The sequence below is a fragment of the Sorex fumeus genome, unplaced genomic scaffold (assembly GCF_029834395.1).
Source record: "Sorex fumeus unplaced genomic scaffold, SorFum_2.1 ptg000015l, whole genome shotgun sequence".
Taxonomy (NCBI): Eukaryota; Metazoa; Chordata; class Mammalia; order Eulipotyphla; family Soricidae; genus Sorex; species Sorex fumeus.
Window position 1 is genome coordinate 9,072,382 of NW_026606072.1, and position 256,074 is coordinate 9,328,455.

The window sequence follows — 256,074 nt, forward strand, 5'->3', positions numbered from 1 at the left end:
TCTTAAAGCAAGAAAGTTGCCTAAGGAAGTTAATCAAAGGCTATTTTTTTTTAAAAAATGAATCACTGTGAGATACAGTTACAAAGCATTCATGTTCGAGTTTCAGTCATACAGTGATCAAACATCCATCCCTCTACCTGCATACATTTTCCACCACCGATGTTCCCAGTATCCTTCCACCCCCATCTGATTTCTCCCCCTGCCTCTATGGCAGACAATTTCCCACCCCCTCCCCATCCTCAAACATCAAGCAGATCAGACACTCAGATACTCAGGCCATCATGTTTGGTCCTTTATCTACTTTCAGCACACATCTCTCTTGGATAGTACAGCAGGTAGGCTGTTTGCTTTGCACACGGCTGACTCTGGTTCTATCCCCAGCACCCCATATCGTTTCGTGACCAATGCCAAGAGTAATTTCTGAGTGCAGAGACAGGAGTAACTCCTGAGCATTTCCATATTTGACCCCAAAAGCCAAAAAAAAATCAAGAATGAGAAAAACAGTACACATCTCCCATCCCAAGCTATCCCTCTAACCAACATTGACAGTGATTCCTCCTCTATCCCAGTTGCCTGTCATCCCTCCCCTACCCCCCGCCCAACCGAGCTTATAAGGGTTATTTCTCAGATTGTACATTTCCCATTTCTCTGTGCTCTCCTCCTTCTGGTTCTCCATGCAGAGGAGCCACTGGGCTGTCTCAATTAGGCTGCATTACAGGCTGGGCAGTTTCCATACAACACTCCACCTGCACCAGGGAAATGTTCCACACCTTAGGTCCCCTTCTTGATTGTGCTTCCTGGGCACCATAGTGATTTTTCCTGGGAAAGAGTATGATTCTGTCGCCTGTCTCTAACTGTTTTTGTCCCTTGTGGTAGAAGCTGTATTAGCCCAGTTTTTAGGTCTGCTTTTGTGTAAATGTATCCACACCGTGGTGTAGCTTGTATGTGATCCTGACAGGAAATAAGCATGGTTTCTCTGAATTTCTGAATTTTACCATCTTAGCCCACCATGAAGAAAAATGTTTGTTTGTTTGTTTGTTTTGCTTTTGGGTCACACCCGGCGAGGCTCAGGGGTTACTCCTGGCTCTGCACTCAGGAATTACTCCTGGTGGTGCTCAGGGGACCATATAGGATGCTGGGGATCGAACTCAGGTGGGCAGCATGCAAGGCAAATGATCTACCCGCTGTGCTCCAGCCCCAGAAAAATGTTTTTAAGTCTCATAATGACAATGAAAACTTTGCAAATTCATAGGGATTTTTCTGACCAAATTCTACCTAAAAGAGACAACAGAGTTTCTCTCACAAGAGAAAGTCGCTTGTGCCCTGTGAGCACACTTTCAACACGAATTCAAGTTTTCTAGCCTCACTGATGAAAGAATACTGTTCTGCACCTGCCAATTAGGAAATTTCGTAGTAAATCCTATACACAGTTACACACCCCCACCGACACTCACATTTCATAAAGCTCCATTCTCAATTTTAGTTTCAATCAGCTATAAACTGCAACTCTTTTTCCAGCCTGAGGTCATTTCAAAAAAGGTACCTTGGTATTAAACAAAGGCAAAACTGTCCCTAGGAAGTTATGTTTCTAAATGCTAACCACCCTGCATATTTGCAAAGTAAATTTACATTCACTCGGGGAACTATATCAAATGTACTATAATGGCTTGGGATAGCAGTGATGAGAGTTGGGATATAATCTGACAAATAGGCCAAGGAAACTCTTCAAAACGTAGCACCCAAGCCAGAGTTGCCACTAAGAGACAGATAAGATAAAGTGAGAAAGTGTTATGTGCATGTGATGGTTTAAGAAAGTAAAGAAGAAACTGAGGCAGTATTTGAAGGAAGTATGACTGGTATTTTCCACAACTGATAAAAGACATTGATTCATGAATGTAGGTCTCTTAAAGAATCCCAAACAGAACAGACATTTAAAAAAAAAAACCCTAAGTCATATCACAGAGAAATTGTCTAACAAGACCAGTGGGTGATTTAAGGCAGTAAAATAAAAGATTATTGCCTTCAAAGAAACAACATTTAGGCTAACATCAATTATGAAAGCCCTGAGATTGCTGTGATAGCATCAATTTACTGAAAGAAAAGAACTGGTAAATAAATGCATTTTCATAGAGAAAAGAAGTTTTCCACTGGCAGATCTTTACAAAAGGAAATTTAAAAGGAAAGAAGAAAATAATTATTGATCTATAGTGCAGGAAGGAACACCAACAAGTGGTAAGTATATAAATGAACATAATAATGAAGCACATGAAAGTCATAGTAGAACTGTAAACAAATCCTGCCCAAATTAAAAAGATCACTTGGTCTCATAGCTGATCCCTCACCGCCCAAATTACAACAACATCCTTTGCTCTGTTTGTCATGTTTGTCATGAGGATCTTTCTGGTTCTTCCCTCTCCAGACTGAGTCTCTCAAAAATGTGAAGCTGTTCATGACTCTATTTAGATCAGAACTGTCTGAGAGTTTCCTTCTGAGTCAGCAAAACACAGTCTCTTAGAGTCTGTTCAGCCTCACATGGTCAGGTCCCACATAGTAAATCCCCCCATTTTTCTCGCTGCCATTTTTCTTATCTTTATTTTTGTCAAACTAGACTCCCTTGCTCTTCTAGAATACAATAGTTTTTGCTGCCTCAATTTTAAAAATAAAAAAGATCACTGTTACCTCAGGCCAGGATGTACTTCCCTCAGTCATAAGGTGACACGTGTTCTCTACCCAGAAGATATTTTGTCAGCAAGATCTATTTGGAAAAAAATCTTCTAATAAACAGGTAGTTCCTCTCACTACTTGGGTGCTAGATTTATAGTCTTCTTTAAGAATATGTGCATGTGTTTTTATTCACAGGAGTAATCAGAAAACCTTTTGCTGTCAAGAGTCAAAAGCTTGCAGCCTTGTGGACTCTCTGCTGCCCATCTCAACTTTTGTGTTGTGGTGGGAAGGCAGCCATAGACGAGCACAGAAATGAATGGGCATGACTGTGTTTTCAAATAAAACACAACAACCACAATCCAAAAACTTGATTAACAAACACAGATGGAAAGCTGAGTTTGAATTGCTGACCTCAGAATCCAATTCCTGATGCCCAGGAATGAGAATGAGCAATCTGGAACCATTTGGCAAAGGGGTGACTCTTGTAAACAGCACTGGGTGGTGGGGAGGAAGCTAGACCTAAGAGTAGGTACTGCAAGGTTCTGTTCATATAAAACACAATGCCAACCCTGCTATGGAGGGTTTGGGGCCTCATGTGATTCTCCCTTTCCAGGGCAACTTACCCCAAGGATGAGTAAGAGGGTTTGGGTGATGCTATTTCTATCTTCCATCCTTTTTCTTTTTTATGCATGTAGTTTTCTTATGTTTCTGGTGGTGCTGGGGATCACCAGGGGTACCCTGAGGATGCTCAGGGGTCACCAACACCAAATCCAGATGGGCTGGGATCAAGCAGTATCAGGGATCAGACTTAGGGCCTTGCCCATGCAAAGCATGTACACCACCACTTAGACTTTCTTGTCATTTCCTAGGATGTTGCTATTAACTGAACCCAAAATACACAGAGTATACAGTTGGGGAAACTCATCAAGGTACACTGTTATCATTTGTAAACTTTGGGAGTGTGTCTAAAAAGAGTGTATATAAAAATAATTTTCTAAAAGAACTGAAAATCAAATGTTTTATATTATCTTCTGTGTTTTAAAATTCAAATGAACTTTGACTTAATCACTTAAATCACTTAACTTCCCGTTAGTCATCGATTTGCTCGAGCGGGTGCCAGTAACGTCTCCATTTGTCCCTGTCGCATGCTAGTGTAGCCCAATGGCATCTGTTCGCTCCGGGAACATGAAGAGCCTCAAACCGATCGTTCATGATCTTGACGAAGAAGTCTGACCATCTGGTAGGTGGGCGGCCACGTGGTCTTTTGACATCCCGTGGAATCCAGTCGGTAACAGCTCTAGTCCAGCGGTCGTCTTTAAATCTCATTACGTGACCAGCCCATCTGATTTTCGACAACTTGGCAAATGAGACAGCGTCCCTGATTCTTGATCATCGACGGATGTCAGAACTCCAGATTCTTTCTCTCATTTGAGTGAAACGTGATATTCCAAGCATAGCTCTTTCTATTCTTCTTTGGGAGACCTGAATAGCGTTTTCATCTTGTTTGCGTAGGGCCCAGGTCTCTGAGGCATATGTTAATGCAGGAAGAACAGTGGAATCAAAGAGATGTGCCCAGAGCCGGAGGTTCTTCGTCCTCTTAGCTATTTCTTCGACGTTCTTGAAGGCGTTCCAAGCCGCTCTCTTCCTCCTGCGCAGCTCGGGTGCCAGGTCATTTGTCATGTTGACCTCTCGACCTAGGTACACATAGCTGTTGCATTCGGAGATGGTCGTTCCGTTGAGAGCAAATGGGGCGTCAGGAACAAGGCTGTTTCTCATAAACATTGTCTTCGTAAGATTCAGCTGTAGTCCTACCTTTCCACACTCACGATCAAAGTCGGCCAGCATTTGTGGCGCCTGGCTGATGTTTGGTGTTATTAAAACAATGTCATCAGCAAAGCGGAGGTGGTGTAGTTGCCGACCATCTATCTTCACTCCCATTCCTTCCCATTCCAGTCGTCGCATGATGTTCTCGTGGGTGGCACTGAAGAGTTTCGGTGAAATGGTATCACCCTGCCGCACCCCTCTCTTGACATCAACGATCACTTCTTTGTAGAATGGTGAGATCCTGGTAGTGAATCCGCAATACAGCTCACGGAGGATCCTGATGTATTGGGCTTGAATGCCCTGATTGGCTACGGCTTCAATGTCTCAACAGAATCAAAGGCCTTCTTTAAATCAATGAACGTTAAACAGAGAGGCATCTTGAACTCCCGAGATACCTCAATGATCTTGGTTATCGTGTGGATATGGTCGATGGTGCTGAATCCTTTGCGGAACCCGGCTTGCTTGCATGGTTGTCCTTCATCTAGTGTTCTGCCAATCCTATTTAGGATGACTCGAGTGAACAACTTGTAGATGACAGACAATAGGCAGATCGGGCGATAGTTGCCAATGTCATGGATGTCTCCCTTCTTGAACAGTAGTACGGTCCTCCTGGTTTTCCATTGGGACGGAACCCTGCATTCAGACAGGTAGCAAGTGAAGAGCTGAGCCAGTGTATTGATGAGTACTGACGGCAGGTTCTTCAGGTGTTCAGGTCTGACCTTGTCTGGGCCGGGTGCTGTTTGTTTCTTTACCGATGAAATGGCGTGTCGAATTTCGGAAGGGACATTGGGAACGACATATCCATCCTGTGGAATTTGGTATGTCGGCAAGTGGACATGGCTATTGAAGAGATTTGAGTAGAAGTCATGGATAATCTTCTTCATTGCCGTTCTGGAGAATGTGATGGATCCATCAGGACGTTGGAGGGCAGTCATCTTGGTCTTGCAGTTTGCGAAGGACAGGCGGGCATTATGAATACTTTTCCCGGCTGGAGCAATAGCACAGCGGGTAGAGCGTTTACCTTGCACGCAGCTGACCCGGCTTCAATTCCCAGCATCCCATATGGTTTCCTGAGCTACTGCCAGGTGTAATTCCTGAGTGCAGAGCCAGGAGTAACCCCTGTGCATCACCAGGTGTGACCCAAAAAGGCCCCCAAATGAACTTTAAAAGCAAAAAAGAATGTGGGACTAAAGTGATAATACAGCAGGTATGGTACTTGTTTGCCCTGCACGTGGCCAACCTGGGTTTAACCCCTTGCATGCTATATTGTCCTGAGCCCACTTGGAGTGACCCTGAGCACAGAGCAAAGAGTAATCCTGAGCACCACCAGGTGTGGCCCTAGAACAACAAAAAATGGGAAAAAGAAATGTGAATGCATGCATGCATGCATGCATACATGAATGAAAGAATGAATGAATGATGGCTACTGAATGGTGACTACCTTTCCCAGGAGAAGTCTTTTCCTTTCTTGCTATTGCCACCTCACTGTTGGGAAATGCTAGTTGAACTAGACTCCTACTGGACTCCTTTGTAGAATTTCTAGCAGTCCTATATATTTCTTTAAAGAGCACAAAATTTTTCTTTAAAAAAAATCAATAGCCTTTGCTAGAAACCATTCAACAGTATTTTAAAAACAATTATTCATTCCTTTGAAACAGATTTTTATCTTCAAAGTCCCCTGGAAAGCTTTGGGTTTTGTTTGCTTTTGGTTCCTAAACTGGGTAATCTACATAACAACTGTTATTTCATTTCAAACTTCCAAGCAGTGCTAGAAACCAGCTGTCTGCCCTCTATTTGTGGCATGTTATTAGAGCAGCTGAGGATTAGTCAACTGAGGTGATAGTTTTAATTATTTTGGCTGTATTTAACTCCTACTCTTTCCCCAAACTTATGAATGAACGAGCTTCGGAGGTAGATGCATCTGTGGTCAGATCCTTACCATTGTCAGTATCTAACTCTACAGCCTTGAGAAAGTCCATCCTGTCTGAGCTTGAGCCTCAGTTCCCTCAGCCCTTGTAGGGTAGCATGGTTTCACTGTAGCACTGTCCTCCGTTGTTCATGTTGTTCATCGACTTGCTGGAGCAGGCACCAGTAACTTCTCCATTGTGAGACTGTTTTTGGAATATCAAAGACGCCATGGGGAGCTTGACAAGGATACCTTTGGTAGCTTGCAGGGCTCTCTAAGACGAACGAAGGAATCAAACCCGGATCAGCTGCGTGCAAGGCAAACACCCTACCCTCTGTGCTATCGCTCCAACTATGTAGGGTAAATAAGAATATATGAAATAAGAAGGAAAGTCATCTCTTTCCAGTATTTGATGCCTAGTGATATTTAATAAAGGGAAATAATTATACAGAAAGACATTTAGTTGATTCAGAGGTGATGAATATGAGAACAGAGTAAGAGGAAGAACCCAAGATAGAGGCTAAAATTCATTTCTTTTGTATAAATTCTGTCTCCAATATGTAAGTAGATTATTAACCAGTTTTCTAGGTTTCTTTTGTTATTGTTGTTTTTTGGTTTTGGTTTGTTTTGTTTTGGGAGGGGTTGGTACTTGACATTGATTCTTCAAAGACCATAGGCAAGAGTCCAGCAAATCAGAGTCCAAGAAATCAGCAGTCTTTCTAAGGAAATCTACCTATATGCTAAAAGTCCTGAATAATTGAGCTGGATTTTATCTCAATCCCAACCTGGAGATGAATCTGGCACCTGAGATCTTCAAGTTCCCACTCACACACACCCACCTTAGGAGGCTTTATTGCCTTTGAGGCCCATGGGGAGAAGCAGAGTGGAAGGAGGTGCTGAAACAACAGTTGGACTAGCTCCTGAGTGCATCCCCAGGGGGAAACTGGGTATAAAATCAGTATGCAGCCCCCAGAAACTTCTGATATCAATCAAACCAGCACAGGATGGAAAAGGCCTATAAAAATGCTTTGTAAAAGCCACCCCTGGTCTATTCATTTCATTCTGGGGGCTCCCAGAATACAGTTTCCTAATTTTACAGTCTAAGTGGGGAGTTCCAGGTCCTGGATACCCAGGTTTCTCTCTTTGCTTCTCGTGAACCTTGTCATGTATCCTGTTCCCCACATTTTCTCTTTCTAGTGAAAGAATTAACTTAGATCCCGCCACCAAGAGCTGAGGTCAGAACTTTTACCTGTGTCCCCTAGTTAGTGCCTCTGGTTCTTTGTCCCCTTGGCTTTCTTTTGTCCACCTGCAGAAGGTGATAACTGCTTTTTTCCTCCTTGACACAAATGAGGGGTCAAAGAGGAAGTTACCTGAACTGTGTCTGCCTTTTAAGTGTTTTCTATCTCCACCCCATAGACATTACCATTATCTGTCTGGATGGCTACTTCTCACGTAGGCAAGATTTAAAATGACTAACAGTGCTTTTCTAGACTAACTGGTGTTCCCACCCCCACCATCCCAATTCCCGTCCACTTCTGCCATTAATAACACCATCCTCCGCCTTGGTCCACCACAGCCTTGTCTTGCCTGTGATATGTCTGAGAGGTAGCAGTTGTGTCTTCATGAACTCCTGCACAATGCAGACATAAAGACTTGTGAGGCTTGTTAGCATATACAGTGAGAGAGCTTAGCCTATCAAGCCATTTTTCAGGGAGTTGTGGCTGGTTCTCAAGCAGAGGCAATAGCCACTAAGGCCTGGTCCCATTGCTTTTTGAGGGTCAGGACAATGGTGACAAGTTGAGAAAAAACTTTATTAATAAGAAGCCTGCAGGTCGGAGGATGGCAAACTCAAAGTAACTATCTTGTCTACAAGGTGGCAAGAAGAGGATTTAATAGAGAAATAACAGAGAAGAATGGGGTAGGTTGCAGACAGTGGGCTCCTGGATGAAAAAGACTTACTCAAATTATCTGCAAACCTAAACAAAGTCAGAGTGAGGCTTTTGGAGAAGAGCAAAATTAGGAATAATCTTTTGGGCTTCGGGGAGAATAATAAGGCAAGGACAAATGTCCTTGTCTAGAGCAATTTGCTTTTTCTAATTTCTTCGGGCAATTTCAAGGTAAGGTTATGCTTTACATAGAAAAAGAAAAATCCAGTCCTAGTCTCCAGTAAGTTTTCTGGGTCCACTGTCTAGTATTCTAATAGAGGAATTTCTGAAGAAAACCAAGTGCAAATGGGGCTAGAGATAGTACAGTGGGTAGGGCACTTGCCTTGCACATGGCTGATCCAGGTTCAATTCCTTGCACCCCATATGGTCCCCTGAGCCTGCCAGAAGTGATCTCTGAGAACAGATCCAGAAGTGGCCCAAAAACAGAAAGAGAAAAGGAAAAAAGTTCAAAATTTTTATTAGAAAGTATGAGAAAAAGAAACACATTAAATAGCAAAAGAAAGCTTCTCTGAGCCCCCTACCTCCAACAGTAAAGAAATTATAAATCCATTCAGTTTAAGGGATGTGGGAGACCCCAAAATGAAGCAAACAGGGCAGGATTTGCTTTTTTAAAGCTGGTTAAGTGGGCTTTTTCCAAGCAGTCCAAGCTTGGGGAGTTTTGTACAGAGAAGAGTTCTACTAGGCCTTGAGAAGAAAAAAAAATGAGTGAGTTCTGGTGGTGGTCTCTGTTCAGATTCTAATCAAGACCTCTCTCATTGCTGAACTATGTCAAAATGGATCTTGGTGGGTCCTGGCCTTAGGTTTTAGTTGGCTTATTTAGTCTGGAGCTGGGGTCTGGAACTCCCAAACCCTGGATATTTTTTATGACTTCCTGAAATATATTGCCAAGACTCCTGGCAATTTGACTACCTACTTGAGTTTAATTGTTTGTCTCTAAGCTTTGTTCTCCTTCTGCTTCCAAGCTGCACAGTTTTGATTTCCTAGGCAACTCTGAAATTCCCCCTAAATGAGGCTCATAAAGCTATAATTCTCTTAATTAGTATCATTTTTTTCATTTTCATTCTTTCATTAATCCTATCTTTCCTCACACCTCTGAAGGTACATGTTGATATGGGCCCTCTCCCCCTTGCATCAGTTCAACCCAGGAACTCACATAGCCCAATAAGGAACAAGAGAATGGTGTGTTGTCATTTGTGATAAGGATTTTTTTTAATTTTTAAAAATTTTTTAAAAACTTTTATTAGTGGAACACCATGAGGTACAGTTGTAGATTTACAAAGTTTTGTGCTTGGGTTTCAATTATACAATGATCAAGTACCTATCCCTCCACCAGTGCCCAATTTCCACCACCATGGATCCCAGTATCCCTCCCACACCCATCCCCCTATCCCACCCTGTCTCTGTGGCAGGGCATTCCCTTTTGTTCTCTCTCCTTTTGGGTGTTGTGGTCTGCAAAAGAGGCATTGAGTGGCAATCATGTTCAGTCCATAGTCTACTTTCGACATGCATCTCCCACCCTGGGAGGATCCTCCAAACATCCCTTATTTGATGCTCCCTTCTCTATCTGAGCTGCCCTTTCCCCTAGAGTGCCCAGCTGGCCTCTAAGCCATGGAGTAATCCTCCTGGTACTGATCGTGGCTATTCTTGGGTACTAATCTCCTATTTTGTTACTTTATGTCCCCCAGATGAATGCAATCTTTTTATGTCTCTCCCTCTCTTTCTGACTCATTTCACTTAGCATGATACTTCGCATGTGGTACCACTTTTATGTAATATTCATGACTTCATCTTTTCTAATAGCTACATAGTACTCCATTGTATAGATGTACCAAAGTTTCTTTAACCAGTCACCTGTTCTCAGGCACTCAGGTTTTTTCCAGATTCAGGCTATTGTAAAGAGTGCTGCAATGAACAAACAAGTGCAGATGTCACTTCAACCATACATCTTTGCCTCTCTGGGATATATTCCCAGGAGTGGTATTGCTGAGTCAAATGGGAGCTCAATTTCTAATTTCTTGAGAATGGTCCATAATGTTTTCCAAAAGGGCTGAATCAGTCGGCATTCCCACCAGCAGTGAAGGAGTGTCCCTTTCTCACCACATCCGCGCCAGCACTGGTTGCTTTTGTTCTTTTGGATGTGGGCCAGTCTCTGAGATGTGAGATGGTATCTCATTGTGGTTTTGATATGCATCTCCATGATAATTAATGATGTAGAGCATTTTCTCATGTGCTTTTTTGCCATTCAGATTTCTTCTTTGAGAAAGTTTCTGTTCATTTCTTATGGGGTTGGATGTTTTCTTCTTGTGGAGTTCAACCAGTACTTTATATATCCTTGATATCAACCCCTTGTCAGATGTGTATTCGGCGAATATCCTTTCCCATTCTGTAGACTGTCTTTGTATTTTGGTCACTGTTTCTTTGGAGGTGCAGAAGCTTCTTAGTTTAAGATAGTCCTATTTATCTATCTCTGTTTTCACTTGCTCGGCCAGTGGTGTGACATCTTTGAAGATACCATTAGCTTCAACGTCATGGAGGGTTTTGCCAACTTTGTCTTCAATGTACCTTATGGTTTCTTGTCTGATATTGAGGTCTTTAATCCATTTTGATCTTACTTTTGTACATGGTGTTAGGTAGAGTTCTGAGCCCATTTTTTGCATGTAGCCATCCAGTTTTGCCAGCACCATTTGTTAAAGAGGCTTTCCTTACTCCACTTCACATTTCTTGCACCTTTATCAAAGATTAGATGATCATATGATTGAAGGGAAATGTCAGTGTATTCAACCCTGTTCCATTGGTCTGCAGTTCTGCTTTTGTTCCAGTACCACGCTGTTTTAATTATTACTGCTTTGTAGTAGCGTTTGAAATTAGAGAGGTTGATTCCTCCCATTTTCTTTTTCCCAAGCATTGCTTTAGCTATTCATGAGTGCTTACTGCTTCATATGAATTTCAGGAGTGTTTGCTCCATTTTTTTGAAGAATGTCATGGGTATCCTTATAGGGATTGCATTGAATTTGTACAATGCTTTGGGAAGTATTGCCATTTTGACAATGTTAAGTCTCCCGACCCATGAGCAGGGAATATCTTTCCATTTCCTCATGTCCTCTTTTATTTCCTGAAGTAGTGTTTTGTAGTTTTCTTTGTATAGGTCCTTAACTTCCTTAGTTAAGCTGATTCCTAGGTACTTGATTTTCTGGGGAACAATTGTGAACGGGATTGTTTTTTTCATGTCATTTTCTTCTCTCTCACTGTTTGAAGGATTTATTTTGTCTCTCTGCATGATCATACTTATAGTTTTTATTTAAGTTTGGCTTAAGTTTTTCGAAATATCTCATTTTTACAATTTCCTAGTTGAAACAGGAAGATAAATTATGCTTCAAAACATATATAGTTGTTATGTATGTTATTTCAGTAGCTATCTCCTTTTCATTCTTCTTTCCTTTCCGACCCTCCGGCTCCTTCTGTCCTTTTATTACATAATGCATGCTCTGCTTCTGTGAAATCAGAATTATATTATGATAAGAATAGGTATGGCAACATTGAAGCTAACAGTATCTTCAAAGATGGCATGCCACTGGCCAAGAAACAGAGATAAACAAATGGGATTATCTTAAACTAAGAAACTTTTGCACCTCAAAAGAAACAGTGACAAAGACAAAGACAGTCTAAAGAGTAGGAAAGGATATTCATCCAATACCCATCCAATAAGTGGTTGATATCAAGGATATACAAGACACTGGTTTAACTCCACAAGAAGAAAAATCCAACCCCATCAAAAAATTGGGTGATGAAATGAACAGAAACTTTTTCAAAGAAGAAATCCGAATGGCTAAAAGGAACATAAGAAAACGCTCTACATCACTAATCATCAGGGAAATGCAGATCAAAACAACAATGAGATATCATTTCACACCACAGAGACTGGCCCACATCCAAAAGAACAAAAGCAACCGGTATTGGTGCGGATTTGGGGAGAAAGGGACTCTCCTTCACTGCTGGTGGGAATGCCGACTGGTTCAGCCGTTTTGGAAAACAGTATGGACGAGTCTCAAAAAATTAGTAAGTGAGCTCCCATTTGACTCAGCAATACCACTTTTGGGAATATATCCTGGAGGGGCAAAAACGTATAGTAGAAACGATATTTGCACTTGTATGTTCACAGCTGCATTATTTACAATAGCCAAAATCTGGAAAAAAACCTGAATGCCCCAAAACAGATGACTGGTTAAAGAAACTTTGGTACATCTACACAATGGAATACTATATAGCTGTTAGAAAAGATGAAGTCATAAAATTTGCCTATAAGTGGATCAACATGGAAAGTATCATGTTAAGTGAAATGAGTCAGAAAGGGAGGGACAGGCATAAAAAGATTGTACTCATCTGTGGAATATAAAGTAACAGAATGGAGTAGTAGAGATAAGGAGCTAAGAGTAGTAGAGATAAGGACCAGGTCTCCTCCACAGCTTGGAAACCGGCCTCACATGCTGGGGGAAAAGGCATGTCAGATAGAGAAGGGAACACCAAGTAAAGGATGTCTTGGAGGATTCTCCTGGGATGCGAGATGTGCACTGAAAGTAGACCATAGACCGAACATGATGGCCACTCAATACCTCTATTGCAAACCACAACACCAACAAGGAGAGAGAATAAAAGGGAATGCCCTGATGCGGAGGTGGGGTGGGGTGGTGGGGAATGGAATGGGGGTGGTTGGAGGGATGCTGGGAACATTTGTGGGGGAGAATGGGCACTGGTGGAGGGATAATGATCATTGTATGTCTAATGTAAACACGAAAGTTTGTAAGTTTGTAACTGTACGCCACGGTGATTTACTAATTAAAAAAAAAGTTAACAATAAAAAGGCACCCTTGCAAGGCAAAAAAAAAGAATAGATGTGGAGAATATTCTCATTTTACCTAAAAATTTTGATTTTCTACAATGAAACATAATAAAAACTTAATTTTGTGGGTTTGTGTGTGTGTATGTGTGTGTTTTATTCTCATCTATGTGCATGAGACCAGAGAGACACAAAAAACATGTCATTATATTCAGATACATATCAGGCATCAAAATCTAGAAATGGAATTCAGCTGTATTAAACACATCACTCCTAAGCTACCATGCACTTCTAGTTTTGAATATTTTTTTACTGCCTAGGCTTAACTGTCTCCCATTTGAAAAAGAGTAAAAACAAACAAACAAAAACCCTCTCCCTCCCACCCCAGAGCTATGGAGATAGCTCAAAGGACTGAGGCACATTCACAAGGCCCTGAGTTTGCTCATTATGGTCAGAATACCACCAAGTAAGGTTTCAGTGGTCCCCAAGCACTGATGAGAACAGTTCTTTCTCCAAAACAAAAATCATCTTGATATTAAATTTGGAAAAGAAAAAAAAAGATTCTAAGCAATTGTTTTTATAGAAACTGTAACAGTATCTTTATTTCACAATACTGAATTCATTATTTTCACAAGTTCAATCTTTCCATGGAGCATTAATTGTCCTTACATTTATTGCCCTGATGCTTTTAAATATTACTTGCATTGTTTGGAATGATCACTTTTTTATAAGGGTTTGAGAGGATTACAATCCATTGTCAAAGCCATTTTGTGTTGTCTACAGAATGAATAATGTTGATGTGTAACATAGCCACTTTCAATGGACAGGAGAAGAAAAGGGATGTTCCAAGATTTGGCTGCATGCTCATGGTCACAGAGGTTAAATGGAATAACTGGAAACAGTCTCTACCCTCTAACCTGGAATTCTTTTCCCTTTGACCATGCTGACCATGATGTGCCCACCTTCAATTCTTTTCAAAGCTACAGGGAGAATTGTTACTTTCTAGAAAAATGATCTTAGTATGTTTAATCAGCGGCCATTCAGCCAAGAATCAAGATGTCAAAAACCCTATAGAATTCATGGTTTACATAATTGTTTGCTTATTTATGTACAATTCTTCTATCTAGAATTAAAGTCATTCCTCTTTGGAAGAAAATAGAGTTTGATGAGAAAATTCTGCTGTTTTATTGTTGGCTGTGGCTAAATTTTACTCTGTATTTGGAGAATAGTCAAATTATTTAGGTACTTATATTCTGCTGTCAATCTATAAAAAAGTTAAGATGTCATGGAGGGTTTTTCCAACTTTGTCTTCAATGAACTTTATGGATTCCGGTCTGATGTTGAGGTCATAAATCCATTTTGATCTTACTTTTGTGCATGGCATTAGGCAGAGATCTGAACCCACTTTTTGGCATGTAGCCATCCAGTTTTGCCAGGACAATTTATTAAAGAGGCTTTCCCTGCTCCATTTCACTTTTCTTGCCCCGTTATCAAAGATTAGATGATCATATGCTTGGGAGAAGATATCAGTATATTCAACTCTGTTCCATTGGTATCTTCAAAGATATCACGCCACTGGCCAAGCAAGTGAAAACAGAGATAGACAAATGGGACTATCTTAAACTAAGAAGCTTCTGCACCTCAAAAGAAACAGTGAGAAAAATACAAAGACAATCTACAGAATGGGAAAGGATATTTGCCAAATACACATCCAACAAGGGGTTGATGTCAAGGATATACAAGGTACTGGTTGAACTCCACAAGAAGAAAGCACCCAACCCCATCAAAAAATGGAGCGAGAAAATGAACAGAAACCTTCACAAAGAAGAAATCCGAATGGCAAAAAGGCACATGAGAAAATGCTCTACATCACTAATCATCAGAAAGATGCAGATCAAAACAACAATGAGATATCATTTCACACCACAGAAACTGGCCCACATCCACAAGAACAAAAACAACCGGTGCTGGCGCGGATGTGGCGAGAAAGGGACCCTCCTTCACTGCTGATGGGAATGCCGACTGGTCCAACCCTTTTGGAAAACAGTATGGACGATTCTCAAAAAATTAGAATTTGATCTCCCATTTGACCCAGCAATACCACGCCTGGGAATATATCCCAGAGAGGCAAAAAAGTATAGCCGAAGAGACATCTGCAATTGTTTGTTCATTGCAGCACTCTTTACAATAGCCAGAATCTGGAAAAAACCTGAGTGCCCGAGAACAGATGACTGGTTAAAAATACTTTGATACATTTACACAATGGGGTACTATGTAGCTGTTAGAAAAGATGAAGTCATGAAATTTACATACAAGTGGTACTACATGGAAAGTATCATGTTAAGCAAAGTGAGTCAGAAAGAGCCGGATAGACACAGAAAGATTGCATTCATCTGGGGAACATAAAGCAACAAAATGGGAGACTAACACCCAGGAGTGGCTGAGATTAGTACCAGGAATTTTGCTCCATGATGTGGAGGCCAGCCACAGGTGCTAGGGGAAAAGGAAGCTCAGATAGAGAAGAGAACATCAAATAAAGGGTGTTGTGATGATCCTCCCAGGGTGGGAGAAGCATGCTGAAAGTAGACTATAGACCAAACATGATTGCCACTCAATGCCTCTCTTGCAATACACAGGACCCAAAAGAAGAGAGAGAGAACAAGGGTGAATGCCCTGCCACAGAGCAGGGTGGAATAGGGGGGATGGGGGGTGGGAGGGATGCTGGGACCCGTGGTGGTGGAGGATGGGCGCTGGTGGAGGGATGGGTACTTGATCATTGTATAACTGAAACCCAAGCACAAAAATTTGTAAGTCTATAACTGTACCTCATGGTGTTTCACTAATAAAAAAATTTAAAAAAAAACAGTTAATATGAATAGCCCATTTATGGATAATTGGGCATGGAGAGGGACATTATAATGCATTTAGAATAAAAACAAAGTTTAAGAATAAATATTTCTCAATATATGCAAACTCAGTAAAATTCAGTAAAGAAACTAATAGAACAATCTAAAATAAATTGAGCGGACTACTCAGAAGTGTACTCCATTTAGTTCTTTAGATTACAGGTAGATTAAAAGGAAAACAGATTTAGAAGTAGATTACAGGTAGATTAAATCTTTTGCAAACCACAAAACTCAAAAGGAGAGCGATAACAAAAGGGAATGCCCTGCCACAGAGGTAGGGTGGAATGGGGGGGGGGGATGGGGGATGGGAGGGATACTGGGATCAGTGGTGGTGGAGAATGGGCCCTGGTGGAGGGCTAGGTATTCGATCATTGTATAACTGAAACCCAAGCACAAAAATTTGTAAGTCTACAACTGTACCTCATGGTGTTCCACTAATAAAAATTTTTTAAAAAAGAAAAATAGTGAAAGTGCATGAAACTGTGTACAAAAGCAGGAGCAAGCAGAGAGATTCTATAGTCTGCAAACAAATGGCTCCTAAGTAATTTTAGGAGTTTGTAGGAATTAGGGAAGGAATAAGTAATAGGAAGGACAGGAAACCACATACAATACTCAGGACTGAATGATTTTCAAGGCATATCTAAATCTGAAAAGAACCAAAGTGAATATTAAAAAATTAATTAAAAATTACAAATGATACTGGAACAAAGGCAGAGGTGCAGACCTATGGAACAGGGTTGAATATACTGACATCTCCCCTCAAACATATGATCATCTAATCTTTGATAAAGGGGCAAGAAATGCGAAGTGGAGTAAGGAAAGCCTTTTTAACAAATGGTGCTGGCAAAAGTAGACGACTACATGCAAAAAACTGGGCTTAGATCTCTGCCTAACACCATGTACAAAAGTAAGATCAAAATGGATCAAAGACCTCAACATCAGACCAGAATCCATAAGGTACATTGAAGACAAAGTTGGCAAAATCCTCCATGACACTGAAGCTAATGGTATTTTCAAAGATGTCATGCCACTGGCCGAGCAAGTGAAAACAGAGATAGATAAATGGGACTATCTTAAACTAAGAAGCTTCTGCACCTCCAAAGAAACAGTGACCAAAATACAAAGACAGTCTGCAGAATGGGAAAGGATATTCTCCAAATACACATCCGACAAGGGGTTGATATCAAGGATATATAAAGTACTGGTTGAACTCCACAAGAAGAAAACATCCAACCTCATCAAAAAATGGGGCAATGAAATGAACAGAGACTTTCTCAAAGAAGAAATCCGAATGGCAAAAAGGCACATGAGAAAATGCTCTACATCATTAATCATCAGGGAGATGCAGATCAAAACAACAATGAGATATCATTTCACACCACAGAGACTGGCCCACATTCAAAAGGACAAAAGCAACCTGTGTTGGCGCGGATGTGGTGAGAAAGGGAGCCTCCTTCACTGCTGGTGGGAATGCTGACTGGTTCAAGCCTTTTGGAAAACAGCATGAACGACTCTCAAAAAATTAGAAATTGAGCTCCCATTTGACCCAGCAATACCACTCCTGGGAATATACCCCGGAGAGGCTAAAAAGTATAGTCGAAGTGACATCTGCAATTGTTTGTTCATTGCAGCACTGTTTACAATAGCTAGAATATGGAAAAAACCTGAGTGCCCGAGAACAGGTAACTGGTTAAAGAAACTTTGGTACATCTACACAATGGAGTACTATATAGCAGTTAGAAAAAATGAAGTCATGAAATTTACATACAAGTGGTACTACATGGAAAATATTATGCTAAGTGAAATGAGTCAGAAAGGGAGGGACAGACATAGAAAGATCGCATTCATCTGGGTAACATAAAGTCACAAAATAAGAGACTAACACCCGAGAACAGCTGTGATAAATACCAGGTTGTTCACTCCATGCCTTAGAGGCCAGCTGCACACTCTAGGGGTAAAGGCAGCTCAGATAGAGAAGTGAGCACCAAATAAAGGGTGCTGGGAAGATCTGCCCAGGATGGGAGATGCCTGCTGAAAGTAGACCATAGACCGAACCTGATTGCCACTCAATGTCTCTTCTGCAGACCACAGCACCCAAAAGGAGAGATAGAACAAAAGGGAGTGCCCTGCCACAGAGGCAGGGTGGGATGGGGGATGGGGGGTGGGAGGGATACTGGGATTGGTGGGGGTGGAGAATGGGCACTGGTGGTGGGATGGGTACTCGATCATTGTATAACTGAAACCCAAACACAACACCTTGTAAGTCTACAACTGTACCTCATGGTGTTTTCACTAATAAAACAAAAACAAAAACAAACAAAATAAATAAATAATAAAAAAATACAAATGATCAATTAACCACCATTTGTCAATTTTAATAAAGGATTTTTCCTAACATTAACATTTATTCTATTCTAGAATAATCCTCCAACATACCCATACTATAATTGCCACCAGATATCTTGCCAATGCCTACCTATGAGGACCTAGTTTTATTTTGTTTACTTTCCAAGCTTTAGAATGCCAGATGCAGGAATTTTGCTGACAGACTTTTCACTATTAAATTCCTTCATAACATCACTGCATTTCTGTAAATCAGGGAATGGTAAAGTAGACCACTTCAAATAAATCAGATGCAGTCTTGCAGACCTGTTTCAAGGGCAAGTCTCCAAATTTGGCTTGTTTTTTAAAGGCTTATGATTCACATTCATCAGTACTGACAATTTTTGAAAGGGAGAAAACGTAAATCTAAATTTAGAAGGAAAAGAAATGAGAGGTCAGCTTCCTCCCTTCCTCTCTCTTTCTTCCCTCTAGTTCTCAACTTTCCCCCCTTACATTCCTTCTTCCTTCCTTCCTTCCTTCCTTCCTTCCTTCCTTCCTTCCTTCCTTTTTACTTCCCTCTCTTCTATTGTCTGTTTATATCTATATGTATCTTATGTTACTTAAAATAATTTTTTGAGCTCTAGGACCCTGGGCTTCCCACCATCCCAGACCCTTTTCCTATTTGTCCCCAACGCTGCACCTGGTCTTCTCCATCCTTCAGGTCAGTTACTATTTGAACCCAGGACTTCGCTTTCCCCATGTATGTGCCCCAGGAATCCTCTAGGACCCTAGGCGATCCACCTTACCTCAACCTTTTCCTGTTCATTCCCAATGCTACTCCTGGTCTTCTCCATCCCTCAGATTGTATCCCCCCCCCCAAACCAGGTATTCATAGGGGGCGTGGCCTCTGCAGACGTGGGCGTGGCGTAATTTGGGGCCAGCTGCAGCTCACACATCCACAGGTAAATTACTCAAATACAGCAATCTCGTGTAACATCTCAATCACCATACCACTACACCAACATGAGGAAACAACGCAAATCTCCACCACAAGGAGAGGACAATGAAAAGAGTCCAGAAGCCTCATTAGGTGTTACTCACCTAAGAGACCTCTCTGATAAAGAATTTAGATATGGAGTGATGAAAATGTTCAATGAACTCAAAGAAACAGTGACATCACTTAATAATCACTTAACTTCCCGTTAGTCATCGATTTGCTCGAGCGGGTGCCAGTAACGTCTCCATTTGTCCCTGTCGCATGCTAGTGTAGCCCAATGGAATCTGTTCGCTCTGGGAACATGAAGAGTCTCAAACCGATCGTTCATGATCTTGATGAAGAAGTCTGGCCATCTGGTAGGTGGGTGGCCACGTGGTCTTTTGGCATCCCGTGGAATCCAGTCAGTAACAGCTCTAGTCCAGAGGTCGGCTTTAAATGTCATTACGGGACCAGCCCATCTGCTTTTTGACACCTTGGCAAACGTGACAGCGTCCCTGATTCTTGATCGTTGACAGATGTTGGAACTCCGGATTCTTTCTCTCATTTGAGTGAAACGTGATATTCCAAACATAGCTCTTTCAATTCTTCTTTGGGAGACCTGAATAGCGTTCTCATCCTGTTTGCGTAGGGCCCAGGTCTCTGAGGCATATGTTAATGCATGGAGAACAGTGGAATCAAAGAGATGTGCCCAGAGCCGGAGGTTCTTCGTCCTCTTAGCTATTTCTTCGACTTTCTTGAAGGCGTTCCAAGCCACTCTCTTCCTCCTGCGCAGCTCGGGTGCCAGGTCATTTGTCATGTTGACTTCACGACTTAGGTACACATAGCTGTTGCATTCGGAGAGGGTCGTTCCGTTGAGAGCGAATGGGGCATCAGGACCGAGGCTGTTTCTCATAAACATTGTCTTCGTAAGATTCAGCTGTAGTCCTACCTTTCCACACTCACGGTCAAAGTCGGCCAACATTTGTGGCGCCTGGCTGATGTTTGGTGTTATTAAAACAATGTCATCAGCAAAGTGAAGGTGGTGTATTTGCCGACCATCTATCTTCACTCCCATTCCTTCCCATTCCAGTCGTCGCATGATGTTCTCGAGGGTGGCACTGAAGGGTTTCGGTGAAATGGTAACACCCTGCCGAACCCCTCTCTTGACATCAATGATTACTTCTTTGTAGAATGGTGAGATCCTGGTAGTGAATCCGCAATACAGCTCACGGAGGATCTTGATGTATTGGGCTTCAATGCCCTAATTGGCTAGGGCTTCAATGACCGCTTCCCTCTCAACAGAATCAAAGGCCTTCTTTAAATCAATGAACGTTAAACAGAGAGGCATCTTGAACTCCCGAGATACCTCAATGATCTTGGTTATCGTGTGGATATGGTCGATGGTGCTGAATTCTTTGCGGAACCCGGCTTGCTCGCATGGTTGTCCTTCATCTAGTGTTCTGCCAATCCTATTTAGGATGACTCGAGTGAACAACTTGTAGATGACAGACAATAGGCAGATCGGGTGATAGTTGCCAATGTCATGGATGTCTCCCTTCTTGAACAGTAGTACGGTCCTCCTGGTTTTCCATTGGGACGGAACCTTGCATTCAGACAGGTAGCATGTGAAGAGCCGAGCCAGTGAATTGATGAGTACTGACGGCAGGTTCTTCAGGTGTTCAGGTATGACCTTGTCTGGGCCGGGTGCGGTTTGTTTCTTTACTGAAAAAATGGCGTGTTGGATTTCGGAAGAGAGAACTTTGGGAACTACATATGCATCCTGTGGAATTTGGTATGTCGGCAAGTGGACATGGCTATCGAAGAGATTTGAGTAGAAGTCATGGATAATCTTCTCCATTGCCGTTCTGGAGGATGTGATAGATCCATCAGGACGTCAGAGGGCAGTCATTTTGGTCTTGTAGTTGGCGAAGGACAGGTGGGCGTTACAAATACTTTTCCCGGCTTCTGCCGCATTTACCAGCACTTCTGTTCTTCTCTCTTTGAGGTCTTCCTTGATCGCATCTCTGCACTGCTTTGCGAGCTCGGACGTTAGCTTGCGGTTGCCCGAGGCATGTGCCAAACCACGCTGGCGAATAAGCTCAAGAGTTTTCAAAGACAGGCGTTTTTTTTTTGTGGCTATCTCTCTCTTGACGTTCCTCACACATTCATGGAGGTACTGAACCAGTCGATCATATTCCTCATCAATGTTGTCAACAATGGCATCTTCCCATGTTGCCGCAATAGTGCCAAAGAACTCCCAGTTGGTGGTCGTTCTGGGAGTTCTCTTTTTAAACTTTGCAGCCCTTTCTCCCTGCTTTGTGAAGTAGAATTTTGCACGAAGGAGACGTGGTCCAATCCCGTTAGGAATTTTGGGACAACAGCGACATCGGTCAGGCAAAACCATCGATTGAATATGATGTGGTCTATTTCATTGTGGAATCATCCACTGGGAGACTCCCATGTCCAACGTTTAGATTCTGCCTTCTGGAACTGTGAGTTACCATGGATGGTCTTGGTTGACATGATGAGCTCAGACAGTCTCTCACCCTGTTCGTTCCATTCTAGGCCATGGGTCCCGATATGAAGTTCTTCGGCTGATCTTCTCGGTCCTATCTTGGCATTAAAATCACCCACAATGATCTTGTAGAAGGTGTGGTCTTCTTTATAGAACTTCTCCAGCTCCACATAGAACTTCTTGATTTCTCTTTCATCATAATGAGATGTTGGTGCGTAGGCAACGAAGATAGAAACTGCCGGCAGTAAGCCACATCTATTCACATGTAAACGTTCGATTCGGGTTGTTAGGCATTCGAATGAATCAATGCTCATGGCCAAGTTTGTTTTGACAAGGACACGGATGCCTCCGACACCTCTTTTATCACATGTTCCGAGGAACAATTCTTCTCCAGTGTCGAAAACGGCATGGTGAGATTCGTGCCTTCTTGTCTCAGTCAGACCAATGATGTCGTACTTGATCATTCGCACTTGTACCATCAGGTCCTCGATGGATGCATCTGATGCTAGCGTACGTGCATTGAAAGTACAGACGATCATTTTTGTCTTCCTTCGTTGTGGCAGCCTAGGTTGGCCTTGAGATTTTGTCGGCCTCTCCTTTCTCATCCTTCTCAGTGCTGCCATGTTGGTGAAGCCTTCAGAGTCAGGTGAATGAGACCAGTTGTAGTTACTGGTTTTGGCATATAGAATACACAATGGATAGCTTGCCAGGCTCTTCCATGCGGGCGGAATACTCTCGGTAGCTTGCCAGTCTTTCCGAGAGGGATAGAGGCTTTTGGGGCGACCTCTAATCGCCCTTGTAGGTGTTACCATATTTGAACCCTATCAAATATGGTACGACAATTCCAGAAGATGGGTATTTAGTGTCTTATGATGTGTCTTCTGTGCGCAATCCGATCCCTGGGTGGTTGGTGGAAGCAGACAGGGCAGGGTAGGGTGGGGCTCCTGATTAGAATCCCTTTTTCACCTGTGGTTGGTGGGAACAATCAGAGAATCTCTGTCCCTGGGTCCGTTGAGCCTGGAGTCCAAGGTCTCAGAGAGTTCTGCTTATCTTGTTCTGTGCGTATTCAGGCGTGCGTGAGTCTTGGACGGAGCTGCCATGCGGGTCTGGAAAGCATTCTGGAGTGTGGCGGCGGCTGGGTAGTGGAGGTAGTGTCGGAGAAACAGTGACATAGTTATCCAATAAATTTAAAAAGGACATGCAAGAAACAATGGATCAGAAAATCGAGAAATTACAGGAAGAAATGAGAGCAGAAACTGAAAAGCTACACAGAGAACTGTCACGAATAAAGGATTTGGTCGCTGTCACTGTCCTCCTGCTGTTCATCAATTTGCTCGAGCAGGCCCAGTAACATCTCCATTTTGAGACTTGTTGTTACTGTGTTTGAAATAATGAATACGTCATAGGCAGCTTGCCAGGCTTTGCCGCACTGGCAAGATACTCTCGGTAGCTTGCAGGGCTCTCCGAGAGGGGCAGAGGAATCAAACCCGGTTCGGCCGGGCTGGATGCGCGCAAGGCAAACACCCTATTGCTGTGCTATCGCTCCAGTAGATGAAATAAAAAACTCAGTGTGTGCCCTCAACAGTAGAATGGCTAGAGCTGAAGACAGAATCAGTGAGTTGGAAGATCAGCCGCACCAAGCCAACAGACAACAACAAACAATGGCAAGAGACCTCAAAATAACTCTAGAGTGAATCAGAGTCTGAGGAGATAATTCCAAGAGGAACAACATTAGAATCATTGGAATACCAGCAGGTCAGGAAACAATCCCAATAAAAAGCCACAGTTAAACAAATCATCTCATCGCTGAAAAATTCCCAGAGCTGGACAATGCAGCCTTTCAGATTCAAGGAACTCGAAGGGTGCCACCTTCCCTCAACCTTTTCCTGTTCATCCCCAACGCTACTCCTGGTCTTCTCCATCCCTCAAAGTGTACCCCCCCCAACCAGGTATTTGTAGGGGGCGTGGCCTCTGCAGACGTGGGCGTGGCCTAATTTGGAGCCAGCGGCCACTCACACATCCACAGATAAATTACTCAAACCCAGCAATGTTGTGTAACAGAGACCCTAAAAGAGACCCTAACAGGAACACTGCAAGACATATCATAGTTAGAATGATGAATGCTGCGGATAGAGATACAATACTGCAAGCAGCAAGGTCAAAGAAGAAAATCACATAAAAAGGAGCACTCCTTAAATTCACAGCAGAACTCTCAGAGGAAACCCTCCAAGTCCAAAGGCAATGGTGGAATATAGTGAAAAAACTTACTGAAATGAATGCTTCACCAAGAATACTCTCACCAAGAATACTCTATCTGGCTAAACTCTCACTCAAACTCAAAGGAACAGTATACTATTTTCTGGGTAAACAACAGCTCAGGTACTTCATAGACTCAAAACCAAATCTAAAAGAACGGCTAAAGGGGCTACTATAAGACAAGACAAACCCTACAAGCACAACAAACCCTTACAGGAAGATGGCACAAAACCCCATAACAATAATCTCTCTCAACGTCAATGGTCTAAATTCACCAATGAAGAGATACAGAGTGGCAAAATGGATTCAGAGAAAGAACTCAACATTCTCCTGCCTACAAGAAACTCATATCAACAGTCAGAGCAAACACAGACTCAAAGTTAAAGGATGGAAAACAATCCTGCAAGCAAACAGTTCCTTCAAAAAAGCTGGGGTGGCCATACTAGCATCCGACAGCATTAATTTCGCATTGAAAAAGATTAGAAGGGACAACAAAGGCTATTTTCTCTTCATCAAGGGATATGTACAACAGGAAGAAATCATACTCATAAATGTATATGCACCCAATGACGGAACAGCTATATATTTAAAACAACTGCTAACAGATTTTAAGGAGGACATTGCTAGCAACACAACAGTAGCCAGAGACTTCAAGATCACCTTATCAACTCTGGATAGATCAACAAGAACAAAATTCAGCAAGGAAACATTGACTCTGAAGGAAGAAATAGAAGAGAGAGGGCTTATATACCTATACAGGGCTTTATGCCCCCCAAAAGAAAGAATATGCTTTCTTCTCCAGTACACACAGAACATTTTCCAAAATAGACCATGTGCTAGGCCACAAAACATACCTGAATAGAATAAGGAAGATAGAAATAGTATCAACAATTTTTTCAGACCACAATACACTGAAGATAGAAGCGAATCACACACAGACATGGAGAACCAAATCAAATACCTGGAAATTAAACAACACAATGGGCTGGAGCAATAGCACAGCGGGTAGGGCATTCGCCTTACAAGCGGCCAACATGGCTGACCCGAGTTCGATTCCTCCGCCCCTCTCGGAGAGCCCGGCAAGCTACCGAGAGTATTCGATATGCCAGACACAGTAACAACAAAGTCTCCAATGGAGACGTTACTGGGCCCGCTCGAGCAAATCGACGATCAACGGGAGGGCCTTTACCTTTACCTTTAATGTTGAACAACGGGTCAGGAAAGAAATTCAGGAAGAAATCAAAATATACTTGGAAACAAATGAGAATGAAGACACGAGCTACCAGAACCTATGGGACATAGCTAAGCCCATGTTAAGGGGAAATTCATAGCTCTGCAAACATTTCTCAGGAAGGAAGAAAGGGCCCATATAAACAACTTGACTTCACAGCTCAAGAACTTAGAAAAGGACCAACAAAAGGAGCCCAAACCAGGCAGAAGGAAAGAGATCATAAAACTTAGAGAAGAAATCAACGACATGGAAACCAAAAAAACAAACCAAAAGAACAATGAAACCAAGAGCTTGTTCTTCGAAAAAATAAATACAATAGATAAACCAATAGAAGACTCACAAAGAAAGACAGAGAGAACCCTAATAAACCGAATCAGAAATGAGAAGGATATCACAACAGAAACCAAAGAAATTCAAAAGATCATCAGAGACTACTTTGAAAGTCTGTATGCCATGAAACAAGAAAACCTAGAAGAAATGGATAAATTCCTAGATTTCTATAATCTCCCAAGGTTGAATCAAGAATTTCTAAATACCTAAACAGTCCAATTAACATCAAGGAAACTGAAACTTTAATCAAAAATCTTCCCAAAAACAAAAGGCCAGGTCCAGATGGATTCAAGAGTGAATTTTCTGAATATTTAAAGAGGACCTAGTGCCAGATCTTCTCAAGATTTTCCAGTAAATTGAAGAAACAGAAACTCTCCCAAACAGTTTCTATGAAGCTCATATCTCTCTAATACCAAAAGGAAACAAAGACACTACAAGAAAAGACAACTACAGGCTGATATCCCTGATGAACACAGATGCAAAGATTCTCAACAAAATACTAGCAAATATAATTCAAAAACTCATCAAAAAGATCATACACCATGCAAGAGGGATTCATCCCAGGGATGCAAGGATGGTTTAACATTTGGAAATCAATCAACATAATCCATCATACATCATATCAACAAAAGAAAAGAAAAAAAACACATGAGCATATCAATAGATACAGAGAAAGCACTTCACAAGATCCAGCACCCATTTATGATGAAAACCCTCACCAAAATGGGGATAGAGGGGACTTTCCTCAATATAGTTAAAGCCATCTACCACAAGCCTACAGCAAGCATCCTCCTCAATGGGGAAAAACTGAGAGCCTTCCCTCTAAAATTAGGGACGAGACAAGGATACCCACTCTCTCCACTGCTGTTCAATATAGTAATGGAAGTACTTGCAATAGTGGTTAGGCAAGAAAAAGATATTAAGGGCATCCAGGTAGGAAAAAAGAAATCAAGCTCTCACCATTTGCAGATGATATGATACTATACTTAGAGAACCCTAAAACCTCTACCAGGAAACTCCTAGGAACAATAGACTTGTATAGTAAAGTTGCAGGCTATAAAATCAATACCCAAAAGTCCATGGCTTTCCTATATGCAAATAGTAAGAGAGAAGAAAGTAACAGAAAAAAAATCCCGTTCACAATTGTGCCCCAGAAAATCAAGTACCTAGAAATCAGCTTAACTATGAAAATAAAGTACCTATACAAAGAAAACTACAATACGCTACTTCAGGAAATAAAAGAGGACACAAGAAAATGGAAAGATATCCCCTGCTCATGGATCGGGAGAATTAACGTGGTCAAAATGGCAATACTCCCCAAAGCATTGTACAAATTCAATGTGATTCCTATAACGATACCCATGACATTGTTCAAAGAAATGGAGCAAACACTCCTGAAATTCATATGAAGCAATAAGCACTCATGAATATCTTAAGCAAGTCTTGGGAAAAAGAAAATGGGAGGAATGAACCTCCCCAACTTCAAACTCTACTACAAAGCAGTAATAATTAAAACATCATGGTAATGGAACAAAGGCAGAACTGCAGACCAATGGAACAGGATTAAATATACTGACATCTCCCCCCCCCCCAAACATATGATCTTCTAATCTTTGATAAGGGAGTAAAATTGTGAAGTGGAGCAAGGAAAGCGCCTTGAACAAATTCTGCTGGCAAAACTGGACGACTTCATGCAAAAGATGGGCTCAGATTTCTACCTAACACCATGTACAAAAGTAAGATCAAAATAGATTAAAGACCTCGACATCAGACCTGAATCAATAAGGTACATTGAAGACAAGGTTGGCAAAACCCTCATGACATTGAAGCTAAAGGTAAATGAGACTATCTTAAACTAAGAAGCTTCTACACCTCAAAAGAGTGACCAAAATACAAAGGCAGTCTACAGAATGGGAAAGGATATTCGCCCAATACCCATCTGACATTTGATATCAAGGATATAAGAAGCACTGGTTGAACTCTTCCAGAAGAAAACATCCAACCCCATCAAAAAATGGGGTGATGAAATAAACAGAAACTTTGTCAAAGAAGAAATCCAAATTGCTAAAAGGCATGTGAGAAAATGCTGTACATCATTAATCATCAGGGAGATGCAGAGCAAAAACAACAATGAGATGTCATCTCACACCAGAGACTGACCCACATCCAAAAGAACAAAAGCAACCAGTGCTGGTGCAGATGTGGTGAGAAAGGGACTCTCCTTCACTGCTGGTGGGAATTCTGACTGGTTCAGCCCTTTTGGAAAACAGTATGGACAATTCTCAAAAATTATTAATTGAACTCCCATTTGACCCAGCAATACCAGTCCTGGGAAAATATCCTGGAGAGGCAAAAATGTACAGTCAAAATGACATCTGCACTCTATGTTTAGTGCTGCACTGTTCACAATAGCCAAAATTTGGAAAAAATCCGAGTGCCCAAGAACAGATGACTGGTTAAAGAAACTTTGGTACATCTACACAATTGAATACTATGCAGCTCTTAGAAAATGAAGTCATGAAATTTACATACAAGTGGTTCTACATGGAAAGTATCATGCTAAGTGAAATGAGCCAGAAAGAGAGGGACAGACATAGAAAGACTGCATTCATCTGGGGAATATAAAATAACAGAATGGGATTTGAACACCCAAGAATAGTTGAGATCAGTACCAGGAGGTCTGCTCCAGGGCTTGGAAGCCGGCCTCACATGTTCGGGGAAAGGGCAGCTCAGATAGAGAAGGGCACACCACTAATTTGGGAGTTCATTTACTCTGAATAATAGTTATGCCTGGGCATCTGCTTTCTTGACTCAGTTGCCCTTAGATCCTAGCACCCCAAAAGAAGGGTGCCAACAAAGGACTGAAGCTGTGAGCTACCCTGGCATCGAAATGGGCCAGGCCAAAATGCCACAATACTCAACTATAAGTTGAGAACATGATCATGTACAAATGCTGTCATGATCCAGAAGTAATGACGAGACTAGGATCCTGCTGGGATTAGGAAGACTAACATGGCCTGAGGACTGTGGTCTGGAATATATAGTGAGATGTCCTCAGGAAGAATCAAATTTTAAGTTGATATATCTCTTACTATGCTCATACAGAATGACATTGCTAGAAATATTAGAAGTAGATTTACTACAGCTATTCAAGTGGATTACTAGCTGAAGAAAGAAGAAAGCGGCACACCCTGGATGGGATCCCGCCCTTAAGTGAATCTCCGAATAATCTGGAGTAATCTCCTTAGATGAGATTTTATCTTTGAGTTAATCTCCTGAAGGAGTAGTCTTACCCCTCTTTGTTGATTTGTTAATGGTTAACCCACATTTGTATCATCACCCTATGTGATTGCTATATAAAGACTGTAAAATCACAGAGAGAGTGAGAATCAAGAGGGTGAGAACCAGGGCTCAGAGTCAAAGGCAGAAAAAGAGAGTCAGGGAGTGGCTGGAGCAAGAAGCAGGCGAGAGAGCACCAGAGAGAGAAGCAGAAGGGGAATCGAGGTAAATGGAGAGGAGATTGGCATAAACTGCAACTGATACTGACCAGACTGACCCTCATTCCTTCCTTCACGGGTGGCGAGAGAGAGCTGATCAGAGTGATCTCGAACACACATCATCTTATCCTTCCACATGCATGTAATATTTTTTACAATGAGTGAGTTGAAATGTTCAGAAGGAACAGGGTCTTTTTACGTTTTATTTATCCAATCCCAGTTAATATGCTGTCAGTGTTTCATTATATTGAACACTGCTGTATGTAGTACATTGTGATGGTTTTCTAAGACACTACTTTTATCTTTTGGTTTTGGTTTGGGGACCACATTTGGGCAGTGCTTAGGGATCACTCCTGGCATGCCTGGGAGACAATATGGGATGCTGGGGATCAAATCCGGTTGGCTGCATGCACGGTAAATGCCCTACCCAGTATCACTCTGGCCTCAGAAGGAACAAGGACTAGGAGCTGGTATATGAGAATGTGTACTGAAATTTGAAGAAGTATTGGAGATTAATTTGGAATTCCCAGTGAGTGGGAATAAGTTTAAAGCAAAGTGAATCCTGTTGAACATATAGACTTCTGCACACTGTATGTGTACCTATTCCTTTATTCAAATCGAAGTATGCCATTTTTTGTATGTTTCCTATGTTATTTAGATAATGGTTTTAAGTACTTGTAAGCTCATCTAAACTATTACTATCTAATCATCTCGCTCAATTTCCTTAGAACTCCCTTTAGTTATTTTAAAATTATATTTAGTATATCGATATGCCAGACACAGTAACAACAAAGTCTCCAATGGAGACGTTACTGGGCCCGCTCGAGCAAATCGACGATCAACGGGAGGGCCTTTACCTTTACCTTTACCTTTTAGTGTATCACTGTATCACCGTCATCCTGTTGTTCATCAATTTCTTCGAGCAGGCCCCAGTAACGTCTACTTCGTCCTAGCCCTGAGATTTTAAAAAGTGCCATTTTCAAGGCTCTTTCAGGGTCAGGAGAATGAGACTTGTCATTGTTACTGGATTCTGGCATATTGAATACACCACGGGGAGTTTGTCAGATTCTGCTGTGTGGGCAGGATACTTTTGGTATCCTGCCAGGTTCTCCAGAGTAAGAACTAGATAATAAGATGTCCAGCTCCCAGGAGCTGAGTTTTATAGTCTTTGGGTCTTGGCCGTTGATGGGATTACATGGCTCTGGGAGCAGTTGGTGGGTATAACACCTACATACTGGAAGATGGGGGATCTGGGTGGAGGAGGCCCAGTCCCAATCCGAGCAGGCTTGGAGATATACGCCCCGGGTCCCACACATCTGGGTTCCTCTGCTGGTCCTTTCATGTGTGAGGCTCATCCGAATGTGTGGAGAGTGGTCTTAAGCATGGCTGTGGCTGAAACTGGAGGTCTAAAATGTCTTTGCTGTGAGCATGTTCACTTCCTTTGGCTGCATACCTAATTGACTGAAAGATAGGCTGCATGCCACCAAATATGGTCCCTCAAACACTGCCAGTAGCAATCCCTAAGCAAAGAGCCAGGAGGGAGCTGAGCACAGCAAGGTGTAACCCCAAAATAAAATGAAAATTAAAAAGAATTAGCTTTCTGACTCTAAATAATGTGTTTTTCCACTAAAAATAAAAAATTACACAACAATAAACATCAATTAGTAAAGAGTTATGATCTGTTACAGACTTAAGTTCTTTATGATACAAAAATTTAAAAAATCTACTAGAGGTTAAGATGCTTGCATTGCATATAGCTGACAAGCCTATACTGCAGGACTGATCCCTCTCAGCAGTAATTCCTAAGCACAGATTTGAGGGTAAACCAGCCTTGAGCACTGCTGGGTCCAGACTTGAGTGACCTAAACCACCCTCTTCTCCAAAAAATGACATAGGTATCTTCTGATTTCTCTGAAATAAAACAGAGATTATTGCTATTATTCACATTATATGTAATGTATCTTCACATTATATGTAATGTATCTATCTGGAAATACACATCTGGGCAACATTTAAATGTCTAGTTCTCCTATAAAATTTTCACCATTTTCAAGAAACATAAATTCAATTGGAATCATATAACCATTTCTTTGTATGAAACTTGATTCTCCTAATTTTGGTTTTTTTTTTTTTGGTAAAAGCGTCATTTGAGAATAAATGGTTGATTCTAAATAAAAGAATTGATAATGTTATCAAACACTTTTCTATACAACTTCTATGCAATAGCATTAATAAAATGAAAGTTTTTTCCAATGGAAAATTGTATGAAATAAACACAGATCCACCCAATTGTTTTTCTGATGTTAGGGGCACATTATCCCCATTCTACAATTATTGATTGTAATAAAATGTCTTTTAAGTTTTTATCTGAGTTAACTTTATCCAATCTCGACTACAAGCTCAGAAGTTCTTGGAATATTTTTGCTTCTCTTTGATACTAAAGATGACAATGAGGTCATTTCACAATTGCTTCTTTTCTGAAAAACACAGCTGGTTAGTTCGATTAGCCAGCACCATTCTCATTAGTGCATTTCCCAATGCACCACAGAATTTCAACTGACCTCTTTATAGTAGATGTATCTATGTAATATCCTTCAACCACAGACATCTACAATCGAATGCCTACAGTCACCGCTGAGTAGTATGCCCTTACTTTGGACCACATTTTAAAATTTCATATCCCTTCAATAACTCTATTCACTAAAACTTTCACTAAAATTCAGATTTTTCTCAAACCAAGCATAGATAAAAATCAGTTAATCTTCTCCAAGGAATATTGTATCATTTCTGTCAGTGTTCCTTTGATTTTGTACAGGTTATAAGTAATCATAAATTACTTCCACTCCCTCCCAATTGGTTTTATTGAGTGTCTTGTTTCTTTTTTCAAAACAATTTTATACAGTTTATTAAACATGGATATTTAGAGATATCCTAAAGAGCAGCAAGCATCCCAGAACCTCTTTAAATAATGTCATGGTGCAAAAACTTTCCTTCATAGAAAACTAAAAGTTCTTAGTTTATTCCTTATCAGCTGTCTTTTGATTCCAAGTCTTCTAGTAATGCTTGTCAAAACACTGTTGAACAATTTTTTAGTGAATGAATCAAGAACCAACGAGTTCATTAAAAATAACCCAGTGCCATAGGATTACATTTATACAAATTTCAGCTTGTTTTTTTAAAAAAATCTCTAACTACAAAGAGTAAGTGCAATAAAGCATAAAGACTGTATTGATATACTATTTTGCTCTCTCCTCTCCTTTTCCTTTCAACATTGAGCACTTTGTCAGTAAGCATCTAATCAAGACAGATTACCTGATAAACTGAACATTTAGTTATTTTTAAAAATAAATCTGGGGGCCAGAGCTATAACACAGTGGGTAGGGCATTTGCCTTGCACGCGGCTGACCCGGTTCAATTCCCAGCATCCCTTGTGTTCCCCCAAGCACCTCCAGGGGTAATTCCTAAGTGCAAAGCCAGGAGGAAACCCTGAGCATTCTGGGTGTGACCCAAAAAGCAAAAATAAATAAATAAAAATAAATAAATCTAAAAGGGGGAGGAAAGAGAAATGGGGTAGTAAGAAGAAAATTTTAACAACACAGCAGGTGTAAGGGGCAGCCCTGAGGGCTCTGAAAGCGAACCAAGGAGAGGCCTCCTGAACTGAATTCTAGACCATGTAGAACAGATCCCACGACTCACTGGATTCAAGAGAAAGCAGTGTTGTGCCATGCCAGAACTCCCCGCCCCCCCCCCCCATCTCCACAGAGCTGGTCATTGGCACTTCAGGGCCTAGGTAGCACCACATCCTCAGGCCCCAGCATTCAACATAATAGTCAAATTGGTCAAGAATCTGGGAGGAACCCACTAGGCCCACAGACACCTGTAGAAACCAAACCCCCCCTCCCGAAATAAAAAATAAAGTGTATTTTTTTACATATATAAATGTTTATTAGGTATATACATATCCTTGAATGTATGCATTAGTGTACACAGATACGAAAAATGATGGAATAAAAACAATAGTTATTAGTTTTCACAGCCCCACAAGCACTTTGAAAACAATATTAGTTAATCGGTTAGAGCAAAAGTACAGCAGGTAGGACACTTGCCTACACAATTTTTTAGTTTTCATCAGTGAAACACCATGAGGTACAGTTGTAGACTTAATTTTTGTGCTTGGGTTTCTGTTATACAATGATCGATTAACCATCTCTCCACCAGTGCCCATTCTTCACCACCACTGATCCCAGTATCCCTCCCACCCCTCATTCCCCCATTCCCCCCTGCCTCTGTGGCAGGGCATTCCCTTTTGTTCTCTCTCTCTTTTTGGGTGCTGTGGTTTGCGAAGGAGGCACTGAGTAACAATCGTGCCGCACACGCTAGGGGAAAAGGCAGCTCAGGTAGAGAAGGGAGCACCAAATAAAGGGTGTTGGGAGGATCCTCCCAGGAAGGGAGTTGCATGTGGCAAGTAGACTACAGACCGAACATGATTGACATTTAAAGTGTATTTTTTAAAAAGTGCAAATGGGGTTGTGAGGGAACCTGGGGACACTGGAGGAAAGGTCACAGGGTGGCATGCTGGAGATTTGTAGTAACACATTGGACCTACACAAAATACTGTTTATTATGAGGGTCTCATGTTAATTGTCCTTACAATAAAAAAAATTGACTGTATAGAAATCTATCAAGATATATTAATGTTTCAATTAATTGTTGTCATGCATCTATTTTGATGGCCCTAATGCCTTCCCAACTCTATGCCCACCCTCAATGGTTTCATAAGCTCCAAGTCTGTGGTGATTTTCTTCTTTTCACGGAATTTTCTTCCTTCTATAGTGAAGGGAATATTTCATCTTGCTAAATGACGCTCTCTTTGAGCCACCAATAACATTTAATTTCAGGCTTCCAATATCAACTTAATCCATGGTGTTCAACTGAATAAGGCTGAACCACAACTCTACCTTTGAACACAGCTCTACATTAATAATACCAAGGAAATCAAATGTCATAAAATGTTCAGTCATGAAGATGAAGCTATGCCAATCAACTATTCCTGCTGGTCTGGGCTGAACGTTCTTTTTTTGTTCTTTTTGGGTCACACCCAGTGATGCTCAGGGGTTACTCCTGGCTCTGCACTCAGGAATTACTCCTGGCAGTGCTTGGGGGACCATATGGGATGCTGGGAATTGAACCTGGGTTGGCTGCTTGCAAGGCAAACATCCTACCCGCTGTGCTATTTCTCCAGCCCCTGAGCTGAACATTCTTAACTGTGGTCAAGTACAGGGAAGTCATCAAGGCTTTTCTATGAGTAGACTTGGTATCTGCAAGTCTTCCACAGGGACATTTTGCCTGGCGGCTGCCATTTCCCTTTTTATTTTAAGAACCACCCACTTCCATAAAAAACTGAGCTTATAAGAGCTGAGTGGATAGGGAGAACAAAACTTGAAGACTTGTCCCATTAAGTTTAAAGCTTCTAGCTTGTCCCATTAGGTTTAAAGCTTCTGGGTTCTCTTTGATAGTTTATTAGAGAGCATCAAATCTACTTCTAATTAGGGGGCTTAATTCATACCCCATTAGATTAGACTTTGCTAGCAAATCTGTTTCTATAAAAATACATCGGGATAACAAAGACAGAACTCTCCAAGATCTTCACCTCAGAGGAGGCATCATATTATTAACAAATGATAAGAATCAACTGGCGAAGAAAACAAAAACAGAAATAAGCAAATGTAATCACATCAAACTGAAAAGGCTTCTGAGCTTCAAAAGAAATGAGGCCTAAAATAAAAAGATTTCCCACTGATTGAGAAAAGGTCCACATTTGACACATCAGGGGCTAATACCAAAGCTATACACAGCTCAACAACAGAACAAACAACCCCATCAAAAAGTAGGGAGAGGAAACAAATTCCACAGAGGTGGCCAGCAGACAAATTAAAAAAAAAAAAGTTCATCATTGATCCAGAGGAAAGTGCAAATCAAATGCCAATGAGACAAAATCACAAACCAAAATGACCTCTCACTAGCAAGGATGGTCTATATAAAAAAAGTCTGTGGTTTATATCAAAAGGATACAATGAGTGCTGGAAGGAGTGTTACAAGAAAGAATTCGTGTTCTGCAGCTGGGGGGCTGTGGCTTGGATCAGTCTCTTTGAAGAACAATTTGGAGGCTTCCCGCCGCCCCGTCCCCTCACCAAATTAAAAACAGAGCTTCCCTTTGACCCTGGGTAACTACTCCAAGAATACAAAAAACATTAATTCAGAAGGATATAGGCATACAGATGTTCACAGCTGTACTGTTTACAATAGCCAGTATCCGGAAACAACTTAAAGTGCCTCCAACAGTTGGAAGGATAATGAGATGATGGCGCATACACACAGAGGAATACTACTTATGTATGAGAAAAAAAAATGAAAGCTTTCTGTTTGCTGCAAGTTGTTTGAAACTGAAGGTAGCTGTGCTATATGAAGTGAAACAGAAATAAAAACAGACGATACCATTCATTTTCAGACTCTTAAAAAAACCAAGTGAGGAATTAGACAATGACAATGGAAACCTCCTGAAATAATCTTCCTCTGAGTGTTTTTACCTTCTATCCTCTGACTCTGGATACAGACAGTTGTGCTCATTCTGCCTAACATCTTTAAGACATCAAATGCCTTCCAGAATTCAAAATTTCCAAAATGGTTTTAATTAACATGCTGATTACAGAGAACCAGAGACTCAGCTACCTATAGTGTTGTTTCTGCTTCTTTCGCTCCAATTGGAGCTCAAATGGTGTGTGTGTGTGTGTGTGTGTGTGTGTGTGTGTGTGTGTGTGTGTGTGTGGTGTGGGGGGGAGGGGTGAATGTGAGCTTGTATGTGCACATGCACCTGCGCCTGCACACACACACACACACACACACACACACAGAAGAGCATGACACAAGCACACACTCACAAATCATTTATGCAGATGGTAACAAGGTGTTGGTGTCATGCTCTTGGTCTTATGAGTTAGTAACCAGAGAGAGGTAAGTAAACTGACTTTTCTCTTACAATAATTTGGTGCACACTGGGTCATCTGTGTCCACCACAGGCTACAACTATCAAGGATAAAGGAGAACTGCTAAAAAAAACATATCCTAGGCACACAGACAATCACTTGGTCAAAAGAGGAGTTTGTTGGCTAGAGAAACACTAGAGTGAACTTAAAAACACAAACAAACAGAACATACCACTAGGACAACTATCAGTTATGTGTATCTCAAGGGCTGTTGACAAAAGCAAAAATATATTAATCCACATATGAAGTTTTATGAGTTTTATAACAAATGATTGGTTCTGACAGGGAGCAAAGTGCAGAATTCATTTAGGCAATTTTTTTTTCATGAATGACAGACAGTATCTTTTCATTGGTTAAATAAAAGGGAAAGCAAAAACCCAATCAGAATATGTGCTGACTTTATTTTTGTTGATCATTACAGCAATCACTGTTCTATTATTTCCAAATTTAGTCACAAAATTTCTAAATGAGGAAAACAACATTCCCATCAATCTGTATCATCTAAAATATTTGTCATTCTAATGATTTTCTTACTATGATAGCACTCTTTAACTAGGATATAAAGTCATCTACTTAGAATTTTTTTTGCCACTCAAGGTAAGGAACATGGTGAGAATCACATTATCTTCAAGTGACAAGCTGGAATGATAAGCAAAGTTTGCAAATAGAGCATCTATCAGCAACATATATTTATTCCAAAAGTTAATTCTAACAGACAAAATTACTCCCCTGTGCTCAAAATTTTGAGTCCTGTTTGTTATTTATTTTTCTTTTACTGGTATTAGAAAAGCATGCTTCCAACCCTGAGTTCACTGAAAACTATCTTACACATTGTATGTGCTACTAAAACACAGCTCTCTCCTCCCTCTAATTTTGTATATAATGTAACTGTGGGTCATAACATTGTGATCATGGCAATGACAATGACAAGCATCACCTAAAAACATACAAAAATTCCCATGGAGTCCCCAATTTAATAATGGTCTGACTTACAGCTTCTTCAGCTTTACAACAATGTTGTGAAAATAACAGGCACTCAGAAGAAACTGAACTTTAAATTTTGAATTTTGATCTTTTCCCAGGCTATAACAGTCGCCAGGAATGCTGTGGCACCAAGCCCCAGCACCCACTCAGTCACATGATCATAAGAACACCTGGCCAGAGGGTGTGTTCAAATTACAGGAGAGTAAACACTCAATAATAAAAACCGGCTTTGCGTTAGACTGCTTCCCTCCACATCCGGGCGACTGTGTAGTGTTCTGAACCCGTTTCAAGTAGGCTAGGCAACACTGTTTGACAGACTAGAGGTATTAAGTGCATCTTTGATATTTTCAGTTTAACATGGACCTATTAAGGACAGAAGCCCAGCAAGTTAGATGAGCGCTAAGTGCCCCAGGAAAGCTCCATTGCAACCTGCCAGGCCTGGTTTCTTTCCAGGAGGCCTGAGCTTTTCTCCTGCCCGCTGTCCAGGATGCTCCACAGCTGTCCCTCAGGCAAGTGTGTGGCACTGAAGATAACTGTGAGACTTTTCTTCTAAAACCTAATCTATCACGTTTATTTGAACAATGAAAGTCATTACACTGTTTCTCAAATCGTGGATTGGCTCATCATTTACCCTGCTTGGATAAAACTGAATTTGAAATACTCAGTAGTAGTATCCTGGGTGGAAAAAAGAACACCATTCTGTAGGGAAAAGCATTAAGTATTTAGAAACTTTTCTGAGCAGAACTTAGAGACCTGGAAAGGAAATTTTCTTCACTTTTATTTTTTTTAAACTGCTGCCATTATGACATGTTCATGAAAAATATATCCCAGTGCTACTCTTGGATTAAGAAGGAGATATTATATAATTGGACCCCAGATTTCAATAAGTTAGAGAAAGACTTCTAAGAACACTTCTAGGTCCATTACTTTAAAATGAAAAAACTGGCAGATCAAGTCTGGTTTATAGCCCTCTTTCTATAATAAACACAGTATTAACAAAGCACAGATTGACAATTGATTAATTGATTGGTTGACAAAGGCAACTTTTGGTGGTCTGTCAGCACCAACAAACCCTGTAATATTTGGTCTGTTTCATAAACCATTATTTCCCCATACTAAGGCACTCCTGCTTGCATTCTTGGATAGCTATTTAGCTCTGAAAATGTGGGATGTACACTCTAGAGAAAATAAAATGTCATCATAAAATTAAGGCTCCAAAATATATGTCAGAGGAAGCTTAGAGAAAAAACATCGCCAGTAAGTCAGCATTTTTCTCAGAAGCTGTAAAATGTTGCCTGGGGTATACTCTGGGTGGAGTTTTTTTTTTTTTTTATCCCTAACCCTCCTACCTCCCCTACCCCACTAATATTTAGTTATCAGGAAAAGTACATCAATGCAATTCTTCCTAAGGGCCCATCTTGGTACAAGTTGCACATTATTCGGGGTGCACAGCACAGAGAGTAAAGAAAAATACAACATGAGCACCAATTATAAATATAGCCTTCTTGAAGCTTTTAAAATGATCTACTTTTTTTTCTGTTTTTGATTAAAATATAACAGCACTCTTTAAAGAAAAAAATCCACATGGCTACAGAAACAAAGCTGCTACAAGAAAACAAGTTAAAATTAGCTTATTAAACATATGATTATGATAACTGCTATCCCCTAATGAAATCCTACAGGGTTAAAATGAAAACCACACAAACTGGAGCAATATTTATGTCCATTTCAAGTTGTGATCTGCTGCATTGGCATGAGCTTTGGTGAAACCTGTAAAAAAAAAAAAGATTTTAAAAAGTCATTGTATATACACATAGCCTCGAACTTCTGAACTTGATATGTGTGTGCCTATGTATGTGTGGTGTCAGGTATTGAACCTGCAGCCTCACACATCCAAGGCAAATGTTTTACCACTGAGCTAACTCCCTGGCCCATCAATTTCTAAACTTAATGATGACACCCTTGACCTGGACATCACTGGCAGTATTCTCATCATTTTCCATTCTGAACCACTGAGACAGAGGACTTCTTTTCAATGCGTTTTTCATATATGCAGTGGTTCTTAACTTTCTTACATTATAGCTCCTAAACTACTGATTAATAGAACTGGGAAAAAATGAAGGGTTGGGGAAGGTTTCCATAAAGAGATAAAGGATTCAGATAACAAAAACTCTCTACTGAAGAGATTCACAAGCTGAGATATTTGATGTTTCTAAGATTTGACTCAAAACGAGACACATCATAAGGTACAAGTTTAAAAATCCTCAGAACATGCCCCTTAGGACACATGGTGTTAGGATAATCCTTTATGCAATCTTTGGGTTAGCTAGATAACCATTAGCAAAGACAGAGATAATTAATGACAAATTTTATCAGAAAATTTGTAATCAGAATTAAAAGATCAAAAGCAGTATAAAGATTGCAAGTTATTACAAAAAGGAGGTAATTACATTACAATGTTAAATGTTGATTATAATCAACATATACAAAACAGTTACGCATTTCTGGAAGTCTTTTTTTGTCTGTTTTCTTTTTGTTATGGGGCCACACTTAGCAGTACTCAGGGCTTGCTCCTATATGTGGTGACAAGGATCAAACTCAGTTCAGCCCTTTGCAAGGCAAAGGATCCTACCCAATACTATTCCAGCCTCTTTAGAAGTCTTAATGCAGAGAAAATGAGGACAGGTCTACATTTAAAGAAAGAAACTTAAATGTAAGTTGTTAGAAAATTTTTTTCAAGGTTCTGTGCTAGGAATAGATTCAGTCACTCAATTTGGCAAATACCATGTGCCCTTGGTAAGATTTAGATGATTAGGTAGGGTGTCATATCCAGCTGTGTTCGGGGCTTACTCCTGGCTCTGTGCTCAGGGATCATTCCTGGTGGTGCTCAGAGAACCATATATGGTGCTAGAATTAAACCTGTGTCAGTCACATGCAAGGAAAGAACCCTAACCATTGTACAATCTCCCTGGCTCCTTTTAGTGATTTCTTTGAGCCCCAAAAGACATAGCAATTGAAGCAAGCCTAAATGGTTTTTTCAGTTTCCAGAATCGACAGTTTTTATTTTCTTCAATAAATGAACAAATAAATGAATGAGTTGATCAGCTAAGCTCCAAAGAAGTAGGTTTCTAATAGGGGTACATCTGGTATCATAATAGAAAAAACAGGTCATTAATTGGCTTTGATGAGGTTGAATATTTTTAGTTCATTTATAGTTTCTCTATTATGTAAAAAAGTTAATGCCCTATTTTCCATCTTGCTGACATTACACTTTTTAAAAAGGATCCATACAGCATGCATGAATCTCATTCATATTTGCCAAAATAAACACAGCCTTAGGGTATTTAGAAAATGGGCCTGGAAATGATACCTTGTTTTTCCTTAAACAGAGTATTTGTGAAAATTATAATAAAAAAAAAACAGAAGTCCCTTTTAAAAAACAGGTCTTTTCTAATAGATGCCTTATAGCATTTCCTCTCCAAGGAAATTGGACACCTTAATTTTTTAAACTAAATATCCAATCCCTTTCTTTGCTTGCCAGTTCTATTTGGGGTTCTTCATATGAGTCCTATTTGGGGTTCTTAGTATTATTTGTATGCTCTGTGGAAAACTGTTATCAGAAAAGAAGATGAAGTTTTATGACAACTGACGTGGCCTGTCTGCTTTTGTTATGAGTAACACCTACTAAACCATAATTTTTCTTTCTGTCCTCCAACAGTCTCATCAACACTGTAAGCTCATGCAAGCCAAAGCAAATTATCCTGCCAAAGTGATCTATAAACTAAGCATAAGACTATATGATTTAAGTGTAAAGGATAAGCCAACAATTTGTCTTCCCAGATCACTGACATCCTGAGAGTACACCGTTTAATCCTGTGTAAAGTCAGTTCACAACAGATTTTGGAAGTAAAAATTTGTTCAAGTTGGCAAAGTGTCTGCAGCTAGCTTCTTTCAGATTTCCATGGTAAATAAAAATAAATAGCATTTTTATTTTAATGTTTTTGCCATTAGTGGTTTAGTTGTAATCCTGCACGGGGAATAGGATCAAGGTTTTTGAAAGTAGGAATTATATCAATTTTTCTTATTTTTTTACATTTTATAACTCTACATGGCATATGCACTGAGTGTTTAACAAATAGTCATGATGATAAGGACCCTTATTTTTCCCTTGATGTGGATTAAATTTAATTTTAAACTTTTTTTCAGGTTGTTTTGGGAAACATCCAGCTGTGCTCAGGGCTAACTCCTGACTCTGTGCTGAGGCATCATTCACATCTATCATTTGTGGTGTTTGGAAACTGAACCCAGGGTGACCTAGGGCAAGGCAAACACCTCCTCTGTGATCCTATGTCTCTGTTCCTTATTTATTCCAGAGGGAGAGCCACACCCAGCTGCACTTAGGATTTACTCCCAGCTCTGTGCTTAGGAATCACTCCTGGCAGGGCTCAGGGGACTATATGGAATGCTCGGTATAGAACCCAGGCTGGAGGCATGCAAGGCATGCTTACCTGCTTTACTGTCACTCTGGCCCAATCTTGCCTTTATTTTTAAAATTTTGATTAAAAGATAAAACTAGAAATATCCTGTTTCAAAAGAAGCCCACAGACATATACAGGAAAGAAACCAATTTTATGAAAAAAATACATATTAGAAAAGAATAAGTAACCAACTGAATTCTCTACTCATTAGAAAAGATATTTGTGGATAAAAAAAAGTTAAGTGTTGGGATGTCCACTTTCCTTTCCTTTCTGCTTTAGCTCATCATACATATAATGGGACATCATCACACTAAGTAAAACAAGAATAAGAAAATATAAGAAACTGACATATTCATTAGCTTGTAACAGTTCTAATAATAGAGAATACACAATATTGTTTTGACCGAAAATAAATTACAACTTTATAAACATTTGGGAGGAAGACTTTTCAAAATGTGAAGACAACGGAAAAAAATAAACAAAAGGAAGCTTTGGTCATATAAACATTGTGTGCAAGTGGCATCAGAAAAGGATAGCAGTGTGTGTCCACACAGTATCACAATATTGCATTCGTCAAAGAAGACCACAGACACTGGGTTCTTCTGACAAGCAGTGTTAAGTAGGTGCTTGTTCCTCATTACCATATTTCCCTCCATGTGGAAAGACACCCCATCTATGTAATATCTGGGCCTGTACGAAAGGAAAGATGATTTGTGCAAAGAAACAAGAACATATGAAGTTCAGTCCAACTCTTCCTCCTCATGAAAGGGGCCAAACTGTTTTTGCTCTTAACCATTTGGAAGGAAGCTTAGCTGGAAAGATGTGTAACTGCTGGGGCTGGAATGATAGTACTGCGGGGAGAGCTTGCACGTGGTTGAGCCGGGTTTGATCCTTGGCATCCCATAACACCAGGAGTGATTCCTGAGTGCAGAGCCAGGAGTAACCCCTGAGCATCATCGGGTGTGACCCAAAAAGCAATAAATAAATAAATAAATAAATAATAAAAAGCCCGACGTGCAGTTGCTCTGGAACCCTGTGGTTTTCCATTGCCATCCAGAAATGGTCACTGAAGGCACTCCATTTTTAGGGTTCGCTCCTGCAAAGCCTGTTACAGCTGTACAATGCCCCAGCCGCTCTCTCCTTTATTCTAATGGTGGAATTTTCATCTCGACCCACCCAGCTCCTTTATCTCTTTCAGTAGATTCAGAATTCAATTTCCAAGAAACAGAGACAAGTCCCTCTCCAATAACTAAGCTTTGAAGGACTGGTCATCTGGAACATGACCTCTGTCCACTGTGGCTTTCTAGGTAGCTGTAAACAACTACTGTTCAGAATCTTATTTTGGGAACAAGGTGAAGATTTCTAGAAATATAACAAATACTTATATTTTAAAATTGTCTTAATCTCAGGGCTGGAGCAATAGCACAGTGAGTAAGGCATTTGCCTTGCACGCAGCCAACATGGCCGACACAGGTTCGATTCCCAGCATCCCAAGCACCGCCAGGAGCAATTCCTGAGTGCATTAGCCAGGAGTAACCCCTGAGCATCGCCGGGTGTGACCCAAAAAGCAAAAAAAAAAAAAAGTCTTAATCTTTTATTCTTTTTTGGTGGGGCTAGGGAGGGGGGATGGCAGCATACCCAGAGATCCTCAGGGGTAACTCCTGGCTCTGTACTCAGGAATTACCCCTGGTGATGTTCAGGACCATATGAGATGCCTGGGATCCAATTCAGGTTGGCCATGTACAAGGCAAGTGCCCTACCCTCTCTACTATCTCTCTGGACTCAAATATTTAAATTCCACTGGCAAATTTTCCATAGTCTCCTTTGGAGTACTAGCACAAATGTTACCTGGTGTTACTTGAAAATTAAACTTTCAGCTAAAAAGAAATAAATAGCAAGAAGAGTTTTCCTTTGAGTGTTCTCTCTTGAAGCAGAAAATTAAACATTCTACAGATCTCAAAAATGCTACCTGATGAAGAAGAGGTTAGTACATTCTCCCAAAGGGGAAATAAGTAAAGAACGACTGATTAAGTAAAAGGAATTGTTTATTCTCATCATGGGAGTAAGAAATTCTAAGTAGTTGTAGTATAAATAAGTCCCACTTTTTACCTCTTCCAAGATAATTGAAAAGCTAATTAAAGATGTAATTTTTGTGCAAACAGATTCCCTTTTTCCAGAGGGAAAGGTATTACTCCTAGTAGACTCTTCTTCTCCAAAGGGAAATCAAAAAAGTTTAATACACAAAAGATTCTTATACAGTACCAAAAAAGTTATGTGAATAATAAATTATTAAGTAGACAAATTGTTTCTACAGAAATTTGTTATGCACTGGTAGACACAAGCCAAGCACAGAACCTAAGGAAAAAATATTTCAAGCTTTGGGGATTTTTTCAAATGAGACTTCCCTGATTAGCTTTGTGACTAAATCTTTATGCACTCAAATCTTCCTTCCAACGGAGGATGCCCCTATTTTGTGACTACAGATCTGGTGGAGTCAGAAGCCCAGGCTAGTATTTTCAGTGGGTGAAATAACAAGACATAGACGTTAATCAGCGGGTCCATAAGCCAGACCCATTTAAAAAAAGTCATATTGTACCCCGTGTGGCTCACATTTTTTAGTTTAATCAAGTTTAGCCATTGCTGCTACATAACCAAAGCTAAGAGGACGGACTGCAAGGTACTTGACTGAAAGTCACTCAGTGTTCGAGCTCGACCTCCTGCTCGGAGCAGCTCCTGAGGTTCCTCCCACCTCCTCTGTTTCTCACTCCTGAGCCGAGCTCAGGCCGTGTGTGAGTCAGAGTGTGGCTTCTGCTCCCACCTGCTCTCCTCTGGGGCACCCTCCTTCTACTCCTGTTCTCTGCAAAGGCCAACTCCAAAAACGATTGCAAATTAATGGTTCGTGTCCTGTAAACACCCATTAATCAGATCTCTGATACAGGACATGTGGCTGGATTTGTTCACGCAGATACGCAGATACTTACTGCAAAGTCACAGCCTGTGCTCTTCTTTATGTCATCCACTGTCAGGCCTTCCCAGAGCTCGATCAGAGTCAGCCCTTTCTTACTGTCCACGTCAAACACAGCCTGGTGGAGTCAAGAAAACGACAGACAATTTCTATCACGGCGATTTATTTCACAGCACAAAAACAGAAACCACCTGTGTTCTTAAGGAAACGACACAAGATGAGGAGAAGGAATTCTGAAAATCTCCAATGAACACACATCCGGTGTCCTCAGATCTGGGAAAGGAACAGACACAGATTAACTCTCCATCTATCTAATCAGTAATCAGCTGTAAAGAAAGCACAGTTCCAGACCAGTGGGGCTGGCACTCGCTAGCAACAGGGTTTTTAAAATGGTTAAGTCATAGACTACTACTTTTGGTCAAAAGCCCATGAGCTAGTTCAGAATGATCTGACGCAAAAATGGAAAAGATGGAGGAAGGAGATATTTGTAAGGTGAACACACAGGGACAATGTGGAAAAGCAGTGATGAATGACAGGAAACAGAAGGTGACCTGCAGTGGGTGGGTCTGACATAAACAGACAGCTGACCTGGGCCAGACTGACTGCTGGGTAAGCACTAAAACTTTCCCTGCAGAGCCTGCAGAAACAGAGGTCAGAGAGGGTGGCATGTGGGTCTCCCTGTAGGATGTGAGTCAAATGAAGATGCTTTGTTAAGGACAAGCAGGAGTCATTATGGCACTTTGGTTGGCAGTAATGGGGTACCAAGGGCTGGCGCTTGACCTCAGTAGTTGGCTCACCCTGTGCTACTGATTAAGAACATAGGTTTCGCCCCTAAAAGAGGACAACTTAAGGTGTCAAGGGAAGAGCTCAAGGGGCTGCATGGATGACTTGCATGCAGGAATGCCCAGATTCAATCTCCAACAATGCAGGGTCCCCTGAGCACCTCTGGGAGCACACCCCAGGCACAGAGCTGGGTGTTCCTCTCCCCACCCCTTCAAGCCCCACACGCATACACAAAGAAAAAAATGAAAGACAACTTTGAGTAGAAGTTGTAGAAGAAATCATTTAATATAACCTCTGATCCAGATAGTCATTGGAGCACTACTTAGAAACTGCAGAGGCAGGAAACAGTATTTCCCAAGGACTAGAAACTGTCACTTGTAAAAGTTGGATACCATTGAAACAAGCAATGGCCCCTCTTTGGGACTTTCAGAGTTGGTTTCTTCTTTCTTGGGGATGATTATTAGTTTTTGTTCCCTCACTCTCTCCTCTCCTTTGAACTAATCTTCAGTGCAATTATGTTTTGGTGGTGGTGGCTTGAAATCTCTATTTTTGGTTACCTTGGAAATCAAACTCTAAGTTGTCATTTTTAAATAGAGTTTTGGTTAATAGCCTAATATGAAAACTTGGCAACATGTAGAAAGAGAGAGAGAAAAAAAAGTTGGCTTTCAGGCAGAAATAGAATTCTAGCTCTGCCACACATTGGCTATGCAATCTGGTGTGTCTTTATGAGAGGTGTCTAACACACACACTCAAAGCACTCGGCATTAAGCCTGGAACATAGCAGGGGCACCAAATGGTGTGTGCTTTTTCCCTGTATTCACTGTATCACTGTCATCCTGTTGTTCATCAATTTCTTCGAGCAGGCCCCAGTAACGTCTCCTTCGTCCTAGCCCTGAGATTTTAAAAAGTGCCACTTTCGAGGCTCTCTCAGGGTCAGGAGAATGAGACCCATCATTGTTACTGGTTTTTGGCATATTGAATATGCCACGGGGAGTTTGCCAGACTCTGCCTGTGGGCAGGAGACTTTTGGTGGCCTGCCAGGTTCTACAGAGTAAGAACTAGATAATAAGATGTCGCACGACCATTTCCGAGAGCTGATTTATAGTCTCTGGGTCTTGGCCATTGATGGGATTACACAGTGCCAGGGGCAGTTGGTGAGTGTAACGCCTACATACTGGAAGATGGGGGATCTGGGTGGAGGAGGCCCCAGTCCCAATCCGAGCAGGACTGGAGATCTATGCCCTGGGTCCCGCTCCCCGTATTACCTTAGTGTACTGTCACTTGTACGTAAAACAAATCAAAGCCTGGAAATGGTTATTATCTCCAGTTGATTGCTATTTTCCCTGGGCAGCAAAATATCAATGATAAGTGATATTTGCATCATCTGATGAAATCACAGATAACCTGGTTGGTTTTATTGGAAAGGATTTAAATTTATGGGAAAATACTTCAGTTGCCTCATTTTATTTGCGCATTCTGTTCCAAATGACTTCATCAACAGAAATATGCATTCAAAGAGAGGAAATGGTCATTTAGTAAAAGTGTATGTTGTTTTGTTTCCAAAATTTCAACTTAAAAAAAAATATAAGTGATTTGCCTCCCCCCCCCCCATTATGAACAATTTATAAAAATGGAACAAGTAAGAAAAAAGTTTCTTGACTATGTTATTAAAAACAAGCAGAGAAGGGATTTGGTGGGAAGTTAACTGCAGCATCAAGACTATAAATCCTCAGGGAGTTAAAACCTATGGCAAAGTGACTACTGCTTTTCTAAAACTTTTAACAACACTTTTATCCAATACTATTAAGCTCTTAAGGTCATATGCTAGAGAGCAAAGCATTTATTATTAAAAGGAAGAAAATTTACTTTTGATATATTTAGGAAGACTTCTAGTTGGTGGTATAAAGTATAAACAAAAATTTGTAAAACTGGTAACCAAGACGTAACCATTAAAATAAATTGTTCAACTAACAAAAATATTTCAGGTACTTTTTTACACAGAAGAGATTAGCTTATCACCACAAAAGGTTGTTTTATGGAGAAAGTAGTTCACTGTAGCCCAGTCGCTACCAAGAAGCCACTCTCTGTCAACTTACTCTATCATCACTGAACTAGAAAATTGAGGTCTTAATGCCCCCAAAGCCTTTTTCCAGTGAAAAACTGGTGGAATTTTCAATTTTAGAATAGAATTCTAAAAATTCTGATGGCAGGGTGTACATATTCACTGGCATTTACAGTACCAAATTCTTATTCCTGCATGCCACAGGTATTTCTTGAGTACCTGACATGCAGTAGCACAGTGATGAACAGACAACACTCCTTGCCTTGAGGTACCTAGATTTCCACATTGAGCTGCCTTTTACTTTGCTCCGTTTCACTTTAATGTGTCTCCATCTATAGCACAGGCTCCGGTTATCCCCATATGCCATTGACTTCCACAGGTTTGTTTGTTCCAATACTGGCTTCCCTTCCTACCACCAGACTTGCATCTCCAATTGTTTTTGTGAAATAAAACTCAAATGGGTTGTTTGGGATGTTCAATTATTCAGGAATCTCAAGTGGAGCATATCCAAACAGAATCTATTCTTTTCAGTTCTCTTCCTACAGCTTCAAGCTTACTGCAGGATACAATAGATTAACCAGCCCTCTGGTTGCAAAAGAGGTGACCTATTCACCTTTGCCTTGGCCATGCATCCTCAACTAGGTTGAGTCTATTTCCTAAATCTCTTTCCAATCTTTCTGCCCCATGGGTTAGGAGCCTGGTATTCCTTGACCAGATCACTAAAGACTATCTAACTGGACTGTCTCATCACTTCCCCACCGCCTCCTCCCCCAACAGCTAGTGTTCTTTCTGAGATGCAAATCAACTCATTATGTTACTACAGAAAGACTGTAAGACTTTCCATTGTCTTACAGATAAAAACTTGAATATTTTAAAGTGTCATTCACTACTGCCCCCCTTCATAATTTCTTCAATGTCTTTCCATCCACAATAACTATTAGAATCTAGACCAGCTGTCACTGCACAGTTTGCTTCACCAAAATATCCTCAAGAAGTTGTCCCTTCTTAGCCTCTGTAATTCTGGTTATTTTCTTCCTTTTGTCTAGAAGAGCCTCTCTGGTCTTACTTTCACTTATAAAGCTCCCACTTATTTTTCAAGAATCATTCAATCTATCAATTTCCTTGTCAAGAAAAGTACAGTACATTGACACAACAAGCCATTCACTGTATGTCTAAGTATTGGATACTTACTCATGCTAAGTATTGGCTAAACAGTGATAAATTAGATATGCAGACCCTAGACGTGAGTTCAGTGGTCAGTGCCAAGTTGCAAAACTATTAGCACTCAAGGAAGTATCCAGAAGACTTGGGAAGAAGAAGAAAGATATGTCACAGAAGGAAACACAATTGTGACCAGACAATGAGCAGGAATTAGCCAGATGAATGGGCTAGGAAGGGCATTATAGAAAGAGAGGGTAGATGAGCAGTCTCATTAACATAGAAAGAGAGAAACTGAGCTTGAAGGATAAATGGCACAGATTGCAAAATACTTAACAAACCACTGATTTTGATACCAGCCAGTAGTCTTCTTGCTTGCCTGGGTCCAGGAAAGCACAGCTATTTCCATCTAAGATAAAAACAATCTAGAGCACTGGTGTTCAACCTTTTTACACCTGTCTTGTATACTGGTCCACAGATTTATAAGCAAGTCCACCATACTTATGACCAAGGTGGCTGAATAACAGATTTCAACCTTCCTATACCGGTGACATCTTCTATACCCTTGGCTACAGAATGCTGATCTAGAGGGCTCTGCAAAAATCCACTTTATGAAAGATCACGCAGGAACCATTGATTTCTTGACTGACTACCACCCCCTGTGCAGCAGTCTGCACCTAAGTGACTAAAATTCAATTTTTGCTGAAATGGAATCAAATAATTTATAGTTGGAGAAAGCAAAGAATAAAGGTAAGGACAATAAATAAACTATTAACTATATTTATATCCAAATTTAGACATGTCAAAAATCAAGCAGAAGGAACAATAAAATTGACAGCATCAAACTTTCAAAGTTAGGATTCTAGTTCAAGTCTGTGTGTTTATATGCATCCCCGGAGAATTGCACTGTAAGAATTTGACATTCAGAAAACAGTGAACTGACAAATTAACCTATTTAGTTTCAATCATGGATTAAATTAATCCTATGATTGCCTATATTTTCAGAAGGTAACAAAAATACTAAAAATGTTTATTAAAAATTGTGATGGCAAGAATGGCCAAGATTAGTACCAGGAATTTTACTCCATGGCTTGGAGGCCAACCACACATGCTACAGGAAAAGGCAGTTCAGATAGAGAAGGGAACACCAAATAAAGGTGTTGGGTGGATCCTCCCAGGATTGGAGAAGCATGCTGATAGTAGACTATAGACCAAACATGATTGTCACCCATTGCCTCTTTTGCAAACCACAACAACCAAAAAGAGAGAGAGAGAACAAAAGGGAATGCCCTGCCACAGAGGCAGGGTGGGGTGGGGGGATGGGGGGTGGGAGGGATACTGGGATCCTTGGTGGTGGGAAATGGGCACTGGTGGAGGGATGGGTATTTGATCTTTGTATAATTGAAACTCAAGCACAAAAATGTGTAAGTCTGCAACTGTACCTCATGGTGTTTCACTAGCAAAAATTTTTAAAAAATAAAATAAATAAATAAATAAACAAACAATTACCTATGGGGAGGGAGAAAAAAAATTGTGATGGCAGACATTAGTAAAAATAAAGAGAGCAAGGCACTTTACCTTTTCTGTAATGATGCGGTTGACACAATGCTTTCCCGTCAGTGGTAATGTACATTTCTCCATGATTTTATGTTTATTTCCCTATTTTAAAGAGGAAACATCAAAAAGAGTAGTTAGGAACCAATTTGTATTTTGAACTGATATAAATGCAGATAAACAAGATCAGAGAAAATGTCTCCCAAGTACAAACTGTTTCAAGTACAACTGTTCAGACACAGTTTGGGTTTTTTTTTCCTTCTTTGAACTTTCTTCCTACAAGAACCTTCTATTCCTAAAATAATTTAGGGAAAATGCCAAATGAATAGCCAAAGGCAAAAGTGATTTAGCTGGGAAATGGCCTTCCACAAATTTGACCTCTCAAGCCTCAGTTCCTCTTATCATGTAATGAGAAATTTTATTGCTAGCATCCTGCTTGTTCTTGGCTTCCAGGGAATGATCTTCATGAGCTACAATTTGCCAAGCACAAGGAAGCAGATTGGACATAAACACACAATACCTTTTTTTTTCTTAAAAGTTATCAGCTTTGTTAAAAAAGGAGTATCAAAACAATGATAAAACTATGGCCTTGTATTATAAAAATCAGCTTCGCCACACAGTGGGCAGTGGGGGCTGGGAGAGGGTACAGAAGACTATGAATGGTAACATTATTTTAAACATACTATCTAAAGTACAATATGAATAAGTAAATAAACCAGTGAGGAAGAGAATAAATGCATAGGCAATGGCAGTTTCTTATCTCTCTCCTGCTCTCTACAAGAGTCAATTTCTTTAAATGGTTTTTGACTTTTTCTTTTATATGTCTTTGTGTTTTCTTCTTACCTCTTTTTTTTTTCATAACCTGTGGTGCTCAGGGATCACTCCTAGCAATTGTAGGAGGACCAAATGGGGTGCCGTGGATTGAACCTGGGTCATCTGTCCATGTGCAAGGCATGTCCTACCCACTGTATTATCTTCTTGGCTCTTTGTCTCTTCGTTTTTGCTATTTTCCCCTTTCTCCTTACTGTTTTGGTGATGCTACAATGCACAGGGGCAGCACACACTTGGTGGCTGTGGTCATGGGTCTGGCTCTCTGGTCCCAGAGCGCCCTGTGAATCCAGTTATGACTCTCAATGTTGTTCAGTGCTTGGAACTAAACTCATGGTCTCAGCGTACCCTACCCCTGAACCACATCCTTGGGTCTGTATCTCTTCATTTTAAAGTATTATAGTTATAATAATATTTGTTTCTTGATTAATTTTAGACATTCACATTGAAGTTCTGTGGCATAAGAAGATGTAATTCTCTTACAAAACCCCATCCCCCTCCAATCATCTTCAAACCTCCAGTATAACTATTTTAGTATGCAATTAATTCAATAATCCGAACTTAAATCCTACTGAGAATGACAATGTATAAGTATTCATTGCTGGGTTAGTTAGTTAGTACACAATAGACTAGAAATGAATACCACAATAGTATTTACTCTCTTATACAATTATCTGATATTTTTATGGAATTTGTCTGACATTCAGTTTGGTTATAAAATCCACTTTCCCCCTCAAAGTTTCTTTTTAGCCACAGCACTTTAAATACAATAGAGAAACTTGAAATACAAAGAAGGGAAAGAAAACAAGATTTTCACTCAAGATTTTATCCTTTCCTTTGTCAAGCCAAATCGAGGAGAGCAACTTTACGATAAAGTTGAAACATTGGCTTTTACAATCTGACTTTCAAATCTCTTTTTTCCCCAATAATGATTAAATTCCTTTCTATGTATCAAGCACCTGGAGTTTAAATTAATACTTCTCTTGAAGAGAAAAGCTACACATCACATTGTAGACCTGTTAAAGTTGCCAAAGATGCTTCTGTATGGATCTAAACCCCATAAGACATAATATGTGGTCAACTCAAATGATTTACCTATTGCATTGCACTGCACTGTCAGCTGGAGTGATAGCACAGCGGATAGGGTGTTTGCCTTGCACACGGTCAACCCAGGTAACTCGGGTTCTATTCCTCAGCCCCTCTTGAAGAGCTCGGCAAGCTACCGAGAGTATCTTGCCCGAATGGCAAAGCCTGGCAGTTCCCCAGGTATTTGATATGCCAAACACAGTAACATGTCTCACAATGGAGACATTACTGGGCCCGCTCGAGCAAAATTCGATGAGCAATTTTTCTTGAGTGGGCCCAGTAACATCTCTATTGTGAGACTTGTTACTGTGTTTGGCATATCGAATATGTCATGGGTAGCTTGCCAGGCTTTTCCATGCGGGTCAGATACTCTGGGTAGCTTGCCAGGCTCTGCAAGGGGTGGAGGAATCAAACCTGGGTAGAAATGATATAATTCCACCTAGTTTAGATCGCTCTCAAAGCTGCTAACTGAGCAAGTATAAAGTCAAATACAAAGCATTTCAAATTAATATTAAAATTTTACTCCTCCTTAACTCAATTGCACATTGGTACTTAAAAGACTTTAGTGTACTTAACCCTAAACATGACACAAAAAGTATTACTTTTTGTTAATGGTTGGGAAGGAAAAATCAGGGATGAACTGTCAAAATTAGCACTTATATTAAGTAAAAAGTGGTGTTAAATGTTATAAAGTGATTGGACATTCTACTTTTAATAAGACATTTTAAGCTTCTGGATTTTACTGTATAAGAAAATTTATAGCTATAAAAATAAAACTTCACTTCTACTTCATTTTTAATGATGTATTTCCTTTCCAAATTTCAAAGAACATTCATATGTGTCACAAAAGCTTAATTAAAGAGTTAAAATTAATGATGAATATTCAAACTTCTACAGTTGTCAGGTCTCCTTACATTTAATGTAACTCAAATAAGGCAGGTCACAAAGAATTCCAAGCTTGCCTGTGAACAAAGTGAACAATATGTAGGCCTCTGCAGAACATTTTCTGCAAGGAGTTTTTGCTTTGTTTGCATTGTTTTAGCAAGATCTACATCCTGTGTGAGAGCAGTCACTCAGATTTTATTATGAGCTTCCAACTTCTTGTAGGAGGGAATCAGGAATTTCAACAGACAGAATTAGATGGGCCCTACCAAGAGACACTTCCTATAAGCTATTAACATATAAACTACATATTGTAGAGGGTAAGAGTGAGGGCTGAAGCCTGCTTCTCCACATTAGCTGTGCACAGTTCTAAATGCCTGAACTACCCCCCTCCACCTTATACTTCATGGCGTGATTATGAAATGCAAGGATGAAATACAAGGGTCTAGCACAGGGCAAGTTTTCAGTACATGTCACTAAGTATCATTTACACAACCTCCAGTTAACATTTCTGCAATCTACCAAGGGATTCTTTCAGAGCTCTTAAGTTCCTATGTGAAGCTGAACATACATTTCCACAGATAATGACCTCTACATCATTTCTGAGACACACAAACTAAACACACACACACACACACACACACACACACACACACATCTGGGGACAAACCAAGTGGCAGGCTAGCATCAAGTCTACTCAAGCAGTAAGAACAAGGGGGCTAGATGACTCCATTCAAACTGAGCTTCACCACATAGCACACACCAAGGCAAAGAGCAAATTATGAGATGCAGAAAGATTAAAAAATGTCACAATTTCAATATTCAACAATAGGTTAGCTATGAAGCCAAACTATGACTAACTCCCACTTTAGCACTCTATTCTAACCAGGCCGGGCTGAACCTTACAATGTGGTATGGCAGCTGCATAGATTAATGATTCACAAAGGAAGAACAATTGCTGAGTTTTTAGCATTTAAAAATACGTCTGAATAAAGACATGCAGAGTAGTGGGGCAGCAAAGAACACTATATAAGGAATCCAAAGACCCAGTTTTCCCTCTTAACTGTGTCATTTTACAGTCATTTGGTGCCCCCCTTGAAATTCTTCTCTTTTCCCTTTAGTTTTGATGAAGGCACTGTGATTTACAATGCTGTTCATGAGAGTTTTGTTTCTTCTAATGTTGTAGCACCAGACCCACCACCAGTGTCAGCAGCCCCCTGCAAGTGTCCAAGTTCCCCGCCATTCCCACCACCCCCCAGGTAAACTCAGTTCTGTAGCCCAACTCTCAGGTTCTGCTTATTACAGTTTTTGATGTTTCCTTATTATGTGTCTTTATATCCCACAAATGAGAGAAATCATTTGGTATTTGTCCCTCTCCTGGGTGACTCAATATGATACCCGCTAGTTCCATTCATGTAGTGGCATACTGCATAATTTCATCTTTTCTTATACCTGAGATATATTCTACTGTGTATATATACCATAACTTCTTTATTCATTCATCTGAAAAAGTGTTATATAGTGCAACAAACTAGGAAGGGTTGAATCTACTTGCAAATATTTAGGGTTAGTGGGATCTTATGCATCTTTATCATCATCCGTATCGTCCTTTCTTTCTCCACAAAGAAATGTCAGAATACATAACGGTGTGGCATTAAAGGGTGGCATTAAAAATAGCTAGTTTTGAGGTCTCCTGATTTAATATTCTCATTTGCTAGCTCTATCATAACCTGATCCACATTTCTCAACCCTTTGTGGGTCCCCAGGATACTCCACAGGATCTGAGGTGAAAAATATATAAATGGGGAGTGACCACAAAGCTAGGGACAAGCTGGAAAAACAGGAAGGCCACAAGAAGAAAACGAGGTCTTAAAGTGCCAAGTGTTTGAAAAGGTTAAGAAACACTAACTTAGATAAATGTTTAAATTCCTTTCCTTCACCTTACCCAGATTTTCTCTTTTCCATTCTTTATTTACAGGTCTCATGTAGAAAATAGGAAATCATCAATTTTTTAATGGAATTTGTACTTTCTGTTACTTGCCTCAGGGTGATCCTCTCTAATTCTTTGGCTCCTTTGAAATCCTAGGCATATATAGTTTTCAGCACTTAAATCATTTAAATGATAACAGATCTCCTTGTCATCATTATAACAAATTTCATGTTATTTTGATCACCTTAATCCTCCAACCCAGCTCTCTTTTCTACAACAGGCTACTCATTGCATTTAATGTCAACACTGCATTCACCAGAGGCAACTGTGAATTCATTAAGACATTAGCAGTACTTAAACACCTCACTTTATACTCATATTTGCTATTAATGCTTCTTAAATATGCCTGCGATTTATTTATTCTTGCAGGCACCTTCTATCAGGAAGCCCTAATCATCAAGGACAAAGAAGATAGTTCTAGAAGCTAGTTGTTCCTTAAGGAACAGAAACTTTAAAGTTTTGTGCATACCACCTAAAAAAGACACCAGCATATAATCCCCCACCCCCCTCCATGCCCAAATCCAAATGCTACCACCCTATTTCTAGGACTTGGTTTAAAGGCCATCTTCCCTGGGGAAGATGTCCTCGCTGGGGCCCCTTGGAGGGGAGCGGGATGAGCTTTCCTCCCCGCCCCGACCAGGGCTCCGGCAGCCGAAGACCTCCAGGACCAGCCACCACCATGCTGAGACCATTCTCCGCACACCTGAAGGTACTGGCAGAGGAACAAAGGCAAGCGGGTCCCGCCCGGGTCTGAGATCTCCAAGCCTACTCAGATCGGGGCTGAGCATCCTCCACCCAGATCCTCCCAATTCCAGTAAGCGGGGGTCACACCCACCAACTGGCCCCCTGGCGCCGTGTAATCCTATCAACGGCCAAGACTCAGAGACTATAAAAACCAGCTCACGGAACCGCGCGGCCGCTAATGCGTGGTTATGACATCTTATTATGACATCTTATTATCTCATTCCTACTTTGGACAAACTGGCAGGCTACCAAATGTAGCCTGTCCATATGGCAGAGTCTGGCAAACTCCCCGTGGCGTACCCAATATGCCAAATACCAGTAACAATGATGGGTCTCATTCTCCTAAAGAGCCTTGAATATAGCACTTTCTTAAAAATCTCAGGGCTAGGATGAAGGAATGAAGGAGACATTACTGGGGCCTGCTCGAGGCAATGGACGAATAACAGGATGGTCGTGATTTGTGATTCGTGATTCCCTAGGAAAACAGTCTCCAATACTCCAACCCAGTGTCCATGACCCACGTGGCCCACCTCTGAATGTCTCAGGTACTACTGCGCTTCCTTCACTCAGCGCCTGTGTAGTTTTAATTGTTCCTTCCCTCCATTCCCCAATGCACAGAGATCACTAAATGCAGAGATTATTTATTTTCATGCATATCTCTTCTCTGGTCGAGTACGAAAGCAAAGCACACTAGTCAATAAAGGCTGTTCATGTATTGCAACTGATGATTGCAGTTCTCATTTGAAGAACCCCAACAGAGTCAGAGCTATAAAATGCCAGGCAACTGCTTGTGTCTATGGCGCACCAGAAGCTACGTTCCAGTCCCATGAGAAGAATCTGTACCTTCCCAATATCTGAGTTCACTGAGAAAAGGGTTGCTGGCAGAAGTGTGTGGAGGGGCTTACAAAACTTGGGGAGAAAGAAAGTCTTGACCAAAGGTAAAAAGCAGACACCTCAAGACTGCAGTATGGGAGCTGGAGCGATAGTACAGTGAATAGAGCATTTGCTTTGCACAAGCCTGACCTGGCTTCAATTCCCGGCATCTCATACGGTCCCCCAAGCACCTACAGGAGTAATTCCTGAATGCAGCGCCAGGAGCAACTCCTGAGCATTGCCAGGTGTGACCGAAAAAGCAAACACAAAACAAAACAAAAACAAGACTGCAGTATGAAAACACAAATTTATAAGAAAAGAAAAACAGAGGTCACATTTATTCTACCACTTCTGCTTGCTCCCTCCTAAGCCTGCTAGGTCTGCATTCATACGCTAAAGAAAGGGTAGACTTGGCAACAGAATATTTACTTAGAATACAACGAATGCGAGCACAGTGAAACCTATGTCAGGTCTCCCCTGAGGTTTGCAAAAAAAAAAAAAAAATCACCAAAAGAGCCTGAATGCCATTGTCCCTTGTTCCTCTCCCCACAAATATGCTTTACATACATACATACATACATACATACACACACACACACACACACACACACCAACAAAATATGACAAAGCACGACTTGCTGTGTTACAAAACACATGGCTGTCAAATGGCTGTGATGACTGATGGTGGCATACAGGAAAGGAAACAGGCTTTACTAAATAAAGAAACTCAAGGAACACAGAATGAAAGGACACGCTGATGCTATTACTCACACCAAGTTTATCCTCCTGGGATATTTTTGGCCTTTACATAGCACCTATTTGGTAGCGATTCCAGCAGTACACAAGGACTTTGGTGGAAATACTTTGCTAGCTCTGAAGCGAAGGGCAGCTGCAATTACAAGTGATTTTTATATGTGGATGTAATAACAGGCACATTCTCAAGGGGAAGCAATACACACACAGAGCCATTTCCCTGAAAATAGTCTCTGGGGCTTTGAGATCCTAGAATAGAAGGTCATTTTTCTTCAATATAATACAAAAATCTTTCGTATAGCCTTTTATCTTCCCTCTAAAGACTGCATCCCCAGATCTCTGCCCTAACATGGCAGAGCTCTAGAATAAGCAGTGATTATTCTCTTCTTTCATTCATGACTTATTGTGGTACCTGACAAAGCTTCTTAGTATTTGTTTTTTTCTTTAAAAAAAAAAAAAGGTAGGTAATTCGGGCCAGAGAGACAAGGGTAGAGAAGATAAGGTGCTTGTTTTCCTTGTTTTCCACAGCTGATCCAGGTTCAATCTCTGGAATTCCCTATGGTCCCCTGCACCCCCCCACCCCCACCCCCCAAAGTGGTCCCTGAACCACAGAGCCAGGAGCTAGTCCTAAGAACAGTCAGGGATTCCGAAACAGAACTAAGTCAAAGTTATAAAACTTAAAATTACTAGCTGAATCTCTATAAGGGCATTTTAAAGCATTTTGCTGGTAGTGTTTTGTACCCTCCCCACCATTAGAATATGTTTTGCAAAGATTTTATTAAGGGAGAAACGGAAAGACAAAACTTGGTAAGGATTTGTTTCATAAGAATGAATTTCTTTTTCCTAAACAGATCCTATCACTACAGATTTTTATTAACAAACTATATGTCACACATTTTTATTAATGGAAAAAACTTAAACCAGCTGAAACTACAAATAATTACAAAGTACCCTGACAAAATGAATCAGTAACTTCCTTGAGATACCTTTCAATCTTTCCAAAAATGATCTCAAGGGTGTTTCTCAGGAAAAGATTATTTTCTTTAATCTTCATGTTGTAGATTCTGATAACAAGTTTGATTAAGAATAAATATAGGATAAATAAACCTAATTTACTTTTTATAACTCTTCACCACAAAAACAAAGATAAAGTACAGAACATTCAATATTCTATGATAACTTCAACATCAAAGACTGGATTTAATACAAATATTATTCACAAAGATATAAAAATACAGTTACAATTCTTTTTTTACAAACCTCCTAGTGTAATAAAAAAATAAAACCTAAACCAGTTTTAGAAATAGAAGCTCTCATTTATATTCTCTAAAACAGATATCTAAGCTTTGCTTGTTTCCAATGAAACACAGCTATGACTGAATTTCTTTGCTTTTGTGCTCTGAAATTTAAACCCTTAGGAACATAGTTCCCGTACACAATACTGAGAACAAAACATTTCCTTTATATTGTTAGTGGTGAAGGTAGTTACCAGACAGAAACATTCAGGAAAAAATAAAAGGAAGGCCCAGGGGCAAAATGCTTGAGTTTTTGGCTTGCTTTTTGCTCTTAATTTCTACTTCACTCTTGTCTATGGAACTTAGTTTATTTGTCTTTACAAGGGAAAGAGTAAGACTGAAGACATAAAAGAGCACTGTAGTGATGAAGTGGAGATAGCAAACATGTATTGGACAAACTTGAAATGCTCTCTGTACTGAAACTATTATTACTATGTGAAGAATTAATGAATTTAACATTTATTGAGTCTGAACGTACATCAGGTCTTATTCTAATTAGTGCTCATAAGAAACAGGGTCTCTGCTCTCATGGAGTTGACATTCTAGTGAAGAAAGGGATCGAAGGCTCATGAGAAGAAGAAATAATTCAAGGAGAGCACCTGAAGTACTCTCAACCGAGATCTGAGTGAAATGAAGGAGCAAGCCAGGCAGGTGTCCAGGTAAAAGCTCTCCAGGCATAAAAATAAGTGCAAGGGTCCTGAGGCATAAGAGTAACAAAACTCAGAAACTTCCAGGAAGAGACCTTAGATAAGTGGGCAAAAGGGAAAATTATAGCAAATGGAATAAGTCAGAGTGCTTTAGAAACAATAACGAGGACTCTGGATCTATGAGAATTTGATGGAATGCTATGGGAATTTCTGAGCTGAGGAAGAAGTAATATATCTTACTTGTAATTTGTTTTAAAAAAATCTGTGGGAGGGGCTGGAGCAATAGCACAGTGGGTAGGGCATTTGCCTTGCATGAGGCGAACCCGAGTTCAATTCCCAGTATCCCATATGGTTCCCTGAACACCACCAGGAGTAATTCCTGAATGCAGAGCCAGGAGTAACCCCTGTGCATTGCTGGGTGTGACCCCCTCAAAAAAAATCTGTGGGAAACACTCTGTTGAGTCACTATGTCTCCTCTCTGTATCTAAGCCCGTTCTCTTTGCAATATACACTGCCCTCTCTTTTGACCTAGTGTTGATGTCCTAGTCCACAGCTCTAGCATATTCTGTCATACTCTGTCATACTCTGGCCCATCTTTCTGACCTCCACGCAAATATTAGATCTCCCTATGTCCGCCGCAACAAAGAACTGGATATTTGGCTCTGTTGGCTATGTTGTCACTCTTTTACTTTAAGTATTGGTTTCTAAGCAATCCTGATTTGCCTTCAGGAATGACCACCTTCCCTCTGCACTTTCCCCTGCCTCCCCCAATTTCCTGAACCCTATTATCCTGCCTGTCACATATCGGGTCCTCAATAACTATGTGATGCCTGAATAAGTAAGTACGCTAACATACTCATCTAAAGTTATTCTAGCAAGTTTGGGGACAACGTATCAATGAATAATCATTAGATTATGAATCTAGAGAATGCAAGTAGACTAAACAAGTAATTCATAATAAGCTGATTAATTCATATATGACAATGTAGAGTGAGGGGGTGATGGGTAAGGGAACAGATGGAAGAACAGAAAACAAATTGATACAAAGGTGAAGATGGTAGCAGAAATTTGCTTATAAATGAATGGACATGGAGATTATCATGCTGAGTTAAATGACTCTGAGAGAGGGGGACAGACATACAATGATGGTACTCATTTGCTATATATCTCTCTATATCTACACATAAAATTAAAAAAATACTATGAGAATAATACCCAAAGACAGTAGAAATGAGGGGCAGGAGAACCAGTCCCTGATAGGAAGCTTGACACAAGTTTTGGGGGAGTGCAGTTAGGACAAAGAAAGGACCATGACATTTAGGACAAAGAAGGGACAATGACAGTGATAATTAGAAATGATCTCTCTGGAGTGAGTACTGAAAGGAAGTAAAGTGATACATATGATTATCTTTCAGTACCTGGATCTCAAACTACAGTGCCTAAAAGGAAAGAGAGAGAGACAGATAGAGACAGAAACAGAAAGAGAGAGAAAGAGAGAGGGGGGTACCTATCTGCCTTAGAGTCAGCTGGGAGAAGGAGGGAAACTGGGAACATTGGTGACAGGAAATACACACTGGTAAAGGCATGGATGTTGGAACACTTTATTATTGAAACCTAATCATGAACAACTTTGTAATCCTGTTTTTTTAAAAAAAAAACTACTAACAAAAAAAACATTGAGAAGCACTTCCTCCTTAAAATTTTCTGTGAGAATTTGAGAACATTAGGTTTTCTCTGTATGTTTGGCAGAATTCAATGAAGTGATCTGGTCCTGAATTTATTTGGGGTCAGTTTTTAAATACTACTTCAAATACTTTAACCTATGATCGGTGTCTGATCATTGTATTCAGATTTTGTTTTTTTCTTTTGTTTTTTTCTCTGTGGAGCAAGGAAGTTTTTTTAATTTAAATTTATTTAGAAAAATGTGAGAATATATATATGTGTGTGTGTATATATACATATATGCACACACACATATATATATATATATGCACACACATACACATATATGTTTGAGAGAGAACACGGGATTCTCCAGGAATTTACCTAATTATTCTACATCGTCCAATTTATAGACATAGAGATGTTAAGAGTGGTTTCTGATGAATTGTTGTAAATCTGTGGTGTCCAGTTTAATGCCTTCTCTTTCATTTCTGATTTTATTTGTGTTTTCTCTTCTATTCTTTATTGACTTTAAACGATAGTTTGCCAATTTTGCTGATTTTTATTTTTAATGTAAAAAATATTGTAAACTGGAAAGTGATTTATTTCATATTTAGCAATTTAAAAGAATAATAGGAAAAATCATATGTCAATAACCAAACCATTTGCTACTAATTTTTCAAAACCAGACAACGGGCTCAAAATACTTTTTCCATCCTTGAGTGATGCTATTGGGAGCAATGACTATCATAAAACCATTTATCTGTAGGCCTGTTTTCCAGCAAATTCTGGTCATCATTACTTTCTGCTTGATTTACAAACTGAAGTAGATGTGACATCCTTCCTTCATATGAAGTCTCAGCAATTGCTTGAATGAGTTTAGATTTAAACTGCATCAGCAGTGCAAGGGACTGGTCCTCCTGGGACCTTCCTTTCTTTGCTGAGTACTTCCTGAAAATGCCACGCTTCACTCTTCTCTTCAGTATTCTGCAACAGCACCATCAGGAGCAGCCTCCTCCTCGTCACATCATCTTTCAGCTTGTTTTGAGGCATTTCCTATCTTTCTTTGTTTGGTTGCTAAAATTCTCCTCTCTTTAATTGTCACGCTTCTTTTCTGGGCTCTTCAAGTGGTGGGGCTAAGTGTTCTGGTACTCCAGGGCCTGGTGGTGCCTGGGGGTCGTTGGGGTGTTATTCTGGGGCAATGGGATGATGGAATGCGTTCAGGGTCTCAAACATGCCAGGCACATGTTCTAGCCTTTTCTCAATTTTGTTTGATTTGGGGAAAAAATTTACTCTTGGTTTCATCTGTCTCTCTGTCTGTTTCTCTCTCTCTCTCGAAAAATTAATTCTTGGTTTCATCTCTCTGTCTTTGGATAAAAAAATAACTCTTGGTTTCATCTCTCTTTCGGGAAAAATTAACTCTTAGCTTCATCTCTCTCTCTCTCTCTCTCTCTCTCTCTCTCTCTCTCTCTCTCTCTCTTTCTCTCTCTCTCTCTCCCCCCCCTTACCTTCTAGTTAATGTATTTTCATCTGTTTTTTATTACTTTGTTCCTTCTATTGACTTCAGGCTTTCTTTGTTGTTCTTTTAAGTTTCTTTGATGCAAAGTTAGATTGTTGTCTGGAATTTTTCTTGTTTCTTCAAATAAGCCTGGATGTTATAAATCTCTCAGTACTGCTTTTGCTTTATACTGTAATCTCAAAAATTCCAGCATACAGAATTTTCATGCTTTGACTACAGATATTTCTTAATTTCTCCTTTGACTTCTTTGGGGACTCAACAGACTACTGCTTAATCCACACATTATTTATGACTTGTCAATATTCCTCTTTTTGACTTTTTTGGTTTTGGGGGGGCCATACTGGCAGTGCTCAGGGCTTACTCCTGGCTCTGTGCTCAATGATCACTCGTGGAGGTGCTTGGGAGGCCATATGGGATGCCAGAGATCAAACCCAAGTCAGCTGTTCGCAAGGTAAGTGCCCTACCCACTGTACTTTGCTCCAAGCCCTTTCTTCTTATAGTTCATTTATACTGCATGTCCCCATGGTTGCAAAAGATACTTGACATGACTTTAATTTTTTTTTTATTTGACTGAGGTTTGTTTTGTGTTCCAACATATGATCCATCCACAAGATCGTTTTGTGAGTTCTGGTTAGTTTTCAAGATTAGCACACTATTACGTATGAATAAACGTTATTCATTTAATCAGATATTTGTATTAGTTTTTTCAAATAATTTCTTGGGGAAACTTCACAACTTTCATTTTGGTCTAAAATTCGTAAGAGATTTCTAATCAAAAGTTTGAGGCACCATTTCCTTTCCTCTATCAGAAATTTCAGCTGAGGAAAAAGACTTTTCGGAGAAAAAGAGACAGAGAAAAACTTGCTAAAAACAGGCTTAATGTTTTGAAAATCAACACACAAAAATAATCTGAAATGAGTCAGAATGCAGTGCCTATGCATCAACATTAAAGTAACAACAAAAGAGAAGTTGGAAAGCATTTTCTCCAAATAGACATTATGTTCTGTAAAGACTTGGACTTGATTTGCAAGCTTGGCATCCTTTTGCATCTAAAATGAAACACTTGGATGCTTTTGCAAGGCCTCTCTCTCAGAAGTCACCTGGATTAGCTGCATTTCTATTGTTCCCTATTTATGCGTCAATGCTCACTTTGCACAGTTTACTAAACAATTTATGATCATTTCATATTTTTACAGCTAAACTATTTTATTATATATATTATTCTATAATAGAAGTCACCCATGGGAAGCAAGTCAGATGTAAATCTTCCAGAGTTCTAAATTCTCCTACGATTGCTATCAAAACATAAAAACAGGTCAAACAAACTACCACTTTTACTCAGATTAGCAGATCTTGGGTAAGAACTGGTAGATTTTCTTTAAACATTATGAGTTAGAAAAAGAAAAAAATGAGTAAAGAGCATAGAAACTGAAAAAGGTACTGCTGAATATTAACCCAAAGTATTTTAGGCTTCATCTGTGAATTGCCCCTTTTCCTCCTCCCAGAGAAGCTTATCGTGTCTGTGCAGCATCACTAATTTAGTTAAAATTTATCTTTAACCTTTCGTTTGTATTTTACCTCTCATTGTCTCAGTTCTCCAAGCCTGTCTTGATTACTTATAAGCCAAACTTTCTGGTAATTCTGAACTTTTTATTTGCACTCTTTGTATTTGAAGTGCTCTGTATTTGTACCTACTTTTCGATTACACCTATTGCCTTTTTATATTTTACTATAGAGCAATGTTCTTTGGTTAAACAAAGAAAGACTGTTAATGCTATGCTCCTAATATTTGTAAGTGATTAAATATGAAATATATCTACTCCTGGTCATAATTTCTTGTTCATAATTACTTGAATCAGTCTTCAGTGCTGTAGTTCCTAATACCCCGAAAGGGAGGTCCCCTGTGGGACTGGGATGGACCTAGGGCAAGTGGCACAGCCACCCTGGCATTGAAATGAGAAAGTCTAGAGAGCATAAATGCATGATCTTGATGCAAACTGTTATGACTTAAGAGACAGGACCCCTATGGGAAAGAACAACCTGAAATGGTCTGAAGACTTAGTCTGGGATTTACAGTAAAAGCGTCTCTTGCTCTCAGAGCCCAGAGAACTAAGTATTTTGCTTGCTCTCAGCCCAGAGACCAAGTGTTGGTATCTTTGTCTCTTAATGTATTTATCAAAACAACTTCAAGTATTTTTTTTTATGATTGGGTTTTATATATATATATGTATATATATATATTAATATGTATATATATATTATTGAATCACCGTGAGATACAGTTACAAAGCTTTCATGATTGAGTTTCAGTCATAAAATGATTGAATAACCATCCCTACATCAGTGTACATTTTCTATCACCAATGTCCTCAGCATCCCTTCCACCACACCCACCCAACTCCACCCCCTGCCTCTAAGGCAGATTATTTTCTTCTTACTCTAATTTTGGGCATTACAATTTGCAACACAGATGCTGAGAGGCCATCATGTTTGGTCCTTTATCTACTTTCAGCACACATCTCCCATTCAGAGTGGTCCCTCCAACCATCACTGATTTAATAGTCCTTTCTCTATCCCAACTGCCTTCTCCCCCAGATCATGAGGCAGGCCTCCAACCATGGAGCAATCTTCCTGGTCATTGTCTATACTGTCCTTGGGTGAACAACTGCAAGTATTGATAACTTATACAACTAGAGGGGAAGATAAAAGCAATGTAGATGTCCCTGCTAGACAGAGTGTCTCCTTGAGTTAATCTCCCCAAGATAACTTCCTCTACCAAATGTTTATCTATGAAAATGATCAAGCACACCTATGTCCTTACCTCAACCCCACTTCAGATGTTCTATAAATATGTTAGCAGCTCTGCATTAAATGGGCCATTTTCACCATCAGGCTGTGGACCCCCTGCTCCCTGTCTCTCTCTCTCTCTGTTGGGGAGGCCTGGGAAGGTCGGGAGGCAGCTCTGGGCCACCTAAGGCATACATACTGTCGGTCCAGCAGCAGCCCCCATATTATATTTTGTGAACTCACAAGTACCATCCAGCATCATCAAATTTGCAAATCATTCACAGCCAGGTGAGGAAAGTTATTAATAAGTTCTGTTGGCCCAAAGACACTGTGTTGGGAAAAAGAATATTATACTAATAGTTCTATAGTCAGAAAACTAGGTTCCAGGATCAAAAACACCAGTTCTTACCTCTGTTCTACTAAATTATACGACTTCTACTTAACCTCTCTGAAGCCATTTCTAAAGCATAAGAAATTCCCATTTCAAGATCATGGGCTTATATATGCAAGGATATACAGAGCATACACAATAGGTTTGAAAAACGGAAGCTATCATTATTGGAGGATGATTATATGTCACTGCCATTACTGTAATTGTCAATTATCATCATCATCAGTGATCTCTTTCAAAAATTATTTTTTATTCTTTATTATTGAGGTAACATGTTAATATCAGTGTCAATATTTATGCTTTTAGTGTACAAAGTCATCGTACCTCCACTGTGCTCAAGGCCCTCCCCCATAGCCCTGATCCCACCTCTCTTGGTCCCCAAATGTCAGTTTCCAAGATAACAGAGTCCAAGACAACTTGTTTATAATTTTGGTGATGGGCAATTCGTAACAGTGCCGATCACATAACAGACAACAAACCTATAAATATTTATAAAATGAAATGCAATAAAAATTGAGGTTGTGAGACCTGTGGTACTGGGTTTTGTTACACTGTGAGTTTCCCAAAACAACAGGCATTACCTTTGCAGAATGCTCCATGGTGACCACCACTCTGGTTTTTGCACTGGACACTAGATCCATGGCACCTCCCATTCCTTTCACCATCTTCCCCTGCAAAGCAGAGTCAGAAAATACAAAATTAACTCCCTGCCTTTCACTAATTTAGAATTTGATAGAATTAAGTGAACCCTCTAGAACCATCAATGAGAAAAACACAGAGACCAAGACTGTCTTGTACCTGAAACCTTATAACTTTGATTTTCCATTCCATTATTATTCTGTGGTTGAAGTTCATAATAAATTCTCTAATGCTATAATGTTACTTTAATCAAGTGTGGAAAGCTTTATTTTTGTTCATATATATTAACCATGGGCTGGAGCAATAACCACTTCCGCACACATGAATGTACCAGCAGAGGAACAAAGGAACAAAGGTCCCGGGGCTGAGATCTCCAAGCCTACTCAGATCGGGGCTGAGCATCCTCCACCTAGATCCTCCAAATTCCAGTAGGCAGGGCTCACACCCCCCAACTGGCCCCCTGGCGCCGTGTAATCCCATCAACGGCCACGACTCAGAGACTATAAAAACCAGCTCCCAGAAGTGCGCGGCCGCTATTTGTGGCCGCATGACATCTTTTTATCTCATTCCTACTTTGGACAAACTGGCAGGCTACCGAATGTAACCCGTCCATACAGCAGAGTCTGGCAAACTCCCCGTGGCGTACCCAATATACCAAATACCAGTAACAATGAAGGGTCTCATTATCCTAACTCTGAAAGAGCCTTGAATATGGCACTTTTAAAAAAAAAATCTCAGGGCTAGGACAAAGGAGACATTACTGGGGCCTGCTCGAGCCAATCGACAAATAACAGGATGGTTGTGATTGATTGTGATTGTTGTGGAGCAATAACATAGCAGGTAGGGTGTTTGCCCTGCACGTGGCTGACCCAGGTTCAATTCCTCTGACCCTCTCGGAGAGCCCAGAAAGCTACCGAGAGTATCCCACCCACAAGGAAGAGCCTGGCAAGCTCCCCATGGCATATTCAATATGCCAAAAACAGTAACAACAAGTCTCACAATGTCTGTTACTGGTGTCCACTCGAGCAAATCGATGAACACTGGGAGGACAGTGCATACAGTGCATATTAACAATATGACAATAAGTAGATAAACATATTATGAATCTTTCCTGAATTCTGGCACATTACTATGACAACAATAACAGGGACCTAAAATACATATACTCTTGATATCCATTTTTTTTCCTTTGAAACACAAAATTGGCACCACCGAGTCAACAACTACAAACTCTTTCCCAAGCATTCTTTTGGATTTCCTAAAGCTTAAAATGTCATTAGTAGAAGGCTGGGGCACTAATGGTGTTTCCCTAGTAATGATCAATATGGAAGGTATGCTCTTCTCAAACCTGGCTCTCAGAAAAATAAATAAATATTTATATATATTTTTATAAATATACATATATACTCCTGTTAAGTAGAAACAACAGAAACAGAGTCCAGGATACCCTCCCCACTACTATTCTATTTTTGCTCATCTGTCCATGTCCTCACTCACTGAATATACACCCTAACCAACTTCTATGTACCACATACTCTAAATAATTCTGACTGTGCATTCTGTCTCTTATAATCTAAGTGTTGTGGAATTTCAGAAAAGGCAAGTGTTTTCATAGATGATAAAATGAATTCTTACTCAAGTACACCAAGAGAAATGTCTTCTAACACGGAACCTGCCTTAAAATTGTATTTCCTTTATAACCCTGCCCTTCTGCTGATCTGAAAAGCCACCACACTAAGGGGGCTCTCTGTTCCTTTCCCTGGTTTCATGGCTATAAAGAGATGCACTCATGTCTTACTTTAAAACACCATCTCAAACCCCCTGATTTAAAAACAAAATCTTAGAAGTCATGAGGACAGTGTGGACGTATAGTACAACTACAAGGAAAAGGAGCAAATAATCTGGAGCCTGCTACTGCATGAGACGGTAGCTGGCACTGGCGCAATGGAAGAGTGAGGCAAAAAGGCAGTGGTAGCAGGAGGGAAGGAAAAGGTATGGATGGGATATATGCATATCTTTAGACAGAGGAAGAATGAAGTAGAGCAGTGTGTGTATATAGAAAGGAGAAATTTTATACTTGTATAAATCATTCCTTCATTCTTGAGCAGTTGAAATTTTAATAAGTTGGCCATCGGGTCATACTATTTTCTGCAGAGAATACCAATAATTTTATGGGAGAAAGAAACAAGTAAGACAGAGATGAGAGCAATAAATGTCTATAATAAGCCCCCAAGTAAGAAAGTATTTTAGAGTATCAAAAGACAAAAAAATAAAATTATGGGAAGTCTGGAACTGTGTTATATGGAAACTGCCGGCAGGGCTAGCACCCATGGGCATTCCCTGGGCAGACTCAGAATGTATATATGTCTGAGGCCAACGAAAACCAGAAATCAAGAAAACATGTGAAATGATAACTAAATTTCCTGAATTCAAGTACATGAACAGAAAAACTTTGTACCCCTGTGTGTGTTCAAAAAATAATGTATGACAAGTGATTCTACATGGAAAGTATCATGCTAAGTGAAATGAGCCAAAAAGAGAGGGACAGACATAGAAAGACTGCAGTCATCTGGGGAATATAAAGTAACAGAATGGGAGACGAACACCCAAGAGTAGTTGAGATAAGTACCAGAAGTCTGTTCCATGGCTTAGAAGCTGGCAGCACATGCTGAGGGAAAAGGCAGCTCAGATAGAGAAGGGAACACCAAGTAAAGGATGTTTGGAGCATTTGCTCGGGATGCGAGAAGCATGCTGAAAGAAGACTATAGACCGAACACGATGGCCACTCAATACCTCTATTGCAAACCACAACACCCTAAAGAGGCTGAGAAAGAAAGAGCAAAAGGAAATGCCCTGCCACAGAGGCGGGGGGGGGGGGGGGGATTGGGGAGGGGACGGTTACTGGGATCATTGGTGGTAAATGGGCACTGGTGAAGGGATGGGTACTGGATCATTGTATAACTGAAACCCAAGCACAAACGTTTGTAAGTCTACAACTGTACCTCAGGTGTTTCACTAATAAAAAAAGAAAAGAAAGGGAATAAGAAATTTTAGAAAATAAATAAAAATGTAAGCAATGTATTAAATAAATAAATGTATGAACTCTCTCCTGCCACGTGCGATCGGTGGCCATGAGCTGCTTTCACACCCCAGAGGTAGCCAACAGATGCATGCGGGAGCAGGCAGAGCCACCAGGCTGATTGGTGGTCGATCAGTTGCTATTTATTTTTCAATCTCAGTCTCCCCGCCCACCTGTTCCAGTCTCACTAAGTGCCCCATTCCAGTCTGACACTGCCTCTCAATCCTGTCTCCTACTTTCCCCCATGCTAGTCTCCCTTGTGCCCACTCTCATAGCCTTTGTTAAGAGCTCCACCACCGAGGGCTGGTGATAGCCACTACACACAGGTCACATAGCACAATCAGCATATGTAAAGCCCGTCCCTTCCTTCCAGGGAAGCTCTTCTAAGACAAAGATCTGCTGTTAGAACGTCCACTAAAGGGCAGAATTTAATCTAAGGACATACTTCTTTCCTTAATCTATAAACAATCATTTTAAATTTACTTCTTAATCTTTCTTGTTATTTTGTATGGGCTGGAGTGATAGCACAGCAGTAGGGCATTTGCTTTGCAAGCCGCTGGCCTGCAGAGCCAGGTTCGATTCCTCCGCCCCTCTCGGATAGCCCAGCAAGCTACGGAGAGTATCTTGCCCACATGGCAAAGTCTGGCAAGCTACCCGTGACGTATTCGATATGCCATACACAGTAACAACAAGTCTCACAATGGAGATGTTACTGGGCCCGCTTGAGCAAATCGATGAACAATGGTAGGACAAGTGCCACAGTGCAGTGCAGTTAGAGTTATATTAAGCTTACAGGGTGTATCTACCTGGGGACATCTTACTAAAGATCCCAGACTATAGACCTCAGGCCAGATTATTCCTTCCTAACCCTGGCAGGGTCCTTGTCCAGTCACATCTCTTTGGGTCATGACAGAATTTATCCATGATCATGCTCTCAATTTATTATAAGTTTTATGGCACTTGGCCTGTCCTATTTTGATGCCAGGGTGGCTTACATCTTGCCCTGGGTCCATCCAGTCCTTTCGTCAGGACCCTGCTTTCGGGGTGCTAGGAACTAAGGGCAACTGAGGCTTAAGTCGAGTAAATATGACAGATTCTCTGGAGTAAATATTATTTGGAGTCAATTAACTCCAAGTTACAAAAGCATAGCATTAAGTGTCTTCCTGTGTCTATACAAAAAGGACATTGCTCTAAAGTAAACTATGCAAAGGACACAGGGAGAAAAAAAAGCAGTATTTCACTTACAAATACAAAATCCAGAGTCTTTACAAGGATCTGATCTTACAAGTCACAGGAACTGATTTGGATTTATAGGTGATTAACATATAGGGGAAGCAGAGCATAGAGGAGAAGTTAAAGATATACACAGAGGAATGGTAGTGCCTCAAGAGCACTGTGATGAGTATAACCCAATAAGCCTAAGCTCTCTGCGGTAAGGGAGAAAGGACAAACCAAAGTTATACAACCCTGTGACGCCATGAGAATAGGTGAAATTTAGGACCACCTCTAACAGAAAACCCATTCAATGTAGATAATCTTATTTACACTTTTTCAACTTGGGGTCCTTTTTCCTTTGACTTTAAATATATATATATATAATAGAAGCAGAGCAATAGCATAGCGGGTAGGGCATTTGCCTTGCATGTGGCTGACCCGGGTTCGATTCCCAGCATCCCATATGGTCCCCTGAGCACCGCCAGGGGTAATTCCTGAGTGCAGAGCCAGGACTAACCCCTGTGCATCGCCGGGTGGGACCCAAAAAGCAAAAGAAAAAAAGTTACATATATATATATATATATATATATATTAGAGATTCTACAGTTTACAATACTATTTATAATGGCTTCTTTATTTTTTCCCCTGAAAGTGATTTTTTTTATTTTTTTATTGTGAGACAGACCCTTACAACACTTTTCATGATTAGATTTCAGTCATACAGTATTCCAACACCCATTCCTCCACCAGTGTACATCCCCAGAACCAGTGTCCCCAGGTTCCTTCCTAGGACTCCCCTGCCCCACTCCCACCTGCCTCTATGTGGTTGCCTTCTCAATCTCTCTCTCTCTCTCTCTCTCTCTCTCTCTCTCTCTCTCTCGCTCGCTCCCCTTCCCCTTCTTCTCCCCCTCCCCTCCCCCCTCCACTTTTAGGCATTGTGGTTTGCCATACTGATACTGAAAGGTGAGTGTTAAAAGTAGGTGAAGGAATAATGGTTTCTTATGCACACAATTAGAGCACCATCGCCAGGATATCCAACTCTTCCACAACTCTCCAACCCTCTCCCTTCCACTACCCGCAACTCAGCTCTGTGGATCACTTCTTCCAGTATGTTGCCTTGGAATCCTTTTGAAGAGATGCTCAGGAAGCCTGAGGTCCCTCCTTGTGGTTCTTGGCCAACCGGAGCCCAGGCAAGGGCTTAAGGATATGGTGCTACTCAAGCCCTGCTGTGCTGGGGATTACCTGGACCAGCTAAGTAGTGTTTAGAGCCTCCTAGGGGGCATGGTGGGGAACCACATGATGTCAGGGATGAAACCTGTATTTATTTGCTACAGGCATAGCATATGTGAGTTAATTTACCCTCAACTATCACACTGGTCCTATATTTACATTTTAAATCATGCCACTCATTTAAGAAATGTTTTCAGAGCACCTATTGGGGAAAAGACATTGCTGACAAGAAAGAATATCTTTATACAATTATACAATTCAGTTCACTGTCTCGAGTGTGAGCTTGGCACCAAGTAGGTACTGGGTATGATTAAATAGTTTTCTTGTCCTCTGGAGGAGGAAAAGTAGCTACAAATAATTAAGAGAACTTACACCAAACTTCCCTTAAGAAGAATGCTTAGTCCATCTTTCCTTCATCCCCAAGGTAGGAAAGACCCTTTCCCTTTGTCTTCGAAACATTCAATATGTAATTCTTTCACAATGACATTCCGCTCCACCTTTCTGCTTCTCTTCCTCCTTCATCTCGGCATTATGTGTCCTAAGTGTTAGTATGAGTGACTAGATAGAATAAACCAGCATACGAACACAGGTATTCAGGGATGGAAGCCTGGGGAAGCAGGAATGAGAGTAAGAGTTTGTGAAAATTTCATCCAGGTATTTCACAAGGAAAGAGAATGGCAGAATCACCTAAATAGGGAGCGTTCCCATAAGTTAACAGAAAAACCTTCACACAGTTCTCTCTCTCTCTCTCTCTCTCTCTCTCTCTCTCTCTCTCTCTCTCTCTCTCTCTCTCTTCAGTCTTCATTGTATTGGGAAAAAAAAAACTGCTACTCTCCATTTCAATTCCCAAATGATTTCTGAAAAACAATCAGTAACCAAGAAACGCAGTTCATTCTATCTTTACCAGCAACAAAAAAAGAAAGAAAGAAAGAAAAGAAAGAAAAGAAAGAAAGAAAGAAAGAAAGAAAGAAAGAAAGAAAGAAAGAAAATAGGGTGGGGGTAGATTTGTGATTTGTTTGAGGGCCTGTGTGAAATTCCTCCATCCTTCAGCCCACTTTAGCAGCATTGTTTCACAGCCCACCACTTGCTCTTCTCCATCCTCCCTCTACAGTGAGGAGAGGTCAGATATCTGAGTTCTAGACAATGGAAGAGAGCAAGAGCTGTCTGTGATTCATAAAAACTTGTCTGCATGTTTTTATGGGGAGGCGCCCAAGATCAATGCTCCCTTTCAATCCTTCCTGCACTATGGCCATGCACAATCTCAACAAAACCAATCAAGGTGACCTTGGGAGGATAGTCCAAGTCATTTGGGAGATGACAGAGCTTCCCTCAGCCTGGTAATTAAGTGACTCTGTCTGGCAGAGCCCAGTGATTTGAATCACACCACATTGTTCAATAAGAGTGAGAAAAAAGAGGGTCCAAAGTCATAAAATCAAGGAGCTTGGTTGTGAAGCAGTCAGTGTCACCAATATGGGGTACACAAATGAGCACCACACAACCAACTGCTGAGCCTACTGCACAATAGCAGGAGAACATATGCAGGCCTCTTAAAGGGATGCTTTACTGCTTCGCCTTGTGGGACAAGACTATGCTAGATGCTAAGCTGAATTACTGGGAATTCAGTAATTCAGTAATTCGCCTCCCTATCCAAATAGCCAGCTTGCTTCTTGGCATTTTAGAGAGAAACGGTACAAATTTCAACCCCTCTTTATCTCCCTTCCCCCAATTCAACTTCCTGTATACACACACACACACACACACACACACACACACACACACACACACACACACACACCTGCTTCTTGTTTTATCTGTATAACAAGAAGCTGATAAGTCAGAGATTTCATAAAAGAGCCAAAAATAAACCTTCAAATAAGTCACAAAGGAGGGAAGTTAAGCTTGGAGAAAATTAAGCCTGGAATGAGAAAACATTCTGGGCCTGATTGAAGCTCTAGGCTAGGGAGTCACACGATGGTGACTTCCGTTAAAATTTCATCAGCAAGCACACATTTCTTGAATGGTGCCACTTTCACTTTAAAATGCATTCAGACTAGCATAATGGCGAGATGATTGTTGGATACTCACCTCACACATAGCTCATCTTTTTTCCATTAAGAGCTAACCCTGACCATCTAGTTTGGAGAAAATAACATAGGAAAATGAGCTAGAGATGCTGCATCTTTGCTTACGCCACAGTTACATAGCTTTTCTAAAAAGATACTGGCTCCTGTATCATTCTAAATTCACTAGACATTATTCAGAGCCCACTAAAAAATATGTACCAGGGCTGGAGCGATAGCACAGGAGGTAGAGCGTTTGCCTTGCACGCAGCCAACGTGGCCGACCCGGGTTCGATTCCCAGCATCCCATATGGTCCCCCGAGCACCGCCAGGAGTAACTCCTGAGTGCATGAGCCAGGAGTAACCCCTGAGCATCGCCGGGTGTGACCCAAAAAGCAAAAAAAAAAAAAAAAAAAAAAAAAAAAAACCACGTACCAAGACACGTATTATGAATAAAAGAATCACGTGGTTACCCTTTTCTTTTAGAAGACAGAATTAAACTATAATCAACTACTTTACTGAGCATCATTAAATTTCCTAATATCAGAATTTCAAGTAAATAAAATTTTGTTCAAATTTCAATATTTCAAAAATAACTCAATGCATCAAAATAAAGTATTGAATTTTATTCCAAAAGAAATACCATTTCAAGGTCAAAGCAAAACCTTTCGTAATTATTTCAAAAATTTTACCAAATAAAAGCTAAAATAAATACATTTGAACAATTATACAAATTGCTATTTAAGATAAAATAGAAAACAAACTCAAGATAACTCTGGGTATCACCTTTTCATTAAAAGAACAATATACTTTTCCTTTATATATAAAGTCATGACTTAGATCTAGATTTTTTATTTCTAAATATTTTGGCCTTAAGTGAGAAACAATGCACAATATGTAGAAATAATTTTTAGAGCATCTTAACTAAAGCTATGTGCCCAGCTCGAAATGTGAGTCAACTGGAAGAAAAAAGAACAGAGCTGTGGAAGGATTTATTAATAAAACTAGGGTTTGTGACTCCATATTAAACACAAGAACATTAAGTACCAGCTTAATCCAAATGCAAGCCTCTTTATTTCTGTTTCACTTCCCCATTATTAAAAAATGCTCTAGGAAGGAAATGGGCCTCTAACGCTCCCAGCTAAAGAGCAGCATATAGGGAAACTAAGAAATGTACTAATAGGTAAAGACAAAGAGATGGGCTAGAAATGCCCTGGTTAGGGAAGGACAAAAGATTTCCGACCTGCCTTTGTTTAGCAAAGTTATAACAAAATTAAACTGGAATATTTCTCTTGCTTTACCATATACTTTGTATTAAAAATAAGGTGTGTGTGTGTTAGGGGGAGATGGAGGGGGAAGTGAGGGATTCCATTAAAAGACTAATTGCATTTCCCAGGACAGATTACTAGCTCCTGGAATCCAAGCAATTAGAAACTAGAAATAAAATTATTGTCCCTATTGCTAATATAATTATAGTCTATTGCTAGGAAAGTTAAGATTACTTCTAACAAATGTTGGTCATCATCAATCGTGATAAGTACTGAAAAGAAAAGCATGTTAGCACAGCAATACTTTCATAAACTTAAAATTTTCTTGAAATATGCTCTCAAGTTCCTGTCCTCATGGAGACCTACCACTTGCTATGATTTCTCTCTCTTCTTCATGACCCACTCTCTCTTCATTCCTCAATGCACTGAAATTTGATTCATGAACTGATGGTGCCCTTGAAGGGAGAACTATAAAACAGGTCTCTAAAATGTCAATATCCATTTCAGTAAACACCGTCTGGGCTGACTTTAATATTCCTGAATCTCTCCACTGAATTTTACATAGTTTTCTACAGACTCCTTTAAACTCACAGCTATGAACTCCCATTCATGGGAAAGGGGATCTCAGAACTTTCTGCTTATAGCCCGGCACTGTCCTCATCCTCCTGGTTCTTGAGGCTTATCAGGCTCCTTTCTCGCATCCTTTGCCCAAGCAGAGTTGTGTTGGACAATGTAAAACCTTTATCCTTGGCCACCATCCCAGTGTCGGCCTGTTTGCCAGTGGTGACTTCACCTGCTCTCCTCAGAGAAAATGCCTGTTCTCTCTGATGATTCCTAAAGCTGCATTTCTAGCTATGGGCCTTCCTTTGAATTTTAGAATTTAATATCCAAAAGGTAAATCTCCTGTTCTCCTGTGGGACAGTGTGTTAGCTTAGTCCCTGGGTTGTTTCCTCCTGTTCCAGGGCATAAAGTTGGACTGCAGTTTCCAGTCTTCCCTGAAGTTGGGGCTAGTCATGTGAATAGACTGTGTCCAGTGGAAAGTGGGTGAAAGTAACAAGTGATACTACCAGGGCTGGACCTCAAAAACACACAAAGAGCAGTACTCTCTGTGTTCCTTCCCTCTTGTTCATGCCTTTCTGGAAATTGTGCATCCAAGAGATGGAAGGAGCCAACATGCCTGAGGGACTTAACTGCACAGAGTGAGTGGCACGCCAGGCTGCGATCCCAAGTACTTACATTCCTACCTGACACATCCCTGTTGCCATTTCAGTCCTTCAAATAGTGAGTTGCCTGAACATGGCACAATGCATCATCAGGTCCCACTGTCAGTTTATTACGAGTACTACGACACTTCCTTTATGCATCAAGCCAGGACTGCCTCTTCCAGGAACATTGCCTCTTTCCCAACCCACCAATAAGATATGATTCACTGGGTGCTCTAGCTGGGTGCCCACACAGCAATCCTTGCAGGGTCCCCAGTTCAAAACTTACCACATAATCTGATCATTTAGAAGGCTGATGTCCTGGCAGTTAGTGACAAGACAACACAATAAACTAGGTTTGCGAGATAGTACAGGGATTAAGGCACTTATTTTGCTTGCTGCATGTTCAATCCCCGACAGCAATGTGAGCACTGCTAGAAATGATCCCTCAGCACAAAGTCAGGAGTAAGCTCTGAGCACTGTCAAGTGTTACCCAAAAACAAAACCCAAGTAGATATAAGTGAAATTATTTCTCACAAGAGTGTCACTCCTCTAACCAACTGGTCCCCAAAGTGACAACTTAAAACACAACCATAGGGATTTAGTGCAGTCCCTATAAGATACCCATGACTTTTTTCAAAGGAATAGACCAAGTACTCCTGAAATTCATATGGAACAATAAATAAACCCCCACAATACCTAAACCAATACCTAAAGCAATCCTTGAGAAAAAGTAGATGGGAAATGAAGAAAATGAAGTCACCTTCCCCAACTTCAAACTCTACTATAAAGAGGTAGTAATTAAAACAGTATAGTATTGGAATAAAGACAGACCCACAGATCAGTGGAACAGAGTTGAATATTCTGACACCAACTCTCAAATATATGATCACCTAATCCTTAATAAATGAGCAATAAATATGAAGTAGAGCGAGGAAAGTGGAACTGGGAAAACTGGGCAGCCACATGTGGCGGGGGGGAGAGGGGAATGAACTCAGACACAAAAGTCAGATTAAAATGGATTAAAGACTTTAATATCAGACCTGAATCCATAAGGTACATGAAGGAAAATGGGCAGAACTCTCCATAACATAGAAGCCAAAGGCATCTTCAAAGATTAAATACCACTGACAAAGCACGTGGAAGTAAAGATAAACAAATGGGACTATACTAAATTAAGAAGCTTCTGGACCTCAAAAGAAACAAAGATACAAAGACAGCCCATGGAGTGGGAAAAATTATTCACCCAATACCCATCTGCTAAGGAGATAATTTCCAAGATACATATAAGGCACTAGTAGAACTTTACAAGAAAAAACATTCAACTTCATAAAAAAATTGGGAAAAGAAATTAACAGAAATTTGCTAAAAGAAGAAATACAAATGGCCCAAAGACACATGAAAAATGCTTTACATGAGTAATCATCAGAGCGATGCAAATCAAAACAACAATGAGATATCATCTCATACAATTGAGACCGACACACATCAAAAAGAATAAGAACAATCAGTGCTGGCATGGATGTGGGGAGAAAGGGTTTGTCCATTGTTGGTGGGAATGCCAACAGGTCTAACCTTTTTGGAAAACAATATGGTCGTTCCTCAAAAGCTGGAAACTGAGCATCAAGTGACCCATCAATATCACTTCTGCGAACATACCTTGGGGACCCAAAAACACACAGGAGAAAAGCCATCTGCACTTCTATGTTCATGGCAGTTCTATTCACAATAGCCAGAATCTGGAAACAAGCTAAGTGCCTGAGAACAGATGACTGGACAAAGACACTGTAGTACATCCACACAGTGGAATACTATGCAGCTACCAGGAAAAATGAAGTCATGAAATTTGCATATAAACAGATGGACATGAAGAGTATCATGCTGAATGAAATGAGTCAGGGGGAGATGGACAGATATAGAATGACTGCACTCATCTGTGAGATATTTAAAAAAAAAAAAACATAGTGTCTGACTATGGACAGTAGAAACAAGGACCAGAGGACTTGTCCATGGTTGGAAGCTTGCCACAAAGGTGTAGGATAACATTGGTTTGTCCTTTCTTCCTTGCTACAGGGAGCTTAGGTTTATCGAGTTACACCCATCACAGTGCTCCCGAGTCACTCCCATTCCTTTGTTTATCTGTAACCTCTTCTCTACGCTCCCTTCCGCAACAGGTCTATCACCTTTTTCCCCTAATCAGACTCGTTTAACTTGTAAGGTCAAATTCCTCAGAAATCTATGATTTTATATGTATGAGTGAAATATTGCCTTTCTCCTCTCCTTATGTTTTTTGATTAGTTTACTTTAAAGCAATGTCCTTTCTGTATGGACAAAGGAAGACAGTTAATATTATGCTTTGTATCTTGGGAGTAAATTGTCTCCAAACAACCAGCACTCCAGGGCATCTGTTTCTTTGACTTAAGCCTGAGTTGCCCTTAGTTCCTAGCACCCCAAAAGCAGGGTCCCGACAAGGGACTGAATGGACCCAGGGCAAGCTACCCTGGCATCAAAATGGGCCAGGCCAAAGCACCACGATATTCAACTATAAGTTGAGAGCATGGTCATGGACAAATGCTGTCATGATCCAAAAGTAACGATGTGATCAGAACCCTGCTAAGGTTAAGAAAGACTAATCTGGCCTAAGCACTGTAGTCTGAGATTGAGATGACCCCAGAAGAGCAATTCTATAAGCTTAATGTATCTTACTATGTCCATACAAAATTATTAATATTATGAATACTTATGTTCGTTGGACTAAGGAGAGGAGAAACGCACCCATAGTTGGAATTTCAGTCTTGGAAGAGTCATCTTGCTGGATGAGAATCTGTCCTAGAAGCAGCTTTCCCTGAGGAAAAGACTTTACCTCTCTTGATTATATGACCACACCTATGTGTAAGCTCCAACCCCTCATGCTTTGGGATTTAATTAGGCTGTAAGAGGGGGCTGGGGGAATCCAGCGTGAGAAGGAGAATGAAGTAGCATGGGGAGGAAGAAGCAGGAGGAGAATCAGAGGAGAATGGAGAAGAGAATGGAATAAATTGCTGACACCAATCAGCCTCGCCCTTGTTTCCTCCTTTGTCCTCTCTTCACCATTCACCACCCTGGGGTGGGGAGGAAGAGGCCCAAGACCACCGAACTCAGGTGGCCAAGAGAGAGATAGAAAGCGCCGCCACCTTTTAGTAAATACACACAAAGGATGGTAGGGGGAGTACAGCTAAGATAGAGAAGGGACCACTATGACAAAGACAGCTGGAAATGATCACAGAGGGTAAAGAGTGATACATGATAATCTTTCAGTACCTGTATTGCAAACCATAATGCCCAAGAAGAAAGAAAGAGAAATAAAGGGAGAGATATAGAAGGAGAGAGGAGAAAGAGAAAAGACAGAAGAAAAGTTACTGCCATAGAGGCAGGCTGGGGCACGAGGATGGGAGGGAAACTGGGAACGTTGATGGTGGGAAATGTATACTGGTGAAGGGATGGGTGATGGAACACTATATGACTGAAATCCAGTCATGAACAACTTTGTAACTGTGTATCTCACAGTGATTCAAAAAGAAAAATAATTAAAAGAAAGAAAGATATAGGTCCTGGCCAACCATTATAATTTAGCTTCTGTTTTGATCATGAGTATTGTGTCTGACCCACCTTCTAAGACTGCCTGGACAGCACTGCCTTGCTTTTTGGAGCATAAACCTAAAGTATAAGTACAAATCTTATTTTCTCTACACTTCCACCCATTGCAGAAAATTTATTCATTATAAGACAATCTGGACCAACCCACTTATATGGGTTAGAAAAATGTCACAACTGAATAGGACTGATTTCTGGAGAACTAGCTTATTTAAGTTCTGATAAGAAAAACTAATTCTGTTCCTACCTATTAATTATAACAACTCCCGCATTTCATAAATATATGAATACCATTCAATAGCGTCTTCCAATAGTTTCTGAATCTTCCTTGTTATTTACCTCTTAAGAACAGATAATTGTACACAAATCCTCACAAAGTAACTTGTTTAACCTGTTTTGGTGTTTATAAAAATTCTTGTCTTCTGAGAACACTATATAAGTGAGTAGAGATGGTGGGCTGAAGGTGACACAGGGTCATGTATTGGGCATTTTGGAGGTGAGGAAACTGTGTATACCAAGACCATAAACACAGCATTATGGAGACTCAAAAAATAAATCTCTCAGAAGAGAACAACATGAGAGCAACACATCGCAGAGATGACTCCAGACCGCGTGCCAGGCTGTCTCATCCGGGCAACCTGGAGGGGGATAGGTGCATTCTCCTATCTACCCCAACAGAGCTCCAGCAGCCAAAAACCTCCAGAACTCAATCACCACCATGTTCACAGCCAACTTCCACAGGTTCGGACAAGCCTCATCCATGAGTCAATCTGCTGAAAAACCCAGGTATGCGGGATTTGTGAACAAAATCTCCAGGCTTGCACAGAGTGGAGAACAAGTGACCTCCCCCCATCTCCCCGCACTTCTGGTATCCTGGCAGTCATACCTACAAACTGCCTCTGGTGCCATATAAGTTCATTAATGGCCATGATCTAGAGATTCACAAATAAATCTCTCGGAAGAGAGCAGCATGAGAACAACACATGCAGAGATGTCTCTGGGCCCTAAAGTTACCATCCAGTTGGAAAAAAAATTAAACTAACTTCAGCTGTATCGCTATATTTAAAATTTTAGAATTTCTGGAGCAATATCTCATACTGTACACCACTGATGTATCAAGAGTAGCACAACATGTTTGATGGGTGTAAAGTAGAAGGCAACCAATCTCAGAAAACACACACATACACACACACACATATTTATATTAGCACACAAGGCTCAAACTTTAACAACATGTTACAAAGGGTAAAGGGCTCCATGTTGAAATACAACAATCTTCACACACTTTCCTCTCAGGAAAATTTTTGGATTTTTATCAAATTATTCAACAAGCAATACAAAATAAATTACTTAGGTCCTGTTTGGGGGGCAGGCTTTGAGGGTCAGGGTGGAAACATTTGAAATAAGGTGGTGGGAAGGTGTAATGGTGGTGGTATTGGAATTTTAAGTGTAATAACTTATTGTGAGCAACTTAAAACAAAATTTTAAAAAACAGCACTACAACAGCATTATAAATACATTATAAGCATTGTGGGCATCATCAACAGCATTGTAAACACATAACCCTAACTACAGTAAACTTAAAAACAGGAAATATAACTCTAGTGGGGAAAGGGGAAAATCTTCTAATTCACCTCATTCTCAGTTTGAGGAGGAATCATAATTTAACCTTCTATGCACTTTTAGTCCAAAGAGAAATTTTGTGAAGGAAATACTGTCCCAACAGATACAATCTGAGGCACCTCCCCATGCTCAAGGATCCATAGCCTAAGTCCCAAGGGATGTGTCATTCTCAAACAGTTGATGTGCTCCCTCCAAACTCAGCAGGCTCACACATCTAAATCTCTATGGGTGAGAGTACCCTGGTTTCCCAGGTCCCCAAACTAGGATATGTTTTCTGACACCATCCTCACATGGAAAGACAAACAATCCCCATGTTACAGATCAGAACTTGCACAAGAGGAAGAAACATTGGATGGCCAAAGGGTGATTACCCATTTGTCATGAATGTTCAAAGCTGTTCATACCCTTCCAGTAAGTACTTAGCAGTCACCAAACTGGGTGCTCAGATGATCTAGAGGAGACTTCGGGAATAAACAGAGTCCACAGAGTTTTTAGCAACAGCACAGAATCAAAGTGGTTTTATAGTCTTCTACCTAAACCTGTTATATTTGCTTCACAGGACACCTGCATTTAGTATGTGTCCTAAGCAAGCTCTTTCATTATTCTTCTTCAGTGTTCTTTTTGTTTTACTTCTGGATTAATTTCTACATGTGTTGGTGGGGGGAAGAAGGGGTGATTCTTTTCTCCCATGGACAAAAACATCGTTAATGGTAATGATTTTGATGTGCTCTGAAATAATGTTTTTCCCAGTCACTATGTCTGTGAAAATTTTATCCAGCTGACAGAGATGGCAATGTAATTACAATAATTCTGTAACTGCTCTTTAGAGCTTTGCAGACAGTGGGAGGAGGCAATAGACGCACATGTGCTTCTGCCCTTAGTATTGCTTCTCTTCCGTTTCATCCCAATCAATCCACTAATCCTTTGAGGAATTTTAAAGTAAGATTTTTAAGAATGGCTAGTTTAGGTTTCGGAAAGGACCAGAATAATTTTCATCAAAATCTTGAGTGTAATCTAAGTAGAGAGAGAGAGTAATGTGGAAATCATCTGCCCCACAGATAGGGGGAGGTTATGGGATGAGGGTATACTGGGGTTTTGGGGGGTGGAGAATGGGCACTGGTGAAGGTATGGGTGTTTCATTGTATGACCGAGACTTAAACCCAAAAGCTTTGTAACTGCTCTCATGGTGATTCAATAAATAAAATTATAAAAAAAAAAAAAGTAAGGTGGAGTTCATGCCCAATTCAATCAGCTAATCAGTGGCTGAATAAATAGCAGTACTCCCACATTTTAAAAAAAAAGAAAAGAAAAGAAAAGAAAAAAGAATGGCTAGTTTAGGTTTCGGAAAGGACCAGAATAATTTTCATAGGTCATTGGAATTGTTGAGGGAATTGATATATTTTAGTTTATGTAGATACATAAAAGTGATTCATTCTGCCTTTTTAATTTGAATTCTGTCCTTTTTGGTGTGATTATCTGAGAATCTCCAAAACAGTCACATGGGCCCTTAAGAAATTCTTTACGACAGTAAGGAAAATCTGCTTCTTCACCTAGAATGTTAGTTTGAAGCAACCATATGAAATTACTGTGTTTGTAGATCATGGTCCTATGAGGAGGGTGGAAGTAATTTAAACCCATTTCTCTCAGTGACTCCATGAAGAACTTGATAATACAGAAAACAACTCTCCTAGGGTTTTTTTTTTTAAATTGTTCTTATTCTGTTCTTAGTATATAGTATAAAGAGTCAGAAGCTCTAATGCTTAGTTTAAAAAATTCAATCAAGCAGCTTACTGATCACTGTCACTGTATCACTATCATCCTGTCGTTCGTTGATTTACTCGAGTGGGCTCCAGTAACATCCCTATTCCTCCCAGCCCTGAGATTTTAGCAGCCTCTCCTTACTTGTCTTTCCCAACGATTGGAGGCTCTTTCAGGATCAGGGGAATGAGACCCATTATCGTTACTGTTTTTGGCTTATCAAATACGCCAAGGGGAGTTTGCCAGTCTCTGCCCGTGTGGGCGGGATACTCTCAGTAGCTTGCCGAGCTCTCCAAGAGGCATAGAGCTAACTGATAGTATAATAATATTTAACAGTTTCAAATGAAAACAAATGTCCTTATTTCTGTCCTGGATTGCTTGTCCAAACTTTTTCCCTTTATATGTTTTTTAGACCCAAAGAAAAGAAGGTGAAGTCACTTAGGCAGATTGTTCATTGTTGTTTTCATCTCTGTAAAACCTATCTATAGAATGTGAGAAAAATGAAAAATGAAAGTTCTTAAACAGTTAAAAACAGCACAAGTTTTCCCCTGTTATCTATTTTATTAATCCAAAGAAAGAGATCTGATAGTCTTCCTGATCTTATACAAGGAAGGTGACTGGTTCCAAAGTGCCTTATTTGTAACCAAAAAGAAACTTAATGACACATTAACTGCAACATCTGAAAAGAACGTACAAAAAGTTCATGCCTACAGCTAGCCACAGAACAAATGCAAATTGATTTCCTATACAAAAGTAAATGGCTGACATTTTATTTTAAGTGCATAGAGATTTCTCTATAATTGGAAAAATGAGACCTCATAAGATAACTAAGTAGGTAATAAGCTTTCCCTAAGTAGATACAGTAAGCTCATCCTCATAAAAAAGACAAAACACAAGGAAAAGTGAAATAAATTACTTGAACTTACAGAATAAGTCAAAAAAAGAATTAGATGAAGTCTTTTCCCTAGCCTCTTTCTGAGGTCCATGAATCTTCCCAGGAGACATTTCCTGCTTTAAAATGCTCATTAGAGAGAACTTCCTGTACTATATTTCTTCTTTATTGTTCCTAACTGTTAGATTGCATTAATTAATTTATTTAAGAAGCAGACAGCAAGCCGACAGATGTCCTATGTAGCACCAGTTTAGAAAACTTCTAAATACAGTAAGATACTTTAGGACTGGGGCTGGAGCGATAGCACAGCGGTAGGGCGTTTGCCTTGCACGCAGCCAACATGGCCGACCCGAGTTCGATTCCTCTGCCCCTCTCGGAGAGCCCGGCAAGCTACCGAGAGTATCTCGCCCGCACAGCAGAGCCTGGCAAGCTCCCTGTGACGTATTCGATATGCCAGACACAGTAATAACAAAGTCTCCAATGGAGACGTTACTGGGCCCGCTCGAGCAAATCGATGATCAATGGGAGGGCCTTTACCTTTACCTTTTACTTTAGGACTAAATTTTTTTTTAATTTTCCAGTTTATAAAGAAAACATGCATCTTTCACCAACCTGAAAGCTGCAATTTAAGAAAATTAAATTTCTTAAGAACTACATGATTATGAGCAGAAGTTACATTAAGGATGGAAATATGTTAGCTGATAAAACTTCTCAGTGCCAGAGTAATAAGTTTATTTTTAATAAAGTTCTGGTACTAAGAAAAATATAATTTGAAAGGAGGTATTTATACATTTGCAGATGGGCTTTCAGGAGAGTTATCAGTAATGATATGTTTATTGTCATTTAGTCAAATGCACATTTTTTGGGTCCTTACTACTTAATAATGTTATCTCTACAAGGAGATGGTAATTCTAAAAAAGATGTTAAGACCCTCATTATAAGAGCAACTCATCAAGACCTGAGACCAACAGAACAGTATTGAGTGCCCTGAGTTACACTCCCAGAACTGTAAACAGCTTATCTATAATGAAGGAGCTAAATATGTAAAGTGGAGGGGGAAAAAAATCTCTTTAACAAATGTTGCGAAAACTGGATAGCCATATGTAAAAAATGAAATTAAAACCATATCTCAAAAAAAAAAAAACATATCTCACACCCTTCACAAAAGTAAACTCAAAGTGCACTAAGCATATCAATATTAGGAAATAATTCAAAAAATACATTGAAGAAAGTATCGGCAGAACTTTCCAGGAAATTCACCACAGAGGAATGAATCCTCAATAAGATGATCACAGTGGCAAAGGCAACAAAAACAAAGGCAAACCAATGGGATTACATCAAATAAAAAAGTTTCTCGAACTGGTGGTTGGGAGACAAATGGGAGAGGGAAGGCATTGGTTGAGGAATGTTGACACTGGTGAAAGGATGGGTATTGAAATGCTGTATGCCAGAAACCCAATCATATATAGCTTTAATATCATGGTGGCAAAATTAAAAAAAATAATAAAATTTATAAACAACAACAAAAAAAACTCTGTAGAATTAAAGAAACTCATGCTCTAATAAAAAGATGCTCTACTGAATGGCAGAAAATATTTGCATCCAACACCTGTAGTAAAGGGTCGATATCCAAGATCTACAAAGCACTCAACAAAAAAAATCTAGTGATGACTCATGCATAAACGGGGTAAGCGGAAGAATAGACACTTTCCCAAAGAAGATATACAGATGGTCAATAGGTATATGAAAAAACACTTATTGTCACTCATAATTCAAGAAAAGCAAATCAAAACAACATTTTTTGATATGTTAGAATGGCACATATCAAAAAGTCTGAAAATAGCCAGTTTTGGCAGGGTTTGAAGGGAACCTTCATCCATTACTGGTGGGAACATTGTCTGTTTCAATGTGTATGGAAAGCAATATAGAGATTTCTCCAGGGAACAGGATTCGATCCAGCAACACCATTTCTTAGCATCTATCCACCAAAATCAAAACATAATTCAAAAGGATATATGCAATGGTGGTGGGAAAATTCAAAATAATGGTGGTGGGAGGTGTAATGGTGGTGGGATTGGTGTTAAAATATTGAATGTAATCTGTTATTGTGAACAATCTTCACTTAATCACTTAACTTCCCGTTTGTCGTCGATTTGCTCGAGGGGGCGCCAGTAATGTCTCCATTTGTTCCTGTCGCGTGCTAGTGTAGCCTAATGGCATCTGTTCGCTCTGGGAACATGAAGAGCATCAAACCGATCATTCATGATCTTGATGAAGAAGTCTGACCACCTGGTAGGTGGGTGGCCATGCGGTCTTTTGACATCCCGTGCAATCCACTCGGTAACAGCTCTAGTCCAGCGGTCATCTTTAAATCTCATTACAGGACCAGCCCATCTGATTTTTGATGCCTTGGCAAACGAGACAGCATACCTGATTCTCGATCGTCGACGGAGGTTGGAACTCCGGATTCTTTCTCTCATTTGAGTGAAACGTGATATTCCAAGCATAGCTCTTTCAATTCCTCTTTGGGAGACCCGAATAGCATTCTCATCCTGTTTACGTAGGGCCCAGGTCTCTGAGGCATATGTTAATGAAGGAAAAACAGTGGAATCAAAGAGATGTGCCCAGAGCCGGAGGTTCTTCATCCTCTTAGTTATTTCTTCGACGTTCTTGAAGGCGTTCCAAGCCGCTCTCTTCCTCCTGTGCAGCTCGGGTGCCAGGTCATTTGTCATGTTGACTTCTGGACCTAGGTACACATAGCTGTTGCATTCGGAGATGGTTATTCCATTGAGAGCGAATGGGGCATCAGGAACGAGGCTGTTTCTCATAAACATTGCCTTCGTAAGATTCAGCTGTAGTCCGACCTTTCCACACTCACGGTCAAAGTCGGCCAGCATTTGTGCCGCTTGGCTGATGTTTGGTGTTATTAAAACAATGTTATCAGCAAAGCGGAGGTGGTGTAGTTGCCGACCATCTATCTTCACTCCCATTCCTTCCCATTCCAGTCGACGCATGATGTTCTCGAGGGTGGCACTGAAGAGTTTCGGTGAAATGGTATCACCCTGCCGAACCCCTCTCTTGACATCAATGATTACTTCTCTGTAGAATGGTGAGATCCTGGTAGTGAATCCGCAATACAGCTCACGGAGGATCTTGATGTATTGGGCTTCAATGCCCTGATTGGCTAGGGCTTCAATGACTGCTTCTGTCTCAACAGAATCAAAGGCCTTCTTTAAATCAATGAACGTTAAACAGAGCGGCATCTTGAACTCCCGAGAATCCTCAATGATGGCAGGTTCTTCAGGTGTTCAGGTCTGACCTTGTCTGGGCCGGGTGCTGTTCGTTTCTTTACGGACGAAATGGCGTGTCGGATTTCGGAAGGGAGAACGTTGGGAACAACATATGCATCCTGTGGAATTTGGTATGTCGGCAAGTGGACATGGCTATCGAAGAGATTTGAGTAGAAGTCATGGATAATCTTCTCCATTGTCGTTCTGGAGGATGTGATGGATCCATCAGGACATCGGAGGGCAGTCATCTTGGTCTTGTAGTTGGTGAAGGAAAGATGGGCGTTACGAATACTTTTCCCGGCTTCTTCCGCATCTACCAGCACTTCTGCTCTTCTCTCTTTGAGGTCTTCCTTGATCGCATCTCTGCACTGCTTTGCGAGCTTGGAAGTTAGCTTGGGGTTGCCTGAGGCATGCGCCAAACCACGCTGGCGAATAAGCTCAAGAGTTTTTGAAGACAGGCTTTTTTTTGTGGCTATCTCTCTCTTGGCATTCCTCGCACATTCATAGAGGTGCTGTACCTGTCGATCGTATTCCTCGTCAATGTTGTAAACACTGGCATCTTCCCATGTTGCTGCAATAGTGCCAAAGACCTCCCAGTTGGTGGTCATTCTGGGAGTTCTCTTTTTAAACTTTGCAGCCCTTTCTCCCCGCTCTGTGAAGTAGAATTTTGCATGAAGGAGACGGTGGTCCGATCCCGTTCAGAATTTTGGGACAACAGCGACATTGGTCAGGCAAAACCGTCGATTGAATATGATGTGGTCTATTTCACTGTGGAATCGTTCACCGGGAGACTCCCATGTCCAACGTTTAGAATCTGCCTTCTGGAACTGTGAGTTACCATGGATGGTCTTGGTTGACATGATGAACTCAGACAGTCTCTCACCCTGTTCCTTCCATTCTAGGCCATGGGTCCTGATGTGAAGATCTTCAGCTGATCTTCTCGGTCCTATCTTGGCATTAAAATCACCCACAATGATCTTGTAGAAGGTGTGGTCTTCTTTATAGAACTTCTCCAGCTCCATGTAGAACTTCTTGATTTCTCTTTCATCATAATGAGATGTTGGTGCATAGACAACGAAGATAGAAACTGCCGGCAGTGAGCCACATCTATTCAAATGTAAACGTCCAATTCGGGTTGTTAGGCATTCGAATGAATCAATGCTCATGGCCAAGTTTGTGTTGACAAGGACACGGACGCCTCCGACACCTCTTTTTTCGCATGTTCCGAGGAACAATTCTTCTCCAGTGTCGAAAACAGCATGGTGAGATTTGTGCCTTCTTGTCTCGGTCAGACCAATGATGTTGTACTTGATCATTCGCACTTGTACCATCAGGTCCTCGATGGATGCATCTGATGCTAGCATACGTGCATTGAAAGTACAGACGATCATTTTTGTCTTCCTTCATTTTGGCTGCCTAGTTCGGCCTTGAGATTTTATCCGCCTCTCCTTTCTCATCCTTCTCAGTGCTGCCATGTCGGTGAAGTCTTCAGGGTCAGGTGGATGAGATCAGTTGTAGTTACTGATTTTGGCATATCAAATACACAGCAGATAGCTTGCCAGGCTCTTCCGTGCGGGCGGAATACTCTCGGTAGCTTGCCAGTCTTTCCGAGAGGGATAGAGGCTTTTTGGGCGACCTCTAATCGCCCTCGTAGGTGTTACCATATTTGAACCCTATCAAATATGGTACGATAATTCCGGAAAATGGGTATTTAGTGTTTTGTGATGTGTCGCGCGGCCGCTTTGCGGCCGCACGTGCTCAAAAAGCATCCTGAAGTGTGGTGGCGGCTGGGTATTGGAGGTAGTGTGAACAATCTTATGAAAATAAAATTTAAAAATTAAAAAAAAGGATATAGGCACACATATGTTCACAGCTGCACTTAATACAAGAGCCAAAATATGAAAACCACCCAAATGCCCAACTACAGATGAATTGCTCAAGAAGTTGTGGTATATATATATACACAGTGGAATTCTATGCAGTTCTATGCAGAACAAAATCATATAATTTGCAACAATATGCATAGAAATAGAGGATATCATGCTGAGTGACTTCAGTTGGAATCAAAGGGACAGATACAGAATGATATCTCTCATATGTGGGGATTTGAAAGCTACTCAGTGAGATAGTAACAAAGACCTAAAAGGCAACATAATGGAGGAACAGATCCACACAATTGAGCTGTGGATGGAAAGGAAGGGGGAATTGGGGTCCTTTGGGAAGGGAAACAGGTATACTGGTGATAGCTGTGGTGTTAAAATAATGTCCATGAGAAACCATTATTAATAGTATTATAAACCAATAAAAAGAAAAATTTTAAAAATGTTAAAAGAGTACGTACTTCCTCACTCAGAAATTGCTTTATCCTGGGCAAGAGAGACAGTACCCGGATTAAGGGAGTTGCCTAGCAGGCAGCCAAGCCCTGGGAATCTCCTACAGTACATAGGGTCTCATGAACATTATCGGGAGAGCATAGAGCCATGAGTGGTCCACCAGTATCCCAAGATCCCCACCCCAGCACCCAGTTCTGTTGACTTGTATCTCAGGGTTATTTCCTTTGGGAACTGATCTTATCCCTTATTTTGTTTCCTTATATTCCACAAATGAGTGTGTTTTTCTGACTCATTTCACTTAGCATGCATGATTTCCTCCAATTCGAAGTTGCAGCAAACTGCATAACTTCCTCTATTCTCATAGCTAAGTAGTACTCCACTGTGTCTATCTAACACAATTTCTTTAACCACTCAGCTATTATTGGTCACTTGGGTTGTTTCCAGATCTTACTACAAATAACGCCGCTATGAACACAGCTGTGCAAATATCCTTTAGTTCAATGCTTCTGGGTTCTAAATGAAAAAAGGCTACCCACTGACTGGAAGAAATATTTCCCCAGCATGTCAAAGGGCTAACAGCCAAGATATATAAGGCACTCTCAAAGCTCAGTGTCAACAATGACAACAAAGAAAAAACAACCCCATAAAAAATGGGAAGAGGAAAAGAACATATAATTGTTCAAAGATGACCAAAAGATGGCCAATAGGCATAGAAAAAAATGCTTATCATTATTAATCTTCATGGAAATGCACATCAAAAGGGCAATGAGTCATCACCTCCACCAGCATTCAGAAACAGTGATTGTAGGGATGCCGCTTTGTTCAGCCTCTTTGGAAAACAGCCAAGGAAAGAGCTTTCCTTTGACCCTGCAATCCCATTGCACCTGATCCTTACCACAAGAACCATGATCTGGTTTAGAATTATTCTTGATAGGCTTACCAATACACATCTCCACGTTACTATGGCAAAGTCCTGGTTTTATTCAGCACTGGTCACCACAAGTATTAATTACAACTGGTACAGAATTCAAGCAAGCCAGAGAATGCACCCTTTCTTGACATAATAAAAACACTTAAGGCACTCCATTTTTATATTTCAAAAGCTTTGACATAAAGTCCTTATTTTTATTAACTTATGGGTAATCTACAATTTCAGTTTTGATTTCTTTCTTAAAGTCCAATGAGACAGAAATGTGTGATAGAATTTATGGGTTTTCTAACCTTTAACACAGAAGTAAAACATACTTTTAAGTATGATCTGAATAATGTGATTTTTTCACTTTAGGGTTGACTTTTAGAAATTCATCTGCTATAAAATATGTTTGCATTTCAAGCCCTCTAGATTCCCAGAGGATCAAGTGTTTAATGTAGATTTCTAGATTATGAAAACTATCTCAATTACTAGGATCTGATCTGGAGCGATAGCACAGCGATAAGGCATTTGCCACGTGGTCGACCTGGTCAACCTAGTTCAATTCCTCCACCCCTCTCTGAGAGCCCTGCAAACTACCGAGAGTATCTTGCCTGCACGGCAAAGCCTGGCAAGCTACTCGTGACATATTCGATATGCCAAACACAGGAACAAGAAATTTCACAATGGAGACGTTATTGGGCCCACTCGAGCAAACCGATGAACAACAGGAGGACAGTGCAGTGCTACTAGGATCTGAATTTGACACAAAAATTTTGCTATCCCTTATTTTTTCATTATTCAAATTTTCCCCAATAGATCACAGCATCTTCAGATATATGTAAATCTACAACTTAATGGTTAAAAGTTGAGTCAAGTTCCCTTAGGCTTTATAGAAAGTAAGAACTTGATTTAATGAGATCTGCACTGCTCCATAATTCAGACTGAGCAGGTGACAATATAAATTTCAATTAAATAAAATTCAGTCTTTCAGTCACACTGTCCCACATTACAAGAACTCAATAGTCACATGTAACTTGAGTTACCATAGTGTACATAACATAGATAAAACATTTTCAGCACCACTGCAGCAGCTTTTTTGCATAACAATGGATTGTGGGGTTGCAAAGAGGCAGTAATTTGCATAAGATTTTAATTTGTTAGAAAAAGGATGAAACTAGGATTTATTGTAGGGCTAGAGAAATAATACAGAGCTTGCCTACTGCTTGTACTTAGTCGTACTAAGTATTTGTACTTAGTAGACTGGGCTTGATCCTCATGAGTACCACCAGGAGTGACCCCTGAGCACAGAGCCAAGCATAAGCACTGAGCACAGTTGGATCTGGCCATCTCTTCACACAAATAAATAAAATTTAATCTAGTACTATTTGCTTTCCCCTATCACCTACTTCAGTCTTTGTGAACTGTAAGTGAATACATTTGTGAGCATGCTGAATCCAAGATAAAGTTATCGTCTACATACAGTTTAGGAAAATGAATCATGTACTTGGTCAACCAAAAAGTAATGTAAGAAATAGCTCTACCCGCCAACTTTGAAATTTGAAGGAAAAAAAAATCTCTGAAAATTTTATAAAAGCAAAACTGACATTTCAGGGCTGAGGAGATGGCACAGCAGGGAACACGTTTGCTTTATATGTGGCGAGCCCAGGTTCATTCCCTGGCACAACATATGGCACCCTGATCCCCTGCACCCCGCCACAAGTAATACAAGAAGAGTCAGGTGTGGCCTCAAAACACAACACAACAGAACTACAACAAAAAGCTGACATTACAAATTATCTAGGAATTAATGAGGAAAAAAGACCTTTATGCTAAAGTATACAAAATTTAGTTAAAATTATTGTCAAGAGAAAAGAATTAAAATTATTCTCAACACTACAAGATTCTTCTCACACAACTAGCTTATGGGGTTAGAAAGAGGGAAGGATAAGAGTATAGCAAGAACAGAAGGATTTTGATGGATTATATTTTGATAGTGACTATGATGTGATAATACAGTTTGAAGCAGTGTAAACTGTACTACTAAAACCACATGTAGTTTCTATCAATTTTATCCTTTAATTTTATTTATTTATTTATTATTTTCATGCGGCCACACCAGCAGAGTTCAGGACTTACTCCTGGCTCTGCACTTGGGAATCACTCCTGGCACTGCTCTAGGGACCATATAAGACACCAGGGACTGAATCCAGCTTGGCCATGTGAAAGAAAAGCACCCTACCCACCATACTATCACTCCATACCCTAAACCAAATTTAAACAGCAGAAAACATTATTCTCAAGAAATGGAAGCCTGAAATGTAGCTTTTATTATAAAAAACATTTATAATAAAGCATTCAATTTATAATTCTAGATATAGTATGGAATAAAATAAGTAAAGGTAAAGACTAATAATTTATGTATTTCTTAAAGTAGACCTGATTAATTTATAACGATTAATTTCTTAAAATTTCTTAAAAGAGAAAATGAACATCTACAGAATTGGAATCAAAAAGAAAATATAACAGATTTCGAAGATACTGAAAGAAATTTCTAAGACTATAACAAATTGTCCTAGGCCAATATGTTTAAAAGCTTAAAAGAGAGAGAGAGATAGAGAGAGAGAGAGAGAGAGAGAGAGAGAGAGAGAGAGAGAGAGAGAGAGAACAAAAGGGAATGCCCTGCCACAGAGGCAGGGTGGGATGGGGGGGGATGGGGGGAGGGATACTGGGATCCATAGTGGTGGGAAATGGGCACTGGTGGAGGGATGGGTATTTGATCATTGTATAACTGAAACCGAAGCACAAAAATTTGTAAGTCTACAACTGTACCTCTTGATGTCTCACTAATAAAAATTAAAAATAAATAAATAAATAAATACAAATATTGTTATACTGTTGTACAAATTGAGAAAAAAATAAATAAAAGCTTAAAAGACAGATATTCTCTAATAAAATACAAATTCATTCATACACTTCTCAGAAGAAAGGTCATAGAATTTGAGGTGACCAATAAGCATGAAAGGTATCTTAGACTGAGACTGGAAAGGCAGCTGGACAGGCTGAGCATAGGGTTTGCATGCAGGAGGCTGGGGTTGGATTCCAGACATCACATGGCCCCCCAAGGACATACAGAAGTGACAGCTGAACACAGAGCTGGGAGTCATGCTCAAGGACCAACAGATGTGGCCCCAAAACAAAACAAACCAAGGAAAATAATCTCAGCTTATTAGCTCATAATTCATAGTAAAAGAATAACAAAGATTCATTAAATTGATAAATTTAAGTAGCGACATCAACAAATTACAGGAAAAGAAGTGCATGGTTATATAAAAATACAGAGTGTAAACTTCAAGACAGTTGAATTTAAAATTCAGTTTAGAAATTACAGGGTCACAGGTACAGCTCAGCAGCAGAGCACTTGTCTTATATGTGTGAGGTCATGGATTCAAGGCCCAGGATTCAAACCGCAAAAACCAATCACTTAATCACATAATCCCCGTTATTCATCTGTTTACTCGAGCGGGTGCCAGTAACGTCTCTATTCATCCCGGTTGCGTGCTAGCGTAGCCCAACGGTATCTGTTCGTTCTAGGAATATGCAGAGCCTCAAACCGATCATTCAGGGTCTTGACGAAGAAGTCTGACCATCATGTAGGTGGGCATACATGCAATCTTTTGACGTCTCTTGGAATCCAGTCAGTAATGGCTCTAGTCCAGCGGTTGTCTGTAAACCTCATTACGTGTCCAGCCCATCTGGTTTTTGATGCCTTGGCAAATGAGACAACATCCCTGATTCTTGAGCGTTGATGGAGATCAGAACTCCGGATTCTATCTCTCATTTGAGTGAATCGTGATATTCCAAGCATAGCTCTTTCGATTCCTCTTTGAGAGACCCGAATAGCATTCTCATCCTGTTTTCATAGGGTCCAGGTCTCTGAGGCATATGTTAATGCAGGAAGAACAGTGGAATCAAAGAGATGTGCTCGTAGATGGAGGTTCTTTGTCCTTTTAGTTATTTCTTCAACGCTCTTGAAGGCATTCCAAGCCGCTCTCTTCCTCCTGCGCAACTCAGGTGCCAGGTCATTCATCATGTTGATTTCTCGACCTAGGTATATATAACTGTTGCATTCGGAGATGGTGGTTCCGTTGAGAGCGAATGGAGCGTCAGGAACAAGGCTGTTTCTCATAAACGTTGTCTTCATAAGATTCAGCTGTAGTCCGACCTTTCCACATTCACGGTCAGAGTTGTTCAGCATTTGTGCCGCTTGGTTGATGTTTGGTGTTATTAGAACGATGTCATCAGCAAAGCGGAGGTGGTGTAGTTGCCAACCATCTATCTTCACTCCCATGCTTTCCCATTCCAGTCGTCGCATGATGTTCTTGAGGGTGGCACTGAAGAGTTTTGGTGAAATGGTATCACCCTGCTGAACCCCTCTCTTGATATGGATGATTACTTCTTTGTAGAATGGTGAGATCTTGGTAGTGAATCCGCAATAGAGCTCACGAAGGATCCTGATGTATTGAGTTTGTACGCCCTGATTGGCTAGGGCTTCCATGACCGCTTCTGTCTCAATAGAATCAAAGGCCTTCTTTAAATCAATGAACATTAGACAGAGCGGCATCTTGAACTCCCGAGAAACCTCAATGAGTTTAGTAATTGTATGGATATGGTCGATGGTACTGAATCCTTTTCGGAATCCAGCTTGTTCACACGGTTGTCCTTCATCTAGTGTTCTGCTAATCCTATTCAGGATGACTCGAGTGAACAGTTTGTAGACGACAGACAATAGGCAGATTGGGCGATAGTTGCCAATGTCGTGGATGTCTCCTTTCTTGTATAGTAGTACAGTCCTGCTGGTTTTCCATTGGGATGGAACCTTGCATTCAGACAGGTAGCGTGTGAAGAGCCGTGCCAATGTATTGATGAGTACTGATGGTAAGTTCTTCAGGTGTTCAGGTCTGATCTTGCCTGGGCCAGGTGCTCTTTGTTTCTTTACCGACGAGATGGCATGTTGGATTTCGGAAGGGATAACATTGGGAACGACATATCCATCATGTGGTATGTGGTATGTGGGCAAGTGGACATGGCTATTAAAGAGATCTGAGTAGAAGTCATGAATAATCTTCTCCATTGCCCTTCTGGAAGATGTGATAGATCCATCATGGTGTTGGAGGGCAGTCATCTTGGTTTTGTAGTTGGTGAAGGACAGGCGGGCATTACGAATGCTTTTCCCAGCTTCTGCCACATCTACCAGTACTGCTGCTCTCCTGTTTTTGAGGTCATCCTTGATGGCTTCTCTGCACTGTTTTGGCAGTTCGGATGTTCGCTTGTGGTTGCCTGAGGCATGTGCCAAGCCACGTTGGCGAATAAGTTCAAGAGTTTTCGAAGAAAGGCGTTTTTTTGTGGTTATCTCTCTCTTGGCATTCCTCGCACAATCATGGAGGTGCTGAATCATTCGATCATATTCCTCATCAATGTTGTCAATGACGGCATCTTCCCATGTTGCTGCAACAGAGCCAAAGAGCTCCCAGTTGGTGGTCGTTCTGGGAGTCCTCTTCTTAAACCTTGCATTCTTTTCTCCTCATTCTGTGAGGTAGAATTTTGCACGAAGAAGACGGTGGTCTGATCCCGTTTGGAATTTTGGGACAACAGCAACATCGGTTAGGCAAAACCGCCGATTGAATATGATGTGGTCTATTTCATTGTGGAACCATCCATCAGAAGACTCCCATGTCCAACGTTTAGATTCAGCCTTTTGGAACTGTGAGTTACCATGGAAGGTTTTGGTTGACATGATGAACTCAGACAGTTTGTCACCCTGTTTGTTACATTCTAGGCCATGGGTACCGATGTGGAGTTCATCGACGGATCTTCTTGGTCCTATCTTGGCATTAAAATCACTGACAATGATCTTGTCGAAGGTGTGATCTTCTTTATAGAACTTCTCCAGCTCCATGTAGAACTTCTCAGTTTCTCTTTCACCATAACTGGATGTTGGTGCATGTACAACAAAGATAGAAACTGCCGGTAGTGAGCCACATCTATTCAAGTGTAATCGTCCGATTCGGGTTGTTAGGCATTCGAATGAATCAATGCTCGTGGCTAAATTTGTGTTGACAAAGATACCGACACCACCGACGCCTCTTTTATCACATGTTCCAAGGAACAGTTCTTCTCCAGTGTCGAAAACGGCATGATGTGATTGATGTCTTCTCGTTTCGGTCAGACCAATGATGTCGTACTTGATCTTTTGCGCTTGTACCATAAGGTCTTCAATGGATGCAGCAGATGCCAGCGTACGAGCATTAAAAGTACAGACAATCATTTTTGTTTTTCTTCGTTTTGGCAGCCTATTTCTGCCTTGGTATTTGATCAGCCTTTCCTTCCATATCCTTCTCGACTCTGCCATATTCAGGGTTAGGGGAATGAGATCCATTTATTACTGGATTTGGCATATCAATTTGGTCTATTTGGCATAGACCACGGATAGCTTGCCAGGCTCTGCCATGCGGGTGGGATATTTAAAGGAATCCTGAAAACTTAGAGAAAAGTAAATAAATAGTCGCACAGCTGCAAATGCGGCCGCGCGCTCCCGGGAACTTGTGATAATCTCTGGATCCTGGCCGTTGTTGGGGTTACACGGCAGTTGGAGGGTATAACTGTCTAGCTACTGACAGGTCCAGTCCCAAATCGTGCAGGCTTGGAGATCTCAGCCCCGGGTCCCACACACCTGGGTTCCTCTGCTAGTTCTGTTATGCCTGAGGCTTATCCAAGTATGTGGAGAGTGGCCTCAGTATGGTCTTGACTGGGGCCTGGAGGTCTTCAGCTGTTGGGCCCTGGCGAGGATAGTCAGGCACAGGGTAGGATACTCTGCCTTGTGCTCTCCCGGGAGCTTGTTGTGATAATCTCTGGATCCTGGCCATTGTTGGGGTTACACGGCAGTTGGAGGGTGTAACTGTCTAGCTACTGACAGGTCCAGTCCCAAACCGTGCAGGCTTGGAGATCTCAGCCCCAGGTCCCACACACCTGGGTTCCTCTGCCAGTTCTGTTATGCCTGAGGCTTATCCAAGTGTGTGGAGAGTGGCCTCAGTATGGCCTTGGCTGGGGCCTGGAGGTCTTCAGCTGTTGGGCCCTGGCGAGGATAGTCAGGCACAGGGTAGGAGACTCTGCCTTGTTCTCTCCCGGGAGCTTGTTGTGATAATCAATCAATATATGAAACAAATCAAAAAGCAACCTGTTGTTTTTTGTTGCTTCTATAGCAATATAAAAGATGTACTTTGAAAACTAGAAAAAGTGAACATAAGATTAAAAGACTTCAATACATTCTTATGAAGAAAGTCCACAATCATTAATATTTACTCACAGTTTTGAATGTTAAGTAAATAAATCAGGTAATATGAATTTTAGAAGGAAAAAATTACTCCAGATAAAAATACCGATCCAAAATTATTCTAAAACCAAAAGACTAAAGTAAGAAGAGTTCACTTTAGTAAGAAGTAAAGAAGTAAAGTAGAGATGCCAAATTCAGCTGTCTAATGAAATGCTATCTGCAAGATTCATTAGCTTTAAGCTTTTGGCCATCCTGTCCTCAGCCCTTATGGCTTTACTCTATTATATCATCAGCATCATTATTTATGAAATTTCTAATGATGGGTTTGTAGGAGAACTCATCTATCATGTTTAATGTTAGCACAGCGGTAGGGCGTTCGCCTTACAAGCGGCCAACATGGCCGACCCGAGTTCGATTCCTCTGCCCCTCTCGGAGAGCCCGGCAAGCTACCGAGAGTATTCGATATGCCAGACACAGTAACAACAAAGTCTCCAATGGAGACGTTACTGGGCCCGCTCGAGCAAATCGACGATCAACGGGAGGGCCTTTACCTTACCTTTACCTCTTTTCTTTTTAAGTAGGTTATCTAATGAGAAGGGGAGGGGGTCCTGCAGTTATATAATTACAACATTAGCCGAAGGGCTATTTATTGAAGAGATCAAACTTTCACATTGCTCATTTCTCTCTAAAGGGACATAGAGAGGGGGACAGGAAAGTGATGAGACATGGCAAGCACAGGCTCAAACTCTTCCAATGGCTGCGGATGGTGAAACAACCTGGCTTGGGATCATTTAGATGATGAGCTTACCTTTCCTTCTGCCTCTGTTCAGAAACATTGGATTCCGGTGAAGAGTCAGGGTTCTATGAGCTAAGCAGTTGTTCACAGACACATCGTGTGATACAATGAAGGAAGGAAGTATTTTCTTTCCTCTAGAGCAGGGCTTATAAAACTTTTTTATAATTACAAGGGAAAACAATTTATTTTAGGCCAGAGAAATTTATACGTGACCAGGGAGTTAACAGGTATATAAAGTGGGTATTACTGTATCACTGTCATCCCATTGTTCATCGATTTGCTTGAGCAGGTGCCAGTAACATCTCCATTTATCCCTGTCACAAGTGGGTATATAAATGAAAAAATTGATAATAAAAAACAGAAAATAATTTATTTTAGGGGTCAAAGTGGGTGGGGTATTTGCCTTGCATGTGACTGATCTGGGTTCATTCCTCTATGGTATCCCCGGAGCAGTATCAGGAGTGATTCCTGATTATATACCCAGCAGTCACCACTGAGCACTGCTGGGTGTGGCTCCAAAACAACAACAGAAATAAAACATAATTATTTTAAAATGACCCCCACACTCAGTTATGCAATCCCTCTGCTGTCTACCCGCAGTTCAAGAAGTTGGCTCTATAGCAAAAACAGCCACAGAATAGGGCACGAGTGATAGTACAGGGTTGGACATTAGCCTTGCATCCAGCTGACCTGGGTTCAATCTCTGGCACTCCATATGGTCCCCCAGTATTGCCAGGAGTGATTCCTGAGTGCAGAGCGAAGAGTAACTCTGAGCACCACCAAGTGTGGTCCCTCAAAAATAAAAAAAAGCAAAACAGAAAAAGAAAACTAGACTTAGAGCAATCTTTAAGATTGATGTATGAAAACGGAGGTGTTCACTCCAAAAAGGGAAAGCTATCTGGAGTGATAGCACAGCGGGTAGGGCTTTTGCCTTGCATGCAGTTGACCCGGGTTCGATTCCCAGCATCCCATATAGTCCCCCTGGAAGCACTGCCAGGAGTAATTCCTGAGTGCATGAGCCAGTGCATCACCGGGTGTGACCAAAAAGCAAAAAAAAAAAAAAAAAAAAGGTAAAGCTATTTCATATACTCATATTCCTGCACATAACTGGAAGATTAACAGCTACAGGGGACCTCAACAGTTCAGCAGACTTGCTATAAATTTGCTATTGCTAGTTTCAGATTTTAATTTTTTTTAACTTATATGTATGGCGTTTACCTTTACAGTGTTCCCATATTTCTGTATTTATGTTCCAATTTTAGAATGATTCCATTTCAAGTGTTTTCCACTTCAAAAGTATTTAAAGCTTTTGTTTTGTTTGTCTGCTTGCTTTTTAAGTAGCAGAGTACATGAGGTCTTCCAAAGAAATCATTGGTAGACTTTTTTTTTTAAATGGGCAAACAAAATGGATAAACTACTTTATGAGCAAGTCTGTGGTACAAACTGGATCTCAGTGAGAGTTTGAAAAAGAACATGCAATGGTCAACCCAATAACCGCTGTAAACCCCTGCTTGGCTTGTGGCTGGACTCCAGCAGCCTCCACACGTTCTTCACTATATACAGGTCCTCAGCTTGTTCCCAAACCCCTGTAAGAGCCTTTTTAGGAAGCAGGGGCAGTCTCCTCTCCCTCCCAGTTAGGTCCTGGGAGTCTCCAACACCTGATCACCACTGTATCAACAGACCCAGTTCCATGACTATACTCATTAAATTTCATGCTGTTCATGGTTATACTTCTTGTCACTGGGTGAAGATGGGGAAAAGGAAGGGAAAGAACAACTTTCAGCCGAGTCCCTCAGAATGCTTCCAGGGGGGCTGACTACAGAGGTTCACCCTATGCACAACAGGAATAGAGCAAAGCCCAAAGGGAAGAGGAGCCTCTAACCAATGACTTAATAACTGTTAGTTCCATCCTTTAAACAATATATTTAGCTATACTTTTTAAACCTAATCATAGTTTTTAATCATCAACATCCTCCAAATAAGAGCAGTTTTTCTTGCAAAATTCGTATTTCAAATATGCCAGTGTATTAGTATTCTTTTAGTGTGAAATATATTGGATATAAATAATACAATTAAAGGTTAGTTCTCAACAACATGCTTTCCAGATGATCATAGATTAAAGTAGTTTGAATAACCAGATATAATATCCAAATAAAGAATAACAAACAGCTTGTTCCTAATAATACCCTAAAGTCACAAAACTAAGTTTATTATATATATTTGTTTAATATGTGCTCATCTATTATACCTCTGTACAAGAAGAAATCATTCTTTGCTCTTGGCAAAGAAAAAATAAAGCATCAAATGCACATGAGAAGTAAAAGCACCCAGGGTCCATGTGCTTTCATTCCCTCCATGGTGGAATACATAGGGCATGGCTGGATTCTATGTTACTCTTCCACCATCTAAGGTAGGCAGGAAACAGGAACGGCAGGGCATCACCCTGGCGGATAAGAAGCATAGATGGAACATTCGCCCACAAGTCAGAAAATTCCACTGAAAATGAGTTGATAGAGGACCACAGAGATAGTGTAGCAGGTAGGCCACCTTGTATGCCCGGCACCCATTATAGCCCTCCTGAGTCTGCTAGGAGTGATTCCTGAGTGCAGTCAAAAGTAAATCCTGAGCACCACTGGGTGTATCCCCACCCCATCGTTCCCCCTCCAAAAGCTTACGAGAGAGACAAAAGTGGTCCAGCACATCCACAAGATGAAGGTATTAAACCCAGAAGACAGGAGCAGAACCCAAATGTTGGACTGGAAACTTCTCTGTCTAGCCCTTTATTAATGTTCAAACATGTAAGCTGTGAGACAAAAGAGAGATGCGGGAAAGCAGCATTTTCAGAGAAAATGGCCCCAAGCAGGTTCTAGATCTCTCAGAACCCTTGCAAAGATCCCAGTCTCCATGACGAGGATAGCACAGGACTTTCTAGGAAGGAGTGTGCAGAAGTGTGAGGTGACCTGCTCCCCATTCCACTGACAAGGCAGAGCCTGAGGGCCAAGTCCCGAGGCAAGGGCACAGTGACCTGACTCCACAGGAGAAAGTTCAGAAGGTGTGGGGGGCCTAAGAGAAAGCTCAATGCACTTCGCACATGCTTTGCTTGCAGGAGATGAGTCCAGTCTCTGCCCAACATGGTCCCCCACACCACAGTGCCACTCTTGAACACAGAGCCAGGAGTAACTCGCAAACATGGCTGGATTTACTCTGCCCACCTCTCCCCTACCTATATCCCCCACCCCACAAAGAGGGAAAGAAACTTAAAAATTTTTTTTGAGAGACCACCACCAACACTGAAGGAAGAAAAGGTAATACATGAGTGCATCTTCCCAAATGAGGGCCATGTAGGAAAGTCAGTTTTGTTTTGTTTTGTTTTGTTTTCCAAGCAAACACTCCAGAAAGGAAGAGAGCCCCATAAGTGATAGTCTATGTGTGAAGGAGACCTCAAGGAAAATAGGAGCTGGTGAGAAAGTATCCAGCCACCATCCATGAGGTCAGACACTGCCATAGTAGTCCAGAAGGTGTGTCCAAAGACCTCCCACAGGAACAGAGAAGAAAGGATGGGCTTCAAACATCAGGCGGCACCAGTGATCCTGGAGTCAGCACATGGTAGTCACCATCCTCGTGAGAACCTCCCTGGTGACTTCCTCACCTTTTTTTCTCCTGCACTTTCATTCTCGTCAATGTCAAAGACTGAGTCAGAAGAGGGAGAGGGAGGAGAGAAGCAGCCACCTTACAACCAACCCAAGTGCAAGCAGGCAGGCTGGCCTGCCCGTGGCTGGTGAACACTGAGAGCAAATGCATTGCTTCCAAATACTCACCGCTCACTACTTTGAACCAGCTCCTTCTGTTCCTCATACAAGACTGAACATGTGAATCAGAGTGACCCAGCGGTAGTTTATTATCTGAGAATAGGTTGAAATGCCATATAGAGGAAAAAGCTTCCCTAACTGAATAAAGTTAGTCACAACAGGAGATGTAAAAATAGCTGTGGTTTGACTTTATTCCACAGTAGATCTTATTCAATACAGTGAATATGGAAAACACATGCACGCACAATGCGCACCTGCAGACGTGCGTGTGCGCACGCACACACACACACACACGCACACACACACGCACATGCTTGTGACAGCTGGTCTCAAGACACAATCGCCATCATGGAGAACAGTCATGCTTTCTTTTAAAGCAGTCCAACATAGCGGTATCAAAACCCGTTAAACGGTCTGTCACAAAGTGTTTTTTCTTAAGAAATTAAAAATAAATACCCTAGGAAAAAAACCAGTATCAAAGCTAGTCAATGGTAGTGCTTGGGGAAAAACAGTTCCCCAACAGTTAGTAAAACAATAGACATAAAATGTATCACTGTGTGTCAAAAACTGGGCAGGAGAGATAGATTAATAAGTAGGGAGCTTGTCTTGTATGTGGCCAATCAGAGTTCAGTCCCCAACAGCTCCTATGATCTCCTGGACACCAGCAGAAGTGACCCCTGGGCACTGCCAGGTGTGCCCCCCCCAAAAAAACCAATAAAACAAAACTCAAAAAAAAAACTCAAAAACTGACCAAGATATTGTCCTTCTAAAGAGTCATACTAAGAAAAGCCCTAAGTAGTATATATTAAATTTTGGAGGTGATAAGGCTCTGATGCTGCATCTACTCAAACAAAAACAGGTTTAATATGTAAGCCAAAGGTTGTAGATAAGTTTAAATGTAACTTTATTGACAAAATGGGCTATGGACTGAATTGGGTACATTGGCCAAATTTATAATATTAATACTCCATAAATGCAAAGAACTGTATTTGTTTTGCAAACTGTTGCATTCTCAAAAAGCTAGAGTAGAGACCCCCTACATAACAAGTGCTAAATAAAAATTTACTGAATGAATTGAGTTAATCCATAGTTAATTTAATATCCAAGTTAAGTATTATCATTTTATAAATGAGTATTCTATGTAACATGATGTGACGTGCCACCATTAAGTGGGAAAATCAGTATTTAAGCACAGTTCTAATTGGGAAGACTCCTGTGCATTTCCTCATATATTCATGTGGCAAAACCGGGAGTTAATATTTGTAAACCTACCATGCATGGACAAATATATTTTTTTCCACTTTCCTTTTTCCTTATCCATGGTCTATAGTTTCCTGGGCCTTAGAATCAAAGGCACAGGACACCAATATGTTAATACCATTCTCTATCTCTGTTTTTAACCTTACTTATGCTACATTCTGCATTTATATGTTACCCTATGGACTTAATAGTTGAATGGTAATTGATGCAACTAAACTAATTTGAATCTTTAACACAATTTTTCTTAGTTGTAGGAGAAGGACCAGAGAATCAGCACATCTTTAACAGAGATTTGTAGAAGATCAAATCAATTTGACATGCTCATTCAGGTACGGAGAAGACATGAGCGCAATATAATTCATATTTATTTTAGTGAATCAAGATAGATTTTATTACGTAAAACTTACTTAAATAAATGTGTACAGAGAAAAAGACGGAGATACATGTTCAAGAGAAAACATGGGCTTCTTCAGAGTGAAAAAAGCAGAGAGACACAGCGACAAGCAAGGGAGATCAATGTTTTCAAAGGAGAACATAGGCTTGAAGAGCAAGTCTGTATTTTTTTAATGCAGAGAAGTGAAAAAGTGTATTTTTTATAGAGAAGTAAAAAAGTGAAGGAAAAATAGATACCGAAAATATTCTATGAGCCTTTGCCTCAAGCAAGCTTCACTTTTCCTTATTTGCATATGGTATACAGTGAAATAGGATTAGCAGATATAATAGCAGAAATAATCTGAATAGGATTAGCAGAACACTAGATGAAGGACAACCATGTGAACAAGCTGGATTCCGAAAAGGATTCAGTACCATCGACCATATCCACACAATAACCAAGCTCATTGAGGTATCTCGGGAGTTCAAGATGCCGCTCTGTCTAACGTTCATTGATTTAAAGAAGGCCTTTGATTCTGTTGAGACGGAAGCGGTCATGGAAGCCCTAGCCAATCAGGGCGTACAAACTCAATACATCAGGATCCTTCGTGAGCTCTATTGCGGATTCACTACCAAGATCTCACCATTCTACAAAGAAGTTATCATCCATATCAAGAGAGGGGTTCAGCAGGGTGATACCATTTCACCAAAACTCTTCAGTGCCACCCTCGAGAACATCATGCGACGACTGGAATGGGAAAGCATGGGAGTGAAGATAGATGGTCGGCAACTACACCACCTCCGCTTTGCTGATGACATCGTTCTAATAACACCGAACATTAGCCAAGCAGCACAAATGCTGAACGACTTTGACCGTGAATGTGGAAAGGTCGGACTACAGCTGAATCTTACAAAGACAATGTTTATGAGAAACAGCCTTGTTCCTGACGCTCCATTCACTCTCAACGGAACCACCATCTCCGAATGCAACAGTTATATATACCTAGGTCGAGAAATCAACATGATGAATGACCTGGCACCTGAGTTGCGCAGGAGGAAGAGAGCGGCTTGGAATGCCTTCAAGAACCTTGAAGAAATAACTAAAAGGACAAAGAACCTCCAGCTACGAGCACATCTCTTTGATTCCACTATTCTTCCTGCATTAATATATGCCTCAGAGACCTGGATCCTACGAAAACAGGATGAGAACGCTATTCGGGTCTCTCAAAGAGGAATCGAAAGAACTATGCTTGGAATATCACGATTCACTCAAATGAGAGATAGAATCCGGAGTTCTGATCTTCGTCAACGCTCAAGAATCAGGGACGCTGTCTCATTTGCCAAGACATCAAAAATCAGATGGGCTGGACACGTAATGAGGTTTACAGACAACCGCTGGACTAGAGCCATTACTAACTGGATTCCACGGGACATCAAAAGATCACGTGACGCCCACCTATAAGATGGTCAGACTTCTTCGTCAAGACCCTAAATGATCGGTTTGAGGCTCTGCATGTTCCTAGAATGAACAGATACCATTGGGCTATGCTAGCACGCAACTGGGATGAATGGAGACGTTACTGGCACCCGCTCGAATAAATCGATGAATAACGGGGATTAAGTGATTAAGTGATTAAGTGATACAGTGAAAACAGCAAACAGATGAACTAAACAAAACAAAAATAAACTTTTAGAATACAATTCCAATTAGTGGTGGCAAGAAAGAGAGAAGAGAGGGAAGGAAAGGAGACAAAGGGTGCAAATGCTTGGCGAAGGACGGAACTGGGGAACTCAGCGTAGACCTGACAGAGGTCGAGTGTCTTTTAAGATACACACTGGTACCTTCTATCATGTTAGACTACAAAGCTACCTCATAAAAAATCAAAATCAAAAAAAGATAAATGTAAACAAATGACCCATTGGCATTCTCCCTGTAGGAGGATGAGCTTAGCTCTTGCATTCCTCATGGATAGCAACTAACTGCATCCTGGGGCACCGCTGTAAGTTTTCAGAAACCAGCTCCCATAGCTGACCATACACATCTGTTTCCCTTCACAAGTCAATAATCTATGGCAGCTGTTTTCCAAAAATAGACAATGGGGAGGCCAGAGTAGCTCTGCATGCAGACTCAATGGACTGCATTTCCACATTTTCACAGCTTGCTTGAGGTTTCACCATTATCATGATATATCAGAGAGTGCAAAGGCACCAACTACCATTTTTCTCAACTATTCCCCCTCGGCTGCTCAGAACCTGCAAAACTGTTAAAAGTCTGCGCATATTTGGACAACATGCCGCTTACTAAAAAGCCATTAAAGGACAAGACAAATAGCATCCACTCCACGTGTCTGCCTTGAAAGCTTAATGTTTATTATAATGTGACATCACAATGATTAATGGGATGCCACAGTGCAAAGAAACTCAAGGCTTTATAACCAATGAAAGATTATTAAACAGTAAAAAATAAATTAGAAAAATAAATGAAAATGCTATAATAAAGCAAACTTTTCAGCTTTTTGCTGCCAGATCTTGCCATAAAAATATATCCAAAACCTTTAACTCAACATAGATCTTTGGAACAAAGAGAAATAAAATACTCCATAAAACTAGGCTGGATTTTTACCCATAGTCAACCAGAGCAAGAAATGTACTCTCAAAAATGTCTGGTTTTTGATATCTAAGTACAAATTCAGAATTTGTATAGAATTGTATGTGGTCAACTCAGGTTTGATTCCCAGCATGCCATTTGGTCCTGAGACCACCAGGAGTGATTCCTGAGTGCAGAGCCCAGAGTAACCACTAAGCATCACCAGGTATGGTGCCAAAACAAAACAAAACAAAACAAAATATATAGATATACAATCTTAATTATTCCAGTATTTTGTTGTTGGTGGTGATGCTGATATTGTTTTTTTGTTTGTCTGTTTGTTTGTTCTGGGGCCACACCCAGTTGAGCTCAGGGCTTACTTCTGGCCCAGAGCTCAGGAGTTACTCCTGGAAGCGCTCAGGACCATAGGTCATGCCAAGATTAAACCTTTACATTTTGAGTGTAACTTTACTGTCTTTATCAAATTTATTGACCAACAAACTTGGTTACATACTGTAACCACCAGGGTTAAATGCATTTTATTTCTTTTTTGTGTTTGGGGGGGTCGGGGGGTCAGAAGGGCAATGCTTGGCAGTACTCAGAGCTAAGTCCTGAATCTGTGCTCAGGATCACTCCAGATGGGACTTGGGGAGCAAGGCAAGTGCCCTACCCACTGTACTAGTGCTCTGGCCAGGGTTAATTTTAAAATACCAGGGTTAATTTTAAAATGCCCAAATGCCCAGGCTACATTCCAGATTATATTAATTAGGAAGCTCTGCAGGTATCAATACCTGCAGGCCCAAGTATCAATAGTGTTTCAAACCTTCAGATAACTTCAACATGCAACTAAAATATACAAAGGATTTAATAATTAAAGGCTGAACAATGCATACTTTGGAAGGTATGAATCAAAAGAGCTAAACTAACACTTAGCCTAAAATTGTATCAAACATGTGATCTAGCTTCCTTAAAAAGAATTATCAGAGAAAAATGTGAGAGCTACCAAAAATAAATTAAATCCCTCTTATGGATCACAGAACAGAGTCCTCATTTACTGAACCATTTTTTTAAGCTGGTAGTACAGAAAAAATAAATCTATAAAAAACTATGTAAGAATAACTTGAATTACTCAGTCAAAATGAGCTCATAATCACAGACATTGTTGTACCCACCTACATATCAGAAAGCAAAGATTTATGCTTGGGTCTGACTATTTTCGCAATATTAAATTAAATTATACTTTGCAGTTGGAAAATAAGAACCAGAACGGAGCCAAAGAGCTAGCTCAAGGGGTTAAGTGCAGGAGGCCCAGACCCCACTGCTTGCAACTGTATGGTCCACCAAGAGCACAAACACACACACACACACACACACACACACACACGAATATATATATATATGTAATATAAACTTGCATACTTCACAAAGATGTTTAAACTCTGTGGGTTCTGTATTCCATAACAGAAGACACATGGTTGATTATTTATGGGGCGATGTGAATAAGAAAATAAAGTAGCAAAATAAATGAATATGTTTGTTTTTCTTTCCAGCTATAAAACTTAGCTCTGCAAGGTATGGGAGGTGACTGAGTGGGAGAGAACTCGTCCTGCATGTGGGAGGCCTGGGGTTGATTCCCAGCACCAACAAACAAAAAACGACAACAAAACTCGGTTATGATATAAATATTTGTAACTTTAAGTTCCATCAAAATTACTTGTAATTTTTACTTTTATTATAATTTACTTGTATCAGAAAATAAGCTTTTTTCTTCATTTCATAAACATAATCTGACCCACACATAATTCAGAAGATAATGTTACTTACAGGGATCATCCAGTTAGCCAAGTCACCGTATTTGGAAACCTGCATTGCCCCCAGCATTGTTAGATCAACATGTCCGCTGGGGGGGAAAAAGAAGAAGAAAATATATATATACACATATATATACATATATATACACACACACACACATATATCATATTATAGCATGTTCCCAAGCTTTGTATTCTGTTTTCTTGAAATTGCCAGCAATTAAGATAAACAAACCATTCTACATGCCCAAAATGCATTTGCTTCCACACCTGATTGGCAAGTAGCTCAATCTGATATTGAGAAACAGCCATTAAGAAATTGTAGCCCTATACCGTCTCCAAAACCAAATTAAACACAGGTGTACATGGTGAGATTGCTTGTTTCTTTGAGGGGAAAATATGGCTCAATTTGAAGATAAATACTAGCAAGAAAATGAGTACATGGTTTGTAGAAAATGATAGGATACTCAGAACTTTTAAATGTTTACGTCAGTATAGTTAGTATACAGATCTGTATCAAATATTCCATTTGTGGAGAGAGGGATTTCTCTTGATAAAAGCCATGGGATTTTTCTATGCCCAGATTTCAGTGCAATTGAAAAAATAATTTCACATCTTGGTGGAGCCGAATAAGGCCCTGATAGGTTTCTGGCTGGGAGACAAGGCTATATTTCAGGGCCTTGCTAACTCACTCAAGGGATGACTCAGCTTTCCATACCATGTGCAACATGAGGCACTTCGTTATTACATACCCTCTAATCATCGCAAATGATTCATCACTGGAGAAATAAGAGGCTCCTGGAAGAACAGTAACTGTTTCCTTGCCTAAACATGCACAGAGGGGAAAAAAGGGTGAAGGTGATTAGGCTTCTAAGATTATCATGATAGAGAGAGGTCTGCACCTTCTGTTTCCTAAAGAACTCAAGTTCCCTTTACCAAATGTGGTGCCATAAGGATTCATGGTACACTGTAAAGAGCAGCATTTATTTTATCACTGGTCCTGCTCAGATTTACTCTTGCGTAGTGATCATAAAAACCAAACCAGATCATCCCAGAGACTCAGAAACAAACCTCAGAACCCAGCGGCTCTTGACAAAAATGCATCTGGACTCCGCATTAGGTTACCAGCCCTGGGCGACCCCATCACCACCTGTTACCCCTGGAGGCTCGGGGTCCACCATCTTCCAGAGGCCAATGGACAGCCAGGTAAGGGCCCACAGTGACGAGACACACGGGGCCTCATGGGACGGGGACGGGGTCGGCCCTTTCTCCCCCGCCCCAATGAGACCCCGAGTCGCCGCCCATGAACAGACCCTCTGGCTACTCAATAAGCTGCTTCAGCCATGATCCGAGTGACTCAGAAACAAATCTCAGAACCCAGCGGCTTTTGGCAGAAATCCCTGCAGATTTAATTAAGATGTCAGAATATGCTATTCATTATCAGGAATAGAAAAAACAAATTATCTAATGTTGCCTTTTTGACAGATCTGAGTGTTGGGGTAAAATCCCAAATAATAATGTTGGGTCTGGTGTCGAAGTATTGAATGCAATCAAAGTAGAGAGAGAGTAATGTGGAAACCATCTGCCACACAGGTATGGGGAGGGTGTGGGCTGGAGGGTATACTGGGGTGGAAAATGTGCACTGGTGAAGGGACAGGTGTTTCATCATTATATGACTGAGACTTAAACCTGAAAGCTTTGTAACTGCTCTCATGGTGACTCAATAAATAAACTTATATAAAAAACTTTTATTTTTATTAATAATAAAATTATTATATTTTATTAATGCTTTGAAATTCTCTACAAACAATTCCTATACCCAACCCCACCTCCCATCACCCTATTCCCTTAATAAATCTCTGCTAAATGCCAATGAAGTGAGGGGTCCTGGAATTCATTTGTCCGTATCTACTGGCAAGTTACCAGTGCCCCCCCCCCAAAAAAATAGTGGGATAATATTGAAGTAACATGAATTTGAAGAAAATGACACAAGAGATGATCTTCAAGCATTTCTTAAAAATTAAATCCAGAGGCTTGAGCAATAGCACAGCAGGTAGGGTGTTTGCCTTGTATGTGGCCAACCCGGGTTTGATTTACAGCATCCCATATGGTCCCTTGAGCACTGCCAGGGGTAATTCCTGAATGTGGAACCAAGAGTAACCCCTGTGCATTGCCAGGTTTTCTATAAAGAGAAAGCACTGTAACACTGTTGTCCTGTTGTTCATCGATGTGCTCGAGTGGGCACCAGTAACGTCTCCATTTTGAGACTTGTTAATGTTTTTGGCATATCGAATACACCACAGGGAGCTTGCCAGGCTCTGCCATGAGGGTGGGATACTTTGGGTAGCTTGCCAGGCTCTCCGAGAGGGATGGAGGAATCAAACCCAGGTCGGCCATGTGCAAGGCAAATGCCCAACCCACCTACTCCAGTCCATAAAGAGAAAAACACACCTAAATTCTTAACATCACTGCAAGATCTGAATCTCTTCCCTCAATCTTTTCCTCTTCTTCCTTCTCCTCTCCTCCATTTTTCCTCTCTTGTTTCTATTAAGGTCATAGTATTTTCACAAAAATCAGGGACCAATATTCTAATGCTAGCCAACACATTCCAAGAGTTCCCCTGGAAAGACCTCTCTCAAAAGCAGCATCTTAGAAAAAAGTTCATAGCTGGAAAATGGATAATCTTCAAGGCCATCCGCTCCTAGTGCAGCCAATGATATGACCTGACTCACAGATGAACTTTCTTTTTGTGATGAATTTCCTGTCTAATCGAGAAGCGCCATGTCTCAATCCCAATGGTCCACACAGGCCACTTTGTCAAAGATAAATCAAGTAGCTAACTGAGAAGTCACCGTGTGTTACCCTAGTATAATGGGGCATACTATTCAGAGGGAAACAAAAGTCTAGATCCCAAATTTAGAGAAAGGTCCACACACAACCACAGCAGTGTGGTCTGACATGCCCAGCTGTGCAATACAGCTACCTCCTGGAAGTCTCAGTCTGGTCTGAAATCTAACTTCATCAATATTCCACTCCATCTGAGCTCAAATAGAGAAAAAGAATGAAACTATTTATACCATGCTGAAATATTTATTCCCCAAAGGATTTGATTCTAAATAAAGGAACAGTTTCACATTTTTCATAAGCTGGAAAGCTTTGGAAAATACTTGCTGGTGTGTTTAGAGGGGCTTTTAAAGAGCACACAGAGGATGGAGAGAGAGTAGTATAGCCAGTAGAAAGCTTGCCTTGCACATCGCCAACCCAGATTCGAACCCTAAAATCCCATATGGTCCCCTGAGCACAGCCAGGAGTGATTCCTGAGTGCAGAGCCAGGTGTGTCCCAAAAACAAACAAACAAAATCTCCCTAAGAACAAAGCTCCTGGATGAGAGGAATTCATTAGTGACTTCTTCCATACATTCTAAGATGGTCTTTTACCCCATCCTTCTCAAGTTCTTCCAGAAAGAACTCAAGAACATACCAATATGAATGTCAAAATGTTTAGAAATAATAAATGCTGGTGGATATGTGAACTCATTAATTTTTGGTGGGACTGCCATTTAGTTAAGTCTTCTTAGAAAACAGTTTGATACTTCTCAAAAAATTAAGAGTGGCACTTACATATAAATTTACAATTTCATTCCTGGACATCTATCACAAGAACAATACAACTTTTGTCTGAAAGGATGAAGGGGGTGGGGGGCAGAGGAGGAAGGAGGTATACTGGCATACTGGGGACAATAGTGGTGGAAAATGTATACTGGTGGCGATCATTATATGACTGAAACTCAAACATGAAAGCTTCGTAACTGTATCTCATGACGATTCAATAAAAAAATAAATTTAAAACAAAGGAGGAAGGCACACCCATTTTCATCTCTGCATTATTTATAAGAGCCAAGATATGAAAACCACCCAAGTACAACAACTGATATGGGTCTAAAAATGTAGTTATTGAACGAGAGAGAGAGAGAGAGAGAGAGAGAGAGAGAGAGAGAGAGAGAGAGAGAGTAAAGAGCTTAAAACATTTGTCTTGCATGTGACTGAACCTGGTTCCATCCCCTATACCATACAATCTCCCAAGCATACCAGGAATGTCCTCCTAGCAGAGAGCCAGGGGGAAGTCCTAGGCACCATCAAGTTCTGGGGAGGAATCCTTGTGGTTAGATAAATACCTAATGATCTTGCTCATATGCAAAGAATAAAAAAACACAGCAAAGTGCTTGGGAATAGCCAACAACAACCTGAGATATGGTTGATAAAACTGGATTGCAAGAGTGCTGGGGGAGGTGGGGAGTGTAAAGAATCTTGGAATAACGCTGGAAAGATCCTGCGTTTGTGCCGGGCCTGGTGAAGCAGTACCGCAACTGCAAGCACAAAACAATGATTCTGGGAACTACTGTAAAAAATAACAATAATGGGGGCTGGAGTGATAGCACAGCAGGTAGAGCATTTGCCTTGCACGCAGCCAACCCAGGTTCAATTCCCAGCATCCCCTATGGTCCCCTGAGCACCGCCAGGGGTAATTCCTGAGTGCAGAGCCAGGAGTAACCCCTCTGCATCGCTGCGTGTGACCCCAAAAAAGAAAAATTAAGAATTTTAAAATAACAATAATAAAATAATGCCACGAAATGAACATGGCTCTTTCTAAAGTTATTTCAAAGGTATGTCATCTAAAACATTGTTTACTATAAGAAGAAAACAATATTATGAAAATAAGAATGTAAATTGTCAGTAACATGCCAGCTAAAGCATGAGACATCTTAGAAATTTCATAATCGCCCTGGGATACTGTTAGTCTGAATGCAGACCTTCATGAGACCTGTGAAATGTTAACATACACTGATTTAAACACCCCGTAACTCAGGTTATCAATGGCTGCAGCTCAAGGACAACGCCAGGGGCCAAGAGCTAGAAACTGAGTATGAGCTCAGTCCCTACCTAGCCTTCACTTCACTAGTAGTTAGTTTCCAAATTTGTAACAACTTTCCTTCACTTGAGGCTGAAATGATGTATAATACCTATTAGATGTATATTGCAAACTAAATAGCACATAGTGCTACATAAGTGGTAATTTACTTTATGTAGCGATTTGAAATTATTATTTAGAAAGAAATATCCTTAGAAACAATCCTGTTATTTTAAACTTTAATGTTCTAATTATATCCAGAAATTTAATTTACAGATTATTTATTTTAGAGAAACCTAATTATATCCAGAAATTTTAATACTTTAATTATATCCACTGTAACTTTATATAGTAATTCCAAGAGTTTTTTATAAAAATCCTTTCAATCAAGTTTTATTTTAATGACTATATCAAACTGTGTACTCTGTGGTACAAAATCAACGTTCTACATAGAATGAGAAAATAAGACATTAAGTTGCCTTTTATTTTTTAATATATCCTTTCAAACGACCACAAACAATGGGCTGGTCTTCCATGTTATTTCCAAATTTGGAGAGTGAAGGGAACCTACCATTGTAACTAGTTTCTCTAATGCTTCCTCAATAGACAGCTCCAAAATCAAAAGCATCACAAATCCCTGGGAGGATTTGATGAAAGAGATTACTAAACTGATTTGCAGCTTGATCCACCAAAGCAAAGAATTCTTTCATTACACCGTAGCTTAAGTTCACACTGGCATTCCAGAAGTTCAGACACAAAACTGGTAATTCCATTAGGACCAAGACTCAGCGGAATCAGAAACGCCTGCTAACTGTCCTAACTGTCGCTGAAAAGATCAACTACATTTCTGGGGAAAGTAGGTTTATGAACCCAAGCCTGAATTCTGGAAAATGAAGTTACTCATTTTGCAAATAACTGACTAACATCATAAATTAATTAAACCAAGCAGCAAATATTTTCACAGATCAATGAGCTATTATTGCTAGAGGGTACAGTTCAATTAAATTACAGCCTTGGTTAAATGTCATTGCTTTATCACAGTGGGCCTTTTAGAGTTGAGTCCTGTTCACTAATTCAACTATTCAACCAGAAACTATTTTACTTCCAAAAATCCTAAGTACCAAACATCAATTCCACTTGGCAGCTGGCCTTTATGTTCAGCTCAAATTGCTTCTCTTCTGAGATTTACACATCCAATTTTGGAATGTAAAGTAAGAATACTTTTGCGGGGGTAGAGTGAATAGGAGTAAAAGAAGGGTGAAGAAAAATCATGCAAAAACAAGAAGTAACTTCTTCTGGGTAGCCCCATTCGCAGAAAGTCTTCAAGCCCAACATGGTGACTATGTGACTTAAAATATAGGCGATGATGAAGGTCCAAGAGTCTGACCTGGGGGGCTGGAGCAATAGCACAGCAGGTAGGGCATTTGCCTTCCACTCGGCCAACCCGGGTTCAATACCCAGCATCCCATATCCCCCAAGCACTTCCAGGAGTAATTCCTGAGTGCATGAGCCAGGAGTGACCCCTGTGCATCACTGGGTGGACCCAAAAATCAAAAGAAAAAAAAGTCTGATCTGTTTTTCTTCCTCTAGGCTATGATTCCACATGCCAGCTGAATAAAATGCTAACAATAAAAGGCCAAGCTGCTGGGGTAGGAATAGAGACAAAACACACTGAGCTACACCGAGCTTCTGTGGTATCCCTGAGTTGTACTCAGCAGCAGAGCATCCTTGGATTTTGTACCTTAGTGCCTTTGTACTTTTGAGGATGTGCTTCCACTCTAGTGAAGACTAGAAGAGAGAAAATAACTTCTACACAAAAGTCCTAAAGTGCTCAAGAAGTTTTTTTCTGGGGTGTGTGGGGGGGGGGGTGGAGGGGAGAGGATCACACTGAGGATGCTCAGGGTTACTCTTGGCTCTGCACACAGGAATTACTCCTGGCAGTACTTGGGAGACGGACCATATGGGATGCAGGGGATTGAACCATGGTTGGCCATATGCAAGGCAAATGCCCTTCCCGCAGTACTATCACTCCAGCCCTAGCTTCTTCAGCCCTCCGAAGCCATTCCCTCCTTTCAATCCTAGAAGATGGATGTAATTCCAATCTGGGGATGTGCTAGCAGGGGGTGCCAGCTCAAGACCCAGCATCAGAGGCCCATCTTGCTCCCTCCGGAGACTCTGCAAGATGGAGACGCTACTCTACCAGGTTTCTCTTAATAGTTCCTATCCTCCATAAGGTCTATAGGTGATAGCAACTTCATGTGGGGCTTCATCCATCCTCGACTTTCATCCTGTCTGATCCCTTGTATATTGTTCCTCCTAGAATTTGCTTTATTCTATGTGCGAGGGAGTGGTACTTAAGAGTCAGAACCCTGAGTAAGCCCCACCAAAGTCCTTGCCGTTATATGCAGGCCATTTGTAAAAGGATTCTGACAACCAACCAGGTAAAGAAGGAATTAGGTGGGCTTATATCTGCTCCCCAATAAAAGAATAGAGTACATTCCAGGAAATGGAAAAAGGGGGCCAGAAAAGTAGTATAGTGGTTAAGGTGCTTGTTTTGCATGCTGCTGACCCAAACTGCATATGATCCCCTGCTACAGAGCCAAGAGTAAACCCTGAGCACCATCATCCAAAGGACAATGACAGAAGCCTAATCCTTACAATTGGAGGCAGGGGTGCGGTGGGGGGAGAAAGCAAATAAACACTTGGGGTGGGGATGGGGGGAGAAATGTGGCGGGTGACTTTACCTGCATTAATTAGATCAGCATCAACCTCATTTTGCAAAGGATAGGGGCCCTGTCAAATAAAACACATATTTGATTAGCAAAACATTTTATTTGACTGAATCACACGCAAGATAAACAGCTTCTCTAAAAACCAAGGAAGTTACTATCGAAAGACTATTTTTTAAGTGGGGATGGGGGACAGGGTTAGGTCAGTCCATGAGTGCTCAGGACTTACTCCCGCCTTTGTGTTCAGGGATCACTCCTGGCAGTGCTCAGGAGATGAAACCTGGGTTAGCCATATTCAAGGCAAGCAACTTAATCCCTTTCCCAGTTCTCTGGCCCATTCTGGTTCATTTTTTCTATACCAATAATTGTAATTGCATAAGTGGAAAGTAAAAATTACAAAAGTTCCTCCAAAAGTTATGGAATTAGAAATAAGAGTTCAAAAAACTAAAAGGTAATGTTTAGTGTCCATAATGAGGCCAATATTATTGATCAATCTTCCTGATGATTTAAATAAAAGTAAACTAAATGGCCATGGAATGAATTGGACAGGCAAAATTTTACCTTTCTGAAATTCTTGGGCCAAAAAAATAAGTATGGATAGTTCTTACCTTTTCTCTCATTACATTGGACTGATAGCTTTTAATCAGTTATATTGGACTAACCCCTTTCTTTTCCTCTGACTACTCATTCTCAGTAAGTATTTAAATATATATATATATATATGTGTATATATATATATATATATATATATATATATATGTATTACAAAGCATCTCTACTAGGATGGGACAAGCAGTTGCAAGACCTATTTAGCACAAATGGAGGATATAAAAAAAAAGAAAAGAAAAATTAAGACATGCTACAGAATGTAAAATGAGGAAATGATGGTTGTGAAAGTTAAACATACTTTCTACATAAGAGCCAATACTTCCAATAAACGGAAAAGCTTATTAAAAATATAGAAGTGGCCCACCCCACCCCACCCCACCAAGCAAGCAAGCAAGCAAAAAATCAATAAATCGATCCATAAATCAAAAAAAATATATAGAAGTTGCATTACAGTTTTAGACCTATGCAAATTTTCCTTTAAACAGAGACCATAGGCAATTCACATCAAACTATTTCCTTTGGGGAGGGAAATGGTGAAGTAGTGTAGTAGTGGAACACTGTATGCACAAAACTCTGTCATTAGAAGTAGTATAAATGCTGATGCCTAAAAAATAAGGGTGGGAGCCCACAGAGAAAGTACAGCAAGTCAGGCAACTGTCTTCAACACAGTGAACCCAGGTTCGATCCCTGGCACCACATATGACCCCCTGAACATGACCAGGAGTGATCCCTGAGCACAGAACCCGGAGAAAGCCCTGAACACAGCTGGGTGTGGCCCCCAAATCAATAAATACATAATAATAAAATAAATTTCCCATGTCTTCAAAATTAGGGATTTGGTCACTCTGGATAATTTCCAAGGTGGGTGTTGGAACACTGTGTGATGAAACCCAATCATGAACAACTTTGTACCTGCATATCTCACCGTGATTCAGTTTAAAAAAATAAATATATATATATATGTATGTATATTCCAAGGTACTTTTAAAGTGCTGTCTTCGATTGGCCAGAGCTAGCTTAACCATGTGCAGCCAGGGCTCAGTCCTGAGCACTGCCTGGTCCCCAGGCTGCAGCGAAAATCACCTGAGCACCACCTGGTGCAGCCCCCAAAGAGAATATGAATAAAAAGCTAAGTTCAATTTTCTTTTACCCAGACACACATGATTTTGAAAAAGGTCATGATTCATTCATCAGGATGGCCTACACACCCATGATCATTATTAGTATTTTAAATACTGGACATACATTTTCTATAGTGCACAATTTTTACTATATTAACAGTTAAGATCTACCAAGAAACAATAAAGATTAAAAATATAAGTTTAAAAACCAGAAATTCTCTCGGCTACAGTTAATTTAGATATAGCATCCAAGAAGCAAAAGTATTTCTAGATTATATTACTCTTAATTAAAAGTACATATTTTTTTTTGCTTTTTGGGTCACATCCAGCGATGCATAGGGGGTTACTCCTGGCTCATGCACTCAGAAATAACTCCTGGAGGTGCTCGGGGGACCATATGGGATGCTGGGAATCGAACCCGGGTTGGCCGTGTGCAAGGCAAACACCCTACCTGCTGTGCTATCGCTCCAGCCCCTAAAAGTACATATTATAGGCTAAATAACTCATCCAGAAGGTAAATATCGAGGATGGAAAATTCTGCTTCTGAAATACAACCTCAAAGTAATAATTAAATGAGAATTTCAAAGCAGTCTGGAAAAATTCAACTCTCAACTAAGTTCCTGCACTAAAATAGCACTCTTCTTACTCTTCAGTTTCTGAGTCAGCCTTATTGATTTTTATTTAACATAGAACTATCAGTGACTATCATGACCGTGTCCAAGCTTATAAATATTACACCTTACCAAGCTTTGTAACCTCTTAAATTGTGAACCTACTCTACAAAATTGGCACAAATGAAGAGAATGAGGCTAGAAAACTGGAGAAGTTACAGAAAGCTCAAAGTAAGAAAACTCTCATCTATCATATATTATACAAACCTATCTGCTCATAATAACCAGTTTTATGGAGGAAGATATGATAGCAATGAAAAGAAAGGGGAGGGGGGGAGTTGGAAACTTAAAGTTAACAACTCTTTTACAAGAAGATTTCACCATATGAAATGTACCATTCTCGAACTTGCTAAGTTAAGTTCCTATGCTAAGTTCTTACACTAAATTCCTTCTCCGCTAGAAAGAGTTTCTCTTTCTCTTTCTTCTGCGTTCCAATAAGCCTTTCTATTGGCAACTCCAGGTGGAGGGAGGGAGGGAGGGAGGGAGATAACTGTCCCATTCTCTTACAAGACTGGATAAATCAAATTTTGATCTTACCAAACCCAAGACTCCATTTTCACTTTGCAGATGAACAGTCATATTTGGACTGATAAAGTTGCTAGCCAGAAGTGGAATTCCAATGCCCAGATTAGCTAGGGAAAAAAGTCGTTAAGGTCCAGCATACAAAGCTTAGAGAAATTATGCCATAAGCTTTTTACATATATATATATTTTAAAAAATCAACAGAAGCCTACTTTAAAGGTACTTGATCTAAACGCAATCACTGAATACATATCCATCCAATCACCCTCTGGGCACTAGTTAAAATTTTTTCTAAAAAATGAAAGTCTCTAATGACAGCTTTCTCAATGATTTAAAATGCTTTCCCATCAAGATACCAAAGTGCTGGCTTTAGAAGACTAACCTCAGGGTTATTTCTTCTATAAGATTTATTTCATTTTCATTAATGTGTTTAGAAAAGTTGGAGTATATAATACCACTTAGTAAGACTGGCTATGGGTTGACATTAAATGTCTGTTTTAAAACATTTAGTTCAAAATTTCAACAATAAATCAAAGATAATTTAATATAATAAAAAGGGTGACTTTTTTAAAAAATACTGTACCGTGAGGTACAGTAACAAAAATCTCATGTTTGAACTTTGATCATACAGTCATCAAACACCCATCCCTTCACCAGTGCACGTTTTCCACCACCAAAATCCCCAGATTCCCTCCCCGCCCCATTCCACACCGCCCCCTGCCTATATGGCAGACAATTTGCAAAATATTTTTTCTCTAATTTAGTTACCTTTGATATTTCAAGACCAGTCCTACCACCTCTCATACCTGCTGAAAATGCAATGCTAGACAATGTGTTTTGTATTGCTTGTTATGGATACAATGTTATATTCTATATATATGACATAGAATTATATATGTTAATTATTTTATATATAATGCTATTTATAACATTAAATATATTTAATTATTTATATATAATGTTATTTATTTATATTTATAAAATATATAACTTACTATATATATAAAATCCTTGAGCCGTGCACTCAAGGAATTCTAAGATTTTAATAATTAGGGTTTGCAGAAATCACTACAGCAAGTTGCTGGGGTCCAAGATAGTGTCTCTGGATCGTGACCACATGGGAGCTTAAGTAGACAGTGGGCGGATGTGACATCATCTTGGCATCCCATTGGAGCTGGGGGGGAAGGACGGCCCACTCCTCCTGTGTCCCTCGAAACTTGGGATTTGCCATCACCACGAAGTCGCACCTGGTGCTTCTTCCTGGCTTCTAGAAAATGGCAACTGCTGGGGCTCTTAGAAGGCAGGTGAAGGGACAACACCCGCCCCTGTCTGGAGCAGCCCAGCAGAGAAGGCCTTTTGCAAAGTCGAGGGCCATCTCTGCCACAAGTTGCTCAGGTCCAAGATTCGTCTGTGTGTCCAAGGGTGACTATTTTTTAATTAAAATATTTCCAGACAATACCAAAGGCCCTAAAAGTGGACACATAATTGAGTCTTCTCTAAGATAGAACATGTAGGAGTCGGTGATTAAGAGTCAAGAAGATACATCTGAGAGCATATAAAAGTAATCACATTAAAGCACCAAAGAGTTCACTGATGGTGCTGAATCTTCTTCTTTAGATGATCATAATAGGATCAGTCCTGATTTGTATTTGGTGGCATGGGTTCTTCTCAAAACAAGTAGACTAACATGATCAGAGATCTTGGAACAGTCTCTGCAAAGTACGACTGCCTGTGCTATTACTCACAATCCATGCCACGGAGCTTCCCAGTATCAGTGCAAAGAAAGATGGTGGTCATGCTTCTAGAACCTTCTCTCTTTGATCTTTCTGTGCTGACTGTATTCACCATTCAATCATATTTTTATCAGATAGTATTTTGATTTATGTGTATCATTTGTATTATGTGGTTATTGTTTAACCTACTGACATGGCAACATAAAAGACTTGCTGCTATTTAGATTTTTTTTTAAATTCCAAGTAAACACTGGGCTGAATGATATCTACCTATCTTCTTTTTAAAGTAAAGCATAATTAAATGATTCACTGTACACTCTTACAAAATGTTAGACCCAAATGAGTACACTCAGGATTTTTGAGAGCTCCCCAGCAGAAAAAAGTACTGCTGAGAAATGTGAGCTCATGGCCAGTGTTTAAGGCAAATGTTTTGTATGAGGCTGAATCCCCGACACTACCCTGTCCCTGAGCACCACTGGTTCAGCTCTGGGGGCCCCAGAGCACCACTGGAGTGAGAGGCCAAACCTAACAGCATCTTTGGACCCTTTGAGCCAGCAGGCCCAGAAGCGGCCTTGGGCTTCTTGAGTACCACTTAGGAGGTCACATGAACATAGAAACATATGGTCTTACATGTCAATGAGTGTGCAAGTGTTAGAGTACGGTAAAAGTAAATATCACTGGCCATAACTAGCACTTTGGAAGTTTGTTTTCTGGCAAATCATGTGCTATCCCATTGAGCTACATCCCAGGCCCGACTTTAGAAATCTGAAACTCTCATTGGGGTCATCTCTTTTTCTAGAAACTGTTGACTAAATTCAAAATTGTAGTGAAATTGCTAGTATATTACAAATAAGTAAAAATTTTATCGCCACTTAGTTTCAAGAAAGCAAACAACTGAATTTTACATATCTTGATATCTTTACATTATAAGCCACATTTTGTAAAAGAGAAGAATTTATAAGCTGTGCTAAATGTTACAAAGTACTAGAGAAGCATCCTATGCAGGTGGCCAAATAATATGGGAGAAAGTGAGAAAAATATTTGTGCCCATCCCCAAAAGATAAAGGATACCATACATGCCATCCTCAAATTCAAGAGCTGCGCGTTTGATGATCCGCTCCCTTACATTTTCTCCAGATGTACCAGATTTGCCTTTCACATTTTCCTCTTTCCGGACTGATAAACGCTTTAAATAGAAATAACAATTGATGATTGTGATATACTTCGTATTTTGCCACTGATGAAACAGATATTTTTAGTTGGAAAAGAAAAAAAAAAAACACCAAAAACATGTGCTATGTTACTCCTATGAGACAAATCTACAGTTATACCAGAGAAATTTTTTTTTAAAGAATAACATCAGTGACAACGATATTTGAAGACAGGAATCATTCTTTAGAAAGCAAGTAAAAGAGGTCATAATTGTTTGAAAAGGAAGATATACTTGTAATGTCTCTTTGAAGCAAATAATCACATTTTTACTGTCACACTGAACGCATGACAGCTGTCCTTCGGATGCCTGCAAACAAATTCTTGTCAGGTGCCTAGGGATGAAACCAGAACAAAGGCAAAGGAATAGACCTTGAGAATCTGTTTTTGCAGGGCTGTCAGAATTTGTTTACCAGGTACTGCTGCCAACTGCCTATTTCCACCTGCAGAGTCTAGACTGGTTTTGCGACAAGTGCAGCAACAGGGAGTCACAGAAATATCCAGAAACCAGCCAGGAAATCATTTCCATTACTAAATCTCCCTGACAGACTGGTTCTGTCTGCAAATGTCCTTTCTTTCCCTAGCCCTAACATTAGATTTAGATGGCAGAGAAGCTTTCTGTCTGATGTCCACAGTGTAGAGGGTGTTTCTGATACCTAAATATTGCCCACTGCTTGTCTACTCTGCAGATAACTCCTAGATATTTCACAATCTTGTTACCAACTCTGCTCATTCTCCAAGGTTCTCACAGGAACATTATCATACCTGTTCCAGTACCCAACCCTGGCCACAATCTCACATCCAACAACTTCCCAAAATGAACAGAAATTATGTCCTTCCTACCTCTATAAAATGCAAGATAAATATTTCTGAATAAACAAACATTATGATCTCAGCAGGGATAAAACCATCAAAGATCCGTTATTCTCCTCCTCCCTGTAGCACAGCCTGTCAAAACCATGTCTCATAAATTAGGAAAATTATATTATAAATACAATCCTGGAAGGCACAGCCAGAGAATCACATAGCCTGATGTACCCAACACATTCTTATGCCGCTGGTCAATAATGCAAACGATCACATCTCCATGACAAACACACGAAAAGCACCTCTGCTGAGATTCAATGTCAGATCCAATGTAAGACTTCCCACTCAGCTCTAATTTCCTTCTTCTAGAAGGGAGCAAGGGAACCAGAAGTCTGTAATTTGTTTAGTAATACATATATGACTCAAATGACGAGTGACCACAAAGAGCAAAGTCAATCACCTCAATTCTTTTCTCATATTTCTCTCCCTTTATAAGGCGATGGACATAAATCTTGGGGATGTGGATGTCTTCTGGAGCAAATGATCCAACATCCACAATTTCTTCAACCTAGGAAGAGAACAAATTATTTTTTAAAGTTAGTGAGAGTTCAAACTGAGTTTTTGGTTTTGATTTTTCTGTACCACACCTGGAGGTGCTCAGGGGGCCATACGGGGTGCTGAGAATTGAACCCAGGTTGTTGGGGTATAAGGCAAGCGCACTTTACCCACTGTCCTATCTCTGACCCTCAAATTGGTTTTTAAATGAAGTTTTATCTTTAGCTTCAATTTAGACTGATGATTCAATATACAAAAGTACACGTGAATATAGGTAAAAGAGTAACTATGTATCGTATACATATGAATGCATCACATATATTTTTAAGCCATAAAAATGGGAGATTTGAATGACACACGCATAACTGCACATAAAAGCTTCAGAATTTAATCTGTGCCTAAAACAGGCTCAGTTACAAACTTCTCAAATGGTTTGTCAGAACAGCTGCTTGAACTTTCACGAATTGCAGCTCAACTATGAAAAACTTGCAAGCACATTCCGTATGCCCAGATTTTCAAAATTATTGGAAAATTTGTCATATCAAAAACAAAGATCTGTAATAACATCTGCTTGGTCAATTGAAGAGTTTTTTAAATATAGATACAAATGCTCTTTGTAACAGATTTTAATTTTTCCTGTGGCTCCTAGGATAGTGACAGAACTGCAATCGCTGAAATCTTTTTTCTTAAAAGACACGCCATTAATTCCAATGAGATTTTCAATAAGACAATGTTAAGTAATAATAATACTGAATTTTCAGAATTGGTCATCACAGAGCAAGGGCATTTTATAACAACATAAAAAACCTTCAAGTGTGCTATTTTAGAATTTATAAAACATTATTTTATATCAACATAAAAAATAAACGAGAAGAATCTAGAAAAACTAAGATCGACACTGTTATACTCAAAGACTTAACATTTCAGTTCCAAAAAAAATATTATCTTGAAGACTGTGAGTGCTCAGTTTAATAAAGCCAGAAAGATAGTAACTTCTATCACAAACGCAAGTATCTTGCCTAAATCCAAGAGTGACTCTAAGTGTGTCAGTAAACATGTAGGGGATGTAATTGAGAAGTGGGTCAAGAAGCATACCTGCACCCATCTTGGAATGAGTGAGGGGAGGCATGGAGAAGCACAGGGACTCTTTTTATCACTGTATTCTATCGCTTCCCTATCACTAAATCACTATATAAGCTGGTGAGCAGGTTGAAGAGGAAATGAAGGCAGGAAGTGCACAGCAGGTGAGCACTACTACAAATCATCAAGAAAAGCACCCGCCAAAGAGGCAGGCAGGGGCAGGGGGTGATGGGACAGAACCTGGGGTCACTGGTGCTGGGCAATGTACACTGGTGGGGGGATGGATGTTGGAATACTATATGACTGAAATCCAATTCTGAACAGCTTTGTAAAGATCTACCTCACAGTGATTCAATAAAAATGTTAAAAAAGAAAAGAAATTGGGAAAAAAATCATCAAACGGTCTCAACTTCAAGTCACTAGAACTCATTTATATCTTTATACACTTCTTATTTCAAGCCTTCACAGAGGTTCTTGACTTTATTTCTTTTTTATTGGTTGCTCTCTTTTTGGGAGGTGCAGGACACACACCTGACCATGCTCGGGGCTTACTCCTGGCTCTGAGCTCAGGGATCACTCCTGGCAGGGCTTACAGAATCATGTGATACCAAGGATCAAATTTGTGTCAGCCCTGAGAAAGGCAAGTTCCCTACCTCCTATACTATCACTCTGGTGAAAGGTTCTTGAGTTTAAAAATGCCTTTATTGGGCCAGAGAGAGACAGGAAGTAAATACAGGAGGCAAGACCCTTGTCTTGCATACAGCTGACCCCACTTGGCACTACAAATGGTTCCTGGAGCACCACCAGAAGTCATCCTGATAACAGAGCCAGGAAGAATCCCTGAGCACCACCAGGTATGACACAAAAACGATAAAGAAAAAAAAGGGGGGGGGGGAGGAAGGAGGAGAGGAGGGAAAGGAAAGAGGGAACAGGAGGGAAGGGAAAGTGGGAACAGGAGAAAAGGCGGATGGGGCAGTAGAAAGGAGGGAGGGGAAGTGAGAAGAGGGAGTGATATTAATCCATTATCTTGAAGATACATACAAAGGCTTACTCTTCATGCTAATATTAAGCACAGTATTGGTTAAAATAACAATGATTTGAAAATAACCTAGAAGGCCAACAATAGGATGCTAGTAAAATGCATATGGTACATCCATACAATGTGCTCACAATATTTAATGACATTTTATAATTTAATGTTTCATTTAAAAGTATGAAAAAGGGCTGGAGTGATAATACAGCAAAAAGGGCTCTTGCCTTTCACATGGCCAACTGGTACTCAATCCCCAGCACCACATATGATCCCCTAAGCACTGCCAGGAGTGATCCCTAAGCACAGAGCTAAGACCAGGTGTGGTAAAAACAACAAGAAAAAAGCATGAAAAGTTCTCATATAAAATTTGTCATTAAGTTTTTTATTATTATTTACAAATAGGATTTTTGGCCAAAACAATTACTCTATATCTACCTCAAAAAGAAATGTACTCAAATACCAATAGTTATTACCCCTGGTTGACAGTACAAGTCATTTTGGTTTTTACTTTTATAACCAAGTGATGAGAGCACACAAACATCATTTTTTAAAGATACAAGAAAGAGGCCAAGTAAGTAGTTTCCAAAACTAAAAAAAAATATGCAATTTCCTTAATTAGCTGAAAGGCATGTTGAAAAAGAAAACAGACTCTAAGAAAGCTGCAATTTCTAGAACCAAAAAACACTTAGAACTTGACTGTGCTTTTGCAAATAATAACATAAGGTATTCTCCACGTCAAATGCTGGTCCCAGTGTCAGGCTGTCATACCTCCTGCTGGAATTACTGCAGCAGCTTCATAACGCTCTCCCTACCTTTACCCTTCAGCAAGGACAAGAAAATTAATGGAAAAGCAGGAAAGAAGGTAATTCTCTCACGTAGACCAGAAATGGCAATGGTAAACAATCACTATTTTTTTTCTAGTGCCAAAGAAACGTTCATTAAAAACCACCCAATTAAGAGGGAGTTTCTTCATCAAGGACAATTACATCACAACTCTCACAACAAACAGAGTGAGAGAATCTATCAGAGTGAAACAATTCTGATGAAAACAATCTGGTCAAACGTAATCAGTTGCATGCTTTGTCACCCTAATATGAATGATTTTCATATTGTTGAAAGTGCATGTGCAGCATTTGTCAAAACAATATCAACAGTACTGAAAATGTCTATACAGAAATCAAAGCTTTCTCTGAGTTGGTTAGCGGAGTTAATGGCAAGGGAAGAAAATATTTGAAGCACAAACCCAGAGAAGGAAACATATGTTTTCAGACAATCTGTGAAAAGAGTTTGGGGGAGGGGGGGAAGAAAGAAAGAAATTGAAGAGGCAGAACTATCTAAACACTAGACCTGAAGAAATGGATGGATTCTGGATCATTTTTCTGTGATTTTGAAAAAGAACAGTATGAAAAAAAAACAGTTTGAAAAGAAAATTTAGTGAGATCAGGCAATATCCATAGAGTCAAAGGAAATCTTCAAAAAAAAAAAAAGACAAACAGACTGAGCTTGTTAAGGAAAAAGTAAGAATGAAAGCTCGAGATTCCCGCCTGAAGCCCAGTGGGGAAAGCGCCCATCCATCTCCGAGGGATCAACCACCAGTCCCTCGGCTCCTCCCCTCCAGGTGGGTTGGGGGCATCCAGCCGGGAAGTGCTCCTGCCCCCCCAGCCGCGCCTCAGATTCCCACCTGAAGCCCAGTGGGGAGACTGTAGACCACCCATCCTCCATTCCAGGATCCTGGGTGGATGTCGTCTGGGACAGGCTCGGGGAGTGGCCACTAGGAAAGGGGCGTGGCCTCTTAAAAGTGGGCGTGGCCTTCTCCTTGGCGGGCGGCCACTAACAGCCGCAGTTATATCACTCACATCAAGCACTCAGGACTCCCATCCCACAACTTGCTGCCTAATACCAACCAAACATTTCCCACTTCTTCTACTGCAATCCAACAACAACCCACTCGCCTACTCAAGTTCCAACAAAGACCTGTTTGAAAACAGCTGTATAAGTTCATTTCCAAATAGCACCTCCTCCAAAAGTTTCACTCAATGTCTGTTATAAAACAAAGAATAACGCCTGACTGAGAAGAACGTCAAACTCAGAAACGTAGAAGGGTGCCTACCATGGACAAAAACTTATCCATAATCCCTTCCCACTATAAGAGGGAATAGTATAATCTGTGCTGGACGAACCGAGGCCCATTGTTTGGCAACAAAACTGAACGGCTCCTAGCAGTCTCTCCTCATTCAACCAGGTACAGCCTGCCCCACGGCTTGAGACTCCCCCAGGGAATGCGCAGCTAGCTTGATCCCCTAGAATTGCCGGTTTTCTCCCTTGACCTGCGCAGGACGGGAACTGAGGCAACATCAGATCCCGCGGCAACAAAGCTGAAGGGATCCAGGAACTCTCTCCTCAATCAACCAGAATAGTAACAGTGAAGGTGAAGGACTAAAGCACACTGGTCACAATGGTAAAGCAACGCAAAAGCCCACCAAACTTTCTTATTGAAGAGGCAAGCCCAGAAGACACCAAAGGTACTGTAGTATTAGACAACCTCTCTGACAAGGAATTCAGAAGGGAGCTAGTTAGGATGCTTAGGGAACTAAAAGAAACAATGCCAATAAAAGACAAGAGGATTTGAAGGCAGAAATGAGAAAAATGCAATCGGAAATGTCGGACCTGAAAACCCTGGTAGGCGAATTGAAAACCTCAGTGGAAGGCCTCAGAAGCAGAGTAACAGCTGCTGAGAACAGAATCAGTGAGCTTGAAGACGAAGTTCAGAGACTCGCCAGAAAAGAGCAGAAAATGGAAAAGAGACTCACAGTTCGGGAACAGATGGCAAGAGAAGATCGTGATGAAGCCAAGAGGGGTAACATAAGAATTATTGGAGTCCCAGAGGGACAGGAAGAAAACCCTGATGAAGAAGAAACTGTCAAAGACATCATTGCTACAACATTTCCAGAGCTGAAGAAAACTTGTGACCACATTCAGAAGGCCCGAAGGGTACCAGCTAGAAGAAATCCGAACAAAAATACCCCAAGACACATCCTGATCAAAATGACCAAAACTTTAGACAGAGACAAAATTCTGAAAGCAGCAATATCGAAAAAAGAAATCTCTTACAAAGGAGCATCCTTAAAATTCACAGCTGATTTTTCTGATGAAACCCTCAGGGCCCGAAAACAGTGGTGGGACATAGCGAGAAAACTCAATGAAATAAATGCCTCTCCAAAAATACTTTACCCAGCGAGACTCTCATTCATAATAGAAGGAACAACACACAGTTTCACAGACAAACAACAGCTCAGGAACTTCATAGACTCAAGACCATGGTTACAAGTACAACTAAATGGGCTACTTTAAGACAGGACAGGCCCCTCAAATACACCTAATTTCAACAGAACAATGGGACAAAATCCCATAAGAATAATCTCTCTCAATGTCAATGGGCTAAACGCACCAATTAAAAGACACAGAGTGGCTGGATGGATTAGAAAATTGAACCCAACATTCTGCTGCCTGCAAGAAACACACCTTAATAGTCAAAGCAAACACAGACTCAGAGTCAAAGGCTGGAAAACAATCCTACAGGGAAACAGCTCCCATAAAAAAGCTGGGGTAGCCACCTTAATATCAGACCACATCGATTTCAGAGTTAAGAAGGTCATAAGAGACAATGAAGGCCATTTCTTAGTGATCAAAGGATCTGTACAACAGGAAGAACTTACAATAATAAATGTATATGCACCTAATGAGAGACCAGCAAAGTACTTAAAACAACTACTCATAGATTTGGAAAAAGACATCAATAGCAACACAATACTAGTGGGAGACTTCAACACCGCTTTGTCACCTCTGGATAGATCAACCAGACTCAAACTTAGCAAGGACATACTTAATCTGAGGGAAACAATGTAAGAAAGGGACTTAGATATATACAGGACACTTCATCCTCAAAAGGCTGAATACACATTCTTCTCAAGCATACATGGAACATTCTCCAAGATAGACCACATGCTGAGCAACAAAACATATCTCCATAAAATTAAGAAGATAGAGATTGTATCAACAATCTTCTCAGACCACAATGCGCTTAAATTAGAAGTAAATCACACACAAAAACAGAAAACTAAATCAAACACCTGGAAATTACACAGTGCGCTATTGAACAACGAGTGGCTTAGAATGGAAATCAAAGAGGAAATCAAAAGATTCCTAGAAACGAATGAAAATGAGGACACGAGTTACCAAAACTTATGGGACACAGCAAAAGCTGTCTTAAGAGGAAAGTTTATAGCTCTACAAGCATTCCTCAGAAAGGAGGAGCGAGCCCACATAAATAAACTAACCTCACAGCTTAAGAGCTTGGAGAAGGACCAACAAAAGGAGCACAACCCGAGCAGGAGGAAGGAAATAATAAAACTCAGAGCAGAGATTAACGAGATGGAAACCCAAAAAACAATCCGAAAGATCAATGAAACCAAGAGCTGGTTCTTTGAGAAAATTAACAAGATCGATAAGCCTCTAGCAAAACTCACAAAGAAGGGGAGAGAGAAAACCCTAATAAACCGAATCAGAAATGAAAAGGGGGTCATCACAACCGAAAATACAGAAATTCAAAGGATCCTCAGGGAGTACTTTGAGAAGCTTTATGCCACGGAACATCAAAACCTCGAGGAAATGGATAAATTCCTAGACTCCTACAGACTCCCAAGGCTGAACCAAGAAGACCTGGAATACCTGAACAGACCTATCACCATCAAGGAAATTGAAATGGTAATAAAACGTCTCCCCAAGCACAAAAGCCCTGGCCCGGATGGATTCACTAGTGAATTCTTCCAAATCTTTAAAGAAGACTTACTCCCAATCCTCTTTAAGCTTTTCCATGAAATTGAAATATCAAAAACACTTCCGAACAGTTTCTATGAAGCGAATATCACACTGATACCAAAAGCAGACAGAGATACCACAAAGAAAGAGAATTACAGGCCGATATCCCTGATGAACACAGATGCAAAGATCCTCAACAAACTACTAGCAAATAGAATCCAACTACTCATCAAAAAGATCATACACCATGACCAAGTAGGATTCATCCCAGGGATGCAAGGATGGTTCAACATTCGGAAATCAATCAACATAATCCACCATATCAACAAAAGAAAAGATAAAAAGCATATGATTATATCAATAGATGCAGAGAAAGCATTTGACAAGGTCCAGCACCCCTTTATGATGAAAACCCTAGCCAAAATGGGTATAGAGGGGATTTTCCTCAACATAGTTAAAGCCATCTACCACAAGCCTACAGCAAGCATCATCCTCAATGGGGAAAAACCGAGAGCCTTCCCTCTAAGATCAGGGACGAGACAAGGATGCCCACTCTCTCCACTGCTGTTCAATATAGTACTGGAAGTACTTGCAATAGCGATTAGGCAAGAAAAAGATATTAAGGGCATTCAGGTAGCAAAGGAAGAAATCAAGCTCTCACTATTCGCAGATGATATGTTACTATACTTAGAGAACCCAATAACCTCCACCAAAAAACTCCTAGAAACAATAGACTCGTATAGTAAAGTTGCAGGCTATAAAATCAATACCCAAAAGTCCATGGCTTTCCTATACTCAAACAGTGAGAGAGAAGAAAGCAACATGAAAAAAACAATCCCGTTCACAATTGTGCCCCAGAAAATCAAGTACCTAGGAATCAGCTTAACTAAGGAAGTAAAGGACCTGTACAAAGAAAACTACAAAACGCTACTTCAGGAAATAAAAGAGGACATGAGGAAATGGAAAGATATCCCCTGCTCATGGGTCGGGAGACTTAACATTGTCAAAATGGCAATACTACCAAAAGCATTGTATAAATTCAATGCAATCCCTATAAGGATACCCATGACATTCTTCAAAGAAATGGAGCAAACACTCCTGAAATTTATATGGAACAATAAGCCCCCACGAATAGCTAAAGCAATTCTTGGGAAAAAGAAAATGGGAGGAATCAACCTCCCTAACTTCAAACTCTACTACAAAGCAGTAATAATTGAAACATCGTGGTACTGGAACAAAAGCAGAACTGCAGACCAATGGAACAGGGTTGAATACACTGACATCTCCCCTCAATCATATGATCATCTAATCTTTGATAAAGGTGCAAGAAAGGTGCACTTCATGGAGTAAGGAAAGCCTCTTTAACAAACTGTGCTGGCATCACTGGACGGCTACATGCAAAAAAATGGTCTCAGAACTCTGCCTAACACCATGTACAAAAATAAGATCAAAATGGAATTAAAGACCTCAACATCAGACCAGACACCATAATGTACATTGAAGACAAAGTTGGCAAAACCCTCCATGACATTGAGGCTAATGGTACTTTCAAAGATGCCACACCACTGGCCGAGCAAGTAAAAACAGGGATAGATAAATGGGACTATCTTAAACTAAGAAGCTTCTGCACCTCCAAAGAAACAGTGACCAAAATACAAAGACAGTCTACAGAATGGGAAAGGATATTCACCGAATACACATCTGACAAGGGGTTGATAACAAGGATATACAAAATACTGGTGGAACTCCACAAGAAGAAAACATCCAACCCCATCTAAAAATGGGGCAATGAAATGAACAGAAACTTTCTCAAAGAAGAAATCCGAATGGCAAAAAAGCACATGAGAAAATGCTCTACATCATTAATCATCAGGGAGATGCAGATCAAAACCACAATGAGATACCATCTCACACCTCAGAGACTGGCCCACATTCAAAAAAACAAAAGCAACCGATGCTGGCGCGGATGTGGCGAGAAAGGGGCACTCCTTCACTGTTGGTGGGAATGTCGACTAGTTCAGCCCTTTTGGAAAACAGTATGGACGTTTCTCAAAAAATTAGAAATTGAGCTCTCATTTGACCCAGCGATACCACTTCTGGGAATATACCTCAGAGAGGCAAAAATGTGTAGTCGAAGTGACATCTGCACTTGTTTGTTCATTCCGCACTCTTTACAATAGCCAGAAACTGGAAGAAACCTGAGTGCCCAAGAACAGATGACTGGTTAAAGAAACTCTGGTACATCTACACAATGGAGTACTATGTAGCTCTTAGAAAAGATGAAGTCATCAAATTTACATACAAGTGGTACAACATGGAAAGTATCATGCTAAGCGAAATGAGTCAGAAAGAGAGGGATAGACATAGAAAAATTGCATTCATCTGGGGGATATAAAGCAACAAAATATGAGATCAATACCTAAGAATAGCTGAGATCAACACCAGGAGGATTACTCCATAACTTAGAGGCCAGCCGGATATTCTAGGGGAAAGGGCAGTTCAGATAGGGAAGGGAACACCAAATGAAAGGTGTTTGGAGGATCCTCCCAGGAGGGGAAATGCATGTTGAAAGTAGACTATGGACTGAACATGATTGCCACTCAATGCCTCTTTTGCAGACCACAACACCCAAAAGGAGAGAGAGAACAAAGGGGAATGCCCTGCCACAGAGGCAGGGTGGGAGGGGGAGTGGGGGGAAATGGGCACTGGTGGAGGGATGGGTATTTGATCATTGTATGACCGAAACTCAGGCACAAGGATTTGTAAATCTACAACTGTACCTCATGGTGCTTCACTAATAAAAAAAAATAAAAAAAAAAAAAGAGAGAGAATGAAAGCTCACCAGAACACTCACAGTCAACAGAAATGCACTCCTGAAATGAGAATTGGGAAATGAGAAAAAAGAACAAAAAAAACACCTCCTGCAAAGCAGCAGGCGTAATTAAGTGAGTGTCCTCAGACACAATCAAGATGGCGGAAATGTAGCTGGACCCATCCAGACTTCTCCCTGGCTCTGAAAAATCCCAGGCACACCATATGGTACACAGAGAAATACAGACTCTTGAGGTTTCTCTAATTAGTACTTGTCTTCAGTCATTAGCAGGAAAACAGAGGATAGAAAATGTTAATTATTATTGATCTGAACTTTATTTTCAAAGGTTGCTTTCTCCGCCGTGCATTCATCCAATTTATAATTCCAAAAATTTTCTATTTTAAACCTCAACGGAGGAAATGAATCTTCCTAGAGTGACAATATATTTTTATGTTTTACTTGGTGAATATTTTTTATAGATCAGGTAAGGAAACAGAGGTACTAGCAATATATCTTTCTGCTTTTTATTTTAGTGAAAACCTTAATTTGTCATAGCAGCACAAATAGGTCAACCCTGTTGACTGTCCATGGAAAAGGCTGCACACTTGTTGCCTATCAGCCTGAATACCTGCAGACTTGACACCTACATGCTTGCACACCCGTCACTCACTACCTAGACACCTGCATACCTGGATGCCTGAACACCTGTTTACCTGCATTCCCGCGCACCTGACACCTAGAAACCTACACACCTATATACCTAATACATGCACACCTACACACCTGCACGTATGTACACCTAATACACCTGATACCTATACACTTACAAACCTGTACGCCTTCACATATGTATACGTATACACTTGCACACCTGTATAACTGTACATATGTCACCTCTATGTCTACACATGTCTATACCAACATATCTGTACACCTGAGGCCTGTTCTGCCTGTGCACCTGGACACTGGGCACCTGGAAACCTGCACACCTAGTACGCCCACATAGGTGTAGTGTAGGCCTGCACATCTGCATGCCTGCACACCTGTACTATCTGCATGCCTGCACACCTGTACTATCTGCATGCCAGCACACCTATATGCCTGCAGTCTGCAATGGCTGCTGCCATGGGAGGGAGTGGAAAGAGCACCCTGGAATTTTTCAAAAACCATTTGAATTTTCAAATTGAGTTTGCGGATGAACATTTCTTTTTTGCCAAGAAATAAAGAAACAGACAACAAGAAGCTCTAAAATCTAGAATCATAAAAAATAAAAAAAATACTGTCACCCCCAAATTAGCACACAGCTATAAAAGACTTTCAAATGCAAGGAGACAATGAGCAATAAAAGAGTCGCAGCTACATGCTGTGGGGCCCAGGGGGCTACTGTCCCCCAGGAAATGGGAAGCAGCAAGATGGGGAATGCAATGTGCAGGCATCCTACCTTTGAAGCCAAAGGAGAGGGCAAAAGAAGGTTTTTTAAAAATCCAAAGGAATGGACATGGAGAGTATCATACTGAGTGAAATGAGTCAGAAAGAGAGGGATAGACATAGAATGATTCCACTCATTTGTGAGATTAAAAAACACGACACCATAATATGAGACTGAGACTAATACCCAAGGACAGTAAAAACAAAGGCGAAAGGATCAGTCCATTGGAGATAGGAAGCTTATCTCAAATGCTGGGGGAGAAGGCAACTGGGACAGAGAAGGGACTGCCATGACAAAGATAGCTGGAATTGATCACTCTGGATAAGAACTGGGTGCTGAAAACTGATAAAGGAACAAACAGAATAACCTCTCGATGTCTGTATTGCACAGCACAATGCCCCAAAGGGGAGGGAGAGACAGACAGACAGACAGACACAGAGAGAGAGAGAGAGAGAGAGAGAGAGAGAGAGAGAGAGAGAAGAAAAGTGTCTGCCATGACGGCAGGCTGGGGGGAGGGTGGTGGGAGGGAAACTGGGGACACTGGTGGTAGGAAATGTACACTGGTACATCGGTGGGTGTTGGAACACTGTATGACTGAAATCTGACCATGGTGAGCTGATCAGCTTTGTAACTCTGTATCTCACATTAATTCAATAATTAAAAAAAAAATCCAAAAGAGCAAGAAGTGTCAGTCTTCTAAAACTTCATGTTCAAGGATCATAAAATTGGTACAAAAATGCAGGCAGAGGCCACTGAAGCACTTGCCTTGCATGTATATGTCCTGACAACATCAAAAGAATTTTTTTTTAGGCAAAAATGTCATAGCAATTAAAAAGCCCCTAACATAAGCTGTCTATACAGAAAGACATACTGAGCAGATGACTAAATACTCATCAATTTTAAGCATTAAAATTGATAGTAAATATGAAGGATTACTGCACACAGTTTGATTGGATCTCATGCCAATACATATCTTGCTATAGCCAATACAGAAGTAAGTAACAAGTTAATAAATTAACAAGTGCTTCCTATGTCAAAAATAAAGTTAAAAAAAATAATATATATATACATATATATGCATTTACCTGGGAAACCACAGACCTAGCAGTGAAAAAAAAATGTGGTTAAAAAATGTATTTAAAGTGAATTTAAAAGGAGAAAAATATCATACTAAAGAACACATAATCAGTGCATTCACCAAACTAAAGATGAAAATGATTTAGATGACATTTTTGGTAGAAATTACAAAACTGGCTCAGAAGAAGGTGCTCTTATGATGGTGATTATGTAAAGAACATCTTCTGTTCACTTTATTTCGCTGACGAATTCTATGGTGCTCTCTGACAAGTTCCATCTTTCAGAATGAAACAATGAGAGAAACCATGACTCTGCACTTCTCCATCAAGAGACTTCTTGGTAAAGTAGAAGTGATGAAAACCTTAAAAGAAGGTGACATTATAAAATTGAAATTTGTAATAGAACAGGAATTGGACCCTGGATGTACACAGAAATGTAACTGGCTCTTTGAAAAAGACATATTTCAGAAAGTTGAGCCAAAAAAATAAGGAGAATTAAGTGATCAAGATCTCCCAAATGACAAATGGGCTTATGAGCCTCTTGACACGCCTACTCTGACAATATAGAAACAGATGGTCTTGGTGATGAAGGAACTTGAATGGCATGTAACAAAATAAGTATAGTAAGTATAAAATGGACAGCTTGCGTCTTGTTTTATATTTAAAAGTTCACACACGTGCGCGCGCACACACACACACACACAAACACACACACACACACACACAAAGACATGCATGGCTTGAGATGACTGAGAATCTCTGGAACCTGAGAGGTATGTCAAAAGGAGAAAATTGGAATTAAGTTAAACCATGTCCAAAAGGCTAAACACACTAGAAGAGTAGCTCCTAGGTGATGTTGCTGGTAACAAATTTAGAAATGTTCACCACCACCATGTGAGAGAGATGATGGGGTAAGAAAAATATAACCCCATAGCAGTTCAATTCCATTTTGTCCCCAACTTCCCCATCAGGGAGAAGGAAAGAGCAGAACTAATATGGCGAAAGGAAAATGAATTCTAAGAAGACATACCGAGATTCTCTAAACAAACTCTAGGCTTCAAGGCCGTCAGACCCATATAACTTGTATCCCAGAACCTCATCACAGGTTTACAGTCACGTGAAAACTAGTGGCAACGTCAGCAGGTAGAAAGAAGCAAAATGGCAGCTTCAGTCCTGACCAAACTACACAGTGGACCACTAAAGAGATGGTCTGTAAAGTCACAGAAAAAAGAATGACTAAGAAACATCAGTGGAAGTCTTTCCCCCCAAATCAAGCCTTGACAAACTCCAAATGAACCTTTTTAACTTGAAAGCTGGGCTAGCGCCTTGGCAGACCAAAAGAAAAGCAGAGATACACAGTGTTCCTCGACAGACAGAATGGAAAATAGGGCTTGGATTCATTCTCTCTCAAATCAGCAAATATGAGGAAGTGCACAATGGAGAGGACAGGCAGGCGCCGGCACTGATGTACTCAGATGTAGGTACCAGACATCTGAGTTGATGAGGCCTCAGTATCAGCGATCCTCCAGCTGTTCACTTGGGGTGAAGATGAACTTCTTAGAAGCTGATAAAACTCTCCCTCTCCTTCCCTCTCTCCCTCTCCCTCTCCCTCTCCCTCTCTTTCTCACCTGCCCTCTCCCTTAGCCCCTCTACCTCCCCTGCCCCCTCCCCCTTCCCCCTCTCCTTTTCTCTGAAATCCTTCATAGGATTTTTAGGGAAATGATCCAGAAACAAACCTGTACTCCCATTCTCCCACTCCTCCAGACCCCGGATGAATGAGCTCTGGTGATCTGATGTCTCTGGTCTTGTCCCGTTCAACAAATTTATCAAGGACTTAAATGAAGAGAATCTACATATACTGGGGGTGTCCTGGCTAAGAAGAAAGAGTTTGGGTTCCCCAGGTCATTCTGACCAGATGCAATCCTTCCTGTCTCTGCCAAAGGGGACAATCTCCAGCTCACAGCCTCCGTGTATTTATCAAAATTTGGAGTGAGTGAGAAAAATAATATTCCAGGAATCCAACCACTCTTGATGTTCCAGAACAGCACACCCCTGGAGCAAAACACTATCTTAAACCATGGTTACATAGTCAGTTTCTCATTTGGAAATAAATTGAGCTCTTTCTTGCAATTACAAAACACAGTGCCTAAAACAAAATTGTCAAGTTTTAGCAGCAAGAATGAGTATAGTTCACCTGATCACATTATTTTCCACCAAATTATGTATATATATGTACATATATAGTCAACTATATAAATGAGTACTTTAATTTTTAAACATCTTGTGGTTCACACATGCTTGTCCTTAGAATGTAATTTTCCAGGCTAATCCTAGCTTTATTCTACTACCTTACTACTGTCTATCCTTCTTTTCAAAGTCCTATTTGCAATGGATGTCATCTGGTTCTTTCCCATGTCTTAGAAGCTACTTTATATAATCTCTGGAACAAATGGGTAAAAATTATATAGTACACTTATCCAACTGAAGAATGGTACAAGACCAGAAAGAATACACTTGCTAAAATATTGATGTGATGGAATGGAGATGGGAGATTGGTCTGTGCTATTAAGAAAATAGAATGGGATGGCATTAACTAAATTCAGCAGGAATCATTCTTAGCACTGTAACATAATACCTGGTCTAGTTTTTTTCCAAAGGAAATAGGTTAAGCTAATCACCAGAACCAAGTCTAGAACAGGAGAGCCATCTCCAAAATGCCCAAACAACCTGTGCACAGGGATGTGCCTGGCCAGTTCTGTCAAATCTCAGAATTGATGAGAACTACCTTCAAACTCATGTCCCTCATTAAAAAGCAGAAAATAGCCCTTCCTCCCTTTACTGTTTCATTTTTAAACTACGAGATGAGAAAAAAATATCAATATAGCAGAGAAAAGTCATCCAAAGAAAAGCTTTACCTCAAGTCAGACAATGTACAAAAACGATGAGTAGTAACAAAATCAAAATGACATATTCATGGAGAAAAAAAAAGCGAAAGTACAGCAGGGAGGACATTTCCCTTGCACACAGTTGACCTGGGTTTGACTTCCAGCATCTCATTGAGTCACCCAAGCACACCAGGAGTGATTCCTGAGTACAGAGCCAGGAGTAACCCCTGAAAAAAGTTTCGGGTGTGGCCCAAAAACAAAATAAATAAACAAAAGATTGAAATATTACTTTATAGATTATTCCAATGATTTCTATGGTGTGGGAAAATTGTTTTAATAAAAGTTAAAAGCCCTTTTTGATGAGTGTTAATTTTCCTTTCCACTGGCTAGTACCTAGTCCAAACATTCAAGTCCATTCTGGCATTTTGATAACATTTTATTTGACAAAAAAATGCTAATTTTCACTAAATGTACTACTTAATGGACATTCGGGCAGTATTATAAACATACCTAATTTATTTTTCCTATCTTCTTCTAAGAAGAAATTTTATTTGTATTAGAAAATCCAGAGAAGTAATTAAAATTCCTTTACCCAAAGGAATTAAAGTACTTCTAACACATTCATTCAAAGCACTAGTCTTATCTATAAAAATAAGGAAAAAACATTACACCATTATTTATTCCCAAGAAAAGCAGGGTGACATGATATAATTAATAGAAACAAATGGAGCATTTTTCAACAAAGATACTTTATGGAGAAACAGTCAGAGAAAGCTGGTGTTTCTGCTACAGAAAAACTATTAATGATGCCAAATAAAACTTTAAAAGCTTGCTCTGAGACTGTTTCCTTTGCTTTGAGGCTATTAATCATCCTTAGGGCATTTTAATCATACAAGGACACACTATTTAACACTTAAACTGCAAAGGACAAATGGGTTAAATCTGAGCATTTCCAAAACGCACTTAATGGCTATTTAATCCAACAAAGATAGTAACTTGAACTCAGCATGTGATGACTCAGTAATACCTAATTTTAAAATATTTTAGCAAGTGCAGGAGAATAAGAGCTTTACTTTCATCATTTAAAAATTCTTCATATGTTTTCATTTCTATAAAGCAGTAAGTAAGCAAAGTGGAATCCTATTTATTTCACTCTGAAAATTAAAATGCGAAGTCTGTTTTCCCTGATTTAGCTTAAGAAAGGTAGACATAAAAATGCAAAAATAAATTAGCTTCAAAACAAAATACCCTTTCTCCTCTCCCAAGCATCATTTCCAAAAATAAAAATCTTAAATCCTGAAGCAATTCAAACATATTCATACCGTTTTGGGCTGTGATTTCAGCATTAAGATCACCCCCCACTTCTCTTAGTACAAACAGGGAAGCCACACCCTCCATTTTAGGGCTGGTGTTTATTCGGTTCCAGTTTTTTTCCAAAAAGCAGAATTCAGCCACTGCCCTTTATAGGAAGGAAAGCTGGCCAGTCTCCACCCTGGAAACCTCCAGGAAGAAAGCTAATGGAGGGAGAAAGCACTTGCCTTGCACCCCGTTTACTGTGGTTTCATTGAACCAGGCACCTCATGTGGTCCCCCAATCCCTACCAGGCATAATCCCTGAGTGCGGGGCCAGGAGTAAGCCTTGTGTACCACTGGGTGTGTCCCCTCCCCACCCTACCCCAGCCCCCCAAAAAGAAAAAGAAAGTCAAAGGAGGTTCTGGTTTTTAAATGTCTTCTTGGAGAATTTGAAAACACTGATTCTGTGCAGCAAGAGCATCGTGGACCACATGCCAGGCTCACATGCTTCACCACAGGGCCCAAGAGCATCACTGGGTGCAGCCCTGGAGGCTGCCAACACCACCAATGTGACCAAAGTATCCCCACACACACACCACAGGACCTGAGCAGCATCACATTCTCGGGCCCTTGGATGGAATCAACAAACCAGATGGGAAACAATCACTGAGCCCCACCCCCCATCCCATGTACTACATACCCCAATGAGTCTCCTGGGGATTGGAAAGGAAGTGAGGGAGGGAGGGAGGGAGGGAAGGAGGGAGGGAGGGAGGGAGGGAGGGGAGAGAAACTCGGGAGCTTTTCTTTTTAATTGGGGGTGAATATTATTCCCACCAGTCAAAATACAAAATCAATCTAAACATCCATCAACAGATGACCGAGAATGAGGCATGATCTGTATACGCAAAAGAACACCACTTGGCCATTAAACAAAAGGAAAGTATGCCCTGTGGAAAAGGGGTGGAACTTATGCTGATTGTGCTAAGTGAAGTAAGTAAAGAAGTGAAAAAAAATGATCAGGTGCTTTTGACTCAAACATGGAACATGAAGGAACCAAACTGGCTTAGAACAAAACTAAGCCCTCAGTCCTGTGAAAACTCTGGTAGCTGAGCTGCCGCTGGTGAAAGCTCAAGCATCTGTCCTGACAGTGTTTGAGAGATTTGTAGGTGAGACTGTTTTACACACAGACTAAGTTCTGAAGCTTTATGTTCTGTGTTTTACATTTAGATACACTACATTCAAGTTTTGTCCAGTGCGTGGCCTCAAAAGTGTCATGTATCTGGTGCATACATATCTATTTCACAGACATATGTACTGAGGGACCAGCACATAGCAAGATCATTTTAGATGGCAGGACGGCACTGGAAAGTGGGTAGTTGGTAAGGCAAACCCCACACAAATAGAGATGTGAAACTAAATCCTTGGAATTCTGTATTTTAAGCCAATGATAGTCAATTAAAAAAAAAAAACCTTCTTTTAATCATAATGTCTTTTGAGCACAGAAAGCCCATCCCTTAAGTATTACTGTATTTACAAAGCTGAGAATGAGAATGAAGAGAAGCCTCTCTCTTTTAGAGATGTGCTCCTATCAGAGAAAAGTGCTGGGCACCCATAAGCCACCTTTGGCTGGCGCCAGTTAATCTCATCATCAGCCACCATCCAAAGTCGCATGTCCTTCTCTCATGGAAGGGAGCATAACATGACGCTCACCATAACCATGCTGCCAGACCCCCCACCAGGTTGTTTGACTCTGGGCACCCCGGAGGGGGGCGGGTAAGGCCCTCCCCACCCTCAGCCCCAGCAGCTGAAAACCTCCAGAACTCAACCACTGCCACGTTCACACCCACTCTCCACATGCTCGGGCCGAGCCTTACCCACAAGTGAACATATTCCTGGACCCCGAGCCACACTTCATACCACACACACTACCCATACTCCAAGAGTACCACAGCACATTTGGTGGCGTTCAAAGTAGGAGGCAACCAATCTTAGTGGGAAAAATTTATTTTTTTAACAGATATATATATATATATATATATATATATATATATATATATAAGCACGCACAAGGTTCAAGCTTTAAAACATGTTAGTGATCTCTTATAGAAGGGTTTAATGGATCCTGGGTGAAATAAAACAATCTTCATACTCTTTCCCCCTAAAGAAACTTTTTGGTAGCATTTTCAGCAGTTTTTCATAACAAACAATACAAAATATATTATTTCAATTCTGCTTTGGGGCAGGGGTTGGGGTTCCAGATGGAAACATGGTGGTGGGAAGCTGCAGCATTGGTGGGATTGGTTTAAATATTAAATGTAATGAAATATTGTGAAATGCTTTACAAAATAAAAAAAAAAATTAAAAAAGAAAGAAAAGTGCTGGGGCTGAGAGAAAATGAGGATTCCGTGATGGGACTGACTTGTGAGAGTGATTTTCTTCCATATCATCCCAATGCCACTTACTTCATGAACTTCTCCCATATTCAGAAGACAAGAAAGAGAATAAATAAATAAATAAAGAGTCATAGTTTGAGTCAGAGTCAGAAAATGAAGGTTTTCTTTTCTTTTCAGTCCTTGCTTGCTGTAAAATCTATATTTGTTCCTGGATATTCTATGTTGAGACCTGAAAGCACTCACATCAAAGTATCATTCTAATCATTCTAGGTGGTTGAACACTCTAAATTAACCCCCTACTGTTGGGATACTTTGTTATCAACAAAATGTATCTAATCCAATGCCACCTGTATATCACAATACTTTTGTGTACTGATGAATTTGCTCTGCCAATTCTCTCCTGACTAAGCAGACTGTTGCATTTCCAAGGCCAATTTATTGGCCACTGATTTATAACCCTTTGCTTATCTACTTAACTACCATATGGCTTATTCTGCTTTAGCCGAGTAATAAAAGCCTATTCAATGAGACACACTGTCTATTCCAGCCTGTATTAAAAGGCACACCCTGAGATAAAATGAGTCCAGGGAAGTCGGAGGAAGCTAGTCACAATAATAAGGAAGGGAAGTACAGAACAGCTGGTGGCCGATTATCAAACCTCATGCATGGACCGACAAAGCACTCAGATTAAAAAAAAAAAAACTTCACCGGGAAGTCATTGAGCAGAAAAGCATTATTTTTTTTTCTCTTAGAATATGGAAGAAAATGAAATAATGGCAATCAGGTAGAATGGGCAACACAATTCCAAGCCTGAGAAGTTATGCTTATATTTTCAAAAGGCTGATCTCAGTGACTCCAACATCACTCAGCAAGCCACTCTGTGCCCACATTGTGCCAGGTTCTGAGAATACAAATATAAGTATGACAAGGTCTCAAAAGGTGTTCATGGTCTAAAGGAAGAGTAACGTAAACAATTAATCACAAGACACGTGATGATCAATGCACCCCAGAGCAACTGGCGCAGCTGCACTCTGAAGGTAGGAAGTGCATGAGGAGCAGGGCAGGAAGAGAATTCCAGAAACAGCAGGCAAAAGCCTGGTGTTCAGCAAGGCCATGATCCAGGGAGAATGCAGAGAAATGTTGTCTATTTAGCATGCACAGAAACAAGAATGGCAAAAAGTTTAATTTTTTTGTTTGTTTCATAGAACGAAGATCCTAATTTTTAAAACACTCTATTAAAACTGGCAATAACTAACCTGACCCAAAAAAAGAAGAAATGTTATTTCTTCCAGACATCAAAAAATAAGAAAGTTTGCCTTAACTAACGCTGCTAGGGAACTGATCACTGTGGCTTCCGTCCATAAAGAAACTTTTAGCACCTTGGCAATTATGTTCTTCCACTTTCATTAATTTTTGGTTTGTGCACCTGGATTTTCCAGAGACCTAGTGAAAGGCCATTATAAAACTTGAATATATTCTAATTTTAGGAGGCTTCCACATGGTGCATGCTCAAACTTAATAATGATACAGACAGAAATACATTTATAAGAAATACACTTATAGGAAATACAACCAATAAAACAAAAGGGGTCAATGAGTAATGTTTATCACTTCATCTCTCACACATTTTCTACTTAAACCATTTATGTAAGCCACGACTTTAAAATGCCTTCTGTTTTTAGCTATCTGCTTGAACCACAAAGATTTAGAGTAACTATTTTTTTTAAAAAAAAAAAAGCTAATTTTTAAAATGAAATGATCTTGCATAAGCCCCTAATTATCACTTCAGTATTTGTAGACTAAATCTATATTTGAGATGGAAAAAAAATAACATTTTTAACAAAGTCTCTAACAAGAATAAAGAAAGCCACTGTTATTTTAATGAGTGACTTTAAAATCACAAGTTAAATTCTTAACACCAACATGGAATAAATCAATAAGGAGGCCAAAAGCTGTTAGTGAAACTAAAGGAGAAAAAACTACTTAATGGACTCTTCCGCCTCTTTGATTTGATTTGATTTTTGGTTTTTGGATCACACCCAGCAGTGCTTAGGGTTTACTCCTAGTTCTGTGCTCAGGGATAACTCCTTGGAGAAGCTCAGCGACCAGAAATGCCACCTGGCCCTTAATTTCCCTTCTCTTTTATCAACAGAATCTATGTTCTCATTTGCCAGGCAATGATATTCTAGGAAGTAATGACCAAAAGTTTTGAGCCAGTGAGCTGTCTCCAGACAGTGAGAGCACAGAGCGCCTGACTCACACCTTATTATTGGAACATGTTCTATGGGGACAGCTACTAGCCAAGGTTATTTTCTGAGGTTTTAGCCCATCTTCCTGTTCCTAACCGGATCCCTTACTGCATATCAAGATAGTCTCCCTTTTATAATCTTCTAGCTACAGCCAACCTCATTCTTGTCTAGAACAAGCAGCTCGATAGGGGCATCCTTTAAACCCCAAGAATCTAGCTCCAAAACACAGATGTCAGTCTCAACACTGCCCTTCCTCTACTGCCATTTTATACAGCTCCCCATCTAAATCTGAGGGCCCAGGATACCCAGGAATGCAATAATGAAGACTCTCCTGTGGAAACGATGTGATCTCAAACTATAACGAGTTAAACATTGATCAATTTTTAATTAAAAGATTTTAGCAATGAGCTTGTTAAAGAGGCAGGATGGGGAAGAGAGAAACTTGGATCATCAATGCAGGGACACTGATACTGGAAGGACAGTGACATTAGGACACTGTTATCAACAGTTCTCTAGAAACTGCTATCAACAGCTTTCTAAATTGGGCTAAATAAAAAAAATAGCAACAACAACAAAACACAATAGGGCCAGAGAGAGAACAAGGATTAAGATACCTGTCTTGCATTCAGCTGACCCCAGTCTGACCCCTGGCACAACAAATCCTACACTGAGTACCACTAGATGTGACTCCTGAGCATAGAGCCAGTAACCCCTGAACATGGTCAGGTACGACCCCAGCCCCACACCCTCCAGATTTTTTAACTGTAACAATAATAGTACAACAACACATAAAATCACTATGGAAATAGAAATAGCCAATATGTACTCAGCTTCCCTGTCATCACAGATAAGCAAATTGAAATGAAAGGACAGCATTTTTCACCTAGCAAACTAGAAAAATAGGAAATAAAAAGAGTCTAAGCATGACTCAGGTGAAGAATGGATTCAAAGCTTCATATATCACTGTAGGATAATTAAAATTACTCATTCCTAGGAAATAACTGAAACCAGCAGTTATCAAAAGCTTACAAAAATGTCGATACACATACCCAAAAGATCCATCCACTTCTAGAAATATCAAGGAAAATTATCAGATGCACAGAGACAAAGTTTCTAAGTTGTTTCAAACTGTTATGTATGACTGTTTATTTTATTTTTAGCTAGGGGGAACCATTCTAGCTTCCTAGGACTAATGGCTCTCATTTTAGAGTGTTAAGAAAATTCGTCTAAGTCATATGATATTAAAATTACTGAATAATTTTTAATTGCGTTTATAGAAATATTAACATCTTGAAGATCTAGTTAGTTGGCTGAAAAATTCGATTATCTGGAGGACTATGATGCATCCAATGAAAAAACTGTCAACTTTATTGTTAGAACTGCAGAGTGGAAAGTAAATGGACCTGAAAATATACCCACCATCCCTCAAGAATGTAGACTATGGAGACAGGAAGAAACATTAACTCTTCTCACAAGCCTCATTACTATAAACCTTTTCTTATCTTCACTTCTTCCTTTTGAAACATGAGGGTAGTAAAATGGACGTCCTTGGGTTATTATAATGGATGAAAAAGAGGTTTGCATATAAATGTGTGATATTTGTTGCTTTTCTGTATTCATTATTACTGGGTAACAGGGCTAAAAGTCCTTCACCTACTTTTGCCACCTTTAAGAATATTTCAACAATCCAACCTGCAGCACACTGTGCAGGGTCCTCCTTAGTTGCATCCACTTCTCTTGGACCACTTACTGACCTTCCCTGTTTTCTGAGAATGAAACTTCACAAAGAAATGCTTTCCAATTCTATTTGCCTAGCAACTTATATAACCTAATTCTCATCAATCCTCAAATAAAATGTCACTTGGGGGAGCCAGAGCAATAGTACAATGTGTAGGGCATTTTTATTGCACATGTCAACCAGGTTCCATTCCCAGCATCAGGAGTGATTCCTGAGCACAGAGCCAAAAATAAGTCCTGAGCACTGCCAGGTGTGACCCAAAAGCAAAAAAAAAAAAAAAAAAAAAACCCTGCACTTGTAAAATTAAAAATACACACCAACAAAGAAGAAAAATAAATGAACACTTTTTTTGGGAACAAACATAATTATAAAAGCATTGGGAGAAATTCTACAAATAAAACAACAGCTAATATATTTCTTTTTATAGCAGGAGTTGCTGTAGAGAACTGACTTTAAAATTCTATTTGCTACTTCCCCTATTTCTAAAGGTCTAATTTCACTTGTTAGAAGCCAGCTCTCAATATGAATGAGCTTTGTAAACTCCTCAAACTGAGAGAAACTTAAATTACACCAAAACTTCCTAACAGTAGGCTTAATCCTGCAGCTTTTTATAGTCAACCTGTATTAATCTGCATTTGGAAATGAGTTTCTTCCCTGTGTTTTGTTTGTGCCAGCAAAGCTTTTCCAAATTTAAAATAAAATTCTAAACTGAGAAAAAAAAATAACCTTTTTCAAAATACAAGGCAAAACTTGAGTCATTTCCACCATTTATTAAGGAACTAAACTAGCTTTTCCTTTTCTTTTTCTGAGGCACAGGGAATTGAACCCAGGTCATCCATACACAATGCTTTTGCACTCCATGACTGAGCCACTGGTTCCTGACCCCCAAATACCTTTATTAAGTGAATTAACTTGTCTCCTTTCCACAGAAAGCACAGAAAAGTAGAGATCCCCACTCTCTTGTGCAGCTTCCCTCCCATGAAATCTGGATTAAAATTCCCTCCAAAGCAACAAAATGTGGACTTAGTTACTCAGCTATAGTAACACCAGATTAACATTAAATGTTAGAAGTTGGATCAAAGCCATTCTTGGATTTGAATGGTCTTGGGCTTTCGGGTCTATTTTTTTTTTTCCCTTATATTTTTCGGCCACACCCGGCTGTGTTCAGGGTTGACTCCTGCCTCTAAGCTCAGGGAATCACTACTGGTGGGGTTCAAAGAATTATATGTGGTACCAGGAATGGAACCCAGGTCAGCCACTTGGAAGGCAAGTAAGTGCCCTACCCGCTGTACTATGTATGGTTCCAGCCCTGGTTTTTGGTTTATTTACAGAATAAATCACAGAGTAGAAAATGATGACTAATATTTAAATCATTATTGGTTTCTGATTTCATTATTTCTCCAAAACGAACCAAAATTTCAAACCCTTTCACCTAAAAAACAAACAACAGACTTTTCACAAGTCAGTAAAAATTCAATAAAGCAAAGCCTGCTGAGGAAGCAATGCAAACACACCTGCAGACTAATTAATTTATTTGCACATGACAGTGAGCTCCATCTTAAGGAAATATAGACAGGTCTATTTGGGGACCCTTATTCCCATGATGTTTGCAGTAGGCAGTGAAGTGCCTAAGGCTGAACATTAACCACCAATGGATATCTGAAGCTTTCTGTATTCACTTCATTTCTCCCACACCGCAATACACAGTTCAATTTTTATATTATGTTATTTCAAACATTATTTTCAGTCAAGATGGATATACAGTACAAGCATGTTTCATCAGGGAGTAAACTTTAGTTTTTATCCCACACCACAGTATCTGAATCTTTTGAACCAAAGTACAAAACAAGATTAACAGGGGACAGAGAGATAGTACTATGAGTAAGACACAGCCAACCCAAGTTTGATCTCTGGCACCCCATATAGTTTTCAAAGCACCACCAGGAGTGATTTCTGAGTTCAGAGCCAGCAGAAACCCCTAAATATCACATAGTGTGGCCCAAAAGCAACAACAACAAGAAAAAACAAACAAGATAAACAGATCAGTATATTAGCCACTAGTAAGGAGATCGTTGATTTGGAGATGTATGCAACTATAGCTAATGAAATTACAGGCTTACAGGAAACTTCTTTTCCACAAGGTGTCTACAAAGCTTCTCTAAAAAGTCATGACTTTGGGGCTGGAGCAATAGTACAGTGGGTAGGGCGTTTGCCTTTCACGTGGCCAACCCAGGTTTGATTTCCAGCAACCCATATGGTCCCCTGAGCACCACGAGGGGTAACTCCTAAGTGCATGAGCCAGCAGTAACCCCTGAGCATCGCTGGGTGTGACCCAAAAAGCAGAAGAAAAAAAAAAGCCATGACTTTGTAGGTGAGAGTGACAGTAGACCAGGTAGGACATCTGTCTTGCACGCAGCAAATCCTGGCTGGATTCCAGGATCCGATAGGGTCCCCCGAGTACTACCTGAGTGCAGAGCCAGAAGTAACCCCTGAGATTCACTGGGTACGGTTCCCAAAACAAACCAAAATAATAATAACTTTTAAATCATGGTGTTTAATTAAAAAAAATGTAAGCACTATACTTGTTAGATCCTTATGTTCATTACAGCACTAGAGAGCCAAAACATGGAAACAGCCTGAATGTTCAAGAACAGATGACTAGACAAGGAAATTGGTACATATATACAATGGAATACTACTCACCTATAAGAAAAGATAAAATCAATCAATTTGCTGTTGATGGGTCTAGAAAGTATCATGCTGAGTAAAGTAAGACAGAAGGAGAGGAACAGAAGAATGATCTCAGTCTTATGTGGGAAAAAACTTAGTAAAGAAATAAATGGTCAAAGGTAACAGAAACTAAGTCTGGTCTTCAATTAGGAAACTTGCCAAGCAGGAAGATGGGGTTGGGGGTGTGAAAATAGGATGTGGGAAAAGGGGAAGACACTGGGACAAAGATAAATGAATTTTTCTAAGAGGGGTTGCAGTGCTGGAATGTTTCATGCATGAATCTTTACCATTAACAGTACTGTAAATCATAGTGCTTCAAATAAAAATTTAATATATATAAAAGAAATATCCAAAAAGGGGGGCACTGGTGGAGGGAAGTTGACACTGGTGATATGTGTTGGAAAACTGTGTACTTGAAACTGAATTACGAATGACTTTGTAAATCATAGTGCCTAAATAAGTAAGTAACTTTTTAATTAAAATCCGCATGGATGTTTATTATAGCACTGAACCTGGATAGGCACCATGCAAGAATAGCTCCAAAATTAATAAATTTTCTATATTAAAGGAAGAACATGAACAAACATTAAACTAAATGGACTAAAAATCTTGATATAAGACCTGAATCCATAAGGCACACAGAGGAAAATGTAGGCAGAACTCTCCATGACATTAAAGCAAAGGAATCTTCAAGGATGAAACACTAAGCAAGTGGAAGCAAAGATAAACAAATGGGACTACATAAAACTAAGAAACTTCTGCCCTTCAAAGGAAACAATGGCCAGGGAACAAAGACAGCCCACAGAATAGGAAAAAATATTTACCCAAAACTCATATCTTAAGGGGTTAATATTAAATATTTATAAGGCCATGGTAGAACTCTACAAGAAAAAAACATACAACGCCACCAAAAAACAGGGAGAAGAGATGAACAGAAACTTCCTCACGGAAGAAGTACAAATGGCTAAAAGGCACATGGAAAACTGCTCTACATCACTTATCATCAGGGAGATGCAAATCAAAACAATAATGAGATATCATCTCAAGCCACAGAGACTGGCACACATCAAAAAGAACAACCAGTGAGGGTGTGAATGTGGAGAGAAAGGGATTCTCATTCACTGCCAACTGGTCCAGCCTTTCTGGAAAACAATATGGACATTCCTCAAGAAAATTGAGTTTCCATACGACCCAGCAACACCACTGCCAGGGGCCTGAAAACACAATGCAGAAAAGTCATCTGCACTCCTATGTTGACTGCAGCAATATTCACACTATCCAGATTTTGGACACAACTCAAGTGCCAGAGAACAAATATGTGGATTAAAAAAAAAACAACAAAAAAATAAACTATGGCATAGTAGTTTTTGTGTTATAGTTATAGTGAGATATATATATATGTGTGTGTATATATATATATATACACACACACACATATATATATATATATATATATATATATATATCTCACAATGGACTACCACACAGCTGTTAGGGAAAATGAAGTCACGAAATTTGCTTATAGATAAATGGACATGGAGAGTATCATGTTGAGCAAAATGAATCAGAATAAGGACAAACATAGAATGATTATGCTCATTTGTGGGATTAAAAAATAAAAGTATGAGAATAATAACCCAAAGACAGTAGAAATGAGAGCCAGAAGGACCCATTCACGGTAGGAAGCTTGCTACAATGTGAGGATAGGGAGGAGTGCAGTTAGCACAGAGAAGGGACCACTATGGACAAGAACTAAGTGCTCAAAGGATGTAACGTGATATGCATGATACCTCTTCAACAGTAATAGAACTACAAACTGCAGTGCTTAAAAAGAGGGAGAGAGAGAGAGAGAGAGAGAGAGAGAGAGAGAGAAGGGGGGGGGGGTTGTCTGCCATAAAGGCAGGCTGGGTGGGGGAAAGGGGAAGGAAATTGAAATGGTGGTGGGAAATGCACACAGGTGAAGGGATGGGTGTTGGAACACTCTGTGATAGAAACCCAACCATGAACAACTTTGTAATTGCGTATTTCAGGGTGAATTACCTAAAAATAAAAATAAATAAAAAGTAAAGAAGAATGATCAATATGGCCTATTTTTTTTCTCTTGTCTTAGTTTTGTTCTGGGGGTATTTTTTTTTTTGGTGGGGCGGGGGGGGAGGGGGGAGGAAGAGCGGCTGGTACATAGCCAGCCACGCTTTGGCTTCTTCTGACTGTGTACTCAAGGATCTCAGCAGTGCTGGGGGTACAACACTATGCCAGAGACTAAATTGGCATCACACTGAGGTCAACCATATGCAAAGCAAATCTCCAGTTCTATCTCTCCAGTCCAGCTCTATTTTTCATAAAGCAAAAGAATCTGCCCAAATCACTTTATTTTCCAGGCAGTGAAGGATAAAAAATGATCACTTAGAGCTAATGAAGCATCACTCATACTTATAATGAAATTTTTAAACCTAAGTTTTACACAGCACAAGTCGATAAAATTAACTTTGTGAAGCCTCAAAAGTTATAAATAGATACAAAGTAAAAAAGAAAAAAAGCTAGAATAAAATTCACCAATCCATTAAAAAACAGGAGGATGTGCTATTAAAATGGTTGTCTTTTAGGATCTCTGCACTAACAATAAAAAATAGCACCCAAATTTTGCAAGGATAATGGCATACAAATGAATTGCTGTAATTGGCATTTCTACCCCACAGTGCAATGAAGTCCATTGTACCTGAGATAATGGAAGTCTCTCACACAGTTGCTGCATTGTTACCAAGCAACAAGAAATAAAATGTCAGAATTAGCACTTGATTTAATATATTTTAATCATCAATAAATCTTATTTCTATCTAGCTATTCTTTGTCATTAGAGCAAAAAATATTTTGAAGAATATACAAAGATGCAATAAAGTTAACAGTGGGCATTCACTGTGTCCATGTTTGTTTGTTTGTTTGTTTTTCATATATTTATTGCTTCTCTGACAGACATAAATGCCGCAATTCTATCAATGAGGAATTTACTTTGCCAAAATACTCAACTACAGTATGTCCTCATTAGACACATCTTTATCCACATTCTAATATTTTCAAACCAAATTTGCATTCAGTGAAAATTCAAGGAAATGAATGATCTTTAAATACTCTGAAAATCAATGAACTCAAAAAGTTCATTTCATCTAGTTATCTATGAAACTGTCACCTTATCACTCAAAGCATTCTGTAGCTCCTCCAATGGTTAAAATAGGTATATACAGATATCTCTTTCAGAGAGTGGCGGGTAGGGCGTTCGCCTTGCAAGCGGCCAACATGGCCGACCCGAGTTCGATTCCTCCGCCCCTCTCGGAGAGCCCGGCAAGCTACCGAGAGTATTCGATATGCCAGACACAGTAACAACAAAGTCTCCAATGGAGACGTTACAGGGCCTGCTCGAGCAAATCAACGATCAACGGGAGGGCCTTTACCTTTACCTTTTATTCAAAAGCATGAATAAAATCTTATAATTGAGAAACTATAAGAAAAAGAAATGCAAAGTAAATATACTATATCATCACTAACAGGCCTAAAAAATCAATGTAAATGATATCCATCACTGTCTGCATCCATCCCCGAAGCTAACACTTGGGAAGGTGACTGCTCAGCCTCACTGACATGAATAGCTCCCAAGGCTCATTGGGCTGGTGGGAAGAGGGTGTTCTTTCCTCTGTAGAAGATGCTCTCTTACCAATCAATGCCTCCCTTCTCCAACCCCATTTTATTTTAACAATTTGTGCCAGATGTTCAGCTAGCTTATGTCAGTGAATTAAAAAGGACTGGATAAACAAGTTTCTTGCTGTTCTCATTTTTCTAGCTAACTGAAGTAGAAAACTTCTACTAGGAAAATTCTTGAGTGTGGCAAAAAGACTCTAACATTATATGCTTCACATAGTAAATGTCAAATCTGACATTTCAGCCAAGTTCTCAGAACTATTAAGTCCCCACCCACGTGTCAATCAGAGTTGTGTATATGAATGAATTCCATATAGTTGTGTGAATGGTTGTCTATTGAATGAATGTGTGCTTAAAATTGAATCTTTTAAATACCGCTTCTCATCATGGTGTAAGGTATTTGTCTTATCTGACTAGAAGCTTAATTCTTTTCCCCGGTTATACCTGTGTGTTTTCTTTTCCACTGTCTCAGAAAAATGATGAGCTTCATTTTTTTAAAAGTGTTTCATAAGATATTAGCAATCTAAAGATTAAGAATAAAAAATATTTAGGAGAAAAGAAGAAGTGTTTATCCCTTTAGAGATTTTTCACTTTCTCTAAAGAAAAAAGGAAAGTAAACTCTCTAAAGCATGGATACAATTAACTGGCCTTGAAGAAGATTAAATATTCACAGGCTCTACTGAAATAACTAAGTCACATGGTTAAAATCTACTGTGTGGTATTGAAACAATAAATTCATGAAACCCTATCATTAACAGTATTGTATATCACAGCACCTAAAATTTTAAATAAAGAAATAATGACTTGGGTTTTAACATTAGTCTTAGTAAGACTAGAAACAATATTAGTCAATGAAAGACAATACCACAGGTTCATAAATTCAAAATTGTATGCACATAGCTTTCACATTATAATTTCTTGAACTGAAGATGCAACTTGCCATCTGCAGCAACATGGATGTTAATGATAAATAAAATAGGTCAGAAAGAGAAAAACAAATTCTAGATGATTCCATGCATATGTGAAATACAGAAACACAAAGCAAAGGAACAGTCGAAACAAACCTTTTGATTCTTACAGCAGACATGAAGTCACCAGAGTGGAAAAGAGGAGCAAAAGGCAGAAGGTCCAGTTGGCTGTGATAGATGGTTGGTAGTACTTTGTTGATGAGCACAAGGTTGGTACCATACAACTGATGAAAGTGTGGTCTTACACTCTCAAAACATACAAACATATGTAATGTTGTAAACCAATGTTCTTAGATAAAAATTAAAAGAAATCCAATGCTAAGGTAAAATAGAATCCACAGCATTCCTACCTTCCTTTGTAAACAGAAATCACCAGCGTTTTGATTATGCCTACTGAAGTAGGTCACACGGAATGATCAACACCAGGTTCTCCCAACTGAGTCACAGTCACAAAAGCCAGGAGGCCCCACTCTCAAGATCACATTCTCCATTCCCTGCAGAGCTCGAAAGTCAGATTTAGCTCTCATCACCACTGGCGAACTGTTATGAAATGAACATATGCTCAGATATATCCTACTTCACCCCATCTCAGAAGACATTGCTGTTCAGAACTCAAGGAAGTTCCGCCACATATGACCCCCAAGTGTCCACCTGCACAGATAAAGGAGCACATTATCCCCATACTTGAGACACACCAGGAGGTGTCCCCTTAGGATCTACACCCTCACTGCTGCAGAGTCTACTTCCCACTTTTGCTGCTCTCAAAGACCCTCACAGTCTTCGCTCAAAAGCCATCTACCCACAACCTTCAACTGATGGCTCTACCTCAAATTCCGGTTTCTTCCCCTGACCGGTTTCTTCCCCTGACATGTCCCTTTCGGATGTGTTACTCTCCTCTCTGGAACATGTATTGCCATCTGAACTGCTGTCTGTTTTGCTTATTTATTATAACAATGCCCATCTTCAGCAGCAGTGTGCAAACTGTGGAGATAGCAAGGGCTTTTCTATATTTTTGTTCACTGCTGTGTCTCTCCAGAATTCACAAATGTCCCTAGCACACTCAGCTTCATTGAACTTTTCCTCTAAATGTCACTGAGAAATAATACCATATACCTTGTTTAAAAATATTGCAGGAAGGGAGCGGAGGAGGTAGGGTGGTAGATGTGACAGGAGTGACCGTGAGTTGACAGTCACTGGACGGGAGGCCTAGAAAGGTCATCAAAGCTCTTCTGTTGGCTGCTAGGTCCTTAGATGTGATTCTATAAGGTGTGACTGCGAGTGCTAGTATGTGCCCATTAGACTTCATAAAGAACATTAAAAACAAGCCAAAGAAACTAATAGCATTGAAACTGACTAGCATGTTCACCTTGCCTCACTCACCAATCAGGAAGAACATCCCTAATCCTATGCTCCAGTTATTGCAATGGGAATGTGCATTACCTGTGCAGGCAGTAGAGCTGGGCACAGGAATCACCATCCCCAGCGCTGGGCTCTTAAAACAACAACAACAAAATCCCAGTCTATTGTCTCAGAAAATAATTCCCCATATACCCCCAACCTCATGAATTACATACTTTTTAAAGCAAGGGAGTGATCCATATAGCACGACTGATAGTAGCTCTCTACCTCTGCAGGAGAGGCAGATGCTTGAAAATCAACACAAGTGAGCCTCTAGGCCGCCGGCATATTTACAGGTGCTTGTTAGTGATTATACAATAGGAAAAACTCTTTCATCAGCAAATACATCCGTGTACCATAAACATCCCCCATATAGCCATGGAGACTGTGAGAGCTGAATAAATGTATCTGGACGAAAAGCTGGACTTAGCCAAACTGGCCCGAGAGGCCTTGCAGAAACCTGCCCAAGAGGCCTTGTAGAACCAGCCACGTTATTTTGGTGCCAGCATCAGCGTCAACTGTCTTCAAGAGAATCAGAAGACCTGCTCTGACACTGCGCGTAGGCTGCCGGTGAGAAGAGGTGGGGGAGGTGCCACTCCCGCTGTCTCTCCCCCTACCCCTAAGTTTCCTATCAAAAATTGCTTCTTGCGTCAAAGAGAAAGTACATCAAGGAAGGCGTGTGCTCTGCACACAGCAGACCTGGGTTCAATCCCCAGCACCCCAGAGGGTCCACCAAGTCCTGCCAGGAGTGATCCCTGAGCGCAGAGCCAGAAGGAAGCTCTGAGCACTGCTGGGTGTGGTCCAGAAAACAAAAAGAAGGAAAAAAAAAAGAAAGGAAAAAAAGTTGCTTTTCTTTTCTAATGCTGAAACCCATCACTTTCCCAAGAAACCCAAGATGGTGGGATATACACCAAGGAGACAAGGATTATCAGAGGGTCCTGAGAAATTCTCCCCTGGGCAGACACAACAGGCTTTGCTTCACCTTTTTATACGAACAGGACACAACACCCAGAGTCACTGCCAGGCTGCCTTTCCACTTCCATCTGTGCGGTTGATCAAGGAAGATTTAGCCCACTTGGGGTGGCAGGGGGAGGATGGGGAGGGAGATTGTCCAGCAATAACCCTGCCTGGGATAAAACGAAAAACATCTCTTCGGAAAGTGTACCAATATGTGCCCCCACTGGTGTTCCTTTTCCCAGTAACTGCCCCGTTTCTTAAGAAGTGAGCCTGAATTCACATGGACACAACTTTATGCTACAACATGCAACTGGCTGCATTTTAAGAAAGGCAAGGGGCCAGACACAGTACCGCAGGTAAGTGCTTGCCCGACTCAGGTTCAATCCCCAGCACCATATGGTCCCTCAACAGAAGTACCCTCTGAGGAAGGAAGGGAGGGAGGGAGGGAGGGAGGCAACATTCATACTGGCATACTGGTTTAGTTGAGGAGGAAACCGAGATCAAATTTATCAACTCATTGGTTATACCCTGATGTTGGTGTAAAAGAAAAAACTTTTCCAAAAAGGACATGTACCCCCATTTGCAGAAACCAAAAATAATCCATATTAACAGAAAATTTGTTTCCTCTTTAGTCTAAGATAAACATACTCATCTTGTTTCTTGGCAGGAAACATTAACTCTGAATTAAATAGAGAAGAAGTTAGAAACAGAGACAGCAAGAGACCAATTGTATACTGCGTTGCCAGACCCTCTGAGATAAAGAAAATATTGAAGATATCTGAGGGACTCATCATCCATGGTTTAGATATCTAGAATTCTACTCTCTTTACAGCTCCAGGTAAGGAAGAACCTAAGCACATGGCCCCTCAAGTCCCCAATTTCTCCCACCTCAGAGAAAGGAGATCAGCTACAATTTCCTTCAAAAAGCCTTTGTCAGAAACTCTGTCAGTCACTATTCAGGTTCCTGCTTCTTAGTGCAATGCTGAGCCAGGACAGACATTCCATCACTACGTGTAGGAACATTTGTGGGACATGGCGAGTTTCGAGCAGAACACACAACAGAGCGGCCTGAGCCCCAAGGAGACAAAAGCAGCGCGGGCCTGCTGGGCCTTCTCAGGGACTACGGTAACAGGCAAGGGAAGCCATGGAGAGAGAGAGGAATTTACAAATAAAGACATTTTTGGTAACATTCTCTGTTGGATTCTAATAGTTAACACTGAAGTGGGCTACTTTCAAAGGCTATCTCTCCAGAGTTTGAAACATCACCTTTTTATGATGACTTGGGAGTTTGCTATAAAATAATGGAAGGCCCCCTTTCCTTTCTCCCTCTCTCTCTGTCTCTCTCTCTGTCTCTCTGTCTCTCTCTGTCTCTCTCTCTCTCTGTCTCTCTCTCTCTCTCTCTCTCTCTCTCTCTCTCTCTCTCTCTCTCTCTCTCTCTCTCCCTCCCTCCCTCTCTCTGTTCAGGTCATACCCAGAAATGCTCAGATATTACTCCTGGCTCTGCACTCAGGAATTACTCCTGGAGGTGCTTGAGGGACTGACTATTATGGATCCAGGGGATCGAACCTGGGTGGGCCACGTGCTAGGCAAGCTATACTGTCGCTCAGATGCTCGGGCCCACTGGTCTTTTCCATGCTCGACCTTAGCTCCACCTAGGTGCATGACATCAGGCATATATTTTCACTTCTTCATACTTTTTTTGTTTGTTTGTTTTACTTTCTGGGTTGGGCTGGAGCAATAGCACAGCAGATAGGGCATTTGCCTTGTATGTGGCTGACCTGGGTTTCGATTCCTCCGTCCCTCTCAGAGAGGCATGCAAGCTATCGAGAGTATCCCACCCACAAGCTACCCGTGACGTATTTGATATGCCAAAAACAGTAACAACAAGTCTCACTTCATGTTCCTGGAGCAAGCAGATACCATTGGGCTACACTAGCACGTGACAGGGACAAATGGAGACATTACTGGTGCCTGCTCAAGCAAATCAATGAACAACGGGACAATAGTGCTACAGTGCAGTGCTACTTTCTGGGTCAGATCCGGTTCTGCTGGAGGTTTACTCCTGTCTTCTGTGCTCAAGAATCACTCCTGGCAGTGCTTCAGGGGACCACATGGGGCGCCAAGGATGGAACCAGGATCAGCAACATGCAAGGCAAGTGCCTACCCGCCCCCGTCCACCGCCCCACCGCCCCCATGCTCTCACTCAGGCCCCTGTTCCTTGTGCTCTCAAGTCCACATCCCAAAAATAAGGAGAACGTTCCCTTTCTCAAGAGCCTACTGTGAGGATTAAAAAACAGAAATGGAGGGGTCAGAGCAATCCTACAGGCATTCGGGCACACGCCTGGCATACAGCAGACCCCAGCTGGATCCCCTGAGCAGCACAAGATGCAGCCCTGAAGATCCCTAGGCACCTCTGGGGTGTCCAGGGGTCATCCCTAGCGTGGTAGGGCCCAGGGCAGCACCCACAGACGGGACTGAATCACCAGCCTGGTTAGCCGAGAATCACTGGGGGACTCCAGACCCCCATCCCCAGCACTGCTTAAGAGCTCCCCCATGCCAAGAAAAATAATAAAAATAATGCATATTTTTTTAAAAAACAACAGTAACTCATATATAAGAATAACGGCAGCTAGTATTATTATTAATAATTAGCAGGCATACGAAAATAATGTCTGCTCTCTCAAGACTCCTGCTAAATGCCAGACTTCAGAGATCAGTTCCCAATCATCTCGTTAAAGTCTGTCAGAAAATAAAGCAGGCGGGGCTGAAGCAGGGAAGCAGGGGCCCCCGCAGGTGCCAGGACGCACAGAATGTGGCAAAGAAGAGCTGATGGCCCAAGGCACTCACTAGACTCAGAATAATATAAATTCAAAGAAAGATTTTCTCTTTCTCTCTTTTCTCCTTTGGACATTGGCAGGAGGGTCTTGGGCACACTGGTGGTAGTGGGGTATAGTAGCTTTGTATAGCAAAACCATAAACGCTAGCACTATAGTAACTCCATTACTGAAACCATAATCAAAATAGATTTTGTGTCTCAGAAAGCACCCAACGTGGTGCCTTTCCCAATTCCCAGTCATTTCTCATTTGTGAGCGCAGAGTTCCTATGATTCACTAGAAGCTCTCCTGCTTCTATTCCTAAATTAAAATGACAAATTAGTTTTCATCTTGATTCTTCTAATTAAGCTTGGTCTAATAAGACTCTCTACAGGGATGACAATGTTACATATCCCATGATAAGGTCATATCTATGCTAATCAACACAGCAGTCCCCAGCCACATGAGGCTAGTTCAGAGAAACCGAATTGTCTATTTAATTCAAGTTTTAAAAGTCACATGAGGCTGGGGGCTCCCAGGGCTCATCAGACAGTCAGCTGGGAATGGCATTTGCAGTCCGAGATGGCAAAGACCCCTAAGGGGCATCTGGCTCTAATATCAAAGCGCTGTGAGAGATCACAGAGGCCCATTCTTGGATGAGGGAGGACAGCCGTGAGCACGTTTGCAGCCTCAGTGAAAAGATTTTTATCTCGGCTTCACTAACGCCAGCAAAGAGACTCACCTGTATTTGCCTGGTCTCCTTCCCAGGGATGCGGTGCTAAGGAAGGAACTGTGCTGGGCAGGGATGACCCCAGGTGGTCACCTGCCAGATGCCTTCATCCTTGTGCATCTCTCCCACCCAACTATCCTTTCTTACAACTGCATCGATCGTCAGGCACCAGAGGGTCATTTTCTGCTCTCAGAATAAGATTTATAGCTAAAAGAATCAGATTATAAAGGAACAAAGGGGGAACAAACAGTGTACCCCAGAGGATGCATAAGGCCCCGTGGTTCTCAAAGAATTACTAGTCTGTGGAAGTTTTATGGAGTCCATAAAATCATTTTAAGCTATAGATTGTTTTTCTTTAGTTATGTTAAATATGTGTCATGCACAGAGAATAAGGATGATTTGATAGACATTTTTCAAAACTGTACAAGGTTCCCCCCTACACACCCAGGGGAAGCCAGAGACAGAGTACAGGAGGTACTATCTTACTGTGCTCACAGCCAATCCCACCCAGTTCCATCTCCATCACCCCATATGGTTCACTGAGCACCACCAGGGGTCACTCCCAAGCAAAGAGCCACAATAGAGTGGGCCACAAACCAAAAACAATAATACACTTTACTGCCCAAGGCATTTGAACCATTACGGAAACACCACTGAACTACCTCCTGAAATGCAGTCCTGATCATGCGTCTAGAGCAGTGATTCTCACTCACCCACACACAGCATAGTAAGGTTGCAGAGTGCTGAACTAGAGTGATTGCATGATGCAATGCGCAACCCTTCCATCATGAAAAACGTCAAGGACATATGCTCTCCTTCCCAGACTGGATTCCTAAAGACCCTTCTAAAGGATCTCAAAGTGATCTCAAACTCAAACAGGATTCCAATTTTAAGATGACCTTCACACCCTTTAACTCTCTTTTTTAGTATCAAACATGCATAAACAAAATGGCAAGCTTTGTGTATAAGAACCAAGTTCTGTATCAGAATGTCATCTCTGGGTAGGCTCTAGAATTATGCAAGATTTTCCCAAAACCTGAGATGCGCAAATAAAAAAAAAAAATCAGTGCTTTTATTTAGCTGATTCAAACAGGATCATGCCATGGGAATTCCTAGTACTACCTTTTTCCCTCAAGAATTCACAGCATCTATTAAGAGAAAATAATGAATTTCTCTCATACCACTATTTTCCTGGAATTCTGTATACAAAGTGTCTCCTTAGAATTTCACTGAAGAAGGTTTAGTTTACTCAAGCACTAAAGGACATTTGTAAGTTTGACTAATCCTAAAGCTTGAGCTCAAAGAGAGGATCAGAAGGAAGAATTAGCCACCCAGCAAGAAAGCTAATGATGTAGCAAAATTTTGACAACTATATATTTAAAGCAAATTTTCCCAGGTCCCGACAAAAAGGCTGTGACAAAACAAATGAACTTAACAAATATTTTTGAAAACTAAGACCCAACATCAAATTTAAAAATTCCCTTCAGGACATGAGAAACAACCTCTCCTCTTACCTCCACCACTGTGGTGCTCGCCGCCTTACACATTGGCAAGTTGAAATTCCTCGCACTTTTCCTACAAAAGAGTTGGGAGGGAAAAGGAAGTGGGAAGAGAAGACAAAATTAAGAAGTTTCTCTTGTGGTTTTAGTGATTAAGAATTTTCTATAAATTAAGACCCTGAATCTCTTTAAGAGTCTATCAGCTTCCACAAATTTAATAAATATTTTATAGCACTGTAGCACTGTCCTCCCATTGTTTACTGATTTGCTCGAGCAGGCACCAGTAACGTCTTCATTGTGAGACTTGTTGTTACTGTTTTTGGCATATCGAATACACCACAGGCAGCTTGTCAGGCTTTGCCATGCGGGCGGGATACTCTCAGTAGTTTGCCAGGCTCTCCAAGAGGGACGGAGGAATCAAACCCAGGTCGGCCGTGTGCAAGGCAAACACCGGATCTGCTGTGCTATCATTTCAGCCCAACTATTTTATAAATTTAAAAAAAGAAAAACAGGATTGTAACTGTATTCAATTACTTCTTTTGTGTGAATTTTAAAGTAAGGTGTACTATTTTTTATAATCACATAAGTTATACACGGAAAATAAAAATGGATATTAATAAACCCGATATATTTAAAAGAAATCTCCCTACCTCTTCATATGAGGATGCCATTTTTTTATTTCTACTGTGAATTATTTCATTTAACTTGCTTCTGTTAAAATATTGAAGCACAAAGCAAGTGATTTACATAAGAAGTTATAGTAATTATATTCCCCATTAAAGAGAAATCTATTGCTGAAATTAAAATGGAACATTCTTCAGAAATTTGTGACTCACCTATAAAGCTCATGCTGGAGCACCAATGTCTAAGGAAATTTTATTCAAAGTACAACACCCACATCAAACCCTGCACTAGAAAAATTTCAAGAGATGCCAGTTTTGCTGGTTTTTTGGTTTTTTATTCCCAAGTTCCTAAATGAATACACTTCTCTAAATTTAAATACATTTTTTTCAGAGTTTTCTGAGAGTGTAAGTTGCTAGAAAAATTTTTTGGTAATGGGAAGTAAGTCACAAGCACAATTTATCAGTTCTTTTAGGAGATCCATGTTCATTTCACTTAGATTCAAGATTGGGTATAAGGAGAGGCACTGTCACAAGGGCAGAGCCAGAGGTCACCAGCTGTCCAGCAAAGAAAGGGCCAAGGGCAAAGTTTTCAGGGGGTCAGGGCTCTCTCACTTACACAGTAGCTGAGACAGACCCCCTACATCCTCTCTGGACCCAGGTGATCCACAAAAGTTCTCCTTGAACTATCTTAAGATTTAAGGTCTCCTGACCACCCATGACCAATATTCTCAATTCACATCAGTGTTCAAGAACTAAAGGCACAAATTCAGTGCTTAAAATGGCCCTAGTGCAGCCCCTAAAGACAAAACCTAGGCAAGGAAACATGGGATAATATTTTAATTCTGTTTGGTCTTTGGGCAGGGGGCATCCTTTTTGATCAGGGCTACTCCAGGCTTGGTGTTGGAGGTCATTCCCTACAGTGCTCAAAGGGCCATTTATCTCTGGGACTCAATCTGGGCCTCTGGCATGCAAGGCATACACTCCATCCCACTGAGCTATCTCTATCCAACTCCCATCAAGCTTTCTTAAGAAGCATCTAGGCTTGATGCTTCTTATCATCATTGAGACGATTGGGAGATCATCATTGGGAGATCACTGAGAGGGCTGGTGTGCATCCCTGGCATGCACAGGATACCAGGTTTGCGATGTCCTGCATTGCAAGGTCTCCTGAGCACCAACAGGTATAGTTCTGGTGGACCCCTGCACGAAAGAAGGCATAAAAGAATAAAAAAAGAAAGCAAAAACAAATTGTAAAAAGCAGCTAGAAGGAAGGTCAGGAAGGAGTCATGATGGGAAAGTGCATTTGCTCACATGAGACCTGGGTTTGATCCCCCATGCTGGAAAATGGGAGTAGGGGTTGCCAAAGATGTGACTCAGGGAGTGAAGCAGATGCAAGGAGGCCCCAAATTCTACCGCTGGAACCACATGCACCCACAGCACCACTGGGCATGGTAGCCCTGGTGGCACCCAAGGCCAGAGCATTTCCTGCCTCAGTCCCAATGGGTAGAATCTTTATTAAAAATAAAGATGATCAATAAATACATGAATGACTAAAAGGCAATTTAGGCTTTGCAAAGACCACAACAAGGTGTTAAATAAGTCATGTTGCAAAATATCTTCTATAATTGCCCAAATCAGCTGTAATCTCAAAAACTGGCTGTATTTGAGATATATGATATCAAATCGACATCATATGTGTGCCTCACACATGAACAAAAACAACATGAAGAGTTACTGAGAATTTAACTGTGATCCCACCAAAACCAAAAATTTGATCGTTTTAAAAAGCTAATCAAGGGGCTGGCTTTTAAAAAGCTAATCAATAGCACAGTGGGTAGGGCGTTTGCCTCGCACACGGCCGACCAGGGATTCCTCAGCATCCCATATGGTCCCCTGAGCACCGCCAGGTGTGACCCAAAAATAAAAATAAATAAGTAAATAAATAAATAAAAAGAATTTCCTTCAATGATAAATAAATGTAAAAAAAGGTATTAAAAAGCTAATTAAAAGTAGCAGAAAAATTATAAGAAAAAAATGATCTAAGTTACCTAACAAGTGAAATATTCATGAAACAAACATTTTGGAAATCTTTTATGGACATATTCTAAGGTAGCATAATTTTCAAAAGTTAACATCGTCTATAAATCCAAGATGCTAAATACTTGATTTGCTTAGGGTAATCAGAAGATCTTGAAATCCTAAGACCTTAAGCATATGGCTTAAGAAGATAATAAAATTGGAAGTTAGGGTTTATTAATGTTAATCAACTTGTCAGTGAAAACCTTTATAAGCATTTCCTAGCAGATGTCAGTGCAACTAGGAATAAAAATGATTTCAATGATTATATTACTATCATCTTTCTAGACTGTCAAATGAACAGACATTTTGAGACAATGCATGCAAGCAACTATCAAAATCAAATCTGTGTACGTCTGTTATCTTCTCTTCCATGCCTAAACATTACAATGAGTCTTGGTGACTAAAATACAGAAGTAAAACAATACTCATTTGTTTGAGATTCTACAAAAGGGTGTGAGATTCAAAGCACTTGACAAGCCAAGCAGCCAGGATGCAACTCAGAAAGGACTCAACAACATCACAGCAGCGGCCCTGCAAACACACATACACACACAAATACACACACATATGCACACACGCACACACATGTATACACATGCATACATTCACATATGCACATGCACATGCATGTAGAGATGTGAAATTTTAGCCCCCTTCTTTCTTTCTCAATTTTGGGACTCAGGAGTTCCTTCCAGTTCAGGGATTACTCCTGCAGTATTCGGGGGACCATGTGGGGCTGGAGATCGTATCAAGGTTTCCTGCAAGCCAAGTGTGTGCTCCAGTAAGATGGGCTCTCTCTCTCTCTCTCCAGCTCAGCTCTGAACCCATTTTTAGGAAAACATTTATCAGCATACAAATGAGATCATCCATTTGTAATCACATTTTCACAACTATAAAGTTGCTGTGATGTGTACCATGAGTGGTTTCTAAAGTCTTCACCCTACCTGAAAATCACGTTTCCTCCACGGTCAGCCTTCCAGGCTTTCACCAAAGCAAAATCCCCAGTAATGGCTTCCTCCAAGATGTAGTTCTGGCCATTAAACTCCCTCACCTGCAGGAGAGAGACAGAGGGCATGGTGAGGTCTCTGTCCAGTTGCATGCCAGATAGGCCGATAGAGGGACACAAGGCTAGCAAAGGAAGGATTCACAGAAACAGATGCATCTCACCAGAGATGTTGCCAAGAGCAAGAGGGAGGCAATCAGGACAGTGCAAGAGTTGGAGAAGGGGGGAAAGTGGTAGCAGTATCTGCAATGGCTCAGCAAGGTGGGCCTAGGAGAGCTGAGGACCAAGAAACTCCATCTGTCCCAGGCTGGAGCAATTGGACAGCAGGTAGAGCATTTGCCTTGAATGCACCCATTATGGTTTCGATTCCTGGCACCCCATATGGTCCATGGAACCTGCCAAAAGTAATCCCTGAGAGCAGAGCCAGGAGTAAACCCTGAGCAACACTGGGTATGGCCATCTACCACCATCACCAGCAAAGGAAAACAAAACAAAACAAACAAAAACACCTCTACCTGTCTGAGTCAGGGAATACAACGCAAGTTTGTGAAATACTAACATACTTGGCTGTATTCATTTTACTATCTATCTTTCTAGCTGATACATCAAACATAAAAATAGGTTCTCTTTCCTTCTACCCTGGAAATACCTCTCTGCAAGTTGCACTAAATGTCCAATTGTCTGTATACAAAAATAGTTACAAAAACCCAACATAGCTCTTAATTAACTTACATGAGTGACCAGAAGTCATTTCTGTTGAGATTTGAATATTCCTATAATAGGTGGTTAACTGGGAGAAATTTAACATACCAAATCTTTCTTATGATGAGATAATACACACTTACTTATATTTGGGGAAGTTTGTTTGTTTTGTTTGTTATATTTGGGGAAGTTTGTTTTGTTTTTGCTGCATTTTGGAACATTCTGTATTTTTTCCATATTAATTTTTCAGTTTAGCACATTCCAGAAGGTTGTCTTTTTTATTTTATTTTTTATTTAGATTTTTATTAGTGAAACACCATGAGGTACAGTTGTAGATTTACAAATTTTTGTGCTTGGGTTTCAGTTATACAATGATCGAATACCCATTCCTCCATCAGTGCCCATTCTCCACCACCACTGATCCCAGTATCCCTCCCACCCTCTGTCCCCCCATCCCACCCTGTCTTTTTTTAATTTATCTAAAAATATAATTTTCCTCTTAAAATAATACATGTATTCTGTGTATTGGACTATTCATAGGCACTTGATGGTTTCTCTTGATAGTTGGATGTTGTATCTCTTTCAATTAATACCTTTTCTGTCAGGCTGGAGCGATAGCAAAGCAGAAAGGGCATCTGCCTTGCAAACAGCTGACCCAGCCGACCCAGGCTCAATTCCTCTGCCCCTCTTGGAGAGCCGGGCAAGGTACCGAGAGTATCCCGCCAGCCCGGCAAAGCCTGGCAAACTATCCGTACATATACGATATGCCAAAAACAGTAACAAATCTCACAATGGAGACATTACTGGTGCCCGCTCGAGCAAATTGGTGAACAATGGGAGAACAGTGCTACAATGCAGTGCTACCTTTTCTATCATAACTGGTATGATACAAATGCTTTTTCCATTTAAAATAGTCATATTTTATAAGTAATACTGATTTGAACATCAGTTTTCTAAGCAAAGATCTATATATCACCCCCTGCACATACATTATGCTCATGGCTAAAAGTCTAGTTTCTATTCACCATCATACATTGATCTCTTTTATTTAATTTATCTATGCAGGCTTTCTAAAGAGATAATTTTTATCTTGGCATGTTTATTGCTTTTTCATTCTACCATGAAGTTGGGGTAGAGGAGGAAACATAAAGCAATTCTATGCCATGGCAGCTTGTCCCTCTTTCGCTTAGAGGATTTAGCTTTTGGAATTAAAGCAAAGAGAGAAAACATCAATAGCCACCCTCCCATCAGCACACAGGATGGAAGTTACGGGAAAGCAAAGCTCATTCCACGATCCCACTGCGCCCCCTAGCGATACACTGCCTGCTTTTCCTAGAAAGATTCCACAAAGTTTTGGAACTGGGGCATATAAAATAGATTTCTTTTCTAAGAGAAAAGCACTTTAAAGATACCCGCTATCCTGGTAGGTAGGATTTTCCCCTCACAGAACTTAACCAGGTTCTATCCCCAGCATCCCAACAAAATACAAGAAACCAATGGAAACAGTTGAGATTGCATCAAAATTAAATTGGGGGGCCGGGTTGGGGGGGTGGGAGAGGGTGTTGGTGGGGAGGGCTGGAGAGATAGCACAGTGGTTAGAGCATTTACTCTGCATATGGCCTATCCAGGTCAATCCCGATATGGTCCCCCAAGCATCGCCAGGAGTAACTGCTGAGCATCTCCATGTGTGGCTCAAAAATAAAAAAACAAAAACAAAAAAGATACCCGCTGTCCTGCAAATATATACTAATAAAGCTAGTAAGTAATTGATGATAGAAGATACTTAAATATATATTGAGACAAACTACATGAAAGATATTTGTAAGCTGCATATCAATACAAAGCTGTTATTTAAAAAACAAAAAGGTTTATGCAATTCAAACGCCAATGATGACAGAGGAGTATTTTGCATGAAGATCTGAAAAACCACTAAATATACGCTAATCCAGGGCAAAGGTTGCTGTTTATGGCTTTCTTTTTTCTCTATTCCAATTCTATAATTTCTCAGTGGGTCTACACACCAGCTGGTGCTAAGTACTAGGAATTCGAAAATTTAAAAACAAGAAATGGGGGCCTGAGAAAAGGTACAGTGGAAAGGGGACTTGCCTTGCACGTGGCCAATTCCCCACACCCCCCATGATCCCTGAAGCACCAGCAAAAGCGATTCCTGAGAGCAGAGCCAGGAGTGAGCCCTGAGTACCACTTGGTGTGGCCACCAAATAAAAGGTACTATGTCCGACTCGCTATTTCACATTCACCCCCAAGAGCCGGGGCTTCACTCCTTCCCTGAATCCAACACCAGCCAGATTCCTTTCCTCTCTACTTTTTCATGTTGCCAGTGATGTCCCTGCTTCCAAAGCCAACGGCCAAGTTTCAGATCCCATCTCCCGTTAGGTAGACACCACTGTTCACTCTCCTGCCCCTGCTCTTTCAGGGACTGGAAAGAGTCCTGCAGATAGCCCCACCGCGGCCCCTGGACACCAGTCAGTGTGACCCGAAAGCAAACAAAAATTCCCCTTCATCCTTCAAATCACCATGTTCCACCACTCCTAGACACTCTTACTCATTCTCCTTTGCAGCTCCCTCTCCTCCCAACCATTACAAATCAAAAAGGTGTTTCCTATTTGCCCTTAGGTCTAAGCCACTCACTTAGTCAGTGGGGCCAACGAGGCAACTCTGGCAGAACATTTGCGCAACATGTAATGAGGCTCTGGATTCCATCACAAAAAAAAAAAAAGAATTCCACTGAAAAAAAATAAAATAGTCTGTGGTCCTTCAAAGTTCCTCTCCAGATGTAACTCTCCCAAGCTGAGCGTCCAGAGCCCCTGCTCTTAGAGTTCTCAAAAGCACCAACCCCCCAGCATTGTGAACAGCCTCCTGCCAGGACCACTTCATTAGCAACATACTGGATTCCTTATGCCCCACAGCCAATTCCTTAGCAAACCTACAGGCTCTATCTTGGAATCCCATCACTTATCACGAATTCCACTGTGAGGAAGTTGGTCTAAACTGGTGGTACTCAACCAACGGTCTACAGACTTCTGATCTACACCTTCAACCAGTCCCACCTGGATTAACACAACAGGCTCAAGTCTCCCTTGCTGCTTCTTTCAGCCCCCTACCAAAAAAAGAAAAAATTCTCCACTCCATAGTCACAGGCATCTTTCCAAACCCCTCTCCCAGCACTACTGAAAACCCTGTCAGCCTCTCACCTCAGTGAGACCAAAACTCCTGTGAGCTGGCACCTCCCTCTCCTTGGCCTCCAGTGTGACCACTCAACCTCGCTGGCTCTGTTCCAGTCTCACTCCCTGCCGTTCCTCGAAAGCAGCCTGCTCAGAGTTGGGTCCTCTCCTGTCTGGCTAGAGCAGAACTCTGCGGACTTGGTCTGTCTTACTCACTTCTACAGTATTTCCTTCAGTTTTGTTTGGCGGCCAAGACTCAGAGACTATAAAAACCAGATCCCGGAAGAGTGCAGTCTTCTGCCCCCACGCCTGACTGTCCTCGCTTGCCGGGACCCCTTGGAGGGGAGCGAGTTGAGCTTTCCTCCCCGCCCCGACCAGGTCTCCGGCAGCCAAAGACCTCCAGGACCAGCCACCACCATGCTGAGACCACTCTCCGCACACATGAAGGTACTGGCAGAGGGACAGTCACGCGGGTTCCGGGGCTGAGATCTCCAAGCCTACTCGGATTTGGGCCGAGCATCCTCCACCCAGATCCTCCAAATTCCAGTAGGCGGGGGTCACACCCACCAACTGGCCCCCTGGCGCCGTGTAATCCCATCAGCGGCCAAGACTCAGAGACTATAAAAACCAGCTCCCAGAACATCTTATTATGACATCTTATTATCTCATTCCTACTTTGGACAAACTGGCAGGCTACCAAATGTAGCCTGCCCACACGGCAGTGTCTGGCAAACTCCCTGTGGTGTACCCAATATGCCAAATACCAGTAACAATGATGGGTCTCATTCTCCTAAAGAGCCTTGAATATAATCTCAGGGCTAGGATACGGAGACGTTACTGGGGCCTGCTCGAGGCAGTCGACGATTAACAGGATGATTTGTGATTGATTGATTGATTGTATTGTTTGGCGGCTGTTCCTAGCTCCAAGCTTGGGGGACCAGGTAGTACTAGGAATCAAACCCAGGCATCCAGCATGCAAAACATCAATAGCCACCCTTCCCATCAGAACATAGGAAGAAAGCATGTGCTCCAGCACTTAGAGTCATTTCCCCAGGCTCTCTTCTCTTAACCAGGTCCCTATCAAACATCACAAATGTAAAAGGTTTTCTCTGGCCCAATGTGGAATGCCATCTCCCTAGTCATTGCTCTTTCTCTCTGCCTTTAGCCCACATATCACAGTACTTTCAGTCCTGACATCACAGTGTCTCCGTGTGTGTGTGTGTGTGTGTGTGTGTGTGTGTGTGTGTGTGTGAGCATGAGTGATGAGAGAAAGAGAGAGAGAAAGAAAGAGAGAGATTGGGGAGGGGGAAAGTGGGGAGGAGGTATGAATCATCGCTTTCCCTGGTTCTTAATACAAATCATGAGGAAATGTCCCACAAATAGCAGTTCCTCAATGAATATTATTGAATTGAAAAATTCACTGGCCACTTCTTTCTGCAAGGAACACAGAACGAACAAGAAATAATCTATCAACTTCCTTGGGAATTCAGATTAAAATGACAAGATTAGATTCATGTACCTGGCTCCAGGCATAAATGAACCTAGGAGATTCGGGGCGAGTCCAGTCTTTCCCATATCTTTCCAGGCAAGGAAAACTGCTCTAGCCTGTAGCAAGTTCTCAAAGTATTATTTCTGAACACCTTTATCTATATTAACTGTGATTAATTTTAATAATTAGGCTTTAGTCTTTCACTTTGTTAAAACCTATTTAAACCCAATTAGGCAGTGAACAAAGAAGCAGGAAAGAATATGACAAACATTAATAAAGGCTCTGGGTAAGGACTGGTGAGAATGCAGAGGGTAGAGCATTTGCCTTGCACACGGGTGACTCAGGTTCGAACCCATTTGGGCCCCTGGGCACTGCCAGGAATGAATTCCTTGGTGCAGAGCCAGGAGTCAGCTGTGAGTATCAGTGGATGTGGCCAAAAATGAGAACAAAAAATAAAAACAGAGAAAGCTGGGTCAATTTAGGTTGCTCTAAGAAGAAAGGCAATGCCCCAGAGGCTGTAGCACCAACAGTGAACAGCAGAGAACAGGGACAGTGACCTTTTCATCTTCCTTCAGAACAGGACCATGCATGGCTAACATCCTTGCAGGCAGAAAGACCTAGCGATCCCTTGCCTGGCTGAGATTACAGCTCCCAACACAGAAGCTCGGCATTTCTGCAACCTGTGTTCACTCTCGAATTGTGAGCAGGAAGAGGGGGAAGATTCCCATGATATAGCAACATACGGCTAACCTGTGAGGTTTTTGAAATTAGTTCAAATCAGGATATCTCAAATGTCTAAATCTAAAGTTCTATTTTCCAATATGAACATTTCTCAAAAAATAAAGAACTGAGCTTCCATGAGGCCCGGCAGTTCTTATTCTTTTTATTGTGTTTTTGAATTTTTGTTTTGTCTTGGTTTGATTTGGCTTTGAGTCACCTCGGCAATGCTCAGGGTGTACTCCTGGCTCTGTGCTCAGGAGTCACCCCTGGTGGTGCTTGGGAGTTCATATGGGATACCTGGATTGAACCTGGGTTGGCTATGTGCAAATAAAGTGTCTTAACCTGCCATGCTATAATTCCAGCCCTTCTTTTTGTATTTTTGGGTGTTTTACTTGGGGGGTGAGAGGGGGGCTCAGGGTTTACTGCACTCAGGGATCACTCCTGGCAGGGTTCGAGGGAATCACACACAGTGTCAGGGACCGCACCCGGGTTGACCATGTGCAAGGCAAGCACCATAACCTCGGCACCATCACTCCAGCTCAGCCAAGTGTTGGCATCTACCCCAGGGGACAAAAAAAACTCTTCTACAAAGATGTTTGTGCTTCTTGTTCATTCCAGCACTATTCACAACAGCCAAAACCTAAAAACAACCTGTGTGTTCAAGAAAAGATGAGTGGATAAGGGTTGGAGCAATAGAACAGCGGGTAGGGCGTTCGCCTTGCACACGGCCAGCCTGGGTTCGATTCCTAGCATTCTATATGGTCCCCCGAGCACCACCAGGAGTAATTCCTGAGTGCATCAACCAGGAGTAACCCCTGTGCAACACCGGGTGTGACCCAAAAAGCAAAAGCAAAAAAAAAAAAAAGATGAGTGGATAAAGCAACTGTGGTATACACACACACACACACACACACACACACACACACACACACACACACATATAACTTGGTACAAGAAAAGACAAAATCATGAGATTTGCTGCTGTGTGAATGGATATGGAGAGCTTCATGCTGAGTGAAGTAAGTCATAAGGATAGAGACAGAATTATCTCTCAGGTGTGGGATATAAAAAAAAATAAAACCCATAGTAAAGGAATAACAACCGGCAAGTGGCAACGGAACCTAAGAGTTGGTCTACATAACTGAGCTTAACCTTAGTGGAGGAGGATAGAAGGGAGCCTCTAGCGGAAAAACATGAGTGTTGCAACACCATGTGCATGAAATCCCATCATTGATAGTACTGTAAGTCATGGGGTCTAAACTTTAAAAAATAAAATTTAATTAAAAGTCAGTTTCAGGAGGGCCAGAAAGACAGTCGGAGTTAAGGTGCTTGCTTGGTATGCAGATAAACAGGTTCAATCCCTGGCACAGATAGGATCCTCTGAGGCCCGCCAGGAATGATGCGTAAGAACAGAATCAGGAGTAAGCCTTGAGCACAGCTAGGTGTAGGCCAGGAAAAATAAAAAAAAAAAAAAAAAAAAAGAGTGGGGGGAATGAGATAATAAATTAAGTTTTGTTTTATTTCCGATACGTGAGTAAAGTTACTCAGTACTCCATACCATCCAGCACTTAAAGCAAAACTAAGGGGCTGGAGCAATAGCACAGTGGGTAGGGTGTTTGCCTTGCACGCGGCCAACCCGGGTTCGATTCCCAGAATCCCATATGGTCTCCTGAGCACTGCCAGGGGTAATTCCTGAGTGCAGAGCCAGGAGTACCCCTGAGCAATGCCAAAAAAAAGCCAAAAAGCCAAAAAAAAAAAAAAAGAAGAAGAAAAAGAGAAAAAAGGCAAAACTAAGTTACTTGGGCTAAAGTTCACATGTGTCCAGTATATAAAATGAAGCCTGAAGGAGAGAACATGAGGCTTATTTCACTGCAGTAATGCAGCCTTCGACCTTTCAAGATTGCAGACCAATGTGATTCTTCTTTTTCCCTTCTTCCATTGTATCTCAAAAAGGTCTGAGCTTGAAGCATTTAATGCTATATAATTCAAGCATACATCTGCTCGATCTTCCACAGAAGCATAACCAGCCATCCTAAAAGCTCCTACATTTGTTAAAAATCAACCACAAAGTGAGTTTGAACTAACTCATGTCATATATGAATGACAGAGTCTTCGTCTATTTATTCTGGTTTTTCTGCATAATCTTAGCTGCTAGTAGATGCCCCATGTCAGCAAGAAGGTTTACCTAACACACATATGTACAGGAACGACAGTGTTTGTTCTCCCGTAGAGGGGGTATTTTACTCACTCTCCCAAGGAGTGCCCCCAGAAGACTGTGCTGCATGAGCCAGGCCAGGATTCTGCGGAGGAGAAAGCTTCTTACCTCTCTTGGCTTACTGGAAATGGCAATGCTGCCATCTTTGTTGTACTTGATTGGGGATCCGCCTTCTTGCACCAGGGTCCCGTACCCGGTGCTGGTGTAGAACGCGGGCACTCCAGCCCCACCTGCACGAATCCTCTCTGCAAGAGTGCCCTGCAGGAGAGCAAGCAAGACCCATTAAGCTCACTTACGCCTTTGAACACAAACATCTAGAGACGACAGTTCTACTCGCAAGGGCTTTATCACTCACAACAGTTCCCCATCTCTCTGTCTCTCGGTCTCTCTGTCTCTCTGCTGGGGAGATATGGGGAGCATGGGGGGAGGGGGTGGCTCTGGGCCACAGAACACACACACGTCGCTGCAGCAGCCCCCACACTTTATTTTATGAACTCACAAGTGCACAGAAATCAGAGTCCTGGCTCAGCTGTCAGCTGTCTGTCAACAGTTTAACTTCTCTGAACCTTGCATTTCTTATTTGTAAAATGGATAAACAATGCTAGTGCTGCAGATTTTATTTCAGGGAGTAGATTCTGTAGTAATAAATCTGAAGTGACAAATGTCTGGCAAGCAGCAGCAGGCTGGTGGCAGCAATCAGGAAGTGCAGGGGAAAGGCAGCACTCAAATTCCTCGCATTTTAAGATTTTCTCATGTAAAGAATCCCGAGGACCCGAAAGATCATCCATGGAATAAGGAGACTTGCAGGTGCCTGACTTGAGTTCGATCTGGGCACACTATGGTCTCATGAGCCCACCAGGAGTGATCCCAGAGTCCAGAACCAGGATTAAGCCCTGAGCACAGCTGAGTATGGCCCAAAAAAAAAAATCCAAAAAAAAATTGTTAAATATTCCTTCTATCTGTCCAAAAGAACAAAGACCTGGATGTAGGCCCGCATAGATGCTCTGCAAATACCAGCAAGCTCCCAGCTCCAAGCCCTAATGTGAGTCCTAATCCCAAGTACTTCACAATAGGAGCCCCAGCACCTAATCCACTCCCCTCTCGCACAAAGTCAGGTCAGGGTGCAAGACAGCTTGCCAGAGCCAAGATGGATACGCCTCTAATTTAGGAGGGCAAGAGAAGCAAGGCCAAGACACTGACCTGGTTTGGTTTATATGAAAGAAGTATGAAGCGGTCAGAGATATACCAGAACTCCAGCACTTGCCTTGCACGAAGCCCACGCTGCTTTCATCTGCAGCACTGCATATGGTCCACAGAGCACAGTCAGGGGTCACTCCGGAGCACACAGCCAAGAATAGGCCCTGAGCATCCCTGAGTGTGACCCAGAAAGAAATACCAAGGAAGTTCCTCCTCTAACAAAATCAACTATCATGCAAAAGACCTGGTTAAAGATTGTTAACTTTCTACAATCCGAAAAGCAAGGTATCTCAAGCCAATCATGTAAAGAGGGAAAGCATATGAACGAACTAAATTGGAATCTTTCCCAAATTCTTTGGTCAAATCTCTGACCTACCAGGTGACTATATTTGGAGGGCGGGGCCTCTGCAAACATTAGTGAGATGAAAGAAATTCATAAAAGCAGGTCCTGGCATTCATTTGATATGAGACCAACACCTAAGGGCAGTTCAGACAAGGGCGAGGATTGGTGCACACCTGGAAGCCTGCCTCATGTATTAAGGTAGAGGGCAACTGGGAATAGAGAAGGGACTACTAAGTCAATGATGGTTGGAGGGATCGCTCAGGATGGGAGATGTGTGCTGAAAATAGATAAAGGACCAAACATGATGGCCTCTCAGTATCTGTATTGCACACAATAATGCCCCAAAGTGGAGAGAGAGAGAGAGAGAGAGAGAGAGAGTAAGAAGGAAGGTGCCTGCCACAGAGGCAGGGGGTGGGATGGGGTGGAGGTGGCGGAAGGGATACTGGGGACATTGGTGTTGGAAAATGTGCACTGATGAAGGGATGTGTGTTTCATCATTGTATGACTGAAATTTGATCATGAAAGCTTTGTAACTGTATCTCACAGTGATTCGTTTTAATTTCATTTTATTAAATAAAAAAAAAAAAAGCAGGTCTGACCTAAAAGGATTCTTGTTGGGAGCAAGAGATTAAAGCGTGCCCAAGCTCCTGCTCTCTCTCTCCTTCCCAGCCAAGAAGCATATCAGCCGCAGCACCTGGAGTAGGAACGGCAGCAAGCAGTGTTGCTTGGGCACTGTGTCTGCATTGTGTCCAGCAGCACGAGCAGACGAAAGCAATAGTGCTTCCACTTTCAAAGCAATTTTAGGTAGAAACTGGACAAATACCATGCCCCGAGCACTGCTTGGCCACATCTGTACTGCAGCGGAATCACGTGGGATCCAGGTTATCCCTCGGGGGCCCGCTCTCTGGAGACAAGTATATAAACTGTGATTTAACTCTGGGAAAACAGTTTGCTTCTGCTCCATTACACTGCCACCCACTGGATGAGGTCGGCGTAGAGTCTTTCTGGCTGGCAGAAATGAAGCAGAGTCTGCAAGCACATCAGAATGGCAGGCCAATGCACACCCCTGTTTCCTTGGACTCAAAGGCATCAAAGAGACTCCTCTGTGACTGAGGCTTCCAGTAATTAGGAGCCTTTGTAGAAAATGACTCGATTCACACTCAAATCCACTGCAATAACTGTTTGCTTCAAAATGACATCAGCTCCCCAGCCAGCTGCGCCCTGACCCTCAGTACATCAGTCCTCAGAGAAGTCTCAGTAGGACTGCAGGACTGTTTCATTCACAAATTTTTAACCCCATGGTTCACAGGGACTGACCTTTAGGTCAATCCTCACTTAAAATAGCATGGTTTCAGCACAAGATACACCAGGGCCAAGCCTGAAATTTTATTCTGTATCCTCTGGTGTCTGTAGTGGAAATGTTTCCTTTTGCAGGATGCAAATGACAGAAAAAAAAATTAACATCCACCACGTATTAATCCTAAGAGATTAAACCAACAGGTGTGCTGGACAAAATCCCTTACTTTAGCAAGAGTATCCTCTCTGCCTTTGTCCTCTGGCACAAAGAAATGCCATTTCTTTACCACTCTTTGCTGACTTATTTTAAATTGTACTTTTCCCCCCTTGGGGACCTCTTTGCACTAGAGAGCTAAAGATCACTATGACAAAGATAGTTGGAAATTATCACTCTGGATAAGAGCCTCATGCTGGAAACAGATAACATGATAACCTCTCAGTATCTGTATTGGAAACCACAGTGCCCAAAAGGAGAGAGACAGAGACAGAGATAGAGAGAGAAAGTGCCTGTCATAGAGGCAGGCTTTTGGGGGAGGAGGTGCTGGGAGAGAAACTGGGGACACTGGTGGTGGGAAATGTACACTGGTGGAGGGACAGGTGTTGGAACACTCACTGTATGACTGAACAGGTTTGTAAGGGTCTATCTCACAGTGATTCAACAAAAGAAAAATAATAAAACAAATTAGCACAGGAAAAAGAAAAGCCGAGAAATTTTTCCAACCTGAGGTGTCAGCTCCACTTCTAATTCACCAGCTAAATACTGGCGTTCGAATTCTGCGTTTTCTCCCACGTATGAAGAGACCATGCGCTTTATCTGCCTGGATTTAAGTAAAAGGCCCAAGCCGAAGTTGTCCACCCTGGAAGGAAAAATAAAGCAGCATGTAGTCAGACACCAAGCAAACCAGAGTTACCACTCTAACTCAAAAACAAGTATCACTAAACGCCCGGCTTCTGGGCATTTAGTCCACATTCTTTCTTGCTACTCGCCATTCAAAGAATGGCCTTGCAAAAATGACTGTTATGTTCTGATTGTTCAGCTCAGGAAACTAAAGTTCAAAATGTTTAATTTAAATGAATCATCCCCCAAGATCTTGGGCAGTAAGTGAAAAAGCCAGACCTCAACCCACTTCCTTCCTCTAGTCCAGCCCTTCCACCGCTACAGTGATGAGGGTAAGAAGGTGACAGAGATGCTTGTCCTAAGCTCGGAGGCTAATGTGCAGTGGCTGTCCCACTGTTTGGCCCGGGGCTGGCTTCAAAGGAAGGTCTGCATAGACAAAATGGTGCAATTGCAAAAGCTGGAGAAGGGCACTCTCGTATATAAAAGGGAAAAAGAAGAACATGTTCGTGAAATCTGGAGCCAAATTATTAAATAACGATCAACGTCTTTTCTACAGCATAGATATTTTGCTCTAAATGCTAATCCATACTTAAAACACTTCCAACAAAAAAAAAGAAAAGAAAAGAAAAAAATCAGGAAACAAATCCCAAACCAGAAAAAATGCTACAGCTGGCAAAATCCCTTACCTGTTAAATTGCCCCTCGTATGGCTGAATTTATTCGTAGTGAATGTTATTTCGAAGTTCAAGTTTGTAGGTCGGGGATGGCTTGGTGAGCTGGAGAGCAGTCTATGCAGGCAGGAGCCTGGCTTCACTCTCCAGCATATGCGGCCCCTGAGCACCACCAGCCAGAAGCAACCCTGAACACTAGGGGGCTCCCTAAGTAGGAGGCCCTAAACACTGCCAGTTAAAGCCAAATGAATTGAAAATAAACAAATACATAGTTTTATATATTCAAAGAATAAATACGTAAGTTTATTCTTAGAAATGGTACAAGTAAACCATAATACCCAAAAGGGGATGGAGGGAGGAGGGAGGGTAGTTAAGGTCATTCCGAGGTACTTGATTTTCTGAGGCATTATTGGAATTGTTTTTTTTAATATCTCTTTCTTCTCTTTCATTATTTGTATATAGGAAAGCCATGGGCTTTCAGGTGTTGATTTTGTAGCCTGCCACTTTACTGTATAAACGTAATGTTTCTAGGAGCTTTTTTGTAGAGTCTTTTTAAGATTTTCTAAATATAGTACCATATCATTCGCAAATAGTGATAGCTTGACCTCTTCCTTTCCTATCTGTATGCCCTTGATATCTTTTTCTTGCCTAACTGCTACGGTGAGAACTTCCAGTACTATACTGAATAGAAGTGGCAAAAGTGGGCAACCTTGTCTTGTCCCTGATCTTAGAGGGAAGGCTTTTACTTTCTCCCCATTGAGAATGATGCTTGCAGTGGAAAAGCCACTTCCTTTTGTTTTGTTCTGGGTCACACCTAGTTGTGTTCAGGGCTTACTCCAGGCTCTGTGCTCAGGGATAATTCCTGGTGGTGCTCCAGGTACCATATGATGTTCTGGGGATAAAACCCAAGTTAGCCATATGCAAGGCAAGGTCCCGCCCCACCGTACTATCTCTCTAGTCCCAAGAAAACATTTCTAAGATGATTTAAAAAAATTGAACTATAAAACTATGAAACAATTTTTTAACAGGAATGTAAGATAGACTGTAAAGAGTGCAGGGATTAAAGTGGTTAATCTCTGATTCCCCAGTATATTTCCCAGTCTTTCCCAGTGCATTCCCCAGTTTGATTCCCCAGTATATGGTCACCGAATCCTCCCAAGTAGTACCCAAACATATGGTCCCTGTAGTGACCTCCAGCACCACCTCCCGTGACCCCAGAACCAAAAGATTTAAAAATAAAGAAATGTGGTGAAAACCACAACAGACACCACTACCAAAGAAAGGCTCATTTAAAGGGGAAGGGCTCAGTTAAAAGGGAAGCGGACAGGATCAAATACTGGCAAGGCTGTAGAACACTCAGAATTCTCAAACACGCGGAGGGGGGCTGTATCCAGACACACACACTTCTGAAAAACAGGTAGCCATGTTGATTGATGCTGAATATTTCACATGCCACAAGAATTCTACTCCCTGCTCTATAGTCACAGTAATGCAGACTTGTGCGGTGCGAAAGACAAGTAACAAGAATATCTACTGCAGCACGATGCACTGTGGCCACAAAACGAATCCTCCCCACATGGCCCCCGAGAGCAGAACAGATAAGCAAACTGTGGTGCGCCCACACAATGGAATACTCAACAACAACGAGAATGAGCACCGCACAGCAAGTGGATGGCCCACAGCCAAAACAGTAGGTTCTGGAAAGACAGTGCATGTTGAGTTATTTACTTTTATAAGAAGTTCAAAGACAGACGATTACCAAGGCCAGACACTACCAAAATGAACCATTTCCTACTTAGCATCCAAAGTTAAGGGAGAGAGAGCTACAAGAGAGGTTATGGGAAGGGACAGGAAACAGAAGAAGCATGAATGAGGATATTCTGGGGCACTGGTCAAGTTTCACTTCATCTGGGAGCTGGTTATTCAGCTGTTAGACCCGGAAAGTCCATCAAGGAGCCCACTCACATTTACTTTTCCGTAATTTTACTTTTCCATAAATTTACTCTTATCAGTGGTAAAGAGTGGACAAGAGACGCCAGAGAAATAGCACAGCGGGGAGGGCATTTCCATTGCACAAAGCTGACCAGGAGTCAATTCCTGGCATCGCATATGGTCCCTGAGCATATGGTCCCTGAGCACTGCCAGGAGTAATTCCTGAGTGCAGAGCCAGGAGTAACCTCTGTGCACTACCAGGTGTGGTCAAGAAACTAGCAATGTAGCACTGTCCTCCCGTTGTTCATCGATTTGCTCGAGCGGGCCCAGTAACATCTCCATTGTGAGACTTGTTGTTACTGTGTTTGGCATATCGAATATGTCATGGGGAGCTGACCAGGCTTTGCCATGCGGGCGAGATACTCTCGGTAACTTGCCAGGGTCTCCGAGAGGGGTGGAGGAATTGAACCCAGGTCGCCGAGGTTGGCCGCGTGCAAGGCAAATGCCCTACCCACTGTACTATCACTCCAGCCCAGCCAAGAAACTGAAACAACAAAAAATAGTGGATTAGGGGCGGAGGGTCTTCGGGACTTCAGAGGTGTTGAAGGAGTAGTAACTTCGTAGACCAAAACCATAAACGTTAACACTATTGTAATCATGTTAAACTGCAGTAAGAAAATTAATTATAAAATAAACAGGGGGTGATGATTACGTGATGGTAACAATTACGCAGCGAAATAGGGGTTTAACTGTCAACCTTCCACTAACCGCTCAGTATGGTAAGTCAGTCTGCATCTGTTCATATTTTCCCACTCGCCGTGGGTATAACGTGAACGGCGTGATGATTGATTCTCGTTTACCACCAAAGGAAACAAAGCCCAAATAGACTATGATGGAGAGTATACTTCTGACAGCCGAGGGAGCATTCAGAGGCTGAGGAATCCACTTGTCCACTAGAAGGCGCAAGATCACTGAAAGATTCTCCATCCCTCTGGAACACTGAAGCTTCCCCTCCCCTCCTCCCCGCTCCTCCTCCCAGCCTCCCCCACCTTCACTGCAACCTCTGGTTGCTCTAAACTACTCCCAATTCTGGTTCTTCAGGTTATCGATGCTACTCCCCCGAAACCCCTGCAGTCCCAGCTCGCCTGATAGCAGCCCCAAGCAGGGGAGACAGCTGGGCCTCTCTCAGAGCTGGGAAATCCTGCCCCAACCTTCAAACTCTGCCCAGGAGCTGAGGGTTCTTCAGCCCCTCCTCCACTGTCCCCTCCATCAACACCACGTGTCAGCAGCCACCACGCCCCCCCCCCTTCTCTCCCTGCCCACTACAAGCCATTCACAAAATGACAGACTAACATTTAAATACCCGCTGTGCTATCACTCCAGCACAGCAGGTAGGGTGTTTGCCTTGCACACGGTCAACCGGGTTCGATTCCTCCGTCTCTCTTGGAAAGCCTGGCAAGCTACCGAGAGTATCCCACCCACACGACAGAGCCTGGCAAGCTACCCGTGGCATATTCAATATGCCAAACACAGTAACAACAAGTCTCACAATGGAGACATTACTGGTGCCCGCTCAAGCAAATAAATGAAAAACGGGAGGACAGTGCTACAGTGCAGTGCTAACATTTAAATATAAGGTGAAAAGCATCAGGCTGTGTCACTGCTGCCCCCTGCCACCCCAGCATGGTGTTGGCTGGTGCAGAGAGGAAGCCAAGTGGGCCAGGCCCATGGGACGCAATGGCCATTCAGTGGCCCAACCTCACTCTGCCCCCTGCCTATCTGCTCACTGCTCCACCTCGGTGGGCCCCCTTGTGGCCCGTCAAGCCCCCCAGGTGCCTTGCCTGTCCCCTACCGCCATCCCCCAATTGGTTCTCCAGTCTGGGAAACTCTTCTCCCAGGTTTCCACTCAGCCTGTCCCCTCGCCCTCTCCAAGCCTCTGTTCAGCATAACCTTGCACGACTCCTGCTCCTCCACAAACCCGCCGGGCACCTCCTTTCTCGCTTTCTTTTCCCGCAGCATGCCTGCCCCTTGAGCATGTTGGGGGAAATGGATTCTTTTGCTATGGTGTGTCCTGTGTATCCTCTCTGCCTCTCCCTGCTGGGGGTGGAAGGTTCGGGAGGGACTGGCTGGATCTTGGTCTGTTTTGCTCTCTCCCCCGCCCCCAGAGCAGAGAGGCACACAGCAGTAGTCCACAAACATTAGATTCCTAAAAGAGTGTATTAGCTGAGTGTCACCCTGGTTCCTCAGAAACAAACATGAACAGTCCTTAGTGACCGGGGAGTGCCAGTTGCGAGGAGAGGGAAGAGCGCACATCGGGTTCTGGAGGATGCTTTCTCTGACCTTCCATGATGCTCTCCCAGATCCAGCTCACCTGACTGACTTATGCAGGCCGAGACATGGGGCTCCCTTGCTGTGTGCTCTACCTGGGTTCAGTCGATGGGAGGCAGGTTGAGGCAGCTCAGGGTGTGTGGGGGAGAATGTCGCCCAGACTTACACTCCCTCAACTCTCCGTGACAAGCTGCAGCACACTGGGCGGCCATTCCCACAAAGTTTTCCCTCCAGAACCTGCTGTCAGTTCCTCCCTCTCCTCCCTGCTGGCTCTCCTGGCTCACTAAAACCAGTCACTCACCAAGACTCATGCCACGGGGGCTGGAGAGATAGCACAGAGGGTAGGGCATTTACCTTGCATGCAGCTGACCCAGGTTCAATTCCCAGCATCCCATATAATTCTCTGAGCACCGCCAGGAGTAATTCCTGAGTGCAGAGCCAGGACTAACCCCTGTGCATCACCGGTGCGACCCAAAAAAAAAAAAACTCACGCCACTTTCCCTCAGTCCTGACCACTCTTCTCAGAAAGGCCCCTCTGGTCGACCCTCCTAAGTGACTCAACATGAGCAATATCCCAACATGACCCAATCAAGCAATCCCCAAAGGCAGACAGGGTCCAATCGTTTCTTGAAGTTTTAAATAACTGAAACTTGCTCCAAGCTTACAGGTCAATGCCATCAACCCGAATGGTATGCAGGTCTTTCGTTAACTTGGGAGTTTTTCAAACAGTTCTTTCTGGGATCTGTTTAGCACTTGGCTCTGTCTGGAGCTGGCCTCTCTGCATTTGTTGACTTTAGCTCTGGGAACAATTGTGCATTGACTTTTGCTTTGTTTCTTGGCCAGCAACCTGGCCCGGCAACCGAGCAGAACATAAGGTGCTCAGTCCAGGCTGACCTCCTGACTAAAGTTAGTGCTTATGCCTCAGAAAAAGCTGTTAGGAAGCTCATATTGTGAGTCTCATTGTCCATGTTATTTCCCAACACACAAAGTGAGCCAACATGAGCCCTTATGAGTAACTGATACTGACAATATAAAAATGGGTAAGATAGCTTTCTTTCAAAACCTTTATAGGTTTTGAAGAAAGACATATGTGATGATTTGCAAATAAGGCACACATCATTTAGTGTCATATACTTGGTATTAAATAAATGGCATTAATACCATATGTTCAGGGCTACTGAAGATCACTTTGATGGAGTTCCAAACAGATTATCTTACTTGCCTGTAGCAACCATTTTGCTAGCACATCAAGAGTGAGATTTAATCTTTTCCCCTGAAACAACAACCTTGGGCTCCAATTTAGCAGTTGGAAGAAGTATTTCAACTTCTTTCAATCAAGAAGTCTAAAAAGTATAAAAGTAGAAGTAGAAGTAGAAGTATAAAAAGTATAAAAGTAGAAGTAGAAGTATAAAAAGTATAAAAGTAGAAGTATAAAAAAATAATAGTGCATGAGAGAGAAAGACATTGGTGTTCAAATATTGCTTGTCTTCTGAATATGAAATTTTGCTTTCTGAATTCACTTTTTCTGAAATGCCATTAAATGGCAATTCTTCCAAAATTAAGACTAATAGAAATAAAGTTGCAAACATCTATTAAATTGTACTATCTTATTTTAGATATGCTTATATCTCAAGAACACAATTTAAGTTTATCAAGATTGCCAAAAGAGAGGTTGGAGAGATAGTATAGGGGTAAGGCACTTGTCTTCCATCCAGCCAATCCAGTTCAGCTTCCAGCCACTGCATCTGACCCCTCCATGCACAAGGCCAGGAATGAATGATCCTGAGCAACACCAAGTGTAGCCAAAAAAAAAAAAAAGCTAACAAAATAAAACGTTAAATTTATATGTAAAATTAATTTTTGGCACAATCATATGGAAGATGAATTCTTCATGAGCTGAGTGCCTAAGTTAGAGTACATATCTTGGAAAGTCACTGGTCCTTCATAGACCCAAAAATATGGGTGTTGGGAGATGTTTCATAGTCAGCCGGTGTGGCTCACCCACCCAGCCCTTCAGGGTGATAGATACCTCAGCCAAGAGAGAAGACAAAGCAGCTAAGGAGCCGCTTGCCTCTGCAGCCTGGGTGCAGAACCAGAAATCCTATTTAGAAAGAGGCTGTATGCAATGTGCCCTTGCCAAATCCCTCTGACAGAATAATAGCTTACACAAGCTCCAATACTGCAGTCACAGCACAGGTACACATATATTATTCAATAGCACCTACTACTATTCCACACATAAGTGGAGGCTGCCCTTGAAGTTTTCTCAACCACACTTCATTAAACGACATCAGAACAAAACTTGTCACTAGGAAATGAACATGACCAGGCATCCTTCAACTCTTGGTCTTGATTGGTTAATACCCCATCTGCTGTGAAGCTTTTGGTCCATACAAGTTCATAGTTCATAGGCTAAAGTCATCCAAAATCTTAAAAAGGCACATTCTCAATTTTTCCCACCTTCTTGATCAAATTATATTGAAGTGGTGGCCCTACTGAGTGTCCCTAGTAGAGCATTTCCTTTACCAAGACTTAATCATTGGTCCCTGATAGCAAGGTGAGTGACAGATCTCTTGACAATGGAAACAGGTGATAGCTCAGGGGTCGGGGCATATGACTCCAAGAGCAAGGATCAAGGTTCAATCCTCACTACAAGCCCTGCCAGCTCTGCTAGGCCAAAGTGGTATACTGTGTCTGAACAGTGACCCCTTGCTAAGAGTGGGCCCCTGTGAGAGCACTAGAGGGGAAATCCCCCAAAAACAAAATTCACTGTCACTGTCACTGTCCTCCCATTGTTCATCGATTTGCTCGAGCGGGCCCAGTAACGTCTCCATTGTGACAATTGTTACTGTGTTTGGCATATTGAATACGTCACAGGTAGCTTGCCAGGCTTTGCCATGCAGGCGAGATACTCTTGGTAGCTTGCCGGGCTCTCTGAGAGAGGCGGAGGAATCAAACTCGGGTCGGCCATGTTGGCCGCTTGCAAGGCAAATGCCCTACCACTGTGCTATGAAAATAAAGCAAAAACTCATCATCAGGAGTCCTGAGTTTGGGAAAGAGTTCCACTTTAAGCAGATCTTCCTTCAAAAACAAACAAAAAAAAGAGCTTTTTCTAGATAAAGAAATAATTACGACGTAACTTCTAAGTTCTGTCCATTTACCCAACAATCATGCCTTTGGTTTGCCAATGAATGCCACTTTCTTCTTCACCCAACTCTAACTGCTATAGCTATGCCCTCACTCCAATAAACACTGGGGGCTTAAGCTGATCTCCCTATAAAAGAGACTGGACTGCCACTGAGGGTTTTTCAAAAGTACTTCTATGTGTCCAGTAAAGTAGATTGACAACACTTACTTTGCTCAAGAATCTATGGCAAACTATATATCGTCACTGAAAAATTCGATGAATTCTCACTGATATAAGCATTAAGCAACTTTAACATAAAGTCAGTTTCTAAGACACAAGATAGGTTTAAAAATATCAAGTGATCAACAAATTACTTCTCCATTTACAAGCAAGTTTCCTCCATAAATGAGGGAACTGGAATAGATGATGTCTACAAACCCACTCGGCAACATTTAGTGATTTAGAGGCTTCTAGGTTAAACAGAACAGGTCACGTGGAACCACTGTAACAGGAAAGCCTATAACACAAATCAGAGAGTATAATACAACTCGGTTTACAAAGGCTCAAACTTCCAAAGGAACTGGGAAAGGGGCAATGAAGCCGACTGAAGTTCTGCAATTAGAAAAGATTTCTTTGAACTTGTGTAGCATGACGTGAATTCAGGAAAATACGGATATAAAGAGAAGAGGCAGCAGAGCCTTCTAGACAAAAATAAGTCTAAATGACTTAGCAAAGGAAAATGAACACAAATGTAGGATTAGTTGTTTCCAAAATGATGACCAGAGTGATAGTACGGTGGATAGGGTGCTTGCCTTGCACTTGGCTTATGTGGACTCTATCCCCAGCATCCCATTTGGTCCCCCAAGCTCACCAGGAGTGATCCCTCAGCACACAGCCAGGAGTAAGCCCTGAACATAGCGGGGTGTGGCTCCAAAACAAAAAATCGGTCACCATCTTTTTCTACATTACAAACATGGTAACAGGCTAAAATTCCTATTTAGTCTTTAATTGTTAAGACGTGCTGAAATAGCTTCATCCCTTGTAAGTATATCTTCCTGCATATGCTATTATTAGAACATTATGACATACTGTTGACCATTTTGAGGTGATTCACTATCTTAAGTACTTATAGTCTCCACCTTCTTGAGAAACAAGCCAACATTTTTTTAAATATTAAAAACAAAATATTTTTAATTTTTTTTATTTGGAAGGTGGGGTGAGGCACACCTAACAGTGTTCACGGGCTACTTCTGGCTCTGTACTCAAGGATCACTCCATTCAACTCAAGGTTTCTAAGAAATTCCCTGCCTTTTCTACAATGAAACAGTTTAAAATCCCTCCATAAGAGATGCAATATTTTCCCCATATTGTGTTATGTGAATACTGCTTGCTGTGTTTAGATTGCCAATTTCTGTCTAGTGGTTTTATCTTCAAAATCCCTAAAATAAATAATTCTGTTGCCATTTAAAATAAATAAATACATAAATAAATAAATAGATAAATAAGTAAAGGGTCACTCCCAGCGATACTTGAGATACTTGAGAGCTATTTGCAGTGCTAAGAACCAAACCTGGACTGGCCATAAACAAGGGAAGCAGCTTAGCTCCTGCAATCTTCCCTCTGGCCTCAGCAATGTTTTTAAAAATTAATGATAATCTCTCTCTCTATATATATATATATATCATCTTCAGCAATGACAGAACTAAAACAAAGAAACCGAGACGGATTTCAAATAGATGTCCATATTCCTTTACAAAATATAATCTATAAGAGAAAAGAAATCTCTGCATTTTATCATGTAAAATTTAAATTGAAACTACATTATTCATTTTCACATTAGAAAAATGATGAAAATCTAGTGGACCGAAGAGATAATATTGCAAGTAAGGCACTGTCCTTGCACATAGCTAAACCTGGGTTCAATACTTGACACTGAATATAGTCCCTCAAGCACCGCCAGGAGTGATCCCCTTAGCCTGGGAATGTGGCCCATAATCAAATAAAATAAACAAACAAAAATCAGATAAAGACAGTCACATAAGTCTGTTTCACTTATTGTGACTAATGTTACCAAAATATCTGAATCAATATAGGGCTTACCCTCACTCTTTTGAGGCTTGAGCATGTATACAAGAAAGTTTTCATTTCACAATATCCTTTGGAGTTATCAATGGAGATACTATGGCAAACCATCATTTCTTGCACATTGCTTGTTTTAAAATGCTCACTTACCCTGCATTGTTGCTGACTGCAGTTAAACCCTTCACTCCAGTCTTTAGTAAGGCTCCTATAAGATTCTCTGGAATTCCACACAACCCAAAACCTATAATATATCAAAAAGATAAACATTTTGGGAAAGGGTAATACTTAGGCTGGGAAATGTGTGTGCTACTTTTAACTGAAAAAAGAAAGAAAGAAAAAGAAACTATATTTATTAGATCTACTAATCAAAATGCCAAGAAATGTTATGGCAACTCGATAAATCCAGGGTCATAGAGCAGTATTCAAATGTTTTGTAGCATTAAACAGCACCAGACATCACTGTCAGGACCTCACTTCACATGTGTAAAGTAAGTACAAGCTGTTAATATAACATGTGGCTCTTCCTGAGCTTAACCACTCACCTACTTACCTGTTGTTGCCCTACTTCATAAGTCAACACTTAAACAATTACCTTTTTCAAGAAGAACTGTCATATGTCTCAGTATTTTTTGCAGAAATAGAAGCCAAGATCCAACTTTCATTTATTTATAGAGAATTACTGTTTATTTACAGAGAGAACCCTATAGCCTTTAAAGAATTCCATAATTCTTAGAATTCTTGAAATTGTGAGAATTCTTCAAATGTTATTATGTTCAACATTTTCAATGACTGCTCAGTGAACTTTATAAAACAGCCCTAAAAATAAGTTGTGATTTCTAAATCCAAGAGCTAGAAAGCTAACAACATTTTAAAATCAAGCAATCATGCTGAATGGGTGTGCGGCAGTGATTCTAAAAGACATTCCAAATAGGAAACAATCAGGGGAACTCAAAAACAGTGAGATGCTTCTGTGCTCAGGAGGATTAAAAGGAATGACTAGGTGCAGGCTCAAGAGGACAAACATAACCATTTGAGTTATACAGAATTTCTGAAAATCTAGAGGATCAAAACTACTCAGACAACAACATTTGAAGTTCAACTTAAAAAAAAATACTAGGGAAAAAAAATAAAACAAAGAAAAAGTAAGATACTAAACCTTGCTAAATTTCTGGAAAGAAGACACTGTAATAAAATACATAATATGTATATAATAGTATTAAATGTTGAATAGCAACTAAGTGATAAGTTACAGGCATTTCTTGTTTTATTTTGGGGCCACTCCTAACAGTGCTCAGGGCTCACTCCAGGCTCTGCACTCAGGGCTCACTTCTGGCGATACTCAGACAACCATACATGGTGCCAGGGAATGAACCTGGGTTAGCTGAGTGAAAGGCAAATGTGTCAGCTGCTGGACTATCTCACTGGTGCCAAGGCATTTTTAATGTTTTTAACTTCATTACTGTGATTTCCCTGCTTTGCCAAAAACCCAAGGTTAATGACATTAAAATGGGAAAATGACACCATTACTCACCACCAACCAAGATTGTTGCATTATCAGGGATATCTTTTACAGCCTCCACTGGATCTGTATAAAATTTCGTATGGCGACATGCGCTGGTTGAAAAGTATGAAACACATCCCTAAAATATTAAAAATTTAAAAAAAGTTAAGAGAATAACTACTTGAAGTGTAATTTTAACTTTGCATCGATAGTAAATGATTCGCCTTTATATACAAAAAGGATAATTTCATTTTGAGTAGTTCATTTAATAGTAGAATGGATATATACCCTATAGAATATTACCTGAAGTATTCTATTTGACAAGGGGGAAATTCTGTGACTACCAAAAAAAATGAAAGTAGAGAGCCTATACTCAAAACTCACAGTAACTTTCTCATTAAGAATCAATTTTTGGAGGGGTATGGTGCCGCCAGCAGGTCAATCTGTATCTGTGAGGCGAGTACAACAGCAGCCTGATGGCGCCTTCAGACTTCCAGATATCCCAAAATTGCTGCTGTGCCTTTGGCCAGACCCCAAAAACTTGGGGAAAAGTATACCAAGAAAGTAAACGGCAAAAGTTAGGTATGTGGGAGACACACCCACAAACCACCTCGGGCTCAGCTATTAATTGGAGGCATGGCCTCTCTGGTTCCTGATCACACTGCTTAATGGCCATGATTCCAGTCACTCAGAAACAAATCTCGAAACCCAACAACTTTTGGCAAAAATATGTCCAGTCCCTGCAGTAGGTTACCGGCGCCAGGCCACCCCTGGTGGGAATAGGTTTCGTGCCTTGGCCTGTCCCCCTGATAGCCCAGTGGTCACCATCCTCCAGAGGCCACTGGACAGTCAGGTTGGACCTGAGGTGACGAGACACGCGGGGCCTCTCGGGGTGGGGGTGGAGCCAGCACTTTCCTCCCCATCCCAATGAGACCCCAAGTCACTGCCCACAAACGGCCTCTCTGGCTCCTGATCATGCTGCTCAATGGCCATGATCCCAGAGACTCAGAAACAAATCTGTCCCCTGAGCACAGCCAGGGGTAATTCCTGAATGCAGAGCCAGGAGTAACCCCTGTGCATCGCCGGGTGTGACCCAAAAAGCAAATAAAAATAAAAATAATATATAAAAAACTTGAAGCTTATGCATGCTGTAAAACAGGTCACCTACAGGTAAGGCATGGCTAGAATTACCAAAGTGTCCGCATGGATGTATCTAGCAAGTACTGGTGACCACTTACTCGATACACCAGTGCCTCTGTACACTCACAATATGGACAGAACAAAGTAGCGACCTTCCAGGCTACACAGTCAGCACCTCACCCTCTGGCGTCATTATACCTTCAACTGAAAGGTAAAGAGAAGAATGGCACCTGATTGCTGACAATGCTGTCACTTTCACAAACTGACAATGACAGAGCCGAGAATTTCACTCTAACCTTCATAAGCTCTCATCCAGACTTAGACTGAAGAGGGTGTGGAGGAATTCACTGGCATCTGTGAGTTTCTAGCACTCTATTCTTCCTCTAAAACAATCCCTCTCATAACAAAAAGGGTAAATTGGCACGGGGGAGGGGACTATTTCAGAGAACCCTAAAAGTCAAATGAGATCTGTCAGGAGGGCAGTTATACAACTGCTTCTTGTCCCTTTCAATTTCAAACTGCTCAAGGTCGTGGAAGCGGAGGTATACCCTGGCACACGGCCCAAGCGAGGGAGAAATATGGAAGCAGAGGGAGAGGGAAGGGCATGAACGGCAGGCAGCTTCCTGGTCTGTCCTACACGCTAAATAGCATACTTATTGGGACCTGTTTTAAACTCACTTACGCACACAAATATATTTTAATCTTGGAAATGAGAAGTTTGAGCACTTGGGCTGGAGAGATAGCAGAAGGATGAAGATACTTGCCTTGAATTGCAGCCAGCCCAGGTTAGATCACCAGCATGAGACACCCCCAGGAGTGATCCCAGGCTCTGTGCTCAGGGATCACTCCTGGTGGTGCTTGGGGAACTATATATAGAGCCAGAAATCAATCCAGGTTGGTCAGGGGCAAGGCAGCTGCCTTAACAGCTGTCCTATTTCTCCAGTCCCACATAGCAAAGTTTTATGAGTTCCTTATAATTTTATGAGTTTCTAACTGCTGTCGTTATCTCCACTTAGGATGAAGATGTCATTATATAGTATGCCTTGAACCTATAGAGCGAAGTAATTCCATTAGAGCTCAGTAAAACTGGGGAAAGATACAAAACATGGAAAAATATAAATGCAAATTTAATCTTTCTCCTCCCGCACCCCATCTCCCACCCCCGCTTCTCATCAAAAAAGGAAAGCATTAGCAGAAGAGGAGGAATGAAAGAACTGGTCTGTATCAAAATGGACTGGGGAGCAAGAGGTCACCCTGAATTATTTCTCCATAGACTGAGAAACACAAATTCTATGAAAAATCAGAAGAAAACTCATCTCTCCTATAGACCCAAAGTTTTGGACTCCAGAGGTGAAACAAAAGCACAGAGGTACAGACTTGGCCAGGAATTCCAGCACTGTCCTTCAACTGGTGTTTTCTAGAATCAGTAACTCTTCATTACAAACAACAAAAATTACTGAGGAACCAGAGAGAGAGTCCAACAGGAAAGGCGCTTGCCTAGCATGCGGCCCAGCTGGGCATCGTCCCCAGCACCACAGCACTCCAGGAGTGATCCTTGAGCACAGATCCAGAACTGATCCCTCAGCATCCCTGTCTGGTGTGCCTCAAAAAGACAAACAAAAAAACCACTGAGGCTGTCTCCATATCCCGAAAAATATTTTTCAGAAGTACTCTGGAAAAGAACAGCGCATTGCACACTTACCCCAATAATCAAAATTTTAAAAAGCATGAAACTGACACAGTACCAGGGAATATTGAAGAACCGACAGGCACTCAATTTGGGGATTGGTTTTTGTGTCTATTTTTTCCCATTGTTTATGCATGTAGTACCCGCATTTGCTGACATCTGTTAAATCAGCCATGCTTATCTATTGACTGAGAAACAAATGTAGCATAACAAGGACGCACTCCAGTAATCTTAGTGTGTGTCAAAATACCTTTGTTTTACGGTCCAGCTACAAGTCTAAGAACCTGAGAAAATTAAATGTCCAAGATTCCCTCAGACTATTTCAAAAGGATATTAATAGTTTCCCAGAGGTAAGCATGGGGATTAAATAATGACAGACGCAGAAACACTTAGCCTGTCCCTGGGCTACAGATTCCCAATGCACCTTAGCTTCCTTCCGACAATAAAACCGTTTCTCCACTCCCTAGGGACGCAGTTAAGATTAACTTCCCATAAGCAGGAGTTAAAATTTTCATTTTAAACCTCCCCCAGTTCGGGGCCCCAAGCCCCACCCCACAATCACACAAATGGATAAATAATTTTTTTTAACATGCCCCAGCTGCACCAAATTAATCCAGGTAGTATTTGTTTTCAACAAATAAATCCGTGTTTGTTTTAACATGTTTATTTTACTTACAATAAAGCCAGCCTAAGTAGTCAAAGAAAGCTGGCCAATCCAGCATGCAGTGGAGCTAAGAGGAAGCTGAAGGCCTGAAATATGTGGCACCCCAATAATTAACTAGGATCTTCCATTCCATAGGGCAGAGCAATAGCACAGCAGGCAGGGCATTTGCCTTGCACGTGGCCGACCCAGGTTCAATTCCTCTGTCCCTCTCGGAGAGCCTGGCAAGCTACTGAGAGTATCCCGCCCACACAGCAGAGCCTGGCAAGCTCCCCATGGCGTATCCGATATGCCAAAAACAGTAACAAGTCTCACAATGGAGACATTACTGGTGCCCACTCGAGCAAATCGATGAAGGATGGGAGGACAGTGCTAGAGTGCTTCCATTCCTGTCATCCAGGAAGCTGCCACACTGGGAGGAAGCAGCACTGAAGGGAAGCCTTTGGGATTTGTTTTTTTTTTTTGGTGGGGGAGGGGGTTGATTTGTTTTGGAAGCCACAGCTAGCAATGGGCAGGGCGGCTCACTCCTGGCTCTGCCCTCAGGTATCACTCCTGGTGGTGCCTACAAGACCATTTGGGATAGCAGCGGGGATCGAACCTGGGTTAGTTGATTCATGCAAGGTAAGCAACTTATGGGGATACAACGGCTCCAGCCCAGGGTTCATTGTTTTAGAAAGCTCTTTGCCCACTCTATCTCACCAATATCCCTGCTTCAGGGAGTCAAAGAGAGTCACAAAGCATCTTCTGAGTGAGGAATGAAGATGGAAGAAAGCAGTCTCCAGTAACACCTGCTTTCTTCACCTTACAAAACCAAATTCAAACAGCAGCTCTCACCAGCTTATAAAGTGTCCTGTACCTTCTAATATCCCTCAAAGACAAAACGAGTGATGTGAAAAGACCCCAGCACCATCTGCTACACAAATACAGCTGTCAAGTGCAGAGGCCACTTAAGAATGAGGAGAGATGGAGTGCACAGCTTGGACAACGATTTATTCCCGGGAAACAATTTTCCCCTGAAGGTCTTCCTTGACAATCATCTAATTTATTGCAGGTGCTTTTCCCCATCTTCAGCTTCTGCAAAATCCCATTTTATTGTGTCTACGAGTTTCTGCTATTACCATCAGGAGAGAGAAATAATGGTCAGATAATGAAGTGTCAGAAATCTTCAAAATCAAATTAACTGCCTGCTACTTCTTTCTCTCACACCCCTCTTCTACCTCATTTTTGTCCTCTACTCTTAAATTCTTACACCTACCCTCTGAGGTCTGTTTCCACCTCCACTGTTGGATCTAAATTTTATCTCATCGCTTCCGAATTCAGTATCTTTCATGCAAACCACTTCTATCAGTATTTCTTAAGAGATAAGATAAGTTAGATAAGTCTTCTTCCCCATAATCCAACACTCTGGAACAAAAAAAAGTTTACTCAAAAGACCTTCCAGGGAAAATCCACCAATCATACTTTTGAAAGGTTTCTTTAATCTTAATGATATGTCCCTGGACGCCCACTCCCTTGCCCCCCTCTAGTTATATAAATCCGGACACAGGTAGGCACTGTTCATTTCCGTGTCAAAGTTTAATAAAGTCGGTGGAGAGAGGAGCAACCACATAAACGAAAGGTGAAGAGAACAGAGGCGTTAAACAGAAAAGGGTAGTTACAGTTTACCTTGGAGGAATTCAGTGCGTTAACTCTGCCAAGAGGAGGCGGCTGTAAGTGATTAAATGTTTTAGGTGCTGAGCACTGGACGGGTGCCTAGTGGCGGTGGATTACTCATCCCAAACTACACACTGCCAGTTTTGCACTTGCCATGAAGACACCGCAAGGGCTCAGAGAGCTACCGACAGGAGGCAGTACTCCACAGCCGCAGCACAGATTGCTTTGGGTTTGCTTTATGTTTAGTTTTTGAGATTCTGTAGTTAACAGTACTGTTAATAATGGTTTCTCACACACATAATTCCAAAATCACACCCACCGCCAGTGTGCTCACTTCCCTCCCCCCGGTGACCCCCAACACCCCTCCCTTCCACTACCTCCACCCCCTCATGTGCGTCAACACATATTTCCTAATGCCCACACTGGAGGATGCCTAGCTAAAAGATTGGAGGCCAACAAGCAACAACTGGTAGGGCAGAAAGCTTGAAGGGTCTGCCAGGGTTTTTAAAACCCCAGCGACTGTATCCTGGAAGTGGAAGAGTTGAGTGCGACTGATGTGAAAATGCTCAGTGTGTTCAGAGACACAGGGTGAATCTCGCAGGGAGCAGCTCATGAAGATCACAAGGTGACATGGAGGCAGGTTGTTTTATGAGGGGGGGGAATCATTTTCCACAGTGAACGAAAAATACTATTCAATGCTCTCTCTGATCTAGTCAGGAGGAATATACCTTCAGGCAGTTCGCTTACATCTACATTCATGCCAGAGGCTCTGAAAGAGCAGCCCTTAGGGCTGGAGTGATGGTACAGTGGGTAGAATGCTTGCCAGGGTTCGATGCCCTGCACCCCATATGGTCCTTGAGTCCCATCAAGAATTGGGGGCTGGAGGAGGCTGGAGCGATAGCACAGCGGGTAGGGCATTTGCCTTGCACGTGCCTCCTCGACCCGGGTTCGATCCCCAGCATCCCATATGGTCCCCTGAGCACCGCCAGGAGTAATTCCTGAGTGCAGAGCCAGGAGTAACCTCTGTGCATTGCCAGGTATGATCCAAAAAGAAAAAAAAAATGATCTCTAGCACAAGAGCCAGAAGAGGAAGGAAGGAAGGAAGGAAGGAAGGAAGGAAGGAAGGGAGGGAGGGAGGGAGGGAGGGAGGGAGGACATTCTGTACAGGAGATTTCTTCAGTGCACCTAGGGGCTGCTGATGTAAGTACAAGGCAATCAGGAGAAAACACAGCAGCTACTTCTCATGGTGGAAGTGGACAGAGCAAGAGCCAGGAGACACTGAGAACTGCAGAGCCTTCAGGTCCTGCAAATACAAGTGAGAGGGAGAGTACAAAGGGGGACGGACCACAGAGTACCATCTATTGGTACTGGTGTAAAAGCTACTACCTCAGTGTCTATTCCAGCCTCCAATAGTACTTCATTAGAAAGAAGTTCCAGAATAGCTTCCCTCTGGTTATGTGAAGAGTTTTAGAATAAAAATGGAAAAGAGCAGCGGCAAAATGAGCATGTCAGTGAAATAAGCAACAGTGAAAAGCATGTGGCTTTTGATAAACAGTGAAATCAAATCTCCAGGGTTGGAGAGATGGTATAAGGGTTAAGGCGTGTGCCAGTGTGTGGGCTGCTCCCAGCACCACATGGTTGCCCCTACACCCTCAGCAACCAGGTGTGACCCTTTAAAAAACCTAAAATAAATAAAGCCTCCAAGTAGGCACATTCATGTTTGAGAGCCTTGCCTGGAGCAAACCCACCAAATTCCTCTCTCTTTTGACCCACTATCTCAAGACTTAAAACTTCAATCTGCCCACAGATTCTCTTATCCATCTATTTATCATGTTTTGAGTGTGCTAGGCAGGGAGAGAGAGAGAGAGAGAGAGAGAGAGAGAGAGAGAGAGAGAGAGAGAGAGAGAGAGCACGCAACCTCAGGGAAACTTGCATTTTTAGTTGAGAAGGAAAGGTGCATATTTGAAAAGGAAAGGAGAGCTCAAGTGTCCAAGCTTAATAAAAGTAGGAGCGGAGAAGTAAAGCAAACAGCAAGGGAGCTAAATGCCACGCCAACAGGTACACTAGACAGCAATGACATTCAAACCTGAACAGCAAGTACGAACACTGATAAGAACTTTCTGTGAGATACAGCTAGACCCGGAATTTGTAGACTAGCCACCTAAGAAGTTTGCCCAGCTTCATAAGTGGTTTCACGACATAAACGAGGGTGAGAAAATGCATGAAGTGCATACACTGGGGCGTCTAAGTCACTGTGGAAAGTTGAGAAAGTTGTTGACCTTGACCTAGGTGGGCCCAAGAGTACTGCCCTGTCCTGATGTGCGTTGCTTTCACATTCACAGGGCAACGTGACTGAAGGTCAGGTTGCCTTCCAAGCCTGCTTTACAGAGCCCTCGCGGGGAGCCACGCGCTTCTTCCTACCAGGCATCTGTGAGTCAAACGGTCCAGTCTGAAATCATCGCCCGGCCCTTGGCTAAGGAAAGGGGCTCGGCGGACCCTGGATTTGACTGCCCTTGGAGAAGGATGATGGAATGAGAGAAGAGCTCCAAGGAGGAGCAGGAGTTAGTTCCCTTTGCAAAAGTTCGCGTGCCATTCTGCGGTGCGCTTACGAAGTAAATCAATCAAATAAATTAAAAAAAAAAAAAAAAAACCTCCCCACGCCCGCGCCAGGAAGGTGCTCCCGCCGTCCCGGGGGCAGCCGAGGTGAGCCAGCCTCCTGGGACTGAGCGCTGAGCTTCTGGTCCAGGACTCGACTCCAAGGCTGGGACGCGGCCGCGGCGAGCCTGGCCGTCCCGGGAGGGTGTGAGCGCGCGCGGGGCCGGATGCCCGATGCCCGATGCCCGATGCCCATCCGGCAGCACGCGCCGCGAGGGTGCCCCCTGAAGCCCCGCGCCGCAGGGGTGGCGGTAACCCGCTCCGTCCCGGGTGTGCCCCGAGGGAGCGCTGCTGCAGCCCGGGCTACCCCCCTCCCCGGCGCCGCGGGCCGCCGCTGCCGTGTAGGGGAGAGCGGAGGGGGGACGCCGCCTCCCCCTCGCGGCCGCGCCCCGCATCCGCCCCCTTGGCGCCGAGCTCGCGCCCCTCCGGAATGAACCCTGCAGGGCCGGGGTGGGGTGGGGGTGCTGGGGCTCCAGCGCCGAGCTCCAGAGCTCCCCCCACCCCACCGCTCACCCCTGCAGCCTGCAGCCTGCCGCGACTGGCGCGTCGCCCCCCGCACACACAACCACCACCCCCACCACCACCACGAACGCGCGTCCCGTTCGGACTCCGGAGCCCCAGAAGTGGCGGGGCAGGGGAGAGGGCGCGAGGGGTCCCGGGGGCGGGGCGGGCGGGGGAGCCCGGAGGCCCCGGGAAGCGCGTTACCTGCGAGCGGGCGACGAGGCGCGGGCAGGACACGAGTCGTCCGAGCGCCGCCATGTTCGCGCCTCGCGGGTCTGCGGCGGGCGCGCGACTGTCCGGGAGTTGGTGCCGGGGCGCCGCGTCCCCGCCCCGCGGGAGGAGGGAGGGGAGGAGGGCGCGCGGCGGGCGGGCTGGAGGCTCGTCCGCGCCGCCCGTGACGTCCGCGCCTCGCGCTCGCCTCGCCCCCGCCCGCCCGCCCGCGCTGCAGCTCCCCGGGGGCCCCAGTGTGTGTGGCCCAGTCGGGACCCCAAGCGCGGCGCCCGGGCTTTGGCTGGGGAGCAGCGCGTGCTGCCTCCCCCCTCACCCCCATCCCCAAGTTCACGAGTGGAGTCTGGACCTCGTATTCTGCTGCCCCTCCAAACTCAGGCGGTGTTTGGAGGCACAGTGTCTGGCAGGTGTGACGGTGTACACACACACGCACAGACACACATGCACACACAGACACACACACACACACACACATACACGCGCGCTTGCGCTTTGGAGTCTCCTACCGTCCCTCACCCGCACCTGGACAGTGTCCCCGTTTCCTTTTGTCCCCTTTCCGTTTCTCGGTCGCCTCGCTCGGGAATGTGAGGGTTGCTCTAACCACAGGACTCTGTCTCAGACATCTGTTGCGGTTAAAAGAGAGAAAGAGGCAGAGACAGAGAGATAGAAGGACAGCGCCTGCCCTACTTAGAGGCGGGCAGGGGATGGGGGTGGGGGAGGGGTGATGGAAGGGAACCTGGAGACACGGGTGCTGGGAAATGTACACTGGTGGAGTGATTCATGGGTGTTGGAACACTGTATGACTGACACCTAATCGTGAAACGGTTTTCTAAGGATCTATCTCACAGTAACTCAATAAATAAGCAAATAAATAAAATCAGGGGGAGGGGGGCCGGGGGGAGACAGTTGTGGTGAAGACCCGGGTATAACTCCCAGCATTCTACATGGTCCCCCAGGGCACCGCCAGTAGGGATCCCTGAGTGCTGAGTCAGGAGTAAGTCCTGAGTACCCCCTTCTGTGGAAGAAAGAGAAAGAGAAATTACTTACTTAGTAGGTGCAAATTGAAAAGTGTGTGTTTCTCTGATGGACCTTAAACATGTGATGTTCCTGTCTAAACCTCAGTGTCCTCATCTGCACATTAGGATTGCCCTAATCCCAGAACCAAGTTAGGTTCCTAAGAGATGGTTCATGGAAAGGTGGTGACCTCATCTTCCCATCAGCCCCTTCAAGGGATGAGCGAAGGCTTTGATAGAATTCCATATGTATTTAGCTGAAGTGAAGGACCCAGTGAAACGCAATAAAAATTTGAGTAAGGGATGACCACGTCTGAGCACTATTTCTGTTTTGAAGGAAGAGAAGCTAACAAATGAATCTTAGCTTCCTAAGAAGTATCCCAAGGCAATGAAAAGTCCTGGCCCACTTTAAACCCGTCCACAGATGCTCATTTCCTCCATGGCACTCTTTTATCTTGAACTATTCTGTTTTACTTATGAATATTGCCATTTTTTAATCAATGTCCTTGAAGAAACAATCCAAATCAACACTGTCCTATTACATATGAAAAGATTAATTTAGTACTATGTTCTGTATTTACTGCACATTATAAGGAGTTGGAGTAAGACAGTTATCAGAACTCAAGTCCCATTACTAGTCAGAATTTAGCAGTTAACATCTGCTATACTGTGGTTTACAGATGTGATAAAGCTAACATTCACAATTGGGTCTGCTTTTCCACTTTTGCCCTTCCAGAGGGCAAAGGAAATGGAAACGGCTTTGGAAACTTTGTCTTAGTTGTCATATGACTCTTCTTGGCTGGTCTCACCCTTTTTGCTCCTGACTGAGGAAAAGACACATTTTAAGTCTTGTTCTCTGTACAATTGAAAAAAAAATCAGTCTCATTATAGTCAAAACACAATACTAGTATATTTATCATTCTATTAATTTTGTTTTATAATTCTTTAAGTAGTATATTCATTGAGCAAATTGCAAACAAAGTTCTGTGCAGGCTTCTGTTCTGGTTCCACAAAGGCATATCCTAACTTGTGGAAAGATCTATTTTTATTACTAAATATATAATAATCTATTTGAATGAGCTAATAGAGTTCCCCTTGCTCTTAAGGGTAGTTTGTGGCAATGCATTCTGGAAACTTCTGTGTAATCTTGATGAGCCTTACATCCACACTTCTAGAAATTGGGAGAAAGGAATTCAACACTTTTATACAAAAGGTTTAGGCAATGAAATTTTAACATTTTTATTTGTTATCCCCTTTTAGCCAAGGGATGTGGACAATGTATCTGAATTAGATTGCAAATTAAATACCTTTGTCTACTTGAGGAAAATTTTTGTTTTGTATTTGGAACATACCCAGTAGTGCTCAGGGGATCATCCTGGTGAGTCCCAGGGAACCACACGTGATGCTGGGAATTGAGCCCAGGTCAGCCATGTGCAAGGCTGATCTTATCTTTTACACTGTCTCTTGGGCTCCTGCTTGAGGAATTTTTATTTACGTTCTCCTTCACTTGATGCATTGATACAGGCCCTCAATTACAACATCCTGCCCTTTGAGTTAGTAATGACAATCTTGGGGTCCTTCAACGACTTGTTTTTTAAATGTTGTTTGACTGGTTTAACAAGTAATTTTAGTTTCTAACTAAATCCCTTAAGTCAACTTTTTATATGAATTCATGCTTCTTTTTTTTTTTTCCACAATGGCCCTTTTTAGGAAAGCAGTCAAGTAGATTGGCAATGAAAGTCAGGAAGTCATGAAAACCAAGAAATGTTTGGAAACCGTTCTGTCACTAGTGCAAGGCTCAAGACTGATGATTATTACAACTAAAAGCCTAAGTTTAGGACCCATCAAGAGGGCACATGCTTTGCATGCCCGGGAAGTCGCGTGACTCCTGAGCCCAGATCCAAGCGAAGTGCCTAAGCACATCACCCCAGGGAAAAAAATTCACTAGAAATAGTGGTCTTTTTTTTTAATGTAGGAATACTGTTATTTATTCAGACACTGATTAAGCTGACTGAATTGTGCATGAACTCCATCTTACTTTCTTTTTCCATTTTTCATAATTTTATTTATTGAATCATCGTGGAACAGTCACAAAACTTTTGGGTTTAAGTCTCGGTCATACAATGAAACACCCGTCCTTTCACCAGTGCCCACTATCCACCACCAAAATCCCCATCCCACACCATCCCCCTACCTGTAGGCAGATGATTTCCAAATTATTCTCTCAATACTTTGATTACACTCAACATTTCGACACCACACCCACCATTATAGAAATAGTGGTCTTAATAAAACAGAACACCTCCATAATTCAAAGTCCTTTTCCTTTTCTTGAAAACACTCTAGACTCTTTGTTTTTGGTTTTGGGCCACACCTGACTGTGTCAGAGCTTACTCCTGATTCTGTAGTTAGGGATCACTCCTGGCAGACCTCCAGGGAACTGGGTATCAAACCCAAGTTGGCGGTGTGAGTGCAAGGCAAGCGGCTTATCAGCTGTACTGTCACTTCAGGCCCCAGTTTTGTAGATTCTTAACTGTGGTAGAGACTTGGGAATGCTGGGGAAAGTCTTCTTTCTTAGGCATTGCAAAATCAGGTTGGGTGTTTCCTTCTGGAGTTACTGCACATTCTACCTCTGGGCACACAATTTCTTCCTTTACGGGAATCTCTTCTCATATTTCCTAAATAAAATAATGTTATTACATTTGTCATTATTACCTGAAATTCCTTTATGCTTGAGTGGACAAAGGACCTAAATGGGTGAAAATTGGGATTCACTTTCTGTCCCTGCAAAGAGCTTAACCTCAGCTCAGTTTAGAACTGCCCCAACCCTGAAAATGCATGGGATAGAAATTGGCTCCCATGCCACATAGACCAAATGGGTCACAAGTGTCACCACATGACAGCTGCTTAGTTTTGCTGGCAACATGCAAGAGCTGGGACAGACTTACGATCCTGACATACTCCCCCACTTTGAGAGTTTTAGATGCCAATTTTACATACAAACTTCAAGAACCCACCTAGACTACCAGTTTCACATAACAATTGGATCAGGCTCAATTCCTGCCAATGAAAATAAAAATTTGGTAAGCCGCCAAGGAGACTTTAAGGAGAAAAAACACACCAAAATGATGCAACATACATTCAAGTCTGATCATATTTCTTTTGCTTAAAACCTCTCAGTGCTTTCCCCCACTGCTTTTTTTTTCCCTTTATTTTATTTTTTTTTTTTACAGTTGTAGATTTACAATTTTTTGTGCTTGGGTTTCAATAATACAATGATCAGAGACCCATCCCTCCACCAGTGCCCATTTTCCACCACCATGGATAATATCCCTCCCACCCCCAACTCCCCATCCCCCCTGTCCCTGTGGCAGGGCAATCCCCTGTGTTCTCTCTCTCCTTTTGGGTGTTGTGGTCTGCAAAAGAGGCATTGAGTGGCAAACATGTTCAGTCCATAGTCTACTTTCGACATGCATCTCCCCTCCTGGGAGGATCCTCCAAACATCCTTTATTTGGTGCTCCCTTCTCTATCTGAACTGCCCTTTCCTCTAGGATACCCGGCTGGCCTCTAAGTTATGGAGTAATCCTCCTGGTGCTGATCTCAGCTATTCTTGGGTATTAATCTCATACTTTGTTACTTTATATCCCCCAGATGAATGCAATCTTTCTATGTCTATCCCTCTCTTTCTGACTCATTTCGCTTAGCATGATACTTTCCATATTGTACCACTTGTATGTAAATTTCATGACTTCATCTTTTCTAACAGCTACATAGTACTCCATTGTGTAGATGTACCAAAGTTTCTTTAACCAGTCATCTGTTCGTGGGCATTCAGGTTTCTTCCAGTTTCTGGCTATTGTAAAGAGTGCTGCAATGAACAAACAAGTGCAGATGTCACTTCGACTATACATTTTTGCCTCTCTGGGATATATTCCCAGGAGTGGTATTCTGGGTCAAATAGGAGCTCAATTTCTAATTTTTTGAGAATCATCCATACTGTTTTCCAGAAGGGCTGAACCAGTGGACATTCCCACCAACAGTGTAGGAGTGTCCCTTTCTCGCCACATCCACGCCAGCATCGGTTGCTTTTGTACTTTTGAATGTGGGCCAGTCTCTAAGGTGTGAGATGGTATCTCATTCTGGTTTTGATCTGCATCTCCCTGATGATTAATGATGTAGAGCATTTTCTCATGTGCTTTTCTGCCATTCGGATTTCTTCTTTGAGAAAGTTTCTGTTCATTTCATTGCCCCATTTTTGGATGGGGTTGGATGTTTTCTTCTTGTGGAGTTTAACCAGTATTTTGTATATCCTGGATATCAACCCCTTGTCAGATGTGTATTCAGTGAATATCCTTTCCCATTCTATAGACTGTCTTTGTATTTTGGTCACTGTTTCTTTGGAGGTGCAGAAGCTTCTTAGTTTAAGATAGTCCCATTTATCTATCTCTGTTTTCACTTGCTCGGCCAGTGGCGTGGCATCTTTGAAGATACCATTAGCTTCAATGTCATGGAGGGTTTTGCCAACTTTATCTTCAATGTACCTTATGGTTTCTGGTCTGATGTTGAGGTCTTTAATCCATTTTGATCTTACTTTTGTACATGGTGTTAGGCAGAGTTCTGAGCCTATTTTTTTGCATGTAGCCGTCCAGTGATGCCAACACAATTTATTAAAGAGGCTTTCCTTACTCCACTCCACATTACTTGCACCTTTATCAAAGATTAGATGAGCATATGATTGAGGGGAGATGTCAGTGTATTCAACCCTGTTCCATTGGTCTGCAGTTCTGCCTTTGTTCCAGTACCATGCTGTTTTAATTATTACTGCTTTGTAGTACAGTTTGAAGTTCGGGAGGTTGATTCCTCCCATTTTCTTTTTCCCAAGAATTGCTTTAGCTATTCGTGGGGGCTTATTGTTCCATATAAATTTCAGGAGTGTTTGCTCCATTTCTTTGAAGAATGTCATGGGTATCCCTATAGGGATTGCATTGAATTTATACAATGCTTTCGGTAGTATTGCCATTTTGACAATGTTAAGTCTCCCCACCCATGAGCAGGGGATATCTTTCCATTTCCTCATGTCCTCTTTTATTTCCTGAAGTAGCGTTTTGTAGTTTTCTTTGTACAGGTCCTTTACTTCCTTAGTTAAGCTGATTCCTAGGTACTTGATTTTCTGGGGCACAATTGTGAATGGGATTGTTTTTTTCATGTTGCTTTCTTCTCTCTCACTGTTTGCGTATAGGAAAGCCATGGACTTTTGGGTATTGATTTTATAACCTGCAACTTTACTATACGAATCTTTTGTTTCTAGGAGATTTTTGTTGGAAGTTATTGGGTTCTCTAAGTAGAGTATCATATCATCTGCGAATAGTGAGAGCTTGATTTCTTCCTTTCCTACCTGAATGCCCTTAATATCTTTTCCCTGCCTAATCGCTATTGCAAGTACTTCCAGTACTATATTGAACAGCAGTGGAGAGAGTGGGCATCCCTGTCTCATCCCTGATCTTAGAGGGAAGGCTCTCAGTTTTTCCCCATTGAGGATGATGCTTGCTGTAGGCTTGTGGTAGATGGCTTTAATTATGTTGAGGAAGGTCCCCTCTATACCCATTTTGGCTAGGGTTTTCATCATAAAGGGGTGCTGGATCTTATCAAATGCTTTCTCTGCATCTATTGATATGATCATATGCTTTTTATCTTTTCTTTTGTTGATATGGTGGATTATGTTGATTGATTTCCGAATGTTGAACCATCCTTGCATCCCTGGGATGAATCCTACTTGGTCATGGTGTATGATCTTTTTGATGAGTAGTTGGATTCTATTTGCTAGTAGTTTGTTGAGGATCTTTGCATCTGTGTTCATCAGGGATATCGGCCTGTAATTCTCTTTCTTTGTGGTATCTCTGTCTGCTTTTGGTATCAGTGTGGTATTTGCTTCGTAGAAACTGTTCGGAAGTGTTTTTGATATTTCAATTTCGTGGAAAAGCTTAAAGAGCATAGGGAGTAAGTCCTCTTTAAAGATTTGGAAGAATTTACTAGTGAATCCATCCGGGCCAGGACTTTTGTGCTTGGGGAGACTTTTTATTACCATTTCAATTTCCTTGATGGTGATAGGTCTGTTCAGGTATTCCAGGTCTTCTTGGTTCAGCCTTGGGAGTCTGTAGGAGTCTAGGAATTTATCCATTTCCTCGAGGTTTTGATGTTCCGTGGCATAAAGCTTCTCAAAGTACTCCCTGAGGATCCTCTGAATTTCTGTGGTTTCTGTTGTTATGACCCCCTTTTCATTTCTGATTCGGTTTATTAGGGTTTTCTCTCTCCCTTTCTTTGTGAGTTTTGCTAGAGGCTTATCGATCTTGTTAATTTTCTCGAAGGACCAGCTTTTGGTTTCATTGATCTTTCGGATTTTTTTTTGGGTTTCCATCTCGTTCATCTCTGCTCTGAGTTTTATTATTTCCTTTCTCCTGTTCGGGTTGTGCTCCTTTTTTTGGTCCTTCTCCAAGCTCTTAAGCTGTGAGGTTAGGTTACTTATGTGTGATCACTCCTCCTTCCTGAGGAATGCTTGTAGAGCTATAAACTTTCCTCTTAACACAGCCTTTGCTGTGTCCCATAAGTTTTGGTAACTCGTGTTCTCATTTTCATTCGTTTCTAGGAATCTTTTGATTTCCTCTTTGATTTCCTGTCTAATCCACTCGTTGTTCAATAGTGCACTGTTTAATTTCCAGGTGTTTGATTTAGTTTTCTGTTTTTGTGTGTGATTTACTTCTAATTTCAGCGCATTATGATCTGAGAACATTGTTGATACAATCTCTACCTTCTTAATTTTATGGAGGCATGTTTTGTGGCTCAGCATGTGGTCTATCTTGGAGAATGTTCCATGTACGCTTGAGAAGAATGTGTATTCAGCTTTTAGTGGATGAAGTGTCCTGTATATATATACTAAGTCCCTTTCTTCCATTGTTTCCATCAGATGAAGTATGTCCTTGCTAAACTTGAGTCTGGTTGATCTATCAAGAGGTGACAAAGCGGTGTTGAAGTCTCCCACTAGTATCGTGTTGCTATCGATGTCTTTTTCCAAATCTCTGAGTAATTGTTTTAAGTACTTTGCTGGTCTCTCATTAGGTGCATATACATTTAATATTGTAAGTTCTTCCTGTTGTACAGATCCTTTGGTCAATAGGAAATGGCCTTCACTGTCTCTTATGACCTTCTTCACTCTGAAATCAATGTGGTCTGATATTAGGATAGCTACCCCAGCTTTTTTCTGGGAGTTGTTTCCCTGTAGGATTGTTTTCCAGCCTTTGACTCTGAGTCTGTGTTTGCTTTGACTATTGAGATGTGTTTCTTGCAGGCAGCAGAATGTTGGGTCAATTTTCTAATCCATCCTGCCACTCTATGTCTTTTACTTGGTGCGTTTAGCCCATTGACATTGAGAGAGATTATTGTTATGGGATTTTGTCCCATTGTTCTGTTAACATTTGGTGTATTTGAGGGGCTTTTCTTGCCTTAAAGTAGCCCATTTAGTCGTTCTTGTAACCATAGTTTTGAGTCTATGAAGTTCCTGAGCTGTTGTTTGTTTGTGAAACTGTGTGTTGTTCCTTCTATTATGAATGAGAGTCTTGCTGGGAAAAGTATTTTTGGGGAGACATTTATTTCATTGAGTTTTTTCACTATGTCCCACCACTGTTTTCGGGCCATGAGTGTTTCATCAGAAAAATCAGCTGTGAATTTTAAGGATGCTCCTTTGTAAGAGATTTCTTTCTTCGATCTTGCTGCTTTCAGAATTTTGTCTCTGTCTAAGGTTTTGGTCATTTTGATCAGAATGTGTCTTGGGGTATTTTTATTCGGATTTCTTCTAGGTGGTACCCTTCGGGTCTCCTGAATGTGGTCGCAAGTTTTCTTCAGCTCTGGAAATGTTGTAGCAATGATGTCTTTGACAGTTTCTTCTTCATCGAGGTTTTCTTCCTGTCCCTCTGGGACTCCAATAATTCTTATGTTACCCCTCTTGGCTTCATCACGATCTTCTCTTGCCATCTGTTCCCGAATTGTGAGTCTCTTTTCCATTTTCTGCTCTTTTCTGGAGAGTCTCTGAACTTCATCTTCGAGCTCACTGATTCTGTTCTCAGCCGCTCTTACTCTGCTGCTGAGGCCTTCCACTGAGCTTTTCAATTCGCCTACGAGATTTTTCAGGTCTGACATTTCTGATTGCATTTTCCTCATTTCTGCCTTCAGATCCTCTTGTCTTCTATTGGCATTGGTTTCCATTGTTTCTTTTAATTCCCTAAGCATCCTAAGTAGCTCCCTTCTGAATTCCTTGTCCGAGAGGTTGTCTAACACTACAGTACTGTTGGTGTCATCTGGGCTAGACTCTTCAATATGAAAGTTTGGTGGGTTTTGGCGTTGCTTTACCGTTGTGAGAGGTGTGGTTTAGTCCTTCACGTTCACTGTTACTATTCTGCTTGATATGCAGTGTGAGTTAAGATAGGCTTATGAGTTATTGGCTACTGTATTTCTAGTGGCTGAGCTAAAATAGAGAAGTTTCCACCTAAGAAGGTAGCTTATGGATCCTATGGCATATGTAGTGGGAAAATATTTCGCGGCCGCTGACGCGGCCGCGGCTCCAGAAAGAATCCCTGGCACTGGGCGAGGAGTTGGGAACATCTCCTGTTTGGAATTGGAGCCGTTCAGCTTTGTTGCCCAGAGCTGGGCCTCTGTGCCCGGCCCACGCAGCTCAGGGGTTGAAAACCGGCTTTCTAGGGGCTGGTTCTAGCTGTGCATGCCCAGAGAGGGTCCCAGGCCCTTGGGGGCGGGCTGTACCTCTCCCCCACTGCTTTTAAGATAAAAATTTGGCATTGAAGGGGGACCACTTTCTGGTTTTCCTCTCCTATACTCATCTCCTTTACATTCAAAACTAAATTTGCCTCTTAACTCACACACAATAGATCCATACTTTCTTAGAAATATATTGGCTGCAAAATAATGAAGAGCCTTGAGGTACAGTTGGACTTCCTGGGTTCAGATTTTTAGGTCTGTTCTTTCCTAGCTATGTGGGACCCTGTGATACAGATGTTAAGGAGAACTGAAGAGTAGCAACATGTAAAGACTTGCCTGGACCCATATCCATTGCCACTTTCTGGGTTTTAGAAATAGCATGCCTTGTGATCTTGTAGTTTTCTCTGATTCTTTGGGTGGGAGAGGCAGGAGGTGGGCAATGGAATGGTGGGGAGTGACATTTGGGCCACATTTGGCATGACTAAGTTCCCAGGGATCAACCCTGGCGTTGCTTGGGAACCACCAGGTGATGCCAGGGATCAAGCCAGAATTGAAGACAGGTGCCTTAACCCATAACTATCTCAGCCCTTTCTCATTATGCCCTTTATTTTCATGAACTGGAAAGGATAAGACAGGATTAACTTCTAGACTGTGGTATTAAATACATCTTTTAGGGGGGTAGAGAGATAATTCAGTGGGTAAGGTACTTGCCTTTCCTGCAGCTGAACCTAGGTCTCATCCATGCAACCTGTATGGTCCCCCATGTCTACCAGAAGTAATCCCAGAGCTGAGAGCTAGGAGTAAGCCCCATGCACTGGTGGGTGTAGCCCCCATAAATAAAAGTAAAGACTTCTCTTTTCACCTCCCTATGAGATATCTTTAAATTTTACCCAGCTTTCTTGTTTCATTATTTTTATGAGTGAAATTTTAAGACTTTTTTCAGGACTTAAAATTCAGTTCTCTCATCTAATTGCTGCATTTGTTTTTTAAATGTACTTCCTTTCCCCCATAGCTAACGACTTTATAAAGTGCTCATTTCAGAGTTAGGAAAATAACCTCAGTGAACTGAGCACATGCCTTGCATATGGAAGGGTCATGTTTGATCTCTGGCACCCCACACAATGTTCCCCCCACCCCCAAGCACTGCCAGGAATGACACCAAAGTATAAAGATGGGAGTAGCTCCCAAGCATCGCCCAATGTAGCTCCAAAACTAGAAAAATAAAATGATTGTTTCAGACACAAGACACAATCTTCTCATTTGTTTTCCAAAACCTTTTTAAATAGCCATGTCAGGGGGCTGGAGCGATAGCACAGCAGGTAGGGCATTTGCCTTGCACACGGCCGACCCAGGTTTGATTCCCAGCATCCCATATGGTCCCCCAAGCACCGCCAGGAGTAATTCCTGAGTGCACGAGCCAGGAGTAACCCCTGTGCATCACTGGGTATGACCCAAAAAGCCAAAAAGCTAAAAAAAAAAAAAAACCATGTTACCATAAAGGTACAGACCTGTACTCAGGACCATTTCATTGAAAGGATCCAGAGAAAGGATCCAGAAAGAGCTTTCCCTGGGACAAACCTGAAGGTTAGAAGATGACAGATCCCTGAACTCTCAGTTACTATCTTGTCTTCAGCGTCACAAGGAGACAAGGAGTAGAGTGTGTGTGTGTGTGTGTGTGTGTGTGTGTGTGTGTGGTGGAAAAAAAGAGATTAGGTTTCTGGGTCACCCCTGGAAATACTCCCATCTCTGTGTTTGTTGATTACTTCTAATGATATTCAGGGGACCAATTACTGCCAAGGATAAAACCATGGGCTCCTATGTGCAAGACCTTAATCCTTATATTAACTCCCAGTCCCCAGGTTTTGTTCATGTTTTGTTCATGTTTTGTTTTGTTTTGTTTTGTTTTAGGGCTGCACCTGGAAGTGCTCAGAGGATACTTCCAGTTGTATGCTCAGAAGGTTATTTCTGGAGACCATGGGGTTCGAATCCAGGCCTCCTGCATGCAAAGCATATAGTCAGCTCATTAAGTTATATCTCTAGCCTAAGAAGCAGTGTCTACAGGAAGTGAATAAGAAAAGACAATTTAGAGAAAGACAGTTTGGTTTTTGGCAATCTCCATCATTCCTGCAAAATCTAGATAAAGGCTTCTGCATAAGGGCTCAACTAGTCCTCATTTTGGACTCAGGGGATAGGAGACCACAAGATAAGGGTGGTTGTGCCTGCCCACAGTCATTTTCTGGATTTTGAGTTTGACTGATTTCATTATGATAGTTTCAATTTCCTCTATCAGTTTTTCATTTTCACAGACTTGTGAGAAACAGGTGACTGCTTCCTGGTGAACAGAATTTCTTGGGGGAAGGAGCAGAATAGAGCATATTAACATAGTGAGAACTAGCTCTCCACAGGTAATATCTATTATGTCTGGAGGGCCTTCCTGGGAAAGTGACCTTTTACCCAAGACTTAGGTTTAGAATGGCAGGTATTGCTGCTCAGGTAGGCAGTCATTTAGGGTGGGGCCCTGAAATAAATTTCTGGAAGCCATAAAACCAAGGACTATTTCAGTTACCCTGCCACCAGTCTGCAAACACCAGCTCAAACCCTGAAGGCTTGGACCCATTAGGAGACCAGCAGGAACAAAGACTTGAAAAGACACTGAATGAGTGGGCAGAGTAATGGCACAGTGGGTAGGGAACTGACGTGGACACATCCAACCCAGGTGCCATCCCAGCACCTCATATGGTCCCTTCAAGCACCATCAGGAGTGATCCCTGAGCACAGAGTCAGGAATAAGCCCTGAACACATCCAGATATGACCCCCTCCAAAACAAAACAAGCCCCCAAAATTATCCCCCAAAAGAGACTGAATGAATAACACCAGAATTCAAAGTCCCTTTCTTTGTACACTACGTCATGACTTCTCTACACAGAGAACTTCCAACTTCTGGTAGCCTGGAAAGACCCCTCTGTGGTCAGCTTTGCTACACCACCCTGACACTACATTCTGGACTCAACTGCATCCCTGCTATGGATGTGCGTAACTTCAAGACTGTAATATCTGGAGAAGCCCATGTTCTGTTTTGGATGTGTTTTTATGTCTCTTAAATAAACTTTTCACTTTGTAATTCATCTTCTGAAATTCCTTTCTGCAAGAGACAGAAACCAGGTATTGTAGATGACTTTTATGAGTGGAGAGTGATAGAAATAACTTCAAGAAAGAGTGCTAGCACCTTCCACCTCAGGCACTTGGGAAGATGCCTGGGAGAATGAGGACCGATAAAATCTGCCATGAGTGCCTACATGGCACAGATGCTCACCTCCCACAGATCCATTAGTCAGATTGCATCTGAAGTAAACTTGACCTACATGATGTTCCCAGGGTGCGTTGATTCAGGCTGAAGCAAAGAAGTTCTCTCTGCAGGAAAAGGAAAGCCAGACCTAATGTCTTCCAGGTTATCCAGGGTCACTCTCTTCTCTCTCAGGAAAGAATTTTAGAAGGAGACAAATAATGAAGTAAAATAGTTTCATTTTTGTTTGAGCTGGCTGACAGGGTAAGTCTGGCTCCCTATCTCAGGCTGGTGCAAGATTTCAGATCATATCTTATCTTATCTCTCCAAGCATGTCTTGCTTTGTATGGCTTCCTGGATTTCATTGCCCAGCACACACATCCTTCTCCTAGCTGACTGTACCTACCTCACTTCTTAAAACAAAAAAGACAAAAGAGAGTCAGGATACCAGAGTACATAAAGTTATGAGGCAATCAGGAAAACCTCTCCAACCACACTGGATACACAGATAAACCTGAGAATCATAGCATGGAACACAGAACATGCCTGAAACACAGGACAGGAGAAGATATTAAAAATAAAGGTCTCAAACACATTTTTAAAAACCCTCTATATCACTAATCATCAGGGAAATGCAAATCAAAACAACAAGGAGATATCGTCTTACTCCACAGAAACTGACACACATCAAAAAGAACAAGAACAACCAGTGCTGGCACAGATGGGGGGAGAAAGGGACTCTATTTTATTGTTGGTGAGAATACTAATTGGTCCAGCCATTCTGGAAAACAGTATGGGCATTGCTTCAAAAACTAGAAATTGAGCTTCCATATGATCCCGCAATACCACTTCTGGAAATCTATCCCAAGGGTGCAAAAAAGCACAGTAGAAACAACATCTGCACCTGTATGGTCATTGCACTCTGTTCATAATAGCCAGAATCTGGAAACAATCTGAGTGCTTGAGAAAAGACAACTGGTTAAAGAAATTTTGGTAGATCTACACAACAGAATACTACATAGCTGTTAGGAAAGATGAAGTCATGAAATTTGTTTATAAGTGGATGGTCATGGGGAGTATCATGTTGAGTGAAATAAGTCAGAAAAAGAGGGACAGGCATAGAGTGACTGCACTCATTTGTGGAATATAAAATAGCATAATATGAGACTGACACCCAAGGACAGTAGAAACAAAGGACCAGGAATATTGCTCCATAGTTGGCAGCCTGCCTCATGAGCTTGAGGAGAAGGCAGCTGGAAGAGAAGGGATCACTAAGTCAATGAGGGTTGGAGGAATTATTCGGGATGGGAGATGTGTGCTGAAAATAGATAAAGGACCAAACATGATGGCCTCTCAGTATTGCAAGCCATAATGCCCAAAAGTAGAAAGACAGCATAGGGGGAAATTGTCTCTAATAGAGGCAGGGAGAAGGGTGGAATGGGGGGAGGACACTGGGGACATTGGTGGTGGAAAATGTGCTCTGGTGGAGGGATGGGTGTTCAATCATGAAAACTTTGCAACTGTATCTCACAGTGATTCGATTAAAAAAATAAATAAATAAAGTAAGGTCTCAAAATGACTGTAAGAAAAGCATCAACTAACAGAGCACCCAGGCAGTCTCATGCCATGGTGTGGGAAGTCACACAGTGGGTAAGAGAGCTCATCAAATTTTTCCTCTTGAAGGCACTCTGAGTTTCCTCACACTGTTAACTAGTTACCAGACTCTCCATTACTCTGGTCTCCAGCAATGACGTAGCCTATCTGTTGTTGGTTAAAACAGTTCAACCAGATTAAGTAGCACTATCCTCCAGTTCATCAATTCGCTTGAGCAGGCATCAGTAACATCTCCATTGTGAGACTTGTTACTGTTTTGGGCATATCGAACACGCCACGGGTAGCTTGCCAGGCTTTGCCATGCGGGAGGGATACTCTCGGTAGCTTGCCAGGCTCTCCAAGAGGGGCAGAGGAATCGAACCCAGGTCAGCTTCATGCAAGACAAACGCCCTACCTGCTGTGCTATCGCTCCAGCCCAACCAGATTAAGTAAGCATGATAAATTTTACTTCAGACTGTGGTAAGAGCTCTAATTTCCAAGTCTCACAGGATGATGAAGTACTTTTTCAGATCAGAATTTCCCTTCCCTAACACTACCTCCACCGCCAGAAAGCAACAGACTGAGAAATGGCCACATGGAGATGATTCAATTCACAGATCCCAGTAAAAGTAGTATACCTGTGCCTTTTCCAAGAGAGCACTTGCAGATGGAATGATCCATGTCCCAAAGGCAAGGGACCACGGTTAAAGGAGAAGTCAGTTCTCAGGAGTGAACCCAAGGTCACATTCCTCACAGGCACAGAAGTGGACACATACTTTACCCTTGAGTGGCTCAAGTAAGAGGTCGACAACATTAGAAAAGCAGAGAGTAGGGAAGTACCCAGAGCAAAGACATCGTCTGCATAGGGATTTAACATCATGGGCTAGTCCCCCAAATTATATTCCATTTTTATCTATAAAAATACAGATAAAGGGGCTGGAGCGATACCACAGCGGGTAGGGCGTTTGCCTTGCACGCGGCCGACCCGGGTTCGATTCCCAGCATCCCATATGGCCCCCTGAGCACTGCCAGAAGTAATTCCTGAGTGCATGAGCCAGGAGTAACTCCTGTGCAAAGCCAGGTATGACCCAGAAAGAAAAAAAAAAGATAAAAGTTTTCTGAGTAAGGTTTTAGCCTGTCCTTATCTTAAGCTTTTGAAAGAAAGACAAGAACAGTTGTTTCTGACCACAAGAATTTGCTGGCTTTCAATTTTAAATTGAAATTTTAAATTTAAATTAAATTTCTTTTGGACTGATTTTTACCCAAAAAACACCAGTAAAAATAATCCAGCATTTGGTTATAGATAAGATATTTCTAATCCAGGCCTGGCAAATCATCTAATCTTAAGAATTCCTCAAAATTACTTTCAGGGTTCCACAAACACTGAATTTTGAAATTAAATTTTAAATTATATTTGAACTATTCTAGTAAGTCTAGTATGATCTATCTGTACAGTGAATTGTGATAAAAAGGTAAGGTAAAGGTAAAGGCCCTCCCGTTGATCGTCGATTTGCTCGAACGGGCCCAGTAACGTCTCCATTGGAGACTTTGTTGTTACTGTGTCTGGCATATCCAATACTCTCGGTAGCTTGCTGGGCTCTCCGAGAGGGGTGGAGGAATCGAACTCGGGTCGGCCATGTTGGCCGCTTGTAAGGCGAACGCCCTACCCTCTGTGCTATCGCTCCAGCCCATTTCATTATGAGTATATGTATTTAGATATGTAGATATACCATATTTTCCTTATCAAATCCTCCATGCACGCTCTGCATGTAAAAAACCTAGATTTGTTTCCTGCCACTACATTTATGGTTCATCAACCACCCAAAAGAGTGACCCTTGAGCCTTGAGCACAGAGCTGGAGCAGCCCCTGAGCACTTCTGGGTATGGCCTAAAAACCCAAAACAAACATTCCTCCCTACATAAACTTATTCTGCTTTCACATCTTTGGTTTTTTGGTTTTTTTTTTTTTTTTTTGCTTCCATGTTTTGATGCTCAAAAATAATGTTACAATGAATACAAAAGTGGATATATCTTTTATAGTTATTTTTAATTTTCTTCAGGTAAAAGCCCAGAGATGGGTCTCATTCTCCTGACCCTGAAAGAGCCTCGAATGTGGCACATTTTAAAATCTCAGGGCTAGGACGAAGGAGACGTTACTGCGGCCTGGTCGAGGCAATCGATGAACAACCGGATGACAGTGATACAGTGAAGAGCCCAGAGGTTGAATTGCTGAATCGTATAGTAGTCTTATTTTAAGTTCTTTGTGAAATCACTTTAGTGTTTTCTACTATAGAGTGTATCAGTTTATCTTTCCAGTAGCAGTGCAAGAATGATCCTTTCTCTACATTCTCACCTACATTTGTTATTTTCTGTTGGTTGAGAATAGCAAATCTAATAAATATGAGATGATTATCATTGTGTTTTGGATTTGCATTTCAAGTCAAATGATGAGTAGTGATAATGAATATTTCTATCTGTATGTCTTCTTGGAAATGTCTACATAGATCCTTTGTCCATCTTGTTTTGGGCCACATCCATGCTTTTGTTTCTTTTTTTTTTCTTTTGGTGTGGGGGTGATTGGGTTCGGGGGCCACAACCAGGAGTGCTCAGGGCTTAAACCAGGCTCTGTACTTAGGGGTCACTCCTGGCAATGCTTGGGGGAACCATACATGGTGACAGGTAGCATACCAGAGCCAGCCTCATACAAGGCAGCAGTAAATACCATAATTTCTGTCCTATCTCTCTGTCCTGCCTCTTTGAAATAAGATTATTGTTTGTTTTAGAGCTGGAGTGATAGTAGCCTCTAGGGCACTTGTCATGCATGTGTTATTATCCTGTTATTCTGTCGATTGCCTCAAGCAGGCCCCAGTAACATCTCCTTCATCCTAGTCCTGAGATTATATTCAAGGCTCTTTAGGAGAATGAGACCCATCATTGTTACTGGTATTTGGCATATTGGGTACGCCATGGGGGGTTTGCCAGACTCTGCCATGTGGGCAGGTTACATTCAGTAGCCTGTCAGTTTGTCCAAAGTAGGAATGAGATAATAAGATGTCATAATAAGATGTCCCGGTTCTGGGAGCTGGTTTTTATAGTCTCTGAGTCTTGGCCGTTGATGGGATTACATGGCGCCAGGGGACCAGTTGGTGGGTGTGACCCCCGCCTTCTGGAATTTGGAGGATCTGGGTGGAGGATGCTCGGCCCCAATCCCAGTAGGCTTGGAGATCTCGGCCCCAGAACCCGCGTGGCTTTGTCCCTCAGCCAGTATCTTCATGTGTGCGGAGAGTGGTCTCAGCATGGTGGTGGCTGGTCCTGGAGGTCTTCGGCTGCCGGAGCCCTGGTCAGGGCGGGGAGGAAAGCTCAACCCGCTCCCCTCCAAGGGGCCCTGGCGAGGACAGCCAGGCGAGGGGGCAGGAGACTGCACTGATCCTCCAAATTCCAGTAAGCGGGGGTCATGCATGTGACCCATGTTTAATCTCAGCACTTCACATGTAGCCATAAGCCTTGCCAGACATGATCCCTGTATCAAAGCCAGGAGTAAGCCCTGAGCAGCATCAGGTTGTGATCCCCAAATAAAACAAAACAGAAGATCATTGTTCTTGCTATTGAGTTGTATGAGTTCTTTATAATTGTTGGAATATTAACTCACTATATATATGCATATATATATATGATTTTCAAATTTCTCCTATTTGATAGGCTGCCTTTTTATTGTACTGACATTTCCATCACTGAAGCTTTATGGTTTGCTTTAATCCCACTTATTTATTTTGTTTTTGTTGCCTTTTCTTTTGGTGTTAAGCAAAGAAAAGAATCATCAAATATGCTGTATTTCCTACCTACCACCTCTGTTTTCTAGCAGTTTTATGTTTTCAGATCATACATTCAAGTTTAATTCATTTTGAGTAAGTATAGTATTTTGTATAAGATAGTGGTCCTGTCTCAATCATTTGCATGAGATTTTCTAGTTTTCCCAGCAGCATTTATTAAAGAGATAGCCCTTTCTAATCAATACATCTGCAGTGCCTTTGATATAAATTAATAGACCACATGTGCCTTGACTATTTCTGAGTCTTTAATTCTATTCATGAATCTATCTGTTTTATGACTATAAATGAAATTTAACTTAGTCTTTAAATTCACCCTCTTGCTAAAATGGTTAAATATGATCTTTTTTTAAATATTTTTTCTCACATTTTATTTATTTATTTATTTATTTTTTGGTTTTTGGGTCACACCCCGTGATGCACAGGGGCTACTCCTGGCTCATGCACTCAGGAATTACTCCTGGTGGTGCTCAGGGGACCATATGGGATGCTGGGAATCGAACCCGGGTCGGCCGGGTGCAAGGCAAACGCCCTACCCACTGTGCTATTGCTCCAGCCCCAAATATCATTTTTAACCATTCCTCTGTCACTTGGAAATCTCCATTATGATAACCAATCACATCAAAGGTAATGCACCTTTCTTATTTTTATTTCATAAATTCCCTTGTGATATTATGCCTCAGAGCTTTCTATCAGTTTTAATGCCAAAATCTCCCAGTTTGCTAAGTGCTCTTTTGTGCACAGTAAACTCTTAGTAAATAGAATTTTACTGATCTGGTTTATAAGTGTTCTGGATGCTTAAAACTCTTGAGCTGAACAGATGCCTGACACTCCTCTGATTGTACTCAAAGCTCAGAAAATGTTTTCACAGTGCTTTGAAAAATAAAAAGCCCTCCTCTGAACCTCAGGCATCTCAAGAAATGGAGTCATTTTCTTTAGTTCTGTTTTCTGGGACTCTGTCATGACCAATGATTCAAGCATCTATATTGTGATCTCAGAATTGTGCTTGTTAGTTTTGGCATCACCAGTGTCTTGGGATTAATTACACTGAGCTTAGAATAAATGGTTTTTGTTTTGTTTGGATTTGGTTTGTTTTTCGGTTTCTGAACTATATCTGGCTGTGCTCAGGCCTTATTCCTGGGTCTATGCTCAGCAATTCACTCCTGCAGTGCTCTGGGGATTGCATGTGGTACTGGGAATTGAACTGCATCAGGTGCATGCAAGGAAAGCAAGAGGCATGCAACCTTATGCAATGCTACTATCTCTCTGACATCAATGTGTTTTTCCAATGCCTGTTTAGGGCCAGAGATATGACTCCAAGTGGTAGATCACATTCCTGGTATGTGTGAGGTACCAGGTCCCATCTTCATCATCACATGCCATCCAGCACTGCAGATTGTAACTCTTGAGACCCACACACCACCAAGTCTCAAGCACAGAGCACTGCAGCTCTTTCCAGAGCCTGTGTTGTTGGGAGTGTGCCCTGGGCACTATCCACACCCTAGTTATAGTCACCATCAAATAATGCTTGATTGAACTAAATTGCCCTTTTCTATACTCAAATACTAACCATGGTCTTCGACATGTTTTTTATTTAGAATGAATACTTTCTCCCAAATCATGAGATGGTAATATTTATTTACATGTGTTGGGGCTGGACTGAGCTATCACGATGAGTTCATGTAGATTGCACTGCACATGGGCAGGAACATAGGGACCCATGAAAATGGGTGATATTTCTCATGTGTCCTGACTGGTTTGAACGAGACAGCCAATTCTTTTTGGCTGCCTTAGTAAATAGGGCTGGAGCCATAGCACAGCAGGTAGGGCGTTTTTCTTGCATGTGGCCGACCAGGGTTCGATTCCTCTGTCTCTCTCAGAGAGACTGGCAAGCTACCAAGAGTATCCTACCCACATAGCAGAGCCTGATAAGCTCCCTGTGACATATTCAATATGCCAAAAACAGTAACAACAAGTCTCACAGTGGAGACATTACTGGTGCCCGCTTGAGCAAATTGATGAACAATGGGAGGAAAATGCTACAGACGTGCCTTGGTAAATAATTTTATACATTTCAGTATACTGAAATTGTCAGTCTTCCTTTTCTCACAGATCCCAGTATGCAGATCCTAGGTACTTAGCTTGTTTGTTGTCAGTATGAAGATCCTAGGTACTTAGCCTGTTTGTTGTAAGTATGCAGCTTGAGTTTCCCTCCCTGTCCCAAGAAGAGCCCTGGCAGCCTCAGACCTCTGGTACCCAGCCACAGCCATGCTCAAGGCCACTCTCCACACACTCGGAGGAGCCTCACACATGAAGAAACCTGCAGAGGAACCCAGGTGCGTGGGTTCCGAGGCTGAGATCTCCAAACCTGTTTGGATCGGCGCTGGGCCTCCTCCACTCAGATCTCCTATTATCCAGTAGCTAGGCAGTTAGGCCCACAAAATGTCCCCAGCACCATGAAATCCCATCAATGGTCAAGATCCAGAGACTGTAAAACAAAGCTCCTGGAAGTGAGTGAACTCTTATAGGCTAGTTCTTCTTGGAGAACCTGGCAAGCTACAGAGAGTATCCTGCCTGCATGGCAGAGCCTGGTAAGCTCCCGTGGCATATTCCATATGCCAAATACAATAACAATGATGTGTCACATTCCCCTGACCCTGAAAGACCCTCCAATGCGGCACCATTGGGAAGAACGAGTAAGGAGAGACTGCTAGAATCTCAGGGCAAGGACAAATGCAGACGTTACTGGTGCCCACTGGAACAAATTGATGAATACCGGGATGACAGTGATACAATGATGCAGATCCTAGGTATAGCTTATTTGTTGTTAGTATGCAGATCCTAGGTACTTAGTTTGTTTGTTGTCAGTATGCAAATCCTAGGTACTTAGCTTGTTTTCAGTATGCAGATCCTATACTTTGTTTTCAGTATGCAGAAAAGCTTTCAGCTTTGCTGTTCTTCCTGTAACTCCTTTGTTGATGACCCCACTGTATTGAGCCCTTTTGAGTAGGATGGTAATAAAAGGAGATTTCAGGACTCTCTACTTTTGTCACAGGTCTGATAGAATCTGGACCCTCCATGAAATAAATTTCTCTTGCATTCTTTGTCTCAGCACCTCCGACTGAACAAATGTTCATGCAACATACATGTGATGGGCTGGAGAGACTGAATAGTAAATAGGATACTTGCCTTGTCCCTGGCTTGATTCCTGGCACCGCATCTGGTACCCCAAACAATGCCAGGCGTAAACCCTGAGCACAGAGTCAAGTGTAATCCCTTGCTGACTGGTCCAGACTTTTTTGAAAACAATTTGTGCATTCCTCAAAAACTAGAAATTGGGCTATTTGACCCAGTAATATCACTTCTGGGAATATACCCTGGTCATCAAAAAACACACAGTGGAAATACCATTTGCACTTCTATGGCACTATTCACAAAAGTCAGAATCTGGAAACAACCTGAGTGCCCAAGAACAGACAAATGGATAAAGAAACTATAGTACATTAACACAATGGAATACTATACAGCTGTTAGGAAAAATGAGGTCATGAAATTTGCCCATAAATGCAAGGACTTGGAGAGAGAAATGAGTCAGAAGGAGATGGGTATAGATGTAGAATGACTACATTTATTTGTGGGATATAAAAAAATAAATAAAAAAAAACAGTTTGAAACTAATATCCAAGTCCCGGGGAAATGGGCCAGGAGGACAGGTCAGTGGTTGGAAATCACCACAAGGGTGTGGGAGATGGAGGGTAGTTAAGATAGGGGAGGATCCATTATGACAACACTAGTTGGAAATGATCACCTGAATAAGAACTGAGTGTTGAAAGTAGATTAAGGGATAAACATGATACCTCTTCAGCATTGTATTGCAAGCCATAATGCCTAAAATTAGAGAAAGAGAAAGAGAAAAGAGAGTTGCCTGCCGTAGAGGCAGGCAGTGGTAAGGGGTGGCCTGAATTGGGAGGATGGAAAAGGGGACCCTGGTGCTGAGTGAAAAGGGGACACTGATGGAGAGATGGATGAAATGCAATCATGAACGGCTTTGTAATGCTTTATCCCATGGTGATTCAATTAAAAAAAAAAAAGAGTGTTCCCTGAGCACCACTGGGTGTAGCCCGAAACCAAAGAAATTGTTTGCATTTACATTCTCTTTTATTGCCATATTGTGCTTATCACCATCCCTTGGCCTTTCTTCACTCATAGCTTCCAAGAGAGTGGTCTTTTTTGTTTGGTTTGGTTTTGGTTTTGATTTTTCTATTGTTCGTTCTTTTGTGGTGCCAGGAGTCAAAACCAGGGTCAGACCACAAGGAAGGCTCTACCATGCAGCATGTCCAGGTCCATGTAGCACTGTCACACTGTCCTCCTGCTGTTCATCGATTTGCTCGAGCAGGCACCAGTAACGTTCACAACAAATTGTGAGACTTGTTGTTACTGTTTTTGGCATATCGAATACATCATGGGTAGCTTGCCAGGCTTTGCCGTGTGGGTGAGATACTCCCGGTAGCTTGCTGGGCTCTCCAAGAGGGGTGGAAGAATCGAACCCCAGATGGCCACATACAAGGCGGACACCCTACCTGCTGTGCTATCGTTCCAGCCCATCCAGATCCATAGTTCCTAAATTCAGTTAAATGCTCACCTGTGCCACCAATGTCCTTTTTAATCCACAGATAATGTGAAATAGAAAGAATTGAAGATAATGGTCATAAATTGGTCAAAATTAATTATAGATTTTTTCATACTGTTCTATGTTCCAAAACTTCCCCTATTTTCATTTCTTTATTATTTTCTTCACTTCTTAGATGTGATCTGTGTTTGGCCAGTCTCTTTCACAAGGAAGTAACCTAAACCAAGAGTGTTTATTTTGCAGCATAATCCCATTAGACATGCTCTAAAATAACCATTAATACTACAATAATATATTCAAAAAAATGTTGCGAAGAGATTCCAGTATCCTTTATTTTTATATCCCAGTTCACATTATTTTTGCTGCTCAGTAGGGTACAAGTCAGAGTGAGTTATGTATACGGAAATAATTATTCTATAATATATCATTTTGAAAGAGTTCTGTCACTACAAAGAAATTAAAATATTAAGATTATGTGGAAATATTTAGAGCAAGTGTAAAAGGTAAAACTCAAATTGTATTCTAGAATGATCATAAAGTATGTTACCTATTTTCACATAAGGCCCCAAGCCAACAAAAACCACCCCCACACATATATGATGTAGATAAGACTGTACTTTGCCTTCAAGGTAAACTATTATACAATCTAACTTTTCAAAGCACTATGCATATAATTTGAAGCAGAAATTTGTATGCTCCAGAACATGCATGAATTAAAAATAATGAAAAATCATAAAGATCACAGACTATTAATCTATAACCGATCTTCTCCTAAGTTTTTTACCCAGAAAAGAGAATAAAACCTGTCTATTAAAATCTACTTTGGGGGAGAGAGTAGTTCAAGGAGCATATGTGCTTGCTTACATGTGGTAGGTCAGGTTTAATCCCTGACACTGCTCTGAACACTGTCATTCATGACCCCTGGGCCAGGACCAGTCCCTGAGCTCTGCTGGATGTGGCCGCACAAACTCCATATATGCTACTCAATGCTAGTTATATACCTATCACCATCTTATTTCTCCCAGTGATTTTCCATCCTCAGTTCAGGGACAAGTACCTCCATGGATTCCTTTTTGGGTTTTTTGTTTTTTTGTTTGTTTGTTTGTTTTTTCATAATTTTATTTATTTTTTTCTTCTTATATTTATCTGTTGAATAACTGTGGAAAAAGTTACAAAGCTTTCAGGTTTAAGTCTCAGTCATGCAATGATCAAACACCTTTCCCTTCACCAGTACTCATTTTTCACCACCAAGAACCTAAATATCCCCCTTCCTACCCCTCCCAATGCCTGTGAGGCAGATGATTTCTACTTAACTCTTCTCTATATTGATTACATTCATTATTTCGACAAAAGATGCACCATTATTGTTCAGAACTCCCCCCTGCCCCCAAAAATCAGAATTGCTGAAAAGGCATTGTGAAATACTTTGTTTTCTATAGTTGGTTATGAGAATCATATAATGATTTTAGATTTCTGCAAAGAGCCAGATAATTACAAGATTGTTTTCTGTGCATCTGGTATTATGGCTGTGCTGGAGAACTTCTTGTGGGGGGCAACTCGTGACCTCAGTAGGGCATGAAGGATGAGCCGGTACCATTCCCCTTCCCATGAGACTGCAGTTGCCCCTTCACCACTGGCTCATACCTGGCTTTTCTATAAGCAATGAGGCGGTGGCCACGTTGCTGCCAGGGGGAAAAAAAGGCGGAAGGGAGCAACACCCTTTCCCTCCCAGGGAGGCATGGCGCTGTAGTTTAACGCATGGTCCATTCACTTTTCTGCCGCAAGCTGCCAGGCTCTGGACTAAGTCCTTTTGCCTCTGGAGCCATGGCCATGCCGGAGAGCCACTTGTGGGGGCAACTCGTGACCTCGGTTGGGCATGAAGGAGGAGCCAGTATGGCCCCCCTTCCCATGAGACTGCAGTTGCCCCGTCACCGCCGGCTCATACTTGGCTTTCCAATTAAGCTCTGAGGTGGCGGCCACCTTGTATGTAGTCCAGATGCATTTCTGCCAAAAGCCGCTGGGTTTCAAGATTTGTTTTTTAGTCTCTGGGATCATGGCCATTAAGTAGCTTGTTCAGGAGCCAGAGAGGCCATTTATAGGCAGCAACTCAGGGTTTCATTGGGATGGGGAGGAAAGGACCGGTTCCACCCCCATCTGGTGAAGCCCCACATGCCTCGTCACTGCAGGCCCAAACCTGACTTTCCAGTGGCCTCTGGGGGATAGCAGTCACTGGGCCACCATGGGCAGCAGGCCAAGGCACAAAACCTATTCCCACTTGGAGTGGCCTAGCGCCAGGAACCTACTGCAGGAACACATTACATTTCCACCAAAAGCCTTTGTGTTCCGAGATTCCTTTCTGAGTCTCCGGGATCATGGCCGTTAAGCAGTTCGATCAGGAACCAGAGAGGCCTTGCCTCCAATTATATAGCTGGGTTGGAGGTGGTTTGTGGGTGTGTCTCCCACATACCTAACTTTTGGTCATTTACTTTCTTGGTAAACTTTGCACCAAGTTTTTGGGGTCTGGCCAGAGGCACAGCAGCAATTTTGGGGTATCTGGAAGTCTGAAGGCGCCATCAGGCTGCTGATGCACTCGCCTCACAGGTACAGATTGACCTGCTGGCGGCACCATACCCCCTTCATGGATTCCTTTTTGAACTGGCCATTAGATTAATCTATCGATGTATCATCTTTGCACTCAGGAATGTTTGTTGGCTAACACCAAGTGAAGCGGTAGAGCAAATAGAAAGACATTCTACAGACTTAGATAAGACTGGAGAAGAGCAAAGTTCCAAGTCACGGTTTCTGTGCTAGAGCCTGGATGATGTCTATTAGTGACTTGCAAGTGGAAAGTTGTTTATCTTGCTGGTTCTTTTTTTTTGTCTTCCAACACAGTAGCTTCCTCTCACAGAAGACTGCTACCTTCATATATAAATATTTGTTGGGAGTTGATCATTGCTATTCTCTTCTGGGAAATCAAAGAATATATTTAGTGACAAAGCATTTTTCTCCTGAAACACTCCCTTGGAATCACAGATTCAAATTGGAGAAGGCAAAAGTTGGCAAGCGAATTTGAAACATACATATAGCCTTCTATATTTATATTTAATATGAGGTTTACCCCAACAACATTTTTAACTTTGTGATATGGTGTTGTTAACTATAGGCACAACATTGAAAACAGACATCTAGAATTTATTTATCATGGATAACTCGTTTTTTATGTATTGAATAGCAATCTTTGCCCCTTTAGCCCATGGAAAATATCATTCTCTACTTGAATTATTTTAACTATTTTAAATACTTCACAATCGGTAGTCTCATGCAGTGTTCAACCTTCTGTGATTAGGTTTATTAACTCAGCATAATATCCTCAAGGTTTATTCCTATTGTCTCATATGGCAGGAATTCCTTACAGGTTTTTTTTTTTTTAACAATTTGTATAAAACCATAGGAAAAAAATCTTTTAAAAAAAGTTTTTTTTAAAAAAAAGCTAGCCTTATTTTTGCCATAGGGTATATGCCTCTGATGACTCATTCAAGGAAGCTCACATAGTCCAACTTAACAAAGCCTATATATCTCTCGAGTACTTCATTCATCCATGGAAGGACATTTGGTCTGCTTCCACATCCTGGTTATTGTGAATAATGATGAAATGACTGTGAGAGGACACATTCAGCTTTCAGACCCTGTTATGTGTGGCTTGAATGTTCACACTCAAATTATGCACATACTGTTTTAAAAGTCAATTAAAGAACGTAGAATAGTTTAAACCTTGAAGGCAAAGTAAAGTCTTAACCTACATCACAGATATGTATGTAGGTAGTCTCTTTCAGTTTGGGACCATATATGAAAATAAGTAACATATTTACGAATATTTTAGAATACAATTTGAGTTCCACCTTTTACACTTGCTCTAAACATTTCCACAGAGCCTTAATTTTTTTAATTTCTTTGTAGTGACATGTCTTTCAAAATGATTATATTATAGCATAATCAATCATTTTCTTATGACTGCATAACTCACTATGATTTGTACCCTACTGTCACTGTTACTGTCCTCCCATTGTTCATCGATTTGCTCGAGTGGGCCCAGTAACGTCTCCATTTTGAGACTTGTTGTTACTGTGTTTGGCATATTGAATACGTCATGGGGAGCTGGCCAGGCTTTGCCGTGCGGGCGAGATACTCTCGGTAGTTTGCTTGGCTCTCTGAAGGGAAAGAGGAATTGAACCCGGCTCGGCCAGGCTGACTGCACACAAGGCAAACGCCCTACCGCTATGCTATCGCTCCAGCCCTATACTCTACTAAGCAGCAAAATTAAAGGTGGACGAGAATATAAAAGTAAATGATACCAGAATTTCTTAGCAACATTTCTTTTGAACACTACTTCCACTACCCAGCCGCCGCCACACTCCAGGACGCTTTTCGGACATGTGCAGCCGCGAAGCCGCGCATCATAAGACACTAAATACCCATCTTCCAGAATTTGTCATACCATATTTGATAGGGTTCAAATATGGTAACACCTACGAGGGCGATTAGAGGTCGCCCCAAAAGCCTCTATCCCTCTCGGAAAGACTGGCAAGCTACCGAGAGTATTCCACCCGCACGGAAGAGCCTGGCAAGCTATCCGTTGTGTATTCGATATGCCAAAACCAGTAACTACAACTGGTCCCATTCACCTGACCCTGAAGGCTTCACCGACATGGCAGCACTGAGAAGGATGAGAAAGGAGAGGCCAATAAAATCTCAAGGCCGAACTAGGCTGCCACAACGAAGGAAGACAAAAATGATCGTCTGTACTTTCAATGCATGTACGCTAGCATCAGATACATCCATTGAGGACCTGATGGTACAAGCGCGAATGATCAAGTACGACATCATTGGTCTGACCGAGACAAGAAGGCACGAATCTCACCATGCCGTTTTTGACACTAGAGAAGAATTGTTCCTCAGAACATGCGATAAAAGAGGTGTCGGAGGCGTCAGTGTCCTTGTCAACACAAACTTGGCCATGAGCCTAACAACCCGAATTGGACATTTACATTTAAATAGATATGGCTCACTGCCGGCAGTTTCTATCTTCGTTGTCTATGCACCAACATCTCATTATGATGAAAGAGAAATTGAGAAGTTCTACATGGAGCTGGAGAAGTTCTATAAAGAAGACCACACCTTCTACAAGATCATTGTGGGTGATTTTAATGCCAAGATAGGACTGAGAAGATCAGCTGAAGAACTTCACATCGGGATCCATGACCTAGAATGGAACGAACAGGGTGAGACACTGTCTGAGTTCATCATGTCAACCAAGACCATTCATGGTAACTCACAATTGCAGAATCTAAACGTTGGACATGGGAGTCTCCCGGTGGACGATTCCACAACGAAATAGACCACATCATATTCAATCGACGGTTTTGCCGATGTCGCTGTTGTCCCAAAATTCCGAACGGGATCGGACCACCGTCTCCTTCAGGCAAAATTCTACTTCACAGAGCGGGGAGAAAGGGCTGCAAAGTTTTAAAAGAGAACTACCAGAACGACCACCAACTGGGAGCTCTTTGGCACTATTGCGGCAACATGTAAAGATGCCATTGTTGACAACATTGACGAGGAATACGATCGACAGGTACAGCACCTCTATGAATGTGCGAGGAATGCCAAGAGAGAGATAGCCACAAAAAAACGCCTCTCTTCAAAAACTCTTGAGTTTATTCGCTAGCGTGGTTTGGCGCATGCCTCAGGCAACTGCAAGCTAACGTCCGAGCTCGCAAAGCAGTGCAGAGATGCGATCAAGGAAGACCTCAAAGAGAGAAGAGCAGAAGTGCTGGTAGATGCGGCAGAAGCCGGGAAAAGTATTCGTAACACCCGCCTGTCCTTTGCCAACTACAAGACCAAGATGAGTGCCCTCCGACGTCCTAATGGATCCATCACATCCTCCAGAATGGCAATGGAGAAGATTATCCATGACTTCTACTCAAATCTCTTCGATAGCCATATCCACTTGCCGACATACCAAATTCCACAGGATGGATATGTCGTTCCCAACGTTCTCCCTTTCGAAATCCGACACGCCATTTCCTCAGTAAAGAAACAAACAGCACCCAGCCCAGACAAGGTCAGACCTGAACACCTGAAGAACCTGCCATCAGTACTCATCAATACACTGGCTCGGCTCTTCACTTGCTACCTGTCTGAATGCAAGGTTCCAACCCAATGGAAAACCAGCAGGACCATACTACTGTTCAAGAAGGGAGACATCCATGACATTGGCAACTATCGTCCGATCTGCCTATTGTCTGTCATCTACAAGTTGTTCACTCAAGTCATCCTAAACAGGATTGGCAGAACACTAGATGAAGGACAACCATGCGAGCAAGCCGGGTTCCGCAAAGGATTCAGCACCATTGACCATATCCACACGATAACCAATCTCATTGAGGTTTCTCCGGAGTTCAAGATGCCGCTCTGTTTAACGTTCATTGAATTAAAGAAGGCCTTTGATTCTGTTGAGATGGAAGCGGTCATTGAAGCCCTAGCCAATCAGGGCATTCAAGCCCAATACATCAGGATCCTCGATGAGCTGTATTGTGGATTCACTACCAGGATCTCACCATTCTACAAAGAAGTAATCATTGATGTCAAGAGAGGTGTTCGGCAGGGTGATACCATTTCACCGAAACTCTTCAGTGCCACCCTCGAGAATGTCATGCAATGACTGGAATGGGAAGGAATGGGAGTGAAGATAGATGGTCGGCAACTACACCACCTCCGCTTTACTGATGACATTGTTTTAATAACACCAAACATCAGCCAAGCGGCATAAATGCTGGTCGACTTTGACCGTGAGTGTGGAAAGGTAGGACTACAGCTGAATCTTACGAAGACAATGTTTATGAGAAACAGCCTCGTTCCTGATGCCCCATTCGCTCTCAATGGAACGACCATCTCCAAATGCAACAGCTATGTGTACCTAGGTCAAGAAGTCAACATGACAAATGACCTGGCACCTGAGCTGCGCAGGAGCAAGAGAGCGGCTTGGAACGCCTTAAAGAACGTCGAAGAAATAACTAAGAGGATGAAGAACCTCCGGCTCCGGGCACATCCCTTCCTGCATTAACATATGCCTCAGAGACCTCGGCCCTACACAAACAGGATGAGAACGCTATTCCGGTCTCCCAAAGAAGAATTGAAAGAGCTATGCTTGGAATATCACGTTTCACTCAAATGAGAGAAAGAATCTGGAGTTCCGACATCCATCGACGATCAAAAATCAGGGACGCTGTCTCATTTGCCAAGGTGTCAAAAATCAGATGGGCTGGTCACGTAATGAGATTTAAAGATGACCGCTGGACTAGAGCTGTTACCGACTGGATTCCACGGGATGTCAAAAGACCGCGTGGCCGCCCACCTACCAGATGGTCAGACTTCTTCGTCAAGATCATGAACGATCGGTTTGAGGTTCTTCATGTTCCCGGAGCGAACAGATGCCATTGGGCTACACTAGCACGCGACAGGGACAAATGGAGATGTTACTGGCGCCCGCTCGAGCAAATCGACGACTAACGGGAAGTTAAGTGATTAAGTGATTTTTTTGAAACATATTGTTGACTTCAAAAGCACTCAGCAATTGGGGGTTGGAGAGATAGCACAGTGGGTATGGTGTTTGCTTTGCATGTGGCTAACCTGGGTTCAATTCCCAGCATCCCATATGGTCCCCTGAGCACTGTCAGGAGTAATTCCTAAGTGCAGAGCCAGGAATAACCCCTGTGCATTGCCGGATATGACCCCCCCCACCACCAAAAAAAAGGCACTCAGCAATTCAAACATCAAAGAGTTTATTCAGTAAAAAAGAAAACAGAAAAATGGGTTAATTGGGAAGTACACGGTGAGATGTTGGAGCACTTCCCAATCTTCATACCACCCTAAAAGCCTCCCTTCACTTCTGAATGAAAGGGGACCCATCATTTCTTTTCTTTTTTCTTTTTTTTTTTGTGGGCGGGTGGGGTCACACTCAACAATGCTCAGGGGTTACTCCTGGCTCTGCACTCAAAAATTACTCCTGGCAGTGCTCGAGGGACCATATGGGATGCTGGGAATCGAACCCACATCAGCCTCTTGCAAGCAAAAAACTCTACCTGCTGTGCTATCACTTGCCCCGGGGACCCATCATTTCTACTGAGAAAAATAGGCCATTTTGGGTCCTGATGCTTGCTCATTGATACAATTGTGGACATTTAAATACACACTATTTACAGGGGGCTGGAGTGATAGCACAGCGGGTAGGGTGTTTGCTAGGATTGCGGTCGACCCGGGTTCAATTCCCAGCATCCCATATGGTCCCCTGAGCACCGCCAGGAGTAATTCCTGAGTGCAGAGCCAGGAGTAACCCCTGTGCATAGCTGGGTGTGACCCCCCAAAAAAGCAAAAATAAATACATACATACATACATACATACATACTATTTACAGGTCTAGATAAATAACTTTTGATGTTGTACTTTACAAGTAGCACGTGTATGTCTCTAAGTTTATTTCTTTGTACAGTAAATTTTTAAATGGAATATATTTAAATATGTAAAATAAGTTATATATCTATTTTTATAAGTAAATGTAACTATTTTAAAGCAGTAACAAAATAATATGTTATTAAATATTAAATATGTCAATAGGGAATTGATCTAGGAACATATGCTACATAATTTCTTAACTATTATTGCTTTATTTAAACACCATTATTTATAAAGCTGTTCATAATACAGTTGCTATGGGTTTTTGGTTATATGCTACATCATTAGTCTATGGACTTCATTGGTCTTTTAGCTAATCTGTGGATTAATCATTAAGTGTTTTCTCCTATGTGTCACTCTTCTAAGAATCAGAGATTCAGTGGTGAGTAAGACAGATATGATCTTAGACCTTGTGTAGTTTAATTTTTGTCAGGAGTTTTAGACTATAAACAGAAATGCTTGCATCCTGTTCATATATTTTTAGTGAGAAGTAGAGTGTTAATTAACCCATGTATAACATATTGACATAAGTGAAAAAAGGGGGTCCTAAAAGACTTTTTGTAGAAATCATTTTAAAATGAGAACCTTGAGGACCAGTAGAAGATACATGTTGAAGGGGAAGCAGTATAGTTCTTAAGAATATCTATTAAAGTACTCCAGAGATGAGAAATGAGATCCAGTATGAACAAGTGAAGATGGAGTTGATTGTATGGTTTTCAAAAGTTAGCTAGAAATTTTGCTCATGGTGCTATTTTCTCCTCTAAAGAAGCCCATCTTACCATATTATATCTTGAATCTCTCTCTCTCCCTCTCTTTCTCTCTCTCTCCCTCCCCTCACACATCTCTAAGTGTACTTCAATGAGAAGTATCTGATTCACTAAAAAATTAATAATAATAATAATAAGAAGAAGAAGAAAATAATTGTGATTCTGAGATCACTCAAAGGGCTGAGTATGTGCTTTGTATGCAATAGGTGAGGGTTTGGTTTGGCCAGCACATTATTCAAGCCCAAGCACCAACAGGAGCAAACCCTGAGCCTAGCATTGGAACTATCTTTCAAGCATCACTAAGTATAGTCCAATCACTTCCCTGAAAAAAAAAAAAAAAGAATTGTGGTCTGTTTCCCAAAGGCAAATGAAGCTGTTGAAAATTTAAATAAGGGGTGAAATGATATAATATGAACTTGTGAAATATTACTTCAGTTGAGTGTAAAGAATTTATAGTTATAAATATTATTTTTATTTAATATCATTAAATGACCTATATTTATTGACACAAAAATTTGTTTACTATTCAATGTTGAATGGAAAAAAAGTCAAAAATGCATATATTGTATCTATAGAGATAGCACAGCAGGTAAGACACTTGCCTTACACATGACCAACCCAGGTGCAGTCTCTGGCACCATATACAGTTACTCAGTCAGCTCCAGGAGTGATCCCTGAGCACAGAGCCAGGAGTAAGACCTGATCACAGCTGGGTGTGCCTAGAAAGCAAAAGCAAAAGCAAAGATATATATACATATATATATTATATCATGTGTCTATGTAAGTAGAACTATCAAGATGTGTGTATATATGAAAAAAGAAATGTAAAGATGAATTTAAAAGTATTTAAATGTATACGTGATATATTTGTGGTATGTTTATCACATATACATTTACATATACATATGCCAAATATTAATCATTCACTATTTGTTAGTGATTGGACACTGGGTGAAATTTGCATTCCTCTGTACATTAGTGAAGTATTACATTTTGAGGACTCATTTTATAAGAACAACAAGTCTTTACCTCTATCCAAAGACATTAAAAAGGGCAGAAACAATGTCTTTTCTGTCTTTCCAAATTCATCTGACCTTTAATGTAGTTCTTAGGCTTCACCAGGAGTCATGCAGACCAAATTTCAGAGTAAGAAAGTAGAATCAACTTGTCAAGAAGTACTTCTGGATCTGTTTTTTATAAAGCAATAGGTTAAGAGTTCCAGTCATTTGTATGAATAGACACTGGTTTGTTGACTTCGTTGTCTATGCACCAACATCCAATTACAACGAACAAGAAATTGAGAAGTGCTACATGGAGCTGGAGAAGTTCTATAAAGAAGATCACACCTTCTACAAGATCATTGTCAGTGATTTTAATGCCAAGATAGGACCAAGAAGATCAGCTGAATAACTCCACATCCGGACCCATGGCCTAGAATGGAATGAACAGAGTGAGAGACTGTCTGAGTTCATCATGGACCAAGACTATCCATGGTAACTCACAGTTCCAGAAGGCCGAATCTAAACGTTGGACATGGGAGTCTCCCAGTGGATGGTTCCACAACAAAATTGACCACATCATATTCAATCGACAGTTTTGCCTGACTGGTGTCACTGTTGTCCCAAAATTAGAAACAAGATCGGACCACCATCTCCTTCATGCAAAATTCTACTTCACGGAGCGGGGAGAAAGGGCTGCAAAGTTTAAGAAGAGAACTCCCAGAATTACCACCAACTGGGAGTTCTTCGGCACTATTGCAGCAATATGGGAAGATGCCGTCATTGACAACATTGACGAAGAATATGATCGAGTGGTTCAGCACCTCCATGATAGTGCAAGGAACGCTGAGAGAGAGAGATAACCAGAAAAAGACGCCTGTCTTTGAAAACTCTCGAGCTCATTCGCCAACGTGGCTTGGCACAAACTTCAGGCAACCACAAGCAAACATCCGAGCTCGCAAAGCAGTGCAGAGAAGCAATAAAGGAAGACCTCAAAAAGAGAAGAGCAGCAGTGCAGGCTGATGCAGCAGAAGCTGGGAAAAGCATCAGCCATGCCTGCGTATCCTTCACCAACTACAAGACCAAGATGACTGCCCTCCAATGTCCTGATGGATCTATCACATCTTCCAGAAGGGCAATGGAGAAGATTACCCATGACTTCTACTTGGATCTCTTCAATAGCCATGTCCACCTGCCCACATACCAAATTCCGCAGGATGGTTATGTTGTTCCCAACGTTCTCCCTTCCAAATCCGACAGGCCATTTCATTCATAAAGAAGTGAACAGAAAAGGTCAGACTCAAACACCTGAAGAATCTGCCATCAGTATTTATCAATACACTGGCTCAGCTCTTCATGTGTGACCTGTCTGAATGCAAGGTTCCATCCCAGTGGAAAACCAGCAGAACTGTACTACTGTACAAGAACGGAGACATCCATGACTTTGGCAACTATCGCCTGATCTGCCTGTTGTCCGTCGTCTACAAGCTGTTCACTCGAGTCATCCTGAACAGGATTGGCAGAACACAAGATGAAGGACAACCATGCGAGCAAGCCAGGTTCCGAAAAGGATTCAGCACCATCGACATCCACACGGTAACCAAACTCATTGAGGTTTCTTGGGAGTTCAAGATGCTGCTCTGTCTAATGTTCATTGATTTAAAGAAGGACTTTCATTCTGTTGAGACTGAAGCAATCATCAAAGCCCTAGCCAAACAGGGCTTCAAACTCAATACATCAGGATCCTCTGAGAGCTGTATTGAGGATTCACTACCAGGATCTCACCATTCTACAAGGAAAAAATCATCAGCGTCAAGAGAGGGGTTTAGCAGGGTGATACCATTTCACCAAACCTCTTCAGTGCCACCCTCGAGAATGTCATGTGAAGACTGGAATGGGAAGGAATGGGAGTGAAGATAGATGGTCGGCAACTAAACCACCTCTGCCTTGCTGATGACATCATTCTAATAACACCAAACATCAGCCACGCAGCACAAATGCTGGCCTGCTTCTATTGTGAGTGTGGAAAGGTCGAATTACAGCTAAATCTCATGAAGACAATGTTTATGAGAAATAGACTCATTCCTAATGTTCCATTTGTTCTCAATGGAACAAACATCTCTGAATGCAACAGTTATGTGTACCTAGGTCGAGAAGTAAACATGACAAATGACCTGGCATCTGAGTTGTGCAGGAGGAAGAGAGCGGCTTGGAATGCCTTCAAGAGAATTGAAAAAATATCTAAGAGGATGAAGAACCTCCAGCTCCAGGCACATCTCTTTGATTCCACTGTTCTTCCTGCACTAACATACATCTCAGAGACCTGGACCCTACCAAAACAGGATGAGAACGCAATTCGGGTCTCCCAAAGAGAAGACAACCGTGACAAACGTGACAGGGACGAATGCAGATATTACTGGCGCCCGCTAGAGCAAATCGATGAGTAACGGGATGTCAAGTGATCAAGTGATCAAGTGGTCCAGATACTGGTTTATAGAAAATAAAACTCAAGAATTCAGCTAATGCACCTGCCATAGAGCATAGAGTCAGGTAGAAAGTGTAGTGGGAAGTTGATGGGAGGGAACCTGGGTCACTGGTGCTGGGAAATGTACACTGGTGGAGGGATGGGTGTTGGAATACTGTATGACTGAAATCCAAACATGAACAGTTTTGTAATGTTCTATCTCACAGAGGTTCAACTAAAAAAATTTTAAAAAAAGAAGTATTCAGCTAATGACTTTGTACTTATAATGTCCTGGGATGGGGCCAGAAAAAGTACATTGAGTGAAGACACATGCTTTGCACGAAGTCACATGGGCCCCAAGCATCACAGGGTAGGGCTCTGGAGGCCCACCCATAAGCACCACTTGGGGTGATGGGTGTAATCCCCAGCTCCACAGGGCCTGAGTATCACCACATCCTTGGACCCTTTCATTGAACTTTGAACCATCTAACTGACTGAGAATTGCTGAGAGAAGTGGGGACATCTGTAGGGTCTCGCAAGCATTATTTCGGAGGCCTCCTCTAGCCTAACCCCCAAAATAGAACCTTTAGGACTCTGATAACTTGATCGCTTGATCACTTGATACCCCGTTACTCATCAATTTGCTCGAGCGGGCACCAGTAACATCTCCATTTATCCTTGTTGCGTGCTAGCGTAGCCCAATGGCATCTGCTCATTCTAGGAACATGAAGAGCCTCAAACCGATCATTCAGGGTCTTGACGAAGTCTGACCATCTTGTAGGTGGGCATCCACGCAATCTTTGGATGTCCTGTGGAATCCATTTGGTAATGACTCTAGTCCAGCAGTTGTCTCTATATCTCATTACATGTCCAGCCCATCTGATTTTTGAAGTCTTGGCAAATGAGACAGCGTCTCTGATTCTTGAGCGTTGACAGAGGTTGGAACTCCGGATTCTATCTCTTGTTTGAGTGAAGCGTGATACTCCAAGCATAGCTCTTTCGGTTCCTCTTTGAGAGACCCGAATAGCGTTCTCATCCTGTTTTCGTAGGGCCCAGGTCTCTGAGGCGTATGTTAGTGCAGGAAGAACAGTGGAATCGAAGAGATGTGCTCAGACCTGGAGGTTCTTCGTCCTTTTAGTTATTTCTTTGGCTCTCTTGAAGGCATTCCAAGCCACTCTCTTCCTACTGTGTAACTCAGATGGCAGGTCATTTGTCATCTCGACCTAGGTATATATAACTGTTGCATTCAGAGATGGTCATTCCATTGAGAGTGAATGGAACATCAGGAACAAGACAGTTTCTCAGGAACATTGTCTGTGAGATTTAGTTGTAATCTGACCTTTCCACACTCACGGTCGAAGTCCATCAGCATTTGTGCAGCTTGGCTGATGTTTGGTGTTATTAGAACGATGTCATCAGCAAAGCAGAGGTGGTGTAGTTGCCGACAATCTATCTTCACTCCCATTCCTTTCCATTCCAGTTGTCGCATGACATTCTCAAGGGTGGCATTGAAGAGTTTTGGTGAAATAGTATCACCCTACCGAACCCCTCTCTTGATGTCGATGATTTCTTCCTTGTAGAATGGTGAGATCCTGGTAGTGAATCCGTAATACAGCTCTCAGAGGATCCTGATGCATTGAGTTTGAAGCCCTCTTTGGCTAGGGCTTTGATGATTGCTTCAGTCTCAACAGAATGAAAGTCCTTCTTTAAATCAATGAACGTTAGACAGAGTGGCATCTTGAACTCCTGAGAAACCTCAATGAGCTTTGTTACCGTGTAGATATGGTCGATGGTGCTGAATCCTTTTCAGAACCCGGCTTGCTCACATGGTTGTCCTTCATCTAGTGTTCTGTCAATCCTATTCAGGATGACTTGAGTGAACAGCTTGTAGATTGACAAGACAATGACAGACAATAGGCAGATTGGGGGATAGTTGCCAATGTAGTGAATGTCTCCCTTCTTATATAGTAGTACAGTCCTTCTGGTTTTCCACTGGGATGGAACTTCGCATTCAGACAGGTAGCATGTGAAGAGCTGAGCCAGTGTATTGACGAGTACTGACAGTAGGTTCTTTAGGTGTTCATGTCTGACTTTGGGCCAGGTGCTTTTTGATTCTTTACCGATGACATGGCGTGTTGGATTTCAAAAGGGAGGACGTTGGGAACAACATATTCATCCTGTGGAATTTGGTATATGGGCAATTGGACATGACTTTTAAAGAGATCTGAGTAGAAGTCATGAATAATTTTCTCCATTGCCCTTCTGGAATGTAATTACATTGTAATTACGTTGCAATTTTAAGATGTAAAAATAAAAATGCAATTGCAGGGCTGGAGCAATAGCACAGCGGGTAGGGCGTTTGCCTTGCACACGGCCGACCTGGGTTTGATTCCCAGCATCCCATATGGTCCCCTGAGCATCGCCAGGGGTAATTCCTGAGTGCAGAGCCAGAAGTAACCCCTGTGCATTGCTGGGTGTGACCCAAAAAGCAAAAAAACAAAAAACAAAAAACAAAGCAATTGCCCTTCCTTAGCCATGAGCATTGATTCATTCGAATGCCTAACAACCCGAATAGGATGATTACACTTGAATAGATGTGGCTCACTGCCAGTAGTTTCTATCTTTGTTGTCTATGCACCAACATCCAGTTATGGTGAAGGAGAAACTGAGAAGTTCTACATTGAGCTGGAGAAGTTCTATAAAGAAGACCACACTTTCTACAAGATCATTGTTGGTGATTTTAATGCCAAGATAGGACTGAGAAGATCAGCTGAAGAACTCCACGTCAGGACCCATGGCCTAGAATGGAGCGAACAGGGTGACAGACTGTCTGAGTTCATCATGTCAACCAAGACCATTCATGGTAACTCACAGTTCCAAAAGGCCGAATCTAAACGTTGGACATGGGAGTCTCCCGGTGGATGGTTCCACAACGAAATAGACCACATCATATTCAATGGACTGTTTTGCCTGACCGATGTTGCTGTTGTCCCAAAATTCCAAATGGGATCAGGCCACCGTCTCCTTCATGCAAAATTCTACTTTACAGAGCGAGGAGAAAGGAATGCAAAGTTTAAGAAGAGTACTCCCAGAACGACCACCAACTGGGAGCTCTTTGGCTCTGTTGCAGCAACATGGGAAGATGCCGTCATTGACAACATTGACGAGGAATACGATCTACTGTTTCAGCACCTCCATGATTATGTGAGGAACATCAAGAGAGAGATAACCACAAAAAAAAAAAAAACGCCTTTCTTAGAACACTCTTGAGCTTATTCGCCAACGTGGCTTGGCACATGCCTCAGACAAGCACAAGCGAACGCCTGAGCTCGCAAAACAGTGCAGAGAAGCGATCAAGGATGACCTCAAAGACAGAAGAGCAGCAGTGCTGGTAGATGCAGCAGAAGCCAGGAAAACCATTTGTAATGCCTGCCTGTCCTTTACCAACTACAAGACCAAGATGACTGCCCTCAACTGAGTTTGTAATTGATTAATTAATTACAATGTAATTACGTTGTAAAAATTACAGTAAAAATGAGACACAGATACAAAATAGCAAATAAAAAAGTATGTTATTGTGTTCTGATCTACTTTGTTGTGTCACCAGGAGGATCCTGATCAGCCCTAATGAGCCAACTGCATCTAGAACATTATACCTTCAAGGTCATTAGCCACTGAACTCTCCCTGAACCCTTAGAAATGAGTTTTTGTAAGATCTATCTTGGCAGTTGCCTACAAAAGAGCTAGAATCTAATGATTTGGAAACAAGAGTGACATTCTTCCTATTCAATTCATTTTTAATTAAAAAAAGTTTATAGGAACCATACTTGGCATTGCTTGTATGCAACATCCAACATGAGCCTGGTGGTATTTGGGTCTTTCTGTGCTAGGGTTCAGAAGTTCAAATAATTGTATGAACATAAAAGAGTGCTTCCTAGCATCTTATGCTTAATAAGGTAAGAATTTGAAATGGATCAGATTTAAGTGTAAAATGTACTAAACCATAAAACTCTTAGAAGATAAAGATAATTTTCTTAGTGGTGGGTTTTGATCTAGTTCATCTTCAAGTTGGCTAGCTCGAGCAAATCGATGAGTAACAGGATGTCGAGTGTCAAGTGATCAAGTGATCATCTTCAATTTAACACATAAAAGAAAAAGTAGAATATCAGCAAAAAAGTGAAATGACTCTATAGAATAAGAGAAAAATGGCAAACTTCATCTCTCATAAGGAATTTGAGTCTAACAATATAAAAACACTATAAGAAATATAACAATATAAATAACAATATAATAATGTTACAATATAAAGATAAAAACATCACTGTCACTGTCCTCCCATTGTTCATCAATTTGCTCAAGCGGCCACCAGTAACGTCTTACAACAAATTGTGAGACTTGTTGTTACTGTTTTTGGCATATTAAATATGTCACAGGTAGCTTGCCAGGCTTTGCCGTGTGGGCGAGATACTCTTGGTAGCTTGCCGGGCTTTCTGAGAGGGGTGGAGGAATTGAACCTGATTCGGCCTCATGCAACGCAGATGCCCTACCTGCCGTGCCATAACTCTAGCCCAGATAAAAACATAAAGATACAAAATATAAGGAACTAATATCAGTAATATATTTATACTAATTTATTTATTTACTGGAAATCCACATAAAATGCAGTAAGATACCACTTCATATCCTCTAGGATGACAAGAAAACGCCAAATGACAACAAGTGAGTGATTTTTTTCTTTCTTGCTCATTTGGTTTAATTGGGAAGCCATATCTGGCAGTGCTCAGAGCTTCCTCTTGTCCCTGGATTCTGGGGTGATTCCTACTAATGCTCAGGGGAACATATGTGGTGCTGTGGATCAAAGCAGCGTCAGCTGCACACAAAGATGCAAAGCTCTTGACTTATCCACTGTACTACTTTCTACCCTACAAATGTTGATCACATTATTTAAAATCGTACCCCTCATATACTACTGGTAGGAAAGCAACATGGTATATTCACTCTGGAAAACAATCTTGTATTTCTTCATTTAAACATAGATTTGCCATATGGCACAGCAATTCAACTCATATCCAATAGAAATGAAAACATATGGTTATATAAAACGTATACAGGAATGTTTGTAGTTATATTATCCATAATATCCAAAGGTGAAAATATCCCAAATGGCCAACAATTGTTGTACAATAAACAAAATATGGCATAACCAGTAATATCTTATATGACTTGTAAAGGAGTGAGTTCTGGTTCATCTCACAGATGTGTTTGAAACTGAAGGCTGGTTCTTTAGTCATGAATATGCTCTAAAAAGTCTTGTAAGAATTAACCAAAAATAAATTAACAACAATCGGGGCTTGAGCAATAGCACAGTGGGTAGGGCGTTTTCCTTGCATGCAGTGAACCCAGGTTCGATTCCCAGCATCCCATATGGTCCCCTGAGCACCTCCAGGGGTAATTCCTGAGTGCAGAGCCAGGAGCAACCCCTGTGCATCTCCAGGTGTGACCCAAAAAGCCAAAAAAAAATTAACAACAAGTTATTGGAAATTAGATGTTTTTGCAAAATATTCCACATGTAATGAGATTTTGTTTTGTTCTCAGGGGTCACACTGAGCATTGCTGGTGTGTGTGTGGGGGGGTGGGTAACCTCCTCCAACCTTAATATTTGGAACTATGCATGCCTCCCAGGGCTCCTGTTGCAAAGTTTGTCCTCCAGCCTGTTCAATTAGGGATTCTTCACTTTAAAAGAGGAGATGGTGTGGTAACAATGCATAAAGAGATTTGATTTTGTTTTTGTGTTAATTTGTCTTGGTATTGGGTCACACCCAGCAATTCTCAGGGGTTACTCCTTGCTGGATAACATTGGGTTGTCCTTGCTCCTCGGCAGGGAGTTTAGGTTCATTGAATTACTCTCACAACAGTGTTCCTGAGGCACACTCACTTCCATCCATCAGGAATAAATAATCCTATATTACTTTTCTCTTTCCTTTATGTCATTTGCATGATTTATTTAGCAATGTCCATTTTGTATAGACACAGGAAGACAGTTGATGCTATACTTTTGTAACATGGGAGTTAATTAACTCCAAATAATATTTACTCCTGGGTATTCATTATATTTACTTGGTTTAAGCCTCAGTTGCCCTTAGTTCCTAGCATTCCAAAAGTGGGGTTCCGATGAACGGACTGGATGGACCGAGGGCAAGCTGTAAGGAGACAAGCTAAGCTCCATAAGTATAATAAGTTAAAATCATCGTCATGGACAAATTCTGTCACAACCCAAAAAAGTAGTAACTGATTAAAAACCCTGCTGGGGTTAGGAAAGACTAACCTGAACTGAGGACTGAAGTTTGAGATGTCCCCAGGAAGACTCAACCTTTAAGCTTAACATATCTCTTACTGTGTTCTTACAAAATGACTAGAAATATTAGGAATAAATTTACTAGGATTGCTTAAAGGGATTACTAGCTGAGGAGAGGTGAAGCAATACACCCTGGATGGAATTCCGCCCTTAAGTGGATCCTCTAGTAATCTGGAGTGTTGAACCCTCAGATGAGATTTTGTCCTTGAGTTAATCTCCTGAAGGGGTGGCTTTACATCTGCTTGTTGTTATGATAATCTTCAACCCTACCCTTTATGATTTCTATATAACTATGCTATATGGGGTAAGAAGGAACTAGAAAGTCAGGGACTAGAAGACTAGAAGGAGCACTAGATGATGACGATGACTAGAAGTAGAGGACTATGAGACTACGACAAGAGGAGGAAGAAAAATGTAACGAGGTAGAGGACTTTGTGGTTCTAGAAGGAGACTAGGATGATGGAACTATGATGACTGGACTGAGACAAAAACTATGACTACGATTATACTATAAGGGGAAAGATCAGACTACACTGGGGAGGAGAGAGAAATAAACTAACTACGGACCAGCGTGGGGCCTGGGCAGTTTCTCCATTCCCCTGGTCCTTTGTCGATCCGTCACTGCTATGGACCAGCCTGAGGAAGTGGTTCTCCAACACCAAACACCCAAGTCCTGAGCATGCCCACTCTTTTTTCTTGGAAACTCACAACCTGGCTCTGCACTCAGGTATTACTCCTGGCGTTGCTTGGGGAACCACATGGAATGCCGGGGATCAAACTCAGGTAGGCTGCATGCAAGACAAATTCCCTACCCGCTGTACTATCACTTCAGCCCATCATAAAGAGATTTGAATATACCACATTATCACATTGCTAGTAGTAATGATGAAAGAAAGGGATGTGAGCAAAAGAATGCAGGAAATGCAGTTCTGTTATTCATGGGGAGTGAGATGTAGGGGAAGGACAAGAAATAAAACCTCAGAGAGGTTCTGGAGAGTCTAGCCCTTCTGACCCCTTGACTTTAGTCCACTGAAGATAAATCTGGAACTCTGGTAGAGTATCACTCAAAAGAATAAATATTTGTTATCTTAAGATCTAATTTTGTTTCAGTTTGTCAGAAACCAATAGAAAAATAATGCACAGGTACTCTAGGCAAGAGAATTTCTTGCTTCTTCCAGTATCTAGAGGTTACTCACAATCCTAGACTTATTATGGAGAGAGAAACCTCACTTCTTCATCTTCTAAGTCAACAACTGAACATCAAATCTATTCATATTGTATAGTCAAGGATTCATCCCCAAAGCACTCAATCTGCCCTCAAGGAGCTCACGGTCTGAGGAAAGACACCAGAAAAAGCCAACTATAACTGAGACAAGTGCCAAGCAGCATGAAGGACTCAGCTCAGTTCATTGCCAAACTATGTGGAAATATTGTTGTGCTGCAAGAGATTAAAAGTAAGTTCAGAGCCAGGAAAAAATAGGTGCCAAAAGGGCTGGTCCATGTTTGGAAGCTTGCCACAAGTGCGTTGGGGGTGTAGGACAGTTAGGATAGGAAAGGGACCAGTATGAAAATAATAGAAATGATCACTCTGGACAAGAACTGAGTGTTGAAAGTAGGTAAAGGGATATACATGATCACTGTGTCACTGTCACTATCATTCTGTTGTTCATCAATTTACTTGAGCGGGCACCAGTAACGTCTCCATCCATCCCAGCCCTGAAACTTTAGCAGCCTCTCCTTACTTGTCTTTCCCAATGCTGCTGTATTAGAGGGTCTTTCAGGGTCAGGGGAATGAGACCCATTGTTGTTACTGTTTTGGGCATATCGAATATGCCACGGGTAGCTTGCCAGTCTCTGCCATGATATACATGATAACCTTTCAATATCTGTATTGCAAACCTTAATGCCCAATATGCGCGCATGAGAGAGAGAGAGAGAGAGAGAGAGAGAGAGAGAGAGAAGAAAAGTGCCTGCCATAGAAGAAGGTGGGGGTGGGGGCAGAAGGGCAGGAAGGAGGGAAACTGAGGACATAATAGGTGGCGAGAAATGTACACTGAAGGTATGAGTGTGGGAACATTACGTAACTGAAACCCAAACATGAACAAATTTGTTACTGTATAAAAAAGAGTTTTAAGTGGTAAAAATAAAGAGAATAAAGGTCAGAAAAACACTCCCTGAAGATTAACTGGGTTTTATGGAGTGGAAGGATGAGGAGCTCAGTGTTGTCTCAGGTGATCAGTCATGTTGAAAGAGACCAGAGGTAGATAAGACGATGAGAAAATTTCACCCAGGAGTTTATTAGATGAAAGATTCATTATGGCGTGGAATCATGAGAGAACTGTGAACGACATACAGAGATTTAATGCTGGGGTATAGAATGACTGAGGTTCACAGCTATATTGCTCTTCTACCATAGCATGGGGAAATTTTATGATTAAGGCAGAGTTTTAGGGTGAAGACAAAGTAGGTAACCCATAATTACCTAAAGGTGAGAGAGGGAAATGAAAGTGAACAGAGTAAAAGGAAGTATATGATCACAAAATGACTATCAGCAGATGAACTGGGTGATAACAATGGAGTGTCCCTGAGACAAGTATACATTTTGACATAATGGGATATTTATTAACACTGAAGGGGGCTGGAGAGATAGCACAGTGGGTAGGGCATTTGCCTTGCATGCGGCAGACTCGGGTTCGATTCCTAGCATCCCATATGGTCCCCTGAGCACTGCCAGGAGTAACTCCTGAGTGCAGAGCCAGGAGTAATCCCTGTGCATCACCAGGTGTGACCCAAAAAGCAAAAAACAAAAAACAAACAAACAAAAAAACCAACTGAAGCCAAAGTTCCCAGATGCATCTTGGGAAAATGTGGGAGGAAGATGACTGTAGGAAGAATCTTGTATAGGATGTTCAAATAGCAAGGGTAGTGGTCTTGAAAGTAAATTGAAGAATAACAGGGCTACCCTTCTCTGAAGCAAGAAACAGAGGGATAAGAAATGAAATGTAAATAACTGACCTCAAATAGTTTAATCTAGACTTAAGATTTTTGTGGGTGGGAGTTCTGGGACACATCCAGTGATATTTTGGAATCCCTCCTGGAAGTGCTTGGGGAACCACATATGGTGCCAAGGATGAACCTGGATCAGCTACATGCCAAGCAAGCCCTTACCCTCTGTACAATCTCTTTAGTCTCTGGACAAAACATTTGGGGGTAAGTAAAGTAAACTATATTTTCCAGAACCAATTTATTATAGTCAATAAAGACATAGAAAGAGAATTTTCCTGATAAAGTATAAAAACTAGAAGTTTATTTCACACTTTGTATCCACATTTTAATGTCTATTTTTAACAATAAGCTGAAAAGAAAAACACTAGAGTAGCTAAACTATTTACCTGGACAAAGTACACTAACATAATTATTTTAATCTTCAAAGTTAATGTAACTAACATTATCCGATTGAGTAGGGAGAACTTTGACACTAAAGATTAAGTATTTAACAAAATGAAATGATAGATTTTCTTATTAACAAGAACAATGTTATGTCATTATGGTCTTGGACTTGAATCTTGGCTGAATGAATGACCAATCTACATATATTTTCTCTTTGAAATATCTGAAATATTTATCTCATCATGCCTATCTCCCCTTCCTACTTAAACTAACATCTTGGTTTAGATTCCATTTCTTTCTCAGTCTGTCTCTATCTCTACCTCTGTGTTTGTGTCTGTCTGTCTGTCTGTCTGTCTGTCTGTCTGTCTCTCTCTTTCTCTCTCTCTCCCTCTCTCCCTTCTCATCCCTGGATTACTGTAATAGTCTCCAAATTAGTCTTCTTCCTTACGTGTTCATCCTCATCACCAATATATTAGAAATCTAAACAAATCGTTACCTTGAAAACCATTTCAGAGTCTCACTCCACTATCAATAGCAGACCATTCAAACTCATCGCCTTCGGATCCCAAGAGCTCCCTAATATGTCCCTTATCTGATTTCCCTTTTGGCTTACTGATGCCAGTAGGTTTCCATATAATCATATCCAGAACACAGAATATTTTAGTTTTAATTATTTTATTTTATTTTTGGATCACTTGCTGCAATACTCAGCAATTATTCTTGGTTCTCAGATCCTTGGTGGTGGTGAGCGACCATTTTTAATGCTTGGGATTCTGAACTGCGTTGGTTGCCTGCAAGGCAAGCTTCCTCTGCTTTGTCTCTAGCTCATATTCTAGTCTTAAAAAGAACCATTCGTTTCCCCAAATTTACTAGATGCCCACATAAAGTATATGTTTGTACTAGCTAATTCCAAATCTAGTATTGGAATAATAAATTTTAAGTGAGAGGTAGGCTCTGGCATGACCATCCCACTGTTGATAACTGTTCTTTCAGGAATTATATATATATATATATATATATATGTATATATATATATACACGCATATATATATTTAGGAATATATATAATATTGTGTGAAAGCGTTGGTCTTCAGATTTATGAGTAGAAATTACTCTAGACTAAGCTTAAGTGCTCAATATAGTAAGCACACTTTCTTTAAAAGTAACTTGATTCAAATGCATTTCATATTTGATACTATTGTTTCATGTGTTTTTCTTAGTGGTTTGTAGTATATCCACAGAGATGTGCAACCCATACCACAGTCAATTTTAGTATATTTTCATTACCTCGAAAAGAAATATCTTACCCTTCACTCCAAATACTTCTGAAGTCTAGGCAACCACTGTGGATATGTGCAGCTTGAGTATTTACTAACATGGACTCATGTAATATATTAGTCATCTTTTGTACCCGACTTCTTTTATACAGCATGTTTATTTACTTGTGCTCTGACACATGTAGGTATGCCATTCTTTTTTAAGTTTAAGTAAGTTTCTGTTGTGGGCTTATATTACATTTTGTTTATCAGTGAATAGACATTAATTTGTTTCTACCTTTTGATGATTATAAATAATGCTGCTATGAAGATTTTTGAGAAAAATTCTGTGTGGACCTTTATTTGAATATTCCTTGTGTATATTCTTAGGAATAGACTTGCTGGGTCATATAATTACTCTCTGCTTACTATTTTGTTTTTTGTTTTTGTTTTGGGACTACACACAGCGATAATCAAGGCCTACTCCTGGCTCTTCATTCAGGAATCACTCCTGTCAGTGCACCAGGGAACATATGGGATGCTGGGAAACAAACTCAGGCCGACCCTGTGCAAGGCAAAGGCAAATGCCCTGTCCGCTGCTGCACTATCACTCTACGAATCCCTATTGTACTATTGCGCCAGCCCCTCTATGCTTCCTTTTTTTGAGGAATTGCAAAACTGCTTTTTTCTTTAAAAACCTACATGATTTGAATTTCCCCTTCATCATTGTGCTGGGCTTCTAATTTCTCCACATTCATTTTTGTTTCTTTGTTTTAGGGCCACACCCACGGTGCTCAAAGCTTACTCCTCACTCTGAACTCAGGGATCACTACTGATGGTGCTCCAGAGACAATATGGGGTGCTATGGATCAAACTGAATGGGTTACGAATAAGTCAAAGGCCTTTCCCACTATATTCTCTCCTGCCCCCTAATTTCTTCACATTCTTGACAACACTTTATCTAGTATTAAATTATGTTATTTATTTTCTTTGTATAATAGCAATATATATACTTCATACTTCCTTAATGACTAATAAAGTTAAACTTTTTATTGAGGGTCAAAGAAATAATACAATGAGTAAGTTGCTTGTCTTGTACCCTGCTGACCCTCTTAACCCCTCGACACCACGACGCATGGTCCTCTGAGCCCTGCCAAGCTGATCCCTGAGCACAAAGCCAGGAGTAAGCTCTGTGCACAGTCAGGGGTGACTCCAAACCTCACCCTTCTGAAATTTGCAAATATTTTTCCATGACTTAACTCTTTTTCTTTCATTCAATTTTTTAAATTTTTTGGTTTAGGGTCCCACTTATAGGACCTGGCAATCCAAATTTAAAGCATGTCTCAAGCCCTTTGAGCCATCTGCCTGGGCCAACCTTTCACTTTCTCCTTCTTTGTATTATTTTACTCGAGCGGGCCCAGTAACGTCTCCATTGGAGACTTTGTTGTTACTGTGTTTGGCATATCGAATACGTCACGGGGAACTTGCCAGGCTCTGCCGTGCAGACGAGTATTATTTTGGTTTTCAGCTCACATCTGCCTGTGCTCAGGGGTCTCTCTTGGTGGTACTGGAGGACACATGAGTGGGGATAGAACCTGGGTTGGATGCAAGCAAAGTAAGTAAGTGCCTTATCAACTGTACAATCTCTGGCGCACTTTCATAATGGTAGGATTTTTTTGTTTTGTTTTGTGGGTTTTTTTTTTTTTTTTTTTGCTTTTTGGGTCACACCCAGCGGTGCTCAGGGGTTACTCTGGCTCTGCACTCAGGAATTACTCCTGGCATTGCTCAGGGGACCATATGAGTGCTGGGAATCGAACCCGGGTCGGCCGTGTGCAAGGCAAACGCCCTACCTGCTGTGCTATTGCTCTAGCCCCAATAGTGTGTTTTGAAGTACTGAAGATCCCAATATTGATTAAGTACAATTTATCTTTTGTCTTTCATGTTGCTGTTCATTTGTGTTTTAAGGTAACATTTCTAGGAACTTTGGACTATTATTTCTTCAAATATTCTTTCTATCACTTTTCTGTCTCTGCATCTTCTAAGAATGCATGTTTATGGTGCTATGCTTGGAAATGTCCCATAAATTCCTGAGGTTCTGTTCATTTCTCATTTTTCCCCCCTTCTTTGACTGTGCAGAATCAGTTAGCTTCTCTTAAAATTTACCAAATATTCTTGTCCTCACTCAAATTTTCCTTTAAGACACTCTGGTGAAATTTTCCTTCAGTTATTGTAGTTTTGCACTGAAGATTTTATACTTGGTTGGTATTTAAACATTTGTCAGGCCGGTGATAAACCTCATTAGTCTTAGTGCATTCAGGTCATGAGTTTCTGCATGCAGAGAGTTCAAGATTTGAATTCTGGCACCTAATAGTCCTCTGATCCAGAGAAATCCCTGAGCATAGAGGCAAGAGCATTGCCACATGTTACCCCAAACCCAAACATATATAAAATATGTCATTTTACTAAGGTTATTTGGTAAGACATAGTTTTCATATTGTTCTTTTAGGTCTTCATATATAATTTCATTTTGTTCTTTGAATATTTTTTAAATAACTGATTTAAATTCTATGTCTAGTCAGTGCAATGCCTGAGCTTCCTCAGGGACCAATTGTTTTGAGTTTGTTTGTTTATTTGTTTATTTTATTTTTGGACCACATGCTGCAATGCTCAGCAACTATTCTTGGTTCTGTGCTCAGATCCTTGGTGGTGCTGAGTGACCATTTTAAATGCTTGGAATTTTGAACTGGTATTGGCTGCCTTCAAGGCTCAGCAGGATTCAGGGCTTACTCCTGGTTCTATGTTCAGGGATCACTCCTGGTGATACAGAGATTGAACACGGGTCGGTTCCATGCAAAGCAATTGCATTAACCCTGTATGATCTCTCCAGGTTCAATTTATTTTTAACTTTTCCCACTCCTGTACATAAACTGTACTTTCCTTTTCTTTTTTTAATTTTTTTATTAATTCTTTTCTTTTTAAAAATATTTTATAATCTTTTGTTGAAAACTATACATTCTCAATAGCATAATGCAGTATCTCTAAAAATCAGATATCTTCTTCTGTAGGGTTTGTAGTTATTGTTGCTGCTCTTTGTTTACTGATTATTTCTGAGCTGGTTCTGTTAAGTCTATTCTTCATTGTGTGTAGACAAAAAAAGTCAACATTTATTTGCCTTTTGGAACTGAAAATGTAACTGAAGAACAGAAACCCAAATGACATTACTAGAACCAGCTCTCTAACCCACTGTCTATTCTGCCTCGCAGCTGACTCTGTTTTGAGAGAGGTTTTTTGTAATTGGATAAAATGCTGCCAGTATGCACCACATATGGTTCCACAAACCCCACCAGGAGTGACCCCTGAGCACAGAGCCATGATTAAGCCCAGAGCACCACTGGTTGTACCTCTGTTCCCCTAAAACCACCAATCAGCACTGGGATCTCAGTTTTACAACTAGAAATCTATCTTAAAAGAAGAAATTTTTCTTATTTAATAGCCAGAATTAAATCTGAGTAAGCCTTTGGGGGTATGGTGCCACCAGCAGGTCAATCTGTACCTGTGAGGCAAGTGCACCAGCAGCCTGATGGTGCCTTCAGACTTCCAGATACCCCAAAATTGCTGCTGTGCCTTTGGCCAGACCTTAACAACTTGGGGCAAAGTTTACCAAGAAAGTAAATGGCCAAAAGTTAGGTATGTCGGAGAGACACCCACAAACCACTTCCGACTCTGCTATATAATTGGAGGCATGGTCTCTCTGGTTCCTGATCAAACTGCTTAACGGTCATGATCTCAGTCACTCAGAAACAAATCTCAAAACCCAGAGGCTTTTGGCAGAAATGCTTCCAGTTCCTGCAGTAGATTACCAGCGCTGGACCACCCCAGGTGGGAATAGGTTTTGTGCCCTGGCCTGTTCCCCAAGGCAGCCCCGTGGCCGCCATCCTCCAGAGGCCACTGGACAGTCAGGTGTGGGCCCACAGTGATGAGACACGCGGGGCCTCATGGGGTGGGGGTGGAGCTGCCCCTTTCCTCCCCATTCCAACAAGACCCTGAATTGCCGCCCATGAATAGCCTTTCTGGCTCCTGATCAAGCTGCTTAATGGCCATGATCCAAGAGACTCAGGGACAAATCTCAGAACCCAGCAGGTTTTGGCAGAAATCCCTCCAGATTTAAGTGTTAAAATTTTGGAATTTCAAAATCACGCAGCCACTACTGCAGCCATGCGACTGTCACTGTCACTGTCCTCCCGTTGTTCATCGATTTGCTCAAGCGGGTCCAGTAACATTGTGAGACTTATTACTGTGTTTGGCATATTGAATACGTCACGGGTAGCTTGCCAGGCTTTGCCGTGTGGGTGAGATACTCTCGGTAGCTTGCTGGGCTCTCCTAGAGGGGCAGAGGAATCGAACTTGTGTCAGCCATGCTGGCTGCATACAAGGAAAACGCCCTACCTGCAGTGCCATTGCTCCATCCCAGTGTTGGGTATAAAACCCCAAATAATAATGGTGGGTCTGGTGTCAAAATATTGAATGGAATCAAAGTAGAGACAGAGTAATGTGGAAATCATCTGCCCCACAGGTAGGGGGAGGGTGTGGGATGGGGGTATACTGGGGTTTTTGGTGGTGGAGAAAGGGCACTGGTGAAGGTACGGGTGTTTCATTGTATGACCGAGACTTAAACCCGAAAGCTTTGTAACTGCTCTCATGGTGATTCAATAAATAAAATTATAAAAAATGAAAAAAAAAGTAAGGTGGAGTTTATGCCCAATTCAATCAGCTAATAAGTGGCTGAATAAATAGCAGTACTCCTACATTTAAAAAAATCCGAGTAAGCACGTGCTCTGGATAAGCTTGTCACTGTCACTGTCCTCCCGTTGTTCATCGATTTGCTCGAGCGGGCCCAGTAACATCTCTATTGGAGACTTTGTTGTTACTGTGTCTGGCATATTGAATACATCACGGGGAGCTTGCCAGGCTCTGCCGTGCGGGCGAGATGCTCTCGATAGCTTGCCAGGCACTCCGAGAGGGGCGGAGGAATCGAACTCGGGTCGGCCATGTTGGCTGCATGCAAGGCAAACGCTCTACCGCTGTGCTATCACTTCAGCCCTGGATAAGCTTATGGCATATTTAAAAAATTTTAAGTTTTTTTTCCCAAATGAGCATTAAGTTAAAGAAAAACTCTTCTATTGTCCAGATTTCCACATTGAGAGATCCGTGAAACTTCTCCACCAATATACTGTGAGAAGCATTTGGGTGAATCCATAAACTTCACTTCCATTACCAAGTAGCTCTTGGCAGAAATCCATTAGACATTCTTGCTATCTTTCTTTTTGATCTCTCATATATCATACTTGGCACAATGACCTATTGGTTCCCGATCTATTATTCTTTGAACTAGTTTCTTCTCTCCATGTCTACTGTCCCTATTCTCACAAGATAACTGTGTTTCTCCCTAAGAAAACTTGTCATCTAAATCAACCATCCAATCTTCTTTCACACTTCTGCCATTCTAGTATCTTAAAAGAATGAGATTCATAGAATACAGTGTAATCATACCACCCTCTTGACTTTTTGTCCCATCTAAGAGATTCTCTACAACCATTAGCATGACATTATAGAGCCTTCCTGATCTGTCCCTACTATCCTATGCCCATGCTCTAGTGCAATTATTTCATTAGGAGCATCAGCAACTGACTGTTGTTAGTGTTATTATGATCAAGAAGACATAGAGCAATCAAAACGTAGAATGGTGGAGAAATTACGCAGTTTCTGGAGAGGTGATGTTCTGTTTGGTGAATTTGTCACTCTAGACTGTTGATATTTATGTGATTAGTTACCTCTCTTCTCATCTCATCAGTGTTTCAAAGTAACAAGAGAAAAGAAAGAATTGGTCTGCCTTCTGTCATATATTTACCTGGGATCTATTATCAACCCTTTGATCTGTCTCCACAAAAGCAGGCTGGTCTTGTTTATCATCAAATAATCTTTATAACACCATGTAATCTGTGCCTGATACACTGTAGATGCTCATTAAATATAGTCACAGACAGAAGAAGGGTTAATTAATGTAAGCATGACTGATGGGGGCTCACTCCAGGCTCATTTCTACAATGCTGACTGAAGAATTCACCTAAATATACTTAAATATATATTTATTTATTATTGAACAACTGTGAGATACAAGGTTGAAAAGCTGTTCATGGTTTTGTTTCAGTCATACAATGTTCCAACACCCATCTTTCATCAGTGTACATTTTGCCCTCTAACCTGCCAGTATAGCAGACACTTTCTCTCTCCTCTCTCCTCCTCTCTCCTCTCCCCTCTCCCTTTACCCCTCATCCCCTCTCCCTCTCTCTCTTTCTCCACCCCCTCCGCGCCCCCCCCCCCCCCCCCCCGCCGCCTTATGGGCTTTAGGGTTTTGATCTTTATCTTAATGCACCAGGACTAATAAGGCCTTTGGACTTTTTTCGTTGCTCCAATACCCGAAGTTGATGTTAAGCCTTGTCAGTAGAGGGAGCTGGAGAGACAGCTGGAGAGGAAGTCCTTGGTTCTAAAGGCCTTTCTTCTTGTTGGTGCAGGTGCCCTAATTCCTGGCTGTCTCACTTAAGTAGGTGATTGGGGTGAAGACGAAGGAAGAGAGTAGTAGTTTGGACAGAGAGTGAAAACACTTTTCTCCTTAACACACCTTGGTTTCCCTGGGGAAGTTCCAAAGGTTTTCAGATTGGTAAGGTCTAACAAGAACAATGTCCTGCAAGAACACTTGTGTCCCATCCACCCCTCTGGAGAGCTAACAAGTTGTATTTGATTTTCACTGAGTTCGAGGTGGTTTCCACAATCAGAGTTTCAGGGACCTTGCCTCAGGCTTGATGGCAGGTGGGCTCTTCTCAGAAAAAGGAAGACAATCCTGACCTCTACCCAGATTCCCAGGCCGAGCACCTTCTCAGACAATATAATTTCAGGAAAGAGACAGATCATAAAGTGAAATGCAGGCTTCTCCACTGGGGAGAGAATGGGTAATACACATCCCAAGTTGAGAATTAAAAATGCAAGTGAATTCCAAGATAGGGAATGTATTCCTCTTGCTTTTGTTAAGTTGGTGGTGTTATAGGTTTTAATCCAAACTGCCCAGGATTATTCCTTTATCCAGGATAAATTCCTTTATAGAGAAGAGTCTGTTGCAAGGGTTTTGTAATGAGGAAGAGCTTGACACGTTTTTTTTCTTTTTGGGTCACACCCGACAATGCACAGGGATTGGATGGTTGAATTGGAAGACAAGTTTTCTTAGGGAGAAACACAGTTATCTTGTGAGAATAGGGCTCATGCACTCAGGAATCACTCCTGGCGGTGTTCGGGGGATCACATGGGATGCTGGAAATCAAACCCAGGTCAGCCGAGTGCAAGGCAAATGCCCTACCTGCTATGCTATGGCTCCAGCAGCAGAGCTTGACACTTAACTGTGTTCTTTCACATTCTTATCATGAGCTTTTGTTGGCTGGACTTTCAGAGGGTGGGGTTCAGCCTTCTCTAGGCCTTCATTCCTACCTCCCAGTGGGTTTCCAGCCTTCAAGCTTTGGGACTACTTTGGACTGGAAACTTTTTTAAAGTTTTATTTTTTAAAGTAACTTTTTGAACTCACATCTTGGACTCATTTCTGGGCCTGTGCCACCCCTTCTATCCCTGCTCCATTCTCCATCCATCCTCAGTGTCACTGTGATACATCGCTCCATGAATAGTTTTCCTTGGAGGGCAGATTTCTATAATGTTCCTGAGGGTTGAATTCTAGCAAGTTCCACTAAAGTAAACTACCGTTACTTTCCTGCTAACAGCAGCCATGGCATAAGCTTGGGAGCTTTGCCCCAGAGGTAATGCTTACTTCTTATCACTGTCACTCCTCTTTCTTAGCTCTTTCTTATTTCTTACTAGCAAGTTCATCATGACTTCAATCTCTTTCTATAGGTAATAATTTTTTATATCAGACTTTCCCTATCCAAATTCCCTATGGTTTTTTTTTCTTCCATTGATTGTATTAGACTGATACATTGATACATACTCCCCTACTCTCTTTCTGCTTTCTGACAATTTAATTCATCCTTTAGGTGTTAATATCATCTCTTCAGAAAAGTTCTCTCTGAAATGCCACAAAAAAATAGATACTCTATTTTTCCATCTGCCACAGTTTAAAAATCATGTACATATTTGCATTATTACCATGTGTCTGCCAACACCACCCCACCCCACTACATAATAAGTTCTAGTAGAATAGTGATCATGTTTATTTCACTTACTACTATAGTCCCAAGGTCCATCAAAATATCTTATTCTGTGGGTTATCAAATTAAAAGTATTTAAGTTTTAACTGCTGCTGATAACAACAACAACAACAAATGCTTAATCCTTCTTCACATGAGTTGACAAATTTATGACAAGGTAAGGTCCAAATGAAGATATTAAGCAATGAAGGAATAGTCCCAAAAGAATGGTACAAGTATACATCAGAGACAGTAATTCAGAGATAGTCAAGAAGTTCATGTTATTTATTTGTGGTAGCAGAATCAAAATCAGGACCTCTTATATGCAGGTAAGTGTTCACTGCTAAGTTATAGCCTCTGCCCCAAGAATTGTGTTCTTAAAAGATTTTGCATTTTTGTGAACACTCTTAGAAATTGTTTCTTACCTTTTAATTTTGTTCATCATTATCAGTGGGGAGGAAGATGATACACCAGAATAAATTGCTTATTTTTTAAAGAGAATTTCGTAGGCTTATAAAGAGTCATTAATATGTCTGAGAAGGTTGACAAGACTAGCATATTTTTATTCTATTCATCTATTTCTTTTTTGGAAGGTGCGTGATGTTTGACCACACCTGACTGTGCTCAGGGCTTACTCTTGGTTCTATGCTCAGGAAACACTCTTAGTGATGCTTGGGTGTTCATATGTGGTGTCAGAATCAAACCTGGTGAACTGCATGCAAGGCAAGCACTTATCCTTGTAGTTTCTCTCTGGCCCCTAATTTATGTTTTTGAAAGTAAACATAACAAATTGTAAATTTTGAGGGAAATACTCATACTTCTTTCTCTAGGCCAGAAATTTTCTGATTCCATGCACTTTCTTTAGGGTAGACTGGTAAGGGTCTGTTGTTATCTATTTATACATATGATGAAACACTGACTCGCAGTGCTTACTATTGTTGACAAATAGCAGAATTATGTATTCTAGGGTATGGAAAAGCTAATAGTCACAACTTTCCCAGTTTCTTCATCTGGAAATGAGTTGTACCGCACGCTCTTAGATCTCTTCCTAGACATGCACACTTAAATATCAGTCGAGCAATGATTCCCAGGGTCAAGTATGATGCCTGGGGGTATGGTGCAGCCAGCAGGTCAATCTGAACCTGTGAGGGGAGTGCATCAGCAGCCTCATGGCGCCTTCAGACTTCCAGATACCCCAAAATTGCTGCTGTGCCTTTGGCCAGACCCCCAAAACTTGGGGCAAAGTTTACCAAGAAAGTAAACGGCCAAAAGTTAGGTATATGGGAAACACACCCACAAACCACCTCCGGCTCAGCTATATAATTGGAGGCAAGGCCTCTTTGGTTCCTGATTGAACTGCTTAATGGCCATGATCCCAGAGACTCAGAAACGAATCTCGGAACCCAGTGGCTTTAGGTAGAAATGTGTCTTGTCCGTGCAGTAGGCTACCGGTGCTGGGCCAACCCAGGTGGGAATAGGTTTTGTGCCTTGGCCATTCCCACTGGCGGCCCAGTGGCCGCCATCCTTCAGGGTCCACTGGATAGTCACATTTGGGCCCCAAGTGACGAGACACACAGGGCCTCATGGGATGGGGGTGGAGCCGGGCTTGTCCTCCCCACCCCAACGAGACCCCAAGTCATCGCCCATGAACGGCCTCTCTGGCTCCTGATCAAGCTGCTTAACAGCCATGATCCCAGAGACTCAGAAACAAATCTCAAAACCCAGTGGCTTTTGGCAGAAATGCGTCCGGACCCCACATTGTTGTCCCTCCGCCTGCTCCCTCTTGGCGGCTTGGTGGCCACCATCCCATCCTGCAGAGGCCATTGGACAGTCAGGCTTGGGCCCACAGTGACAAAACTTATTAGGCCTCACGGGATGGGGGGGGGAGCCGGGCCTGTCCTCCCCACCCCAACGAGATCCCAAGTCATCGCCCACGAACGGCCTCTCTGGCTCCTGATCAAGCTGCTTAATGGCCTTGATCCCAGAGACTCAGAAACAAATCTCGAAACCCAGCAGCTTTTGGCAGAAATGTGTCCGGACCCCGCAGTAGGTTACTGTTGCCAGGCCATCCCAGGGGGGAAAAGGTGCTGTCCCTCCGCCTGTTTCCTTCTGGCGGCTCTGTGGCCATCATCCTCCAGAGACCATTGAACAGTCAGGCTTGGGCCCACAGTGACGAAACTTGTTGGGCCTCACGGGATGGGTGGAGCCGGGCCTGTCCTCCCCACCCCAACGAGACCCCAAGTCATCGCCCACGAACGGCCTATCTGACTCCTCATCAAGCTGCTCAACGGCCATGATTCCAGAGACTCAGGAGCAGATCTCGAAAGTCGGTGGCTTTTGGCAGAAATCCCTCCAGATTTAAGTGTTAAAATTTCGGAATTTCAAAATCCCACAGCCACTACTGCAGCCATGCGACATCATATGTTATTCATAACCAGCAATAGAAAACAAATTGTCTACTGTTGCCTTTTCAGCAGATCTGAGTGTTGGGATAAAATCCCAAATAATAATGGTGGGTCTGGTGTCAAAATATTGAATGTGATCAAAGTAGAGAGAGAGTAATATGGAAATCATCTGCCCCACAGATAGGGGGAGGGAGTGGGATAGGGGTATACTGGGGTTTTTGGTGGTGGAGAGTGGGCACTGGTGAAGGGATGGGTGTTTCATTGTATGACTGAGACTTAGACCCAAAAGCTTTGTAACTGCTCTCACGGTGATTCAATAAATAAAATTATAAAAAATGAAAAAAAAACGTAAGGTGGAGTTCGTGCACAATTCAATCAGCTAATCAGTGGCTGAATAAATAGCAGTACTCCTACAAAAAAAAAGTATGATGCCTGCTAAAGTCTGTGATTGTTCAACATATCACTGGATGTGTAAACTTTATTTAATATATACTTAGGATTAGCATTTTGACATGAGAAATGCTTATTAAGGTTTTGATTATTAGCCTTTCTTGGCCACATAATTAAACCTTCCTGTGCTCTAACTACCTAGACAGAATAAAAGATATAAGAGTACCGTATCGACCATATGGAGTTTTATTCCATCGCTAAACATAATCTAAATGCTCTGTTAGGCACTGGGAGAGGCACTAAGGACATAGAACTAATACATCATTCCTGTACCCTACAAACTAAGGGAAGTAGAAACTGATGCTTCAAGGGTCAGTTAGAAAAGCATTGTGGGGACTGGAGCTATAGTACACTGGGTAGCATGTATGCCTTGCATGTGGCTGACCTGAGTTTGATTTCCAGAATCCCATATGTCTCCCGAGCACCGCCAGGAGTAATTCCTGAGTGCAGAGCCAGGAGTAACCCCTGAGCATGGCTAGGGGTGTCCCGAAAAAAACAAAAAAAAGAAAAACATTGTGGTCAATCACTTACAAATTACAACATACTGGTAGTTTTTCACTCCTTCCAGTAAATAAAAAAAGAAATACATTTCAGAAAAACTAAGAAAAATGGAGCTTATTCAAGAGGTGTGGGGTCAAACAAAACAAATTGAGGGGCTGGAAATATAGTGCAGCGACTAGGGAGTTTGCCTTGCACATGACCTTAGCTGGATTCTGTCGCTAGCAACACATAAACTCCTCTGAGCACCGTCAGGAGTGATTCCTGAGTACTGAGCACTTCTGGGTGCCCCCCCCCCCCCCGCACCGCCCCCACCAAAACAAACCGAAAGAAAAGAGCGACTACCAACAAAAAAAAAACCCCACAAATTGGAAAAGCTGAGCCAAAGATTTGCCTGACCCAAGGCAAAAGAAAACAGAAGAGGAATGCAAAGAGGGGAGATAGGTTTGTTGACGAAGCTCTGAAACACAGTGTGAGTTTGAAAACATCAAATTTATAAACAAATTGTCATTGCCAGACATACGGCA

The 256,074-nt window shown here is 41.4% G+C and overlaps 1 protein-coding gene across 1 annotated transcript; it reads right to left on the reverse strand.

Moving 5' to 3' along the window:
* Positions 1-36,631: 36,631 nt before the first annotated feature.
* On the reverse strand, positions 36,632-197,192 carry OXCT1 (3-oxoacid CoA-transferase 1). The gene is made up of 17 exons (XM_056112160.1): positions 197,075-197,192; positions 188,604-188,712; positions 187,223-187,313; positions 176,817-176,952; positions 173,368-173,517; positions 164,893-164,999; positions 161,262-161,322; positions 123,561-123,668; positions 122,156-122,270; positions 119,367-119,461; positions 116,444-116,492; positions 109,544-109,616; positions 108,805-108,880; positions 66,273-66,362; positions 50,259-50,339; positions 44,694-44,795; positions 36,632-39,004 (listed from the first exon to the last, which is right to left on the reverse strand). Exons 1-17 carry the CDS (start codon positions 197,126-197,128, stop codon positions 38,963-38,965), a joined length of 1,539 nt encoding a protein of 512 aa, XP_055968135.1. The 5' UTR covers positions 197,129-197,192; the 3' UTR covers positions 36,632-38,962.
* Positions 197,193-256,074: the final 58,882 nt, after the last annotated feature.

Coding starts and splice junctions, on each gene's coding strand:
- OXCT1 (XM_056112160.1), bottom strand. CDS start 197,128: ATGGCGGCGCTCGGACGACTCGTGTCCTGCCCGCGCCTCGTCGCCCGC. Junction 165,000..173,367: donor TTTCCAGTAAGCCAAGAGAG/GTAAGAAGCTTT, acceptor TCTCTCCTGCAG/GTGAGGGAGTTTAATGGCCA. Junction 122,271..123,560: donor AATATGAGAAAAGAATTGAG/GTGATTGACTTT, acceptor TTCTATTTAAAG/CGTTTATCAGTCCGGAAAGA.